General features: G+C 42.1%; 1 protein-coding gene and 1 long non-coding RNA gene across 2 annotated transcripts; one reads left to right on the forward strand and one right to left on the reverse strand.

Annotated features, from left to right (window-relative positions):
* The first annotated feature begins 73,411 nt into the window (after positions 1–73,411).
* LOC126187499 (uncharacterized) lies at positions 73,412–116,792 on the forward strand. Its single transcript, XR_007537748.1, has 2 exons — positions 73,412–73,741; positions 115,289–116,792. It is a non-coding gene; the product is annotated as an uncharacterized LOC126187499 (long non-coding RNA).
* Positions 116,793–123,876: 7,084 nt separating this feature from the next.
* Positions 123,877–200,302, reverse strand: LOC126187498 (G-protein coupled receptor 52-like). The gene is made up of 2 exons (XM_049928613.1): positions 200,134–200,302; positions 123,877–126,115 (listed from the first exon to the last, which is right to left on the reverse strand). Exons 1-2 carry the CDS (start codon positions 200,201–200,203, stop codon positions 125,280–125,282), a joined length of 906 nt encoding a protein of 301 aa, XP_049784570.1. The 5' UTR covers positions 200,204–200,302; the 3' UTR covers positions 123,877–125,279.
* Between the last annotated feature and the right edge of the window lie 88,056 nt (positions 200,303–288,358).

A 288,358-nucleotide genomic window follows, 5' to 3' on the forward strand; every position in this document is an offset into this window, starting at 1 on the left:
GCAATTCTTTGGTCTTGACCAAGTCTAACCTGACTTTCGTGACACCTAAACACATGCTGCATTAACCCTTTGCGAGATCGATTATAGTTTCCGTCTCTCGCAAAATATCTAATCCGAGGAGACAGTTCACGGCTAAATTCTTTACAATAAGGAGGGTGCACTCTTTGGCTCCCATTCCAAAATTAATACAAATCCGTGTCTGTTCCCGAACTAGTTGGGCTTTCTGACCAATGGCTCCTGTAACTCAACAATTAGTGACTGGAAAAACCGGAATCTTCCTAATCTTCTTTAAGTGAAGAAAGAACGATTCATTCAGCACAGAAACAGATGCTCCAGTATCTAAAATCACCGTAGTTTGAATACCATAAATATCACAAACTATAGCTGCTTGTACAACTTCCCGTTCAAACAAATTACACTTCTTCCGAAAATCTTGACATAATTCCTCTCGTATATCGACTCCGTCATTATACCTTAACATCGGCATGGTTGAACTACGTTGCTGTGCAACATCAACAGAATTATTCCTACACACTGCATCCTTTGAGTCGTTCGACTCGATCGCTGCTGATTCTATGCGACACACATTCTCATTGTTACTACAGCTGGTTGTCTGCACGCTTTGTTGCTCGTTATTACTATCATCATTCATGCATATGCCCCCTAGACACCCTGCGACTGACACACGGGAGCGGAATGTCGTCGCATCTAGTTTGCCTGACTGGTACTGGCTGATTGTTGTGGTTCATTTACCTCAATGATCTTGATGTTTTGATTCGGTGGTTGCCATGGCTGCGCATTCATATGTTGCTGCATGTTAGTTGACATGTTTGTATTGTACGGGGGCTGTACATGATTGTTGTGATATTGCGGTGGCCTAGGATGCTGCCATTGCTGTTGTGCATAATTCTGTGTTGACCAGTTATGTGGTGGTCGCATGTTTTGCTGATTATTTGAAAAATTACCGTTATTGTAATTGGCATTAGCTCTAAAATCTCGTTTCCGTTTCTTTGAAAAGTTTCCGTTATTGTTTTGTCCACTATTGTTCTGTGGATGATAATTGTGATTCGGTGCATTACCGTAATGTCCATTTGTGTTCATATTGTGATTCTGCCATCCTGAAGGCAACTGATAATTCGGACTATTCCAATGATTTTGATTCCCGTATTAGGTGTTTCTATTACTATTGTTCTTGTGGTTTCGCCCGTTGCCATTACCATTACCATTATTCAGTGAATTATTCCCATAATGGTGTCTGTCCTCTTCGATGACGAAATCTAAAGAGTCCAGTACAGATAGAAAATGTTCCACGTTGTCTTCCTGAATGTGAAACAATTTTCCTTTAACATCTTTAATACATCACACTCAGGAATTGGTATGGATAAATATTTCACTTTGTCCAGATGCTTTTCGAAATACTTACGCAAAGTGCCGCCTTTTCTATTAAATGGCTCAGGACTGTAAACTTCTTTTCTTAATCGTTCTTGTACCCCACGTGACCAATACTTGTTTAGAAAAGCTTGTTCAAATTCATCGAAGGAGTTGCATTGTTCAGCTTTCTGTGTCGCGAACAATGCTGGCTAACATTGAATATGCGTAATGGTAAAGACAATTTTCTCCCTTTCGTTCCAACTTTTTGGCAGTATTCCCCGGATCCCTTTGATAAACACAATTGGATGGGGTCCGTTCTTATCATTGGTAAACTTCTGAAACTGTGAATTCTTCACTAAAGCATCCTGAGTCACCAATGATTGTGTATGGTCTTGATAAACGGGTGTTACTCCACATGTTGGACTGAAATTATTAACCGTCTGCCCCCTACTTTCAGTTAAAGGCGTTTCATAATGATCAGTGTGTGTGTTTCTGTGATACTAACACACTTCGGTGAACTGTTATGAGATGTTTGCATACGTGTTTCATTAAGCACTTTCTGCACGTTTTGTAATTCAATCTGGAGTTCATGGATCTTTGAGTTGTTTTCATGTATCAGCTGTGTTCCTGCTCGTTGTAACATCACAGGCAGTTCCTTCTGTAAAACAGTACTAACTTATTTGTCTTTGTCATTTAGCCATGTGTTCAATGTGGTCACAACGCGCTCTTCTTGTTCTTTGCATTTTTTTCTATTACGTTTTGATTATCAACTGTAAGGTTTTCTATACGTGTACTTATGTTGCGTATTTCTGCTTCCAAAGAAGTGTGTGTCTGTTGCAATTTGTCGACATCTTGGGTTACTTGCTTTACATTCTGTGGTAAGTCATGGTATGTTTGTTGCATACTTGAAATGTTGTTCTGTATAGCAGACAACTGTGCATCTATTTGCGACCGCAACTGGCGATCGTGTTCTTTTAACCTGTTTTCAAGCTTTTGATTTATCTCTTTAGAGAACTGTGAAAAGCTTAACTGCGTACGCTCGTCTAATTGACTGATGCGTTCGTCCAAGGTCCTAATCCGTTCATCTACTCTGCTAATACGTTTATCTAAATTATTATTAATCTCAGTGGCAAGCTGTTTCGTCTGTTTTTGTATACGCTGTTCCTGTATTTTAAACATTTGGTCCATTTTCATCATTAAGAGGGAAAATGGATCCATTGCTGTTTGTGTTGGCTCTACCGGTGGTAAATCGACTGTAACTGGTGTTTCTTGTGGTTCTGATTCAGTATGCACTTGAACTACCGTCTGTATTCTGCCTGAGTGTTCTATAGCAGCTGGATCACTGACTTTAATATTAGTGTCCTGATCTATATCCTCTGTCTGATCTGGAAAAATATTGTCAATTTCTACAACACTAGTGATTCCTTCCTCCTCTGAATGTTCTACAGTTACTTCCTGCTGTGTAGCCTTTCTTACACGTCGTACTTTTTTCAACATGTTTGCAAATGTTTGTGTGCAAGTCTAATCGGGGAAACGTCACATGCAACACGTCAATTATTCCGTCACACAAAAAAAAAAACATAAAATAATTACTACACTGCACCAGACTGGAATCAGTATCATAAAATGTTCACTTTCGTTTGATTAAAATTCGGTTCCAATCTCGTTCAGTTAACCTGAAACACTTGATGCTGTATTTTACCGATCCTTCTCACAGTTATTTAAATATAATTGACTCTAATAGCTTCCTAAGAGGACACACTTACAAAGTGTAAAATTTTTTGGGTTATTTTGATTGCTCTTTTCAGACACAGCACCAGGTTGAAAAAGATGTTGTGCCTACCTTATTCAGTGCTTATGTTCTGCTGCCTCTGGAATGGAATGGTACGGCAAAACTATTGTGCTTAGCGTCGTCGTAGATTTCCGCTCATTACAGCATGAAACAAATAGAAAAAATCATACATTAGCAGTTTAGCACACGCATATAAGCTGGTCCTGTCAGTAGGTTGCCACTGAATTGCTATAATAATAATTATAAAAGGTGGCAATTTTATTTACGCACTGTCTTTTAAATACATATGATGGTATCTGATACTCAAGTACTAATGCAAAGAAACGTAATGATGCTAAAATGCTTTAAAATATTGCTATGATTTAATCTTTAAAATTTAATAATTCTCTTCCTGTTTATATTTAATTAATTAACTTACGTCGTTCAGATTTCGTAACGCTGACGGCGTTAAAATTTAAAGTTGTTCAGATCCTGTTTTGTTTTCTTTCAATTGTTGCGAGCCAGCGATGGTGCAATGCTGTTCGCTTTCAAGTCTACACATTTATAAAAATCAGTCCAGGAAACACTTTGAGATCACGGTTGCGATTTAGGCGGTATTCGCGTAATTGTACTGATTAAGAGTTATCGTTTCCGAAAGATGCAGGTTCGATTAAAGCTGTATGCACTTTCGCGCGTATAATGAAAATATTCCTAACACGTCGCGTAACAAAAAGTAACATGCGAATCACAACCGTGGTCAAACGAAGAAAAGATATGATGACATAAATGTTCTTCGCTGTTATTCAGGACAGTTTTAGATTGAACACCGCAATTTTCAGCCTTTAGAAATCACAAGACGATACACTTTAGAGATATTTGTTTTGAATAACTTGTATTTACCTTTTCTTATACAATATGGTGATTGTCCGTAAGGATTATCTCTCTCTCTCCTTTTTATAGCCTTTATACATTCACATTACATACATCGATTAAGAAACTTTTCTTTCTCTACCGACCACCACGAGAACAAAATCCGCCCAGACAAAATGTCTTACATAGAATCAGTTCTCACTTAACAATCATATACAGTTTCGTAGTACAAACAATGCTAGTTTATTCCGTGCACTAGAAAGTCTTTGATTCATTGAGCACAAAAATTAAAATAATAAAATTATAATTACATTTTTAATATCGTCAATTCTTCTTTATATCATGAAAATAAGGTTTGACATTGTCGTAATATTATTTTTCATCGTTGTAGCATCATAAGGGGATACCATGTACGGCAAGTGAAAGAGAGAGAGAAAGTTATAGAGTTGGCAAGAGGATGTGTATGATAAATCTCTTCCCTCGAAAATTTAATTTCTTCATACCTCCTCTGTGTTACCACAGATTACGGGTCACTGACCTCATTTTTACTAAGATTGCAGTACACCCAAAGTGCCTAGTGCTTCCACCGACCTGAATGGAATGCATAAGGCATGAATGATGTCCACCAACCTGCAGTCTTCAATAGCTGTCCCCTGGACAGAAAACAATATGTAAGTCGTGAGTCGGTTATCTTGAGGCTGTAACAAAATGTTAGCGAGGAACTGGTAGTGCAAAAACAAATTCTGAATTGGTTTGTTTGAATAGGATTTTTATCAGCGGAACACGAGAAACTGCACAATTATGGTCCATTTTTAAAACCACAAATAATTCTCATTCTTCACACTTTCTCAGAGAATAAACCAAATAGCCTACTATTGACAGATGCTTTTATATGAAATGTAAATAATTTCACTGTTTAGTTTTTCTAATATTAATAACAGAAGTTTATCATTTTGGCATGCTACTCCCGAACACAGCAGCCAATCACGGAGAAGGGCTATAATTTAGGCAGTCTTTCTCGCGACACACGTACCGAAAATACCATCTTTAAATTTGTGGTAAGTTCCTATGGGACCAAACTGTCTAGGTCATCGGTCCCTAGTCTTACACACTACTTAATCTAACTTAAACTAATTTCCGCTAAGGACAAAACTCACACCCAAGCCCGAGGGAGGACTCGAACCTCCGATGGGGTGAGCCGCGCGAACCAGGACAAGCCGTCCAGGACAGCGCGGCTACACCGCGCGGTTGAATAAACCATCTGCCACCAGTGCCTCTAACCATCTTACGTCATCTTCCCACTACTCCCTTCTCAGCTGGTCGAAGAAGACCTTCTTGTAGATGAATATGATGGCTGTTAAGCTGCCTGCTCAATTCACATAATGGTCTCTCTTTTTTCTTCATTCGTCTTTCAAGATTGCCATCTAGCATCATGTCACGTAACTGAGGAGTCTTGGAGAGACTCCTGATGCCATGGAATGTGCGTAGTTTGTAATGTACTATTGTGTACTGTTGCAACTGACAGTAAAACACGTTTGCAAGAACATTTTTTTTTCTCGTGGTATGTCTTCATGGCGATGTGTGTGTTCGTCCATCTCTCTACGTGTAATATTTACATATGAAGTAAACTTCCATTTGCATGTTCCAGAATTTTTTTTTTAAATCGTTGCCATTTTCCAGACAAAAAATAGTTGCCATGACTTTTGCAATGACCCTCACCGCAAATGCTGCGGAAATTGAAAGTACTGTTGCTGTGCTGTTTTCACAGAGCTGATTGGTAGTCAGTGGCTCTTATTGTTAGCCAGTCAGCAGATTGTACTAACACTTGGAAAGTGTATTTTTTCTGCAAATTTGTGCTCTTTTAAATGGAACAATGCCTTTTGACATTAAAAGACTAAAAGCGGGGAAAATTAGAATATCAATGGTGTTTGTTGCGGGATTCTAGTACCAGTCAGTTATTTTGAAAATGTCCCACATCGACACTTGTACAGTAACACTATAGAACGTAACAAGTGCCTACATTCTGACCACTAACCAGACAGCTGTACATCACAAGTTGTGTTTAAAATGACCACCGGCCGCGGCAGTACACGCTTCCAATCTGGTATGGAACGAATACTACGCACATGCTGGTATTTCAGCGGAGAAGTCTGAGCAGGCTGCAGAAATACGTCACTGCATGTCATCGGGTGTAGTTGGTACGTCCTTGTAGATAGCATCTTTCAATTTCCCCACAGAAAAAAGTCTACAGGCGTCAAATCCGGGGAATAGGCTGACCAAGGAACAGGTCCTCTGCATCCAATCCAAGGATTTGGAAACGATTTGTGCTGTGGCCTTCTCCACCAGACATCACGGCACCTAGAGTATCAGCAACCAAACTGACAGCCTGCAGCCGCGGGTTACCCGCCTTCGCAGGCACACCGAAGCGGTACACAACCGACAGGCAATATTGATGAACGGCCACAGCAACAACCACAACAACAACACCACAGCAAAGACACCGGCGGCCACCAGGGCCACTACCGGCCCACATAAACATAAGGAAGAGGTCGCTGCAGATCCCGGAACTATTTTCACACGTCAACCACGTGATGGAAAATAGTTCCGAGGCACTCATCCGCCGACGCGCTATAAAGGCCGGCGCTCGGCCGCACATCGGCATTCGAGGGTTGGATTCCCTCACTTCCTCATCGAGGACTCGCGCTGCCTGGGCTACTCTCAGGGTGTATCTTTGGCGTGGTAGAGCCCCAACCGTGACTGCCGTGTTGCCCGTCTGCACGCCGTCACTGCTGCCCGCCGCCGCCGCAGCCGCCTGGTCGCCGTCTCTCGGTGTTCGTTGCTGCCTGCAATCATGGACGCCCCAACTACCACCATCATCTACACCTCCCCTTCACCTGCCCCCACTGTAACGTCATGGAGTGCTTCCTCTGGGATTAACCCGTCTCATCCACCTCCCCTACTCACAGTCTCCTCCCCATCTATCTCCTCTCCATCACTGTATCCCCACCTGTATGTCCCTCCTGCTCCTACCCCTGCTACTGCACCTGCTGCTGCTCCTGCTCCTGCCTCTGCCGCTGCTCCCACCCCCCTCCCGCTCCTGTCGCCCGCCGAGACGACTTTCCCCCTCTCCCCCCTGCAACTACCATTGCTTCCCCTGCCCGAGTCACTGCCTGCTGCGCCACAGTCGCCGCCACAGAGCGCCCTACCCTCTCATCCGGTGCTGCTGCCTCACAGGAGGGCCCTGCCTCCCACCACCTACCCATCCATCCAGTCCCTCATCCCTCCTCCCAGGCAACACCCGCCAAAAAATCTTCCAAACAGCCCAGTGGCGACCTCTCATCTACTCCCTCATCCAAAAAGCCACTGCCCGCTCCACCTCCCGCTGACCCTGCTATGGATACCACCCCGCCTTCCTCCTCTCTAGCCCGCTCCCTGTATACCTTTGTCCTAGCCAACCCTGATCCGAAATTCCTGGATGCCCACACCGTCACCCTTGAAATACGGAAGTACATCCCCAGTGCACCCATCACCCAACTTATCCCTCGCAGAGACTCTGTTCTCATCAAGTCTCCCTCTCCATCCTTCCATACTGATCTCCTCCGGCGCCTTCCCCACATCACCTTTGGGCCCCATGCATCCCTCACCCCATTCCTTACATCCTCCTCTCCTCATCAGCCCCAACCGCCTCATTGTCTGCCGACCCTCACCGCCGTCATCACAAAACTCAGCCCTGTGGTCACGGAGGCTCAGGTGTTGGCGGAACTGAGTGCCCACCCCACTCTGGAAGTCCGCTCTGCCCGCCATATTTACAACTCCTCCAGCCCTACTTTCCTCATGCGTATCTTTACAGAGTCCACCTCCTCCATCGACCACCTCCTTATGCAGGGAGCCCTGATTTTCAACCACCGCCACCCTGTTGACCTGTCCCATTCCCCTCCTCAATCCTACCGCTGCCAGCGTTGTCTTCTGTATGACCACCTCACCCAAAACTGCACGAACCCACCCACCTGCCCCCATTGTAAAGCCTCCCACTTCCTTAAACAGTGTCCCAACCTCACCTCCCCCCCCCATCCTGCAACACCTGCAATGAACCTCACCCCACCTATTCCTCCAAATGCAATGCCAAGCCCCCTCCCACCAACCCTGAACTCAGTCCCTGTTCGCCCCATTGACCCACCCATCCACCCTAACAATTCCCTCCACCCCCCCCCCCCTACAGCAGAAGACATCATCTGGTTCCTCACCATCGTCCTGCAGAACATCCACCCTTTCCAGCGCCCCCACACACTCCCTTGCCGCCCACTCTGTTTTCCACTTAAACACCTACGCCACATACTCCCACAACCAGGCCCACTTTACCTTCACCCGCCTAGACACCCTCGTTTAAGCCCTTCTCTCCCCTTCCCGCACCCTTCCCACCTCCAACCTCCTGGCACTTCAACAGTATCGTCTCCTCTACCTCAACATTCGCTCCCTCCCTGCAAAGAAATACCTCTTCATGCATACCCTCTCCCAGCACCAGGTTGACTCCTTCATCCTTAATGAAACCTTCCTCCAACCCCACCATGTTGTCCGCACCTCACCTTATCTCCTTCACCACACTGACAATCACCTTCCCCTAGCCCGAGGCGGGGTCGCTATAGGCCACCTCAGGCATATCCCTGTCCGGCCACAACCCCTCCTCAATGACCCGACCGAACACCTTCTCCTCAGCCTATTTTTTCCCTCCCTCACTGTCACCTGTGCCACTATCTATATCCGCCCCGCAGCTCCTCTCCCCTTTGACTTCATTTCCCATGTTGACCATACCTTCTCCACCTATGTAATCGCCGCTGACCTCAACATCCACAGCTGTGACCCTGCCACCCTTTGGCAGTGGCATCAGTTCCTTGCCACCCTCCATGGTGACCTTGTTCCTCTCCCACAGCACACCTGTCCTGAAAGTAACTCCACCCCCGATGTTATCCTCGCTTCCCCCAACCTCTTTGGTCGCATCACCGTTGATGTCCTCGATCCCGTCAGCAGTGACCATCTCCCTGTCCTTCTCACCATCTCCTCTACCCATCCCACCACTGCAGCCACCCACCCAGCTGCCCCTCCAAAGTCTGTCCATGACTACCACCGTGCCAATTGGTATGCCTACTGCGAATCCATTGCCTTACAGGTCGAAAGCCACCCCCTCACCTTTCACCACCCTGATGACATCACCCATGCCTGTTCCTTCCTTCAGAAGACCATCACTGACGCTGTGGAGGCTCATGTCCCTACCAAACTCATCCACCCTCACTGCCCTACACTTCCTCCACAGGCCGTCCTTCTTCTGCGTGAATCCCACAGGCTCTACTGCTCCTTCCTCCGCACTCGTGACCGAGATACTGTCACCCGCCACCGGCAATTACAGCGACATATCCGGAACCTCCTTACAGCAAAGAAACGCCGGGACTGGTGCCAGACCTGCACACGCCTCAACTCCACCCTCCCTGTCAACTCCTCCAAGTACTGGTCAGCCTTCCACCACCTTACTGGTAGCCATCCCACCCCGCATTACCCCATCCTCCATGAGAATCGACCCTTTCCTGACAACCTCAGTAAGGCTAACCATTTTGCTTCCCACCTATCCGAGGTCTTCTCCATTCCTGACGATCCCCATTTTGATTACTCCCTCTTCCCCACCGTACTTCACCGCACTGACACCTCTGTTCCCCCGCTCGCCCCTAGCTTCCAGTACTTGGATCGGTTACCCCCTCAGACATAAACACTCCCATCACCACACAAGACATCACACTCGTCCTCTGCTCCAAACGCAACACTGCCCCTGGTCGCGATGGTGTCACCTACCGTCACCTCAAGGAATCCCCTCCATCCTTCCTGTCTGTCCTTGCTACCCTGTACAATGTCCTCCTCTCCACTGGATTTTACCCCGACCTGTGGAAGACTTCCCGTGTCCTGCTGTTCCCTAAACCTAACAAACCCCCCTCTGATACCTCTTCCTATCGTCAAATCTGCCTCACCTCCATGTTCAGTAAGGTATTCGACGCCATCCTCTCTCGCCACATTCACCGCCACCTTAACCAGAACCGCCTCCTTCCTCTTACGCAATGTGGCTTCCGGCCTTGCTTCTCCGGCGACGACCAGCTCCTTAACCTTACCAATCTTCTTTCCCTCCAACTTAACTCCCATTGCTCTCCTATCTTTGTCTCCCTTGATCTCCAGAACGCCTATGACCGTGTCTGGCATCCCGGGCTCCTCTTCAAACTCCAGACCTATGCTCTCCCCATAAACTTCGTCCGTCTCGTTGCTTCCTTCCTCTCCCATCGTCCCTCCTATGTGACTATCCACAATTCCAACTCCCTTACTTTCCATCCCTCTGCTGGCGTGCCCCAAGGTCCTGTCCTTTCCCCTCTCCTGTATCTCCTGTACACTGCTGATTTGCCCAAACCTCCCCCTCCTGTTCATCTTCTCCAGTTTGCTGATGACACCGCCTTCCGAGCCCTTTATCCTACCCTTCAACGGTCCCAACGTACCCTCCAAACCCACCTTGACCAATTCACCGCTTGGTGCAACCAGTGGTTCCTCCGTGTTAATCCCTCCAAGACCCAGGCGATCATCATAGGCCGCACCACCCACTCCTTCCGCCTCCATGATTTCTACCTCACCATTTATGGCCGTCCTATCCACCTCACTCCTACCCTCAAATACCTTGGCCTCACACTCGACCGCCACCTCACCTGGACTCCCCATCTCCTTACCATCCAAAACAAAGCTCACAACCCCTCCGCCTCCTGAAACTCCTGTCCGGCAGGACGTTGGGCTGCATCCTTCCACCATCCTTCACACCTACAAATCCTTGATCTGCCCCATCCTCTGTTATGCTAGCGTCACTTGGATTTGCGCCCCTCCCCGGTTCTATAAAGCCCTCCAAATCCTCGAACGCCATTTGCTCCACCCCACCTTCCGCATCCGCCTTCCGTCCCCCACGCGCATCCTCTACGACCTCATCCCCTTCCCCCAACTTCTCCTTTTCCTTGAACACATCCGCACACTATATATTGTCCGCCACCTTGATCCCCCTCACCCCCTGGTGTCTCCCTTCCTCTCCACCCCCAACCAGTTGCCGCGCCTTTACCATTGTGTCCCACCCTCCATCTCCCGGATGATGAGCTTCGCCCTGACATCTACCCTTCCTACCAACTCTAACCCCATCTTCCTGCCTCCTGCTCAGGGCTCCCTCTCCTCCCCCACCCTCCTCCTGAGTGGCTTCCCCTCTCCTACTCCCCCTCCATCTCTTGTGCCTCCTTTCAGTGTCTCTGCGCTCCCTCCTGCCCTGTCTTCCCTCTTCCTCTCCCACCCCACGTGTCTCCTGCCTCTTCGCGAACCCACTGATGCCCCTCCTCTCTTCATCCCGCCGCTTCCCCAGCTGCCCCATGCTCTCCCCTCCTTTTCCAACCTCTCTGACCTCTCCCTCGGCAGGTCCCACCTGGCAGTTTTATTCTTTGTCGTGTGTGCTCCAAGTGGGTTTTAAGTGTGTTGTTCTGGAGTGTTTTTAATACTGTGGCCGACTTTTAACTTGTGCATGCGCATTCAGTGTCTTCTCTGTGTTTTAAGAAACGCCAACTGTGTTTTTTAACTTTCTGGTGACTTTTTTAACTGTCCCCCATGAACGTCTCCATGTCAGTGTATTTTTACCTCCATTTTCTCCCCTTACTCTGTTTCATGTTCCCCTTTTTATCTCCTTATGTGTGTATCTTTTTATTCTTGTTTTAGTTGTTGTGTCACTCGGCTGAAGAGCGGCCGATTGTGCCGCTGACAGCCCTCCCCTGCCCATATGGGGCAGGGGAATGAAATCACAATAAAGGAAAAAAAACCGCACATTGGCAGTTCATCGACAGCCAGCAGACTTGCATAAGTGCTGCCCCGGCAGCCCGGCTTGGATCTTCTCACTGATCTCTGGATTAGACTTGGTATATCGGAGAAGCATCTGGCGGAGACTAGTAGGAAATTATTTCAGTTGTTTTCTGTCTTATTCTTGTATGTAGTTGTGATTCGGAGACGGATCACTGTTTTGTACTTGGAGAATTTGCTTCGGTTAATTGAACAGTCCAATAAATTGTTTCGGACTTTGATCGTTAGTTCCTTCTGCTTACGCAGACATATCAATTTGTGAAGAGTACTTCGCGTACTATGGGCTGGACAGCCGTACGTTGGTACCAAAGATCCCTCCTAGACTGCAAAGGAACGTCTTCTAGCATCAGCGGAAGATGGTCTGTTAGGAGGCTACGATACCTGTGCACGTTCAATATTCAGTCTATGTAAAATGGGCCTGTGAACCGATGGTTCACTAACCCAGACCACACGTCTACACTCCACGGACGCTTATGGACTATCAGCAGACCAATAGTGCACGTTCCAGTGGTTTACCTGGCCATGACAGGTAAGTGTGGCTTCATCACCAAACAATATACATGATACATCTGGACTATCCTGTATTGATTCTCATAATCGTTTGCATGCAGCTCTTGATGGAGAGAGATGTGATAGGGATCGAACCTATGTTGATGGAGAGTGTATAGGACACTTGCCTGACTAATGCCACATTTTAGTACGATTGCACGGAAGCTCACGTGCGTATCAACTACTACAACAGCAAGAATATCAATTTATTCCTCTTCTGTCGTCACTTGTTAACTGGTTGAAACAGTTGGTAAATACTTGCCGAGATGGCTGACGTCTGTTGCGATATCTTTCCGCATACACCGAGTAAGAACGAACTGCATTCTTTCTACACTCTCCATAGACCATAAGCATGTTGACTTTTTCTGCATTGGTAAATCCCATCGTCCAATCACAACCTACTGCTGATCTGTGACACACTAACCAAATTTTTGTAAATTTGAGGTGAAATCTTATTGGACCAAACTGCTTAAGTCATCAGTCCTTAAGCTTACACACTACTTAATCTAACTAACTTACGCTATGGAAAACACACACACCCATGCCCGAAGGACGACACGAACCTCGGACAGGGGGAGCCGCGCGGACCGTGTCAAGACGCCTAAGACCGCGCGGCTACCCCGCGTGGCCACACACTAACTGATTAACAAGCCACAGTGCACTGCATCATAAATCTAGTATTAACAGATGTAGCTTAACGATGTGTTTTAATCAGTTTTGATCAACTTTGGCCTTTCTTCGTTTACGAAAACTGCGATCTGCTTTAAACGTGTGTATATGTAGCTTGGTGTTCTCATAACACGATTCTACAATATACGAGGGTCGTCCACAAAGTAAGTTCCGTTTCTATTTCTATCCGCGGCAGCGCTACGATCGCAGTTCCGAGCATGCGCGGCAGTTACTCTGAATCAAGGAGAAGACATTTACCCCATTTTCAGATCGCTGCTGTCGACATGTGCTTTGTAGTGCTTCTTTATAATGTCAGCCGTAATTGAAAATGCCGCCGCGTGTGAAATCAGATCTGTGGTGTGTTTTCTAAATGCGAAGAAAGTTAAACCAAAGGTAATTCATCGGCAAATCTTCAAGCTTTACGGACAAAATGCTATGAGTGATTCAATGGTTAGAAGATGGGTCAGACTGATCAATAAAGGACGTAATCAAGTGCACGATGAAGAACGAAGTGGACGCCTGCCTTTTTTTACTCATGAACTGGTTCACACAATTGAAAAGAACATTAAACACAACCGTAAATTTACACTTAGTGCCCTTGCTATGGAAGTTCCGCAAATCTCACAATCACTTATTCATGAAATTGTTACTGAAAAACTGAAATTTCGAAAACTTTGCTCATATTGGGTACCTAAAATTCTTACTGAACAACACAAAAAACAACAGATGGGCAGTGCACTTCAGTTTTTGACGTGCTACAATGAAGAAGGTGATGGTATTCTTTCTCGGATATTCACGGGGGATGAAACTTGGGTATCGTATGACACCCCTGAAACAAAACGGCAATCAATGGAATGGAGGCATACACTCCTGGAAATTGAAATAAGAACACCGTGAATTCATTGTCCCAGGAAGGGGAAACTTTATTGATACATTCCTGGGGTCAGATACATCACATGATCACACTGACAGAACCACAGGCACATAGACACAGGCAACAGAGCATGCACAATGTCGGCACTAGTACAGTGTATATCCACCTTTCGCAGCAATGCAGGCTGCTATTCTCCCATGGAGACGATCGTAGAGATGCTGGATGTAGTCCTGTGGAACGGCTTGCCATGCCATTTCCACCTGGCGCCTCAGTTGGACCAGCGTTCGTGCTGGACGTGCAGACCGCGTGAGACGACGCTTCATCCAGTCCCAAACATGCTCAATGGGGGACAGATCCGGAGATCTTGCTGGCCAGGGTAGTTGACTTACACCTTCTAGAGCACGTTGGGTGGCACGGGATACATGCGGACGTGCATTGTCCTGTTGGAACAGCAAGTTCCCTTGCCGGTCTAGGAATGGTAGAACGATGGGTTCGATGACGGTTTGGATGTACCGTGCACTATTCAGTGTCCCCTCGGCGATCACCAGTGGTGTACGGCCAGTGTAGGAGATCGCTCCCCACACCATGATGCCGGGTGTTGGCCCTGTGTGCCTCGGTCGTATGCAGTCCTGATTGTGGCGCTCACCTGCACGGCGCCAAACACGCATACGACCATCATTGGCACCAAGGCAGGAGCGACTCTCATCGCTGAAGACGACACGTCTCCATTCGTCCCTCCATTCACGCCTGTCGCGACACCACTGGAGGCGGGCTGCACGATGTTGGGGCGTGAGCGGAAGACGGCCTAACGGTGTGCGGAACCGTAGCCCAGCTTCATGGAGACGGTTGCGAATGGTCCTCGCCGATACCCCAGGAGCAACAGTGTCCCTAATTTGCTGGGAAGTGGCGGTGCGGTCCCCTACGGCACTGCGTAGGATCCTACGATCTCGGCGTGCATCCGTGCGTCGCTGCGGTCCGGTCCCAGGTCGACGGGCGCGTGCACCTTCCGCCGACCACTGGCGACAACATCGATGTACTGTGGAGACCTCACGCCCCACGTGTTGAGCAATTCGGCGGTACGTCCACCCGGCCTCCCGCATGCCCACTACACGCCCTCGCTCAAAGTCCGTCAACTGCACATACGGTTCACGTCCACGCTGTCGCGGCATGCTACCAGTGTTAAAGACTGCGATGGAGCTCCGTATGCCACGGCAAACTGGCTGACACTGACGGCGGCGGTGCACAAATGCTGCGCAGCTAGCGCCATTCGACGGCCAACACCGCGGTTCCTGGTGTGTCCGCTGTGCCGTGCGTGTGATCATTGCTTGTACAGCCCTCTCGCAGTGTCCGGAGCAAGTATGGTGGGTCTGACACACCGGTGTCAATGTGTTCTTTTTTCCATTTCCAGGAGTGTATTTCGTCCCCAATGAAGGTGAAGCCTAAGCAAATCTTGACACCTCGAAAAGTCATGTGCACTGTTTTTAGGATAGAAAAGGCATTTTGCTGATTGATTTCTTACCATGAGGTCAAACAATCAATGCACATGGTTACTGCGAGACCATTACGAAATTGCGCCATGCGGCGGCATTTTCAATTACGGCTGACATTATAGAGAAGCATTACAAAGCACACGTCGGCAGCAGCGATCTGAAAATGGGGCACATGTCTTCTCCTTGAGTCAGAGTAACTGCCGCGTATGCTCGGAACTGCGATAATAGCGCTGCCGCGGATAGAAATAGAAACGGAACTTACTTTGTGGGCGACCCTCGTATGTGTTAGCCTTGACTATAGTTCGCTTCATGTAAGAAGGCGGCCCTATTTTCAGCCGTTCTGCGCATACCCCACCATTAACTGCTAGCAGCCAGTATTTTCTTTCCAAACGGCTAGACGTGAGTTACAAACTAGACTCAGAGAATCTTTCTCCCGCATGCTGCGCTGTTGCCGTATTTCGCGACAATTCAGTTTCATTCACAGAGCGACCGAATTATCATTCAGATGTCGATGTCACTTTCTTGTAGCATTATAGCTGTGAATGTGTACTGTAGACGTTTTAGCGTGATTTAAGAATGAATATGTCATGTGACGGCATTCCGCCCCCACAGCTGAGTGGCGAGCGCGCCGGAACGCCGTGCAAAGGGGCCCGGGTTCGACTCCCGGCTGGGTCAGAGACTTTCTCCGCTCAGGGACTGGGTGTCGTGTTGCCATCATCATCTCATCCTCATCGACGCGCAAGTCGCCAAAGTGGCGTCAACTCAAATGACTTGCACCAGGCGATCGGTCTACTCGACGTGAGGCCCTAGCCACATAGCTTTTCATTTCACGGCAATAAATGTCAGGTTCTTCAAAAGCAATTTTAATTAAATTACGTGGATATGGAGTATCGTTTTACTTGTGCGACTGGATTCATGATTTACTGTCAGGAAGGACACGGTATATAGTAATCGACGGAAAGTCATCGAGTAAAACAGAAGTGATATCTGGCGGTTGCAAGGAAGTGTTACAGGGGCTCCTATGCTCCTGATCTAATAAACGATTTACGAGACAATTTGAGCAGCCCTCCTCGACGGTTTGCAGTTAAGGCTGTGATTTACCGTATTCAGTCGTCAGATGATCAAAACGAATTATAAAACGACTTAGACAAGATACCTGTATGGCGACAAATCTGGCAATTAATTCTAAATAACGAAAAGTTTAAATTCATCCACATGAGTACTAAAAGGAATCCGCTGAATTTCGGTTTTAGGATAAAACACACAAATCTAAAGCCTAAATTCAATCAAATTCTTTGGGATTACAATTACGAATAACTTAAATTGCAACCATCGCATAGATAAAGTTGTGTGGAAAGCAAACCAAAGACTGCAATTTATTGCTAAAACCTTTGAAAACGTTACAGGTCTACTAAAGAGACTACTTACATCACGCCTTTCCGTCCTCTTCTGGAATACTGCTGTCCGGTGTGGAGTCCACAGACAGGATCGATCGAAAAATTCAAAGAAAGGCAGCTCGTTTTGCATTATAGCGGAATAGGGGAGCGATTACCTCGGATATCATACGCGAATTGGAGTGGCGTTTGTGGTAGGGTCTTCTCATAAAACTTCAGTTGCCAATTTTCTCGTCAGAGCGTGAAAATATTTTGTTGGTGCCCACATACATAGGGAGGAATGATCAGCATCATAAAATAAGAGAAATTAGAGCTTGCACGGGCAGATTTAAGTGTTCTTGTTTCTCGTGCGCAGTTCGAGAGTGGAACGGTACAGGAATAGCTTGAAGGTGGTTCGATGAACGCTCTGCCAGGCACTTTACTGTGAACTGCAGAGTAATCATGTAGATGTAGACGTAAGTGCTTCACAAGCAGTCGAGGAGGTTTACGTCCCGCATTTATAACTTTTTCAAAAGTGGTTCTAAAAAAGCGATTCTTCTATTTTTGACATTTTGAAGATTCAAGAACGAACTGCAGTTGCACGTGTCGGCAAGAGAACTGTGCGGAAATATTAAACAAACGTGTCGGAGACGTAGAAACATCAGGAAAATTTGTTTCCGTGTCACCTGGAAAACATCGAAATAGATGGTTTTTAAAGTGCGGCGTCTTGGAAATGTATGTAAGAATGGAATACCCAATATCACAAAAACTTGTTACAAAAAACTGGCTCCAAAGATAGCGTTTCGTCAGTGCAAAGAATTTTGAAAGACATTGGTTTCAAATATGTTAAAAAGAGTGTTTTTAATTGAAAGAAGTGGCAAAGAAGCAGCACGAGCTACGTCCCTTATAAAGATTCACGATACAGGAGGAGGAGGTAGTTCTACAGTGTATTACCTTGATGAAACACAGATGAATCAGAATCATTTCATGAGTACCTACTGGAAAATAAGTGATAGTACTAACGGTTTTAAAGTTTCCGTAGCAAAAGGTTCTCGGGTACTTATTCTGCATGCTGGCTCTTCATCTGATTTGTTTCCTTAGAGTAAACTTGTATGTAGGTGTAAGAAAAACAGTAGTAACTACCATTCGGAAATGAATGCTGTTACTTTCAAGAAGTGGTTCACTGAACAATGCTTGCCATACCTTGCTTCGAAGTCGGTCATTGTAATTGCCATGCCGGTTATCATTCAGCTGTTACAGAGAAATGACCAAGGGGTATTGTGCCCTAGCTGAAAAATAAAAATATTCCGGACAATAAAAGCCCGACTCGTGCTGAACTCTTGCAGCTCGTTAGTTTATAAAAGTCACGCGACAGAATGTACGAATTTGACTTTCTTGCATGTGAATGTGGTCACACAGTTTTGCGTTTACCCACATATCATTGTCAGGATAATCCGAAATATTTAATTTGTGCACACGTTACGAGCTACGTGGGGAAAAAAACAAAACATTCAAGACAAGAGACACCGAAACGTTTGTGCATGAAGCAATATACGGCATCCCCCTTCAGTGTAACAAAATATATGCGGCACGCCGGAAAATTTCAGAAATTATTGGTTTCAGAAAATCGCAGCAGTACCAAACATAAAACTTCCTGATGCCGCCATCTTACCTCATCAACCGACAGGCTTCAATAAAAGATACATCTTTGACAGTCTAGTAATGTATGTCTGTACATTGTTTTGAAGCCAGAGTCGGCGGGGCCTACTGCCCTCTTAAGCAGCCTAAAACAATAGCAGACGACTGTTAACAATCACTTCTTGTACACTATTTCCGTAGTGTGCATGCAATAGCTCTTTTAAACACTAAAATTTGCAGTGCTTGCATGAATAACGTAGTGTCAGGAGAGCAATTTCCATCGTTTTTCTGTTCTTGAAAGGGTATTTGCTCCAGTAAAACGACACGTTTGGCCTCGTTAATGTAACTTGTTTTTGGTTGAGATATTTCGAATAACCAAGAGAGCAGGTTGTAATGTGAAAAGAATGTTTTCATAATCCACGTAATTCCACTTTTACTGTATTTGTATCGATAGCATATGAAGTTGAGACTTCGAAACCAGTGCTTGTTTGCTTACTGGTACTGCTTCTTGTTCGCAACATTTTTAGCTTCCAGCTCGTATGCACAACATTTTTAATGTTCACGTTTGCAAAAAACTTACTTGTGAGTTCTTTGTTAGCTCAAAACGTATGCAACGAGGAAACAAGCAAGTCATGCTATCGTATCTTGTGCATGTCAACAAAGGAAACGATTATTGAAATGTGAAAGAAACAGAACTGCATCCAGAATCGACTTCTTATTTTATTAGTTTTTCAATGAAGTAACTGTAGTTTACACATCTCCTCACTTTGAAATCTTATCCATGATGTGACATTCTATCTGTGGCCAGTACTAGCAATTTACAGGGTAAAAAAGACATAATTTTTTAAACATGTTCCAACATTGTGCAATGCTATAAATGTGACTAAGTGACATCTAACACTTAGATCACGTAAAATGGTTATTTTGCTTTAATATGTATGTAAGTCAATTTTTTTTTAGGTAATGATGGCGTAACTTGCGTGAAGTGTAGGCCTACTTGTCCAACGGTGGTCTGCTTGCTTCTTTTCGCGGAATTATTTGCAGCCGGTAATTCTATCAGTTTCTCAGGAACAACCAAGCGTATCACTGTTAGAAAGTACATTGAGGTTTTCAAAATGTATAAGCCTATACCTTGCTTTGTGATGTACCAATTGTTATTTTCATGCTCCATGTATCATTTGCACGATAAATCGTAATCTTGTGGAACGAGTCATATTATATTAACATCAATCACGACTCCATGCTGACCATTTATTAGTTTTTTGTCTTTATTTTTAAATTAAAGACACAGATGTTAACTCAGTAATTCCTACTCATCACCATTTACAAGTTACAATAATAGACTTACGTGGAATAGCAGAAGTTGTCAAAGAGAAACGTTTTCAGTTTAGCTGCAAATTTCATTTTGCTATCTGTCAGGTATTTTATATTACTGGGTAAGTGATCAAAACTGAAGCTTGCAGCATTCTGAACCCCTACTTGTGCTACAGATGATCTCACTGTGGGGTAATGAATGTCATTTTTTTCTTCTGGTATTATAATTATGTACATCATTGTCCCTGTTGAAGTTAAGTGGATTACTTATAACGAACTTCGTGAGGAAATAACTATACTGTGATGCGGATACATTGTTACTTACAAGCCGAACATTAGGCAGGCACGACGAAAAGAGTGGTCACACAAGTTTTTGGCCAAAACCTTCTTCAGAAAGGAAGCTAACTAACACTCACACAAACACACACATCTATCTGTTCTAACCAGAATCTGTTTTGAAGAGGGAGAGAATGTGAACTGTGAATAATTATTGGCAAGAGTATTGTGTCTCACTGTTTAGAGGCACAAAACGCGTGGGTGTTTTCAGCTCGTTACTAGACGCAAATAAGTAGGAGGCCGAATTGATAGGGGCTGAAGGAGTCCAGGTTGCAATAATATGCGGTACGGCACACTGTTAGAGAGAAGGATTATTATTCAAGAAACACATAGTACAATGAAATTACTTATCTTCAGTAGCTTGTAAGACTGCAGCTGCGGCTATGAACTGACAGTCTCGTAACATGGAATACCATGAACTAATACAACATATTCTCAGGGACTAAGCATGATGGGCCCTCCTCAGAGAATCAATGCAAACTTTACAGAACTGGATGAGGGCCGATTATGAAAGTGCGTCTGCCTAGGTTGAAATCTAGCTAAGAAGTGAACGAGGCACACTCCAGTTCCGTCGAGCTGCACAGCCCGCTAGAGTGCGCTGTGCTTGGCAGACGACGGGCTGCCAACCTTGCGCTGGAGCGGCGTTGTAGTAGTATCTGTGGCAATGATACTACAAAGAGGGATTTAGGACATGAGATGTTGCACCAACAATCAGCGCAGTCACCTAGCTGTGACGAGACCGTTAATATAGTGTGGCTCGAATGCCAGTGCGTTTGCGGCTTGGAAGGCAATGAAAAACACAGGAAAGGAGAGCAAGAACGGACAATGAATTAAGCAAAACCTTGGAGGATAGTAACAAAGGATAACATGACTGGTTTGTGGGATAGAGGAACAACCGTTAGGCAAAATCAAACAATAGGGTGTCCAGGTTGGAATATCAACAATATTCGCCGATTCTGGCTACAGGAGCCGGAGACAGCGTTCATTTACGCGCGAGTTTTGTGTGTGTGGTGTCACCGCCAGACACCACACTTGCTAGGTGGTAGCCTTTAAATCGGCCGCGGTCCGCTAGTATACGTCGGACCCGCGTGTCGCCACTATCAGTGATTGCAGACCGAGCGCCGCCACACGGCAGTTCTAGAGAGACATCCTAGCACTCGCCCCAGTTGTACAGCCGACTTTGCTAGCGATGGTCACTGACAAATTACGCTCTCATTTGCCGAGACGATAGTTAGCATAGCCTTCAGCTACGTCATTTGCTACGACCTAGCAAGGCGCCATTATCAATTGCTATTTATCTTGTGATGCCTGTGCCGTCAGAACGATGTACAACAATTATGGATTAAAGTTAAGTATTCCAGCAGCAACGTACCTTATTGGCTATATTAATTACATTGTCCTGTTCCAGACCTCACGCCAGCCTGCGTGAGCTTAACGCGTGCTTTTCGGCTACCCATCATAGTGGCTTGGCTGTCTTGCCAAGTCACAACAGTGTGTATGATATATGAATGTGTGATTGTGTTTTCCTTCCTTTCTGAAGAAGAGTTCGGTCATAAGCTGACGTATACACTGTTTTCGTCGTGCCTATCCGCTGCTTGACGTTTCTTCTTTACGGTAAGTAGAATTCTATTCTTTAAACAATATTGTTGATGTTCCAATCTGTACTTTCCATTCCACTGTTCGATATACTGCGAAAGGGTAGTCAAAATGCCTTACGCCTTATACAGATGTCTACAAGATGGTGGTGGTGGTGGTTAGTGTTTAACGTCCCGTCGACAACGAGGTCATTAGAGACGGAGCGCAAGCGCGGGTTAGGGAAGGATTGGAAAGCAAATCGGGCGTGCCCTTTCAAAGGAACCATCGTGGCATTTGCCTGAAAAGATTTAGGGAAATCACGGAAAACCTAAATCAGGATGGCTGGAGACGGGATTGAACCGTCATCCTCCCGAATGCGAGTCCAGTGTGCTAACCACTGCGCCACGTCGCTCGGTGTCTACAAGATGATGGTTGCCGAGAACCACATCATATTTTTACAGCACGTATTTGAGCAATGAATATCTTCTTTCTTAAAGATAAGTTACACCGGAATATTATTCCATATGCTAATACTGAATGGAAATATGCAAAACATAGACAACGGTCGAGTCGGCATGGGCACATCAGAGTGACGTCCGGTGAACTATGGACGTATAAATGCGGTGAACCTAATGTTTTCGGGCTACATAAGACGACTGACGTCGGCTTCTAGTTTGTAACGTACTGACAACTCCCTTCTTTTTTTGCCTGCGTGTACAACATATGTCTTCGCTTATATGATGTTTATTTACAAATAATTTAGAGTTGTGACGGTTGGACTCACTGTTCCAGGGATATTACGAATAAGACATTTCACAGTAGAACATCTTTTTGTAGTAAAACTTGAAAACATGAAGCATCGCCGTGCCACAAGTGAGCCATCTTTATGCACAGATCGGTAGTACAATGTAAATATCGTTGAACTACGTATCCTGCCGAAATCAAACCAACATTAAAATCCAATACTACCTGCCCGGGAAATAAATAACTATTCCCCAAATCACGATAAGTGATGTTACAAAAGTAAGGAAAAAGTCATTCTTTATGTAATTGTTTCTACAACTTAAAAACATTACAGTTTGAAGGTAATCATAGAATATCTCAAAAGCTTTAGTTATTATAGTGTTAGAAGAGCATAAATAGATAATGGAGGAGAGGGGAGGGAAGGGCGAGGGCGGGGATGCAGGGTAGGGTCGGCTCTAACGAATTCAAGCATCCTGTTGTAAAGATCTTTGAGAAACGAACGAACTGTAGATTGTGCTATCATTACATACCCTTTCCTCTGTCCACAAATGGCTCCCCATCGTTCCGTTTTGGGCAATATTTTCGTTGATCAGCGCGATTTTTGGGCAACACGAGCATACCAAAGTGTATTTCTAAGCACTTATTTTAATTTAAAGTTATTTGTGGCTACGTCCACTGCTCCGCTGCCTTGTGGAATACTGAACCCCAAAGTTCTACCAGTCTCCAAATAACGACTCCAGGGCTAACATTAAATTACTATAGACAGGTACTTAGCCTATTATAGTAACGCGTGCATATTTTTAACTTACTATAACGCTAGTGGACCAACAAAGATGGTTCTTCCCTGCTTTCTGGTTATTAACTTACCTGTAATTAGAAAGTATCACAACAGCACACTGAACAAAAACAATAAATGGCAACATGTTCATTAAATTCAACCGCAAGTAAGAACTGAACTGATCAGCAGAACTGAATGTCAAGAATGTGCTGCAATTGGTCTCGGCTAAAGTATGGAATGCGATAGCTGAGAGTGCTATCGATATATCGATTATTTAAATCTCTCGATGGTTTTATTGACTGTTAACAGTGTGTATCCCTTTTTTGCTGTATGACTGAAAATGAAAATATCTTTGAATGTCACTACACGGCAACTAGGTCATGTGCAATTTCATTTAGGTGATGGAGTGGGGGGCGGGGGCACCCGAACCTCTTGGACTTCCTTTGGCTAGTTCCTTAGTATTTGGTGTCCAGTAGACTCATTCCACTATACTTCTCGCAGTTATTGCGGCCTCCTTTGTTAAACAATGCTATTACCTGTGCCTTCTGACAGTGCTTCTGGACTAGCTCTATTCCTTCAGCACGTATTAAGCAAAGTTAGTACTTTCTTACATAGTAGAGTGCCTTCATATTTTAGAAGTTCATCGTTTATACGACCCATACCACTAATTTTTCTATTCTTTGTAAAGTTGAGGACTTACCTTAGTTCATGCATACATAACACATAACATTTAAATTTATTTCTTTATTCTCTGTGGAGGTGAATAATGTTCCTTCATACTACGAGTTCTTGTTAGGTTCTATCCATCTAGCTTGTTGGATGCTACTTGTTTGAGCAACTTCTTTTTTGTTTGATTGTGTATTTTCATTGTTTTATACCTTGTATTTACCATCCTGAATAATGCCTTCTATTACACTTGCAAGTCTATCCCAAGATTTTTGTTCGTAAATTTGGTGATCATCCTTCGTTTGGCCATTGAAATACTTAAGACAAGCATCTTTTTTTCCCTTACGACTTTATCTAATTCTTGCATCCACATTTTTAATCTTTTCTTCCATCGTATCTTTTCCTTTTTTTCGTAAAGTTTCTTCAGATGTTTTCTTAATTGCAGTTTCTATATTTTACCATTCGTTCTCTGTTTCTTCCACTGTTTTTTTTTTTTTTTTTTTGCTCTAGTTCTTGATTAAGTCTTCTCTGGTACAAATCTCGTATGTAGCGTTAATTTAGTAGATACACGTTATAGATTTCTTCCTTCACCTTTTCTTGTGTCAACTTCGTGCTCTTTCTCCATTTGAGATATCATCAAGAAATGGTTAAAACTTATGTCATATCCCCTGTACACTTTTCTGCCTCTTATCTTGGCTTCCAGTTTTTTGTTAATGGTAATGTTATCAATAAAAGATCCATATACTGCTATACAAACTTCACAGAATCACAGAAGCTCTTGTGATCTCCCTACTCGACCCAACACGGATGTATTAAGAGAATCATACGAGTACATGACTAATGGGTATTAGCTTCCTTTTATGTAATATGTGCTAACATTGTATTTTTTTACATAACCAAGCTAACGAAGTATGAAGTATGACTTGCCATAAAAGCTAAATTTTACAGAAGATAGAGAAGTGACGGCTACCCTGAAAATTCGGACTACTCCAAGGGGCTTCTCTTTGATACTTCTTTGAAATAGTAATTTAAGAAAGGCGTGTTTTAACGAATAGAATTTCCATTTAACGTGCAAAGAATATTATCTTCTCTGTTAGAAAGTGCTGATTAGGGCTCGTTTACTGCCTTCTTCAATACACTCTTCTGATCTTGAGCGTAAGGCGTAGCCAGAATGTTGGAGTAATGTAATTCCCTGTGCTGAGCATCACTGAATCACACTATGAAATACAGTGCAGACCCTGCATCCTTCATGCTTTTCTAAAGTGTGAGTTACATGCTACGCGCATATTACATGCACACTTTACAGACACGATTTTCATTGACGCGATATGATATGTGACGTGATATGAAATGTGACTGCGAAATGGCGCAAAAGTAACCTATACTGGAGGAGCGCATAGAAGCGACGTAACTGGTTGACATTGGGGCTACAGCGATACAACATCACTATGGTTCAAAAATGGCTCTGAGCACTACGGGACTCAACTTCTGAGGTCATTCGTCCCCTAGAACTTAGAACTAGTTAAACCTAACTAACCTAAGGACATCACACACATCCATGCCCGAGGCAGGATTCGAACCTGCGACCGTAGCGGTCTCGCGGTTCCAGACTGCAGCGCCTAGAACCGCACGACCACTGTGGCCGGCAACAACATCACTATGTATCTCTGTCATACCGCTGCATGCAACATACAGGGTGGTCGGAAATTCCCGTTACAGACTTCTAGGACTAGTAGAGAGGAGTGAGTACGTCGTATTTTGAATAGGAACCCACGTCCGGAAACGTCATCCAGCGAGACTACAGAGTGCTAAAGTTACAGGTGCGGGCGTCTATAAATGTTTGTATACACGGGGTGATTCCATGATGATGTTACAGTCTTTCTAGGATGATGGAGAACGATAAATGTATTATTTTGAAGTAAAGTTATAAACGAAAACCGTTCTAATACCTCTGACAGTTGAATACATGTATCGGTTCTTGTGTTGCGAAGGGTGTAGGGTTGGTAACTTTCAGTGGTGGTAGTGTGGAAAAAACGAGAAAAAATGACCAATAAACGTGGGCTCTAAAGGGCATACCTTAACAGTTATGAACACTTGCTCCGTAGAGATGTGTTTCACATTAGCGAAGATGAACGAATGGTCGGTCATAGCTCCTCAGGTATGAAATTTTTTCTGCAAATTTTGAGGCCTCTTTAAAAAGATTTTTGAGTTGTTTGTCACCATCCTGTGCAGTTTACTCTAACACATTGGTCGCACCACTAATGAACTCTGCTGCAACAAGATCAGTGCTAACACTAAAGCATGAAGGAGAAGATTTTTCCGAAAAGTATAAGAGAAATAATGAACTGGCTCTGACTGAGTGCACATAACAACTGGTGTGCTTTTTGAGCAGATTCTTTGTTAGCACACGAGAGAGAATGCATTATGCAACAAACTGTGAAAGAAATCAGTCACTGTAAAAACATAACACATCAGGAAAACCACACCATGTGGTAAAAAGGTATGAATTCATAATTTCATGTGTTTCTTCGAAATTCTGTAATTACGACTTTAAAAACTAATATTTACATGTATACAAACAGTAAGGAACATTCTTTATGTTTAACAGCCATAAAATAAAAGCTCACTGATGATGGTGCTACTGTAGTGAAACATGTTTGGGCTAAAAAATAAGATTGTGTTTTGCTAAAGGCGGACCCCATCCAAAAACATATGTATAGACTATACATATTTTTAAACAAGACTCTACATATTTTCTTTTAAAACCGATGGTGAGAAAGGAAATCCTCTCTTCTGCTTTGAAAAGAAAGGTTTTATTTACTTTTTTGCAGTCGCTTTTATATTACTATGTCGGGGGATTTAAACCAATCGACAGATCGTGTCTCCCATATATAATGTCTTTCCGGTCTGTAATTTCAGACAAAAATTGCATACAAAACAATGTGCTGTTTCCGTTTTTCGTTGCAGTCCGTTTTAACAAAGCCTATATATAAGGAAAGTTGTATTTATGCTACTCAGTCGCAGATTAAAACTTCGGTAAATGGCGTTGGAGCCACTATCCTTAGCTGCTCCCGATGTCTAGGGGTAGCGTCTTTGATTAGTAATCAGAACATCCTCGGTTCCGGTTTCGAAACACGCCACCCCTTAAATTTTGATTAATAATCAACACTGGCGGCCGAAGACTTCCGGCATAAGAAGTCACTTTCATTCTGCCAACTGTCTCGTCAAAGAGGGCGGGGGAGCGGACAGAGGTTCAGGGTTCCTTGGGATGGGAAACTGCCCATAAAGGGGAAACAATCAGCAATGATCAACGGCATGAGGACGCAGAAGTCAATGGAAACCACTGCATTAATAACACACAACGCTTATCCACAGGACATGTGGTTTGTAATTCAAAAGCGTCATGATGATCACTCCATTGGCAAAAGATTCCAGAATAGTCCCCTATTCGAATCTCCGGAATGGGTCTGCCAAGGGGTGAGTGACAATGAGAATAAGACTGAATAACCAACGGAGGGATAACGTTCTGCGAGTTGGGGCGTGGAATGCCAGTAGCTTCAACGTGGTAGGGAAGCTAGAAAATGTGAAAAGGGGAATGCAAAGGCTCACTCTAGATATAGTAGGACTCAGTGAAGTGAAATGGAAGGATGATAAGGATTTCTGGTCAGATGAGTATACGGTAATATCAACAGCAGCAGAAAATGGTACAACGCGAGTAGGATTCGTTATGAATTGGAAGGTAGGACAGAGAGTGTGTTACTGTGAACAGTTCAGTGATAACGTTGTTCTTTTCAGAATAGATAGCAAACGAACGCCGAGAACGATAGTCGAGGTATATATTCCGACGTCACATGATGAAGACGAAAAGATAGAGAAAGTATATGAGGATGTTGAAAGGGTAATACAGCACACAAAGGGAGATGAAAGTCTAATAGTAATGGGGGACTGGAATGCAGATTAGATTAGATTCAGTTTTCGTTCCATAGACCCAAAAAATGAGATGATTCTCGTGGGTGTGGAAAATGTCAGTTGTAGGGGAAGGGGTAGAAGAAAAGGTTACAGGAGAATATGGGGTTGGGGCAAGGAATGAGAGAAGAGAAAGACTATCTGAGTTCTGTAACAAATTTCAGCTAATAACAGCGAATACTCTGTTCAAGGATCACGAGAGAAAGAGGTGGTATACTTGGAAAAGGCCGGGTGATGCAGGACGATTTCAGTTAGATTACGGCAAGGTCCGACAGAGATTCCAAAATCAGATACTGGATTGTAAGGTGTACCCAGGGGCAGATAGAGACTCAGATCACAATGCAGTAATGATGAAGAGTAGGCTGAAGCTTAAGACATTAGTAAGGAAGAATCAATACGAAAAGAAGGAGGATACGGAAGTACTAAGGAATGACGAGATACATTTGAAGTTCTCTAAGGCTATGGATACAGCAATAAGGAATAGGTCAGTTGGCAGTACAGTTGAAGAGGAATGGACGTCTCTGAAAAGGGTAACTGCAGAAGTTCGAAAGAAAAACATAGCTACAAAGAAGGTAACTACGAAGAAACCATGGGTAAAAGAGAAAATACTTCAGTTGATCGATGAAAGAAGAAAGTACAAAAGTGTTCAGAAGAATTCAGGAATACAAAAGTATAAGGCGCTGAGAAATGAAATAAATAGGAAGTGCAGGGAAGCTAAGACGAAATGGCCACATGAAAAATGTGAAGAACTCGAAAAAGAAATGATTGTCGGAAGGATTGACTCAGCATATAGGAAAGTCAAAATAACCTTAGGTGAAATTAAAAGCAAGGATGCTAACATTAAGAGTGCTACGGGAATTCCACCGTTAAATGCAGAGGAGAGAGCAGATAGACGGGAAGAGTACACTGAAGACTATGACGGGGAAGATTTGTCTGATGTGATAGAGGAAGAAACAAGTATCGATTTAGAAGAGATAGGGGATCTAGTATTAAAATCAGAATTTAAGAGAGCTGTGGAGGACTCAAGATCAAATAAGGTGGAAGGGATAGATAACATTCCCACAAAATTTCTGAAATCATTGGGGTAAGTGGCAACCAAAAGACTATTCACGTTGGTGTGTAGAATGTGTGAGTCTGGCGACATATCATGTGACTTTCGGAAAAATATCATCCACACAATTCCGGAGACTGCAAGAGATGACAAGTGCGAGAATCATCGCGCAATCAGCGTAACAGCCCATGCATCCAAGTTGCTGACAAGAATAATTTACAGAAGAATGGGAAAGAAAATTGAGTATATGTCGGATGACAATTAATTTGGCCTTTGGAAAGGCAAAGGCACTAGAGAGCCAATTTTGAAATTGCAGCTGATAATGGAAGCAAGACATAAAGAAAAATAAGACATCTTCATAGGATTTGTCGACCTGGAAAAAGCGTTCGACAGTGTAAAATGGTGCGAGATGTTCGAAATTCTGAGAAACATAGGGGCAAGTTGTAGGGAGAGACGGGTAATATACAATATGCACAAGAGCGAAGAAGGAATAATAAAAGTGAATGACCGAGAACGAAGTGCTCAGATTAAACAGGGTGTAAGACAGGGATGTAGTCTTTCACCCATACTGTTCAATGTGTACATTGATGAAGCAATGGTGGAAATAAAAGAATGGTTCAAAAGTGGAATTAAAATTCAAGGTGAAGGGACATCAATGATATGATTCGCTGACGACGTTGCTATCCTGAGTGAAAGTGAAGAGGTGTTACATGATCTTCTGAATGGAATGAACGGTCTAACGAGTACAAGATATAGATTGAGAACAAATCGAAGAAAGTCGAAAGCAATGAAAAGTAGGAGAAATGAGAACAGCGAGAAACTTAACATCAGGATTGGTGTTTACGAAGTAGATGAAGTTAAGAAATATTCCTACCTAAGACAGCAAAATAACCAATAACGAACGGAGTAAGGAGGACATTAAAAGCAGACTAGCAATGGCAAAAAGTGGATTCCTGGGCAAGAGAAGTCTACTAGTACCACACATAGGCCTTAATTTGAGGAAGAAATTTCTGAGAACGTACGTTTGGAGCACAACATTGTTGGGAAACCGGAACTGAAGAGAATCGAAGCATTTGAGATGTGGCTCTACAGACGAATGCTGAAGATTAGGTCGACGGATAAGGTAAGGAATGAGGAGAGGAAAAGAATGTGTGGAAAAACACTGATAAGGAGAAGGGACAGGATGATGGGACATCTGTTAAGGCATCAGGGAATGACTTCCATGGTACTAGAGGGAGCTGTAGAGGCCAAAAACTTTGGGGAAGACAGAGATTTGAATACATCCACCAAATCAAATAACTGAGGACGTAGTTAGGAAGTGCTACTCTGTGACGAAGAGATTGGCAAAGGAGATGAATTCGTGGTGGGCTGCACCAAACCAGCCACAAGACTGAGGACTTAACTTCAGTACCTATTAATGCTTTATTTGCAGTAACAATTAACAAGGCTCATGATCAGACATTCAGATACAGGGGAACTAAATTACGACCAGAGTGTTTCTTGCATGGTCAAATGTATATTGCCATTTAATGAAATGGTAGTTCAGAACATCAGTTTGTACTCTTACCGCACAGAATCCAAAAAGCAAACCATACTGAATATTCTGAAGTTTTGAGATTGTACTGTACCCAAAAAGAATTATAAAAAAATCTTTAAAATAATAAAAGCCAAAAACGAGAGCAAAGGAGTCTTTACCATTCGTACTCTACATGATTTATCATAATTTCGAGTTCCATACCTTCAAGTCACAATGAACAGCTGGAATTTCCAAGCTCCAAGATACACACCATAGCAGTTGTGAAATATATATATACATACATACATACAAACACACACACACACACACACACACACACACACACACACACACACACTTCAATGAAATTAATAAAATTACAAAGAGTCTAAAATCAAAAACTCATCCGACGTTACTAAAATTTGGAACAGAATTCTAAAAACTTGTTACAAATTACTGATTAAGATCCTTGGTAATACAGGTATTGCATCACTGGTACAGGGAATTTTTCCAGACTGGTTAAAACATGTAACTATTAAATGGCAAGAAGACAAACTTATACAATTACCGTCCAGTTTCCTTACTGAGACTTTTTCTAAAATATCTGAAGAAGTAACGTACTCAATAATAGTCTCTCACTTAACCAGAAAAAATTTATTTAGCATACAACAACTTGGATTCCAGACGGGTCGCTCAACTGAGAATGCTGTGTATAAATTCGTGCATCAAACGGTACAAGCCTTAAATAACGAAATATTGCCAGTTGACATTTCTGTGATCTTTCCACAGCATCTGATTGTGAAGTTTACGTTAGTTTTTTGAAAAACTCAAGTTTTATGGAACTGGTGGTTCTATACACAACTGGTTTGAATCATACTTGACAAATAGACTGTGAAAAGTTATGCTGAAGAATTCAGTCAATCTTGGAATGGTACAAGGTTTTAGTGACTGAGGAAAAACCACAAAGGGAGTCCAAGAGGGTTCCATTTTGGGTGCAGTCCTATACTTTCTACATGTCAATGACCCTCCACTTAACGTTCATCAAGCAGAATCGACACTTTTTGCAGACAATAGTAGTGTTACAATAAAGCCCATCAGAGAGAAAACAACAGAAGAGATTGTTGTTGTTATGGTCTTCAGTCCAGAGACTGGTTTCATGCAGCGCTCCAAGCTACTCTATCATGTGAAAGCTTCTTTAACTCCCAGTACCTACTGCAACCTACGTCCTTCTGAATCTGTTTAGTGTATTCATCTCTTGGTCTCCCTCTACGATTTTTACTCTCCACGCTGGCCTCTAATACTAAATTGATGATACCTTGATGCCTCAGAACATGTCCTACCAACCGATCCCTTCTTCTAGTCAAGTTGTGCCACAAATTTCTCTTCTCTCCTGTTTTATTCAATACCTCCTCATTAGTTATGTGTATTTTTCAAAGAATTATAAACTGAGTCTCAGAAAATGGACTGACCATAGATTTCGAAGAAAACAGAATATATTCAGTTCCTCGAAAGAAATAGTCACACCAACAATTGATGCAACACGTGAGCAGCAGTCTGTAAACATGCTAGAATGCTCAAAATTTCTGGGTGTACATATTGATGAAAACCTGGACTAGAAGAAGCAGGCCGGCTGGGGCGGCCGAGCGGTTCTAGGCGCTACAGTCTGGCGCCGCGCGACCGTACGGTCGCAGGTTCGAATCCTGCCTCTGGCATGGATGTGCGTGATGTCCTTAGGTTAGTTAGGTTTAAGTAGTTCTATGTTCTAGGGGACTGATGACCTTAGAAGTTAAGTTCCATAGTGCTCAGAGCCATTTGAACCATTTTTGAGGAGAAGCAGCTTCTCAAACAGATAAGTTAAAATACGTTGCTCTTTGCTAATTGCTACTTGAAAATAAACTATTTAACCTTTTGACATATTCTGCGTATTTCCATACAATAATGTCTTATGGAATAATTTTCTGTGGTAACTCATCACTTAGAAAGAAATTATTTGTTGTACAAAAGTGAGCAATAAGAATAATATTTGCTGTTTACCCAGGGACATCATGTATGTACCTCTTCAACACAATACAAATTACATCACGTTGCAGAGGTTTTGTAAGCGAATGGAAGCAACAAATGGAGTAGGCAACTTATTTTGCATTGTCAGCGTCGGCCACTGGAGCGTTGTAGTTTATTGCTGTAATTAAAGAGCAAAAACCAGTATATTTAAAGTAAATTAATTTCCTCGATCATAATAGACGCGCGCAAAAAAGCGTATACGGGCTTGCTAAAAAATTTTCTTGTATGTTTGTTTTCAGAATCGGGAGAGATGCTTGTGCCAAGCATTGGTTATAAGCGATCTCTTGCAGATCTTCGACAAACAGGAAGCAGAGCTTGAAAAATACATTCAGAAAAGCTGCTAAGCTCTACTAATGACTTAACATGAAGGAAGAGAAAAGTCTAGTTTATCAGTATCCCGTGAACAGTAATGTCAGATTTCCCGCTGGTTGGAGTGACGCAGAATTAGCTTCCGCTGACTAATTTGGAGGATTCCTCAAAAGAAAGAGAACGCTTTTCACCCTCGCACCAGAGGCTACGAGCCTCAGCAGGGCTACAGGTTTCAACAGGCACTATGTAGGTAGATTTTTTTTTATAAATCTGAATGAAGTTTATGATCGATACAAACTTCAGTGTCAGAACATGTATAACACGGACGAGACTGCCATAACTACGGTACCAACGCCTGCCAAAGTTGTAGTAAGGAAGGGCGTGAAACAAGTCGGTGCTGTAACCACCGTGGTAAGAGGAACTCATTGTTGTCCAGGCTGTAAATGCATGTGGAAACTCAGTCTCGCTTTTATTTGTGTTTCCAAGAAAGAGCTTCAGGAATTATTTCCTCCGAAACGGACCAGAAGAAAGCGCAGGGTCTGCAAATAAGTCATGGTGGATGACAGGGTAAGACTTTCACTCACCCCTGCATCATTTCATTCACCATTCCAGGCCTACAAGGGAGCGACCGGATCTCTTCCTATTGGTCACTGATCGGTCGCACGTTGATATTCCAGTGTTAGACGTAGCCAAAGAAAACGGCGTCGTCCCGCACTTTTTTCCATCACACACGTCCCACACATTACAACCTTTAGATAGAACGGCGTTTGGTCCATTTAAAAAATATGTTAACTCTGCATCAGACGCTTGGATGAAAAACAATGCTGGAAGAACTATGACAATGTATGACATTCCATTTATAGCGAAGCAATCTTTGCTTAGCGCTGCTACACCAAGGAACATCAAGACTGGATTTCGAGTGACAGGAATATGGCCATTTAACAAAGACATTTTTACGACGACGACTTTTTACCCTATGCTCTGACGTACCAGCCATACGCTTTCTGTGTTTCGTAGGAACTAAGTTGGGAAAAACGTTCCCAGAACAGCAACAAGTGTGCAATCAAGCCCCCTGCTCTCCACCTCCACGATTGCTGCTGCACAACCCATACTCATACATGTGCAGCCTGAAGCACTGAGACCTCTCCACAATGCTCCTGCCCACAAGAACAGAGTAACAAGGAATAAAAGAGTGTGTGCTATCCTGATTGATTTGCCAGTAAAAGCAACATTGACAGCTGAGACACATAAGCAAAAACGCCTGCAAGTCGACAACTGGTGATCCCCAAGAAAAATGAAGAATAAGAAAGCTAAAATAGGAAGACGAAAATGTCAGCTCGAGGAATCATCTGATGAGGAAGACGGATGCTTATGCACTGAATGTATGGAGCCCTACTGTAGATCAAAACCACCAACCACATGGATACAGTGCACAAAGTGTCAAAGATGGGCACATGATAAGCGTCAATGAATGACAATTTTTTAATTTGTAAAATACCGTAAGACCGAAAATGAAACTGATATTTCTTCATCAGAGTAAGGAATAATTAATAAATAATCTGCATGTCAATATGAGTATTGTGTTCAAGTTTTATGCTTTGTTACAACCTAAAATTGTTTCTCTTGCATTGAAATTACTGATTAAATAAATCTATGTTATAGAATCAAAAAGATATTTCTGTTCAATTATTATGTAACAACTGACCACATAAAGCGTAAAAATGTGCCCGGTACCGAGGTAAGTTGTCACATCATGCAAGTTAGCATAATATTTAATATAGAGCTTAGTAATCTGAATTCACATTTGTTTTCTCAAGATTGCTAACATTAGGCACTTGCCACGAGGGAATATGTGTTTTGCGTCGAGATATGAGGTTAAAAAAAAGTGTAACAGCTGGCTCTGTTCTCCCCTACACATAATTCAGGTTGTTCGAATACTTTTGAACATGACGCCAGTTCATGGAATTTAGGTGAGGCTTACATATTTTGATAAATAAAACAGGCAACTCTGTAGCGATTCTGAACATCTGGGGGATCACATGGTCCTGCCGGAATTGCTGAAGTCCGTCGGAACGCATAATTGACATGAATCGGTGCAGGTGATCAGACAAGATGCTCACGTACGTGTCACCTGTCAGAGTCGTATCTAGACTTATCAGGGATCCCATTTCACTCCAGCTGCACACGCCCTACAAAAAATGGTTCAAATGGCTCTGAGCACTATGGGACTTAACATCTGAGGTCATCAGTCCCCTAGAACTTAGAATTACTTAATCCTAAGTAACCTAAGGACAACACACACATCCATGCCCGAGGCAGGATTCGAACCTCCGACCGTAGCAGGCGCGCGGTTCCGGACTGAAGCGCCTAGAACCGCTCGGCCGACAAGCCCTACACCTTTACAGAGCCTCCACCAGCTTGAACTGTCCCCTGCTGACATGTAGGGTCCATTGATTCATGAGGTTGTCTCCATACCCGTACACGTCCATCAGCTCGATACAATTTGAAACGAGACTCGTCCGACCAGCAAAATATTTCCAGTCATCAACAGTCCGATGTCGGTGTTGACGGGCGAGGAGTAAATATTTGTGTCGTGCATTCATCAAGGGTACACGAGTGTGCCTTCGGCTCCGAAAGCCCATACCGATGATATTTCGTTGATTGGTTCGCATACTGACACTTTTTGATGACCCAGAATTAAAACTGCAGCAATTTGCGGAAGGGTGCACCTCTGTCACGTTGAACGATTCTCTTCAGTCGTCATTGCTCCCGTTTCTGCAGGATCTTTTTTCCGGCAGCAGCGATGTCGGAGATTTGGTGTTTTACCGGAATCTTGATACTCGTGGTACACTCGTGAAATGGTCGCACGGGAAAATCCCCACTTTTTCGCTGCCTCGGAGATGCTGTGTCCCAACTCTCGTGCGCCGACTATGATGCTACCTAAGGCACTGCAGTCATGACCTGTGCGGCTGGTCCCGGCGGAGGTTCGAGTCCTCCCTCGGGTATGGGTGTGTGTGTTTGTCCTTAGGATAATTTATGTTCAGTAGTGTATAAGCTTAGGGACTGATGACCTTAGCAGTTACGTCCCATAAGACTTCACACACATTTGAACATATGATGCCACGTTCAAACTCACTTAAGTCTTGATAACCTTCCGTTGTAGCAGCAGTAACAGATCTAACAACAGCGCCAGACACTTGTCTTATACAGGCGTTGCCGACCGCTGCGCCGTATTCTGCCTGTTTACATATCTCTGTACTTGAATGCAAATGCCTATACCAGTTTCTTTGGCGCTTCAGTGTACAAGGATATATTATTTATAGAGCCAACCATTTTATATGTTGATGAGAAGCTTTTCAAGTTTAAATTAATTCACATTCTAGTGGGATGAATGTGTTGTGTTTCGCTGTATGAAAGTGAAAGATGAATCAAGTCGGTAAGTTGAAGCAAGCAGGACTATGGGAGCTAAGGATTTTTGTGCACAGTGAAAACTCTAATAGCTTTTTGAGGACAATATGGTTCAAAAACCATTACAGTGAGCAATAGGGCAGAAAGACATTGTATTAAAGGACTGTAATTTACTTATGTACATGACGAGAATCAAAAACAATAATTTATGTTAAAATGGTTAGCCAAGGCCATGCAGCTATTGCCAGAGGAGGCAGCATTTGTGAGAAAGTTGGGTGTTAATTATAAGCAGACATGATTAATTTTGTAGTACTGAAACAATCAACCAAGTCGAAATGTTTGACGTATTGAACTGCTGGATGTCAGTGTCCAACAGGCGCAATATAGCGGCAAACAACCACCTTGCCAAGGTCAGGTGTGACGATGGCAACTGGCAACGTGGTCATTCGCCAAAATATATTGCCCGTGAACTATTTCGAGTTGAAGTACACCGGGAGAAGCTGAAGAATCACATCAAAAAGTCGCTTATTCTTCTTGCACATATGGCGGATTTTCATTGAAGATTTCGCACCATGCATTTGCTGTTGTTTAAAGAGGCTAAAACTCTTCGTGTATCTCACATTGTAAAATGCAACCTTAAAAATCTTCGGCAGCTTTTATGTTATAGCTGCTGTACTGGAGTGAGACGCGGTAATGGAGTCAGTTGAATACACATTGGAGATCGGGTTTCCTTCCTTGAGAGGCGGGTAGGATGACAGAGATTTATGAGGATGAGGTCCTATCAGATGACACACTCAAGCACTGGCTCCTCCAGCTCAAGTGTGCGGGTCTTGGATGTAAACAATTCCTGTTCCACCATTAACGGAGGCACTGGCCGAAATGAGAAGACGGCAATTCCGCAGGCTCGGCATTTATCGCCTCCCAACTAGAACAAAAGCCTCGTCTTCTTCGATATCACTAATGTTGAAATGATTATTAGGTATTAGTCGGGCTGGAAAATTTGGACTGTTTAATGTACGGTCACGTGAATAAACATTAACGAGGCGTTTAATTTCTAAATCTTTTATTCGTAGCCGGCCGGGGTGGCTGGCGGTTCTCGGCGCTACAGTCTTGAACCGCGCGACCGCTACGGTCCCAGGTTCGAATCCTGCCTCGGGCATGGATGTGTGTTATGTCCTTAGGTTAGTTAGGTTTAAGTAGTTCTAAGTTCTAGGGGACTGATGACCTCAGAAGTTAAGTCCCATAGTGTTCGGAGCCTTTTTTTTTTATTCGTAGGTCGAGAATATAAGCAGAATTTTTCGGAACACAAAATTAATATAGGAGATTCTTTCACTGTGAAAACAATCGTCTCGAAGTACAGAACACTTGAAGCCGTCGTAAGCTAAGCCACCACAGGTCCTTTGACAACAACAGAGTATATGATGGATTTCATGGTAGACGTTACCGTTCGTGCAGAGCCGTATTGCGGCTCACCTCCGCAGTAACTTTTGAGAGGCAATCAGATTACTTCTGATCTACGTATCTTAAGCCACTATTTCCACAAATGGAGGTTACAGCCAAACTCATATTAAACAGAAGTTTCATGTTTTCATCTGTCCAATAGATTGACGCACAGAATGCTCGATACCTATTTTTAAGGAGACAAACTTCATCATAACATGCACCCAAAATATCTTGCGGTAATGTTAGATAAGACACTTTCTTTGAAGGACCACTTGACACGTACATCTGCTAAGCTCGAAACCAGAAACAACGTTCTCCACAAACTCTGCGGCTCTCGATGGGGATCGTCAGCAGACACTGTCCGGGTATCAGCACTCAGTTTGCTATGTTCAGCAGCAGAGCACTGTGCGCCTGTCTGGCTTAATGGTCCACATTGAAAAAAGATGGACGTACAACTTAATGAGGCCATGCGCATTGTTCGTGGGTCAACACGATATACTCCCACATACTGGTTACCTATCTTGAGCCACGTTCCATCTCCTGATATCAGACGGAAGAGGCGCTACTGCGTGAACACCAGAAGACTGCTAAATGACACCAATCTTCCAACAATGGAGGACGTATTCCCTGTGGAGCAAAAAATACACTCCTGGAAATTGAAATAAGAACACCGTGAATTCATTGTCCCAGGAAGGGGAAACTTTATTGACACATTCCTGGGGTCAGATACATCACATGATCACACTGACAGAACCACAGGCACATAGACACAGGCAACAGAGCATGCACAATGTCGGCACTAGTACAGTGTATATCCACCTTTCGCAGCAATGCAGGCTGCTATTCTCCCATGGAGACGATCGTAGAGATGCTGGATGTAGTCCTGTGGAACGGCTTGCCATGCCATTTCCACCTGGCGCCTCAGTTGGACCAGCGTTCGTGCTGGACGTGCAGACCGCGTGAGACGACGCTTCATCCAGTCCCAAACATGCTCAATGGGGGACAGATCCGGAGATCTTGCTGGCCAGGGTAGTTGACTTACACCTTCTAGAGCACGTTGGGTGGCACGGGATACATGCGGACGTGCATTGTCCTGTTGGAACAGCAAGTTCCCTTGCCGGTCTAGGAATGGTAGATCGATGGGTTCGATGACGGTTTGGATGTACCGTGCACTATTCAGTGTCCCCTCGACGATCACCAGTGGTGTACGGCCAGTGTAGGAGATCGCTCCCCACACCATGATGCCGGGTGTTGGCCCTGTGTGCCTCGGTAGTATGCAGTCCTGATTGTGGCGCTCACCTGCACGGCGCCAAACACGCATACGACCATCATTGGCACCAAGGCAGAAGCGACTCTCATCGCTGAATACGACACGTCTCCATTCGTCCCTCCATTCACGCCTGTCGCGACACCACTGGAGGCGGGCTGCACGATGTTGGGGCGTGAGCGGAAGACGGCCTAACGGTGTGCGGGACCGTAGCCCAGCTTCATGGAGACGGTTGCGAATGGTCCTCGCCGATACCCCAGGAGCAACAGTGTCCCTAATTTGCTGGGAAGTGGCGGTGCGGTCCCCTACGGCACTGCGTAGGATCCTACGGTCTTGGCGTGCATCCGTGCGTCGCTGCGGTCCGGTCCCAGGTCGACGGGCACGTGCACCTTCCGCCGACCACTGGCGACAACATCGATGTACTGTGGAGACCTCACGCCCCACGTGTTGAGCAATTCGGCGGTACGTCCACCCGGCCTCCCGCATGCCCACTATACGCCCTCGCTCAAAGTCCGTCAACTGCACATACGGTTCACGTCCACGCTGTCGCGGCATGCTACCAGTGTTAAAGACTGCGATGGAGCTCCGTATGCCACGGCAAACTGGCTGACACTGACGGCGGCGGTGCACAAATGCTGCGCAGCTAGCGCCATTCGACGGCCAACACCGCGGTTCCTGGTGTGTCCGCTGTGCCGTGCGTGTGATCATTGCTTGTACAGCCCTCTCGCAGTGTCCGGAGCAAGTATGGTGGATCTGACACACCGGTGTCAATGTGTTCTTTTTTCCGTTTCCAGGAGTGTACTATGAGCAAGGCATTCCACTCTCATCACAGTCAGGACACTCATGAAATCTGAATTCAACCCTATCGATGAATGAGAACGCTGCTGGCGGAGAAACTGTTCCTCACAATGCCTGAAGCTGCCTTGTATCCAGAAGAAACCTAGTCTCTCCCCACCTTATCAGTTATCCATGTTTCACTTCCATATAAATACCTTCAGAAAAGGTTTCCTAACACTTAAATTTAAATTTCATAGTAAGAAATCTGTCTTTGTCAGAAATGCGTTTCTCACTATTGCCAGTCTGTATTTCACACACATCAAAAAATGTTGGGCATCACCCCGGTTCCCAGAAAAATCCTGAAGATAGACGTTGACTGTGGATATTGTATCACAGACACAGTCCCTTTGACTTTTCAGATATGTCACTAAACCCGCTCAAAGATGCAAACAGCCATACATGAGCAGTGCGTATTAGACGGAAGGGGTCTGACACGCGATCAAATGGTTCAAATGGCTCTGAGCACTATGTGACTTAACATTTGAGGTCATCAGCCCCCTAGACTTAAAACTACTTAAACCTAACTAACCTCAGGACATCACACACACCCATGTCCGAGGCAGGATTCGAACCTGCGACCGTAGCAGCAGCGCGGTTCCGAACTGAAGCGCCTAGAACCGCTCGGCCACAAAGGCCGCCGCGACAGACGATCAGTTCCAGTCATTTCACCAGGAAGGAGGTACACGGCTCGTGTTGTCTGTAGTTCAACCATGCCTAGACGGTCAATACCGCGGTTCGACCGCGTCCGCATTGTTACTTTGTGCCACGAAGGGCTCTCAACAAGGGAAGTGTCCAGGCGTGTCGGAGTGAACTAACGCGATGTTGTTCGGACATGGAGGAGATACAGAGAGACAGGAACCGTCGATCATGCCTCGCTCTGGCCGCCCAAGGGCTACTACTGCAGTGGATGACCGCTACCTATGGATTATGGCTCGGAGGAACCCTGACAACAACGCCACTATGTTGAATAATGCATTTCGTGCAGCCACAGGACGTCGTGTTACGACTCAAACTGTGCGCAATAAGCTGCATGATGCGCAACTTCACTCCCGACGTCCATGGCGAGGTCCATCTTTGCAACCACGACACCGTGCTGTGCGGTACAGATAGGCCCAACAACATGCCGAATGGACCGCTCAGAATTGGCATCACGTTGTCTTCATCGATGAGTGTCGCATATCCCTTCAACCAGACAATCGTCGGAGACGTGTTCGGAGGCAACCCGGTCAGACTGATCGTCTTAGACACACTGTCCAGCGAGTGCAGCAAGATGGAGGTTGCCTGCTGTTTTGGGGTGGCATTATGTGGGGCCGACGTACACCGCTGGAAGGCGCCGTAACGCATGTACGACACGTGAATACCATCCTCCGATCGATAGTGCAACCATATCGGCAGCACATTGGCGAGGCATTCGTCTTCATGGACGACAGTTCGCACCCCCATGGTGCAGATCTTGTGAATGACTTCCTTCAGGATAACGACATCGCTCGACTAGAGTCGCCAGCATGTTCTCCAGACATGAACCCTATCGAACATCCCTGGGATGCATTAAAAAGGCCTGTTCATCGACGATCTCACCCACCAACCACTCTGAGGAATCTACGCCGAATCGCCATTGAGGAATGGGACAATGTGGACCAACAGTACCTTGTCGAACTTGTGGATAGTATGCTACGACGAATACAGGCACGCATCAATGCAAGAGGACATGATACTGGGTATTAGAGGTATCAGTGTGTACAGCAATCTGGACCACCACCTCTGAAGGTCTCGTTGTATGGTGGTACAACATGCAATGTGTGATTTTCATTAGGAATAAAACGGACGGAAATTATATTTATGTTGATCTCTATTCCAATTTTCTGTACAGGTTCCGGAACTCTCAGAACCGAGGTGATGCAAAACCTTTTTTGAGATGTTTTTTATGATATTTTTCAGTCGATACCAGTACCATCGAAGGCGGAAAGACCAACATACGAAAAATTTGTATCCCGTACTTCAGTTGACCTATATAGGTCAACTGAAAAGTAAGATACTAGTGCTAGCAAAGACAAAAAAAGTGACATGCGTAACACTGGCATATCTCAGTTGAACTACGAAGGTGGTATCCTGTTCTTCAGTTAATCTGTATAGGTTAAATGAAGTGCGGATTACAAACCTTATGAACGTCGCTATTTTTTACCTTCGCTACCACTCGTATCATATTCTTCAGTTGACCTATTTGTGTCAATTTAAGTACGATATAGAAATTTTATTGCTGCAGAGTTTTTCGCAGTCGCTAGTACTACTATGATAATTGTCAGTCGATACTATTAGTATCTAAGACGAAAACAAAATCTGTATCCCTCCTGCAGTTTTCCTATATAGGTCAACTGAAGTATGCGATACAAATTTTATGTATATCGCTTTTTTTTTTTTGCCTTCGCGTAGTTCAACTGAGGTACAGAACGCCAATGTTACGTACGTCGATTTTTTCGTTTCCGCTGGCATTAGGATCCAATTCTTCAGTTGATCTATATAGATCAACTGAAGTATGAGATACACATTCTATTTATGTCGGTCTTTTCGCCCTCGCTAGTATTAGTATCAGCTGAAGAATAGGATACTAGTAGCAGCGGAGGCAAAAAAATCAACACCTCTATAATTTGTATCCCGTACTTCAGTTGACCTACATAGGTACTGCAGTATCCCATACTACAGTTAACCTACACAGATCAGCTGAACTTCGGAACACAACTGATATTGTCAACTGAGGTATTCCGTGCTAACGTTACTTCTGTCCCTTTTTTGTTTCTTTTTTGCTCTAGTATGCCATTCTTTAGTTGAGCGATATAGGTCAACTGAAGAATAGGGTACTAGGACACAAGGAAGCGATATACTTGACATTATGTTCGAAATATGGATGTACGTGATGTATTTCTACCATCTGCTTTCTCTTTACTGCATTCCTTTGTTTCTCAACATTCGTCTTTGCTGTTAAAACTGTGCAATACACCGTCTGTGGTAACTTCTGACGTCATTGAGCAAAGCCGACGGGTTGCATCCCAGTCTTCAGTAATCTCCAAAACTTACCGGATGACTGCTTCTCTGAACTTGCTGATGCAAAATAAAGTAAATAATGCCGAACGGGTTCCAAGACATGCGTAGTCGCGAAATGGAAGTTTTTGTTAATTTTCGGATGACGTCACGTAAAGACGACAGTTGCCTGGTTACGCACGTTCGTGATATAGACATAGTGTGGCATTATATAGTATTTGAGCTCCTGTAACAACTCGATCTGTTGATGGATGGATACCGATAACTTCCTGCTTATGCAGTGTACGTTGAAGGTGGGCAGCGGAACTCCTGGTATGAAATCTGGATCAATGCCGTAGTTCTACTCACCGACGAGAACAGTAACTGCCTGACGCCTGGTGAACGTTTATATTATACCGTAAGTTGGCAGTATCAGAGTGATCCATTTCATTTCTGAGTCAGAGTTCCTTAGAAAGCAGGAGACAGTATCAAGGCCACTATAGTTCGATTAAAATTACTTGATAGTTGACGTCTGTCAGTTTCTGCTGCAGTGTTGCCACAGCCGCTGCCGGCTACCGCTCTGTTATAGCTGACACACAGACGTGGTGGGGTCACATCACAAATTCAATTTATGTCTAACGAGGAGAAATGTGAAAGCAGCCGCCGCAAGGGCCCGCATCTCGTGGTCGTGCGGTAGCGTCCTCGCTTCCCACGCCCGGGTTCCCGGGTTCGATTCCCGGCGGGGTCAGGGATTTTCTCTGCCTCGTGATGGCTGGGTGTTGTGTGCTGTCCTTAGGTTAGTTAGGTTTAAGTAGTTCTAAGTTCTAGGGGACTGATGACCATAGATGTTAAGTCCCATAGTGCTCAGAGCCATTTGAACCATTTGAACCGCCGCAAGGTATGTCAGAAATGTGAGTTTCTCTGTCGACAGCTGAATTTAAGTGACCAATGACTGAACTGCGGCAGATGACGCGTTTTGTAGCCTTGAAGTTAAACTCATGTCCTTACCTATTCACACCCTCGTTATGTGCAATACATTAGAGAAAACGGCGGCCAACAGCCTGCGGCAGAACTAAAATCATGGTCTTTTGTTTAAGGCAATTAAAGCTAACTTTTACGAGCAAACTCAAGACAGAAGAATTTCAGTTTCAGCACTAAAAGGAAACTGTAATTTCTCGCTATTATTGATTACCTGAAAGTATTCTCACACTGCCTACACGAGCTGCCGCATTACCAGCCAATCAGCAGTCCCCGTTGCCACTTGCTTGCAGATTATAGGCGATACAGGCAGAATTCCAAACGAAAAAGGAATGATAGGAAGAAAAATAAGAGCAAATAAAAAAAGTCAATACGATGATAAAAAATGGCGCGGAAAAAATTATAAATAAGAATTTACATTTAAATCAGTTATTTGAATAAAAATGATAATCAAACTCTTTAGATTTAGAGACAAAAATCCTCATTTCTGACGAGATTCGAACCCATGACCTTTTACACGACAGGTTACCTTGCTAATCTTTCCACTATGCCGGACCAGAAGACAAAGGTGTTATATTTATGACTGTCGTGACCCAGTTGCAACAACGAACTGCAGCCTTCAGAAATTGGGGTTCGCATTGAAGAAAGAATGCATGAGAAGGAATTGAAAGTGGAGTGACCGATTGTTGAGGCAGTTTGGCAACGGCGAACAGTTTGGGCGTGGCGTTGAGCGCTCTGATTGGAGGAAACCAGCTACATCGCGTAAAGTGTCAACTATAAAGTAATTTTAATCGGATTATACAGGTCTTCATTTATTATGTACGTTCAGAATGTTAACAACATTGCCGGCCGGAGTGGCCGTGCGGTTCTAGGCGCTTCAGTCTGGAACCGAGCGACCGCTACGAATCCTGCCTCGGGCATGGATGTCTGTGATGTCCTTAGGTTAGTTGGGTTTAATTAGTTCTAAGTTCTAGGCAACTGATGGCCTCAGAAGTTAAGTCGCATAGTGCTCAGAGCCATTTGAACCATTTGTTAACAACATTCTTAAAACACGTGTGTTTGCTAATGATGTCATATTAGAATGACTTCTATAACCATAACATCTATTGACCTGATCATCTATATAATCTCATAAATTAGATTTCTATGTAACATATCTCAGTATCACAAGACAAAGTGTCAATTTTTGGAGGACGCAGATTTAAATAGATCTGCACCAGCGTAGTGTTGAAAGAAGTGAATTTGGTTCGATAACATTAACCTGTCAAACTTTGAAGATTCTAATTTGGATTAATGTGAATGGGAACTACGTACAGTAATCTCCCAAATAGTCTGTGTGAAAAGTACAGAGTGGACAGTAATAAAACCGACAAACTGCAGGGACGGATTAATGGCTGGAAATGGAGGAAACGAGGTCCTATGAACATGTGTCAGGAAATGCATCATTGCCATGGTAGATGGCGCTGACGAATGAAAGTTCCTCTAACCACGTGCCGTGTGCTGCTAGTGTGTTCCAGGCCGTGTGATTGACACAGCGTACTGTAAGCAACAAAATGGTCCGGTATTCATGTCGGGAACGAGCCGAAATGGTGTTCGTGTACGGCCAAGCAGATGGAAACGGCCAATAAGCATCATCGGTGTGACAACCCATGATGTACTGTGTTCTGGGACGATTTGTTGTCGTTGCACGCACACGGTCCATTTCCGAACACATGTTGATAGGACGTTTTTCCAGTCAGGAGTCAATCCCTGCAATTTGTCGGTTTTATAAATGTTCAACTTGCAGATTCGTCTCTGTCATTACAAAGACAACACTGCCAGGCACATTGTATTAAATACAATGACGTGGAACGTGAGGTTAACGAAGAGAAGGGGAAATGATTAGCGTCGCTGCCTGCGGTGCGGATGGTCCCGGGTGTCATTCCCGGTAGCTCCTCAAATTTTTCTGTAGTATGGATGTTCGGAACAGGATCCATTCCGTCTCGTGAGATGAGATGAGAAACTGCGTGGCTAAAGAAGCACCGGCACCATCAGCATTCATCTATTGGCAATAACGGCTGGAGTGATTGGCGACATGTCGATCAGGTATCCCACGATCATAGATCGCTCCTTGCACTACCTCGTAGACAGCAGGTCTAATTAAGGCTTAATACCTGGTTGGTGTTCAGTTTAAGAACATTTTTCCAATTTTTTTTATTTCGTCAGTAATGTGTTACAGTGATTTCTAAAGCGTAGTGACTTGTTATGATAACTTTTTATTTTCTAGAATAGCTTGATATTTAAAATTTCGTAGTTCCGCGTGCTACCTTGCTAATAAGCTTTCACTGTTACATTTGTGTATTTATATTGTAATTACTCAGTTTCCTGAAGATACAGGGTGGTGCGCGAAAAACCGACCTCGAGTACTGCTCTTTTCTCGCCCTCCTATTGTTTCGAAGCCTCTGCGACAACGTTTTGTAGTGTCAGCACGAAAGCCATTATGACTTGTCTAAGGCGTGCTTAGTAAATCAACGAGATATATCCTCTTCTAAAAAGAATCGTAATAGTGGAGGCGGTCGTGTCTACTGGTTATTTAAGGAAACGCGGAACATTTTTGCAAAGAAGTTTCTTAGCCTTTCGATACCAGTAAAAAAGCAGTGAACAGGATTTGGTACAAAGTGGTGTACTACGGGGTGTTCAAAAAGTCTCTCCGCAGTGCCGTATGATTGTTAGCCGCGCGTGCCGTATGCCGCAGTAAATATACCGAAATGAAACTCAGTGAAATACAAGTTATTAATCTATTAAATATTCACTTTTACTTACAAATTTTCACATTAAATGTTGTAAGAGTCCCCCACTTGAAGGAAAGTAACCCAGGCAGGCGAACAATTATACGGAACGCGCGGTCAACAATCATACGGCACTGCGGACAGACTTTTTGAGCACCCTGTAGGCGTATATGATCAGTTGCAAACGCAAAAAAGAATCGATCTCCATCGGTACGTAAGTTTCCGTGATCGCGGATATTCTAGCACGAATGATCTCAGAGTCCAAAGGAGTAGACACATACGTTGTCGCAACAAGTCAACGTTTCGTGTTGGTCTTGTTAACGTGTTTTACATCGTGTAGGGTTGAAGCCCTACAAAATGACATGTGTCCAAGAACTGAAGGAGAGAGATAGGACAAAACGTGTGAAATGCGCTGTTTGGATATGTCAAACAATTGAGAGTGAAGTGTTGGATTCGCTGCCGTATATCATGAGTGATGAAGCCTGGTTGCATCTGACAGGACATGTAAACTCCCAGAATACCAGATACTGGTCAACAAACAATCCCTATACGATTAATAGGGAACCTCTTCACGGTGAAAAAATCTGAGTGTCGTGCGTCGCTTCAGCAAGTCGGATTGTGGGTCCCATTATTTTCATTTTTTTTTTAACAGCAGTAAACACTGCTGTGTATTGTGAATCTTTGAGGAATTTTACGCACGGTTGACTCCCATGAAGCTATGTATGCTGTCTTTCGTCAGGATTGGTCGAACTGTTACACTTCAATCGAGTCACTGAAAAGATTCACAGAAGAAATGACCTCCAGCAAAGCGTCATGGCCGCCGCGTTCGCCGGACCTAACCACCTGTCATTTTTATCAGCGGGGCAATCTAAGGGGAGAAGTGTATGCAAAAAATCCAATAACGTTAGAAGACTTGGAGGACAACATTCGTAATGAAATTTTGAGGATTGATGCTGCAGAGTTCCGCGAAGTGTATATTAATATATTAAGGCGCTCGCAAAGCGCAGTGAAGCACAAAGAGGTACTTTTCAGCACCTAATGTAATTTTATGCAGTTCATAAGACAAGACAAAATACGTAAATACAGAGCTTTGTATTATCTTATTTGTTGTTTCTTTATTATCTAATAATTATATATTTATCTATTTGTTGTTATCTGCTCGTTGCAGGCAACAATTCGTGTGTAGTTGGCGAGCAGTCTGTACTAGGCACTGCTCATATTTTTAAAAATATCAGGAATCCAATTTATCGATATTTAAAAAGGTTTCATTATCGGCTCTAGATGTAACGAAAAATTATCGATATATAGACGGAAAATATATCGACGTACCGACCTATAAAAATTTCGGCTGAACGTTGTAAATATACTGCCGGTTTTAGAGCTGTATATTTAAATATTGATTTATTATTAGATATTCTGTACATCAAGTAACTAGCAGCCTGCCTACCCCCTTAAAGGAAGAATTGAAACAATGCTTGGCGATAACCATTTTGCTAATAATGGTTAACTACGTGTAAGTTGCACAACAAAAGGTGTCCGATGGGTCCCGTTGTTCGCTTTCCTCACATATTCGATTTATCCGGAACACTTCATGTCGACTTCCCTGTTTTTTCCTTTCTGTAAATGCAGCTAACTGTAGTGTAAAAAATTGCGTGATGAAGTTAAAAGTTGCAGGTTGGTAGTGCTGAGCGCTGATTGCGTCAGCATTTCCCTTCACATGTCTTCGCCCATCCCTCAAAGACCAAGCTTGTCCTTTAGATTTTTGTTCATCATTTTCAGCAACTTATCTCCCCGCCGTCGCCACCCACCAATGCACTCGGACTACTTCTTTGTGCCACCTATATTTGCTTCATACAGTCAAAGAGAAAGACATACAATCAAAGAGTAAACGACCTGATGGAAGCTCAAAAAAGTAGTAAGACTCCTTCACACAGTGGAACTAAAATTATGTTCTACTACAATTTTAAAAGAACAGTTTCAAATATTCACCGGAAATAGCGAAGAAAATATAATATAATATAAAATTGTCGACTCTCGATATTGCCATTTCGATATCGATACATTGGCAAAAAATTATCGCCGATGTATAGTGATATTTTTTGGAAGAATATGAATATATCGACAATTTAACAATAGCCCTAGTCAGTACCTGGGGCAGGTTTGTCGTGCGCCACCCTGTAGAAATGTATTTGATTTTATTTAGTATGCAATAATATGCAACTTATTTCAGTTTAAGGAATTAATTGTTTATGCAAAAAATGTAATAACTGACACTGCTTAAATTCCGCTAGAAAAAAGAAGAATCTGGTTAATCAGAACTTGAGAAAAGGCTTAAGAATGGAGTGGAAGAAAGTGCGTTGATTGTTATATGTTACTAACTGAAATTAACTGTATGAAGTAAGCCTGTTAGAATATTCTCTGAAGTAACAGTACAAATACGCTACAGTTGAGGTTAGCCCCGTGAGCAGCAATCTGCGACTGTAGCCGGTGTGCGAGAAAGTGTCGTCTTTGAGCGACTGTAGGACGTAGGGTGACATAGACAGAATTTCTGTTTGGTATGATGAATGGCTGCTTATTCCAAATGTGAAAAAAAATTTAGTTACTGCAGATAAGTAGCAAAAACAATCCTCCAGTGTTCAAATACAGTATTAGCCCTTAACTCACGAGGTGTGGTCTCCCAGACCACGCCAGAATTTTCCAAGTCGTTCTCGTAGGTCAGTTATGGCGGAAAGTTTTAAATATACCACCTACCCTCTTTTAATCACCAACCCTACAAATTATTATTGTCAGTTGCGTTATCACTTTATTTGATTGTTGTTGACATGTGTTGTTGACCGCGCCTCGTGAACTACGAGTTTTCGTCAGTTCAGTACAAAATGTGTTAGCAAGAATGTGACAATTTTACACACTCTAAGTTCGATATAACATTTAGTCAGTGGATGGAGAATGATGTCAATGATATAGAACAAAAAGTAGACGAAGAAGACAACGATTTTCCAGTAGCAAGCGATCACAATTCTGCTAGCGAACAAAAAGGCCATTCAGAGAAAAAACTTCAGGACAATGGTGATGAGGACCGTTCTGTTTCTCCTATAAAATACTTGATGTGTTAGTTAAAATTAAATGTGTTCTGAGTGGTGGTAAAGAGAAATGTTGATCTCAGTACTGAATGTTAATTTTGCAGCCTTTCTTTTCCTGAGTTCAGCTTTTATATGCAAGTTTAAACAACGGAAATCAGTTTTACGTGAAAATTTACTTTCTACAGAGATAACGTAGTTTTGCAGAACGTAAAATTCAGTTTCCTAACAGATTGTTTATGTGTGCTATTGCAAAAGCTTCACAAAAGTATGTGATTTCTGCGTGATACAAAAATAAAATACTGGTGGTTTTATTTAGTTGAATAAAATCAAGAGGGAGTATTTAAACAACACTTACGTATTTGTAACCATAAATGTTATATAACATAAATTAAATTTCCAAATGATTTACAAATGGTTCAAACGGCTCTAAGCACTATGGGACTTACATCTGAGGTCATCAGTCCCCTAGACTTAGAACTACGTAATCCTAACTAACCTAAGGACATCACACTCATCCATACCCGAGGCAGGATTCGAACTTGCGACCGTAGTAGCCACGTGGTTCCGAACTGAAGCGCCTAGAACCGCTCGGTCACAGCGGCCGGAAATGATTTACAGCGTAGATCTTGGTTTAAAGATAGGGGTCCCAGAGACCACAGCTCGTAGTCTCCTCGTGAGGGTGAGTTACGGGTTAGGGAGTGCTGTTTGGCACAGTCACATCAAGTATAGGCTTAATGTTGGCAAGCCACAGGAAACGGGACGAGCAGAATTTGATGGGAGAACTCTAGGAAAGTGTGGTTCACTCATAAAGCAGACCACAAAAAAATGGCTCTGAGCACTATGGGACTTAACATCTGAGATCATCAGTCCCCTAGAACTTAGAACTACGTAATCCTAACTAACCTAAGGACATCACACTCATCCATACCCGAGGCAGGATTTGAACCTGCGACCGTAGCAGTCGCGCGGTTCCAGACTGAAGCGCCTAGAACCGCTCGGTCACCGCGGCTGGCAAAGCAGACCACATGTAGAACACTTGCGCGAACCTTTGATCCCTACCAGGTCGGATTAAAGGAAGGCATCGAAGCATTTCGGAAGCATACTTTTAGATTTGTTATGGGTAGCTGCGGTCAACAAGCGAGCATCGTGAACTGAATTGAGAATACTCGGAGGGAAGGAGACGTTTTTGTCGCGAGATACTATTGAGACAGTTCTAAGACAGGGATTTGCGACACACTACAGTACGATTCTACTGCCACCAACGCACATCTCGTAAGGACCGCGAAGACAAGATAACGGAAATCAGGGCTCATACTGAAACATATACAATAGTTTTTTTTCTTTCGTTCTATTTGCGAGTGGAACAGGAAATGGTATGACTCGCAATGGTTCAAGATAACATTCTTCCATGTACTGTATAATGTTTCGACAAAAACAGGGAAACGCCAAAAATACAATGTCACCATGTTTAATACAGTGTAGAAAACCCTCTGACTTCCAAAACAGCTTCCAATCGTGTCGCAATGGACTAATACAGGTATTACATGGTTTTCAAGGGAAACGTACACCATTCTTTCTGCAAAATAGTGGAAGGTTCAGGTAACGTTGATGGAGGTTGTTAGCGATCACGCACCCTTCTCGCAAAATAAGACAACAGAGGATCAATAATATTGAGATATGGTGGATCTGCTGGCCAGGGAAGATGCGACAGTTCACTCTTGTGCTCACGGAACCAGGCCTGGACGATATGAGCTCTATGAATAAGGGCCCTGTCGTCTTGGACACAACATCGCCACTGGGGAACAAACATCGTACCATGACATGGAGCTGATCAGCCGAAATGGTCACATAATCCTTGGCAGTAATCCGACCTCGCAGTGTAATCTTGGGGTCCGTGGAATACCACGACGTGGCAGCCAAAATCATCACCGAATCCACGCCAAGTTTCACTCTACGGACCTAAACTAGGCCAAAAGTTGAAAATAGTGAGAAACATGCAATGAAGGCTTTCGCGATCAGATGGTACTGTTGTTGATAATTCTTCCGGGTTATATGGCCGTGGTCCATGGAATTCTTCTATTCCTAACGTTTCGTCCAATACTATGTTGGACATCCTCAGAGGTGTGGCTGGTCCTGCTAAGTCCTGCCGACAGTCGGCAGGACTCAGCAGGACCAGCCATACCTCTGAGGATGTCCAACGTAGTATTGGGGCAGGACCAGCCATACCTCAGCAGGACCAGCCATACCTCTGAGGATGTCCAACGTAGTATTGGGGCAGGACCAGCCATACCTCAGCAGGACCAGCCATACCTCTGAGGATGTCCAACGTAGTATTGGGGCAGGACCAGCCATACCTCAGCAGGACCAGCCATACCTCTGAGGATGTCCAACGTAGTATTGGACGAAACGTTAGGAATAGAAGAATTCCATGGACCACGGCCATATAACCCGGAAGAATTATCAACAACGGTGTGAAACATGACTCGTCCGACCAAACAGCTTTCTTCCACTGCTCCCACAGACCAGATTTTATAGCTTCGTCACCAAATTTTTACTGTTACAGACATCTGCACCACTGAACAGTGGTTTTGGTTTCCCAACTCGCCCTGCAATTTCTTGCTTATGGAACACCCTACGTGTTGTTTTGGAGCTGACAGGATTCGCCAGTGCGACATTCAATTCTGCAGTGAATTTTGCATCTGTCATCCTCTTATTCTTCGTTACAGTCTTCGTCAACGACCGTCTGTCACGATCGCTCATCTCACACTTTCATCCGCGTTGTGACATAGCGGATTAGGTTTTTCCACTTTCGCTGCCTGAGGCATAAGTCTTCGATAAGGTGCCTCTTGAAACATCAAATACTTTGGCCGCTTTGATTATGGAAGAATCCATCATACGAGCACCAACAAGTTGCCCACTTTCGAATTCACTTAGCTCCGACATAATGCACCCACAGAACATTGTTCTCAGCACGACTGACACTTGCAACGTATTGAGAACATTACAATTGTACCATTCGTGGTGAAATACAACAGCACAACCTGGAGGACTGGCTAGCTTTTGCATTTATGTTCAAGCATGCATTTCTCGCGATGTTTTCGCATTTTTGTCCTACCCCTGTTTGTAGACGTAGAAGAGTGCGGACGCCCCCAAATACCAATGCACGTCTAGGGACTCCAGAACCCAGTTTCATCAGGGAGGTCGATCACTCATATTGTCCAGTATCATGTACAAATGTGGGACACCTCTCGTTACCGAGGATAATTTGAGAGCTGTTATGTGTCGATACAGAACCCTTTAACCTATTGTCCAGCCCAACAATCAAAAACTATGGAGTGGGTGCTTTTTTCTTAGAAGATAATGCGCCAGAACGCCACGCTTGGCTCGTAAACACCTTCCCACAGGAGACGCGAAACAGGGGAGTGGAGCCACCTGCGGTATCTGCCTACAAGGACCCGTGTGAGCAAGCTTGGGACCAGTTGAAAATCGCATGTCCTCACACAATGCAGCGCACCTGAAGGGGGACCATCGAGGAGTAGGATAGGCTTAAGCCGCAACATCTCGTAGACAGGATTACAAGGGAAATCTAAGCGTGTTAGAATGCCTGATTAAGAAAATGCAACATACAGAAAAAATGGTCAGGTGTCAATGTAAATTCACATGCGTACACGCCATCGGCGTGTGTGTAAATTATTAGGGTTACAGTTCTCCGTCACAGGTAGAACGGCTGCCAGAGTGCATTAGTGTTTCTAGTATTTAGTGTTGTTGCGAGGCCTAGTAGGGTATATAATGGACGTGAACAGCGTTAGACGTTGAGTGATCACTTTGAAAGACGCGGAGATGCCACATGCACAGCGTTATCGGCACTTGACAGAGACTGAAAGGTGCTTCACTGTGTGTCTCCATCGGACCACCTGGTGGTGTCGTGCAATATCCAGATATCTGAGGGCATTCGGGGTGACAGTGCCCCGGTGATGGACTGCCTGGGAACGCCGGGCGTATTCGTCCTCAAGCATCTGGTCGACCACGTCTGACCACTGTTAGAGACGATCGCCTTATTGAGTACCAGGCACATCGTAACCCGTCGCATTTGTGCTTGAAATGTGTAAAAAAATGATAGACTCCCCGCTATATGTTTTGCCGCACTAGTCGGAGACTAGCAGTAACCAAACTAGGGAATTACAATAGGCGACAAGAGTCATAGGAAAGCGATATGCACATACGAGGTGTGACAATAAAGTAATGAGACTTCTTTGCAAGATGTGGTAACCCTGCAGGCGTACGTAGGCACAATATCTTTGACCTTGGTCTATAAGCTCTTCCAGTTCAAGCGGCACATTGATGCAACTGCTCAGTCGTGAGTTGTGCTGTAATCAGTTAACACGTGTTTGTGTCTCTCGTCACGGAAATGGAACCGCATAATATTGCTCAACGGTATGCCATTTCTTTTTGCGTTAAATTGGGTGAAAACGCGACAACTTACGGTAAGCTTCAGAAGGCTTTTGGAGAGGAGATTTCGTCAAGAGCTCAAGTTTTTCGTTGGCATAAAATGTTTAGTGAAGGCAGAAAGAATGTTGAAGATGAAGACCGCAGTAAACGACCATCAACCTTACAGAAGGATGTCAACTTGGCGAGGGTGTGTGAACTCGTACGATCTGATCGAAGATTATCCGTGAAAATGATTGCAGAAGAACTGAACATCAATCGAGAAACGGTTCGTCTAATAATAACTGAAGATCTAAGTATGAGAAAGATTTGTGCAAAAATGGTCCCCAAAAAATCTCACACTACAACAGCGAGAAACACGGAAAAATGTGGCAGCCGATCTGTTAGAGCAAACGGAAATCAATCCAGAATTGTTGAGCCGTGTAATCACTGGTGATGAAAGTTGTTTTTTTTTGTTTTTTTTTTTAGTACGATCCAGAGATAAAACGCCAAAGTTCGCAATGATGCTCAAAGGGATCACCCGGACCAAAAAAAGCTCGCATGTCAAAGTAAAAAGTGAAATGCATGTATGTGTGCTTCTTTGATTCCAAGGGAATTGTTCATAAAGTGTGGGTGCCTCCTTGACAAACAGTTAACCAATATTATCACAAAGAAATTTTAGAAAGACTTCGTAAAAGAGTTCTTCGTGCCCGTGCCAACATTACTGATAGTTGGATTCTGCATCACAATAATGCGCCATCCCCTACTGCTTTGTCAGTACAGCAATTTTTATCCTCAAAACAAATTTCAATACTACCACAGCCACCTTATTCACGAGATATCACTCCGTGACAAGGTACACACCATTTTCAAACAACACAAGATGTCCAAAAAGCTGTGACGAGGGTCTTGGAGGATATTACAGTAGACGAGTTCCAGAAATGTTATCATCAATGGCAGAAGCACTGGAAAAAGTGTGTGCAATCAGAAGGGAACTACTTTGAAGGAGATAGCACTAAACCTGACTAAAACAGTAAGCAACATTTTTTTTTCACGTCAGTCTCATAACTTTATTGTCGCATATCGTATATAGATGGCGGTAGTCCCGCGTACACAAGGTATAAAAGGGCAATGCACAGGCGGAACTGTTATTTGTACTCATATGATTCATGTGAAAAGGTTTCCGACGTAATTGTGACCGCACGATAGGGATTAACAGAATTTGAACGCGGGATGATAGTTGGAGCTAGACACATGGGACATTCCATGTCGAAAACTGTTACGGAATTCAATATTACGACATCCAAAGTGTCGAGAGTGTGTGTCGAGAATACCAATTTTCAGGCATTGCCTCTCACCACGGACAACACAGTGGACGACGGCTTTCACTTAACGACCGAGAGCAGTGGCGTTTGCATAGCGTTGTCAGTGCTAACAGACAAGCAACACTGCGTGAAATAACCGCAAAAATTACTGTGGGGCGTACAACGAAACGTATCCGTTTGGACGGTACGGCGAAATTTGGCGTTAATGATCTATGGCAACAGATGACCGACGTGAGTGCCTTTGCTAACTGCACGAATATCGCCTGCACCGCCTCTCCTGGGCTCATGACCATATCGGTTGGAACCTACACGGCTGGAAAACCGTGGCCTGGTCTGATGAGACCAGATTTCAGTTGCTAATAGCTAAAGGTAGGATTGCAATGTGGTGCAGACTCCATGAAGCCGTGGACCCAAGTTGTCGACAATGCACTGTGGAAGCTGGCCGTGACTCTATAATGATGTGGGCTGTGTTTACATGGAATGAGCCTGGTCCTCTCGTCCAACTGAACCGATCATTGACTGGAAATGCTTTTGTTCGGCTACTTGGAGACCACTTTATGTTCCCAAACAACGATGGAATTTTTGTGGATGGCAATGCGCCGTGTCATCGCGTCACATTTGTTCACAATTGGGTTGGAGAACATTCTGGACAATTCGAGCGAATGATTTGGCCATCCAGATGGCCCGACATGAATTGCATCGAACATTTATGGAACATCTCGAGAGATCAGCTCACGCACAAAATCCGTCATCGGCAACACTGTCGCTATCATGGATGGCTACTGAGACAGTATGACTTACTAGTTATGCAGGGGATTTACAACGAATTATTGAGTCTGTGCCACGTCAAGCTACTATACTACTCCGGGCAGAAGGTGGTATTCTGTGACTTCTATCACTTCAGTGTACGTCTCACACATAGGCTGAGTTTAGCACCACAGCACAACAGCTGCGTTTGCCGTGGTGTCGTGAGGGAAGCATGGATCGCTGATGACTGAGGTCGCATTGCGTTCAGTGATGAAACGGGGTTCTGCACTATCCCTGATAACTATCGTTGGCGACTACGGTGGGCATTCAGTGGACAAGATCCATTCTTCCAAATTTTGGAGAGACACAGCTGTTTTACTTTGGCGTCATGGTGTGGGGACGGCTTCAGGTCACAGTTGGTGGTGATTGAGGGAACCTTGACAGCACAGCAGAACGTCACGTACAACCTGCGTCCTTGTGTATTACCTCTCAAGCGACGGTATAGTGGTGCCATTTTTCAACAGGACAATGCTCGTCCACACATGCCTCATCTCTCTATAAACTGTCTGCCTGACGGTAAAGTATTTTTGTGGTCACATCAAGAACTCCAGATATGTTCCCAATTAAAAATGTGTGGGACCTTGAGCATGTCAACTAATGTCTCTGTGCCAGTGTCCACGATTTTGGACCAGATTTTGTGGGCCACCTTGCCTTGGGAGAGGACACAAAGGTTTTATGGTGTCCTTCCCAACCGAATCACAGCATGCATTTAGGCTAGAGTGAGTGCAACGTCATACTAACAAACGGGTTCGTGTTGTCAAGTTCTTCACAAATCTGACTCAGTTTTGTAATCACTACAATAACATCACATACTCTCTCTACCCTTGAAGTTTCACATTGTTTCCTCCTTGTCGTATGGGTGCTTCAATGCACTTGTCAGACAGTGGCGTGGGGTGAGGCAATGAGTAATTGAGTGTTAGCCAGCAGCAGAATTTGATTTCACAGATGTGCAAAAATGTGCGCTTTTGAACAAAGTGCCATAATTTTGGTAACTGTTTTGCTTTTATTTCACAGTGAGGATAAATTTTTGGTTTCATAAGGCTATTTCGTCCCCTGTTTGATTCTAATCTAAGCCAACATACGACTATAGCCGCGAACATTTTTTGAACGATTTCTGTTATGTAATGCATTTTGTTGTGAAGAAACATAAAAGCATTATAGAAAGGCTTACTGTCATTGCGTATTTATTAAATGACAAGTGTTATTGTATCACAGAGGCAGTAGTGTCACTGCATAGTTGTTAATATTTAACCTTGATACACAGAGACAAAAATTTATAACACTTAGGCTTTGATATCGGAGTCATGGGATAGCCCTAACGGGTGTGTTGTTACGTCTGTTACTACCACTGTAGAATGCAAACTTTCGACCATGACCTATAACTAAAAGTTTTTATGATGCAAGGTTATGGCATTTATTATTCTAATGAAAAGGAAGTTCTGAAACAAAGTTTAATGTTTCACTTTAATAGCCTGTTTTAAGCTTAAAACGCACGGTATTTTCCTGGTTATTAAACTTACATTCCCAGTTCTAGTCAGAAGTTGCAGACCAGCTGAGTGATACATCAATATCATTCAGTATGCAATAGAAGTTTCAAGTTATTACTTTTCTATTTTGTCACACCTTATTCGCATGAAACTGAGCCTTTAGGCTATCTTGATTTGTCACATAAGCACTAAAGGCTTTTATGCTTTTCTCAGCCACAGTTACTGTTCGTATGTTACTTACAGTCATTGTATTCTCATTTCAAACCTCTGGCTTCTTACATTTGTCTCGTAAGACATTTTAAACTATAAACGAATTCGCCCAATGTCCTCCATTTGCATATGCATGTCATGGTGTAAACTGATAATTAGCTAAATGCTGGGTATTCTGATGACCACTTTTCTTTATTTTCAAATTAAGCTTAATCTAGACGTGAATCTGCTAATTGAAAAAAAAATAAACACTGTTGTTCTTAATATGGATAGTAGCTAAAACGTTTTCTCGAACAGTTCCAAAGATTCACACAGTATAGTACTATTATTTTATGGTTGTCCTGCTATGAATGCGTTGCTCTGAAATCTACAACTGGCCGAGTATATCATTCCATATACACACGTGAATTGAAGTGATTGAGGAATCAAATCATTACTCACTATATTCAGCAATTCACTAATTACTATGGAGCAGTAAGAAAGCAAACTGCGATGAAATCAATGCCGAACACTATTCCATTATTTATTTCTAGATTTATTTTGTGACACTTCATCCAACTGCGCCCTTGCTGCGAAAAATCCTCAGTCCAACTACAAACTTCCCTTAATATTACACACGATCGTAGTTTCGGTAATAATTGTAAGTGAGCTATTTCGTCAAATGATTTTTGGAAGTCAAGAAATACTGTGTCTACCTGACTGCCTTAATTCATGGGTTTTAGACTGTCATTTGAAAAAAGCGCAAGTTAGGTTTCACATCATCTACGATTTCAGAATCATGCTGGTTGGTGTGATCATTCTGTTCAAGATATGTCATTGCAAGGCCCCGGACTTTTTTAGGTTTTTATAAAATCTATTTTAGTACTTTATTTTCTTGGAATAGCCCTTTTTAGGTTTAAACAAAACATTTTAATATTTTTGGAGTGTTTGATGGTAAAATGATGGATACTAATATCGATACAGAAAATTTTATTATGATTTTGACACAGTTATTCTAATTCTTTGCGGAAAATAAACAATTAACTATGACTTTTATCGGGACTGAAAAAATGCATAAACAATTGAGATTTTTGCCCGTGCCACAGTTATTTTCTCTTTTTATAATATTTTAATGGAAAGTCTTTTACTGAAAAATTCTTTTTGTGTGTCACTCACAAAAAAAACATGCACTTGAGATGCTTACGTATTTATCACCTCAATCCGTGGACTAACGCTACATCTAACGAGGTATTTTACATTACATATTGGTACCACAGTACAAAATTAATCACATTTCTAACTTTCGTAAATTGAAACTTTGTCTCTGGTCTCTCAGTACATTTTTCTAGGCTGAGAAAGATCTTTCTACAGTGCAAGAGGACAGTGGTGCATATTTCACCGACGCAGTTGCTCATGACTTCCAGTACAATCGATCTTCGAACTTCTCCCCTTGAATAACGGCAGACACTTTCTTCGTATATTCATATCGGGTATTCCTCAGAAGAATATTCCTTAATTTAACGACGCATGCTACACTCACTGAACCAGTTATTTCCTCCAAATACTTTTACACCTCTGAGATCACTTCTACAGCATCTTTCAGTGGTAGAGATGCGGACTCTAGACGTTGAACTGTAACAGGTAGATGTTGAAAGTGAGCTCTTAAAAAGTGTCAAGTGTGCAACATTCTTGATATTCTTAAGGGCCGTCTTGGCTTGTTCAATAAAAGTTGATTCACTAGACTCGAGTGTGTCTACTACCTCTTCGACTTTTTGGTAGTGTTCGATATAATATAAAGCTGCTAAGAGCCAGGTGCACCAACATGTAAGTATGGGTTCAGATGGGAGGGGGGGGGGGATGCTTGGAGCTATTTTATTAATGGACTGAATGTGGGTAGGAGCTTTGAAAAATACTTTCTTAACAGGAAAATTATTTCAGACTTACTCTGCTAGACAATTCAGACCAGTGGTTGTCAATCTTTTTTTGCTCAAGAGCCAATACTGACATTGTATTGCACCTCGGACCTCTTGCGTGTCGATCTTAATAACTGATAACCTACATAAATAGAACGTGTTGACCTCCAAACAGATTAGCTATAGAAAGGGCGCAGCAATAAGTTGGGCGTCGGCCTCCAAATGCTTCTTTCAGAGTAGGCACCGTACGGAACACTTTGCAACTGTTCTTTGTTTCAGACTGCCGCCCCCTTCCAGTAGACTGTTCCCTGTTTAAGATTGCTACCACCTTCAGCCACCCAAAAGTTGGGACACTAATTGCCAGACGAAGTGTTATTGTTTTGTCTGTATGAGAAGATGATTAATTCATTAAAAACAGTATTTGTACTTATACTGAAATGCATTATGCAATACGAAACACGATGTTTACTAAATGTCCTGAACTTCATTTTTCTTCTTCACATGGTGTTGTAATACAGCAGGCTTAATTTAATTTTATATTTGCCGCCACAAGTATGTACCTCATTTGAAGGTGACCGTGTCTGTCGTAGAGGGGGGTCTACTCCACGTTATTTGCGTGTCAAAATTTTTACGATAGCAGCTGATCGGTATGAGTCGTGCACGCTCATGAGTTACATTTAGTGCTGCCAGATTTTTTTTTTTTACCCTGTAACGGACAAATGTTCAGTTGGGCACAAAACGAAATTTCATTTTTTTACATGGAACAAATGAAAAACAAATTATTTTGTGATTTATTGGTCTTTATTATATTTTAATGAAGATTGTGTAAGTTTTAATATGCTTTTGTTTGATTTTATGTACTAAAAAAGCAATGCCGTTATAATCACAGTTGAAAATAGTCATTAATTCACTTTTTATCAAATTCGGAGTATATTCATTTCGTACATCAGTCCATTTTAATGCTATCTGCGAAAAAAACCCTTTCTACGAAGCAGTTGGAACTAGGATACTAAAGATACACGATATAACTTGAAAAATGTTAGGGATTTCATTCTCGGAAAATCTTTCCATGATTTTCTTCCATTTCTCAATCGCACACTTATCTTTGTCATCATAAGACTGTGCTATGGCTAGGCTTCTTTTAATTATTTGAAATTCTTCGTACAGAGAGTTCATGCTCAGTTGATTGATGCTTTAAAGTCCTGCAGCTTTTTTAAAATGATCGCAATTTATTGGTGATTTTAAGTTTAAAAACAACATCTTGGAAAGGCAAAGCATGCATCTAAACTGACAGAGAATTTGATTCAGTCTTCTTCATTGTTGTTTCTTCTAAATACATTACGTTAAGCAGAAACGACAAATATACCAATTTTTATTCTTTTTTTCTTGACATGTGATATCTTTTGTAGTAGACGAGGATATTCATTGCGGTATTCCAGAAAATGAGATTTTAGTACAGGCCGTATTTTTAATATTTTTTCGACAACAAGACCAAGAGATAAAATTTCGTGGCAACATGTTTTATTATTTCTTGCCATTGTAGCAAATTCGCTTCAGACTGGAATTGCAAATTCACTCTTCGTTTTGCAGATCTACTGAACTGACTGCATATTTCCAGCATCAAACGTTCTACATCTACTTGTTGGAGTTTATCAGTGCTGTATTTTGCAGCATTGTGGAGATTATGACAGTGGCTTTGACAGTTTCATCATTTTCAGCAAAAAGAAGTATATAAATGGAACAGGTTCTGCCGAAAACTACATTAGTGTTGTCAGCGGCGAATGCTGAAACTTTCAAAAAAATGGTTCAAATGGCTCTGAGCACTATGGGACTTAATTTTTGAGGTCATCAGTCCCCTAGAACTTAGAACTACTTAAAACCTAACTAACCTAAGGACATCACACACATCCATGCCCAAGCAGGATTCGAACCTGCGACCGTAGTGGGTCGCGCGGTTCCAGACTGTAGCGCCTAGAACCGCTCGGCCACCCCGGCCGGCGCCGAAACTTTATTTAAAGACAATCTACCGCCTCAGATGTGTCTACTAATAATTTCGAAAGTTGATACACGTATTCGACGTTACATTCTACAAATTCCAGTAGACGGTTTACAACCCCAGTATCATATTCAAAGAATCTTAAGCAAGTTGGAAACATGGTTCTATTTTTTTATTACTTGCATCTGTCGCTATAGAAAATGATGTACAGATTTTTTTTTTCTTCGATGACATCTAAAATATTTTTAACAGATACTTTGACCATTACTTCACATACAATAGCTTCCAATTTTGTTCTTCCGCAGCTAAAACTTTGAGCGATTTTTGAGTCACTGCAGATAAACTGCGTGAACGATCCATACTACTGTAACTAAGATAATGCTTGACCGTGTGATAAACGGATGCGAGTTCCCCAGCAGTAATCTTGCCCGGCTCCGAAGCAGATGGTTTACCAATGGTATCTGTTCTTTCGAGAACACTTAACTATCTTCATATATAGATAAAGGCTACCCGGCCACTGACTTCGTCTGTGCAAATGCGCATAGGTTGCCCGAACTCTTACGGGAATCGTCACCTAGTTAGCGCGAGTAGTGAGTGGATGGACAAATATCTGTTAGGAACATTGCGTATGTAGATTGTGGACAGTTGAGAAAGTGGGTCTCACGGGAAGCGTGCAAGGGATAAGCCCCTGCCGTCACGCTATTCATATGCGTCCTCGGTGGCTCAGATGGACCGGGGCACACATTTTCGGCCGTCCTCATCGAGGAATATCAACAACACCTGTCAGCAGCTGAGGGTTTCATTTATACTAAAATTAGCTCCAAAAATTAATGGAATCGTGCAAACTTTTTTAATCACTCAAGGAGGCCTCTTACACGAATAATCCGAGTTTGCCCCAATTTCTGAGTAGACTTTCAGCCGTGATGAAAAGGAAACACCAAAATTTCAGACTATCTCTGTTTTTTTTTCAGATTACTCCGAAACTAACAGTTTAATCGAAAAATCCAGTGTTATAAAAAATATAGAGCATTAAATTCTGCATCGATTGAGTGCCAAAACTTTGCTATAAAAACCCTTGTGAGGAAACTGTAATGTTTCATGTTTTACGAAAATCACTCGTTTCGTCGATATAAAACGAACAGCATCTGAGAACTGGACAATTTGACGCAACATTTTATGGGAGTAAAGTTGTGGAGCATCAAATTGTGTTTCCAAAAAGTCAAAGAAAGTGACAAGAAACCTATCTGGTAATAAATGTCGCCATTATTGATTTAGATGTAAATCACATAATGAACGACCAATATTAACTTTGTATTTTCGATTCAATGAATTTTTCCAATATTCACTTTTTTACTTTTGCTACTGGAACTCAATTCCTAACCTACACGTTGCCGAGTTAACGTCCGTGACAACTGTGGAGTTAACTGTATAATGTTATATAAAGAACAAAAAATAGGGTTACATGTGTAAAGGTGATGAGAAATACAAGGGGTTCATTACTGTTTTATTAAGAATAAAGGAACTTATTCAAGTAACAATCATTTGGTTTACATTTGAATGTGTAAAATTGAGTTAAAATATAGTTTAAAAAAAGTATCTTCTGTTAGAGTGAAAGGTCGTTTATCTATGTATATTCTGTTTATCTTAATTTTGCAGTATTATTTCCTTCCATGCTTTGAGGATGAGCGTCCAGATAACATTAATTCTAATTCTTCCATTTCTTCCGTATTCATATGCTCTGTGGAATGCCTTCTTCCTTCTCCCAAAATATCGTTATGTATGTCACAGTCATTTCAATTTCAATAAAAGGGATGTCAGTTGGAACACTAGTGCAAGATTGGCCTACGCATAGTTTGCAAGCCATCTCCATGGCAGCCTGTACCACATGTGCAGTAAGTGGTTGTAAACAGTTCCACAGGTGATAGTTTTTGAGTAGAGGGAACTGGTAAGGGGCCGAATTTTGTAGTGGAGCAAGTGGGCTGCGTTCCAGCAGCCTTGCGCCTGTACTTACGTCCTCAGGGAATGCTGTCGAGCAGCTGCTTCTGTGAGATGCAAAGTGGGGAGGTTCCATGATTTCTTTGCTATACATATTTCAAAAATTTGATAGTAGTAGCACTGGAATTACTGAATATCTCTGCTACTTTCTGTAGCTTGTTTTCTGTCTCCACTACCTTGAGGAGTCTGTTTTCCTTCGCTGAAAAATGACGAAGTCGTTTCGCAGCCACTAAAGGTATGTAGAATCAGAATGTTATTCGGTACTTGAGGCAACTTGAAATTTAGCGGGCTGTAGACCATGTCACTTTTCCTGTCTTTGCCTGGCATCAGTAGAAAAATGTTGGGCGAAAACCGGGCGTAAACGCGCAGAATCACAAGAAAGTTGGTGACCTCCCCAACGACAACACATTCAGTGTCGAGCAATATCAACGGCAGTCGCTACGGTTAGAGTATCGCTGCTTGCTTAACCCGTATCACCACAGCGTTGCCATATGGTAACGCAGCGCAAGCATCGTCTTTTCCGCGAATCGGCGCTACACGCTTGTTGCGGTACAGATAATTGCATCGGAATTTAATTGTTGGAAACTCGAGCAAGCGTCTGGTACAAGCTTGGGTCGGTAGTTGCTTTGCCATCAGCGAGAGAAGACTTGGAAAGTTAGCACGTATATGACAAGGTAAAAGTTACTTTTGAATATTTACGTATTCAATGCAGTAAAATATCTATTGGACATTCTTGTTGAAATATGTATCTTTATTTTAGTATTGTCGTTCTCCAAAAAAATTGTATTTCAAAAGTAGTTTTATAGTATATTGTATTTTTGTTGCCATATGGCAACGCTAGGTCATACAGCGCTTTTCCCTATTGTTGACATTTTTGGTACGCTGTTACATATTTTACGGCGTTTTGAATAGTTTTATTTACGTTATTTAGGCCCATTGCACTGAAAGAAGCCCTTGATTACTTAGAGGAAATTATGGATGAAGATGAAGGGCCAACAGCATTGTATTTACAACCCCCTGAAACCGAAGATGGAACATGAAGAAGGTGGGTTACCAGATAATGTGTGCTGTGGACAGTTAAAAGGTAATTGTGAAATAGTTATGAAAAGTGGCAGCCGTGTTGAGACTATTGAACAATTGAAATCACAACAAAACATGAAAGCAGAAACTGGAATAGATGACAAAATTTTGGCTGAAGTTTTAGAATGTTCTCAACAAACCGAGAGTATTAATAATGAAGATATTATGAACAAACAATCTTGCAAGCTTTCAGTGAGGTTACAACGTGTTCAGTCAACGAGGCCTACATGTACAGTTCTACCATTCAACAAGAACGCAAATTTCAAATGGGTGGAAGACGAATCTGAACCAATTACTGCAGTATTTCCTCCTGCTAATTACCAGCATTGTTTGGGAATGCCACCCAATGAACAATTTGAGAAATTTTTCGATGACGCTCTATTACAACATATTTGTGATGAGTCAGGAAAGTATGCTATATTTCTTGGGGAACATAATCCAAACACTACCGTGGAAGAGTTGAAAGTCTTTATTGGCATTTTACTTGTAACTGGATACAACTATCACCCACGTGTACGATCATTCTGGAGCAATGGTGGTGATCTAAAGAACGAAATGGTCTCAAATGCTAAGCGAAGAAACTGCTTTCAACAGATACTACGGTTTCTTCACTTTGAGGACAGTCAGAAAAAAGGAAGTGAGTGGGATATAACGTGTAAATTACGTCCCATTACAGACAATCTGAAAGTAAATATCCTGAAACATTTCCATCCCGAGCAGAATCTTTCATTTGATGAAAATATGATAGCGTACTTTGGATGTCATGGCTGTGAGCAGTTTATAAAGGGAAAACCACTGCGATTTGGATACAAGGTTTGGTCTTTATGCACAAAAGCAGGTTACCTAGTAGATTTCTAAATATATCAGGGTAAAAATCCGCGAACAGTTCAAGAGTATGAAGAAAAATTTGGAAAATTGGTTGCTCCACTTTTGACTATGATTGATGAGTTTGAAACAGATGTCCAGCAGCTCCCTTTCTCATTTTATTATGATAATTTACTTACTTGATTTCTATTGCTAGCGGAACTGAAATCTCGTGGGTTCTCTGGAACAGGAACTATCCGTGAGAACAGAATTCCCAAAAACTGTCCACTTGAAAGCAAAGCAGTTCTAAAGAAAAGGCCAAGAGGATATGTTACTTCTATCAAAATCGAAGATACTGGTATAACTGTCAGCAAATGCTTGCTGTTGTAAATGTTGCATCGCCATCATATGGAAAGAATTCCGTTTCATTGCTGCAGCGTTAGTCCAGAGAAAACAAAAAGAAAATCAGTGTAATCCGGCCCTGTGTCATCAAAGAATACAACAAATCAATGGGAGGCGTGAACAAAATGGACCTGAATGTAAACCTTTATCGAATCGGGAATCGTGGTAAAAAATGGTGCAGTTGCATCTTAACATGGTTGGTTGATGTGTACGTACATAATGCATGGCAGTTACATAGAACTGCCCAGCCTACCATATATCACTTAGAATTTCGCCGCTACATTGCCATCTACTAATGCAATCACTATGGAGAAAAATCCAAAGGCCCAGGACTCAAGCGTGCATTACAAAAAAAAAAAAAAATGTTCAAATGTGTGTGAAATCTTAACTGCTAAGGTCATCAGTCCTTAAGCTTACACACTACTTAACCTAACTAGTCCTAAGGACAAACACACACACCCATGCCCGAGGGAGGACTCGAACCTCCTCCGGGACCAGCCGCGTGCATTACAAGATACACGTTATGAAAATCTACGTTATGGTGGACTTAACCATTGGCTAGTTCCAATTGAAATGAAAAGAAGATGTGCTGGTGAAAACTGCTCCACAATCGGTCGAACTGTATGCTCAAAGTGTGAAACTGGATTATGCATAAAATGTTTTCAAAATTACAATTTAAAAATTTAAAAAGGGTACTAAAGACATGTAAAATATTATTGTATGTTCATATTTCATGCAAATAATGAAATTTATCATGCCCGTACGCAATAAAAGCTAATATGGAATGAAAAATGCGTTGGAGTATTATTTTCCTCTGTACGACCCAGCATTGCCATGTTGTTGTTGTTGTGGTCTTCAGTCCTGAGACTGGTTTGATGCAGCTCTCCATACTACTCTATCCTGTGCAAGCTTCTTCATCTCCCAGTACCTACTGCAACCTACATCCTTCTGAATCTGCTTAGTGTATTCATCTCTTGGTCTCCCCCTACGATTTTTACCCTCCACGCTGCCCTCCAATACTAAATTGGTGATCCCTTGATGCCTCAGAACATGTCCTACCATCCGATCCCTTCTTCTGGTCAAGTTGTGCCACAAACTTCTCTTCTCCCCAATCCTATTCAATACCTCCTCATTAGTTACGTGATCTACCCATCTATATGGCAATGCATTGTTGGGAGAAAGCGAAAAGTGTAAAAAGTATTGATAGTTTTTAGTTACAGGCATCTCTCTGGTAATGGTTACGAACATTTTTCGTATTTTTTTAAAAAAAATTAATTCGGGACGTAATGGGTTAATACTGAAGTGGTCACCCACAAGTTAACTAAGCAGTAACATACAGGGTGACAATTATTGAACTATATGAAACAAACTCGTCATAACTTCTGAACAGTTTGCGTTAGTACGTTCAGACTGCACGACTGGCCGTGGGGCATGAAGGGAATTAGTATGCTCATGCGCACGCGGTGTTGTTGTCGGGCACTTGTGCGTGAAAATGTCACGATACAACGTCCTTGACCGTATGGCGCTTGTTAAGGCCTACTATGCGAGCAACAACAGCCCAGCTGCGGCTCAAGGGAAGTTTGTGATCGAGTTCAAGCTGAAGACAACGGGTCCAAGTGTGCTAACAATCAAGAATTTGATTCGAAAGTTTGAGAAAACGGATAGTGTTCGTGATGACAGTGTTGGCAATGTCTGTCGTCCAAAAAGGGTGAAAACGCCGTAAGACATCGAGAAGACACATGCTGTTTTTCAAACCAGCCCCATGAAACCGACCAGTCGAGCTGCACAACAGATAAGAATCGAGTGGGAGACACTGCGACAAATTGTTGTTGCAGACCTGCACCTCTTCCCATATAAAACTCAAACCCATCACCCATTAAGCCCCAGGGCCATGGAACAGCTGCTGTGTTTCGCCAACGCTGTTGTCCACAGAACTGACAAACAGGACTTTCATGTGGCTATGGTTTGGCTTAGCAATAAAGACCAGTTTAATTTGGATGGTTTCGTCAATAAGCAAAATTGGGCATTTGGGGGAGTGAGAATCCGCATTCCGCGATGAAGAAGTCTCTTTACCGTCAACAGGTGACTGTGTGGTGTACAATGTCCAGTCACGGAATAATCGGTGCGATTTTCCTTGATGGCACGGTCACTACCGAACGTTACATGAAGGTTTTGGAATATAATGTCATCCCCATTATCCAAAGTGAGCCTGATTTCGACAAGATGCGGTTCATGCAAGACAGAGCTCGACCCCATCGAATCAGGAGAGTGTTTGAGGTCCTGAAGGAGCACTTTGGGGATCGCATTCTGGCTATGTGCTATCCAGAGGCCACTGGCATGGGCCTCAATTGGCCGCCATATTCTCCGAATCTGATCGCATGCGGCTCCTTTTTGTGGGGCTATATTAAAGACAAAGTGTGCAGCAATAACCTCAAAACCATTGCTGAGCTGAAAACGGCCTTTCGGGAGGTCATCGACAACATCGATGTTCCGACACTTAAGCGGGTCATCCAGAATTTCGCTATTCGTCTGCGCCACATCATCGCCAATGATGGCAGGCAAATCGAACATGTCATGACCTAAATCCGAATATCTGTAGTGACATTTGCTTATTGAATAAAGTGTGTGAACGCCGTAGTGTGTACCTAATTTATGTTTCTTTTCATATAGTTCAATAATTGTCACCACGTATCTTTTGCCATGGTTGCTGATATTGTCTCTTCAAACGCGGCAGTTGGTGCAGTTCTTTTAGTGGCTCTGTGCAGCCACGCAGCAGATTTCGTGCCCCTGTCACCTGACACATCGTGGTCTCCATCAAACACAGTCGTGGCGTTTCTCCCATACCAACGCTTGAGGCAATTACGGAAGAAAGTACTTCTTTCTGCCTCCCGTGTCACTGTGTGCGACGGAAACGCTCCATCTACAGCGAACTCGTGCTTTGTCGAAGTCAGTTGCGTCCTAACAACTTTTACAAGACAAATTTTTGTGTTTTTCGCATGCCTCACGTCGTCAAACGTAGACAGAGCGTACGGGGTCAGCTCTTGTTAAAATAGTGCTGAAGCCAGTGATGAATTCAGGGGGAGGGGGGCGGGGGGGGGGCGGAGTCCCCCCCCCCCCCCGGAAATTGGAAATTCCCCCCCACCCGAGAAAGTCATATCTATAGTTGTGGTGAAACATAAAAATTATCACCTGGTCTGTTAACTTGTAGCGTAGTGACAAAATTTAAACTACGCCAGCTGCTGTTGCTAACGAAGTTTGGAGTCAACTATGGAGAAGTCGTGATGACATGCAGTTTTTACAAGCAAAATGAATGTGTAACACAATAGGTGGCGGCTGGGTCCCTATAGTTTGGTTTCGTTACTTGTCGCTTCGGTTTGGAACATTTAGCGTCGATTATTCAGTTATTATTATTATTATTATTGTTAATACAAAAAAATTAGCAGTGGCTGTATAATAAGTATGTGGTAAAGCTAAGCGTTGCAAGGTGTGTTGGCAACGCCGATTGTGGAATAAGTCAACCTTTCCTGTCTCATGTCTTCCCTCACCGCACCTCCAATCGGCCTAACGTGTAATCCCTTAGCTATGCAGCCCACCCTCGCTGCAAAATTTATTTTTATCCGCCACTCGTATCTATATTTTATTTGCCCTTACAATAAACCTGATGTCGCAAAACACGTCCCTGGGTATTGCTACGGAATTGGAAGCAGCATCTGACATTATAAAAGATTGTTTTAATTTTTTTATTGCATTACTGGGAATATTTCCAAGATTTAATAGCCATATAGATTTTTCCTAATCGATGAGTTGGACTTATATTTGTGTACACTTGACAATGATTTTCGCAGTGTCAGTGGGGATACACAATTTTTGCCTAAAGAAGTGGTGCATTCCACCAAGAGTGGGACGTTTGGCAACGCTGGTGTACGAGTATAATCAAAGCTTTCATTGTTGTATAAAAACTCAATGCATTGTTGAAACTGTTGTAAGGTTGTAACAGTCAGTCGACAGTAGAGATGGGCAAACTGAAATACGTAACTGTTTCGAAGCAAATGAAACAGTACAATGTAATGTTCCGATACGTTGTTTCGAAACAGTGAAACAGTTTGTGTTTTTTATTCTAATAAACCTACACATTTTATCATCTTGAATGTTTACTGTATAAGTATGTCCATATAAACACAAATGAGGTGCGAGAGCGCTAATCATGTCGCAGAAAGTATGAAACTATCACTTAGGCGTCTTGGCAGTTTCGTATTTCCTGCAGCAAATGCGCTGCTTTCGTGTCGCGTGACTTTAATACTTTTCAATTGGCTGAGGACAGCCATAGCTGAAGACAGAAGAACACTTTCGTGTCGCGCGACTTTTTAATACTTTTCAATTGGCTGAGGACAGCCATAGCTGAAGACAGAAGAACCACCACGAACGGAACTGGAGGTGGAAGCAAACTGCAGAAACACACATTCCGTTAGTATGGGTAATATACCCATCCTGCTTATTTCCATCTACACAAAGGAAATCATTGTGGATAATAGGCACAGTGACTATAGACTCACAAATAACGCCAAATAATTCGAATAAATAACAAAATATAACAGAAAATTTTTTTTTGTCTTTCAAAGGTGTTTCGAACCGTTACTATAAATTCACCATGCTTCCCAGCCCTTCCCGTACACCATTACACTATCAGTGATTTGTCAAACAGATTGCTTGCGATTATACCTACATCAAATTTATGTATATGTCTAATGACTGTCACTCTACGCCTTGTTTTATTCAAAATGTTGTAGGCTTACTTGCGTTTCTTAATATAATTACTGTACATGAACAGAGAAGCGTATGTTATAAAAAAAGTGTAATTTAACCGAATGATTTTCACATATTTATTATTTTGAATGTGAATAGTATGCGTTGTTTTATTGTTTGGTTAGTGTTTATAAAGCAGATGTTACGCCATTTCGAAACAGGACAGTCAGCTAGAAACGAAGCTTTACTTTCGGATATCTTAAGCTTCATGCTATTGCTTGTCAAAAAGATTTCGACACTCTTGAAAGAGTTTCATGAAGTGGTATGTTGTGTTTCACTACCTGTGCCGAGCCCGAATCTCGTCCGACACAGTGAAATGAAACATCACTGTTTCGATTCAATTAGTCCGTTCCAGACACAGGTGGACTGAAACAGCCTTATTTTGAAACAACGATACAGTTTCTGTGTCTGGCTCGAGATCGAATCTGGTCCGAGACAGGGGCGGAATGAAACACCACTGTTTCGAAACAGTGAACCACAACCGTTCCGAAACACTGAAACAGTTCCACGTATCGATACACTGTATCGAAACATAGAAACAGTGGCCAAGTCTAGTCGACAGGTTACTATGGAAGTGTGATGTGATTATGCAGTGTACTACGTGCAGTCTTAGTCAGTTTATAACATAAAAAAAGTGTTCATGCCGAAATACAATGGCGAAACAACAAACTTTAATTTCTTTCTTTTCTAATAAAAGAATATGTATTGCGAAAGACAAAGACGAGTGTGAGTCTATTGAAAGAAGTGCTAGTGATTGTAACGATGAATTGCGTAGGTCTACCAAGTCTTCAGTTTCCCTTCCTCAGTTTTCAAACGATAAATGTGCTATTTCTGGCCCATCCGTAAATTGCAATTCTAAAGAAAGTATTGAACGCGAGGTTAAGTATGAGAAAAATTGAGAGTTTTAGTGCAATTGGTTGTACTTTGATCATGAGCGGGGTGGGTCTTTCTGTAAATTGTGTGAAATGCATTTAAAAAACGATATCGAAGCTCTACAGAAAACAGGAGGAATGTTCATTTCTGTACCTTTCACTAAATTTAGAAAAGCTACCGGAAGCACTGGAAAACAAGAAACGCTTGCCAACTCAGAAAAAAAACATGCAAGAGCCGTTGCACTTGAAAATTGTAGATTACAAGGATTAAACGCTCCAATTCATACACAGATATTTAAACAAAATGAAAATCAAAAAGCTTTAAACCACCAAGGATTGTCATCGTTAATTCGAAGTCTGTATTTCCTTAGTAAGGAAGAAATACCCCACACAACAAAATATGAACCTCTAATTCGTAAGGTAGTACTGAAAGCGACATTAATCTTGAAAAGTGGTTAAAATTTCAGAGCAAAAGGTCCACATATCTTAGTAAGTGTACTGCATCAGAATTGTTGACTTGTTTGGGAGAGTCTTTAGACTTTCAAGATGAAACACTTCTCCATAACAAATATTTTTCATTAATGGTAGACGAATCTACAAATGTTTCCAACCAAAGTGAACTGTCTTTAGTAGTTCGATATGTTGCACCGTCTCCATCGTTTGAATTGAAGGAAAGGTTTTTATGTCTCGTTGAGTTAAAAAGCACTTCAACTGAATCCTTATTTACAGCAATTGATGCTGATCTAAAGAAAAGAAAACTTCCTTACGATAGATTATTACCTTGTTCTTTCGACGGTGCTGCTAATTTTAGTGGTTCTGTCTCAGGAGTACACGCTCGATTGTCAGAGAGGAAGGGCCATAAGCTGCCATACATTCCCTGTGGAGCACATGTTTTGTCAATTGCTGCCTCCAACTCTAGGAATAAACACCCCATTATAAAAACGCACATTACATGTTGTTAAAGACATTTACAAACTTTTTCATGGTTCTTTCAAACGAGAAAATGTTTTGCATGAAATTCAGTGTGCTTTAGAGCAACCTGTTTTAAAATACCCAAAGCTGTTGACATCCAATGGTTAAGTACCTACCGCACAGTTCATGCTATTTTCCTAACCTACAAGTCCATTATAATGGCATGTGAACATATACACAAGGACGGCGCGGATTTAACAAGTTTAGCTGGAGGAATCTTGTTAGAAATGATGAATTCCAATTTCATTGTAGGTTTAGTGATTTTAGACGATTCGTTCAATGCAGTCTGAAACTTATGTAAAGTTTTGCAGAGACAATCACTCAAAATTTCGCAAATCCATCTACTTGTTTCTGGAACTTTGGAACATTTAAGACACATCGAGTGTCTTTGTTACTGCGATGGACATAGTGCAGAAAATGAAACTCTTAATAAAATTAAAAAAAAAAAAAACTGCAGGAGGACGCAACAGAAGTTACAGGTCTGCTATTCATGAACATAGAGGAGCAGATTCGAGCTATGAAAAGCGCAAGGAAATCTGTTAAAAGTATGATTGATGAAATTGAGCAACGGTTTGATGAGAAGGCAATAAAAGTGATAGAACTAAGTGCATATTTTGAAAGTTTTAAAAAATTTCTTGAGTTTAGTGATAATGATTGTATATAACTGTACTTGATTTTGGGACTTACAAACGTTGACGCTTTTTTTTTTTTGCAGACTTGCATTCTTTTAGGTACATTGTTAGTAATAAATTAGACGATACGTCTTCTGATGTTGCTTCTTTCATTCTGAGAGCCAACATCGGCTACAAAGCACTATGGAAACTCGCTGAATGTGTACTGTGCATTCCCATTTCGACTTACAGTGTGGAAAGGTCATTTAGTACAATGAACAGGGTGATGATAAAATTGAGGAATAGGATGGGTCAGGAAACGCTCCAAGCTTGTGTGAAGATTTCAACTGGAGGGGACAACGAGCCAACAGAAAGTTTTATTGATGACGTCATCAAGAGATATGCTGTAAAAAAGCCTCGACGTATTAGTTTGATGTAAATGTGAGTTTTTTTGCGTGCAATAAAATTATTTTATTATTTAATATAATTAACTTAGGCTTAGCCTAACAGCTTAGTACTTAACCTATATATTATTTAATTATATATTAGCTATTCATGAAAAATTTTAAATACTAATAGCGCTGCTACGTCTTTAGGATGCTATCACTTAAATTTTAAGCCTATAACTTTGCCCTCTCCCCTCCCCTTCCCCCCGCCCTCCTCCCCCCCGTCAAGCTAAATATCCCCCCCTCCCCCCTCGGGGGAAAGACGTAACGTTAGCGACAGCCCCAGACGGTGCACAAGTCCCGCCCATTCACCCCCCTCCACACCAATCCATATCCTAAGCTCTGCCCATGGTCTGCCGCATGTCCCAACATCAAAGTTGTTCATATCACAGATATGCCAGTCATAATAAGGGAGAAAATCAGTAGTTAGTACAAAATACTGTTTTTCCAGTACCATTGTGAAAAGAATTAGATTATTGTTCATTGAATATGTGAGTTGAAAAATCATCAATAAGAAAGAGAAATAAAAATGGTATCCACACTGTCTTTTTTATTTCATAAGCTTTCATCTGCACTATATCAAAAAATCTTATATTTGTTAACAGCAGTGAGCGCAAATTTCCGTCACCTCGCGTAGTGTAAGAAATTATGTTGGGAAATATTAGTTGGTAGTATCGCCAAGGATGCTGTCTATTATCTCGATTGTCTAAAGTCATTGTTGTGCATAAACAAGGCAAAGTCGATGTCTTGGTTTGTTTCTGGTTACCTCATTAAGACTAAAGAATATAAGAGTGGGATAATGTAGAAATGCGTAATTCAAGCAGTCAGATATTTATACAGTGACATTCTTCATTAATATTTGCCTGTGTAATGGGTGAATTTTTACTTGTGAACTCTTATGACTGCTTGCTTATAGCAGACACGAGATCAATTTGAGTTCTTCTTCAGTGTTTGAGAGCTTTAGAACTGCCTATTGTTAAACATATGTACACAATTTCGTTAGTGTCATTCCAACACATCTTATCGTACTTTAATGTCTGTTAGATTTACTCATTTTAAATACTTTTAATTACACAAACAGCAAAGAAGTACTAACAGCACAGCACTGTTAGTATGAACAACTGCGGTTAAACAAAAAACGACGAACAAAAACACGACAGCGACGAGGACTACCAAAGATCATATTGATGCGCTCTTGGTTGGTGTGGCGGGGGGTAGGTGTGGAGGGGCGTAAATGGGCGGGGTTTGTGCAAATGTCCGGGGCTGTCGCTAACGTTACCTGGGGGAAAGTGGCTGTATTCATCACTGGCTGAAGCTATTCGACTTCTTGTGCAAAGCGATTCTGCGAAAAATCATTCCAGCGTTAACAGGAATGATCTTGTAGTGCATTGTGATTTAAGCTACCATGCGCTTCAGAGGTAGGATTCGATTTCTTCTTTGAGATTTCACGATCTGACGCGCTACAGCTTTTCTTGCATAATGATTTACATTTTTGGTAACTCTGGATTTTTCGCTAAAAATTTTAGTTTTGGCTAAATTTGAAAAAAAAACTTGAAAAGTCCGAAATTTTTTTACTTATCTTTTCATCACTGCTGAAGCTCCACTTAGGAATCGGATCAAACTCACTTGTCAGATTATTCATATCAGAGGCCTACTTGAGTGCTAGTTTTAGTTTCCAGAATTCCGCTATTTTTGGAAGGCAGAAGTATAGTCTCCTTGGCCTAATTATAAAGAAAGGTAAACTTTTTGTACGAAGTTACGTTTGTGACACTGAATGAATGTGTGCTGCAGCTATCTATTGTTGCACTGCATGTGCGAGAACGCGTTGTTCAGTTGTTGTTGAAGGTTGATCCAATGAATATGTTATTCTCAACGGCGTGAGTAAACATTATGTATTTTTGACTTATTTTCTGTACATGTGAGGTCGGTGCATTGTGAAGTACCTAAGGATTTGTTCTTACAGGTCTGCAATAAACATCTGTTTTTGGAACAGAGGTCCTGACAGGGTAGGCCTACCTTATTATTATTTTATTGATTTTAACAACAATATGATAGTTTATTATGGAATCAATTGTATTGGCTTCGAGAACTAAACGAAATTATCATCTTTCTACTATACGCAGACAGATGCATTTTGGGTCAGGTCGGTATCAGGGCTGCCGATTGGCTAACATTCTTGATGCCGTAAGGCAGTTTGGTCACGCACGAACATGTAGAGGCATCTGTGGACGAAGTATCGTTATAGAAACTAAATCAATTTTTTATTGATTTTAAGTGCAGTTTAGATAAACTAGTGAACACAGTAGCAGAGGGGAATTCTCGCCTGCCCAAAGCAATTGTTTTTATACCCCTTCCACAAAATGAAGAGGTGACAACAGTTGTAATGAAGAAGAAGAAAACATAGGCTGTCTTTCTGGGAAACAATTCATAGCACAATCAGAAGGTAAAGTGACGACTATAGTTAGGAGAATTGTGAAAAAAAATTGCTGCATGAACCTCTACTGATGAAAGTGAAAGTGTTGCAGCTAATATAGAACCCTTGGTACGAAATAATGATTTGGAAGAACAGGTAATACTTCCATAAAGGTATTTGACTTGCAACACAAAACAAAGACATCAAAAATAAGAACTGCTGTTTAGAGACGAAAGTGTTCTGCAATGCCTGGCCCAGAGACACAAGGAAAGATCCAGGCTCTGTCTAAAATCTGGGCTTCATGGTAATCACTGAATGAAAAATGGAAGTACTTTTATCACGAAGATGTAAATTTGTCAGTGAATGAGGTAGTGATTCCATATTATGCAAACATGGAACAAAGCAACATATACATCATAAGCTAATTATATTTAGTTATGAAACTTGGTACTTTTGTACTCATCTTGACTACTTAATGCAGTCTGTATCATACAAAGACACAAGAACTGGCAATAGCACAGCAAGCCTTGACGTTGGAGGACCTATTGTCACAGGCCTTGACAACTATATGAAACGGAAAATCAGTTGTTATATCTTTTTTGACAACTTCATTTTTATTAATTTATATAGAGAGAGGGAGAATTTGGGATATAATGGTACCAACACCCCTCTACCCCCTCTCTCTGTCCATCTAGAGGGGTAGTAGACAGGTGTTAAGGGAAGTGGGGGAAGAAGATAGACAGAGAGAGGGGAAGGACAATATAGACAGAGAAAAGGGGGAGGAAGATATATTCGGAGACAGGGGATGCAGGTGATGCACAAAGAGAGGGGGGAGGAGGAGATGCAGAGAAAGAGGAAGTGGGTAGGAGAGGATAAGAGAGAGATAATGGGAAGGAGGAGATGACAGGTGGAGGTGGGAGGATGAGGTGGACACAAAGAGTGGTGAGGAGGGGTTATGTGCAATATACGTATCAAGTGTGTAGTCGAGCAAAGCCTTGGTGAGGGGGGGTGGGGGTGAGAAGGGGGGAGGGAGAGAGAGGGGGGGTTGTCCCATGTAAGCTTTTCTCCACCAATATCTCTATAACCACAATAGATATTGACAAATGGCTTTCGTGGGTATTACTGCATGGCAAGAGCTCACGAAAGTAAATTCTGTAAGACATTCTAAACTGTGTGCAAATATTGGTTTCATCACAAACGTACCTTTTTTAAATGGACACCCAATATTATTTCATACACAATCAATAGCATGAGAAATCACAATAACAATGGCGTTGGTTGTAGAGCAATACATCAGTTGTGTCCTGAGAAATTGAATCTTGAAGTTGACGCGGTAAATGAATGAAACATGCCCCATTGCACTTCTCGCGATGCCAGCATTACCTGCACGTTGCTCATAATCACGATGTGATTGATGTATTATGATGCAGCAAATGCTGTACTAACATATTGCTATGTACATTGTTAGTACATGGTCTGGGAAATATACCAGCCGCATTGAAAACAAGGACATGGTTTACTCATCCATGATTTATTGAACTTTTCAATAGCACTACAATGGATAAATGGTAACTAAATACCAATAACCATCAACCAGAGTAAAGATAATCAATGGTGGTTAAAGGGTCACACAAAGGGATACATGCTATTTGTATATAACTGTATGTCAATTACACAATGGTCCATCACATCCCACATACAGCACATGTTAGCAACAAAATGCCAAAGTTTGAAGAGCTCCTAAAAAGCAGTTGAGCTTTATAATATTAGGCACAAAAAGCTTCCTAAATACAAAAAATTGACAGTAGTATGACTTTAGGGGAAAATACAAGTCTATATAGGCATGATATTGAAAGAATAGGCTATGGAAATGATGGTGGTGTATTTGTCACAGTAGACTAGACACCCTAATCCACCAAGACAGGAATTGAATCTGCATGTGAGACTGTTTGGGCAAGACCCAGTAACAAGGGTGGGCATAAATTGAATCTTACTATCAACCACCTGACACATACCCAGATGTAACCAAATTAGCAGAGAAAACCACAACTCTCTAGTATAAATGTTCCCTAATCATATTGTCATCGTCAGTGGAGACATTAATCATCCAACAGTTAAGTTGAATGATTATAGTAGGAAAGTTCTGGTAGAATGTAAATACTTTAGGGTTGAAGGGACCACTCACCAAAAAGTGGAAGCATTGAGTCGTCGACAGGTACACATAAAAAAAAAAGAAAGGACACTCCTGGCTTTTGGAATGAATCCAAATGTTTTGTGCGTGTATCTGCACTCTCACTTGAGAAAGGTTTCATTCTGAAAGCTAGCAAGTTTTCTTTCTTTTTTTGTGTGTCTGTTGAAAACTCATTGCTTCCACTTTTCGGTAAATGTGATGATTACAGTTTTGTAAGTAGTGTGCATCACAGGATGCCCTGCAAAACAATACCAAGTGCCTCCTCTGAAAACTACCAGAAAAGGTAATTTGGAAGCATGTTGATGATGGAAATATGAACATGGTGTTCTCCTCATGTTTTCATGTTGACCCAGTGGCACTGTCAGTTACGACAGCAGTGGTCATGGAAATTTTGAGATTGGACTGTGCGTCAGTGGAATCATGTCACCTCATCAGATTAATCATGTCTCTTGTTACAGCAGGCTGATAGTAAAGTCTGGATACATCGTCATCTAGGTGAAAGTTTGCTTGAAATATGATTTGTACCTCAGGTGCTGGCCAGTGGAGCAGTATTATGCCCTGGGGGACATTCACCTGAGCGTCCAGGGGACCTGTGACAGTAACTGAAGGTGCTATGACTGTTGTGGACTACATGAACATTGTTGCACTCAACCTTCATGCTTGATGTGCTTCTTGTCAGTGATTGCATCTTCCAACAGGATAACTGTCCATGTCACAAGACCGGAATCATGTTACAGTGGTTTGAGGAGCATGATAGAGAACTCAGGATGATATTTCAGCCCCCAAATTCATTTATTTGAACTTGATGGCACTCACGGGACTCTATCAACCTCCAGCTCCATGCGCAGAAACCACTGGCCCATATTCCATAGGAAGGAATTGCATGAGCAGTGCATATAAATCTGGTGCCACATTCCAGAAACCTTTGTTTGGATCATCAGTATATGACCAGAATTTCATACGGTTTTGTGAGAGATCTCTTGACTGCAGTCTGCACAGTATTCATTAATAGCTTCACACACTGCCCTTTTGACTGCTTAACTTGTTTAAATTAGCAACTCTCTATCTGTAGCCCCATGGTGTCTTGTACACCAACCATATATTAGCGAACATTTCTTTAGAAATTTGTCTGGAGACTGTGTACTGTGGATGTTCCCTCCCATTATGAACTGTTCTACTATGTACATATTTATATATCTATATGAATATAATAGAGGGAAACATTCCACGTGGGAAAAATATCTACATACATACTACGCAAACAACTGTGAACTGCATGCAAAAGGTAGTCCTCTATTTTCTTAAACTAGTGCCACAGTTCCTCCACAAGCTCATACAAAGTGCTAATTTTTTCAAGTTACCCTTTGAGATATGACATGATTGTCTATTTGTCTAGCTTACTGAATATGTAAATCTTACCCTTTGTACTTTTCCAGTTCAGAGCTTTGAAATCTAGTTCAAATATGGATTGGTTATTGTGAGAAAGGAAATTTTGCTGATGAAATCGACATGCTTGTGAAGAATATGGTGTTCACATAGGGGTGAAGGAAATACTGTAATACTCTGAGCTACAACTGGAATAGCTTTTCTTGTTGGTGTAAGTCTTCTGAAGGTGTACAAGTTGCTTTAGAATTTAGCGTAGAGCAACTTTCCATGCAAGCTAGAAATGTGAGTGCTGTCTTATGACTTCTGTTGGGCTAAAGGCTGTCTGACTTCCATGTTCAAATATCCAAATGGCCATTTTCACAGTGAAGTGAAATGTTGATGGATTAGCAGAATAATTTCTCTGAAGAGAACTTTTAAGTTATTACAATGTTTTCTTTTGAAAACTTTGAACAGTATGTGGTTGCAGAATAATGTTTCTGTAGTTGGTTAAATTTAATGTAGTCAGTGTAATTGTCTCTTTTAATTTCAATAATGTTAATAACAGTCATGTGTGATGTCACTTAATATAATGTAATTGATAAGTAAAGTATATTTTCATTTCCAACAAAACATTAAGTAAGAAAAACATAAAGAAGATATGGATTTGGAAAATAATGTGTTGCAAAATAACACCAAAGTTGGCCAAAAAGTAACACCAAAACTGGATTTAAAAAAGAAGCAAATTTTTCCTGTCCCTACTAGTAAATTATGGTAATAGTTCACATCTGCTTTTTGAATTGTATTATAGTTTGAAATCTGATTTCTAAATCTTTGTCTTATGAATATATAATCTATCATAAAGCTTCTATTGCCTTCAGGTCTTTTAATCCTAGTGTTTGGGATAATGAAATTGTGCTGTGTACAAAATTCTTGTTACCTTAGCAATTAAGTTATTGCAGTCAAATTCTAAAATAAATTATTTAATCACTAATCTAGTTTTGATTGGTAAGTCGCTGTTGAACAGCCCATAAATACTTCTTGGGCAATGGCTGCATCAGAACTAGATGGAAAGCCATGAAAATCTGTACTCCTTGCATGTTTTACCACAAGTGTCTGTAGGCTACTGAAAATGACATCAGTCAAAACCAGTTAAGCCATTAAAGAAATTCTGTGAGCATGTGTCTTCAATAAAGTTTATGTGCTCACTGCTGCTGTCTGCTAATAACATGGTAAATATTAACAGTTTGTTATTATATGGCAAATAGAGGATCAGAAGGAAAACAGTGTGATTCCATCTGAACAAACAGTGACCAGCTCTTATTTACAAGAATAAGAGATAACATTCAGGGAAATATTAACCACAATTCTGAACCCTCTGGTAAATAAACAAGCTATAAAAATGGTTTCAAACCGGAAGGTAACTAACAGACATGTATAATAGCTGGTATAAAAAACAAGAGATAGTTATTTGTAAGTAATATAAGGCCACTAGTGATGCTTCTGGGAATAAAAGTAAAAATTCATCTACCATAAAAATTCATTTAATTTTTTAGTCATGCAACTGGCAATAACAAGAGCACAGAGAATTATTAACATATGACTAAGGGCCAAAAAAGTTAAAAATGGGTGAGCTTGGTTTATTAATATTGGTACATTCATTCATGTATTTTGTCATAAAAGTAGGAAGAGATTTTAACCACTCCACAACAGATCGAGAGAATTACAACTACACAAGTGATGGATGAGACAAAATTTCTTTCAAAACCATCCCAAAAACTTTCAAGCAATGACAACAGAAATATAAAGCACTAAAAAACAACCAGGGAAATCTAAATGTTTGGTAAGTTATATAAGGAGAAACTGGCTTTTACCTAAACAGGAATGAGAAAACTGTCTTAAAACCACACCATGGCTGACCAGTCTATCACAACAGGGCTTATTTATCTGAGATACAGATTTGACCTAGTCTGGCCCAGTTCTCTGTCTCAGAAGCCAGGGGACTGCACATTAAGTTATAAAATTAAGCAGAGACACCCTAGTGCTGTGCAAACAATATCAAAAAAACATATTATGAAAGAATGCCTACTGCTCAATAAGAGTGGAGGTACAAAGAAAACTGGAAAACCAAAGAGTCCCAGTTGTTAAACAAAACATATTTGGTTACCAGAAGGACAAAATGTAAAGACTGCAATATCTTGTACCTCTCCCAAAACTGTATGACATTCTGGTCAGATGTAAAGCTTCTTCAGGGCATAAAAAATTGTATATTATCCAGTAAAATGAACTAGACCTCCTCTGAGTAGCTGTGCTGTCATGTTTAGTACTAGGGATAATACTTGCACATCTTGTACACAACATTTATTCCCAGTGTAGTCTGTAGGAATTCACATTTCATATGAATATTTCAATTAATCACCGGCTGCTTTGATTCTGATGTACCATTTTCTGGAAAAAGTATAATGTAATGTGCCTTTTTAGAAACTATGTTATCTCATTCAAACAATCAGTGACTTGTTTATTGTGGCACCTTTGAAAACCAAATGCAATTGGAGCCTGACCTGGTCAGGTGAAAGATGGCAGTCTTAATGTGGTTTATTAAACATTAATTTTTTTAAAAGAGTAGGAAGAGATTTAATGCCTAGACCGCAATTTTCCTATCACAGTAAAGTTCAAAAACTAGTTCTGGTTGCTATCTGTGACCATCTTCAGATCATTAAAAATATGAAAAGATGGGGAATAAATGTTGGAAAGCATTGTTAGCTGTAGTCATGCAACAACTTGCGTTGATCAAAACAATAACAGTACATAGCTGAAAATGTCACCACGAGCAAGTGAGATTGTAGACAGTAATTCCGCAGGTTGAGGGTCATATAGGTCATACTGTTCAGTTGAATGGGTGGAAATTCATATTTTGAATGACCTGAAGATGGTTGCAGATAGAAACCAAAATTAGTCATCGAACTATAATTGTGACAGGAAAATTGCAGTGTAGGCATTAAAAGTTTTTACTTTTAAAAGTTTTTATTTAGAAAACAAAATGCGATAGACACATGAATTTTCTCAGAGTTTGCTTACTAGATTAGAATAGTTCTTTGTCTTACTCATGACACTGGCAGAAATGCAGCATAACAGTGTGTTTCTCAATATTACCAATCGGATATTTATTGTGTGGACTTTGCTTCAATATTCTTGACCCTCACTTTGCTCAGCATTTTCCCCCCTAGCTATAATTTACATACCATCAACTTACTCAACTTTAACTGTTCACTTGCATGTTCTGTCATTTCTGTTTCTTTCCATCAATAAATTTAATTATGTAAACATTAGGCAAAAGAAATTGTGGCAGAATGTAAATATTTGTACTTTAGGAGTAAAGAAGATCACTCACTGAATAGTAGAAGCATTTAGTTATCAACAGGCATACAAACAAGAATGAAAATTTGCTAGTTCTGGGATGAATGCTTTATCTCTGAATGTTGGTGTTGCAGCCACTTTTTACTCATTGACGTGTTACCCTTACTAAAGTGTTCAAGAGTGTAAGGCTAGTCATGAATTAGTATGGAAGTTAAGTGTAATATCTGACTTTTGTAATGTAGCACTGACAAGGCAAATTAAACAGTTGCCTTTAAAGAAAATGTGGAGGGTGTAAGATGAAAATGAAGTGCTGCCGTGTATACAGTTGCAAGTATGTTCCATTAGAGGAGGAGTGATACCTGGAAAAAGTTCTGTGCCACAGCCTACACTTCAGACTAGAAACATGCAAATTTTGTGAAATGCAAAGAAAGTGACTGTACTCTTGTTTGTTCTATCTCCACCAAGAGACAACATATGTGCTCTGTCAAACAGAAACTGGGCTCAATGACCAAGGAGCATGCCATTTCTGTATTCTTTTGGTCATGGAATCTTGTTTTTATAAAGAAAAAGTGAGTTGTGTAGCTCATCATTTATTTCTGTAACTTTTTCAAAGGCAGTAGGTGAGTAAAGCTGTGGAGAAAAGACAGGTATTAAAATAAAATTACAGCATTGTTCAGAAAAGTTCTGTAGATAAAGTTGCTTGAAAGATCATTTGATCCTGAGAACTAGTAATTTTGCCTTGTCAGTGGTACTTTACAGCAGGTGTCTCTTCTAAGAATCATCATGCAGATATTATTGGGATGTTTCAGTAGATATCTGCCTTTTCATTTTTGCAATGTGTAACTGGAAGCATCCTGAACAAATACTGCTCATCATGTTTTTCATGTGACACCCAGCATTGAAACAGAAAGTGTCAGTTTGCTTCTCATTGCAAACAAAACTATTTGGTATGTATTAACAGAGACAGTAAAATGCGAAGTACAGCTACTGTTCTTCTTGTTTTACTGTTTATGTTAATTCATATCAATAAAATCATTATCACACTAGATTAATTGGGGACTGCTCTATTAAAGGAGCATGTAAAATTCTGCTTTAAAAATAATTATGTTTATAAAGTGAAACAAACTGATGTTTTCCATTGACAGTGGGTGTTACATTGAAGACATAATGAGCAGTATTTATTTGGGATGACATCAACTACACACAGCAAAAACAAAATTGTAGCCTGCCAAAACACCAGAAAAAATATGCCTGATGACTCTTAGGAGGGACACCCAGCATATGCAAGTACATGCACGGCTATGGCTCAAGTTTAAAAGAATAGTTGACAATCAACTGGATGGACATGTATCCCTACCTAGTAAAACAGTTCATAATGGGAGAGTCTCTCCTTGGTAGACAGTCACTGTGAATGAACTTCGACATAATACATGTAAAGGAGAGCATGGAGCTGTAGGTAGAGAGATGGTGAATGAAACATGTTTGGTTGCTAAGAGAGCAGTGTGTAAAGGCCTACAGTGACTACCATAGCAGAATCCTGTCAAATGCTCTTTCACAAGACCCAAGGAAATTCTGGTTGTACGTAAAGTTAGTGTCCAGTCAGTTGCGGATGAGCCAGGAGCTGCAAATGAGGGTAGCAAAGCAACTGAAATCTGTAACTCCAGTTTCAAATGTTCCTTTACAAAGGAAAATCCAGGAAAATATCCCCAATTTAATCGCCATACCACTGAAAAGATGAGTGAAATAAGTGTTAGTGTCAATGGTGTTGAGAAACAACTGAAATTGTTGAAATTGGACAAAGTTACAGGGTCTGATAGAATCCCCATCAGATTCTGTACTGAATTTACAGTTGAGTTAGCCTCCTTCTAACTATAATCTATTATAGGTCCCTCGGACAAAAAGCCATGAGCAGTAGTTGGAAGAAAGCACAGGTCAGCCCCACCCCCTTTTACAAGAAGTGATCCACAATATACCTGAAATCAGTTTGTTGTAGGAACTTAGAAAATATTTTGAAATCAAACATAATGAGGTATCTCAAACAGATTCCAAAAACATTGGACATGCAAAACTAAACTCACACTTTTTGCTCATGACATACCAAAAGCTTTGGATCAAGGCAATCAGATTGATACATTATTTTTCGAGCCCCAAAAAGCATTTGTTAGTACCACATATGTACTTGTTGCCAAAAGTATGATCATATGGGTTATCAAGCTAAATTTGAGGCTGGATTGAGGATTTATTTGGTAGGGAGGAGGCAGCAGTCTTGAAAGAGTCATTATCAGATGTGGAAGTAATTTTGGGTGTACCCTGGGAAAGTGTTTTGGGACCCTTGCTGTTCATGTTGTATTTTAATGACTTTGTGGACAGTATTAATAATTATCTCAGACCTGTTGCAAATGATGTGCAGCTATCCACAATGAAGTGCTCTCTGGAAGAAGCTGCATTAATATTCAGTCAGATGGTGATGAGATTTTAATGTTGTGCAAAGATTGCTAACTTGCTTTAAATGTTCAGAAATGTAAAATTGTGCACTTCACAAAATAAAAAAATGCTGTATCCTTTGACTATAATATCAGTGAGTCACAGTTGGAATGAGCAAACCTAGATTCCTACTCACTACACAGATGATCCGTGATTAGTTGAGCTGGAGACAGGCACTATGAAAAGACTGTTATATATTATAGCTTTCAGGCCAAAGCCTTCTTTGGCAAAGAAAAAAAAAACACACACACACAACCTATGACTGAAACCACTGGCAGCTCTGACGAGAATACGAGTGTCATGTGAATAGCAATCTGGAATGAGGTGGAAAACGGGGAGGCTAAGCAGGGTGCAAATGAGGGAAGAGAAGAGTGCTGTCTGGTGGGACATGCAGGGGCTAGATCACAGCCTGACAAGATGGCCAGGTGCAGCTTCAGGAGGTGGGGTGTTTGAAAAAACAGGGAGCGTAAATGAAGAGGAGCAGAAAAGGGGAAAGGACAGCTGGGTGCATTGGCAGAGTGCAGCACCCAATGAGGGTGGGGGACATGAAAAGGGAGGTGATAGGACAGAGGGGTGGGTGCAGTGGCTTACTGTAGGTTGAGGCCGATATAATTTCAGGAGTGGAGAATGTGTTGTAAGGATATTTTTCCACCAGGATGAACAGCTACTGCCAAACTGTGGCCAAGAGCACAGTAGATCACCCCATGGCACAACATGCAGCTGAACATTACATGCTTTATTTCAGTGGCTGCTTCATAGCCTGGGCCATCTGGTTCCTCCCCCTCCACCACCAGCTTTTTTGAACTGAGCATGTGGTAGTTATCGTTACAACACATTCTCTGCCCCCATTATTAACCTGACCTCAACCTACGGAACCTACTGTCCTTACACCTCCATCCAACAGTTTCTGCCCCCTCTGTCTTATCACCGCCTCTCTTTTCATGTCCTCACTCTCATTGTGTTCCACAAACTGCCAGTGCTCCTGCTCATCCTTTCCCCTTTCCTGCCTCTCTCCTTTTCTGCTGCCAAGTTTTCCCCCACAAGCAACCTCCTGAAGCTATGAGCTGTGCCTGGCAGTTTCATCAGGCTACAATCTAGTCCCTGCATGCCCCACCAGACAGTGCTCTATTCCCCCCACCCCACCCCCTCTCTCTTCTGTGTTCCACAAACTGCCAGTGCTCCTGCTCATCCTTTCCCCTTTTCTGCTCCTCTCCTTTTCTGCTGCCAAGTTTTCCCCCACAAGCAACCTCCTGAAGCTATGAGCTGTGCCTGGCAGTTTCATCAGGCTACAATCTAGTCCCTGCATGCCCCACCAGACAGTGCTCTATTCCCCCCACCCCACCCCCTCTCTCTTCCCAACTTGTATCCTGTTAACCCTCACCCTTCCTCTTCCCTCTCCCCCTCCTCACTTCAGATTGATATCCAACTGACAGTTGCATTCTGGTTAGAGATGCTGGTGATAGTGTGTGCTTGAAATTTGCTTGTTTGTGTGAATCTGTGTGTGTCTTCTTATGTGAAGAAGGCTTTGCACAAAAGCTATAAGTTCAACAATCTTGCCAAAGTACCTGTCTGTATCTCAACGGTTCATCTTCATGGTGAGTAGCGATCAGTTCTTTTCCTAATATAGTGTATGTCCTAACAATCACTATGTCAGTTTTCTCTGGTGTTACTGCAGATAGTTGCAGTTTGCAGTTTCTTTCTTTCAATGTGTAACTGGCATTAGCCCAAACAATTACTGCTCACCACATCTTTTATGTGATGCCCTGTGGATGGAAAGTGTCAGTTTGTTTCCCATTATGAGCAAAATGATTTTTAAAATGGAATTTTCATTGAAGTTAGCCAGTGGGGCTATTGTGTGCACAAATTCATGTGGCCTGCCAAAGATGATTTAGTTTCCTAAAACAGAACAAGAGAATGATACAATAATTGGACACAGGATGGTAGTAAGGATTGAAGCCAAAGGCTAAACAGTCTCATATGCTATTGTCTATGCTATGAAAACAACTGATGCTAATTGTACCTAGTGGGCCACTGGAATTTGCACATGCAACGGCCTGATTGGTAAACTTCAGTGGAAGTTACCAGTGTCAATGCCTGCCAGTAGGCCACCCCTTTGGCAGCAACTGTGACATAGAACACTGATGGATAGATTGAATGTCTCGCAATGTACGAGGTGTTCAACTTTGCTTATGCTGTTTGCCGATAGGTGGTGACAGCGGTAAGTAGTGGTCAAAAGAAACAGATCACAGACATCAGGCAGCTAGCTTAGACCTTGGTCAACGTAACTTCACTCAAACATTAGTCGATTTGTGTCTGCATTATAAAGTTGTTCTTGATTGAAAATGTCAGTTTATGAGCCTAATTCTCGTCATTTGCAGAAAGTGTTACTGTTTTGTTTCAATATGAAGAAAACAGCTGCTGAGTCTCATTGAATGTTCTCAAGTACATATGGTAAGGACGCTGTTAGTGAAAGAACATGTCATGAGTGGTTTCAACGCTTCAAGAACGGTGATTTTAATGTCGTAGACTGGCATAGTGGTGGAAGAGAGAATGTTTCTGAAGATGCAGAATTGGAGACATTGCTGAGTGAAGACTCACGTCAAACTCAAGAAGAATTGGCATGATTAGTGGGAGTGACTCAGCAAGCCATTTCGAAACATCTCAAGGCTGTGGTCATGAGTCAGAAAGAAGGAGCTTGGGTCCCGTGTGAGCTGAAACCAAGAGATGTTGATCGGCGTTTGTGTCTTTGTGAACAGTTGCTTCAGAGGCAAAAATGGAAGGGATTTCTGCATCACATTGTGACCAGGGACAAAAAATGGGTTCATTATGATAACCCTAAATGCAAAAAAATCATGGGGATATCCTGGCCATGCTTCTACGTCAACGGCCAAACCGAATATTCATGGCTCCAAGATCATGCTCTGAATTGGTGGGACCAGCTCAGTGTCATGTACTATGAGGAATTAAAAACCAAGTGAAACAATCACAGGTGCTCATTATTGAACACAATTAGTGCATTTGAGCAGAGCACTAAAAGACAAATGGCCGAAATACAGCAAGAGGCCCGATAAAGTGATTTTGCAGCATGACAGTGCTTGACCCCATGTTGCTAAAGAGGTCAAAACATACTTGGAAACGTTAAAATGGGAAGTCCTACCCCATCCATTGTATTCTCCAGACATTTCTCCCTCTGTCACCTGTTTAGATCAATGGCATGTGGTTTGGCTGACCAACCCTTCCTATCTCATGAAGAAGTCACAAATTGGATCGATTCATGGATTGCTTCAAAAGATGAACAATTTTTTCGATGTGGGATTTGTATGCTGCCCAAAAGATGGGAGAAAGTAGTGGCCAGTGATGGTAAATACTTTGAATGATAGATGTGTAACCAATTTGTTTCATTAAAGCCTCAAATGTTGGGGAAAAAATGGCAGAAGCAAAGTTGTACACCTTGTAGTTTATTATTCAGTGATTTCAACTGATTGCCACAATCACCAGTGGAGAAGGTGGAGCTAGCTGCTGCATAAATGGGGCTCGTCTCCTAAGAATGTGAACCTCTAAATACCTTGGTGGATGATGATTTTCGACTTGGCTTATTTTTCTCCTGCATAATGAAAAATGTTGGAGATTGTAAAGGGTTCCAGGAGAAAAATAAACTTTGTTTGAAACCTGTGTCCAAAACCATCATCCACTGAAGCAACAGAGCAACATATTCATAAGAGACAAGGCTTATCTATGTAGCAGGTAGCTCCTTCTGCTCCACTAGTGATCATGGCAATGAGTCGCAATCACTGAACAATAAACAACATTTGAGATGTTACACATGTGGTCTGACAGTGTACAAAGTCATTATATATGTAATATTATAATATTTACTACTAAATGATTGGTACTTATATTGGTTTATAATAATCGTCATGTCCAGGGGTTGTGTGTGAAGCAGCAATGCCACAAGTCTGCAGTTATACTTGTGGAGTTGTGTATTCATTCTCCTTTCTATCCATGTACCTGATAACAGACTCAAATGAAGTGTTTTCAGATAAATGGGAAGCAGTAGAGACTCAGGGGTTGAGCTTACAAGCACATGGAGACAGCAAGTTTGTAGACAATGTCATAGGACTTGCCATCGAGCTCAAAGTGAGTATACAGATGTCAGTTCTGATTGGTATCATTTATGATCTGCAGTAGCTTGCAGCTCAAAGGAGGCAGCAGGTGTGCTGTATAGGACTGTGGCATGGAGAGGCAACTGGTGCACAGGCTATTAATGCTACACAGGGGCACGAGTGGCATTGCGTGTTCAGCTGGCACAATGCATACATTGGCCAGGTGTGTGTGTGTGTGTGTGTGTGTGTGTGTGTGTGTGTGTGTGTGTGTGTACTCCAACTTGTTAAAAGATTCATCTCAAAGATAGCCAATTTTCATTCTTTTTATGTGCTTGTCAACAACTCAGTGCTTCCATTGTTCAATAATTACGTTGACCGTAAGTCATCATCAGTAAAGTTAATGGCGATAGCAGTAAGATAGTGGAATCACCCATAAAGGGATTTTTGCATCAATTTTCATACTTGCACTGTGAGGTAACAGTGCACAGTATTTAGAACTGTAGTAGGACTGTACCTAGACATGTGCTGAAGATGGTTCCCACTATCGGCAGGTCTGTGGTTTTTGTTGAGTAATACAGCCATTTGTTGGTAAGACAGGGATCATATAAACAGCTCAAACTGAAAGCTCAAATCTTGAATTCTGTCTTCAAATGTTCTTCACAAAGGACAACTAGTCATTTGCCATACCTTTGTAAAAGTGACTGATGTAGTACTGAGCTCTAGTGATTTTGAAAACCAAATGAAATCACTAAAATTACGCAAGGCCCATGAGCTCAAATGAGGCACTGTGATTTGCCATGTAGAACGGCAGGTGAATTTTCTTGACACTTAACCATAATATACAACCAATCTCTTGATAGAGGACTTTTCCCAGTAATTTGGAAAGAGCAATAGTCCCCACCACTCTAGAAGATATAATAGCCCACGTGAAGCCAAATGATCTTGTCCTTGGAAACTAACATGCATGTGAAACACAATTTGTGGCTCTCATTTGTAATGCTTTGTAATCAATACCAATCCAAAATATATTAAGGAAACTACGTTTCTATTGGATTTCTGCCCATATTTGTGAATTGTCTGGGAGCACTTTGACAGACAGAATGCAACGAATTATTTTAAATGAAGAGCCATTCATAGGCAGAGGAGTACTCTCAGGTTAGCAATGTGTGTGACAGACATATCACCATTATTTTATGTATTGCTGGCTTAATGGATTATATGTTTAAATGCAATCTAAGACTTTACAGACAATGTTGTTAACTATGAGGAAATGTTGGTTCATTAAAAGTTTGGTAATGTCCTGTTGGTCATGGATAAAATTTTAAGACTATTGAAAAACTGGAGTCCTAAATCTACATACACAAGGGGATTTCAAAAAGTAACATAAATATGATTATGACAGGCCAAATAACTTTCAGTGAATGCTGCATTACCCTTGCAAAGTGACACAAAGACATGCCACTATATTTCAACATAGTCATCAAATCTCTGTAAACAATGTTAGGAATGTTCTACCAACCATTCAGTTCCTTGATCATAGAAATCTGCTCCTTGGTCATAGAGCCATTTGAGAACCTCTGTGTGAACATCCTTGTCACTTGAAAATCTATGATTGTTGCAAATCAGTTCCTTCGCTGTCTGGACATTGTGAATATTTCAATAGTGGTGACCCTCCTTCCCAATCGGCATCACTCTGTTTTGCAGCCTTGGCCAGATTGATTTCACCATGGCTAGATGTGACATTGCATTTGATCTGTATACTGCCAGACTTTTTCTGTGAATCTGAATGCAGTTTAGGCATTTGGCCCACAAGAATTGTGCAGTTCTGGCTACTTCAACTTTGGAACATATTTCCAGTTGCCTCACGCATTTCACTCACATCCTGTGATGAACCTGTTATCTGTATTGTAGCAGAACTATTTCTGCAGGAAACCCCTAAAATAATACTCGCTTCTGACAAGGTGCCACTCTTGTTGCATACAATGGTCTTAGCATGAGAAGAAATGTGTAACGTACTTTTTAAAGTCCCCTCATTTCCATATCTTCTGCAAATGACTGTGATGTGCAGGGCCCAGGATATTAGCATCATACCACATGTTAGCATTTCCTTCCATTACAACCACGTACAGAGCATGGGAAAAATGACTGTTTAAATGCCTCTGTGTGTGCATCTTGTCTTCATGATCATTATCAGAGTGTACACAAGATGCTAAAGTATTTTTTCTAGATTCTTCATTTAATACTGGTTCTTGAAACTCTGTAAGCTAATCGAAGTCTGCTACTAGCTTTGCCTATGACTAAAGCTATGTGATCATTCCATTTCATATCCTCACAATTTGTTTCACCCAGTCATTTGTATGAGCTGACTAATTCTTATTGTGACTGGTTGATATTGTAGTTAAAGGATACTACTTATGGCCTTAGTACCCAGAAATGATGGTGGCCACATGCATGTGAGCTTCACATGTGTGAATGCATGTGAGTTTTTTGGTCTACATCTGACGAGGAGTTCGTCTGATAGCGGAATTATATCTATCATTCTTTTTCAGTGTTCCTGTCTGCTACTCATTGGCTTGTCTGTATGGTATCAGTCTTCCCTTATCGTATTGTTGACAATACTTGTGAGAAGTACACACTTCTATATTTCTGTACATTTCAAGCAAGTTTTCAGCCTTTGCACTGCTTTGAAGTCTTATCAAAATTTGACTTGTACCCTTACTGTGTAAAAGATCCAGTAATTAGAAGAGTATCAGCAAGCTTAGTGCAAGTTAATAATTAGCGTTCAGGTAAACATTGCACCAGCCACAAGGCAGCCCTACTGTAAATTGTGTTCTTGGGCACAGGTTGAATTAGTTTCTGTTCATAAGCAGGTGGAAATAGCCATAACTGTTTTCAAGTGATTGTATATTGTTGCAAATGGATGTGTTGAGCAGGTTGTCAAGAGAAATGTACCAGACGTACCAAAGTACTACTCTCTCCCATTGGTTCTGTGTCATATCAAATACAAAGAGGCCCAAAAAAACAGACCACTAATGCCCACCTACAGTGCCCCCATATCGACAAGGATTTCATGGGGAAACTGTACGAGAGTAACCTCATTGAGGACATCACCAGAGAAATGTTTGACGAAGAAGTGAAGCTTAAGTTTAAAATGGGATTGAAAAACAAGCATAAAGTGAACAACATTATTGAGGTTAGCTCTCGGATATGGTATATCCTTATGCAGAGAGAATGGGTATACACCGATTTCGAAGCACTTAGAATAAAAAAACTTCATTAGGGTGCAAAAATGCTACACTTGCCATGACTTAGGACACCCAGTTGAACCTGTAGGTGAGGTGCAGCAGTCTGCAACAAATGCATCAAACTGGACACATCCAAATTGGTTTTACTGAAATGGCGGTTGGATGCATACCATGCATGTACAGAAACCATACTTGCAACAAAGCAGGTGGTCTGGAATTCCCCCACATACAACCAGTTACTTGAAAAACTGATCGCTAGCACAGACTACAATTATCAAAACTATGTCTGCTAAGACAATAACACGTCAAGAGAACCTCCATTCCACATATCTCAACAGCACATATGAAGATATTCACCATTGGAAACACAAGTCTCCAGCTGCCAGGGCAAGGTCATGGAGCCGTGCAGTTGCATGGCAGCAACAAATGAGATTCCTCCTAGAGACATTTGACAATACTGAAATCCTCCCATCATTGGTTGTCAGTGACATAGTTCAGTGTCATTACTTACAGACAACGGATCACATCAACCTACTGTGCATGCACGGTGCCATGGACTATGAGGTAGCCAGGAACCTAAAACATGAAATGTACTTATGGGCTACCATGCAGACATGCTTATTGTTAAGAGCAGAAGAATTAGAAATAGAATTAGTTAGTAATAATTGTGGAAAGCATGACATCACAAACAAGAACAACATGAAATTAATGATGACATGTGCACCAACAACTACACATCTCACAAAACTCGCACAGACACCCAAGGATACATAGGAAAAAGCACCATGATAGAACACAAACATAGCACACTGAAACACAATGGGATACACAACACTGAAAAGTGCAAAACCTACTTCAAACCAGTGACGTCCATCTCAGGGGGGTTCACAAACACTGATAACACAGCACACAATATCACAATGCATCATGATGAACAGCATTTAAGGAAAAAAAGTGAAAAATAAGGATTTCAAAAGAAAACAAACAGCCAACGAATCACATCGTCAATCACATAAGTTCAAACGTAAACAATTGCAATGAAGAGGGATCAAAATGTGTATATACCCAACATCCATGATACTGTTGTAACTGAATGCAAATGGCTAGAAGTGAATTATTGTGTCGTTATACACGCAGTACTTGCATGACATTGAACTGTATCTCAATTACATCAGAGATGTTGTCGAATATGCCAGTAACAGAAACTTACTAAAAAGTACAGACATATATGCTAGGTTGACTATATGGCACTCTTTGACACAATGGATGACTGGGGCCACCAAGTCCATGTGGTGCTAAATGAACACAATGTCTACATTGTCAACAGTCCGAATTAGCCACCCACTCACACAGTGTCATTGGGAGCCAGCAGCAGAATTGACAGAACAGTTGCAAATGCACAGCCATTTATAATGGGCTGGAAGGTGATGGATGGCAGTGCTCACAGCAACCAGAATGCTATCATCATGAACATAAACACAAAGATACACACACTTACACAGGACAGACATTTTTCATAAGGCTGACTGGGCGAAACTTAAGACAGATGACTGAAGCCTTTCCCCTAATGCAGTTGAGGGATCAGTGGATTATAAAGCAGATATTCTGACTGACTTACTACAAAAAACACAAAGGGTTGCAATTCTGATTACTGACACAGGACGAAAGCTAAATATACCATGGTCTAGGAGACTAACAACATTGTTCAAAGCAACAAGAAATAAACAGAAATAGAATAGAAGAATGACAACGGCAAGGGACAGAGACGTCAGACTCTTACAGTTCAGGGAAGCAAAATACTGCAACAAACAAGAGTTACAAAAAACACGATAAGAATATTATGTCATTAACACCTTACCTTGCCAAGGTCCTGGAATTGCTTGCAATCACTTGCAATTGAACAGGAAGCTCCTTGTCCTTAATCACACCAATTTGGTTTCAGGGCATTATAATCACATAGAAAGCAAATATGCATTTGCTAATATAGAAATTTTGGGCACCTTTAATAATCTCTGGGGGCCTGCAGTGTTTGCAAGACTCAGAGAGATGCAGGTACACTATGTGATCAAAAGTATCCAGACACCTGTCTGAAAATGACTTACAAGTTTGTGGTGCCCTCCATCAGTAATTCTGGAATTCAATATGGTGTTGGCCCACCCTTAGCCTTGATGACAGCTTCCACTCCTTCAGGCATTCATTCAATCAGGTGCTGGAAGGTTTCTTGGGGAATGGCAGCCCATTCTTCACAGAGTGCTGCACTGAGGAGAGGTATTGATGTCACTTGGTGAGGCCTGGCATGAAGTTGGCATTCCAAAACATCCCAAAGGTGTTCTGTAGGGTTCAGGTCAGGATACTGTACAGGCCAATCCATTACATTGATGTTATTGTCATTTAACCACTCCTCCACAGGCCGTGCATTTTGAACAAGTGCTTGATCGTGTTGGAAGATGCAATTGCCATCCCTGGATTGCTCTTCAACAGTGGGAAGCAAGAAGGTGCTTAAAATATTAATATAGGTCTGTGGTGTGATAATGCCATGCAAAACAATAAGGGGTACAAGCCCACAAAAAACACGACTACACCATAAGACCACCGCCTCCAAATTTTACTGTTGGCACTACACACGCTGGTAGATGACGTTCACAAGGCATTCGCCATACCAACACCCTGCCATCGGATCGCCACATTGTGTATTGTGATTCCTCACTCCACACAACGATTTTCCACTGTTCGGTTGTCCAATGTTTATGCTCCTTACATGAAGCAAGGCGTCGTTCTCTGTCACTCAACAGACGAGGTCGGCCTGTATGCTTTTGTGCTGTATGTGTCCTTTCACATTTCCACTTCATTATCACATCAGAAACAGTGGACCTAGGGATGTACAGAAGTGTGGAAATGTCGCATACAGACGTATGACATAAGTGACACCCAATCACCTGACCATGTTTGAAGTCCGTGAGTTCCACGGAGTGCCCCCTTCTGCTCTCTCACAATGTCTAATGACTACTGAGGTCGCTGATATGGACTACCTGTCAGTAGGTGGCAGCACAATGCACCTAATATGAAAAACATTTTTTTTTTGTGTGTCCGGATACTTTTGATCATATAGTGTATCTAAGGCTCCCTACGCTAGCCTCTCAGGCTACTCTAGAAACAGGGTGGTTGGGCGACGGCGAGGGGGGGGGGGGAAGTAAGAAAGTGATTAAAAATCATCGAAGGTTGCCTGCAAGGGTCACTCTATGGCCCTGTCTTTTGGAATATTGCCTTTGAACTGCTCCTACAGCAATTGGATGGTGTTAACTGTGCAAACAGGGCAGTAGCGTATGCAGATGGTAGTGGTCTTCACGGACTCAAGAGCATAACTTCAACATCAGTCAACACAGCTACTCACAAGAACCAGACTGTGGTGCAAGCGTAATAAACTTCAGATGGCTCTACACAAAACAGTTTATATACTACTCGAAGGAACACTACAAAGTAATCAAACCATAAAACTACATGACATTAGCATATGCAAACAACAGAAAACACAATATCTTGGTGTGAATGACCATTCTCTGATGACCACATCAGAACAATGACAGACAGGGTCACCACGATCATGCACAGGCTCATTGGACTCAACATAACACACTTCAGGGTACTGTTTCACACATTAAAAACTTATCATTGTGTGCTCTTTGTGTCTGTGGTCTGTTTTGCAGCCAGCGCACGGGTCCATCGAGTACACCTGATGATGAATAGGAACATTGTGCAGTTAGGGCAGAGAAGGACCCTGGTAAGGCTGTCAGGAGCTTTCAGCACCGCATCATGGAATCACTCTGCATGGAGCTTGGAACCTTCTCTGTCAACATAACCATTCAGTTTCAGACTGCAATGTGCCGCCTGAGGAGGGGGAGACAGGATAAGGTAATCGAGATTACCAGTGAGGACATCACCAAGAAGCAAGGTGGGTGGATACCTGATACCTGGCAAAGGGAAATGGGAGTTAAGTGATAAGGGCTGTAAGGTGTATCATTTCTTCTCAAACACCAGGGAACATCTGAGACTGAGCCATATCAAACCCAGCTTGGGTGTGGTTTACTTTCTGTCAGCTCATGAACCTTACCCTTTGCACTTTCACCATATAGGCTGGAGCCAGAGTGCTACTTGTACATGTGGGGAACATGGATCCCCATAACACACTTTCTCATTGTCACCGATACAGAGCAGCACACCAGACACCAGCACAGTGTGACAATGACATGATACGGACTATAAGAGACAAAAGATGAGTAGGAGATAATAAAATCACTGATGATGATGTCTCTAGGACATTACTTGATGAATACAGACAGACATAGCCTTATAACAGAACACTGCAATACACACGAAGCATGTAAGACAGCAGTTCCAATTTGTACACCAACACAGACAGCAGTACCGAAAAACACACACACACACACACACACACACAACCAGCAAACAGTTTCATCAACATGTACTGCAGACAACCTTACACAGGAACTAGAATAACTTCTAGAATAATTAAACCACATTAGAATAAACATTGTAACGCAATCAACCCTTTAAACCTGTTCTAGCTTAAGTATAAATGGCATGCATATCCATCCTGTGGTTATTATACTGCTATTGGGCTGTAACACTTATAACCGAACACTTAGTATATAAGCAACAAAATAAGTAAAATTCAAGACACATAATATAGGAATTGAAGGTTAGTTAATAACCCCCAAGAAATAACATACTTTACACTCACTCACCACTGCACTTTCTACAATGTACATAATTGTTAATGTGTCCTGTAAATAGTGTTTAGAAATATTAATCCATAAATTAAACTGTAGTGAACTGTATTCACATTCGTCAAATTTATTTCAAATTAATTTTGGATGGCTGTTGATTGTGATTAATGTCTGTTCATCCAGACATGCATTTAAATAACTAACAAGTTTGAGGTGCTGCCACCCTCTGAAACTGAGTAAGTCAGCACTGTTCACCTGTTGGAAAATCTGCTGTGTCTCATGCCACAGCAGGAAGATGTGTAGCACTGATGAAATTGACACCAACATCGATATGCACTCATCTTTGGACTCAAGCATTATCTTTGCCTGTTCCGCCATGTGCAGTTCAGTTCTTTGTGATCCTTGTCTTTGTTAAGGTTAATAAATGAACTACTGCTAAAGGGGTGTGATTATTGGTGCACCCAACCCAAACACACTCCTCACTGGTGACCCCGAGTTGTAATGTCTTCCGTTTTCGCTGTTTTACTGTGTCCGCGACCTCCATGTCGGTTATTTTCGCGTGCATTACATCGACACAGCATTCGGGCAATGACTTTGGCCCAGCGCCTAATGCCGGATTTTGTGATCTACATGCATTGTGTTGCGGGCGACGTACACCCTCCAGGACTGCAACACGATGCCTCTCACTCGATGATTTTGCCGATTTCCCCGGACATTTTTGAGCCTGCAACAATAAGTGAGGTTAGGAGTGCGCATGACTCCGGCTATCAAATGCCTTTGTTCCCGTCACATGTGCCATCCCTCATCGACTGTGCAGTTACCTCTTACGGATCTCCGTGCAGTGCGGGACCAATGCCGATTTCTGCAACTGCTTCGTCGGACAACCTACTACCGGCAGGACAATGATTTGCCACGCCGAAATCCATGCAGTACCACACGGATACCTGCCACGTGGTCGGAACTGCTTCATTCACAGGTCAACCTCCTCAGCATCCGACCACGTGTGCGCCTGCCTCGGTTCAGCATCAGCACATGTCTTCCTACTTTGATACCTCGGCCTGCAACAGGAACAATAACTTGTTATCTGTGCCTGACCTCCACCCCCATCCCACTGCTATGCCTCAGTGTTTTGTGCCACGACATTCACCTTATCCGCACACTGTTTTGAGTGGAGTGACTATGAACAGTGAACATTCACACATTCCGTCCCACGTTCGATATCATTTCCCACACTGTGCTTCTGGACAGCCCACGCCTCCGCAGCCTCCCTGCAACACAGGTGGCCCCAGCTCTGATCATACGTTGAGCTTTTTGCGGGCTAACATGCGTTCTCAAACTTTGAAATTTTTCTCACCTGTCGCCCCCGTGCCGGCTCCAGTTGAGCTTCCGCTACTGTTCTTGGCACATCTCGGTGCCTCATCCACGTCAGTCTTCCGCGACAGGTCAATCCAAACACACCCGCAACGTGTTGAGCTTCCGCAACCGCAATCGACACATTACGGTGTCTCACCCTCATCGGCCTTCCGCATCGTAACGGATCACCCTCAACCACAACGTGTCACCTTCACACTGCCACCCGAACAGCCGTCGTTGCCACATCCCCTGGAGGCACACTCTCCTGGAATACTACAGCAACAACAGCTCGTTTCAGGCAGTGCCCCGACGAACTCAACTCAGCCTGTTCTTCCGAACATTCTACAATGCTTACCGTCGCTGCCGCTGTTTAATCCCTACAGAGCTACAACCTGGTTCAAAATTGTGGATGAAGTGTTTGACCATTACAAACTCGACGAGTCAACCAGGTTTCTGTGCATCACCACCCACCTGCTCGACCAGGAGGACTTGATTACTGACCTGGTCGACGCCCTGAACTCATCTACCTGGTACACTCTAGCCAAAAAGACAGTTCTACGTCGGCTTGCACGCTCATCTTAGGCAGCAATACGGCAAGTGCTCCACATCAAGCATCTAGGCAACGACAAACCTTCCCAGTTCTGGAGACGGGTATGTGCCCTGGTCAGCGCCAATCTACTCTCTGACACAGCTCTCCTCGCCATCTGGTCAGATAAACTATCTCCTCACATCCGCTTTGCTCTGTCTCAAAGGTCTCCCGAACCTGTTGAGCAAAGAATGACAATTGCTGACAAGCTACACAATGCATCACTGCTCTATTTCGCCAGCCACTGCCTACCTGACAAGTCTCAGGTTCAGGCTCATCGTCCTGCAACCGGACGTGGACAGGGCCGTACTGTGCCGACCGTTCCTTTTGCTCCGGTCACACCCCCTCCTGTAACCGAGCCTGCTGCAGCCACCGCCACTGGCAACGAATGTTCCACAGGAAATGCAACCCCACTACCCATACTGTTACTTCCACACACAGTTTGGTGAGGCGACACGGAACTGCAGACCACTCTGCTACTTTCCAAACGCCAATTGCAGGTAGGTCCGGGTGCCACCTCCTGCGCACAACATGACAGGCATCCCCCAGTGCTCCATTCTGTTCGGGAATGACTGGATAATTGCGGATGACTTTACATTAAAGACATATCAGTGGGATACCTTTTCCTAGTGGACACAGGCGCTGATGTTTCGCTGCTGCCTACGTCCTTAGCGTCGTCGAACATCCGCCCTCATCATACTTCACTGCAAGCCATGAATTCAACTAAAGTACAATGCTCGGGTTCAACTTCCCACGTCGTCTCACTCTCCGGAAACTGCAAACTCGAGTGGACTTTTTTAGTGTGCGAAATTGACGAACCTATACTAGGCATTGACTTCTTGTGACACCTTAAACTTTCACTGGACCTAGTGCGAAAGACCCATGTTTCATCATCCGTCCAAGACTCACTTCCCCTGTGCTCCATCGAGCAAATCCCCCCCTCCCCCCTGTGACACATCGGTCCGTGCTCATCTCATCCGTACATGCTCGTCTCTGCGACGATGTTACAAGAAACCACGCACAAGTGCCTTGTCGAGCTTGAAGACTTCGCTCGCCTACACAATAAAAACCACGAACTCTCCCTCCGGCTCCTCGAAACACAGCTCCAGCTCTCTGATGCAACAAAGGAATTACAGACACTACAGCAAGGACAAAGTTTGGTCAGTAAGTGTGCCAAATCTGCTTGCAGTCCCAGCAATCGAGCCTTCGTGTGTTTACCTCTCGCTACCCCTCGCAACTGTGCTATCAAGACTGCCGTAACATTTACCGACAGTTCCGCAGGGCCACACCCTCCTAACACGGCAGCATTTGACAGTCGGCCGGACACAAGTGCACATGCGTTACGAGCGTCACATGTTCCCGAACTGACGGCACCTACCCCGCCCCTCGTGGACAGCACCTCAAACATTGCAACTTCGGCTCCTGCGTGCCGCCGTGTGACCACCACTGACAGCACAAATAGTGCACTCGCGCCAAGCGTTTTGCCCGCAACCATGCTGCCACAGGCCGCGCCCTCGGACAGTGGACTCACTAACGGCTCACGAGCTCTACCGAGCTCACCCGACCACGGTGCCACTACTTCGGGTCGGCGGCCATTTTGTCGCCTTGACTCCTGGGACACTTTGCCGCTTCGGCTCCCGTCGGATGTGCCGAGTGGATCTGAACACCACGACAACGACTCGCCTGCCCCGCCCGCCACACATTGTAAACAAACCGCCTCCCGTGCCGCCAGCAACATTTTCGTCGTCACCAACGGCACGGTTCACAAGCCTCGCCTCACGCCAGGTCCTCCGATCTCCAGTAAACAACGTCGACTTTGTCCTGAGCGCCTCTCCGACCTTAAAAATCAGATTTCTGACCCACTAAGCTCCGGCGTCATTGAACCCTCTGCTAGTAGCTGGTCTATGCCCATACATATGACACCCAAGAAACGGGTCCTGGCGCATGTGCGGTTGCTGACTTTATCAGTTCCCTCGCAGGTCCAACCATGTCCTCTGTCATTGATTGCAAATTGGCCTACCACCAGATCCCCATGGCACCTGAAGACATCGAGAAGACAGCAATCACCACCCCGATCAGGTTATTTCAGTTTCAATTCATGCCCTTTGGTCTGAAAAACGCAACCCAGACCTGGCAATGCTTCATCAACAAAGTGCTATTTGACCTAAAATTCTGCTTTGCATATCTTGATGAAATTCTTGTGTTCAGCTCCTCCGTCGAGGACAACATTCGACATTTGCAAACTGTTATGAACACTCTTGCGGCAGCCGGCATTGAGACCAACCAGGACAAATTGCAGCTACATCAACCCGCTGTCACTTTTCTTGGTTTTCGGGTCTCTGCCGATGGCAGAGATTCAGGCTCCACTGACGGACGCCTTGGCAGGCATCAACACTTCTGGATCTCGGCCCATTCCATGGACCCCTGCTATGACTGACTCTTTCACAGCCCTCAAAAATCTTCTTGCCGAGGCCTGCACCATCGCGCATCCTCATCCCAATACGCAGCTTTTCATCACCACAGACGCGAGTGATACTGCCATAGGCACTGTCCTTAGCCAGACAATCGACAGCCAAATTTCGCCTCTGCAGTTCTTCTCACGCAAGCTCACCAATGCACAACGGAAATATTCCACATTGGACAGAGAGTTGCTCGCGGCCTATGAAGCAATCAAGCATTTTAAGACTGACGTTGAGGGACGCCCTTTCTATGTTTTAACGGGCCACAAACCTCTGGCTGCGCCCATTACAAACCCAACAGCTGACCCGCCTCCTCGCCACTTCAGATACATGGACTTCATATCTCAGTTCACCACCGAAGTGAGGCACATAAAGAGTGCTGACAATGTAGTTGCTGATTTCGTTCCATGAGTCAACGCTGTCGATTCGCTGTTAGACCTCACTGAACTACCTAACCTCCAACCCGCTGACGAGGAAACACAAAACCTGATTTCAGACTCTTCGTATGCACCACCTTCCCTGGCATTTCTGGTGAGATCTGGTGCGACAACAGTACGGGCACGTTGTGCCCCCTCATCCCAACCATGCTCCATCGAGCTGTCTTCAATGCATTGCATAATTTAGCGCATCCCGGTGTTCATGCGTCTGCCCGCCTCGTAGCGGAGCACTTTGTGTGGAGAAATGTCAACAAGGACGGCTCTTCGATGGCACAACTCTCTATGGACGGAGGACCTTCCCCTTGTGCTACTCGGCATTTGTGCGATCTATAAGGAAGATGCCAAAGGCACAATAGCCGAGTTCGTGTATGGCCAGAACATTGTTCTCCCTGACAAACTTGTGAACTCTTCCGCTTCTCTCCCTCAGTCTGACTTACCTTCCTTCATGGACCGCGTCAGACTCCACTTAATCAACCTCCATATCCCTCCGCCCTCCAGCCATGCCCGCCCTAAGGTTCACGTCCCAAATTCTGTGGACAATTGCGAGTACATCATGCTCCGAGATGATACTGTCCGTGCTCCCCTCCAACCTCCATATACCGGCCCATAATTCTCTGGCGTTCAGCCAACACCTATGATATCCAGATGAAAGATTCAGCTGTTACAGTCCCTCTCAACAGACTGAAGCCTGCTCATGTCGAGCCTTCTTCTACCCCCTTCAGGCACGACCACGCCACTCACTGTCGTGGCTCACGACATTCCAACCACTCCCTTCATGTCAGACTTACACACTTGATCGAGTGACTTCCAGCTCCAATCGTCGAGTTCTCCTCCGACCTCACTCTCTACACCGGTCTCACACACTCCGTCGAGTGACTTCCAGCTCCAATCGTCGACCTCTCCTCCGACCTCGCCCTCTACTCCGGTCTCACACACTCCATCGAGTGACCACATGCTCCCCATGTTGAGCTTACCTAGGATCACACCCTCGCTGCCCGCCCCTTCGCTGGTCCCTTCGACCTTGCCACCGTCACCTGCCTCGCCCTATCGAGCTCTTACGCCCCCCCCCCCCCCCATCTTGAACGTGCCCTCGCTCGTGGTGTTTGTGCCTGTCCCCCCAGACATAATCCACGACATCTCAAAAATACTGTGTGATTATACACTGTTCGTTGTGTGTTTCTCTTCATCCAGTGCTCATGACACAACCTCCGCCATTCCCTGCCACCTGGTGAAATGTGTTCCCCTCCCGCCTGATGTCGACCTGGACATGCTTCATGTGTTCGCCACGTCCTCTGGAGACATCGTTGTAGTTGCTCCTATCCACCCCCAAACTGCCGGCCTACCTGTCGCCGCATGACCAGCACACCCAGTACAACGCTCGGCTCACTTCAACGACTTCCAGGTTCGGTGGCCGAACGTCCCTTACGACGTCTACCCACACAGCTCCCCGACGACGCTGTCGAGCTGACCGTGGTCCGGCTAACTGCGGACCACCCCTGTCGACGCCATAGTCACCCCCCCGGGGCAGCCTCTCAAGAGTACTCTGTACTGCAGGGGGGGGGGGGGGGAGGCTATGTGGCGCCGATGAAATCGACACCAACATCGATATGCATTCATCTTTGGACTCTAAGCGTTATCTTTGGCTGTTCCACCATGTGCAGTTCAGTTCTTTGTGATCCTTGTATGTGTTAAGGTAATAATTGAACTACTGCTAAAGGGGTGTGATTATTGGTGCAGCCAACCTGAACACACTCCTCAGATGTAAGCACAAAAGTCTAGCAGTCTGATAATTGTCAGCAGTTCAGACACACAGCAAATAGGTTTTAGATTAGATGATACTCCATCCAGTCCAGATATTAACTGTAGGAGACCCTAGAGTATTGGTGAAAAGTCAAAGAAATACCCTTCAAAGACAGAACTATTAAAATATTACTGATCAACTGCTGAAGCATTTGCAACAAAGCATCAGAGTTTGAAGCACTCCTCAAAATCAGAGGAGTTCAGACGAAACTGGGAACAGAAAGCTGTCTATAACCCAAAATTTAAAGCAGTGAGATGTTTTGGATAAATGTAAATGTGTATTGAAAGTATAAGTTAATGGGGAATGGAAGTGGCGTGGTGCACACTTAGCAGTAGACAAGAGACTCAGTTCCACTGAGATAGAACATGAAGCTGCATGCAAGATTGTTTTGGTAAGACTCAGTATCAAGGCTGACCATAACTGTGAGATGAGGTCCATCTACTGAACACCAGACTCTCTCCAAATGTAACTAAAACATCTGAGTAAGCCACAGCTCACTAGTACATGTGTTCTCCCAACCATACTGCTATTGTTGGAGGAGGCTTTAATTATCTAGCTATCTACTGGCATAATTAAAGTTTTGTATGTAGTAGATGTGACCAGACAACCTGCAAAAGTATACTTCCTCTGAAAACTACTTCAAACAGATATTTTGGAAGCCCACTCATAATAGAAAGGTAATATTACAATGGCAACAATAATAGGTCTCACCTATTTGAGGATGATTACATAGAAACTGGTATGAATGACTGTGGGGAATTTTTAGCAACTGTGGTTAAGTTACTAAAATACAAAAGGCATCTAAAAGAAATGGGAAGATTATATGTTCACTGAACTAGATAAAGAGGCAGCAGTATTACTTCTCAAGGAGGAACTTGAACCACTTTGGTGTGGACGTTCAGGAACTGTGGCCCAAGTTTAGAAGAATAGTTGGTCTAGCACTGGATAGATATATATCAAGTAGAAAAGTTTGTGATGTTGGGACATTTCTTAATACACAGTCTCTCTGCAGAAACTTCTAAAGAAACAGGGACTACTGCAATATATGAAGCCTTCAGTGACTACCATAGCAGATTATCAGAAAACCTCTCACACAAATGAAAGAAACTGAGGCCTTTGGTGAAGCCTTCAGTGACTACCATAGCAGATTATCAGAAAACCTCTCACACAAATGAAAGAAACTGAGGCCTTTGGTGAAAAAATCAACTAAGCTGATTTTGGGTAAAAGTGAGTCAAGGTATACATCATTTTTAGTAATTAATTCTGCATGTTTTGGTACAGGAATAAATCTTGTGTGAATTTATTTATAGAAGATATGACTATTTGTTAACATGTATATACTTGTCAGTAGGGCAGAACACAGACAGTCTGACAGATCTAGCAAACTGACTGGCACAGGTTGTCAAAAAAGGGTACTGTTGACATTGACCAACTTGACTCATAGCAGTGCCTCATTGTCACCTCTATTCTTCATTAACATTGAGGTTCCATGGCTCCATTTAATGTGAACTGTTCAGCAAACCGCAGTTAGTTGTTATATAATATCTGGTCCTTACTATCATTAATAACTGGCTGTAATTTTGCTTTTAATTTTGTTTCATTATGTTGTATGATAAATCAAACTTTGATATTAGTGAAAGACAGCAAAAATATAAAGCAAAGAAGAGAAATTGTGATCCAGTTCATTGGAAAAGAAATGAAGAGAAACTGAAAAGAATTTGGGGTGATTCGTATGCCACATATCAGGTGATTTTTGATGTATGCTGTATGTGTGTCCATGTTGACTTCAGTATTTCATTTGGAATACCAAAATGTCACACCTGTGAAAAGTATGATTATTTGTCATTGTTTATTTTGGATTCTTATAGCAGGAAAATTATGTCAGAATTTAAATACCTTAGAGGTAAAGGGGACCGCTTACTGAAAAGCAGAAGCATTGAGTCATCAACAGGCACACACAGTGGGAAAAAAAAAAAAAAACCTTTAAGCTACTTCCATACCATTCCACTCTCGAACAGCTCGTAGGCAGAAAGAACACTTAAATCTTTCCATGTGAGTTCTGGTTTCTCTTATTATAGAATGATGATTGTTTCTGCCTATGTAGGTGGTCACCAACAAAATATTTTCTCACACTGAGAAGATAATTGGTGATTGAAATATCATGAGAAGGTCCTGTCTCAAAGAAAAATTCCTTTCCTTTAATGACAGGCACCCCAGTTTGTGTATCATATTTGTAGCACTCTCACTCATATTTTGTAATAATACAAAATGAGCTGCCCTTATTTGAACTTGTTCGATGTCCTCCATCAATCCTATAATATTATCTGATGAGGATGCCACAAGACACAGAAGTACTCCAGAAGAGGGCAGACAAGCATAGTGTAAACATTCTCTTTAATAGGCTTGTTACATTTTCTAAGTGTTATGCCAATAAATGACAAGTCTTAGGTTTGATTTCCTCACAACATTATCTATAAGACCTTTCCAATTTAAATTATTTGTAACTGTAATCCTTAGGTATTTAGGTGAGTTTACAGACTTTAACTTTGTGTGATTTATCATATAACTGAAATTCAGTGGATTCTTTTTAGTGCTCATGTGGAAGACTTCACACTTTCGATGATTTAGTCAGTTGCCACTTTTAGCATCATATGGACATATTATCTAAATCATTTTGCAATTTGTTTTGATCATCTGATGAATTCGTATGATTGTAAATGACAGCATCATCTGTAAACAATCTAAGAAGACTGCTCAGATTGTCTCCTAAATCATCCATGTAGATAAGGAACAACATAGGGCTAATAACACTTCCTCAAAAACAGATAATACTTCTGCTTTACTCAATGGTTTTCCATCAGTTAATATGAAGTATGACCTTTCTTACAGAAAATCACATGGCTGAGATGATACTCCATAGACACACAATTTAATTAAAAGTTGCTTAGGAAGAACAGAGTCAAAAGCCTTCTGGAAATCTAAAAATATGGAATGAATTTAAAATCCCTTGTTGATGGCATTTATTACTTCACGAGATTAAATAATTAGAAGTCTTTCACAAGAATGATATTCATATTGTCTATCTGTCAATAAATCATTTTCTTCAAGGTGATTCATAATGTTAGAGCACAGTACATGTTCCAAAATCCTACTGCAAATTGATGTTAGAGATATGTGTCTGTAATTCGGCGGATTACTCCTATTTCCTTTCTTGGGTATTCGTGTGACCTGTGCAACTTTCCAATCTTTGCTTACAAATCTTTCAGTGAGTGTGCAGTTGTATATCATTGAAAATGGAGAAAGAATGGAGCAATTGTATTAGCATGCTCTGGAAGGAACCTGGCTGATATGCAGTCTGGACTGGAAGCCATGCGTGTGTTAAGTGTTTTAAGCTGCTTTGCTGCAAGGAGGGTATCTACTTCTAAGTTACTCATGTTGGCAGTTGTTCTTGATTTGAATTCTGGAATATTTAATTTGTCTTCTTCTGTGAAGGAATTTTGGAAAACTGTGTTTAGGTAACACTCCTTCAGTGCCACTCTCATCAATAACATCACAATTGCTATTGTGCGGTGAATGTATTCATCGCATCTTGCCACTGGCATATTTTACATACAACCAGAATCTTTTTGGGCTTTCTGCCATATTTTGAGACAGAGTTTTATTGTGGAATCCATTAGAAGCATCTTGCATTTAAGTTCCTGCTAAATTTTGAGCTTCTGTAAAAATTCACCAATCTTTGGAATTTTGCTTTCTTTTAAAATTGGCATTCTTTTTTTGTTGCTTCTGCAGTATTATCCTGATTTGCTTCATGTAACATGAGGGATCAGTATCATTTCTTATTAATTTATTTGGTATATATCTCTTGATTGCAGTTGATACAATTTCTTTGAATTTAAACCATATCTGGTCTACAGTTTACATAGTCAGTAGGAACTATTTACTTCAGTTTCACTACAAAATAATCTACTTCTGACAGCAATAAACACTCCACCACCAACTGCATTTACTTTACCCTTTTTGAAGATGGTTAGGTCCTTTCAGTACTTTCAGTTAGCTGTTGGAGCTCTGGTGCTGTGAGAGCTTACAACTATGATATTGACTATTCCTCTGTCTACCATCTTCCTGTGGTCAACCTGTACCCTTTGAAACTGAAGCCATTTCTGCACTTTCCCGAGACCCTCTAACCTAAAAAAATTGTTCAGTTCCCTCCACACAGCCCCTGCTACCCATGCTGCTGCTTCCTGCGTGTAGTGCACTCCTGATCTATTTAGCTGAACCCATACACCACCATGCCTATGAAGCAAGTCGAGGGATCTGCATCCTTCAGCCACAGAACCACCTGAACATCTGATTTACACCCTCTGCTCACATCTGAACCAAAGGACCACAGTCAGTTCTTTCAATGATGTTACAGATGGTGAGCTTCACCTTCATCTCACAAGCAAGACTGGAAGTGTTTAGCACTTCAGCTAGCTGCCCAAAACCAGAGAGTATCTCTTCCAATCCAAAGTGACACACATCATTAGTACCAACATGAGCCACCATCTGCAGTTCGCTGCATTTTGTGCTCTTCATGGCATCTGGAAGCAACCGTCCCACATCTGGAATGACTCCTCTTGGTATGCACACTGGATTTCTTCCACTCCTTCGGAGCTATATCTGTAAGGGTCCTTATTACATGCCCAATGTTGGTACCAGAGGGAAGCACAATGCTAGGAGTGCAGGAGGACTGGGGTAGGGTAGAGGTTGTTGGAGGTGGGGTGGCTAGAGGGAGGGAGGGGTGGGTGGCAGGAAGAGGAGCTGGGAGTGGTAGGTAGTGGCTCGGAGGGAGGCAGCCAGGTTACTGGCCAGGAATTTGGGAGGGAGGGTTGGCAGGTGCACATGCTAGGCATGTGATGTACAGGTTCGAAGCCAGTGGGGGCATCACGTGATGAAGCTGATTTGGAGATGTGAATTAAGAGGTGATGATAGGGCGGAGGAAGGGGAAACGGTTGGAGGATCTGGGGGAGTGGGTGAACGGAGATTGAGACCTGATGGGTTATGAAAACGAAGGATGTGTTGCAACGACAACTCCAGTCTGCATAATTCAGAGAAGCTGGTAGTGGAGGAAAGGATCCAGAGGGCCTGGATTGTGAAGCAGCCATTGAAATTGAGCATGTGGTGCTTAGCTGCATGTTGTGCCACCGTGATGGTGAACTTTGTTCTTGGCCACAGTTTGGCGGTGGTCATTCATTCTGATGGATAGGTGGTAGGTTGTCATACTGGCATATAAAGCTGTACAGTGATTGCAGCGGAGTTGGTATATAACATGGTTACTTTCACAGACACATGGCTGCCTCTGATGGTTTTGAATAAGCATGTGGCCAGACTGAAGTAGGAACTGCTGGTTGGATGGATTGGGCAGGTGTGCCACCTGGGTCTTTCAGAAGACTATGGTCCCTGAACACCAATTTAGAATGGGTGGAAAGGATCTCGGGTATGATATCCCTAAGTTCAGGGCATGATAATAGATAATCAAAGCCCTGACGAAGGATATAGTTCTGTGGCTGATTCTTGAGGGTGGTGGGAAGATTAGGGGTGTGTGAGGATATGGTATGGTGGCTAGTGAGATCTACAGCATACTGGGCAAGGAAGTTCACATCAATGAAAATACACCATCCCAAGATGGCCAGGCTGTATGTAAGGTATAGAAGGGGTGACAGAGCTGTGGATGGAGCCTTTACGGAGGTGGAAGTCAACGTCCAAGAAGGGGACATGTTGGGTTGAGGCGTACCAGGTGAAGCAGATGGGAGAGAAGTTGTTGAGGTTATGAATGAATGAGGATAGGGTATCTTGGCCTTGAGTCAAATTGTTGAAACCATTTCACTACAGCTGAACAAGACATCATATTTAGCCCATATACTGCCAGAATTTCATGGAGAATCTGTGTGTAATGTAAAAAGTTTGGCCCAGAAGAATCATATTGATCTGCATACTTCAACTTTGGAGTAAGTTCCAGTTTCTGAGCCATCTCAGTCACACAGTGAGGTGCACCTGTTGTCTGTAGGGCAGCAGAACTGTCTCTCCAGAACAGAACATTGTCTTCTGATTGCCCCACTCTTTTCTGCAATTGTTTCAGTTTGGGACGACATGAGTAATTTACTCTCTGATGTCCCTAAATGCAAATTGTGGATTTAACAAAATTGTGGGTGTATTAAATAGAGTGATTACACAGCCTCAAGTTTTAGGTAGAGCAAGTGTTAGATTTATGATCATTGGTAGCACACAGGGAAAAAGCAGTTGGTCTGTAGAGGAGATCTCTTACAAAATAATTTGACCTATCCTAGAATATTGTTCAAGTGTATGGGATCCAATCCATACCAAATGCAGCTAACACAGGATACTGAATGTGTACAAAGAAGGACTGCAGGAATGGTCATAATGTTGTTTGACCCTTGTGAAAGCTTATGGATATGCTGAAAAAACCAGAACTGACAGTTTCCTTTGAGATAGATGCTAACTACCCCTGAAATCTTATTTACAAAGTTTCAGGAACCAGAATTAAATGAATAATGCAGGAATGTAATACAGTCCTCTATGTATCACTCCAGTAAGTGCTTTGGATACAAGATTAGACTAAATACAGTGCTTACAGAGGCATGTAAGCACTCATTCTTCCCCTGTTTGTAAGATACCGTAATATGTGGTACCATGGGAAGTATCTTCTGCCAAACACTTTACAACATTTAGCAGAATACAGATGTAGTCATAGATGCAGATTGTAAGTCTATCTACTTGTAGCTATTGATGAACTGTGGTGGAAACATCAATACCAGAGTGGGCATTAACTATGATGTTACATATGATATCAGTAGGCAATTAGTGTCTTGTTTTTTGAAACAGAAATGATAGATTCAACATCAAAATCATTAAAAGGATAAATAATGTTATCTGAAAACATCATTGTTATTTCTTGATTGGCAACATGGAATTAATGGGAGGACAGCAAATTTAATAATGTAATTTCACTGGTATTTAAGTCACATCTTCTCAGGATATCATAAGAAAGGTGACAATAACTGAACAGAAAATGAGATATACTACTGTACCAGCCAATGTAAAATACATTTCACTCATGCTAAATGACTGCCTCTAAGCAACAACAGATCCGATTTTAAAGTACATGAATCATTAAACAACAGAAAATCTGGGAGACAGAAGTGCCGATATGTGATATATATCTGTGTGTGTGTGTGTGTGTGTGTGTGTGTGTGTGTGTGTGTGTGTGTGTGCGTGCGTGTGTGCGTGCATGTGTGTTTCCAGCTATAATAAAAATCTTTGTCCAAAAGATTAATAATATCCAACAGTCAACTTTTAAATGTGCTTTTCTGCCCCTCAGTGCTTGCTGCCATATGTGTGTTGAGTAGCAGTCTTCCCTAATTTGTGTGTATCATTAACATTATTTATAGGAAAAAAAAGTATTGAGGAAAGAATATGTACAACCAGAAAGCATTTCATACAACACACACACACACACACACACACACACACACAAAGAGAGAGAGAGAGAGAGAGAGAGAGAGAGAGAGAGAGAGAGAGAGAGAAATAGCCCGTAATTGTCATAGGCAGCTAGGGACTTGGTTGAGAACCTAGGATAAAATTTATAGTGTCTGTAAATTCTAATAGTGCTCGTGGGTTTAATGAGTTTATTATTAGAAAAGTAGAAGAAGCTGTAGATAGGATTGGAGATTTGTAAATTGAGCCTACAAGTATTTTAATGCACAACAACATTTTGTAATACGAATACATGGAAGAAGGTGACTAATGAGTATGTAAAGATAATGACTGTTTAAAGCCTTCATTGCTTCTTGGTACTTACAGTATGCTGTGGGCTTACATTACGCTGTGTGGAGTCTGGTAGCAAACCATTTTTTAAATTTGGATGACCACTTACAGCACCAAGAAACAAATACTTCTCATTTTCAGCATTTCCACAGTTTTTAAAACTAGCTTGCACAGTTTACAAAAACAAGTTTTGTGGATGAAGTGTCGGGCCACATGAGAAGTGTCAGGCCACATGCTAATGACAATAACTTAATCTTTTAAATAAAAAATGAGATTATGAATTACTTCAGAATGACATCATATTTCACAATGTAATGTGGATTTTAGGAAGAGAGATAGGCTTAAAAAGCAGAGTTTGATCTGCTAAGGAAGATCATGCAAGCCTATGAAGAGAAGTACAACCATAGTAACATTTATGAAATGCTACAGTATTGGTGGTGGTACCCTGGAAATTTTACAATATAACTTATAAAAGAGAATTCTGTTCGTCTAAAGAGTAACACGTGATGAACAGAATGTGGAGTATGGCATGACTCAAGGATCCATACTTGGGTCTATGCATTTCTAATACCAATATTTTAAAGTTATGTGGACTACATAGGTCAGGTATCACTGTTTGCATATGATACAAATATTTCATTTAATATAAAGATCTTACCCCCTTATTCAGGCACCTCATGAAGCAGCTATACTATTCTGTATCATCAAGAAATAATTGACAGTAGACAAAATGAAGATCTTCCTGTTTTCTTTTCATTAACATTTCCTCATTGTAACTGTGGCTGGACTCCCTTCCTGTTGCCGCACGTATACAAAATGAAGATAAAATACTCAGATAATATGTTGCGTTGATGACACTGCATTCTTTGACAAAGTGGGCACTGAAATGTTTCTTGATTTCATTACTGATAAAAAGATTGCCTGGAAAGGAACCATTCCACACATGTGTTTAGAAAACCTTCATGTGGGTTATATTTCTTAACAAAATTACAATACATAACGCCCCAACATTTTGTAAAAATATACTGTACATATCAGTTATTTATTGTAGTATTGAGCCATATCAGTTGCCTATTATACTATTGAGGCTGCTCAACAGGTTGCAGAAATATCCTAATACACCACAAGAAAGCATTTTGAATTTTAGCATCAAAGTAAGGAACTGGACTGCTGCAGATCTCTGATCATCCAGTTATGAGGAATGCAGCTTTTGTCAATATACCTTCAACAGGATCTGTTATGGGCAAGAAAAACATTTATTAAGAGATATGAAATCCACAATTATAGAACTTGTAAGAAAGGAAACATAAACATCATGAGCTGTTATTACTCCAAAACATGGAACACATTCCTGTATTGGGAATGAACATTTTTAATGTGTGCCAGCTGAAGTGTTTGCCATTATAAATATTGATGGCAAAAATTGTAAAACTTCTGCATTCAGTTTATTAATTTTTTGGTATTGATGCCCCAGAATGGATGTGTGAAACTACTAGTATGCATAATCAAAAAAGGAACAGCTGTTAAACTAGGGTTGTTGCAAGTATTTTTTAATTGAACAAGCTACCACTTTTAATGAGATATTAAACTCTTTATGTGTCAGGTATTAAACTCTTATATGTCTCATTTTTAAACCATATACTAAGCCCACATTTTTTATTAATTTATTTTTCTTTTATTGCCTGTGTAGTCTTAATTGTATGTATTCCAGGTATTGTAAAATTGATTCTGTGAAGCCAGTCTTGATTGGGGAATGTTGAAGATTTGGTAATAAATGTTAATGGGAGGAATCTATAATATGTGGTAAAATAAAATGAAATTTATCTTCTGCCATGCACTTGTAGTAACATATATCCCATAGATATATCTCCCCTCTCTGGTGCGTGAAGCCAGCACATAGAGCAGTGTTGTGCAATGTGAACTCAGTTCAGTAGAAGACTCAATGAGAATGGGAACCATCTCAGCATTCTTTTTTGAGTTATATGGTGTAACTAGAGTACACTATAAATAACAAGGTGATGAGAAATTTACTTATAGCTAATTTTTTGATTAATACAAGTTTTATTTGTACGTAAGATATGAGCTTCATACATTTTAAAGAGAAAGATGTTATTAAGGTCACATGCAGCAAGCTCTTTCAGTTGTTTTGACTTAATAAAATTTAATACTGATTTTGCTGATAACACTATTTGTACAATTTATTGCAGCACAGAAGAAACATTTTTTTACAAAACATATATTTCAACCATAATCTATTTCTAAAAACAGTTAGCTCCATTATACACACACATTATTTACATAAATTCAGCCAGCAACTGCGTTGCTTCAAGCTTATTCAATTTCCATGAGTGATTGCAGCGCCATTGTGACGTCTTAATACTAACTGTATAAGGCCTTGTGTTTGTTATTTAGTTTAAATTATCAAATTTTACATCAACTTTTGTAACTAAAATACAGTTATTAAAGAAACAATATTTTAAAAATAACATCAAGAAGTAGATTTTCAGTTGCAATCTTCATAAAAAAGACTTAGTTACTAATTTTACAGTATAAAGAGTTAATGATTATACTTTACTTCAGACTTCAATGTAAATAAGATAATCGATGTTTGCACAAACAACATAACTTACAAAGTGTTTCAGAAATTTCCCTTCTTTGGTTACCAGACAGAACCATCTCAAATGCAAAGTACTTATCTTAATATTATTGTAACCATAAATGGAACAACTACGAAAGACTCACAGGTCATCAGTTATTTGAGCCATCATTTTTAGTTTCTTTAAATATCACAGCTAAAATGTGTATATCAGTTTTGATGATTGATAAACTGTCTTCCTAACAGTAACAAACAATTTGTAGAGCCATTATATCTATCAAATGACATCACAAATCTCTTACACTGGCAGCAGTGGCGTAGTGCTAAAGGCATGACACTGAATAATGAGGTGTTAAAGGTATATCTGTTATTTTTGTGCTAAAAAGTGCATCATCATAATACATAAAAATAATGCACAATGAATACCTGAAGTGTGAGTGTGGTTTGAGACATGTCACTAAGTGAACATTTCTGCAACAAGAAAAATTCCAGGTTGGAGAAAAGTCCCTTTGCTATCACATTTACTTACACATCACATGTCAATCTTCTGGAGGTGAGTGTATTTTTTTTTTTTTTTAAATTTCAGATATAAATTTATATCTGGCTGCTACTCCGTGCTTTAAAGGCTGCAGACAAATAAAGAGAAGTGATAAAAATCAATAAAGTATGTACTAAATTAACTTAATCAGATCAGACCCTTTTGATTCTGAAATATCCAATATGTTGTTGAATCTGAAACTCGATGTGAACTGGAGAAGTTGAAAACAGGTTGTTTTGTGTGCGAAGATAATAGGCTGACTGAAGTTACAGAAGAAGTTATGGAAATTGTGTAGACTGTTACTAAACTGTGAACTCAGCGAAAGAAACTGTAACACAGGAGACATGTGGCAGGGTAACACAAACAAGGTGTGTGGTTGGTGAAGAAAGAACTACAGTGATAAAAAGTATTGTCTAAATACAAAAATGTTACAATAAAAATGTGGTTATATAATAAGAGTGAAAAGAGGATACATGAAGAAGTTGGTTAACTGAGGAAGATGATGAAAAATTTATGAAAATTAAAGCCAATTATAACGTTCATTGACATTTTCTTTGTAAATATTCGGTTTTAAAGGAAGTTGTTCATGACTACTCCTGTGTTTGTAATCTTATTTTAGCAGTATCCATAATATCTCTTCCCTTTTATACACTCTGTTCATGCACTTCACAGGCTGGAGTCTAGTCTACTTACACGGATGCATTCTTTACACATTAAAGATAACTTTATCGGTGTTCTCAAAAACTATTATTTCTCTTTCCATGGGAGGAAAAATTGTTAAGGGTTAATGTTTCATTAACAATGATGTCACTAGAAGTGGTCTTATTGCTTCTCATGCCAACAAATGAGGAAGGGGAAGAAAATGTATGTTTCTCGATTACTCCTTTCACCTTTTGTCGGAAAATCTGGTTATTTGAAAGACAATAAAGCTATTAAGTACTATTCTTCCTTCTTTATCTATTTTGATTGCATCTGTAACATGAGTTTTGAATTTCATAAGTGGTTTTCTTAAATTGTATGTTTTATACTATTATTTTTCAACTTCTTGAATTTAATATGGCATTCCAAGAAAAGTAGCTGTAACAGCTACAAAAACAAGACTAAAAGCAATATGATTATAGTTCATACTTTATGGACTTTACTGATGTATTTAGTAAAACAGACTGAACATGATGAATTCTCTATTCCTCATAACAGCTTAATGCTGGGCACTTAAGACATACAAATTATATTCAGAGCTCCATCTATACAGATTGTCTTGTAAAATTCATAACGGTTTTAAACTCAATGTTTGTTTTCCGAACTCTCAAATCTCATTACAATAATATGTTAGTGATGTAGTATTATCACTCAGTGTGATACAGACATAATATAGAAGTTCTCGAAAAGTTTTCATGTCCAACTTTCGCATTTACATGTCATGTTTTTGAAGTTCTTGCAAGTACAACAATAAGTTATTATACACTCTACTCACAACTGCAGTGCTACGACTTCCTAAACTTCTTTTGTTACCTAGGCTGTACAGTAAATTAGGGGCAACTGAAAATTTTAGGCAGATTTGAAAACTTGCAACTTTTTAATGTGGTGAATTTCTATCTCCAGTAAATTGTTGATAGACATGTATTAAACCCTTTGTCAATCTCTTGAGTTGCAGCACCAAAACATTAATTTTTTTACAAATGATGGGTAATGTGATTCCTTCATGTAGCTGCCATAAATTAATATCAAACCACAAATATGTATATCCTTGAGTAATAATTTACAGACATTACCAAAATTTCTGAGCTTATCTGCTATTACTAGAATTCATTTTTTTTTCTGGAGGTTACTAATAACTGACTTTCAGTTGCAGGTGAATCGATTGTCATTTTAGAGTATACATATTACTACAGTCATACACATAAATTAAGTTTGAGCTACTCGTTCTGGCAGCAGAGAATCAGTTCCAGATTTCCATTGCAGTCCTGCTGATATAATATAGAAACTATCTTATGCCACTGACATCTGATATTACCTCTTTTCAGTCACCTGCTTGGATTACTCATGTTAGTGATTTTAGGAAGAAAATAACTGTTGTTTTACTTTTATAAAATATTTTTGCAGAACAAATGTATTAAATCATTTACAGAAAAACAGGGAAATGTATCAACAGTGCAGTTGTTACCAGAATTTTGCTGACGTGTGTGTGTTTTGGAAATTATCAGAAACCAAAATAAGGCGTAGGTACAAAAATTTGAATCTGAGCCTCACAAATGGAAATACAGTGCCTTAAATATTGCACACCACTTGGTGGAGGTTCAGAGTAGAATACTTATGCTGAATTTTCTTTTGTATTCACTAAATGTTCTATGTATGAATGAGTTATAAATAAATCCAATTTTCATGCAACAAACAGAAGTTTTGAACATGACCATAATCTTAAGGTCTTCAGGTACATACTGCCAGTAGAGGTCCAGGAAGGATTCAATTATACAAGAAAGAAATCTACTATTTTGTGGAATGTCTACTGTGTTGATATAGTGACATTTTTAAAAATGTGTGCTGTACTTCAACTTAACCCTGGATACATGCTTTGGAGTGAAGCCTGTGACAGGTGTAAATTTTGTGTCTTCTCTAAGGCATTAGTGCAACAAAACAGCTCAAGATAGGCAAGTATCTGTGTTTGTGTTATAGTCTGGGATACAGTTTCCAATTATCACCTCCAATAGTCTGCTATATTCTCTCTTTTTCGAGATAAGAGGTGTATAAGAAGAACTTGAAGGATGAAGACATATAAAAGCCTAAATATACAATTATTCAAATTTTATTGTTGTTATTAGCATATGAATTAACAAGGGTTGAGGTCAGATATGGAAGTGTATCTTTTGAATATTTAAACAGATGAACAACATGTTCTCTTGTCTTTCTATGGAAAATCTATCAAACTATTTTCAAATGCATAAAATATACCTAAACTTCTCTGTTTACTTTGATGCTACGACATGCTGATTCTAGTGAAACTAATTTCCTTTCTCTGAAAACTGCCTGTCATAAAATGGTACTGAGAGTCTTTAGAAACATGGAAGCAGACAAACTATATATTTTTTGATTCTCATTAAACCTTATTTTCAGAGGTATAATTAAATCTCCCTTTTGTGAATCAGAGTAGTAGAAATTGTTGGTGCTAATTTTTTTATCTAAATTGTCAGTTATGTAGGCACCTATATAATTTTCCACGAATTCCAGGAATTTAAGAGCCTGCGCTACAGGAAAAGAGGCATTTTCTACATTATTTTAACACTTTCAATGCAACTTTCTCACAAAAAATTGATAGTAATTTTATATTTTTAGTTACAGCTGAGCACTAAAACTTGTGTAAGAAATAAGGCATTTTCTGTCACACTAGTGTGAGCTAAAAGGATTTGTGAAATGTTATTTCTAGAGCCCTGCAAGTGAAACATTTTTCATATGCAATAGGTTTTCTGTAACAATCTATGTGACTTCTTTTAACTATGAGATTTGGTTGTAGCAAGTAGCCAGACATTTAAGTTATGTAATTTTTTGCTTCAAGGGCTTGTAAACTGACTGCGAATTTCTTGTTGTTACTTCCACAAAAATCTATGAAAATTATTGGATTATGATCTTGATAATCAGAAATGCCTAATTTTATATAGACATAACAATATGTTTGACATCTTAAAAATTGTACACACTGTTGGTAGGAAATTGCTTTTCCTGCACAATTTACAGAATTATACCAGTTTGTCATCTCTAATATCTCTTTCAGAATGTCTTGAGATGGAAAGCCACATGTGTAAATGCCTTCTTGCTCATCTGCCTACCTATCTTACAGTAAATACAGTTGTGTTTATGAAGTTGCTGTAGGAAGGACATCCAAATATTGTAATTTAGTAGTAGAATAACAAGTAATTGTTAATGATCTAAAAAGGTCACTAGGTAAACTTCAGTACGAACCTTACATACTCAGCTTGTAACCATAGGGAAAGGTAAGTAGCCAGGCAGTGTATCACCAATGTTTATGTAAATGACTAAGATGAATGCTAGATATATTTCTGCAAATTATAATAAAGCAGACATTATTGTACCAGTTCTACCAGTCATTGTGTTGTTGATAACTATATATTTATCAGATGATTAAAAATTGATTTAAAGGAATTTGAAAAATTTGGGGCTTTATATTTTAAAATAAGAATGATAATGGAAAATATTGCAGTAGTCATACTCTGGTTGGTGTGCATTGTGTTCCCTCTAGGCTTCTGACTTCCTGTCAAGACATACAAGAATTTAGTTTCCTTAATTCAACAAATTTTTGATTGAATTGTTATGTTAATTGATAAATAGCATAGATGCTTGAAAGGGATTCTAGACCTGTTCCTTCTACACAATTATGTAGAGAACTGTAGAGAATATTACAGGGATTAATTTTCAGTAAGTGAAGAAAAGTGTGTAATCCCTATGTGATGGTCACTCTGGTATAAGGGACAGACTGTTTAACAGGAAGAAGGATGGATGGCAATGGAAACAGGAGAAAGGGTCAAGTATTAACATTGTGAGCCTTGTTTTGTGAACTTCTGAAAAATTTAAACAATGGAGAAAAAAAAATTATTTAGCTCATAGCAACAAACATTCAAAGATGACAAAGTCAACATAGTTTCTGTTAGTATCCCTATTTATGAGTACCCATTTAACTTATACCCTTGAGGATTAATAATAATAATAATAATAATAATAATAATAATAATAATAATAATAACTTTATTCAACACCAAATGCTGCAATGATTATACAGTTCTCTTCAGAGAACATGCAAAGTTCTGGACTGACTGAACTAAGACGTCAACCATGAAGGCTTTGTGTGCGATCAAAGTGTTACGAAAATGTATGTAATTGAAGAACTTAACTAAAACATTCTTATGATTTGTGAGTGTTATATTTCTGTTATCCTTATATTTACCAATTTATTATAAATAAAACCAAAACTAATTTCTAACTTTATTATGGAAGCTTTTTCAAATGAACACTGATTTGGGATCCCCATTTTAAAAACTGAATTCTGGTTGTTTGGCAGGCTAGTTTCAAAGTTGTGTGCATCATTATTGTAGTACATATTTCCATAACAAAGAAGTGACAAAGAAGCTTAGTTTATGAGACAGAAGAGGGTGTAGTTACCAACAGGTAAGAGTGGTGCAAATCTGAGAAATTCGAATTGTGTCTAATACTTTACAAATGACATCTTTCCTCTACTGTTTTTTTGTCCCCCCCCCCCCCCCCCCTCCTTTTCACCTAAAATTTCCTGCAAAGATATGGTGTTCCTCAAGTTCTTAGAGTTCAATATATTACTATTTTTTTCTCTGTTTGTGAGTATGTGAGCCCTGCTATTACAGTTCCTAGCTCAATAGTCGGTACACAGATGTTTTTCTTCCAAATCATTTTAGTGTTAGATATTTTACAGGATAACAGAAGGGTAAATTTTTTCATTAAAACCATTCTAAAGCCAAGATTGGATAAATGTTTTGTTATTTAAGACAACCAATTTTGGCAGACTTCATAGTCACCTTCAGGTCTTAAAAAATCCTTTTGTTATGAAATGTCTTCAATTTAAGTTGAGCCACACATCAAGTTGTCATGTGGATAAAAACAACATTATAAAAGGTTTGTTCATAAATAAAATATTTAAAAATATAAAGTACCTCATGTAAATGGCCAGGACTGAAGACCACAACAACAACAATCCATATATATACCATTCACAGACAATTGTTACATAAAAAAACCACTGTACACAGTAGCCCAGCAGCTTACATAAGCTTATACTCTGTTTAAGGTGAATTTTCAATGTTCGGAATATGTCCAGCTTATGTAAACAGATGTGCTATTGTGTTCTGTGTTTTTGTGATTTAACAATGATCTGTGAGTGGTTTATATGTAGACATGGCCATTTGTGCAAGTGCTTCATGTTTTGAAATATTTTAGTTGTGACAAACCTTTTATAATGTGCTATTTTTTGTCCAACTTAAAATGAACACATTTCACAACAAAAAAATTTTTAAGTTCTGAATATGACCGTAAAGTCTGCCAAAATCAGTTGTTTTAGTAAACAAATATTTACGCTATCTTGGCTTTAGAATGGTTTTTGCAAGTAGAACAGATTGCTCCTTTTGTCTTCTCAAAATGAGAAAATTTAAGAAAATTTTACTCTTGTGAATTTGATGCCTGCCCTCACTAGTATATACCAAATGCTACTGTCCTTTCTCTCCTTACTTTCCTAGTTGTCTTTCAACCTCACCAGAACTCTAAATGAATTAGAAGTAAATTATTCATGGATTTTAAATCCATAGTAAGATCGCATTATTATGGTGTTCAGCATTTTAAGGGGTGGAGTGTAGGTGACGGCTATTGCATCTTTATGCTACATATGGTACTACCATAGGTAAATACCATTTTACAACTGATGTCATCTAAAGTGTGTAACATTTCATGAAGTTCTGCTATTCTTGTAAATCTTAAGACAAAATACATTACATCTCTTTGTGTCACTTTTTAGACTCCCCATCTGATGAGGAAATATGTATACCTGTAAAAGCCTGTTAATATTTTTTGTTTGCCAGGAACATTAGAAAGTAGTTTTAGTAGCCACTGTTTTTTAAGTACCAACAATGAATCTATGAAAGTTCTGTCTGGTACCACTCATCAAAAGAACATACATTGATGTGTAGAGTTTAAGCATGCACACACAGATAGTAATGTTAATATCTATCAACAACACTAACATCTTTTATACCAATCTTAATGTGGCAGTCAGCAAAAAACATTTTCCTTAATCATTTACATATCAAAAAGCTGTTCTCATATTTGAACTACGATTCAAAGTGAATAAGTTTTGATTGTGGGAAGTAACAAAGTTCTCCAAATATTCCCATAAATAATTATACAATTTTTTTTAATATTTTGTAATTTAAATCTAAACAAAAATGGTACACACAGTCTTTTTCTATAACACATAAATTATGAATCTTTATCCACAACATTGCCAAATTATCAACTGTTCATTTAGCACAGAAAAAATTTGTAGCTATTAAAAAAGTTGAGTCTTGCATAGAAACTAATGCACATAATGACAAAACAACAGTTATAAAGTGTAAGTTGATTACACGCAGTGACAGGCAGTTTCATTATTCAACTAAATGACTGCAGTTCTACATAGGTACCTATATAAGCACCGACTACACCCATTACACGATTTGTTGTCCATCATCCCTGTCATTCCATACACTTTCCTATTCATGAACCACATCATTCAAGAATACAAGGTGAATCACAAAAGAAATTGAGTTTTTACAGGGAAATTACAGTCACAGTTGTGGTTTTTTTTTAAAAAAATTGTGGTGTTTTCAGATTTAACTGTGTAGGACACTTCTGTTTCCATTCTTATATTTTAGAAATTAGTTCTTGGAACTCAGATGGCACTTCCCACTAAATAAAATAACTTCCTAATAAGCCTACTTTTGCGTCTATTCAAATTAAGGCACATTATTTATGAAGGACATGTTGCAGACACCTACTTTTGTATTTATGTCAAAAAATCAGGTTCCAGTACATAGGTTGGAAATACATTTTAACAGGTTAACAATTTCAATATATCAACAACTTGTATGAAAATACAGCTACAAATTGAACTATTTCTAATGCATGTTTCCTATATTTCAGGTTTGTATCATCAGCAAAATAAAAGTGCAAGAATACATGTTATGCATATAAATTAAAGAGTTGGGCACATTTATATAAAATTTTCTAACAAGGGTTTTACATCATGTCAGGAATCAGCCTTCACGGAATTAAGAGATATTGACATCAAGTTTGCCCATTAGAAAATTTGTTTTTTTACTACATTATTGTAAACTCAAACATATCTTACAACCATTTTTAGAACATATTTTTTGAACACTAGTACTGAATTTAATTTGATTTTAATTGTCATTTACAGAAGATATTTTACTTATCTGTGTGATGTGAGGAAAACATGTTATCATTTGTCATAATGAGAGACAAATGAAACCTGATTTGCATGTGTTAAAGGAAAACAGCAGACTATGGCTGGTGTTTTGATGGAATCTGCATTTACAGTAATATAACACAAATAATAGTTTCATGGAAATCCCCAAGAAATTGCATTTTGCTCAAAACATTATTGTCGACATTGAACTGAACACAGTGTTTCAGTTGCAGTAAGGAAACCTTGTTTCAGCACAGTAGAAGTGATTAATGAATACAAACAGATAACTGATTTACTGGAAGAAGTTACTTATCTCATGCGGTAGTAATTTTTTATATACTAGGTATGTCTCAAAAATTGTTATGCAGGAACTGCTATCGCAGGTGTGTGAAATGGTGAATTTTACTGGGGCTTCTGTTTCAGGCATTATTGATTGTATTAGGACACACATGGCAAGTCACAAGCAGAAAGTTACTTCTGTCACAAATATTTCGATTAAAAAGGAAAAGTCAGTATTTGTGAATTAACTACCCAATGTAGTTTCTGGCGAAAACAGTTGAGCAAGAGCCTGCACAAAACTGACATTTTCTTAATGATCTGAATATGTATCCCCTCATGTGAACAAACATTTTTCGTGAAAGGAATAACTAATGAAACAACCTTTTCACTTACACTTTCAGTATCAGGGAAGTAGGTGAATCTTCCTTGAGCTTTTCTGCAAAGCAATTTAAATAATAAATGTTTCAATTTTTGTGGCAGCACAAGCTTGTGTGGTGTTTAAAGCCAACAATATAGGAAGTAACAGGAATGATTTTATAAGGTTACAGGTTGTAAGAGTCTGCTTTGAGTAACTATTTCAGTCTAAAAAGTATGTAAATACCATGAGGTATAGGACTCTTTTACAGATAAGGTTTTTATAATAGATTTAATCGTACTTCAGAGTGTGAAAAGCTGACCTATTTTCTTGTTTATTTGTTGGTGTTTTACTGTATAATGGAAAGTACTTACAAGACAATTGGAAAATTAAAAATGACATGGTTTTTGAATAGCAAGATTAATTATAAACTTCTGTTATTGTAGATCTACATACGTATTGTGCCTGTATGTTTCTGCTTGTTGCTACCATATGGATTTTAGGATACTAGATATTGTAAACATCTGTTACAAAAATTTGAATTGAGCAGTTAGCATAGTATTTAAAATCCCCCATTAATTAAAACTGCAGTTGGAGTTTTTCTTTGATGGAACTAGCTGGAAGCATTTTACTATTTCCTGGTGGTGTACTTTGATAATCTCATAGATGTGTCTATGCAGTTATTAGTAAGAGCATTCATCAAGTTTAATTTTCCACATGTATTCTTTAGAATACATTCACTTTAAAACAGTTGATTTTGTATCAGAAATATTATTTGTTGTTACCACATACAGGATCAGAGTAAGAAGTTTCTGTTGCATTCATGAAAGAGAAAATCATGATTTATAGCACATGGTAAGTTAGAAATAGATTTACCATTCTGTAAATACATAGTCATCCTACAGAGGTAAACAGCGTGTGTTAAATTTTGGAATGTCCAATTCCAGTTTAGTAATTGTATCATGGTGAGTGAAACAGGTTCGTCAGAAAATGATCTGTTTGAATGTCTTGAAATAAACCTGAGAATACCTGCTTTTCTGGACATTATTTTTGTAATTCTAGTGTTCAAAAAACAATTTTTACATGAATTATACATTATTTACTCCTCTGAACAGAAAATCAAACAATTCATAAAACAACACATTTGTAGAAATACTACAACAAGGGGAATATATTAATCGCAAGACTTTTTCTGAAAAAGAGACATTTAGAATGTTGTTGCATCAAGATGTAAGAAATGAAAGTTAGCTTCCATCTCTCAAACAGCTGTGAGCCATTTCAGAATAGAACATAGCTACAGAGATGTATATATTATAATGCATTCCCTGAGACACCTGCACAACACCTGATTCCTGCCAGACACAACTGCAGAGCAAGAAGTTAGTCATTTCACCACTAAGCAACAAATAGTCTTAATCATCATCATCCATGTCAATCAACTCACCCTGCAGTCTGCCTTTGTAGCGACAACAGAGTCTGATACAGAAGACACGCACTGCTAATCGAAACTGTGGGCTCAGAGCGATGAGGATCACTATTTTCCAGAAAGAGTTCAGAATACCTATCCACACAATTACAAAGTGTAGATATGGCACCTGATACCTGCTGTTTGTGAAGTACTCATAGAACTTGACTGTTGCATACGGTGTCCATGAAATCCAAAATGTCAGCACAAGCACGAAAGACATTATGTGACTTGGGTTAGACAAGTTTTCAGTCAGAGCAGATGCATATTCTTTATCATGTATTGGGACACCACTTCGCACCATTCTCATCATGGAAAATATGTAGTAGTATGTGTAGACAATTGTGATGAGACTGGGGCCTAGCACCAGTATGGCAACTGTTATAGAGTAGGCAGCCATATTTCCCCAGTCCAACATGCAGACAAAAGCATCACGGTCAAAATGTGGCTTATTGACTCCCAGCAGTGGAGGGCAACACAACATTGCAGCAGAGACCCATGTGAACACCATCCAACATTGACAGTGGGTACGCTTTTGCACTGTATCATACCGAAGCGGTCTTTGCACTGCCAGATACCGATCAACACTTATCCACATGAAGGTGAAGACATTAACACTCCAGAGTGTTACTTCAAGATACCCCATCAAGCGGCACACCAGATCTCCATAGATCCAGTTTTGTAGCCAGGCTGAATACACTGAGAGTGGAACCACGAATAAGCCACAGAGAAGGTCTGCTACTGCTAGAGACAGGAGATAGATGTTGATCATCTCTGATGGACCTGAAACAAATAAAAGAAATCTGTAAAATGGTGTTGATATTTGATTTAATACAATTTTTAGTAATGGTAGTATGTAATGTTCAATAGATACATTTCGTTTCATGTGTAAGTATTAACAAAATTTAGTTTCTCATGCACTTAAAATTTACATTACTGCCAATTTCAGTAACATATCACAACATGCATCAATTTTTAACTTTTTGATGGAAGATATATTTCTTTCTTTTTTTGTGGTCACAAGATGTCTAGAGGTATGTTCACTATGTTATGTTACGAGTTACCACTGTAATATTTGTGATGGTGGTTGAGATGAGGAAAGGAGGAATCACAGTGACACATTTCGAGCAATCTAAAGAACCATCTCATCTCGTTTGGAGAATTTGAAGAGGCAGGTTTCTGTTCAATGAATGTATTCCACCCTATAAGTAAGTTTTTTTCATTAATGTATCAAAAGGAAAATTCAGTTAAGAAAATTATGAAATTGTGAGACAGAATGATTTTGCTTGCTTTAGGGGTTGAAATTTTGAGCCTTCATCTGCAAGTAACCATTCAAAAAGACTGTTTTGTAAACACAGAAAGATTTCATATTAATGCAGCAGATAGGGTACACAAATTTCCTTGGGGGATGGGGAAGAAGGGAAAGGGGTGGTGACAGGGCATCTGGCCACTCTCTACCAGTAAAATAGCCAAATTCAAAAACAATAAAAAATGGTTCTGAGCACTATGGGACTGAACATCTGAGGTCATCAGGCCCCTAGAACTTAGAACTACTTAAACGTAACTAACCTAAGGACATCACACACATCCATGCCTGAGGCAGGATTCGAACCTGCGACCGTAGTGCAAAAATAATATGCTGACACTGAAGAAATGGGATGAGGCCAGGAAGGAGGAGTGTGATGAAGGACATCAACATTAATAGCTTTTCATGGCCAAGAATAATTTATTCTATACAAATAAATGAAACAAAACAACAGCTACTATAACAAATATAATTGATAACAGTCACCAAAGGGCAATGGCAGATCACACAAAGAGCACAAAATTTTTGATACTAGTAGATAAATCCCCTGGCAACAGTTAAGTGAAAACATGTTGCTCTGTCTGTTATTTAGACAATGACAAGGGCAGAGTTGTAGGTGTGTATGACATTGGCCCTTGAGTTGTTTAAAAAAGAGAAGCAGTACACCATCTATTTGTAAAAACAGTGAATAAGTTTATAGAAAGCTAACATTTCATTGCACATATATCGTAACTGCAAGAACGTGAGTTTGCTATAACATAATGATAATCAGCAAGAATTCTGTCATTAGTCCTGAACAGTAATAATTAGAAACATGTGTCACTCCCCACGCCTTTGCTTTGAAATGTGGACTTCTCAGAGATTGGACAATAATGTCCTAACAACCTGGATGAAACCAGTTGTGGATCAAGGAGTGGTGAGGGATCCTGGAGGGCACATAGCCCCCCCAACAAAAACGTTTAATAAAACTATTTTCATTTCTACCTGTTATTTCCAGATTTCTCAGCTAGTATTTGTAGAATGAAGTAGTGTGAAACCTAAATTTCATGAAAATGGCAATGAATTCTAGAGAATTACTAGCTGTGTTTTATGAAGGGTATTTTTCACTTCCTTGTCCAGAAGGATGGACTTGCTGCCTGAGTGGTTGTAGAAAACATTCCATCTACATAAAGGTGCATGACAGCAACAAATCCAAAACAGTACGTGAGCTTACATGTAGAACTGCGAAACCACAAGAAATTGAGTAAAGCTAGACAGAAAGGGGAGGTCCATCACAAAGAAAAATCTAACAAAAATACTGACTACTGGAAAAATAAGTGTAAACAACTGAAATAAAAGTCAGTTCCCCATTTACGTTCATGGAGCCACAGTCTGCAGACATATGTTTACAACCTTGGTAATAACTGCAGTACTGACAGTGGTGAGTGAAAACTTTGATTTTGCATCGTGTACAGTATAATGTTGTCAAAATTCTGAAAGTTTGTTTCTATTATAGTTATTAAATTAGTTTCATGATACATATGCTTCTCAAATTAGAGGAACGGTTCTCAAATGATGGATTTCTCTTAACAGCACTTTCTTGGGAGTGATGTTAAAATGATGTACTAAGCACTGATGTAAGTAAATTACCATATTGTTTCTATTGGTATACCAGCTAACACAGCAATTATTCACAATTGCTAAATTTGTATGGGGATTGGGTACAAACCCTAAATTCCTCACCCCCCCCCCCCACTTTTCTCTGCCTATCTCCTCAACTTCCCTCTCTTTCTCCATCTTCTGCTCCTTCCTTTCCTCTCTCTCTGCATCATCTCTTCCCCCTTCTGTGTCTATTTCCTCTCTCCCTCTCTGTCTGTCATATCGTCTCCTCTCTGTGAGTTTGAGCTTTGTTTATTTTTAGTGTGAACGAAATATTGATTAGGAATGGAAGTCGTTTAAATGCATGGGCACATGAAGCTATATGGGATTCAAGAGATAGGCTTCCTTCAACTGCTACATCTGTGAGTATAGTAGCGCCAATGGCAGTATTTTGCTTAGTGTTAAGTCTGAATATGTAGGATATCAAAGTTTCGAACGATGAGATTCCTTTGTAGCATTCTAATCATAAACTGATGAGCCATAAATACACATTCCCTGTTTTCTGTAAAATCGAAGGCAAGGAAGAAAACAAAACATTGAACATTGTTGTGTGTACATTTTTTTATTGAAATATTTAAGTGGAAAGAATACACTGTGGGAAACAATTTGTCTAATGGCTTACATGCCTTCCTATCGTAGTTGGAACTGACGGGGAGAAAGAAAACAAAACCGAACGTTTTCACAGAACACCACAGCATTTTCTTTCTCACAGCTATTTTCAACAGAAACTTGTACATAACTGTCCGAAAAAAGGTATGTATTTGAATGTTTAATTTTGTATTATGTCAAAATTTGAAATATTTGATAATAAAGTTTCCGCTTTATGCAGGGTGGGTCAAATAAAAGTGACTCGGACGAATGGACGAGCATTTGTGGCACCATTAAAGGAGGAGGAAGAGACATACAGCTACTGTTTCCACACGAGAAGTTGACGATTGGCGCGCTGGCGGTCGGGTAGGGCCGTGCCACTGGGTTATGGCATAGAGTAAATATCTCTGAAGCGAGCATTGCGTTCTGCGCATGTTGTCAACATTAAACCAGGATTGTCACGTGTTTTCGGGACTTCGCTGTGCGTGTGTGCTTTCTGTAGCGTTTGTAGTTTATAATATCAAGAGTTTTTGTTGTCTTTCACCGTTTGTTGATATGGTAATAGCGATGGTGAATTACTGTTGTTGCTACGGATGCAAAAAAAAAAAAAAAAAAAATATATGAAGGAGGGATAGTAACTTTTCATGGGTACATACCATGTAGCTCTAATTATGGTTATCATATTAGTAAGAGACACTGTATATGTTTAAAAATTTCGAGACGCATTATAATTAAGGCAGTGTGCGATTTGTGCTTTTACCAGTGGGGGGGGGGGGGGGGATGTCTTAGGGGGTTAGTAGAATTACATATGTTACTAGCTTGGACCGTGGCGTTACCCATGGTTTAACAGTTATTTACAAAAGATGTTAATGCCGAAACTCACTATTCACCCGTATGCACTATCAGAAAAGCCATCGCTTGTTATATCTTTAAAAGTACATTATAGGTAAAGCTTATTTACAAAATCATCTACATACAGGTATACGACGGGAATTCAAAAAGTAAAGGTCCATTTGTAAAAAGCTGTACTTATTCTGATGATAGAAAACTGAAACATGCGTTATTTTTCTACGTAAACTCCCTGGAGTTCAATGCAGTTTTCCCGACGTTTTACGAGGTTTCTTTTATTTCATCAGAAAATATGTTTTTCTGTTGCATCTGTAACCAATTTTGCACCGCAGCAATGACGTCTTCATCACTTTCAAATCTTCTCCCCTGTAGTGCTTCCGTTAAGGGTCCAAACATGTGAAAATCACTTGGAGCCAGGTCTGTACTGTATGGTGGATGTTCCAGCACCTCGAATCTCAACTCCTTTATTGCGTCGGCTGTCCGTTTGGCAGAATGTAGGCGAGCGTTATCTTGCTGCAGGATGACACTTCACAGTTTTCCACGACGTTTGGATCTGATTGCAGGTTTTAGTTTCGTACGCAACACATTACATCCACCATACAATACAGACCTGGCTCTAAAGCCTCGTTTACGCTGGGGCGACGTCTTGCAACATTGTGGCATGCTACGGAAATGAAGCGTGCGTCGTCTTGTAGCATGCTACAACAGGCAACATCTTGCGGGCGTATGTTGCATGCGGCAGGTTAATTTATACCAAAGCAACAGAATTTGTGCCACACGTGTGTCGGTCTTGTAGTATAAAGGATGATAAAGTATCGCAGCGGCTGCCTACTTGGTACTTTCACATGCAGCTAACAACGGAAATTAAAACCAAAGGAAAAGAAAACGATGATGGAAGAGAACAGTATTTAAAGAAGGTCCACGAAATAGTATCCTAGGAACTAGAAGCAGACGATGGTGCGTTTTTTAGTAATGTGTGCTTTCGTCCCAGGCGCGTTAGTCCGCGCCATACCGTTACCAAAAGTTGGCGTAACGGTAAATGTTCGCACAGGTACCGGACTGGTCACCACCCTGTGTCAGGGCCCGGGGTTGGACTTTCAGCCCCCAGCTCACCCAACTCTGCGGTACGACTGCTGCGGTATGACTGCCACACAACTTCCCTCGCAAGTAAACGGATGACGCACCTTAGACGAAACCAACAATGACAACATGAGAATTATGATTTAGTTCTAAATGTTTTGAAGCGCTTAACTACTGCAAACATATTAACAGTATTAATAGTAAGACTGTATTAAAAACTTCCAGTGTTCGGCTTCACAAATTTAAATTATGTGTAAAGTTTTACTCCAGTGCGTGGGAAATACACATCCCAGGTTGGGATGCATAAACTAAAACCAGAGGAGGGGATGGTCTGATGCAGAGGGGAGGAAATCAACCCCCATCCTCCCCCCCCCCCCCCCTGCAAATCGCACACTGAATTAAGGCTTGATTCTGTAGACCTATTTTTCTACGATTTTATGACTATATAATAGATATTACGGCTCGTACAAACAATCGATTCCTCTCGTAAATTTGCTAGTGGAACAGGAAGGAAATGGTTAGTTGTTTCAGCAAATACTATCCTCCATGCATTTATCAGTGACTTATCGATTATGTATATAGATTACTCGGTCTACTATTTATTTAATAAGCTGGGAGCAAGTACGTAAAATGCCTTAAATAAATACTTCAAAGTGTCACCAGTAAGAAAAATTGTGCCTTAGGTAGCAAAAACGAGAAAATAAATACCCAGAAATAACAGAAAAAAAGGACGAATTAGCAGGGATATAATCGCTAATGTGTGGCAAATTCCGTGTTTTTCGGACACTTGCAAAAGTGATAGCATACTGTCAAGTCGTTTTGCAAGACTATCACTGCAAAAATGTACTATGTAATACTATAAAGTGCCGTATCATACCGAAAGCTACCAAAAATCGAGTGCATCTGAACTGTGACACCTATCGCAAAGAAGCAGGGTGTAATATCACTTGTCCTTAAAAGTTACGCAGCTGGTTTATTCCCGGTATCAAATGGATACTGTTAAAATGTCTGTGCAATATATGTAAATAATCCACGACACTTACGAAAAGAATCTGCCTGTACTAGGGATGTAGTGACATTCTAAATATACAGGGCGCTATACGGACAAACACACGACGGCCCGAGAACACGTGACCAGGCCGGCAATGTATGTTGACAACCTTCGACCATAAATATAATAGACTGGCCCTGACGTCATTTTCGTGGCTCCAACATCTCAGGGCTAAAGTCACGTGACTGTTGGCAAAACATGGTTGTTTCGTGTTGCGCTTTCGGCTGTACTCAGCGTTTTGTCGGGGGAAATGGCATTACATTTCACGTGTAAGTGTTCCTATGATGGTGCAGATGCGTTTATGGAAATCTGCTGAAGTGACTTTTATGTTTTTTACACTTGAAATAGAGTATCACGTAAATTAAAGTGTTGAAAGTGATGCCTGTGAAGTCAGACTCATATTACATTTTCGAAAGTATCTGTGATAATTCGGTTACAGAAGTAAATATAACTGTTTATCGTTCCTACTCATAGGTTCCCTAAGGATGAAAACCGAAGGCTGCTTTGGATACAGGCCCTGAAATGGAAAAACTTTAAGCCATCTGCACATACGCGCCTTTTTGTATATACAAGTGAGATTATAATAAGGTAAGAGCACCTATAGTCGACACATGAAGAGAATTTTTTTCTACCTTCTGATACTATTAAATAAATGTAGGCTCCAAAATTATTTTCTGAAACTTCAAAGTCTCACCTTTCATCTAAAATGTCATTTTTTTTAAACTGATAGTTTAAACTTTTGTAACCTTTAGAGTACACCTAAAATTGATACTCTAAAATGGACCTGCTCCTAAAGTCGACAATTTTGGCACCTATAGTTGACGTAATTCCCATGTCCCATTTTCTTTTATAAGTGACTAGAGCTCAAAACGCAGCGAATCCAATGTTAGAAGTTTTGACAAGAGCCCACTCTTACCGTTTAAAAGAATTTTAACGACATTTTACTTAGTTTATAGTAATTTCGTCCCGCTGGCCACCAGAGGGGCGTTCGATGTATTTGTTAGATTTTATAAATGGTACTATGAACAAATCCAGGTCAAATGTAGTTCTGACATAATTTTTCGCAAATAAAAAAGTAATTTTTGTTGGAAGCGTTTGGCAGTCAACTGAGAAATGTGGGTAAAATACGATACAAACATAGGATGACAGACCGCTGATTTGAAATCCCGCCACGTTTTGCCAACAGTCACGTGGTTTATGTTGGAGCCACACCAGCCCTATAGCTTCTGCACAGCAAGGCCAGTCTACTAGTATCTATGGTCGAAGTTGACAACACAAAATCTGTTCTGCGCATGTGAATGCTCACTCCAGAGATATTTACTCTATGGATTATGGCTGCGGTGAGGAGTGGAGCGGTAAGGGGAAGGCAATGACGGCTGCTTGCATCATTAATAGCACCACTACCCACGTTTTGTGCATAATATGAAATCGGAGGCAGCACTCACGGAAATATTGCCACCTTAAGTAACACTTTCGTCAGACAGGAAATCATTTAATTTGTTGACATATTCATGCTCGAGAGTTTTACCTATAATTTATGTACTATTTACTTATTGAAAACAATGAAAATGAAAGTAAATGAATGTCGAACTTACGACGCTATGAACTGGAAGTCAGTAACTAAATTTTGGAACCTGTTTGGACACTGCATTTATTAAATGCAGTACTGTGTAAAAAGTGTAAGCCTAAGTAATTGCACCTAAATGAACTGTCAAAATGATCTTCATTAAAGATCTATGTCATTTGTGTTTGATTCAAGATGATGATGACGATGGTCATCGTCATCGCCTGAGGGCGTGGTACTGAGGATAACTTCATCGACAGTCATTTCTGTTATCCAATCTCGTCTCCTGTGCCCTTGCTCCAGCTACTGAACATTCCCGCAGTAAGCTTGCCAATCCTGTGGAGTAACTAAAAGGAAAGCAGCATTAACAAGTTTCTGCAATCTTACCTTCGACAATCTATGCCAATTCTATCGGATTTAGATGGCAGTTTTAGGGCGGTAAACGCACAACTTTGTGGCCTCTGCTCTCGGCGATTTTCTCCACGATGTACACTTTTACGACTGGTTTGTTTTCCTTTATTGTAGATGACAGTTCAGCCTTCCTAATTGAGTTGCTGCATTTCATCTGCCCATCTTACAACCACTCTAACATCGTAACCCCGAAATCATATTTATTAGGCATTGCGTCGAACTCCCTGTTATGGCATCTATACAATCACAGAATTGTGTGGAGTTGACCCATTAAGGGCCAAGCATTAAAACAATGATTTTTTTTGAAAATAATGTTTATTTGATATAACTGTGCACTCATATAGACACAAATATACAAAAAAGAAATATACAGGTCCTAATTAAAGTACAGCAAAATGTATCGCTTACGTAACTGTGGGTCTATAAGGAGTCTTATTTCGCTCTATAATGAAATGATTGAAAACAGTTTGAATGAAGATGCACATTACAGCTTTTGTATTTGTAAATTATTATACTTTTACATAAGCTAAGTTTTCTTCTTGCTTCGTTTTCCTCTATTATTATGTTGCCTACATCATCACTGGGTATTTCTTTCGGAAGAGAGCATTTGGACGGACGTCCGCAATTGCATTTTTCTGTGTCCTGTGGGGTTGCAGTTTCTCTGTTTTCTTCATTCTCGACTGCAGCATCTTCTGATTTCATTAGGGTCACGCATAAGAATGATCGAAATTCTTCATTTGCAAGATTGTATATTTTCTATGAATTCACAATTACACTGTCGATCAAGTTGGTAAAGAGAGGCCACCACCATGTCTTGCCTCTTATTAGAATTCTGTAATTGGCAATAGCATTATCGTGTAAATTAACACCACTTATACGTTGATTGTACTGAGATATTACCCTGGGTTGGAGCTTTTCGACTGTACCTTTTTGCATTCGCTAAAGGCTGAATGCCACTGTTGGTAACTACTGTCACAATGGAATTGTCATTCCACTTTACCATCATGACTTCAGCTTTGTTGTCAAACACAAAGTCAAACACACCCTTGCCTTTTTTCTTCATGCTTGAGGTGGATTCCGAAGGGCACTTTGCAGTGCGGTTCTCCCAGATAGCGCCAGTGGCAAACAATCCCTTTTGTTTTAAAAAACAAGATAAAGAATAAGAGGAAAAGAAATTATCAAAATATATACAATGACGAGGCGGGTCTTCAACAACTGAAAACAAATTCAAAACCACTTGTCCACCCATACTTTAAGAAAATTCAGATGTTTCACATCCTGCCATCTTCCCACCACAAGGAATGAATTTGTACAAGTAGCCATTCGAACTGCTTAACACCAAAATTTGAAGCCAAATCTGACATATTTTCCTTTGATGAACATCTTTCAGGAACTTCTCCCAAAATAAGGGACCATGTCCTCCTCAACAGACAAATTATATCAAAGATTGTTCTCACTTTAGAAAACTTGACATTTTTATCCAGACTGTCATTATTACACAAGTGGATGTTTTATTTGATTGACAAGAATTTATTACGACTCATGCAACTTCTTACAATTGGTAATCGTTTGTCTTCGTATTTCGACCAGTACAGTTTCATTGCAGGCAACGTGTGATATCCTGAAAGAATCATTATTCCTATAAATTTCTTCAGGAATGGAACAGTTATTTGAAATGAATGGCGATTATTATCTTGTGCATATTTATTTGCGTATTCAGTAATTTTTGGAAACACTTCCGAGTCAAAGTAAAGTGAAAAAATTTCATAAGGCGATAGACTCTCTGCTCTATTATTTATGTCTTCTGTCTTGGTGACCTCCTCCGTTATTGGTGAAGAAGTTTAAGTTGGTTGAATTTCTTTCAGTTCGGAACATCTTCATTTCTTTTCGTTACATTCACACCAATTCGTTTTCTTTTCTTAACAGGTGCACAGGATTCTGACACTACAGTTGAATTCACTTGCTCACTGTGTGCATGTATTTCAAACGCGCCAGCGATATCTGTTGCGTCCTCTTCCTCAACAAGAAGATCTTCATCAATTTCTTGTTCATCTGTGATCTAATCAATATCTAGTAGAATGTACGTACAATCAATGCTGTCTGCAACCTCAACTTCTTCATCTACATTCAATATGGCCATAAGTTTCGCAGTAGATAGGGGTTTCGTGTCATAATTAGACATTCCTAAACAAGCAGAAATCCCTGTATGTACTGTCTGCATTCATTTACAGCAGAACTGTGGTAAATTATGATTCAATTCGTAATACGCAAAAGTAAATAAAGTGTAAAACTTCAGTAAAACTGACGTACTGGTAGCGAATATTACATCAGAGTAATTGTTCCACCTGTAAACGCACTGAAACTGCAACCAAACTGAAAGAATATTTTTTAAACAAAGGCTAACAATAATAAACTGTTCGGTCAACAATGGAATACTGATTTATTATTATGGTAGAACGAAGCAGCCGTGTTCCACAAATATACTCGGCGGTCCCAAAGTTGTGTAAACGCAACATTATTGAAAAAAAAAAAAGGATCTAACTGACGTCTCTAAACAGTAATGTGCTATGATAACAGAAGTTTGAAAGAAGTTCACTGTATAAAATTCGTTTAAAAATCATTACGTGCTAATTAGGAAAGAAAGTGAAAACTTTCGCAATGAAATACCCAAATTTATCTGGAAGTTTGGAAATTCACGGTGTTCAACATAAAGAGCAGTGATCTAATAAAATGCCTAAACTAGTTTTTTTTCAGATGTTCTCTTAATGTTGTAATAAGGAAATTCGAAATTTGAGCAACTCATTTTAAACAAAAATAAAAATTACGAATGAAATGTTGCGTTAGCGCAACTTTGGGCCTTAATGGGTCAACGAACCACCATATCTGCAGTCCCCCTTCCCCCTCCTTTCAGTCAACGTCCCATAGCTTCGTCAAATTCAAGAACTTCGCAGGTTAGTGGAAACAGTTTCTTGCTTGAAACTTCGTGACAGATAAAAACTGTGTGCCAGATCGAGTTCCCAGGTTCGAGCCTTGGTCCGGCACACAGTTCTAATTTGTCTTAAAGTTTGAAATCAACGCACACTCCGCTGCAGGGTGAAAATTCGTTCTAATTTCTTGCATCTTGCTGCGAGTACCTGCTCATTTTCTCTTTTCGGAAGTTCTCCTCGTGTGTGTTTAGTACCGGTATGAAAATATCACTGTGAAAAGGAGAACGACACAAAGACTGATGGGCCGAAACAAAAGTACCGTTGGAACCCCGAAAAACACATAACTGCCACAATCAATCAAGGAACTGTGAAATGAGTTTACCAATCAATTTGTTTGACCGGAAGGGAAAATAGAATGGCAGTACAAGCGTCTTTAAATTTTAGCTGCTTTTGCAATGTCACCATTGAAAGCAGTAAATACTGCATGCAAAAATCGACGAGTAATTAAAACGCAGTCTCTTGGTGAGATCTCGCGACGCAGTTTTGTTTCCTGTTACCGAATATTTGATAATACAATAAACAGAGAGAGATGTTCGAAATTTGCGTACACACCCTCAAAATTTTTAAACGCGTGAAGTCCTTTGATTTTAGTTAATTGAATTATGTTTCTTTGCAACATAAATATGTACTCCCTTAATATTTTTTCTATTTTTGTGTTTCGTCACGAATTTTACTCATTAATACTGCAACAACAGCGGCGACTGCTTTGGTTTTTAAGAATAACTGCACTTTCGCAACAAGTACTTGCGGCGAGTTCCTGAAATAAATTTGCCCCAGTGGCTTGAATCAGTAAACATGAGTAAGTTTTTGTTCTAATGTAAACACCTCAGTAAGTGCTTACAAAAGTTGCTTGCTAGTGGGCGCAAGCCTTTTGTAATACTTCGCGTCTAGTGGCAGCTTGACGTCGGCAGCGCTCGGAGACAAATGAATGTCTTTCAAGCAGCGCTGATTTTTTGTGCTTCTGGCTTCGGGTTATCGTGGCCAAACAGTACTTCCAATAGGATGGAGCACACTGCCTTACGAACCTTGGAGCAAATTTATGCGACAATCTTCACAAAGTTGTTGGCAGGAGTCGTGGCCCTAGCTGGCCACCCTGGTCACCTTATCCGTCAATGTGCCATTACTTTATGTGGGGAGCCCTCAAGCATAAAGCGTATCGCAACTATCCTCATAGTTTTCAAGAACTGCAGCAGAACATTTCGGATGAGACTGCAGCAGTCCAGTTCCGGTCCGCCTTCAGCAACTTGCTGCCCAAGGCCCAAAAGTGCCATCTGCTATAGTCAAGTCAGTATTGTATTTCCTTTCCTCTGCTGTGTTTCTTCGTACCCTAGAACTCTGTTCTCTGGGCCACTTTTATTTGCCCCGCCCTGTATATTACATATGAATTTTTATATTATATATCATATACATTAAATATGTAGCCTATATCCTTCTGAAAGTTCATTACCGCAACGTGTAAAATTTGAAGTACATCAGTCAACTGCTTTTCGAAATTTTTGCTAATAACATTGAGCCTTTCATACTATGCATACTTATATACCGTATGTATATAAAAAAATAGCCCAACTCTGTCCAAACGTTAGTAGAGTATCGTTTAAAAATTTGAAAAAAATTGCTTAAGAACTTGTTGAGTCTTTTTCTAACAATGTGTCCCATGTACATATTATTTTCAAACTTATATACCATGTCTATCAAAAAGTATGTAGCCAAAGTCCATCCCAATGTTTATTAGAGTATTTGAAGTAAATCGGTGAAGAACTTGAGGTTTTTTCTTACGACGTTTCCTATATAACCATTTGAGCGGAATTGGTCTACATAATTTTTGATATTACAAGGGTGTCTCACCTAATTCTGCTACCTCAAATATCTCTGGAACAACAATAGATATTCAAAAACGGTTTTCACCAGCGTGAACGTACGGAAGGGGATTAGGAAACTAAATACTATGCGAAATTTTAAAACGTAAACAAATACTATTTTCAACACAAACTTGTATATTTTTAAATGGACACCCTCTATTATTTCGTATGCAACCAATAGAATGAAAAATCGCAAAAATAATGGCGCTCGTTGCATCTCAATACGTCAATTACATCCCGAGAAATTGCGAAGCGAAGCTGACACTTGAAATAAATGAAGCGCACAGCTAGCGCACCTCCTCAGACTACACCACCTCACGCTGCCGGTCATCGTGATGTGATTGACGTACTACGTTAGTGGAGTGTTAATGCATGGTGTGGTATTGTATGACAACACATCGTTGGCCCATATTTCATTGATGGCACTCCTACAGGGGGATAGTTTAGCTCCTTCTTGTGCTGTACCTTACTTGAACCGGTCCATCTCTTATAATGTGTCAAATAATGCGGTATCAGAATGATGGATGTCCTGTGCATAATATTTATTGTTGCGAAATGACAACTAGATTTACAATTAGTAGTAACACACTTGGTTTCACGTTTTTAAACGTCACAAGTTCTGAAATATGTGGCTTGTAAAGGATAGCAACGGCGTCAGTTTCTGACGTAATGCATCGCATGTAGTACTGGGCTCAGAGCAAGGGTTGCCTTGCACTGGCGCCTGTATCATGCTGTAAACATATCAATATCACCACGGCACGCTCTACCTTCGTTGTACAACTGTCTCCTAATCTGATCTGCTGAACTGCTCTGAACGTAATTCACATACGTTGCCACATTAAAACTTGTTTTCTTGTGGCTTGTTACATTTGACGTCATATAGTCGATATGCCGGCCTTCAGTAATGAAGAAAAACTAGATATTATTTTAATTTATGGCCAATGTCACAGAAATGCAACCGCAGCTGTGACACTGTATGCTGAATGCTACCCAGATCGGTGGTGTCCGTCACGTAGAACCATTGGCAGCATCTGCAAGACACTCACGAAAACAGGAAGCTGGGCTCCCACAAAACGTCAACGTACAACGCCAGCGACAGGCAATGGAAACGAAATTGCTGTTCTGGCTGCTATAGCGCACAATCCTCACGTGGGTGTACGAGAAATTGCACGAGGTGTAGGAATAAGCCACAGTAGCGTGTGCAGAATCTTGGATCGGCATCGGTTTCATCCGTTCCATATCTCACTGCACCAAGAACTGTACGTGAATGACTTTGGATCCCGCATTGCATTCTGTAGTTTTGCACTTCAGCAGTTGCAAGGTAATCCAGTATTCCTAAGCAATACGTTGTTTACGGACGAGGCTTCATTTACAAATCATAGTAATGTGAATCTGCGGAACATGCACTACTGGTCCGTGCAAAATACCCACTGGAATCGCCAAGTTGCTCATCACCGACAGTGGAGTGTCAATGTTTGGTGTGGTATCATTGTTAACTGTATTGTAGGTCCCTATTTTTACCGTGGAACATTGAATGGACAGCGATATGCATCATCTCTTCAATACGTACTAGCGCTCCTCATGAAGGATCTAGGATTGGAAATTCATCGATCAATGTGGTTCCAACATGATGGATGTCCCGCACACAATGAAAAAGTTTCCAGAGACGTTCTAGATGCGACATTTCCAAACAGGTGGATAAGGCGGGGGGGGGGGGGGGGGGTGTACTGTGCGATGACCAGCACGGTCCCCCGACCTTACACTATTCTATTAGACTTCTTTCTCTGGGGCATAGTGAGAGACAGAGTGTATCAAAAACCACCAACGACAGTAGAGGGAATGCAACATCGTATTACTGCGACGTGTGCGGCAATATCTGTAGAGAATCTACAAACTGTGCAACACTCTCTCGTTACCAGTCTGCAAAGGTGTATTGATGCAAACGGAGGGCACTTCGAACGTACGTTGACTTGACACAATTTCAATGGTCAGGATGTGGGCGTATTTTTTATGCTGGATGTAATGCACACCAATACAGTTTCTGTGGGTGACAGGGCACTAGTAAATGTGTTTAACAAAGTGAATTCAAGTGTATTATCTCTACTTGTAGCTCTAGTTGTCATTTCGCTAGAATAAACATAAATTTACAATTTGGAAAACGTAACTTTTCGCTGGACGTGTTACTTGTTTATTTTTGTGGATTGTGCATACCTTCCCATTGTGTGAGCTCCTGACACAGGTAGCGTGAGGTGCACGCTTGAGTCTCAGGACGTGCGCTAGCTGTGCACTTTATTTATTTCAAGTATCAACTTCACTTCGCAATTTCTCGGGATGTAATTGACGTATTGCGATGCAACGAAGGCCATTATTTTTGTGATTTTTCATGCTATTGATTTCATACGAAATAATGGGGGGGTGTTTATTTAAAAGTATACAAGTTTGTGTTGAAAATAGTATTTGCTTACATTTTAAAATTTCGCATAGTATTTGGTTTCCTAAGCCCCTGCCATACGTTCATGCTGGTGTAAACCGTTTTTGAACTTCTATTGTTGTTCCAGAGATATTTGAGGTGGCAGAGTTAGGTGAGACGCCCTGTACGCACACACACACACACACACTATATAAAGGCTCATCGGTTCGAACGTTTATTAGAGATTGTGTAAAAATTGGAAGTAAATCGGTCAAGAACTCTTCGAGATTTTTGGTAAGAACGTTAAATATCGACTTGTCTTTATAAAATAGTATAGATTTTAAATACATATTTACACACCATGTATGTTAAAAATATGTGAAGTAACTCTGTCAAAAACTCATCAAGAGTTGTGCTTATAACATTGTCGCTTTATACACTTAATGTACTTGCATACCACGTATATTAAATAAGATATGTAGTCTATGTCATTTGAACGTTTATTAGACTGCCGTGTAAAAATTTGAAGAATGTTGGTGAATTACTTTGGTAACTACGTAAAACAACGACTTCTCTTTATATGGTAGTATAGAAGTATTTCTTAAAATAATCAACAAGCAGTTGCACAAAATATTTTTTTTTTTCCTTAACCGGTTTCATTCGTTAGTGCCCTTCTTTTTCTCCGTCAAAGAGCTGCGGCGATACTAGCGTTTCAGTGATATCAACTGTAGTCTATCACATATACACGTTATAGAAATATAGATTAAAACATTTTATAATTTTTAATCGTGTTGTTATTAAAATCCTATGCACCTGTGGCACGTTGTAAGCGGGGGGGGGGGGGGGGAGGGGAGGAGTGGCAGTAAATTATATTTTAGAGTGCTGTGAGACAGTAATAAACAACCTCTGTTGTGATTTTGACCCTACGAACGGTAACGAAAAATGTTGTGCTCCAGAAATACATTGTCTGATAAAATATGTCAAGGGGAAGAGGAAGCGAAACTTCACTGGTTGAGAGTGTACCATATGTGATGACATAATCGGGTCAAATTAATAAAGAATTTGGCAGTATGAGCTGATTTATTAGTATGACATCGCACCACTTCTGGCGTGGATACATACACTGATTCAATTGGGAAAGATATTATGGAGCAAGTTGGCCCAGAACTGTTATAACCGGCACTTGATATCCCAGATACTGGCACTGGGACAGTGTTGCTGTCCGAGCTGATCCCATTCACTCTGTCGGGAACAGATCTAGGAATCTTGCTGACTACAGTATCACCTCAATCTGAAGCAGTTATAGAGACAAGCGCTATGTGTGGACAAACAATGTCTTGTTGAGAAGGCGCTACGATATTGTCTCACGAGAGATACTACGTGTGGGCGCAGGATGTTCGTGACACCAGGAGTAACGCGGCTGTGTCTCTCCAAAACATTGGGAGAATGGGACCTCCCAAGGTCGCCGCCATAGTAGCTGACGACGGTGAGCGAGGGTAGTGCAGAACTACTCTTCATCGCTGAACACAATGCGATGCCATTCATCAGCAGTCGCTGTACACTGTAATAATTCAATATAGGTAACGATACAACGGTGTGACTTACATCGGAAAGTTAGATTTATGTTACGAAAAATCACTGCAATTGATTCCTGAGTCGATTGTGGAGCAGCGTATTTCACTAAAGATGTGTAAAGTGTCTTGTATTTTCTTATCAACCTCTTGGGCAGTGATTTTACTTTCGCGCCGGAGGAAAATTTTCCGACGTCTTTTTTATAGCTGCGTTGTTATATATGTTCTTTTTTGACCGTGTCGTCTAGAATTTGAAATAACGAACTTTCCTTGTCAGCATTGCTTAACGAGAAGGATCAAAATTACTTTTCTTTCATTTGCAACTGTATACTTGCTATAAGTACAGCTGCGATATGTTAGAGTCGTCTTTTATCATTTCCGTGATACACTAAATTTTGTTTATCATTCAGAAATGACATTTTGGCGTAGCAACTACACTAAGTCTCACGAGAATAGCTCAATTACTGTAATACGAAATTCATAAGACTTCATCTACGAACACATCTTTAATGAGTAAGTTTCTACAATGTCATATAAAGTAATGGATTATTTCCATAAATATTCTTAGACGTGGAACATTTATGTTCAAGGCACAGAAAATTTTATATTCTATACAAGTTGAAATATTCTTATTTGGTTTTGTTTCTCATTCGGGATTTTTTAGTATTAGACGATCTACAGTAAACGTTTTATATTTAAATGATAAATTATACATGCTTCCGGTCACAGCACTAAACCAAGTACAGACTTCTATGTTAACGTCAGTCTGCGCATGGGATGACCTCAGCAGTCATGTCCCATAGTGCTCAGAGCCATTTGAGCCATCTTATGTCAGAAGTTTAACACAAGCCGTGTATTTGTCTTGAGGCAGCGTACTTTACGGTGCGCAGATGCACGGATTTAATTCATCCAGTAGTTGAGAATGAGGGCAGTTAGCGACTTCCAACAAAAATACATATAATTTCAAACCTTCAAGAAGATTTCTTCCTACCACACCCACAAAATGATGAAAGGAAAAAAATGTAATACGTTGCTACATTTTCGCTGTTCGTGCAGCGAAGTTTTAGCATTACCCTATTACTTGTTCGCTACTAAGTCTATTCGCAACACACGTTGCATACAATGTTTACATATAAACACTGAGGTGACAGAAGTCATAGGATACCTCCTAATATCCTGTCGGTTCGTCTTTTGACCGAAGTAGTACAGAAACTCGACGTGGCATGGACTGAACAAGTCGTTGGGAATCCTCTGCAGAAATATTCAGCCACGCTGCCTATACAGCGGCCCAAAATTGCGAAAGTGTTTCCGGTGGAGGACTTCGTGCACGAACTGACCTCTCGAGATGTCACACAATGTTCAATGGGATTCATGTCGGGTAATCTGGGTGGTCAAATCATTCACTCGAATTGTCCAGAATGTCCTTCTAATCAGTCACGAACAATTACGGCCAGATGACATGGTGCACCGTCATCTATAAAAATTCCATCGTTGTGAGGGATCGTGAAGTCCATGAATGACTGCAAATAGTCTGCAAATAGCCGAACGTAATCATTTCCAGTCAATGATCGGTTCAGTCGGACCACAGGACGTATTCCATTACATGTAAACACAGCCCGTACCATTATGGATCCACCATCAGCTTGCACAGTGCCTTGTTGACAACTTGGGTCCATGGCTTAGTGCGGTCTCCACCACACTCAAACCCTACCATCAGCTCTGCAATCAGAACACATCTGACCAGGCAACAGTTTTCCAGGTTGCTAGGGTTCAACCCATATAGCCATCAGCCCAGGAGAAGCACTGCAGGCGAAGTCGTGCTACTAACAAAGGTACTCGCGTCGGTTGTCTGCTGCCATAGCCAATTAACGCAAAATTTCGCGCACTGTACTAACGGATACATTCGTCGTACGTCCCACAATGATTTCTGTGGTTATTTCACGTAGCGTTGCTTGTCTGTTGGCACTGACAGTTCTACTTGAATGCCGCTGATCTCAGCCGTTAAGTGAATGCCGTCGGCTACTCCGTTGTCCATGGTGAGAGACAACGTCCCAGGATTGCCACAAGTTCTGGAAATCAGGGAATGTCAAACGTGTCAGGGAAATCAGGGAAATTTGAAAAAAAAACCACTGGAAAAACCTCATTTATGTCTCAGTAGATGAAATGTTTTTTTTTTTTTTTTACTAAGATGCCATGCACCGTTGCTGGCAGGGCGCTGCTGAGTATGTGCGCTGCTTCCCTACCCCCTCATTCTTACTGTTTCTCCCCTTTCTACTACTCCCCTCAGCTTGCAGTCAGTGCTGCCATCACTTCTTGCCACTAGCCCAGCAGCTGCCGAAGAGAGGCAGGCAGGAGTGAGTAGTGGTTTGTTTGTTATCAGATTCTGAGAGACTGTTGACACAGCAGCCAGAGATGGCGGTCATGAGTGCACGAGTTGCCTGAGCGATTGTGTGAATGTGTATGTGCTCTAGTTTTCTGACAAAGGCTGTGGCCAAAAGTTTAGTTGTGAGAGTGTGATTGTCTTTTCTATGTGCCTGTCCGCAGGCTCAGCGACCATCTTTACAGTGAGTTGCTACCAATCTTCATTAGTATTGACTCTCAGAGTATTCGCGCAAGTTATCTGTTGCATGGATTGATAACCGCGGTCTCATTTCATCAACTTCGTGTCTGTGACATGTGGGCAGCTGACCCCACGAGTGGACTTCAAGACGAGCCAAAACCGCAGACCTTTTTTGTGGGTATCTCTAATGGATCAGGTGTGCCAATCTGAAGCCCATCGTTTCCCACTAATGTACAGGCCCTGCCCATCCGATCTAGTCTTACCGATCTCCCCGCAGACTGGGTCTGTTTGCGTTTGGCGTAATGCGACAGATTTCGTGGCTTTTCCATGGACCCAGGATTGTGCTGTTCCTCGGCAGGCCAGAGGTCATGGGCGATGGATTTCAGGAATTGCGAGTATACTGTACAGTGCGGTATTTTATAGACATTTTGTTATTCAAGTGCATTTTGACACTTCGAAAGTAGTTTATTTATTAGAAAATATGGACGATAAGAAGATCAAAAATTGCAGCAGTCGTCGGCAGTCTGTACAGTATGTAATCATGTATTTCTTAATAGAAAAATCACACAATACCTGTAAAATAATACACATAACACAGTGAGTAATAACCGACAATAACAAACATAGTAAATCAACATTTTATTTGCAGTCACCTATAGTGTTGGTTTACACAAGTCTTCCCCGCCTTATACACTTCTTTCAAGAGGCTTACTTTTTACTGAGGTTATTTCCGAAATCAGTGAAGGTTTTTTAAATCTGTCTTGCGACTCCAATGAAATGCGTATTTTTGTCCCCAAATGTGTTTTGCTTTATTGAAATAAAACATCAGTGGTCTTAATGAAACATATATACCATTTGGCTTGCTTCCTTCATCTAAAGACAGTTCATTACAAAAGATGTTGATGTTTGTACTTAAGATTTTTGCTCACACGTTTAGAAATAAGGAAGTCCTTACATTTTTTTGTCAACTTATGTCTTTAATTAATCTTGAGATCTCAAAATTTGTCAGGGAAAAATGCTAAAACTTGTCTGGAAACCAGTGAAAAAACACGGAATTTCACTTGGGGGAACTTGTGGCAACCCTGCGTCTGTAATTTGGTGTTCTCGGCACACTCTTGACACTGTGGATCTCGAAATATTGAATTCCCTAACGATTTCCGAAATGGAATGTCCCGTGCGTGTAGCTCCCACTACCATTCCGCGTTCAAAGTATGCTAATTCCCGTCGTGAGGTCATAATCACGTCGGAAACCTTTTCACTTGAGTCCAAATGACAGCTCCTCCAATGCACTGCCCTTTTGTACTTTGTTTATGCAATAATACTGCCATCTATATATGTGTATAACGCTATCCCATGACCTCAGTTTAAACTGAGACGTAGGTGCCTCTGCACATTTAATGGTTAGCTACGTGTTTAGTTCGTTTGTAATCTTTATCATCAATGGCGCCATTTCTGAGCAGACAGTGTTTACGTTGCTCAATATGCGTCTACAGTGTTTGCAGCAACCGATTTTACGAATTACACGTACTTAATGATGTGGCTTATACAGTACCTAATTTATCGGTTTTGTTCTGCATCGCGTGGCGTTGTTCTTCACAACAAAGCATAAGAGAAATAAAGCAGATTCAATTTTCTGATCGCCGTGTCAAAGTATGGATCACACTAAGGTTTGGAAATGATCAACAGAACCGTCAACAGTCTGCATCCGTTTTGAAACAGTGCACTTTGTTTTTCTTCAGAAATCTGGAACATTCGACGTAATAGGCTCATGTGGGTCAAGGGCGCCCACAGACCGGGGCAAGGGGGATGGGCAGCCCCCCCCCCCCTTCCCACCACTCCCCAGTAGCTCACAGGGAAATGAAAAAAAAACATGGTGTAGTCAGGTGCTTTTCTTTCAACAACATGATTTAAAAGTCGATACTACAGAGATTTCAAACAGGGTCGGAACTGGAACTTTTTTTATGGCTACTTATAAGTCGGCATTCGTCTTCCAGAACTTTAAAAATACTCCACATCCCTACATCTAGCCCTCCCCTCCATCCCACCCCATTCCTACAAACCATCGTATCGGCGCCCTTGAGGTGGATGCAAGATAAGGAATTATTTTCTTTTGTGTGGTAGCGACTCATTGTGGGAACCCCGTTGTATTTAGAGAAGAAACAAAGTAAGTGAATCTTTGACCACCACTTTCAGGCAGCTGGAGTTCGACTTCTAGTTGGGTTGAAAAACGAAACATATCGTAAATCAGTCTGTCAGAAGAAAACTGAATTAAGCAAAAACATGCGTAAGCCCAGCCATGTGAGATACATTCAATGAATTCGAAAGCAACTCTTTACCTGAAGAATTGTCGAAAAATCCTAAAAAATTAATCTAACTTCAGCCTGTCATGACGATGGCACCGAGACGGAAGATGGTGAAATAATGACTGAAAAACTACGTCCTCTGTCTGAAAACTGCTGCACAGAAGAAAATCACAGCGCAGTTCTCACTTAATGTCGCCACATCGATGAGAAAATGGCTGATACACAAGTAACTCCATGTGTAACTGCAAATTAGTTCAAACCGATCGGCAGAGAAAAGATCACTGCACCTGACTGGGTCCACTTGACATTCTACACTGATCACCTAGAACATTAGGCCCACCGACCTACTGTCCATATAAACCCGTCCAGGTGATAGCAGCGCCACCTGGCGAGGAATAAATGCTAGTTGGACACACGCACTGTGCGTGTATTATCAGTGAGCATGTTGTCCGTGTGTAGAATGGGAAGGGGGCGCGATCTGTCTGGGTTTGACCGATGGCAGATTGTGATGGCCTCCATGCTCGCCACGAGTATTTTGGAAAGTGCACGACTTCCCGGGTGTTCGAAGAGCGCTGTGGTGCGTGTCCTCAACACGTCTGGACATCGCGGGGTTGGGCGGCCACCTCTCATTACAGAAGCCGGACATCGTAGGCTGCACAGTCTGGTAAAACAGGACAGGCGGCGAACTGTGGCGGAACTAAAATCAGACTGTAATGCTGGGCGGAGTACAAGTATGCCAGAACGCAAAGTGCACCGACTACTCTCAAGGATGGGCTCTCGCAGCCGACGACCCGTGCATGTGTCAATGTTAATACAACGATATTGGCAACTACGACTGAAATGGGCACATGACCAAGTGGACGCGCGTTTCGTCACAGGGTTATTTGGTAAGCGTGATAGCGTTACGGAGATGTTTAGCGGGCTCGAGTGGCGGACTCTGCAAGAGAGGCGCTCTGCATCGCGGTGCAGCTTGCTGTCAAGATTTCGAGAGGGTGCGTTTCTGGATGAGGTATCGAATATATTGATTCCCCCTACTTATATCTCCAGAGGAGATCACGAATGTAAAATTAAAGAGATTCGAGCGCGCACGGAGGCTTTCCGGCAGTCGTTCTTCCCGCGAACCACGCGCGACTGGAACAGGAAAGGGAGGTAATGACAGTGGCACGTAATGTGCCCTCCGCCGTACACCGTTGGGTGGCTTGCGGAGTATAAATGTAGATGTAGATGTAGACCATCGGCACTGGACGTTGGCGCAGTGGCAGAGCGTTGCATGGTCTAATGACTACCGATGATGCTGATGGGAGGGTGCGAATACATCGTCTTCCAGCGGAACAGCACCTTGACATCTATACTGAGGGACAGAGACAAGCTGGCGGCAGATCCCAATATGCTCTTGGGAATATTCAAGTGGGCATCCATGGTACCAGTGGAGCTGGTGCACGGCACCATGATGGCCAAGGAGTATCGTATTCTGGTTTCAGACCTGTATACCCCTTCATGTCAATCATGTTTCCCGACAGCGGCTGCATTTTCAACAGGATAATGCGCCATGTCACAAGGCCAGGAGTGTGATGGAACATTCGAGGAACACAGTGGCGAGTTCCAACTGATGTGCTGCTGCGCCCCTGCCCCCCTCCCCCCACGAACCTGCCAGATCTGAACCCGATCGAATACATTTGGAGTGTGATTGGACGTGGCGTCAGAGCGTATCGTCCCAATCCCCGGAAGCTACGGGAATTGGTGACTGTACGTGCAGATGTGCCATCTCCCTCCAGCGACCTACCACGGGCTCATTGCTTCCATGGCAGGACGCGTTGTTGCTAATATCCGTGCCAAAGATGAACGTACCGACTGTTAGGTAGGTGGTCAAATGTCCTGGCTGATCAGTGTGTATTGAGTACACGGATGGACTGGATTCACGTCTAGCAACAGTATATGTTAGTTGGCTACAACCATGAAGCGTTCCACGGTCAGAGACGTACCGAGGTGATCCCTCGCCCCTGCCTGAACTGCAAAAGTTGCCACCCCCTCCCCCATGGCACCAGAAAAAAACCCTAGCTGAAATCTTTTTCTGTATATGCTTAGGAAATTTTGTAACTTGTAAGGCAAGTTTATTACGGAAAGTTTGTAATTTCTAAGCCAAGTTATTATAGATGAAGCGATAGTGAAAAATATTTCTTAAATGAGCTACATAGATGAAAATGTTGCACACAACAAATTAGATTATCATTGTAGCATGGTACATAAATTGATTATGTCACTGAAATCAAATTTATCATCTGTATCTATTCTGTTGACAAGATAATGAATTTGACAGTCGGCTTAAACTGTACTCGAACTTATGGGACTTAGATGTCATGAGGGCCCAAAGAATGACATTTTTAACGTAATAAAATTCTGTGATTCTTCCCGTTTTAAAAATATATGTTTTATGTATAGTTCCTCATCATTTGCGTGTTTAAATGCCTTTCTAAAGCAAATGCGGCTCGTGGATGCCTAGCTGTCGCACTATTGTCTAACACAAAACCTTGCTTACAATATCTCTCAATTTAGTTTTGACGCCGCTGTTTCCATAGCAACTCGTTTGTATAACATTCTTGAAGAACATATCGACTGCACTATGAGCAGCGATTCATTGCAATCGATCTTTCTGTCTACACAATTAGACTACTTGAGTTTACATATGTCTTTCGCGTGCTTTCACGTTGTAAACTGTTTGTGTTGGCATGTCAGCTTTTCAGATTAGTTTGATGGACGCCATAGTACGTTTAGTAATAAGCAGATTAAAAACCATGAGCAAACTAGGCATTAAAACTGGGACGATATGAAATATGGGCTGCTTCGAGTGCACAGGCAACGTGTCGGTGAAACTGAAGAATGCAGAATGCAAGGAAATGACCCCAGAATAACAAGTAAAGAAAAGGAATTCAGAATCAGCTAGATTATGGAGCTGAAATGTTTTGACATGCCATCACTGAGATGAAAATAACATGCAGATGTTTAGTTTCTGTTTCCCGGAATCAACGTTTTTGCATACTTAGGTGTCATTATCTCATCCAATATTAAAACTATAAAAACAAAATATTGCATGATTAATAATGTAGTGCATGCCTTCACAATGAATCACATGATCCAACTGTGTATTAAATGTTTTAAGCTGGAGCATGTCATATATTTTTAAATTATTAGGAGAAAAAAACTGACTTCTAAGTAACGTTTTTTAACAATACACAAAACAATAAATTGGTAAATATTCCTGGTTTAATATTTCAATAAGATAGTAATCAAAAGAATTATATTCGTTTTGGCGTTTTATTTTCTATAGTACGGAAGTACAGTGTACCTAAAATAAAAATTGCATGTAATCAGTACGCAAGGAAAAAATCAATATTCACCCCACTATGTATCCCACTGCTTTCAAATTTTTTCGCATAGAGGTTACGATATACTAATTATTTGGTTAAAGCACCATTCTAATATCTGTTAAAGTTTTTGAGTTATTAAATTTCGAAATACTAGTGAAAACTAGAGGCCCTGACGTCCAGGTCACTTAAGAAGTTTTTTATCATCTTCGGTATGCTGAAACGGCGTTGAGAAGATGCTGCTGTTATGGAACTGTCATAAACATCCACAAAGCTGTTACGATGTTTGGACAAGCATCTCGTAACCCATGCTTTGTGGAAAATGAACTTCAGAAAATCCAAATGGAGAGCTCTTACTACTGGAGTATGAAAGTTGCTATTGTGTTAACTATCTCAGCAGATTGATATTTCTGTTATAATTGGCACGAAAATCAGCCGTCTGTTTTTCAAAATAAGATAATGAGCTCTCATTTAAGGTATTCCCGACAGGAACTTGAAGTGAGACTAAAAGTGCGTTATATAGGAGTCCATTTTCCCATTTCACTACCCCTATTGTAAGAAATACACACATTACTCTAAGGAACAAACTATTTTTCTCTTAATGAAAAGTCATAGGAGGGCTGTGTGGTATACACCAAATAGACCTCAAGGAGCGTGAGAAACGTAATGAGACTGATTTCTTGTGTACCAATGTTTTTATTTTTTTTTCAAACAATAGTGTTGCTCCTTCCAAAGTAGGTCCCTTCGGCATCTGTACACTGGCGGGGTCGTTGTTCCTAGTCTTGGTAGCAGCGCTGAAAGGCTTCAACTGGTATGGCTTTTAACATGTCGATCACATTCTTTTGAATGTTCTCCAAAGACCCAAAATGACGTCCTTTTAAGACATTTTTTAATTTCAGGAAAAGAAAAAATTCACGAGGATTCACATCAGGTGAACAGAGGAAAGCCTTTGGAGGTCAAAAATTCCGCGAGGGAAGCGGCCGTGTGACAGTTCGTCCTGGAGGAACAATCTCACAAGAGTATGTACACGTTTCATGTTTTCGTCGGTTTTTGAAACTGAAGGTCTCCATGAGCGAGGTTCATCTTCAAAGTGTCCTCGGTTTCCAAAAATGATTTGCGCCAGCGTAAAGCTTGTACGCTTGATAAGAAATGTTCCCCATAGGCAGTGGCGACTCATGAGTGTAAATTCTGGGTGTTCACAAATTTTTAGCTTCAGATAAATCTGAGAGTTCGAAATTAATAGCATCTTCTGTACAACAGTTATGCTTATCAACAAATTTGTACAACTATAGCCACTGCCAATAATTATAATAAAAATAATAACAACAACAACATAACAATAATAAGATGCATAACTTCTGACAAAACAAAGAATTGTTTTTGTGGCATTTTGTCGTTTTGTACGTAATTAAGTACGTTTTAGGGCAATAACGAAATAATGTGTAAACTTTCGCAACTCCCCGTTTCGCATTTTTATGGAAGTGGGAGTTTTCTTGCTTTTCAATTTTTTCGGGCAAATGTACAAGATTCCTAAGAGATGTGTAAGTTCACGAATTTACTTCTGGGCTGAAAATCAAATATTATTATGCAGCCACACAGCAACTTGTGCTAACTGCACACTTTCCTTGTCTGCTTGTAGTCACGCTGATTTGATTTCGTCATTCTCTCAGTTAAAGAATCAGTTCTCGGAGGTCCTAGTTCCTTTGAGGCTAACTTCTCCAGGTAATTTACTTTTCTGTTCCCAGAACGAGATTTGCACTCTGCAGCGGGATGCGCGCTGATATGAAACTTCCTAGAAGAATAAAGCTGTGTGCTGGACCGAGAATCGAACTCATGACTTTTGCTTTCCGCAGGCAAGTTCCCTACCGACTGAGCCACACAAGTACGACCCACGACCCGTCTTCACAGTTTTACTTTTCTGTTAGCACTTAAAATAGTTCATGTTTACATGCACACGAAAGCCGATTCTCACACAGTACACAACCAACTCCAAACACAAAGTACCGTTTGTGGAAATGATTAAAGTCAGGTAGTAATGTCTATCAACATTGTCACTTGACTAGAATACAAACGAGGCGCTGAGATCCATAAGGGCCTAAATCACACCGCCGTCGATTCCACATTTAAGTGAATATCGGAGAAATCAGTGATGCAGATTTCCGTGAATTTTCATATATGCAATGTGGGCCTACAGCACAGATAAACCTGACTCATCATAAGATCAACAGATTTCAAAAGCGTGAAATAATGCTACAATCTCACAATCGATGGTGATGTGCTTTAGGTCCTCATGATTCACACAAGGAAAACTTCCCATCGCGCCCCTGTCAGATTTAGTGGTAAGATGGCTTAGTGGATAACCCGTCAAAAACTGAACCCAGGTCAAGCATGAAAAAGCATGAGAAAAAAAGCAAAATAGGAACAGTGAACGGTCCAAGTGCAAAATTGAGAGAAACTTTTAACAACAGCGGCGTCGTGGTTAGTCAGCACGGTAGCTCAGCGTGTTTGGTCAGAGGGCTGGTTATCCTCTGCAATAAAAAAACTGAGTAAAGGAATCAACGATCAACTTGAACGGATGATATATGACCTCCGCCCATACCAAACGCAACGAACAAGACCGAAAAAAATGAAGAATGAAGAAAAAAATGTGTTCACGGTGCTAGACGGTCAGGCAGGCGAGCCGTGTTCAATACACCCTCGTAACATTTAATTTCATTTTTTTTTTCGCAACATTGTGAGCTGTCCGTCCGGTCACTGAAATGTCTGCTTTCTTTCTGTAGTCTTGGCAGTTATCATACTAGACATTGGATATGGAATATGAGTCACATGATAAGAATACGTTACCGTCGCGAGTAATCGCGATGAATTGTGAGAGCAGGCGAGATACCACGTAGGCGTCTCACTGAAATGAACACAGTAAATAAATGGATGTGAACTACGTTACAACAAAGGAATTCAAGAGTCAAGATTTCCAAAACGGAACGCAACTTCAACTACGTTAAAAACATGTTTTGACCGAGCACAGATCAACTGTGCGACAGACGGCCTGCCTTGAGGCGGCGTCCCTTAGCACAAAAGGGAAATTTACCAGCATAACCCTGCCAGATAGTCCGCAGCATTCGGCTTTCCACCTTCCGCCACTTAATAAGGCGACGCTCCTACGCCAATACAATAGCGAGTATGGCCGACTAAGCAAAAGGAGATAAAAGGTCAGCTGTCCTAAGTACAACTTATTGGTCTAAAGTATAGTGACAGAGCCGCCCCTAATGATTAGGAGGCGGCGACCTGACACAGACTAGAGACCACCAACGCCTCTAATAGGCCTCTCGTTCTGGGTTTGGGAAACACTTTTATTTTGCATCAACAACTTTGTACTGCAATCTGTTTAAAAAAAGAAAAACACAATTGCGACAATAATAAATGTCCTCTTTCCTCTAAAATAGGGAAAGTCCATTTTCACTTAGTTTTATGAGCAAAATCTGTATAGTTTTTACGTCTAACTGCAGGATGCAATTCGCTTCTAATTATTTTGTGACGTCCTACAAAGTGCACCACCACCGATCAGCAAAGACATGTCCACCGTGTGTAAATACAGGACAAAAAACGTCGACTATTTTGCTGCGAAAGTTACCATCACCACTGAATATCCTCGTTATCTCCAAACAGTCATCGGAGTAAAGAAAAAGCGAGAATTTAAACTCCAAAGAAAAAAATCTATATTATGCAATTTCTTTCAGCTTGTTGCACAAATTACACGACTTGAGAGCGTCTCTTGCCTTCAGTGTCTGTAAATAAAGCGACATTCACGTGTGGATTGCAAACATTTCAAACAATCTTTCATGCTATTGGCTCACATGTTGGAAAAAGAACACATTCATTTTACGTTTAACAACAAGAAGCTATAATTCAAGAGAACATAGCAGTATTGTACACTATGATAGGTCCCCTTCTACCAATGTGATGCTATATCATACCAGCGTTTACGAAACAAATCATGAGAGGCTGTCTCGCCCTGTGTGGGGATTGAAATTTAGTTAAAAGATATCGTTGAAACGAAAAAAATAGAAACTCCTGTCAAGAATCATTCCGTGGTGCCCTAGTCACAGTGGGTGCAGTCCACCCACCAGGCTTCTCGTCATTGATATCAATTTGATAGGCTAGGTAATTAAATTAGTCATGAGAGTCAGTTTGCATGGCGAGTAATTTATTTATTTATTTATTTATTATTATTTTTTTTGCAGTAGTCGGATTACACTCACCAGGTAGGTCAAATGGGAATCCGTGGAGGGAAGACAATGTTCCTTTCAAGCAACGCTATTGAGAACCGACAATTGAAGCGGACCGCAGAGGGATTCTACAGCCCACACCCTACATTTCGCGTAAGAACTACTCTATTAAAAACACGATAGTAGCGACTATGTTACCGTCACCATGCATAAAAATGGTCTTGTGTTTACAGGCGCACACTCGAGTCGTTGATAGTGTTATGCTGTCTGAGATTTGGAATCAAGTCTATCCATTCTACTACATATTTGTGTTGTATCTCGTAGAGATGTCTCTTAATGATTACAGCCACTGGTGAATCATATTCTTTCCACTCTCATATCTCGAAACGACTCACCTTTTTCGAACCTATCTGCTAAGGATCCCATAGAGTAAAAACTTCAACGCTGCATTTTAGACAGTCCCTCTGCATCTTGGTCATGATCGAACTCGCTTCCACAGACCAGTATAAAGTTTCATCACCTGTTCTGCAGGATGACCGTATCCAACAGATTATCAATCACACCTGCATTTTTCCTTCATATGCAGTTTAATACATTGTTTTTTCTGTTGCAACACACCCAATCAGTGTACACCATGACACACTTTGTTTTTTCTACCATAACTTAGAGATCCGTGTCAGCTGCTGCTAAACAGACATTAACACGTTTAGATGGTTCAAAATGGTTCAAATGGCTCTGAGCACTATGGGACTTAACATCTGAGATCATCAGTTCCTTAGAACTTAGAACTACTTAAAACTAACTAACCTAAGGACATCACACACATCCACACCCGAGGCAGGATTCGAACCTGCGACCGTAGTGCCTAGAACCGCTCGGTCTCTACGGCTGGCTCACGTTTCGAACCTCCGGCTCTCACAGAAGGCTGAACATTGCCTGACATAAACTGTATAGCTACCACAACACAGGCTGGTAGAAATAAAACACATAGGCGACGTTTCTTATTGACAAAAATGTGGAAGACGTATGGAACTGAAAGAGTTTGCGGTATTGAAGAACGCTTGCAACAGCTATTCGAAGGTGATGACCTGTACAGTTAACCTTATCTTCCCCATCGACAGGGTAGCAGATGTCTCTGAGTTCCATTTCGAAAAGCATTGTTCCTTCATTTTGTAGTCATGTACATGATCACTGTTCCAATGTTGACCATCGCCAGAAGTTCACAACACGCATGGGGTAGTACAAATAAAGAGGTACTGTGACCTTATTAGTGAAAAAAAAAAAACAAAAAACGTGGAGGGCATCGCAGCATATGGAAATAGGACCAGTGTGCAGCATTGATGAACGCTACCAAACAACTACATGGAGGTGATGTCGTCTAAATTTAATCCCATGTTCCACAGGGACAAGTAGCAGATATCTGATGTTTTTCGAAGGCTCCCTCCACCTTAGCCGAGTGGTGTCAATCAATAATTATGCGTAATCGTTAGCGTACCCAGTGGACGGTCGGAATGAGAAAGACACCGTTGATATGTAATGATGTACTCTAATATACACCGTAGTTGGTAGTGAGATCAATTTTACCCAGAAGTCTGAGAGAGCAATATCTATCACATTCTACAGCCCGTGTTGTAACAGAGTGAGCTGAGTTAATGCCATAGGACGGTGTTCTGACCACTCTGTGGAAATGGGAACGTTGTCCTAGCTCCGCCGCCCGTTTACGATGTGTAAGGTTAGCGCCAAACGAAGCCTGCTCTTGCAACACGACCTATTATAAAAGACAGTACAAAAAGTTGTGGTGTTGTTTCTTATTGGGAAAATTAGGAAGACTCAACATCACACAGTTACTGCAGTCCGAAGCAGATCCGTGTCCCTCAGGGTTCATTCACGTCTATCACCAAAACATTCTATCATGGTTATTATGTACCATCCAACAGAGCAAAGTTACGAATTATAAAAGCTCCGCTAACTTCATCTAATAGATTTTTACCGCGTATCTTTCTTCCGACATATCGATAACGAATACTGTCTATGTGCCGGCATCGAGGAACTCATGTAGAAACAGAGTAAGCTGAGTTAATGCTGTAGGACCGTGGTTTGGTCACTCAGTGGAAATGGGAACGTTGTCCTAACTCCACCACCCATGTACGATGTGTAAGGTCAGCGCCAAATGAACCCTGCTCCTGCAAAATGACGTAGTATAAAAGACAGTACGAACAGTTATGGTGTTGTTTCTTATTGGGAAAATTGGGAAGACTCAACATCATACAAGTACTGCAGCCGAAGCAGATCATGTCCCTCAGGGTTCATTCACGTCTATCACCCAAACATTCTATCATCGTTATTCTGTACCATCCAACAGAGCAAAATCACGAACTATAAAAGCTCAGCTAACTTCATCTGATAGATTTTTGCTGCATGTCGCTTTTCCGATATATCGAAAACGAATACCGTCTACATGCCGGCATCGAGCATATGTGGCGATCCTGTTAAATATACAGGTATTTATCCATTGGAGCAGGTGACCAATGATCGACGTCGCTTGCACAGACAAGTGTGAAGTTTCATCGTCTGTACTGTATGAGAACCATCTCCCACCTGTTATCAGTCGCAGGAGAGGGTCCTTGTTTTTTTGTTCGATACATCGTTTTTTCTGCTGTAACACGCTTTGTACACTGTCATATTTTTCGTTACATGTCACTGTTACCCCAATAGACATACAGTACAATGTTGCCTTGCCGAAAAGTAAAAGATTGTTTCCCTGGTTCACGGTGCTTCCATCTCAACGTTTTCCATATTTCTCTTGCTGTCGTATACTCGTTGCCATGTACAAGAGTTGTTCTGCACCAATCAGAAGACATGCAAGTACTCCCTCAATTTCCTCGCATTTCAGCGTATTTTCCCCTAATGAATACGTGTTTTCCGTCGTTTTATCGATTTTATGTCACTTCTGTCCTTGCTACCACGATATCACTACTCGTTCCGTGTTCTAAAACTGCTTGTAAATGTAGTACAGTGGCCAACACCTAGCGCAAATGCACTATTTTTCTGGTCGGGCGGCATAGTATAGCACTGTACTTGAAACCAACCAGGCACCTCCAGCAGCATATCCTACAGCTGCAGCACGTTTTCTCTGTTTTATGTATGTCTCTGTCTGTGCATGTGGGGCAGAAGGCTCGCAGTTCCCACAGTAGACCCGAGTTAGCGTTCAAGTGACGTGATCTTCCCGTTGGTGTGTCCAACTTCGAACATAGAACACATCTCCGTACATAACACATGATTGGTCCACCTTGGAGTGGATGTGACATGTTGTGGATCCGTATCCCAGCATCACTCCGGATATAACACATGGCGGATCCACCTTCAAATCCTATTCCGGATATGGTATATTGGGGATCCGCATCCCAATATCGCTCAGGATATAACGCGCAGCGGATCCACCTTCAAATCTTATTCCAGATGTGGTATGTTGTGGATCCGCATCCCAACATCGCTCCCGGTATAACGCTCGGCGGATCCTCATTCGAACGCTAATCACAGTCCAGCACTAAATTTTTCAACGTCTCTAGTTCAATCAAGTACAAGTAAAGTAAGAGCCCTGTTCCTTTAAATGGCTATCGGTTCATCAAATAAAAAAGTTTTCTAATGTAAGTAAGTTTACTGGCGACTATATTTCTGTTTACCATGACTTCCGCTATGTCATTTCCCAACGTAAACCGGCTCTGCCCAGTTAGTAATGAAGGAATGTGATGTTTAATGCGGATTCTGGATTATAACGTCTTTCTCTTTATGTTACCAGGGGTAAAGTAAATCTGTTTGTGCCTCTTAAAAGTAAATGCCTGAACCCACGCATTGCACCTGTGATAGTTCGTTCCGCCAGACCATTGTGGCCACATTTCCCAGCCCCAGGAGTGTGCTGTAACAGATGATGTGCTTAGCTTACAAAATTAGTCACGGTGTGTAATGTCTCTTGCAGCGGTCTCTCCGCGATATTTTCAGAAATTTTATAAATTATATAACTCAGTACATATCTTGAAATATCTCTTCTTATCTTACCGATTATCAATGCAAAGTAGTTTCAAGCCCAATTATTCCTTGGAGCGTCCATTTACTCCATGGAATAGCTTCTCTGCTATCTATGTTTTCTCTTAGGGAAAAGAATGAAGGAATTCTTGCCGATTAGTCGGAAAAGAAGGGGGATGTATATGTATGTATTGTTGAGCTAGTCGCCATCTTGATGAGATTCTGTATGAGAAGGAATTTAATACATGAACTAAAGTAAGTGTGTTCGCGTATTATTTAACTGATTATTATTGACAGTGTCTGCTTACTACGCTGTGTTGCACGGGATCAGTGGGGAACGTCTGATTTACACTGGACGAACCTGCCGTTTTGTATGCTCAAGATATCCAGTTACTTCAAATAAATAGGCTAACACGGTCTTACCAGCAGATCTCCGGTCTTCCCCATGTGATCACCGAAAGTTAATAATTATTACAAATGTTTCCAGGAGATCGACTGACAATTTTCGTCGCACCGAGACTTCGAAATTGCTTCACTGCCTTATGGAATTTAAGTTAAGCTCAATTTAATCAGGATAGAACAATATTGAATTGTGTGAATGTGATAAGCCTGCTTTGTGAATGAAAATTCCCTTAACATACGCATGTTTTTACTATCCTGATCAGTGAAGCTAAATCAGGCCGGTGTGAGAGATTTTTTTAAAATTTTTGATCCGACAAAAAAAAATATTAAAGGTGGAAAAAACGCGAGTCTATTAAATGGTTAAGTAGAAGCAAGCTTCTGAAGCGGAGATTATGCTGTTCTCATGTCAGCAGGATGTAAAGACTCTTCTAGGCATCATACGCTCGATGTGAAGCCATTTTGAAATTTTCACAAATTCAGCAAATTTCTTAGTTCGAGAAAATCCACTGGGAAGTGTAAAGTTACCGGATAATTCGATTATTACCGTCATTATTACTATCATTTCCTTCATACCGCTGCTGGAACACTGTACTTGAAGATCATGTGATGTGCTGGTTTTTTCATGACATTTTCGAAGTCCAATTTGAACTGTGACTCATTTTGCTCCATTAATTGTGACGTCATGTATTGGCTTCGATTACCTGGGCTGCAGGATGGTTTTTGAGTAGGCGTCTGTAGTGAACTCTGATGTCAAACAGTGGTGGGTACTGTATGGTTATAGGTAATACACTTTTTAAACTCCTCTATGTCCAACACCAGCATCTTGTCGAATGAACGTATTTCCGGCCAAAAAGAATAAAAGTAGGACCATACACCCCTGCCTTTTTTCCCCCAGTTTGTAGGTGTAGGGTAGAGTTTCGAGTGGTACTGCGAAATTTTTTCGCAGCAGGATAACACCAGATGTATGGCATCATTAGTTTTTGAGTTGTATTGCGATTTTATGCAGTCCTTATGTAGCGCTAATCATATAGTTGTGTTAGGCCCGATATTTGGGATTAATTGCATAATTAGAACCGATCTTTGCTTCAGTTTCCTGAGCAAAACAAAGTGCACTAACCTAACCTTCCTCTCCCGCATCTGGACAGTTTCCATGTGTGGGTGGCGTGCACTTGGGCTTTCCATCCAGTAGAATCAGGGTTCAAGTCCCAGAAATGACATTGCCATTTTTAATTGGCCGTCAATTCCAAGCTCCTATAGACAGTTTCCATATGTTGGGGGTTGCATTTGGGCTTTCCATCGAACAGGACTGGAGTTAGAGTCCAAAACGGGTACCGCCAATTTTAATTTCCCATCAATTCCAAGCGCCTCTGGTGGTTTAGTTGCGTTAGGAGAGTGCACTTCGGGTTTCCGTCGAGGAGTACCAGGGTTCGAGTCCTGGAAAGTTCACCGCCAATTTTAATTTCCTGCCTATTTCCGGGTGGGGGTGGGGTGGGATGTCAGCACAGCCCTGGTACAAAGAAATTCCCACTGAAAGTCGAAGTTCCTGGCAAAATTCAAAATTTCCATCAATAAGGTAGGTTGGGGGAGGGGATAGGGCGGGGAGGGTAGGAGGGGTCAGGGGCCAACGTGCAGGCTGAGAAAACACGTGACGTCATCTGTGGGTGGGGGTTGGCTTGATCGGGGGAGGGGCGGGTGGGGACAGGGATGATTAATTAGTCAATTTAATCAATTTGCATATCAATTCGATATCAAAATTGCACCTGTAACCCCAGCTCCGTACTACTTTCTACAAGTGATAAACCATGATTCTTCCTAGCCTCTCGTTTAACCGAATGTAGCACTACGTGGCTGTTTGTAGGGAGACAATACTATGGTTTTTGCAAATGCTGTATAGTCGTTTGTTGTTTTAAGTATCGTAGCAATGTTCTTGTAACAAATATTGATTGGATGAAGCATGAACCTCTGAGATACAATGTTTTTTATGTCACCTATAAAATTTAGATATTGAGGCATGTTACATCCAAAATCTGACCAACTCATTCACATAAAAAATGGCAATTTAGAGTATCATCCCCCCCCCCCTCCCCCACCCGTCGGTTAAATTTCCCACGATGAAAGGACAAAATACTGCAATGAGAGACGTAATTCCACTAAGTCAGCGTTTACCTATTACGCTACAATATCTTGCCAATAGCAATTCTTCCGAAGACTTTAAATTTACAAATTTACAAGTGCAGTTCACCTTACACACACACACACACACACACACACACACACACACACACACACAAACATACATCTGTATTTTTATATCAGTTCACGTAATTTTCAGCGATTTTACATAACGCCATATTTGAAACTCGTTGATTATTTTTTCCGGTATTCCTTCTGTCCATGTTACGCTTTTATAAGGCGCAATCAAAAAGTTTCCGTTTGAGGGCGTTGCTGCAGCGTATAAGCAATTAGCGCAACTCCCATGCAGGTATGTAAGCACTGACAAGCAGGCAAGGGATAGTGTGGCATTCGCATCTTTCCAGTGTGTGTGCGGTAAATGCCACAACGTGGAATATGGCAATGTTGTCACCAAATGCGTCCAAACAGGACGAACATGCTGTCATTCTTTTATTAGTTGCCGAAGGACCAGCAACGGTAGACATGCATCGGAGAAAGAAGATCGTGCATGGGGCAGCATGTATGTTGAAAACCACCGTTGTGGAAAACTGCGACAAAGGGTGCTACTGTTTCGCACGTGCTCACAGTGCAAATGTTGTAACGCAGAAGGTACACCAATTTGAGTGGGGGACACTTGAACACTCGTCCTATAGGTCTGATCTCCCCCATGCGGCTGCCTTCGGTCTCCTAAAACAGCTCTTGAAAGATCGACGATTCCTGCCGCACAAGGATGTGTAACGAACAGTTAAGGAGTTCTTTACCCAGCAAGACACGGTGTTTTATCAAACAGATATCTTCAACCTGGTGCGTCGGTGGGATGAATTCCTCAATTCGCAAGGTTATTTTACGTGATTGGCAACCGATTCTGAACTATACAGCCTTCAAACAGAAAATGCTGTTGTCGCACTATTTTAAAAAGCAAAAGTCATAAATTTGGCAGTATTTTACAAGGACTGGAGGTAATATTGTTTTGTAGAATTTGCATTAAAATGTTTTGGAATGTAGCAAGAAAAGCAACAGGTACAATTCGCTGTACAAAATAACATTGTGTATGGAGTCATGAGATTAGAAATCTAAAGACACAGAATTTAGTCCTCCAGGTATGCAGCTCAGATGAGCTGTTAAAGCATCTGTGTGTACATAATTTAAATGTGTAGGATATGTATGTATGTACGTTCCACATACTATCCTACACCAATCGATCCATTTCAGTCAATCTTTATACACACATGTCACTTACTGTCTGTGGGAATAAGAACAACCTCCCTATCAAATGGGTGGGGAAGGAGGTAAAAAAGGATCGTAGCTCACGACGCACAAATATTCAATATTTGAGAACGAGAGGACTTGATGACTTGCAGCAAACTTCGCATTTAATTTCAAACCTTTACGAGAATTTTTCTCACTGACGCCATGAATAAAATGATGAAACAAGAAAACTGTACAGGTTACTACGTTGTTACTGTTCAAGCAGTAAAACTGCCGCATGAGGCAGGATGTTTTAATTTACTACTTCATTAAGTAAGCCCATTCCCAACGCCTTTCGTAGAGAGTTTCCTCATATACCGTTGGATGTACCTACAAAAGAACTTCAAATCGGCAATTGGCCGTTACTGCGAATAAGGGGTTACCTGACTGAAAACTGTCTCTGATACCTTTCTGCTTGGGATAACCATTGTTATGATCCTCGTGTAGCTGGTGCTTCCAAAAACTAAAATTCTCTACTGTTCCCCTTACACAGTGTTAATAGATATAGCGTACTGACTGATTGCTTACCTCCTTATATAAAGGGCGGTTGGGCCGTTATTAGAACCACTAACTACTGTTGCCTGTCTGTTGCATTGATTGCTTGAAGTGGCTTGCGTTACGTTTTAATATCAGCCCTGTTTAGGTTTACAATACGTAAGTGAAAAGATTTGTCTTACCGACATTTATTTGTTCTGGAATTTCTTTCTTCCTGTTCCGAAACGAGCCGCTGGCCGTCACAATCGTTATCCGTTACTTGCGACACTTGTCTAGAACTTGAGTACCTCTTAACTGAATTTTTAAAAATATATATTATTTTATTACTGTGATACTTTAGATGCGGACCTTGGGGCCGTGGCAGCAGCAGTGTAGCTGCGGTATGCCGATTTCTTTATTGTAGTAACTTTTATCTGAATCATTACAGCGGAAAGCCACTGTACCTAATACGCCTAAAAAGGACACGCCCAGAATCGCGGTTACGGGGGGGGGGGGGGGGGCGGAATCTTGGTGCTCTGTTCCTATCTGAGCTAGAAACATAGAGTAGCCCGGACCAGCGGCCATTTGTATAGGTATTCGAACATTTGTCTTACTGTAGCTATGTCACAGTATACACTGATAAGTCAAAACGTTATGATCACAGCCCACCGTGACGTTGGATGCGGGCATTTGACGCAGTAACAGGTATGTAAGTGGAGCAGACATGATGGAGGATCACCCTAGCGAAGATATGGGCTGTAAATGGGGAAATCCATTGAGATAAGCGACTCTGACAAATGGAATATTATTATTACGCACAGCTTGTAAACGAGTATCTCGAAAACGGCGAAGTTGGTCGAATGCTCACGTGCTACTGTCGTGAGCATCTAGGAAAAGAGGCAGAAGGACAGTAGAACCACCTCTAGGCGCTAAATGGTAGGACGTCCACGACTCTTCACAGAGCGCGGGGTTCGGAGGCTTGTCAGCTCTGTGAAGTAGGATCTCTGCTGAACGAGCACAATACAGGTACATGCACAAGTGTTTCTGAGCACACCGTTCATCGCATATTGTTGAAAATGGAGCTCCGTAGCATATTACCCCTACATGTTGACCCAACGACATCTTCGATTACGATTGCAGTGGGCACGGGAACATCGGAATTTGATCGTCGATCAACGGAAATCTGTCGGCTCTTCGGGTGAAACACATTGTTGCTACCCTAGGTCGCTGGTCTTCTCCACAAACGCCGTCATCCAGGTGAACGGCGGATCGAAACGTGCAGCGCGCCTCGGACACAGGCTGGTGGGAGCACTATTATGTTATGGGAGACAGTCTTCTGCGCTGGCGAAGGACCTATGGCAGTAATCGAAGACACGCTCTAACAGAAAACCACCTGCATATCTTCGTGCTAGATGTCTTCCCCAACGGCGATGTCCTCTTTCAGCAGTATAATTGCCCGTGTCTCGAAGCCAAACCGTGCTACAGTTGTTTGAGGAGCATTATAGTGAACTCACGTTGATGTCTCGGCGACCAGATTCGCCTGATGTAAATTCAGTGGAATCCATCTGGGTCGCTACTGGGCGCCATCACCGCGTACGCTAATCAACAGCCCGTTATTTACGCGAATTACGTGGCTTGTGCGTAGATATCTAACGCCACATACCGCTACAAACCTACCAATAAACTGTCGAATCCCTGATGCGCAGAATCAGTGGTGTACTTCGTCCCAAAGACGGACAAGCAATCTATTAAACCGATGGTCATAATTTATGGCTCGTCAGTGTATTAGGCAAGGCTGCAGCAATGAATGGGAGCTGGCGCCCAGGCAAATTGTGCACATCGATGAATGCTTTTGCTAAAGATTTTAATTGGACTGAAATTAATGCTCAGCTAATGGCACCATTTGCATATGCACAGTTCGGATTTCACGTGCAGAAACATTAAAAAAACACGTTTTTCTGGGAAGTTTTTGAAGCGCGCCACTTCTACACTTTAAAAAGAATACTTCCGTACTTTATACTAAATCGGTTCAAACTTTGCACGAAGGTAGATAAAGGAATAAAGTCAAAATGAATTTTTTTTATCTAATAATCTTTATTCGTTGTCAAGATGCGATGGTTTAAATTAGAGCTAAATGTAACACCTAAAATTCGTTCTTATGTGAACTTCAAAGAGTACAGTACCGCCCGACATTGAAAATAGGTGCAACATTCTCCGTTATTCTTGTCAGAACAATATTTTTTTGTAATAATAACTCAATTTTACTTAATACACCGAAGCCGGATACCAGTGTAGGAAAGAAGGACAATTTATTTATTTAATTGATCACATGTGCACTCCCACAAAATAAATCCATACATCCAATTCGGTGAGATCTGCGAAATGAATGAATGTGTGGTCGTCTGCTAACCGCAGATAGTGAATGTGCAATATATGATCATCTTTGAGACGGTCCTTTGGCTACCTTTGGTGGAACCAAAGCGATGAAATTTACCTGAGCTTTGACCACCTGAAATGTGGCTGACCAATACGGTAGCATGGTGGTCCCCCACCTCGGCGGAGGTGCGAGATGACCTGAAGAACGGCCATGTTTCAGCACTCTGGCTCTGGATCTTGTGTTGGTAAGATCTGTCTAAGGTGTACTCCGTAAAGACAAAAGAGTGGAGAGAATGGTATGCATGTGAAATACTTAAGAGTAGTTTGGAATAATTATTTCTCTATTTCAGGAACTTTTCGGGGGAGAATTAAATGACAGGCAGGTAATATTAAGGGGATCGTAGTAATCTTCGGAAGTGACCAACGGTCACAATGAAACCACGTGTAGCAATAAGTTGAAATACTTGCGAGTGCTAGTACTAAGTTGAAAAACTTCCGAGTGCTAAAGTTAAGCTGAATTACTGGCGTATGTACTATAAGTTGGAGATGTATAAGAAATGGCGTGTGCAGGACTTGAAATTAGAGACGAGCACTTCCACGTGGTGAGTACTGTGTGAGTCTCAATCTGTGTATGAGACAAAGGATAAAGAGAAGTACTCGTCCAAGGTGTCAGTTGAGGGCTCGCGTGTGTGACGAATATGATCTTGATATTACTTTGCGTGTTATGTTTCCGTGTGACGTGTGATTCAAACTCTAATACTCTGAGAGAGAAGCAAGGTGAGTCAGCTGTCTATCCAGCAACGCCACTTGGCTTGCATTCCACAGGAAGACGTGCATATATTCTCCAGAGTTCGTATTAGGAAAGAAAAGTTACGAAGTGGGGCAGTATCGTGTGAAACTAGGATGAATACTAATTGAAGTGGGAAAGCTGAAAGTGAAGCGATTCTAACGTTTTGACTATTCTTTGTGATGTATTCTATGTTGCCAGTGTGATGTATTTCATGTAATTTAAGTATGTGTGATTTGCATGGGCGATTAGCAAGATAGGTTCAGAGGCAGTGGGTTATGCATGTTCCTTTTTGTACCGCTCGGTCTGGAGTAAATTTTCGTGATGATGGGTGTGAGAGTCGAAGTGTGAGATATAGCAAATGATCCACCATCCTATCCAGAAAGTGCACTGTAGCGTTAGATAATTACGAGACCATAAGATAGAGAATCACCAATGTAAAGCTATGCCAACTGGGCGGAGTTTCTCATGTGTAATTGTTGTATAAAATGTAATGGTGTGTTTAGGTTATCTTTGAATCATAATAGAATTTATCGCAATAAAAAAGACAGTGAAAAGAAAAAGACTGGTGGCCTTGTTCTTCGAATAGTATGCAGTCATGATATACAGAATTTATAATGTGTGCGCCATTCATATTCAGTGCGACGGCCACGTGTTGATCAAAGCCGTTGAATAAGAAAGAAAATGTGGTATTGCCAGAGCGTAGTGAACAATCAGAGTTGTGTAAATTCCTATAGTCAGATGTGCGTTATCCGTTTTCGTTGCGTAGTATTCAAACGGGAGAATAATTTGTAGCCTAATTGTGGGCACTAGAGCTCATAATCAGTCATTAATGTTACTTGAGAAATAAGAAAAAATCCACTCGCTTGGCAGACCACTCGTCTTGCAGGCCTAACTGCTTGATGCCACAGCATGAGCAAGGCATGTGAGTGCCTCTCAAACTGTGCATAAATTGAATCAAATACAAAAACCGCATTCTTACGATAAAATTAAGAACAAGCTTTCAAAAATCTAGCTTCATTCGGATTTTAAGTGAAATAAATACGTTTCTTTGAGTTTTTTTTTTCGCGAACGGCTTCTATGTTTCAGACGTTTTGAATCGGTTTAAACAGCGTAGAAAGGTAGAGAAATACATGTAATTAATGGTCGTATTGTAGTTTTGCCAAAGCTTTGTCAGTTGCCACAATATATGCAGCATGGTTCGAAAGACAACAAAAACATCTATACCAGATCAGTCATCACCCAAGCCAACAAAAATCTACTATCGGTTGCCCAGTTATGGCAGACTAATGTCAAAATTATGGCAGAGTGAAAGTTGGGTACCAGAATGAAAAATGCTCCTATCATGGCACAAGAAAGGTCGAGTATGTCCTGGGAAGAGACAGGGTTGTAAAAGAAGAGAACTAGTGTTTCGACGTATCTGTCAGCCCCAGAGACATATAAATCGAACATACTGACATATTCGCGCTTTTCTAAGAGTTAACACTACTTTCCCAGCCGAGCTAGTTCTCATAGCGGTTACGTGTTGTCAGACCTGCATCTTGAAATTTATAATCCTAAGTCCCTGATTCTATACCCAAAATCTGGAAGTGTCATTAGCCATGTTGGATGACATGATGGTACGTGTCATGCTATTCGACATGTCATCAGGTATCATGTAACTTTGCCTGACACGATTCATTACATTAGGTGACATGGGTACTGATAGTAACAAGCAAAAAAGCGTGAGTATGTCAAGGTGTTTTGGTTTAAACGTTTTTGAAGCTGCCAGACAAGTCGAAAAGGTAGTTCCTTTCTTTTTAAGGTCAATCAATGTATAGACAGAGTTGTATGGCCGTGAGTGTTGGAGATCAATTGTTTCTGGAATCTGTGCCTTAACATTCTAATTAACATTTTGGCTAATCAGTTATATAATAATTGCCACCAGGGTATAAATATTGATACAGCTATACAGTAAATGTTTAAAATTTCCCAGGCAGCACATTGTGCCCATGAGGGAGCGGTCTAGAGGCTTGTAAAACAATAAACTGGTAGCCAAGATCGCAGGAATCCTTTTTATTACATGATTACCGGTTTCAGCGAAACTAAACCCCCATCATCGGATCTTAAGACACATACAGGTTACAACATCAAGGCAAACAATGGTGATATTAATAGTTGCCTATAACATGCAGGCCTTACAAAATTGTCCACATAGGCGTCCAAATGAGATGACATCATAAATGTTAAGTGTTTCCATCACATACAAGCGCAAGGTAGTACCTACCTTGCACTTTTGTCTGCGTGTGTTTGTAAGGGAATCACCAAGTATCTACGCCCGGACAACGTGTCTGCCGTAACAGTTCTACATTATAAACAGAAAGCTTCCTCGTGAATCAGTCTATATGTTAGTGAAAGTCGTGTCAGAGCTTAGCCTTCACATACAACAGAAAAACTTGGCGAGGGACTTTAGTTTAGTACGAGGGCCATTCTTTTTTCTGAAAGCAAGTTGGTTTTTATTGAGCCACTCTTTTGGCTACAAAACCCTATTTTTCAACATAATCTTCGTTGAGTGCGACGGCCTTACGTCATCTTACTTGAAAGAACTGTATGCCGGCATGATACCACTCTACTGGTCGACTTCGGAGCCAACGTCTTGCTTCAACAATAATCTCCCCATCATCCTGGTAACGCGCAAGCAGTTCCGCACAGTTGGTTCTTCGTTACCCTGTATGGTCTTCTGTCGGGCGGCAAGGAAGCCAGCGGGCACACATCTTTTGAGTTCCCCAACTGATCAACGAGTGTGTCAGCACTACCAGCAGAGACGTCCAGCTTTGCAGCGAGGTCTTTGATTGTGACCCGTCGATAATCTAGAATGAGAGTGTCCGGACGTCCCGACATTGCGGTCGGTTGGCACGCGAGAGATCGGACAGATTAGCGCAACGTTGTTGCGATGATGACAGGCGCCTCGTCCAACGGCTCACCGTGCTTTTGTTCACTGCCAGGGCTGCATAGACATTTTACAAGCGTCTATGAAAATCTGAGTTGCTCTGGTTTTCCGCCAAAAGAAACTCAATGATGACTCTCCGCATGGAACACACCTCCGTAACAGACGCCACTTTGAATGTCACGTATAGCGCCGCCCCCCTATCGGAACTTCTTGAAAGTGTAGGGGTTGAAGCGGGAATGTTCTACGATGACCCACAACAAATTCCGCATTTTTTCAACCGAAATTTGTCGAGAAAAAAAGGTTACTTTACTTACCGAACGCCCCTCGTAGTATGTAAAGATAAGGAAAACGTGACTTTTTTTCAGATAATTCACGTTCCTATGTAGGTCCTTGGACCATTATAAATAAACCTAAACGTCGACCTCAAAAATGCAACTAAATTAGATAAGTCCCTTGTCATGAATTTGTTTTCAATGAATCTGCAACATTGTGTTTAACATATATGCACATATGCGATATGCGGATTGTATAGACTAATATGGCGCGAGGCCGCATTCCGATATTCACTTTATTTATACGGAAAGATACGGAGTTTATTAGCGACCTTCGTAAAGTTGCTAAGGACAGTCCAATTTTCCATGTGTCTTGTTGCTTGAGAGTCCTTTTTCTGTGGTACTCATAAACGTAACACAGTGAGCGATATACTATGTTCTTACAGGTCTGAAATGAGTATGTCTGTTACGTACACTGTTTGGGCTAATATATCGCCCTCAAATATTAGCTCCGGAGTGGTTGGCAGTTGCGAGGAATCGAGGGCTGCTACCGTGGTTAGCACACTAGATTCACATTCGGGAGGACGACAGTTGAAACCGCCTCCGGCCATCCAGATTTAGGTTTCCCCTGATTTCCCTAAATCTCTCAGGTCGAATGCCGAGATGGTTCCTTTGAAAAGGTCACGGCCGATTTGTTTACCCACCCTTTCGTAATCATAGTATCAGCTCTGTCCTTAATGGCCTCACTGTCGACGGGTTGTTCCATCCTTTTCGAGGGCTTCTGCATCTGAAGTACAATGTATACGGTCGTTAGTCGCCCTGACAACATTTGAGTTATGGGAAAAATGTTCCTGCGGAGCGGAAAATGTTGCCGCTTCCATACTATAAAACAAGGGTCTATCGTGTCAAAATGTAAACACTTGTAACTGCATCAGAGTAAAATTAGAGGAGGAAACGGAAATATTTAAGAAAGCTGTTATTTCAACAATTTCGAATTAAAAAGCTAAATGAAATAAGTATGCATGTTTCTCCAGTGGCTCAAATTCAACGCGTAAGTTCCGTTGTCTATGCATTACGAAATAAACGACAGCCAATTACGACTCTGATCGCCGAATCAAACGAGGCTGCGATTTCATGGTGACTGTCTGCAGTAATATGAGTATTTAAAGCGACGCCAAACACATTTACTCGTGCTGATACGATGCCTTGGTATAAGGTTACAGTTTTTGGAAGGGAGATAGTATAGTGCTTGTTAAGAATACTGTTTCCAGAGTGTAGCGTACCGGTTTCAAAAGCGTAGAGTTTAGGTTTGAACTAACGTTATGAGATGGGTGCAATTCGCAGTAGGTACATTTATTTTGAACATGCGACTGAAGAAAGTGGATGGAACAGTGAAGCAGAAGTCGTTCATCGCTCAGCTTAGCGTAGCTCTGTGACAAGCTCAGAAATAGCTGTAACGTGTATCACGTACAAGAATTTAACGAATATTACATCAGCAAGACTTATCTTCTGTGTTAGCAACATCGTCCCACTGACAATAAACCTCAACGATTGGACTGTAGTAGTTGAGTAATTGAATTGCTAATCGTGGACTTCTTTGTTCAGTTTTGAAGGGAAGGTTGTTTTGAAGGGAAGGCAGTTACATCTGTGGAGATACATTTTCAATATCACCTTGTATGAGTACTTCGATATCACCTTGTATGAGTACAGTATCTTGCAATACTACAGGGTCTTCAAAAAGTCTCTCTGCAGTGCCGTATGATTGCCGAGCGTGCCGTATGCCGCAGTGAATATACCGAAATGAAACTCAGTGAAATACAAGTTATTAATGTATTGAATATTCATTTTTACTTACAAATTTTCACATCAAATTTTGAAAGTGTCCCCCCTGTTGTTGAACACACAATTCAATTCGTCTAATCATGTTTCCAAACACAAGCTGTAACATTTTACCTGTAACAGAAGCAGTTTTCAATTCATCGATGGATTTTGGACGGTTTTTATAGACAGTTGCTTTCGCTGCACCCCAGAAGAAAAAGTCAGATGGTGTTAGGTCAGGCGATGGTGGAGGCCAAAGTCCCTGTGAAATTGTTCGATCACAAAAAGCATCAGCAAGCAGTGACAGAATATCACAGCAGTATCGTTGTGCGTTTGTTTCGTTGAAAAATATGGGACCCACAATCCGACGTCTAGAAGCTGCAATCCAAACTCCTATTTTCACAGAATGAAGTGGTTCCTCATGAATACACAATGGATTTGCAGTACACCACATACGAGAATTTTGCGAGTTCATGTACCCAGATAAATGAAACCACGCCTCATCAGTGAAAACGTTGCATTAAGAATATCCCTGCCATTCTGTTGAACGAAATTTTTGAACAATTGACAATAATGCAGTCTCTTGCCATGATCAGTATTTTTCAGTTCTTGCACAACTGTCACTTTGTATGGGAAAAGTTCTAATTTTTTCCTTGCAGCTGTGTGGGCCGTTCCGACACTAACATCGATTTCCTGGGCGAGTTTCCTTACTGACTTGTTCGGACTCATGGTTATTTAATCGGAAATATCGTGTAGTTTATCCTCAGACAAAAAGCTAGGACGACCACTTCTCGGTGCATCTGTCACTGAACCCGTACTTCGAAATTTGTTGCCGGCCGCTGTGACCGAGCGATTCTAGGCTCTTCAGTCCGGAACCGCGCTGCTGCTACGCTCGCAGGTTCGAATCCTGCCTCAGGCATAGATGTGTGTGATGTCCTTAGGTTACTTAGGTTCAAGTAGTTCTAAGTCTAGGGGACTGATGACCTCAGATGTTAAGTCCCATAGTGCTTAGAGCCATTTGAACCATTTTCGAAAATTGTTAATCAGGTCTCGCACAGTATCGCGATGTGGGAGTATTGTCCCCGGGAAAACTGAATTAAATGTTTGACGAACTGAAACCGTGTATTTACCGCCAACTTTGAACACTTTTTCAACTAAAAACACACATTCTTCAATGGTCAGCATTTTAACAGTGACAAAAACGGGACAAACGAACAAAGGACCTAAAATGTTCACGTCGACACGTAACGACACACACCAACAATACTACTTACGCTGGCTGAAAAAACCAAACAGTGGAATGTTGGGAGAGTCCACTTGAAGTAACCCAGGCAGGCGAACAATCATACGGCACGCGTGACACTGCGCAGAGACGTTTTGAACACCCCGTAGATTCTGTGCTTGGAGGGTCGGCTTGTTAAATGTTTGAGTCTTTTTGGAAAGTTCTTGTATAGGCTGCAAGTCTGTCCTTTTTTGTTTTTGTTGTAGAGCACTGACGAGCACTTCCGCCAATGGCAGTGAAGGATTCACTATCGTGGAGTACGGTCATTTATTACGTGACGAAACATAAACAGTGTCACGTGAGCGACTACGCTCGTTTCCAGAGAAAGCATTCGGTGTTCACGTGATACGTAGGGGTGTGGAAAATCCTTGGCGCACGCTTTGCATCCGGCGGCGTTCGGCTGGCTGCCGAGCTGTCAACAGCGGACCGTGAGAAACCTGGGCAACAATGTACGAAATAAATTTAACAATAATGTTAAAATAATGTTAAACTGAGTTCGTTCTGTCGAAGCAGATTTATTTTCATTCAGGTTGCTAACAAAACGCTCCATTCAAACACAATTAATTGTTAATATTAATAACAATGTCAGTAATAATAATGATAAAGGATGAAACAAGGTTCACTCTGTCGAACTTGAACTGTTTGCATTGAGGTTTATAACAAACCGCTCCTCTCTCTCCTCTATAATGCAGTCTAATTTTGCACATTTGAGTTTCCACTTTTTCTACGACATGGAGGACGCACTTGTTCCAATCCTCTGCAATCACTGTTCTTACTGCTTCTTCTAGCAGTACTTTAACTTCCGGCATTTTGTGTGTTTTGTTTTCGCTGCAACATAGCCTTTGATTCTGGCCCACACTAACTCGATGACGTTTAATTCACAGTGGTACGGAGGAATTCTGAGAATTGTTTTCCCTGCATTCTTCGCCATTTCATCTATTGCGTATTCGTTGAGCGCTGTTCTGTGATTTTTAACTATATCTAAAAGTTCTTTCTTCAACATACCGTCTTTGAAATCGATGTTTTTAGATTTTAGCCACTCTGATATTTCGTGCTTATTGGAATTCGCATTGGGAACTTTTTCTTTTCTCCGAGAATGGTACGGCGCGTTATCGAGAACAATAACTGCATTTTCCTGAAGCTGAGGAAGAACATCTTGAAACTAGTTCTCGAAGGTTTCGACGCACATCTCCTCGTGATAATCTCCACTTTTCTTGGATTCGAAAGTCCACAAACATCCTTCAACGAACCCTGCTTTGCAGCCAATGTGCGCGATAATCAGACGTTTCTCTTTACCTGATGGGCCCTTGCTTCCGGTGGATAATCCAGACAGAAACGATTGTTTTGAGGAATTTACAGTGTCATCCACCCAGACGTAACTTCGGGTATGTCCTGCGTTCACCCACGTCTCGTCCAAATAGTAAATGGGTCTGCCTTCATCTCTCAACCGTTTAATTGTTCGAAGATAACGCCGCCTCCATAAAATGATGTCATCCCTGTCTATTAGCAAGCTATCGCGCCCACGCCGGACATATTTGAAATTCATTTCTCTGAATAACTTATAAAATGTAGTTCTCTAAAAATTGCCCAGATCTGCATCTTCGTTCACGACTGTAAGCACTTTGTCAATTGTTGGCAATTCGTCACGAAAAAAAAAATTCGTTTACTTTCCTTCGTATCGCATTTCTACCGAGGTCATCAACACTTTCAGAAAGTCTCTGTCGTAATTTTCCTTTCTTGGGAGACTTCAAAGAGTGTGTGGCCTTGTACTCACTTATCACACGATACACTGAAGAACGTCCAACACCTGTAGCTGCAGCCGTTTTCGAAACAATGCCACTCATCGACTGCTCTGGATGTAACAGTTCCGTTTTACACACATTAAGCACCATGTGCTTCTCTGAACTTATGATTTCTACTTTGCTCGCTTCTTTGGTGGACTCATAACTGACACGTCGACCTCGCTCGCTGAATCCGTGGATGACATAATGAGGACAGCCGTATGTGATGCTAATGAAATAAGTGAACATATAAAATAAGAAACCATGCGATGCTATTGGATGCGCACATAAACAGTGAATGCTCAGCGTGACTACAAACACATATACTTACTCTAATAATCAACAACTAGTCCTTCAAGCGTCTTTACAGATGAACTTAAGATATCCTGAAATCGCCGCTGTACAACACCCACTAACGAGGTCATATCTGCAACTAAGACGGCCACGCTGACTGAGCGCCGCGCCTGCAAACCGCACAATGCATCGCTCATAAAGGACAAACGGTTGCACCCATCGCATTCGAACAAACTACAAAATTAAATTCAAACCTTTCTGAAACTTTTCTCGCTTACAGCCCCACAAAAAAATTTAAAGGGGAAAAGTTTGTCGCTTACTATATTTCGGATGATGATTTGGTAAAAGTTCTGCATCAGACGTGAGATTTTAATTTATTACTTCACTGTTACTGACTCTATTGGGCAGAAAATTTGCAGACGCCATAAACATATAGTACGGAAGGCAATTATGAAATTATTTTGCTGTGAGACACACAGTTTAGGAGATATGGCGTGATAAATATAGAGTAAATTGAAAAAACAAGTTTTCCTGAAAGCTTAAATATTTCTCTTATTCAGTGACAATAAATTTTAATGTAATGTAAAAAAAGGTGTCGGAAGGTAGTTCTCGGATCGCTTTATCATGTTCAGGTGCCAAATTATAAAAAACACGACTTTCATTTTTTAATTTCTGACGCCCCTGCCTTGTACACCCCTCGACGGCAGCGCTGTGGTCACGCGCCTTGCCGTGTTTACAGTACGTCTCTTGTTTCGGTGAATGGAGTATAGTGCATGTATTTACAGAATTACAGTCAAGAGAGTTAACTGTTGAATATTTCGCTGGAGAGCTGTGAAGTTTGGCAGGTACGAGACGAGGTACTGGCGGAAGTAAAGCTAAGAGGAGGGATCGGGAGTCTTGCTTGGGTAGCTCACCTGATAGAGAGCACCTACCTGCAAAAGGCAAAGGTCCCGAATTTGAATCCTGGTCTGGTACACAGTTTTAGTCTTTCAGGAAGTGACATATAAGCGCACATGCCGCTGCAGACTGAAAATTCATTCCGGATGTTGAACTTTGTTAGTGTCACGACGAGGTAACAGAACAGCTTTACTTTTGTGTTCACGTAGTGTGTTGTCGATATTTGAAATGATTTAGTAATGATTGTTTAATGATGACTGTGCGGAATTGATGTTATCAAATAGTTGTAAAAATAAACCGTGATTAGTAATTGCATTTTATTGCAATATTAAATACTCAAAGATTTAAGAAAATCGTAATTGTAAAAATCTGTACTCTTCCTAAGGATTAACTTTATTATTATGAAAAGAGTTAGTATTCTGCGGAAGAAATGTGGAAGCCATTAGGCCTGAGGACGGTGAAGCTTCTATACTTGTCTTTCCGTTTCGGGAACGCATTTTCCATGTGGGAAAATGCGCAGTAGGCTGACTCACTGGACGGCTTCCAGATAGGCTTGCCAGATATGCCTTCAGGTTTCAGTGTTTTGGAAAGCCTTTTATGACGAAAGATGTATACCGCATGCAGCTAACAGTAGTTGAGTGGAGTCATTCATTGATGTGCTCGTCAAGATTTTAAATATTTTGTGCTGACATTGGTATAATTTATGGCAGAGGTCGATAATTAGCACTTCTGCAATAATAGTCTCCGGTAATCCATCGAATTACGATAATCAAAACCAACAGCTGTGCTGTAATCCAACGTCGTTTATTCAAAACATGCAACCAATTTGTAAAAGTTTCATCTTGAGGCCTCTATACATGGAAACACACATAGCATGATACAAGAGTGTGAGAGTACAAACAACAGAAATCATATTTCGTGGTTAAAAAGGGGAAAAACAATATCGTAAAATTGCGTAATAAAAATATACTATTGTTATTCATACAAAAGTAAATTCAGCATCTAATTTATATTCCTTAATTGTTTTTATATATACTTTAATCCAATAATAACATACACCAATGCCATGATGCACACCAAGGAACTCACATATATAATGAATTACGTCAGCAAAGCAATCGAAGTCACATACATCCCTAACTGGAACACCTACGAATATCGGATGTACTAATAACAAAATATGATACAAACTAATAACATATACCAAATGACTATGGTGAACAAATGCAAAAAAACCTAATGAATAAACGTGCAATGGTTAATGCAGAACCACCGAAATAATAACATATACTCTAATGACTTCTAATACATATACAGTGTATAGATAGGCACATGCTCCATTGATATTATTCTATAGCAACCCCAAATCCCTGAGGTCCACGACACTAGCATACAAATATGCCTTTGTTTAAGTAAATGACCCTAGATGGAATGTCTCCAAAGTAACATCGAAACATGTCACCAATGTTTCTACTAAGTGCAAGAAATTTACTTGACGTCAAACAATGTTGCCCACATTAGTCAATATGCATCCACAGGGTTAAAAGTAACATAAATTATACATGTCGACGAACAATTGCCAAAGAACATCTCGTGTGGAAAATCCACTATACACATGCAACAATAGCCTACAAAGTAATCTAGTAGAAGGCTATCAGTAAAACCAGTAGCCACATAATTGGACATACACACAGAACCATGAAGTTAGAAACGTCTGTATGGAAATACAGCAGAATAAAATCAAGAACACATATGTATTACCATACAAGACCAAGACAATGAACTCCGATGATTCCATAAGAAGGAGAACCCAGACAAGTACTTACACTAACCTGACAAACGCCGAGCACATCGTTATATGTCCTCGCTAACCTAGAAAAATGTGGTGCCATACAACCAATACCCAGTCACAGTCTACGTGAAGTAATACAGACGAAACGCATAATTCATATCTTAAAACTCCGCACCCCTAAACTACACTGTGATAGCGGAACACCAGTGTAGAACTAACCTGTGCGCCCAAAAAGCACTATGTACAGAGAAATCAACACTGAACCCTCTACCAGTTACTTATGAACCAGACTCAACCACACATTTTAAACAAAAACAAAAGTGGCAGTTGAAGTTATTCATTATATAGTGTAACGTCACCTGCAACAAAATCATCGAATACTGCGCACACACACGTACAAAGTAGTAAAAGGGCAAACAAACGACACACCTTAAAAAGAGGAAGTGGTCATTAAATATCCAGACCGAATGGTCTGCAAAACCATTCCAATACCACTCACTAGAAAATTTGCAGTAACACACTCAGTAAACATAAACTACAAATTACCTCAGCAGCGACTTGGAAATTACCATGGCTATTGAGATGTTCTTTGACAGTAATTCGTTGACTTGTATCAAAGATGGATACCCACTGAAACAATAACATATACTCTAATGACCTCTAATACATAAACAATGTAAAACACCGTCTAAAACCTAGTATACAAATAAATACACGCTCGATTGATATTACTCTACAGCAACCCAGTCATATCTCCAACGTCCACGACACTAGCATACAAAAGCGTAACTTGTGTAATTAAAAGACCCTAGATGCAATATCTCCAAAGTTTTTAGTAGCGAGAGAAGTTAGATAGCCAATGTTCTATTGAGGTAATGCCGCTTAATAGGCGCGACCAGACATAATAAAAGACAAGAAGAGAACGGTATAATTAAGAAAAGAAAATAGGATGTATTTCCAGAAAACTATTTTGACGCTACTCTCGACACAAGTTTATTCTGCGCTAGTCTTTTCATCTCTGCATAACTACCGCAACCTACGTTCATGTTTTACGTGCTTTGGTCTCCCTCAACAATTCCCTAATGCCCCCTCCTCCTCCCAACCCCACCCACATCCCCCTATTTGCAAACTGACTATTCCTTGACGTTTCAGAATGTGTGTTACCAGTCGATCCCTTCTTTCAGTCAAACCCAATTCATTTCAGTAGCTCTTCATTTGTCATCTGCTGTACCATCTGTAGACCGTTTAAAATTACGTGGTAGTTGACGTCCGTCACTTGCCGCTACGGTGTTGCCACATCGACCGCCAGCTGCCTCTTTGTTACAGGTAACACACAGATCCGGAAATAACTTCACAAATGTTATTAATGCGTAATGTTGGAAGTGGGCGCCGCAAGGTAAGTTGGAAATGCGAGATGCTCTATTGACAGGTGATTTTAGGTGTCCAATGACTGAACTACGGCGGGAGATGCGTTTTGTAGCCCTGAATTTAAAGTCGTGTCTTTACCTAACCACAACCTCGCAGTGTGTAATGTACCCGGGAAAGCGGTGGTTAACAATGTGCTGCAGCGCTCAAACCATGATCACTTTGTTGCCGGCTGTTAAAGCTAACCTTTACGAGCAAATTCAAGAGAGAAAAAGTTCAATTTCAGCGCTAAAAGCAAACTAATTTCTTGCTGCCGTTTTTTACCTGAAACTATCATCTCATGGCTACAAGAGCTGCCGTGTTACCAACCGATGAGCAGTCTTTTGTGGCACTCGGATGCAGATTATAGACGACACAAGCAGATTCCAGACGAAAAAAGAATGATAAGTACAAAAATGTCCGCCCCGATAGCTGAGTGGTCAGCGTAACGGATTGCCGTGCTACAGGCCTGGGTTCGATTCCCGGCTGGGTTGGGGATTTTCTCCGCTCAGGGACTGGGTGTTGTGTTGTCTTCATCATTCCATCCCCATCCGGCGCGCAGGTCGCCCAGTGTGGCGTCGAATGTAATAAGACCTGCACCAAGGCGGCCAGATCTGCCCCGTAAGGGGCCTCCCGGCCAGTGACGCCAAACGCTCATTTCATTTCAGTACAAAAATAAGAGAGAATAAAGAAGTCGATAAGATGATGAAAATGACTTGGCAAAGAATGAAAGAAAAAAACATTTAAACCAGATAACTGAATAAAAAGATAATCAAAGTTTATCTTGATTATATTTAGAAATAAAAAAAATTCCGCAGCACTATGGAATGTCTGAACATTTCGCATGGCCGGTTAATATGCTAACCGTTTCACTAAAGTATAACACCGAGTCTAATTGTTTTATGTTTGATTGTGATTATTCAGTCGCTGTGATGAATTGCAGCCTTCAAAAGCTCTGTGCAATTTTGTGCGAAGCTTATCTGACATAAGCCGATCTCTGTGATTATGATGGCCACATCTGTGGCCCTGAATCGCATCTTATGCTGAAGTATCTAGTAGTGTTTAGTTAGTGCTGTGTATGAAACGTGTGTATTTCATTAGCATTGATATGTTTACGTGCGTGTTGTTTGTGACCCATGATTCGGGATACAAACACATCAGGAAAGAATGCTGAACAAGAAACTGGAAGTCAACTGACAAACTGTTGTAGTGGTTTCGCGATGGCGAATGTTTCGGGCGTGAAGTTGAGCGCTGTGATTGGAGGAAAGCAGCTCTAACGCGCAAAGTGTCAATCGTTAAGTAATTTTAATCTGACTATAGTGTTCAACATGCTGTCACACCGTTTTTTGAAAGCTCTATTCTCTTTTGAACTGCTTATAGTTCACATTTCACTTCGATATAAGGGCTACACTACAGACAAATATCATCAAAAAAGGCTTCGTGATACTTAAATTTGTATTCGGTATTAACAAATTTTCTTTTTCTTTTTCGGAAATGGCGGATCTTGCTATTCCCTGTCTACGTTTTATATCCTTCCTCCTTCGATCAAAGTGTGTTATTTTGCTGCCCAAATGACAAAACTCGTCTGCTACTTTTAGTGTCTCATTTCCTAATTTAATTCCTTCAGAATCCCCTGATTTAATTTGATCAGATTCCATTATCTTGATTTACTTGTACTTTTACTGATATCTTATAACCTCTTTTTAAGACACTTCCACTTGTCTTCCAGGTCCTTTACCATCTGTGACGGACTTACGGTGTGATATAAGGGCTATCAAAAAACTTCCGTTCGATGGTTGCATATTCCAGAACCGGTATGCCCATCAGGCAAAATTTCCGTGAGCATTGAGGAAATCATCCCACCGGCGCACCAGGTTGAAGATATCGTGTGGTAAAACACCGTATCTGTTGCGTGAAGAAGACTGTAACTGCCTACATCACTTCCTCGTCCTACAGTAATCGTTGACCCGTCAGTGCCTTTTTCAAGGGACCGAAAGCGTGATACTCGTACGGGGAGAGATCAGGACTGTAGGGCAGATGCTAGATTATCTCCCAATTGACGAAACTTAAGCGTTACGACATTTGCAATGTGGGGACGTGTGTTATCGTAAAACAGTACGGATCTTGGTGCACCTGTTCGCAACGGTAGTTTTCGACAGACGTGCTGCCCCATACACATTCTTAATTCCCCAATGGGTCTCTACCGGTGTTTGTCCGTCGGCAGCCAAGAAAAGAATAACACCACGTTGGTACTGTTTCGACTCATTTGGTAATCATGTCGCCATAGTTCAGGTTTCCGCATTTACTGCACGTACTTCGGGAAGACGAATGCCATGCTGATCCCATGCCAACATGTCGGTGCCACGCTGATCCCTTGCCAACATGTCGGTGCTTATAGAGCCGCCTCGGAGTCGCACTACATTGCAGATAAGCTGCAGCAAAACCCTCAAACGGATTTAATCAAACATGATGTAGGGAATATAGTTCATCAATAGTAACAGCTACTACTTCATATCATTTTCTGTCTACAGTATTCCATACATTCTTTATGGCAAGTCACGCCATTACTGAATGATCTGTTGCAAAATCCGCTCAACATAATCAGATGTCTCACATCGCTTTGTTCTTTAGGCAGATCAAAACATGTTGCATGAAGGAACATAGCTCACAGGTGACAAGATAAACACATGTCACACGTATATGTACGTCAACTCAGAAAAATATACCATAATTGGAAAGTGCATCAGCAATTCCTTGAATGCACGCACATGTGCAGAAATCAACACGTTCGACGCATCTGCGACATTGCTAACACTATACACTAAGATAAATATTAAAGGCAAGGTAGGAAGTGGTAGCAAATCATGGAAACTGTTGCTGCCACAGTTACCTTTCATTTGTGTGTGTGTGTGTGTGTGTTCGAGAGATTCTGCTTACGTACATACATAACTGTTTTTAGCTTCAAAACGTAAGTGTAAGGACGTTACTTGTATTTTGTGCACTAGAGTATTCAGACAATCTTCTTCATGCATGTAGCAACTACGCAACATTACTACGAAATTCCGGAATACTACGTATATCACCATTTGCAGCATGTTGGTGACGAAGTGGTGCTGTTGCAGTTAGTTCAGTAGTAGGGTCCATACAAATATAAATAATTGGATGAACCATCTGCAAAGCAGGTTAAAATACTCTTTAATGGTTTTGTTTCGATTATGCTTTTAAAAGTCGAATATACACTAGCGTAATAGCCAATTACTTCCTGACGCTTGTCTTCCGGTTTTTATTAACACAGTACATGACTTCAATCTACCTCTTGGGATAAATGTCTCACTTGTGTGCAAAAATTCCTGTTTCCCAAGACACGTGATATATGGGAAAGGCACAGGGTGTCCGGGTTAAACATATACTGATATAAAATTTAATAATTCGAGAAGTAATTGATATAATTACTGGCGATAAGTTTTTACAAGAATGGTAATTCAAAATGGTTTTTTACACATCTACTATACCTCGATATAGGCATCATTAGTGGCGTGGAACTGCGTGCTTCTTGTGGCCCGACATCGAAAGTAACTCCCTGTTTGGCGATGCCGTTTGTCCGACTTTTTAATTGTTATGTAAGTGAGAACATTGTTAGTTGATTGCAGTCCGTACTCACTCCGTAAGCGACGTTGTACCAGTGTAACACACTTCAGGTTCCGCGAGAGAAAGTATACAGCATACCTCCTGCTGTAGAGCCCACACACTACGTGGCTACTGACGCGGGTTTACGTGAACGAAGCAGTCACGCGCGTGCGCGCGCGTTATCAACTGCCTCAAGCAAACACAGAAATTATTTGGAGTTACCGTACTTGTAGAAACAAAATTCCTATAAACTTTTCAGTTACCTCTCAAATTATTGCATTGCATCGTAACCGCGAGGAATGGCTGTAACAAATAAGTTCGAAAAAGATGCGCGCAAAATCGCGGTTGGTGGTCGGTTCCTATTTGAGCTGAGAATAGGGGGTAAAAAGTTTTTGGTTTAGCCTGGACCTGCGGAAATTTTTTTAGCCATTCGGACATATGTCTTGCTGTAGCTATGTTACAGTGTATTAAGCAAGGTTTGAACGACGAATTGGAGCTGGCACCCGGACAAATTTTGCGAATCGATCAAATCCCTTTGCAACAGATTTTAATTGCGCTGAAATTAATGCTCCGATAATGGGATGAAATTAATGTTCAAATAATGGCACCATTTGTATGTGCACCATTTGGATTTTACGTGTAAAAATAGTCATCCTTATACAACTACGGACTGATGGTTCAGATTTGGTCCATAGGTGTATCGGACCTTGGTCTAAGGTATGTTTTAACCGTTTGAAAAGACCTTGGTTCGTTTGGATTTTACGTGAAAAAAATGTTTTTCTGGGAGGGTTTTGAACGTGCGACTTTTATGCTTTGAACTTACACGAATTGGTTCAAACTTTGCAAGAAGATAGATAAAGGAATAAAATCAAAACGAATTTTATCCAATAATCTTTATCCGTTGTCGATTTACGATGGTTAAAGTCGAGCTCAATGTAGCACGTAAAATTCTTTCTTACGTGAATTGAATGCCCTGGAACGGTTTGAAGTGAATGAAGTAAATAAAAAATGCATTTTTACGATAAAATTGAAAAATCTCTTTCAAATTCTAGCTTCATTTGGATTTTACTTGCAAAAGAATCATTTTTTTCACGCGCGCAACTTCAATGTTTCAAACTTGTGCGAATCGGTTCAAATTTTGTAAGGAGGTAGACAAACACATGTGACAAGTTGCTGTCCTGTTGTTTTGTGAAAGCTTTATCAGCCGCCACGATATAGCAGTCTGAAGCCGCACACAAGATGCACGTAAAATCCGGTTTTACGCGAATCGCACGTGCTGAGACGGTTTAAAGTGATACAGATATTATAGAAAATATATTGTTACGGTAACAGGTAGAAGAGTTCGCAAAAGCCGTTCATCGTTCGGAACTTACGTACGAAAAATCACACTTTGCACATGACCTGTCTTTCGTAGAAACACTTTGCATTTTAAGTACCGCATTTGGATATAACTGGCTTAAAATTATCGAAAAATGTTTTGACATGCAAAACAAAGCATGTACCAGACCAGAATTATGCCCAGCCATGTAAAAGCTGATATACTGTTTGATCGAGCATTTAAAGCTTTATTGATAACCACACAGAAAATTAAACTAACCTGAAAATCGCTATAAAAATAACTATGAGAGTAAAGGTCACCTTATTTCTAACAAATAAAAAGTGTCTTGCTGCATTTTCTTGGTATAAAATTTATTTTCCCACAAAACAAGCTTAAATTTGTCAATTTTAGTACAGGACTAAAAAGTTGACAGTATTTTCTTGTGCATAAATTCTTTTATATTTCTGTTGCTTATTTCAGTCAGTCATACTGATATTTAATCGGATCGGTTGTTGCAACATTTGGCGCCAAATTTCTTAACGTGAGTTTTTCTAGTGTTGGTTTCTTAATTTTCAATTTTTACTACTGCATATTTAAAATAAACAACGACAAGAATTTGAAAATAGGAGATAGGAACAACATGTACCTTTTCAGTAGTTTATTATTTGTTGCATGAATCGTACAGTTTGTGATAGAGTAAGCTTATAAGCAAGTTTATCTATGTCATGGGGTCGTGTCGTAAGTTTATCTACGAAATATAAGTTGTTTACATACCTTATCATTATAAACTTCCCACAGTATTTAATGTTTCGTTTGGTATCGTATTTATGTTTGCTGTTATTTTGTGCAGTGTATTAAGTCTTTATGGGTATTTTTCGGATGTTTGCGTATACAGTCTCAAGCGTATGTGAATAAAAAGCGTGTAACTGCGAAATAAACATAAAAGAAAACGATAAAATCAAGCAAAATTTAAAAAAAATTAAAAATATAAAAATAAGCTTAATAATAGAAAACACAAAATGTGAAAAAATAGAAGTAAAAAAAAAGCTTTCTCCGGGTATGTAACCTTGAGTAGTGAGGGTTATGTGCTCTGAGGACAGACTATATTCGACACGTTCAAATGTAACAAGTAGAGGATGCATACAAGCGATGCTCAACTCAAGCAACATGGTTTGATAGTCAATAAAAAAGCCTTTACCGGATCAGTCGTAGCCCGAGTCAACAATAATTTACATTGGTTGCCAGTCTATGACGTTCTATTGTCAAAATTACCGTAGGGTGAAAGCTGGGACCTAGAATGAAAAATGTTCCTGTCATAGCACAAAAAAGGCCAATGTGCCCTGCCAGACTTAGGGATGTAACAGAAGGGAACTAGCTTTTCGGCTTATGTGGCAGCTTCAAAGACATTTAAATCAAAACATCTTAACATATTCGCGCTTTTTTACTTCCCCACAGCAGTGAGCTCTTGTAGCTGCAAGAACTGACACGTCTGCATCTTGCAATTTATAGACTTAAGCCTCTGATCCTGTGCCGATTCGCCACGCACAGTAAACAATATATAATATTATACGACTGAAGGGCATATATGTAACAGGTAAAAAAAAAATTCCGGGGGGGGGGGGGGGCGGAATTTCCGGGGGTGGATTTGTTCCTGGGTGGGGGGACACTAAAACAATGTTTTGATTTGTGGTTGGAGGGTTGTTTTTTATTCCCGAGGGGACCATTCGTGCCCCAAACCCATCCCCTGTTACATGTATGTGATTCTAGAAGAGTGGGTTGCATCTACTATAGGAAGTATCCAAGAGCGGGGGTGCATCTGTAATAGGAAATATCCCAGAGTAAGGATGGTGCATCCTAAACTTTAAAGATGACTTTTATCATACTGCACGACATGACAAATGCCATGTCGGATGACGTGATGGCGTGCGTCATGTTATATGACACGTCATGTATCATGTTACTTTACTGGACAGGATCTGTTATGTTAGATGACATGGATACTAATACTAACAAGTAAAAGAGCGCTAATATTTCAAGATGTTTTGATTTGAATGTCTTTGAGGCTGCCAGATGAGTCGAAAAGCTAATTCGTTTCGTTTACGTCCCTAGTCTGCCCAGGACATGTTAGACTTTTTTGTGCCATGATAGGAGCATTCTTCATTCTGGTATTATTATATGTTTAACCCGGACATCAAGTTTATGGACAGGAAGAATGTGTCCCTGTCGCTGCCTATTGACGTCAGGGATTGTTAATCAACCAGTGTTACAGACCAGCATTATTTTTTTAAAAACTGGCCACTTCGAAGTTTTTGGTTCAGTTTGGCCGTTAAAAGAAATTCTGAAATTTCATGTTAACATGAATATAAGTAAAGGCTATGATGCAGGAACGTCTAGAACATTACCAAACATCATTGCAGACAAACATGCCATGATAAATGTTGCCTCAAACATTGGTAATTATTAGTTCAAATGCTCAATTATGGCTAGTTTGTGCGCAGCAAATGGCCGCATGAACCGGTTGTCTAATAATGACACGTTAAATTTTGCGAACATTTAATTTACTAGCAATTTAAAGCGTGTAGAAATATTTGAGTAAAACATCAAAACGTGTCTGTTATTGTGTATGGTATTCATTATTATGACCACGAGTGGATGATTATAGAAGCGAAATACGGATACGAAGAAAAAGATTTTTAAGTGGTTCCATTGTATGTCTTGAACCATCATAAACGCGCAAAACATGTGAAGGTGTAAATGCTGCCTGTTGAAAACTCAGGAATTTATCATTTCTGTTACATAAAAGACCTTTCGAGATTAACATACAGTAGCATTACTGGCCATCACCAGTCAACTGAAAGAAGTGAGTGCTGTTAGTGCTATTCTCATTCTAAAGGGAAGTTGGATGCACATTTAGTTGATTTTTTGCCATTCAAACCAGTCAACAATGTCACACCCAAAGCAGAGAAACTGTACAAAAATTCGACAAGTGTAAACAGCAATTAAAGCCAATGTTTGTCGTATATGCATATATCAAATGCGAGCTACAACCAGGTGTTGGTAAAGAAATTCGTGGGCACAAACCAGACGGAATTGTTTTGGACATGCACTGTAGTTACAGTGAGGAATGTGCAGAGTTTCAGTTGTATCTAGGTTCTGATTGTATGGAATAGTTTAACAGACAGCTGGATCTGATTGCCGAATACGTGAACCATTAATTTTTCTGAAACAAGTAGATGAATATTAAAGTTGAAGAGGAAGCAAAGTTTCCAGCAACAGAAATTTGCCACATCTGCAAGAAACGCTTCAAGTAGAATGAAGTGAAACACAAAGATCATTTGCCATTTTACAGGCAGATTTCGAGGAACTGCACATGCTAACTGTAGTGCCTACTGATTTTCAAAATCTGATAAATTACAAGACTCATTTTATAATTATGAACCTAAGCGAACAAATGAAGCATAATAAAACGGTGAAAATGAATGCAGGAAATGTTTTTGTGATTGTAACAAACATGGAACAGTATAAAATCTGTCGCATTGGAACATCATTGCAACATAAAATTTCAGATTAGTGATTCTTTCAACTCTCTGGCTTGTTTGTTGGAAAAAAACGTGTATTATGTTTAAAAACTGGCGAGCTGAAAATAACAAGGAAGTATTTCCACAACAGTGAACAATTTAATTTGATTAATAAGAAACTTGTATTTCACCATGAGTATATAACTGATGAATCTATTTCGTTGGATGAACAGTTCTTGTCAACTGAAGCATTCAAAAACTTGCTGACCGATGAAACCACTATCAAAGAATATGAATACAAAAGAGCGTGCAAGGTATGGTCTCCATTTAAATTCAAGACATTAAGAGATTACTGCAACATAGTTAAAAACCAAGGTATTGCTGTTGGCAGATGTGGCTGAAAATTTTCGCGTACTGTGCCTCAAAGTGACAGTTTGCCCTGGTCTTCGGGATACAGTTTCGGTCTCTATCAACTGTCACCACATACGAGAAGCAACAGAACGGATCACATTAAGCCATCAGGCCATACCGGTCTGCGACGGTTCCTTGCTTGTCACATGCACTAGGTTACAATATGTCCAAGCAGCCTTGTACACATTTTGGACGGGAACACATCTGGGCTCAACTTTGTCCTCTTTGGATAGGGTACAAGTCTCACTTTCTTTTGGCAGGCAATGTATGCCATGTTTTATGACATAATTTTAGGTTTGTTTACCATTATCTCGATGGTTTGGTGGTAGTATCTCAATTCAAGAACGTACAAAACATCTGTGTGATGTTTTTGAGCGATCAAGAAATGCAGGGCTGATGGTTGATCCACAGAAAGTTATTACTGCATGTCCTCTATCAAGTTCCTTGGGCATATAGTTTCAGGTAGAGGGATCCATGCTGACCCAGGGAGAGTGGAAGTAATTAATCAATTTCCAGCCACACAGTATGTCAAACAAGTTGTCAGGTTTGTGGCCATGGCCAATTTTTTTTAGGAACTCGTTAAGTATTTTTGCAGAGAAGACAGCTCCACTTAACAAGTTATGTATAAAAGTATGTCAATTTCATTAGGGGCCTTCACGGTTAGCTTAATTTTTGGCATTGAAGCAAGCACTGATGTCGACGCTGTTGTTAGCCCTACTGGACTTCAAAGCGGAGTACGTTCTTCAGATGGAAAAAAATAAGTCGGCTCTAGGAATAGCTGCGATATTGTTGCAGGAATAAAAAGGGGGTAAGAAGATGGTAGTGTATGTCATGGGAGATTAAATGAACTAAAAAAAGGTACCTCGCTTAGGAGACGGTAGCCTTGGCAGCATTGTGTAGCATGGAGAAGTTTAGATATTATCTGGAACGTTGAAAGTTCGTCCTAGAGAGAGAAACCAAGCGCTCACGTGGATATCAGCCAGAGTTTCGAGAACTGTTCGTATTATCAGGTAGGCAATAAGAATTCTAGGCTTTAAGTACGAGGTGCATAACATATGCGACTTTGAGTCGTATGAGTATGTTTGACTGCAGTGAGAATAACCAAGGAGATGATCAGTTCTGCTTCGATAATGAGTTCGATGCTGTCTCAGATACCACATTTATTTCACAATATTTGAGAAATCCAAGTCAAAGACGAATGCATTCGTGAAATTAAGGAAAGGCTTCAGAACGGTGCAACAATAAAACCCTCCTTTTTGAGAAAGAAAGTAGTGTGCTGTCTGTCACTTGCAGGTGATGAATTTAAGACAGTGGTTACCAGGAAACTGGTTCCATTGTTGTTCTGGTGTTTTCACGAATCAGCTCTAAGGAGGCATCTACGAGTACAGAAGACGTGTGAGAAATGTAGCAGCAGCTTACATGCTCAGGTATGTATAAGGAAATTCGTAAAAGAGTATCAAATTGTAACGTGTCCTGCTAGTAAACCGGCCCAAAATACCGAGATAGGATCTTTAGCCTCCAAGCCAGTAGAAATGGTCTTACAGAAATTTGATAACATAGACGATAGTCGTAAATTTAAGTGGTAGCACTTCTTTCCTGAAGGTATTTGTGTGGAGTGTAGGCCTGTAGGAAAAGTGAAACGTGGATGATAAACAATACGGATACAATAAATAGAACGTTTACATGCAGGGAGTTTGTTTTAACTTGAGACAACTAAATATCTCGAAAACGATGCATCATTCGAGAAAAACGTTGCAGGTGAAAATTTAATATTAGTGTAGAGGACAACTGCCTGCGCTACAGTGGCCTCTTGCGTGGACAGGACACCTTTATATTTTCAAATGGGAACCTCCAATTTTTATTGCATATTCTGATTCTACGCCAAAAATTACGTATGGTTGACTAAAACTATTGTTTTCCATTCGTGGCAGGTGGCACCGTAATCGACAAATACGAAGTGCCTGTGTTTAAAATTAAGAAACGACGCATTTGATTCTACGTCTTATCTACGATGTAAATGTAAACCTTTGTGTTTAACGGTTGATATTGATATTCAAACGTTACCCGCCGGGTTAGCCGAGACTGCTTCCTCGACTCGGGTAGGTGCGCCGGCCCCGGATCAGATCTGCCCGGCGGATTACGACGAGGGCCGGAGTGCCAGCCAGCCTGGATGTGGTTTTCAGGCGGTTTTCCACATCCCACTAGGTGAACACCCAGCTGGTCCCCACGTCCTGCCTCAGTTACACGCCTCGCGTCATTTGAAAAACGTTCGCACTGTTTCATGGTGTACACTAGACGCAGACAGCTGGGGTACACTCATTCCGTCCTGGGGGGTATGGGGTGGTGACAGGAAGGGCATCTGGCCACCCCTTAAAATTAACCATGCCTTAACCGTGCCGACCCTGCACAAAATCTAGGACAAAGGCACTAGCAAAAGAAGAAGAAGAAGAAAAGACTGATATTCAAACGTTACCTGAGTGTTACAAATGTGATTGTACAGTACAAATAACATGACTAGACATTGACATTTCTGGCAAATAAGCTACTTGTATGATAAAGTAGTTTGTAGAAAACTACCTTATCATACAAGTAGGTTATTTGCCCTACAGGGTTGATTGTGATGAGTCCCCAGACCATCGGAATACTTGATTTCGGTGGCCGCCCTCGAACACCGCCATCAGAGGACTGATTTTAGTGTGTGTTAAAAATGGAAATGAGCGTATGGCATCTTTGGCCAGGAGGTCCCATCCGGAAGTTCGGCCGCCAAGCGCAAGTCTTATTTCAGTCGACGACATATTGGGCGATTTGCACGCCGGTGATGAGGATGAAATGAGGATGAGGACAACACAAGTCCCAGTCCTCGAGCGGAGAAAATCCTCAACCCGGCCGGGAATCGATCCCAGGCCCGCTTGCACGGGAGGGAGCACGTTACCACCCAGCTAAGCAGGCAGACTTTGTGTTTCCATCCCATCGCTGAGGCTTTCGCACTGGCCGCTACGAGGCTACCCGCGAAATACAAACCATAACCATTGTAATAAGGTAAAACGTCGATGAAGTGGTAGTGACAGGTGCAGCTGCCATGGATACACATACATCGTGTAAACACTCACGTGGCTGCCCTATTGTTCAGCGCCCCACTATGTGGCATGCCCCACTGCAGCGCTGGGGCCTTCATGACGAACACCGAACGTCTCGGCACCAAAGCTCTCTGGAAGCTGTTCTGGCACAGATGGCGTAATGGGTGTTGTATATGTCGCAGAGAAGATCGAAAGGCCTTTAATTTATGGCAAAGCTGCAAGAAGCACCCGAGTGGTGAGAGACGAAGGGACTTCCCGAAATCAAGAACCGCAATGGTGAGAGACAAGAAGACACATCCAAATCAAGCATTCCAATGGTGAAAGGTAAGGTAACTCACCGACACCAAGCGTCCCGATTGGAACAGAAAACTATTACATCCACGTCGTTGTTTCTGGATAGCGTTAAACCTAGTTTCTAACCAGACACTGAAAAGGCTGACTATATTGTGCCGTACAATCAAATTTGCAACACTAGGGTAAGTTTCGAAAGTAAATATCAATCATTAGAACATATAGGTCTACGTAAGCACCATAAATGAAATCTAGAACAAAATGCGTCGGTTTTTAATTGCAAAAACAGGCATACATGTTATTTGCCAATTACGGTGCTACCTCCCACGAATGGTAAACAGAGGCTTGAGTAAACAGTAAGTACTTTTTATCGTAGAATCGTAATATGCAATAAAATGGAGGGCTTCCCATTTGAAAATAGAAACTTGACGTCGCTCACGCAGAAGGGATGTTCAGGAGGTAGCCAATTGTAGCACAGACAGGTGTCCCGTTAACTAATATTATCCTTTCACCCAGAACATTTTTTTCGTATGGTGCGTAGTCTTCGAGTTGTTTAATTGTCGCCGGCCGCTGTGGCAGAACGGTTCTAGGCGCTTCAGTCTGGAACCGCGCGACCGCTACGGTCGCAGGTTCGAATCCTGCCTCGGCCATGGATGTGTGTGATGTCTTTAGAGTAGTTAGGTTTAAGTAGTTCTAAGTTCTAGGGGACTGATGATCTCAGATGTTAAGTCCCATAGTGCTCAGAGCCATTTGAACTATTTTGTTTAATCGTTTCATGTTAAAACAAACAACCTGTGCATGGTGTTTTAAATGTGACACACACATCACCAACCCCATACATTCGGATATGGCCAGACGTGGAAACTGGCCAGTAATATGATTTATATACAAGCTGCAGTAAAGATATCTTGCATAATAAAACTGACAACGCACGATCGTTTTAAATGGTTTCATCATTTAAAAAGGTTGACACTGACTGCTTGATTCATGTTTGTAAGTAGGATCGAGTGCAATGCTTCCGGCTCCACACGGAACGGAATCTGCGTCTTTGGGTCCCATTTACTAGTCCAGTGGTTCGTAATCTGGAAGTAATTGCCCTCTGAAGAGTGAAAACAAAAAGCGATCGATTATCGTTTAGTCAAGACTATTTAAAAGAATGTCTAGCATTACTACTTCATTAGAATGCAACAGACATTAGATCATCATCAGTCACCTGACATCCACGGCTGAACGAAGGCATCTTCTTGATCCTTCAATGTACTGCAATATTCAACTGCACACATCTTTACTATTCTTGTCTGTTTTCTAATGTGATTCACCCACACTCCATAGATCATCGTCTCTGTCTTTTCTTTGTTTTTGCAATTCATCATCTATCATCCATTCGTCTGCCTCTCCGTCCTCGTCCGTTTCATTCTCATCAGAATAATAATTACGTCTTGCAGTCCAGTCTACTACGCCCTTGCTGGTGTAGCACTCAGTCCCGCAGTGGAGGTCTCGGGTTCAATCCCGGATAAGGGTAGGGATTGTTCCTCGTTCCAGTTCGTCCATGACGACTTCAGGTACACTCAGCCTATCAAACCTATCATGAAATGAATTCGACATATTTGAAGCTTATTTTTGAGAAATGTATTTAACTGACCAAAACCAGCATACGCCCTCTTCATTCTTGTGTTTTGTTCATACATTGTTCATCACGTCGTAGAATTCTGTCTTTTTTTCAGAAGTAAAGAATTATATTAGGAGCTATTTTCAGGATTTGGAAATTCAGCAAATAAATGTCTACTTTCAAACACAGTTATGAGTGAATGAAGGAACATCTTCAGGGTGTAAAGTTTAGGCCAAAGTTCATGTTCTTAGACACACTGCAAAAAGACTTTGAGAATGCCTAAACGAGAACATTTTCGTTAAAGTTTAGTAGCGAATATCCATTATTATCGGGAAAAGCCGAAAAATATTCATTCAATTTCTTGAAGGCGTGAAAGTGGCTTATCGGCTACTATAGCAACGACAGCAAAAGCAGTCCTTATCCCTACATCCTGGAACATTAATTTTGAACGTCACTTGAACAACCCACAAGGAAAGCTCGGTGCTTTGGCAGTGATTACGTATGTTGATGATCTCCTGCTACTGGCCAAAGGTAACTTCAGGTTACAATTAGAAACAAACTTGGGAGTTCTGCTGGACACATCTCAGGACTGGTACAGAGTAAATAAACTTTTCATCGCACTGCAGACTAAGTTGTAACCGAAAGACTGTAATCAGAATTAACTATATCGCTATATGCCCACCGGTATGGACCTTGAGGTACACCTGTAAGACAAATTCTATGTTCACGCCCACGTAAATGCTGCATAATGAGTTGGTTTGACTATTACAAAGAAAATTGTTGATGTTAAAGTAATAAGATTCGGCCTAACTCTAAAATATTTTCATCTCTATATGAAAGAATCATATAATGCGTTATGGTGCTAGCGTCTGGGTGCATAGACTGATACTACAGACAGAAAATGTTTGTGGGGAGGGTGTACATAATTGGGACTCGTGTGAAGATAATCTCATCTCCATCAGAGAGTGTGTTATAGATTAGTTGCAAGAGAAATGGGACTCTTCTGCCACTGGAGGGCAGAAATATTGTTTCTTCCCAATGTCAGGGAAACGCTCCAAATGGCTGGAACTTCTTGTGCACTGTCCGACAGGACATTGTTTATACTGAGATTATTTACACAGGGCGCAGAGAAAATAGCACACTGGTTGTTACTACGAAGCAATAAACGCACCAGGCCACGTATACTGGAATGTCCAGTTTATGAGTTCTTTGTGGCAGAAGGAAACTGCACGGCATCCTTGTTGCAGACTGAGGAAATATTTGGCTTCTCGACGAAATAGCCTCCGTCGTATCATAGACAGCAGAAAGAAAATACGCTGAACAACAGGTGAGTGCCCAGGGCCGAAGGACATGACGGGCCGTGGAGAAAGCGGCCAGCTCGTTACCAGGATCGAAATAAAGGGAAACCGGTCTAGTGAAAGTAAGCTAGTTTTCGTTTCCGAGGCTGAGTTATCTACGCAAATGAAGTTTGGAAGGGATCTTCAGGGTCTAATTGTTCAAATGGCTCTGAGCGCTATGGGACTTAACTGCTGAGGTCATCAGTCCCCTAGAACTTAGAACTACTTAAACCTAACTAACCTAAGGACATCACACACATCCATGCCCGAGGCAGGATTCGAACCTGCGACCGCAGCGGTTGCACGGTTCCAGACTGTAGCGCCTAGAACCGCTCGGCCACCACGGCCAGCCTTAAGGGTCTAACCTACCACATAGATGGTAAATGGATGACTTTCGGTTTATTGGATGAATTTTAGGAAAGAGTGGTTCACGTGTGCAGGAGACCGTATATAGGACGCTGATGCGACCTATTCTTGAGTTCTGGTCTAGTGTTTGGGATCCGTAACAGGTCGGTTTGAAGGAAGACATCGAAGCAATTCAGAGTGGAGTTCCAAGTTAGTTACTAGTAGGTTCGAACAGCACGTGTTACGGAGATGCTTTGGGAACTCAAATGGCCGGCCGGAGTGGCCGAGCGGTTCTAGGCGCTACAGTCTGGGACCGCGCGACCGCTACGGTCGCAGGTTCGAATCCTGCCTCGGGCATGGATGTGTGTGATGTCCTTAGGTTAGTTAGGTTTAAGTAGTTCTAAGTTCTAGGGCACTAATGACCTTTGATGTTAAGTCCCTTAGTGCTTAGAGACATTTGAACCATTTTTTTGAACTCAAATGGGATTTCCTGGAGGGAAGGCGACGTTCTTTTCGAGAAACACTATTGCGAAAATTTAGAGAACCGGTATTTGAAGCTGACTGCCAAACGATTCTAATGGCGCTAACATACATTGCGCGTAAGAACCACGGAGATAAGATGAGAGAAATTGGGACTCATACTCTCTCTGTCTGCGAGTCGAACAGGAAAGGAAATGACAAGCAGTGCTACAGAGTACACTCGGCCACGCATCGAACTGTGGCTTGTGAAGTATCTATGTACATGTAGATGTACAGGAAGATGAAACGGGAAGTGAATTTCCCTTCGTCTTCCATATCATAACAATTGAGATTGCATTATATCACTAAAGAAACTGTCTACAACCAGTCGCTTCCTCGACATATTGTTTGTGATGCTGACAAAATTATTTCATGTTTTCTCTTCTCCTGTCTATTCTACTTCACATTTCCTCTCTCTCACTTTTTATTTTTATTTTATGTGATATTAGGTGCAAGGTAGTTTCAATAAGTAGTTCTAATGGAAGAAACGAGTGCCGAGCAACGCATACTTGATGTGTTTTCTGTACAATTTCTTAAAAAATGTCGTACAAAATGTCGGGTCCATTCAGCTAGTTTGATGATGGACTATCAGTAAAAAAATGTGAATGAGAATGAAAACGAGGAACGGATTGAACTAAGAACATGATTTACGATATTCGTTCATTGACACGAATCAAATATAGTAAAGGTTATGAGAAATAAACAGTACGCATCGTCTCATTTACTTATTTTCATGGTTCAATAAATCATCTGCAAAAACACGTGAGTTTTATTTGTTCGATTTTTAAGTGAGTAGCTATCTTTAGTTTTAAAAGGAACTGATTTTTTTTAAAAAAAATTGATAGAGATACATTCTAGTGGTTGTATTGCATAGCTTCAATAAACTTCAGAAATGGCATCATGTAACACCATAAGCTGCTGTTGAAAGTATTATTTAATAAAGCGACCAGTTTCCGATCGGAGACCATTCTGCAGCACTGCTTGGATTAGCAGCAAGTGTTACATTGGAATGAACTGACGTCAAAAAAGGAGCAAAATTTAAAAAAAAATCGAATGGAAACTGTAGTTACTATTTACTCGCTATACAGTTTCCAATCGATATCTGACATTGTGCTCCTTTTCTGATGTCATTTCATTCCAATGTAACTCTTGCTGTTAACCGAAGTTGTGCTGGAAAAAAATCTTTAACCAAAACCGGTTCCGTATTAAAGAATACTTTTAACGGCAGCTTACCGCAGTCTAACTTAATAGTCACGGCATACCGTCTCGTTATTGTTTACCGAGCGAGGTTGCCCAGTGGTTAGCACACTGGAATCCCATTAGGGAGAACGACGGTTCAAACCCGCGTACGGCCATCACTATTCATATTTTCCGTGATTTCCCTAAATCGCTTCAGGAAAATGCCGGGATGGTTCCTTTGAAATGGCGCGGCCGACTTCCTTCCGTAATCCGATGGAATCAATGACCTCGCTGTTTGGTCCCTGCCTCCAAACAAAACTGTCTCGTTTTTGTTACACCCAGCGACAGGAGCGCTCCAAGCGACCAGCAAGCAACACTTCCGAATACGATATGGGATAAGTGCGCATACTAACGCTTATATTTGTTTTAACTTAGTTTATAGAATAGAGAGGGTATGTAATAATCGACAATAACTGAAGAAATTACATCACATTGTGATTATTTAGTTTCCCAAGGACCCTGGGATGTCCGAAACGGTGCATTACAGGACAGTTTAATAGCGATTCTCTTGTAATATACAGACATTTCCTGAATAATGTCGTTTTCCTTTAATAACAAAAAATTATTAGCAAACACCAGAAGACTTGACCATTTACAAGAAGACGTCGTATAGTTATCTAGGGCCGACCAGTGTGGCCGAGCGGTAAAGCACAGTCTAGTTTGCTACACTTTCATCCAAATCAGTGGATGTGGAACGTAAGAAACGCATATGGAATCTAATAACTACATTATTTTATGTTGAAATAAGCCACCTTAACTGTAGGTTACGGAAAAACCACACAAAGGTGATAATAATTGGTCTAAAACAATAACACTCTTTCCCAACACTGGGGAAAGCAATTGCACTATTGTTGCTAGATCTGAGCCACAAACGGCAAGAATCTCTAACACATTCGCTTATGGAGAAAAAGTAATTACATTTACAAAAAAATATCCGTGTATTAGAAAGTCGACTGAAGTGTAAGAAAGGGCGAATCATTGGACTCAATAAAAATTTTTTAAGTCCCGAGGAAAGTGCCTATGATGTTAATAACAAAAATGGTTCAAATGGCTCTGAGCACTATGGGACTTAACATCGATGGTCATCAGTCTGTTAATAACAGACAATAGCAGAAGTGTGTGCTTCTCATGCAAGAAATACGTTTTTATTCTCTTGCTTTCAGAGGGAATAATTTGTAAATGTAGACATATTCGCAATCATTTCTTCCTGAATGAATTGTAGCTTATGTCATTGAATCAGTATGATTCGCTGTTTTTACATGTATTTCACGATACTTCGTGTTTCTTGGTAACTTACTAAAGCATGGAACGCAAAAATATAACATCTATTCCGTTAATTAAGTAGAAAGTAATTAAAAACAAACCTTATCGTCACGGCGCATGTGATCGTATTCTTTCTCACCGTTTGGAGCGCTAGTGTCGCGCTAGCTGTCAAACGATAACAACTTTCGCACCAGAGTGTTGTGATTGTTAGATTAGATTAGTACTTGTTCCATAGATCATGAATACGATACTTCGTAATGATGTGTAACGTGTCAGGTTAATAAAAGGTGTCTATACAAGAGATTACATTACACAAAATATTACATGACACTTAATATTTTTAACATTTTTTGTGGTGGTTAAGGGAAATTACCCACTTACTATATCCAAAAATTCATCTAATGAGTAGAAGGAGTTGCCATTAAGAAATTCTTTTAATTTCCTTTTAAATGGTATATGGCTATCTGTCAGACTTTTGATGCTATTAGGTAAGTGACGAAAGACTTTTGTGGCAGCATAATTTACCCCCTTCTGAGCCAAAGTTAGATTTAACCTCGAGTAGTGAAGATCATCCTTTCTCCTAGTGTTGTAGCCATGTACATTGCTATTACTTTTGAATTCGTTCGGATTGTTAATAACAAATTTCATAAGTGGATATATACATTGTGAGGCTGCAGTTAAGATCACTAGCTCTTTAAATAAGTGTCTGCAGGATGATCTTGGATGAGCTCCAGCAATTATTCTGATTACACGCTTTTGTGCAACCAACACTCTTTTACTCAATGATGACTTACCCCAGAATATGATGCCATACGAAAGCAGAGAATGAAAATATGCGTGGTAAGCTAATTTATTCAGATGTATATCGCCAAATTTGCAACGACCCTAATAGCATAAGTAGCTGAACTCAAACGTTCCAGCATATCCTCAGTGTGTTTTTTCCAGTTCAACCCCTCATCAATGCATACACCTAGAAATTTGGAATATTCTATCTTAGCTACCGATTTCTGATCGAAGTCTATATTTATTAATGGTGTCATTCCACTTCCTGTGTGGAACTGTATATACTGTGTTTTGTCAAAGTCCAGTGAGAGCCCATTTGCAGAGAACCACTTAATGATTTTCTGAAAAACATCGTTTACAATTTCACAAGTTAATTCTTGTCTGTTGGGTGTGATAGCTATACTTGTATCATCGGCAAAAAGTACCAGCCTTGTATCTTCGTGAATATAGAATGGCAAGTCATTAATATACAGGGTGTTACAAAAAGGTACGGCCAAACTTTCAGGAAACATTCCTCACACACAATTAAAGAAAAGATGTTATGTGGACATGTGTCCGGAAACGCTTAATTTCCATGTTAGAGCTCATTTTAGTTTCGTTCACCTACGCTCAGTGGAGCACGTTATCATGATTTCATACGGGATACTCTACCTGTGGTGCTAGAACATGTGCCTTTACAAGTACGACACAACAAGTGGTTCATGCTCGATGGAGCTCCTGCACATTTCAGTCGAAGTGTTCGTACGCTTCTCAACAACAGATTCGGTGACCGATGGATTGGTAGAGGCGGACCAATTCCATTGTCTCCACGCTCACCTGACCTCAACCCTCTTGACTTTCATTTATGGGGGAATTTGAAAGCTCTTGTCTACACAACCCCGGTACCAAATGTAGAGACTCTTCGTGCTCGTATTGTGGACGGCCGTGATACAATACGCCATTTTCCAGAGCTGCATCAGCGCATCAGGGATTCCATGCGACGGAGGGTGGATGCATGTATCCTCGCTAACGGAGGACATTTTCAACATTTTCTGTAACAAAGTTTTTGAAGTCACGCTGGTACGTTCTGTTGCTGTGTGTTTCCATTCCATGATTAATGTGATTTGAAGAGAAGTAATAAAATGAGCTCTAACATGGAAATTAAGCGTTTCCGGACACATGTCCACATAACATATTTTCTTTCTTTGTGTGTGAGAGCCGGCTGGAGTGGCCGTGCGGTTCTGGGCGCTACAGTCTGGAACCGAGCGACCGCTCCGGTCGCAGGTTCGAATCCTGCCTCGGGCATGGATGTGTGTGATGTTCTTAGGTTAGTTAGGTTTAATTAGTTCTAAGTTCTAGGCGACTGATGACCTCAGAAGTTAAGTCGCATAGTGCTAAGAGCCATTTGAACCATTTTGTGTGGGAGGAAAGTTTCCTGAAAGTTTGGCCGTACCTTTTTGTAACACCCTGGATATTAAGCACAGAAGAGGACCCAAGACCGAACCTTGCGGCACCCCATTCTTGATTGTTCCCCAGTTTGAGACTTGTGTTTCTTAGACTTTGAGCATGCGGTGTTTTGTGACGTCGTTTCTATATTTAGTGATCCCTATCTTCTTTAACGCGTAATGATCTCAGAAAGGTTGGTGATGACTGTGTCAGAGGTGATAGCGGGCAGGTTACGTGTACCACCACAACACGTGCACGGTGCTATTCCTGTTCGAGCAAAAGAGAGTGAGACAGCAGCATCAGGGCTGTGGGAGGGTACTCACCGCGGAAGGAGAGGTAGGTAGCGATGATGAGGATGTTGGCGAGGACGATGGCTACCCCCACGATGAGCATGATGCCGGCCTGCGTTATGGGCTCCAGCGTGGAGCGTGCGGCCGCTGCGTGCACAGGCACACGCACACGCGCACGCACTCGCTGACGCCTGCGCCTAGAGGGGCGGCGCCCCGCGCATGGCGCCTCCGCCTCCGCGTCCGCGTCACCGCCGCACCCGCGCCCTTCTCCTCCAGCGCCGCCGCCGCATCCAGCTGCAACACGGCACGGCCACCACGTGCAGTCACCCGCCGAGCTCCACACCACAGGCGCGGTTTTATGTTAAAAACAGCATCAATGTACCGGGTGATCAAAAAGTCAGTATAAATTTGAAAACTGAATAAATCACGGAATAATGTAGATAGACAAGTACAAATTGACACACATGCTTGGAATGACATGGGGTTTTATTAGAACCAAAAAAATACAAAAGTTCAAAAAATGTCCGACACATGGCGCTTCATCCGATCAGAATAGCAATAATTAGCATAACAAAGTAAGACAAAGCAAAGATGATGTTCTTTACAGTTCTCAATATGTCCACCATCATTCCTCAACAATAGCAATAGTCGAGGAATAATGTTGTGAACAACACTGCAAAGCATGTCCGGAGTTATGCTGAGGCACTGGCGTCGGATGCTGTCTTTCAGCATCCCTAGAGATGTCGGTCGATCACGATACACTTGCGACTTCAGGTAACCCCAAAGCCAATAATTGCACGGACTGAGGTCTGGGGACCTGGGAGGCCAAGCATGACGAAAGTGGCGGCTGAGCACACGATCGTCACCAAACTACGCGCGCAACAGATCTTTCACGCGTCAAGCAATATGGGGTAGAGAGCCATCCTGCATAAACATCGTACGTTCCAGCAGGTGTTTATCAGCCAGGCTGGGGATGATGCGATTTTGTAACATATCGGCGTACCTCTCACCCGTCACGGTAGCAGTTACAAAACCAGTATCACGCATTTCCTCGAAGAAAAAAAGGCCCGATAACGGTAGATGTGGTAAATCCAACCCATACCGTGACTTTCTCGTCGTGCGAGACAGATCTAGGATTTTAGGTAGCCCAAATTCTGCAGTTGTGGGCGTTGACAGACCCTCGGAGCGTGAAATGAGCTTCGTCGGTCCACAACACGTTACTCAACGAATCGTCATCTTCCGCCATCTTTTGAAACGCCCACACCGCAAATGCCCTCCTCTTCACTAAATCGCCAGGTAACAGTCCATGATGCCGATGGATTTTGTACGGATAGCATTGGAGGGCACGCCTAAGTGCCAACCAAACAGTAGTGTATGGAATGCCGATGCGACGTGCGACTGCACGAGCGCTCACTTTCCCGTACATTGACGAACCCGCTTCAGTCTCCATTTCTTCCTCAACTGTCTCAGCAGCATTGCGCCTTGTGCTCGGTCGGTCACTACGGGATCTATCGTCTAAACAACACGTGGCTTCGAACTTCGAAATCATTCTCGCCACAGCTGCATTTGCCAACGGACCTTTACCCGTTCGAATCCCCTTCCTATGGCGATAGGATCGTAACGCTGAACTCGCACATTCCCCATTCTGATAATACAGCTTCATTAAAAGCGCCTTTTCAGGTAACGTCAACATGCTGCGACTGCTGGCGTATCTGATTCTCTCTCTCATTATAGCTCCTTTTATACACGATCGTCATGCGCAGTCACTGACGTTTTGCTGTCCAGCGCCATCTGTCGGATATTTTGAGAACTTTTTTTTGGTTCTAATAACACCCCACGTCATTTCAAGCCTGTGTGTCAATTTTTACCTCTCTATCTACATTATTCCGTGCTTTATTAAGTTTTCAGATTTATACTGACTTTTGATCACGCGGTATTACAACACAAAAACATACAATTTAACATTCTGAAATCTTATCTTCGTTGAGTCGCGCATTGCTATGAGGGGGAAAAAAACTACTGGGCCTGACACGTATTTCGCTTTGGATTGGTTGACCCAGTTAGTTACGTGTTCTGTATGTTGTGACTAGGTGAAACTGCAATCGTCCGGCCGGCCACAACTATGAATTCTGTGAATTTTCTGGCAGATGGTTCATTTTCAACAACAACAACTATATTACATTACTGACATTAATACGCTTATTTAATTTGTATTGGAGAAAGGGGCTATTACAGAAGCATGTTCACAAGCAAAGGTGATATCAGGATACTTGCAATAGCTGCGAGAACTATTGATAAATCAGCTTGTTTGACACCGCACAGAAAGTATATGAAAGAAAATTGAACAAGAGATTATACCTAAAAATTTATCAGGTGGAGAACAAATAGGCTTTATAAGGGGCAGATCGACGACAGATGCAGTATATATACACTACTAGCCATTAAAATTGCTACACCACGAAGATGACGTGCTACAGACGCGAAATTTAACCGCCAGGAAGAAAATGCTCTGATATCTAAATGATTAGCTTTTCAGAGCATTCACAGAAGGTTGGCGCCGGTGCCGACACCTACAACGTGCTGACATGAGAAATGTTTCCAACCGATTTCTCATACAAAAACAGCAGTTGACCGGCGTTGCCTGGTGAAACGTTGTTGTGATGCCGCGTGTAAGGAGAAAAAATGCGTACCATCACGTTTCCGACTTTGATAAAGGTCCGATTGTAGCCTATCACGATTGCGGTATATCGTATCGCGACATTGCTGCTCGCGTTGGTCGAGACCCAATGACTGTTAGCACAATATGGAATCGGTGGGTTCAGGAGGGTAATACGGAACGCCGTGCTGGATCCCAACGGCCTCGTATCACTAGCAGTCGAGATGAGAGGAATCTTATCCTCATGGCTGTAACGGATCGTGCAGCCACGTCTCGATCACTGAGTCAACAGATGGGGACGTTTGCAAGACAACAACTATCTGCACGAACAGTTCGACGACGTTTGCAGCTGCATGGACAATCAGCTCGGGGACCATGGCTGCGGTTACCCTTGACGCTGCATCACAGACAGGAGCGCCTACGATGGTATACTCAACGACGAACCTGGGTGCACGAATGCAAAACGTCATTTTTCCGGATGGATCCAGGTTCTATTTACAGCATAATGATGGTCTCATCCGTGTTTGGCGACATCGCGGTGAAAGCACATTGGAAGCGTGTATTCGTCATCGCCATACTGGCGTATCAACCGGCTTGATGGTATGGGGTGCCATTGGTTACACGTCACGGTCACCTCTTGTTCCCATTGACGGCACTTTAAACAGTGGACGCTACATTTCAGATGTGTTATGACCCGTGGCTCTACTCTTCATTCGATCCCTGCGAAACCCTACATTTCAGCAGGATAATGCACGACCGCATGTTGCAGGTCCTGTACGGGCCTTTCTGGGTACAGAAAATGTTCGACTGCTGCCCTGGCCAGCACATTCTCCAGATCTCTCACCAATTGAAAAGTCTTGTCAATGGTGGCCGAGCAACTGGCTCGTCACAATACGCCAGTCACTACTCTTGATGAACTGTGGTATCGTGTTGAAGGTGCATGGGCAGCTGTACCTGTATAGGCCATCCAAGCTCTGTTTGACTCAATGCCCAGGCGTATCAAGGCCGTTATTTCGGCCGGAGGTGGTTGTTCTGGGTGCTGATTTCTCAGGATCTATGCACCCAAATTGTGTGAAAGTGTAATCACATGTCAGTTCTAGTATAATATATTTGTCCAATGAATACCCGTTTATCACCTGCATTTCTTCTTGGTGTTGCAATTTTAATGGTCAGTAATGTAATAAAACAAATAACCGAGAAACAGAGAGAGTATAATAGGGAAACCCATCTAGCGTTCATTGATTTTATTAAGGCATTCGATAATGTGGTTAGACAGAAACTGTTGAGAATTATGGGAAAGAGAATATACCGAACACACCTAACAAATGTTTGAAAAATTCTGTGCCAAAATACGACTGCAATTTTAGATATAAATGGTACACTAATACAGCCTATAGCGACAAACAAACCAGGAAGACAAGGGTGCAGCCTTTCATCCATTCTTCGGAAGATTTATTGAAATGACACAATTAGGAAATGGAAGAACATTTTTAACGGTGGAATTAAAAGTAACAGGATTTCCCACTTGGATTGTCTTTTGCACGCAGACGATGCCACACTATTGATGTATAATGAAGATGGTCTACGAAGGGGAATACATTTACTAGGTAGGGCTTGTGAAGGATACCATTTGGCGATTTCAGGAAAGAAGACAAAAGAATACTTCTCGAAGGGAAATAGCCTGTACGGCCAGAAATTGTGAGTAATAATACAACAACAGAAGAGGTCAAACATTTTAATTGCTTAGATTGGGGCGTCACATATGAATATGACGAAGACATAGAGAAGAAATCAGAAAAATTTGGAAATATGTGTAGAATAATAAAGATATGTCTAAAAAATAAAACGAAGAAAGATTGAAATGTTATAAGACAATGGCAGTTGAAATTCTTGTTTAAGGAAGTGAATCAAATGGTTCAAATGGCTCTGAGCACTATGGGACTTAACATCGATAGTCATCAGTCCCCTAGAACTTAGAACTACTTAAACCTAACTAACCTAAGGACAGCACACACACCCAGCCATCACGAGGCAGAGAAAATCCCTGACCCTGCCGGGAATCGAACCCGGAAACCCGGGCGTGGGAAGCGAGAACGCTACCGCACGACCACGAGATGCGGGCCCTGGAAGTGAATCGTGGATTAGAAGTAAAAATCAAGAAACTGGCACACAGGCAGCGAAGATGATTTCTAAGAGTAGTAAAGGGAAGCACAAAAGCCGACAGATGTAGAAGTTCGGAAATTAGGCAAGAGCTGAATATATTAAACATCCTCTATAAAATAGAAGAAAGTAGAAAAAATTGGCATGAACACCTCGAAAGAATGAGAGGAGGAAGATTGTCTCTTCAGGTAACAAGATTTAAGCCAGTTTGGAGAAGAATTCAAGGAAGACCGAGGAAGCGATGGGTATCATAGCAGGCAAATAAAAAAAAAAGTCTTAATGATTGATGTGAAGACGATTATCATGATTATATTAATTTAAGAAAGACTTACTAAACTTTGACACACTTCTTTGCCACAGGAGTATTGAATAATTTACAATAAATTGTCTTGGAGAATCTACGGCATTGGCAGCTCACTTAGCTTGCATTTATCGTGGATCTCTCGCCCAGGACAAAGTCCCAAATAACTGAAAAAAGCGTAGATGACTCGACTATATAAGAAGGGTAAAAGAACAGACCCGCAAAATTACAGACGAATATTCCTAACATCGGTTTGCTGCAGAATCCTTGAACATATTCTCAGTTCGAATATGTTAAACTCTCTTGAGACTGAGAAGCTTACGTCCACGAATCGAAGTGGCTTTAGAAAGCATCACTCGAGTGAAACTCAGCTTGCCCTTGTCTCACATGATATACTGCTGCGAACAATGGATGAAGGGCAACAGGAGGATTCCATAATTGTAGATTTCCGGAAAGCATTTGACACGGTAACACACTGCAGGCTGCTAACCAAGGTACGAGTATATGGAATACGTTCACAGACATGTGAGGGGCTCGAAGACTTCTTAAGTTGTAGAACCCAATTTGTTGTCCTCGACGGCAAATGTTCATCAGCAACAAGAATATCGTCAGGAGTGTCCAAGGGCAATTTGAAGGACCGCTGTTATTCTCTGTATACATAAATGTTTTGGCGGACAGATCGGGCAGCAATATGCGGTTGTTTGCTGATAATGCTGGTTGTTTTCTGATGGTCCTGTGATGTACGATAAGGCATCAAAGTTGAGTGACTAGAACAATGCAGGATGACTTAGACAAAACTTTCAGTTGGTGTGATGAATGGCAACTATCTTTAAATGTGGAAAAATGTAAATTAGTGCGAATGAGTAGGAAGAACAAACCTGCAGTGTTCGGATACAGTATTACTAGTTAAATATCTGGGCGTAACGTTGCAAAGCGATATGAAGTGGTACCAGCTTGTGAGAAGTGTGATAGGGAATGGGAGTGGTCCACTTCGATTTATTGGGAGAATTTTAGGAAAAAGTGGAAAGGAGACTACATATAGGTTGCTGGTGGGGCCCATTCTTGAGTACTGCTCGAGTGTTTGGGATCCATACCAGGTCGGGTTGAAGAAACGCATCGAAGCAATTCAGAGGCGGGCTGCTAGATTTGTGAAGGCAACGCTCTTTTCGAGAAACTCTATTGAGAAATCTTAAATAACCGGCATCTGAAGCTGACTGCAAAGCGGTTCTACTACTGCCAACATACATTGCGCATAAGGACGATGAATATAAGATACGAGAAATTAGGGCTCACACGGAGGAATATAGACAGTCGTTTTTACCTTGCTCTGCTTGTGAGTGGAACAGGAAAGGAAATGACTAGTTGCTGTATAGGGTACCCTCTACCACGCACCGTGTGGTGGCTTAATAAGTATCTATGTAAAAGTGGATGTAGACTAGCAAAGCATCACTTGATGCATTAATTAAGAGCATTAATTAATAAACTGTTCTCTTGAGTTACAGTGTTCAACAGTAACAACATTACAAGATCATCTGATGCTTTAACTACTCGTTGGTCCTAGAGGATGATGTTGACTGCTGTAATTGAGATCTCGAACTGCTGAGCTCTTGCATGCTTGACACTATATTGACCTCAGTGTGAGGGCGCTGTTATGCTGAGATGAGAGGCGTGGTCTTGAGTAGCACCTGTGATTCGACGTTGCAGTTTGCAGAAAGCTTTCGATAATGTCTGTGGTATCCATTAGCGTTGCCGACTTTGGTGCGGCACTACGATCTCTGGACGATACCATGCGGAACTCCTACGGACACTGTCTGACAAAAAAAGTAAAGCACCCAGAACAGGAGAAGGAAACGAAATGTTACTTCACTGGTTGAGAGGGTAAATGATGTTACTTCAGTGATTGCGAAACAGAATCAAATTTAAAAAGAATTTGGCAGCAAAAGTGCACTTATTAGCATGACTTTGCATCCCATCTGACCTGATTCAGTTGAGTGGGCTATCATGTAGCTACTACATATTCTCCTAAGGTTTGCTGGCCCACGACTGTTGAGGCTGAACCTTGACATTCTGTATACCCCACTTGGACAGAGTTGACAACCAGGCTGTTCCCAAACATGGTTTATCAAGGACAGATCTGGGGATCTCGATGACCATGAAAGTATCTCAATATCACACAAACATTTCATAGACACTTGCCATGTGCGGACGATTATTGTCCTGTGGAAAAATGGCAGCATCATACAGGTGGTGAAAGATTCGCCGCCAGCCCCAGTAAAAGAACCCAGCAAACCGCCATTTCCAGCAAAAGTGAGCAGAGCTAATGGAGCGTCAAAAATTACCTCACGAGGAATCGAGCATCCAAGAGCATTTTGCTATTTATGCGGTTTCATGGTCTGTAACCTCTAAAGGCTTCCTTGGCGACGGGACGTTAATCGTAATCTTCCTCCTTCCTCAACCATGGACTGCTGTTGCTTGGTACAGAATTACTTAATGTCGCCGTTTAAGAACACGCCGCATTCACTCTGCTTAACAAGCACTGCCTTAATTTGTTTTCATCGTTCAGAAGACGCAGCAATCAATGCATGCAATCATCATTGCCTTAGTACAATATGACTGAATGTAACTCATTATCATTCACCAACAAATAAACCTAATCCCACATAGCTGTAGGCATTCTGTTGCGTTTTACTATTGCTATCGAGAAAGAAAACTAGAAGATAAGAGAATCGAGGGATTAGAGATGTGGATTACGGAAGAGTGTAGAAAATCAGGAAGATGACGATGGGACTTGTGCTAAAACATTGAGGAATATTTTCAGCGGTACTGGAGAAACGAGAAAAAACTTTAGCGGAAGACAGGTTTTGAAATACCCTATCCACTAAAAAGAGTGAAGCATCCATAAGACATGGTCAGATGTCCATGTAACTTCACACACATACACACAACCGGCGGATGTGTATTAGAGTTGCAATTCTCTATGACAATTAGAAATGCCACCAGAGTGCACTAGTGTTGTTCGTATATAATGTTGTTACCAGGTCTTGTGAGGGATAAAAGGGATGTGAACAGCGTCAAATGTTGCGTGCCGGCTGAGACGGACATGGAGGGGCCGCGCACCCATGTGAGACAGCGGTATGAGCATTTGCCAGAATTTGAAAGAGGCGTTATTGTGGATGCACTGCTGGCGGACTGGTCGAATCATGTAATATCCAAAACTGTCCGACATTTGGGTGTGGCAGTGGCCAGATGGTGGAATGCATTGGAACGAGAGTGCAAACACATTCGTCTTCAAGATTCCAGTCGACCATGCCTGACACCAAAACGGAGGATCGTCTTATTGCGAGCCAGGCAAACTGTAACACCTTCACATCTGCGTCTGCCAGCTGAAAACAAGTAATGGACTCCCTGCAACATTCTCTATCATCTTGCACCTTTGTTAGGAGATTAGCAACAACTGGCCTGCGGAATTTCCTTGCTTAGGCTACTACTAATATGACAACACGAACTGCACTTCTACACATCCCCTGATAACCGTCGTCGGCGAGTACTGCAGGCATCTGGGGAGAGGTTCCATTCTTCCAGTGATTTAGAGAGTAACAACAGTGTTACACCTGAACCCGCCAGGGTAGCCGAGAGCGCTAATACGCTGCTTCCTGGACTCGGGTAGGCGCTCTGGCCCCAGATCGAATCCGCCCAGCGGATTAACGACGAGGGTCGGTAAGCCGGCCAACCTGGACGTTGTTTTTAGGCGGTTTTTTACACCCTGCTAGTTGAATACAGGGCCGGTCCCCACGTTCCGCCTCAGTTACACAACTCGCAGATATTTGAAGACATTCACACTATTAGCTTACACTAGTCGCAGACAGCTGGGGTACACTACTTACGTCCCGGGGGGGTTCGGGGTGGCGTCAGGAAGGGCATCCAGCCACCCTCTCCAGATAACACTGACAAATCCGTAATAACACGGCCGACCCGGCGCTGGCGCGAGACAAAGGCCGAAAGAAAAAAAGAAAACGGCGTTACACCTGACATCATGCTGTGAGTAGCCTCGGGTATGACTTCAAGTCTTGGCTGATAGTGACTAAGGGTACTGTGATGTCGCAATGGCACATAAACGATATCGTGCTTCCTCATGTGTCACCTCTCATACAACTATACTGTGGTGCCATTTTTCACAGGAACCTGCTCGATCACACATTGCGCATGCCCCTATGAATTGTCTACACGATGTTGTGATACTTCCACCATGGCCAGCAAGACTGTGCACCAAGTACATCGTAACCCATTCACATCTGGGTCTGGCAACCAAGAACTAGCAATGAACTCCGTACAAGATTCTGTGTCATCCCGAACCATTGGTCGGGGACTGTTAGCAGCCATAGTAGGATATTACCGTTCCATGCCTAGGCTGCCGTTAACTTTACAACAGAAACGAACTGCATTTGGAGTGGTGCTGAGAGCTGGAGGTATGGACTGCTGATGAATGGCGTCGCATTGAGTTCAGCGATGAATCGCAGATCAGCACTACCTTGTGTGACGATCGTTGTGGAGTACAGCGCCGACCTGGTCAGAAATTCTGTTCTTCCAGTGTACTGGAGAGGCACAGCCATGTTAAGTCCTGCCGTCATTCTGTGGCGAGACCTCGGGTATTACTTCAGCTCACGGCTAGGGCATGTCTTGTCATGACTGGTAGAGACTGAGGGAATTGTGACAGCACCACGCCGAATCACGGACGTCTTGCGTCATCCTGTGTTACCTAATCAAAACTACAAGCTATCTGCGGAAGAGACTGCTCCCTGTAGCACACTCTTACTTACACGACTAGCGATGCTACCCACTCTGAAAGTCGCTTCCGACAACGAACAGACGCTCGCCGCCCTATGAACAATATAACAGCAATATGAACGTGTATCATTACGTATATGACATACCTGCACGTTAAACTTTGTGCCGCCGAATACGTAAAATTTTTACAAATGTTGCTAAAAGATTTTATGTAACTGGGATTACTTCGGTGTTGTACAATAAGAACTGGCGTTGAATTCGGATGGTAGTTTTCGTAGATGATCAGGTATTTATCACGCAAAATCTGGACATTGCAGCAAAACAAACAGAAGTCCTAAAATAAGCACCAGAGAAGACAGGATTACAAATTCCTTTACAAGGGACTGAGTAGGTGAACATAGATGACAAGATTCAACGCGGACATTGATGGCAATATATAGAGACATCAAAAGAGCACAGACGTAGAAAAAACCTAGATAATGTTCTCACCCTGAACATCATTGAGAAGGCAGTGGTCGAAGGAAAAATATTCTCACCCTGAACATCATTGAGAAGGCAGTAGTCGAAGGAAAAGCCAGAAAGATGAAGACTGCATCCTGATTATACCAGGAAACTTACAAATGTAACTTCAACGTCAGTTACTACAGGTCCGTAGTTAATCCCGCATGTTTAAATGCAGCAAAGACAATGGCCAGAAAGGGACTTGCAGAAACAGAGAAAGAAGAAACTTCAGAGAAAGATCCTGGGTGTTAAAAAAATACAGCCAAATACTTTACATTACATTTTAGATCAAACAAAGAATTATATGGTACACCTGAGAAGATCTCAACCACAATAAGGAAAATGAGGCCAACGTCCTAAGGACGCATTAAAAGAATGGAACCAGAAAGGATTGAAAATAATATATTGACTTTCAAGGAGAACAAAAAGATACAAATCCCACCAGTGAATTAAGAACATCGGAACTAGGTAAGTGTGGGATGAGTAAAGCAGATACAGTAAACAGGAAGACGGTCAAAGCAAAATTAGCGGGAGTGGTGGAATTCTCCGACGAGAAAGCAAGAAGAATACGATGAGTTCTCGGAAGAAGAGCGAGCACGAGTTAGACAGAAGATGAAGGAATACTGGCAAAAGAAAAAACAACTCAAGAAGCGAAGGTAATCTTAGCCAATAGGTTGTTGAAATCATCAAATACAAATAGCAATTATAGTAAAACGTAGAGAATCGTTATAAACGCAACTAACTAGCAGAAATAAGGGGAAATACAATTATCTAAACTTCTGGAAGCTTGTTTGGCGAAGCAGTTAAACTGAATTCTGCTGAATGGCATGTTCAGCAACTTATGCCAGAAAAAATGTAAATTCTTGACAGAAAGAAATCAGTAAGTTAAAATATGTCTCATACTTGCGTTGAGTAAGGATCTATAGCAACTGTTGTATGCTCCACAGGCATGCCATGCTCCGAATAGGTAGCGAAATCATTGGGACAACTTCCTCAGTCTGCCCATTGTCAGTGTGTGATAGAAAATATGATCTATTACTGCTCAGAGGCCAGACTCATAACAAGAATCACTAAATTGGTTTAAGTCATACAAGTGGTGTTTTTGATAAATGTTGTAACTAATGCAGATTAATAACTGAGTGCGACGCAAGAGCGTATTTGCGTCTGCATTCGTCCTTGAAGCCAGAAGAGCTCTCAGTAACTAACGCATTGAGTATTTTAGGAATAATTACTTTGGAGGAAGGAACGAAGGAAGGAAGATTGTGTTTAACGTCCCGACGACATCGAAGTTATTAGAGACAGAGCACAAGCTCGGATTGTGTCAAGGATGGGGAAGGAAATCGGCCGTGCCGTTTGAAAGGAACCACCCCGGCATTCGCCTGGAGCGATTTAGGGAAATCATCGAAAACCTAAATCAGGATGGTCGGACGCGGGTTTGAACCGTCGTGGTCCCGAATGCGAGTCCATTGTGCTAACCACCGCGCCACCTCGCTCGGTAATAGTTATTTGAGTCCATACATTGTTCTGAAGTATTGTGCAATTGTCTCTACCGCTAACGTGTTTGAGGCAACAGCACTTTGCAGATGACAGCAGAAAATGGACGTCTGAGCATTTGTGAGATGAGTTACGGTGTTGGTTGCCAGCCACACCAAACCGCCACAAACCGGCTACTGATGTATAGGTTATGTTGCCAAGAGTTACGGAAGAAAATACCTGCAGACGTACACTGAAGCTTAGTGCAAAGTCTTTGTACTGGTAATGGGAGTACATACGTAAATGTTTCTGAAGATCATCAGTATTTCGTCAAGACTGATGACTTCCTCTAGTATTTCTAATCCTGTGGCAATTTCTTTATCGGCCCTAAGTAATCTAGTTTCAAATTCTGCTCTCATAGATTTACACTATAATGCTCATTCTAATGTTAACGTATATCTAAATAACCTGCGCTTCGTTCTGGCAATATTTTTACATAGAGTTTTCCTCGCCAATTTTTTCTAACTCTTCATTTAGTAATTACTCCTCAGAGACGACAGGCTTAAATGCCGTGTGACATAACGAGGACACGATGTACGTTGCAGAAATGTTACAAAATGTCCCTTTGAAATCGTAGTCGTCGGAAAAATCCCTTTCTTACCGCGTTGTGTTTTTATGAGACTGGAGGTGAAGCTGTGCTCTGCGTTCTCTGAAGGCTTACCTTTCGTACTGCCATATATTTTTTATCACCAGGCCACACTCTAATTGCGCCCTTTTACCTGAGCAACTGTACTGAAGTAACGGGGCAGTGCCAGTCCTGGCCCAGTCTGCATTAGTGCCAGATCTCTTCCCCTCCACCTCTACTCTGCACCTGCCCCCTCCTCCACTTCTCTAGGTCAAATTAGTTAAAGTAGCGGGAAATTAAAAAATGGGTGCTCCTATTGGTCAGGACAGACCCTACCCTTCCACGAGCAGCCATTAAGTAGAAATACCTTCATATGTTGACATTTAATACACGTAATCAATTATGCTAAAAGAGGCTTATGGTTGTTTCCGACTCCCTTCATTTTCACTTAAATAATAAGTCATGGCTTAAGAATGAGTTTCAAGTCATGGCTTGTTTATATGCAGCAGATCTGATACTTTCCTCTCGAGAATGTGCTGTTCAACGAAACGTTCAAGGTAATTTTGGAAAATCCTTTTAGTGTAATGTCACAAAAATGTTTGCATTGTGTCCCGTTCAGAGGCAGTCACGTACTATGTACCTATACTCCTGTTACCTCTAAATGACTTGCGAATTTAAGTACAGTGTTTTCCAGGATTTCTCTGAAGCGAATTACCACTTCGACATATAATACGCATGAAAAAAGAAAATTGTCATCAGGGTGGGCAAGAAGTCTCCGTTCCACCAAGTATAGAGTGAGGAGGAATTCCGCCTTGCTGCAACCAGAAGCGTTCTACGAGGCCTCCTTCCTCAAGCTTGGGTATTAACCATATTTGTACATTTGCAAAAACGAGGGCCTTTCACAGCCTGTTTAAAAAAGTACGGTCCAAGCAGATGTTATTATGTCATCGCTACTTATATCATTACATGAGCTCTTTGGCCCGAAGGACAATATTTCTAGGATGTGAGCTCAATAAATCGCTCATTCATCTGAAAACATAATCTGTATTTGTAAATTGAGTTAACAAAGCGCAGCACGATAAAACGCGCCCATTCCGGTCTGTATCCGATAACTCATTTACGAAAGTCGTTCGAAGAAGTCTGACTTTAAGGTCTTTTTTCATGTGATTTCGCATTGTTGTCTTTGGTATGCCGATTCTGCAGAATGTTTACATGTAGACTAAACAGGAGACTGTTTAGTCGAAGCAAGGACTCCGGCACATGTTTCTTCTCGCATCTTCTTCCTTCCACTCCTTGGCCTGTCTTTAACGTTGCCAAAAGCACGCCTTTGTCAGTTCAAATATTGCCTTTCGCGGAGAAGCATTATTAAATCTTTCCTGGAATGCCTATAGTCTGTTTCGCCCCCAGTAGTGTAACTACGTCTGCTGACATCTGCCATTTCTACAAATTAAATCTCGACAGCGATTGCGAAAACATTATTGTAATAAATCAAACGCAGAAATAATCCTTAGAATGTGATCTTTAATTACCAATATTCACTTTTCTACATAATCACCAGCCAATTGGATACATTTCTGCCAACGATGAACAAGTTTTATGAAGCCGTCACGGAGGAAGTCGACACTCTGTTTCCGCAACCACAGTCGCACAGTTCTCTCAACGTCTTCATCAGAAGCATAATGATGTCCCCACAGATCGTCTTTCATTATCGGGAACAGATAGAAGTCAGACGGTGCTAAATCTGGGCTGTGTACGATGGTGAGATTCAGTCTCCGAAGTTCTGCTGTGGTGGCACGTGAAGTGTGTGGTTTGGCATTGTCATGTTGCAGGAAAATATTTGCCTTTTCCTTTCGGTCCCTTGTTAGCCGTTGTTTCAGAGTTCGCAGCCTTGTGATGTAACACTATGAATTTATTTTTGTACCACAATCAAGGAGATAAACATGGATAACTCCATCTGCGTCCCAGAACACTGTGGCCATGATTTTTCCAGCTGAGGGCTGCATCTTGAATTTCTTTTTCTGGGGCGAGTCTATGTGTCGATATTCCATAGACTGACGTTTCGTCTCCGGGTCGTAATGGTGTCCCCACGTTTCGTCTCCTGTTACAATTAAATGGAGAAATGCGTCACCTTTATTCTCGTAACGCGAGAGGAGTTCCTGCCAAATTTCAAGTCTGTGCGCTTTCATTTCAGGAGTCAGCATCCGGAGTACCCATCGTGCACAGATCTTCCGACAGCCAAGCAAAGCAATAATGTGACCCATGCGTTCTTGTGAAATGCCGATTGTGCTTGCAATTTCTCTCTGAGTGATACGACGGTCGTCCTGAATCAATCTGTCAACATTTTCCTTGTGAAACTCGATGGATGCCGTCACAGCCCGTCCAACTCTTTGTCTGTCACGCAGTTCAGATGTTCCCGCCTCAACATCTTTAAACTAAATCGCTCAACGACGCACAGTACGCACAACAACGCAGTCACCATAAACTGCTTTCATTCTCTGATGAATCTCCTTTGGGGTGACACCTTCTGCTGCCAAGAATTCAATGACTGCACGTTGCTTGAATCGCATTGACCGACCGTCTACGCAGGGTTCTATACTTTACACTGTATCACACAACTTTTCAATGCTAAGGCATCCCGCCAACTGGAGCTGTAGAGAAGAGACTACAGAACAAGCCAGTACCTGCCGCATACCAATGCTGCCAACTGTTGAAGAGTTACGAAGATGGAGGCATTACTTTTCAGTCAACCCTCGTACCATCCTACATAAAAACATTTGATACTACTGTGGGGTTGTATGAGAACAGGAACTTCTTGGCCACCTGGCACATTTGAATATTTTATCTTTTTCCGCCAATGCACTAAAATATATCTGTGTTTGTCTGTACGTTAAAGATTAAATATTAATGTCGCTTTTGAATAGCTGTATTTCTCACTCAGACGAATTTTTATTTAGGAATTACTAGTCTACAGGGTGGTCAGAAACAGTCTGAAACTTTGTAAGGGTGATGCAGGATAGCTTGTGCTGAGAAACAATGTTCAGCAAAAAAATTCGATATACTGCGCCGCTCCCGAATTAATTAGCATTGAAGTTAGCTACTAAGGCTGTTGCGCGCTCAGATTCAAGCGGTCCGCTAGATACAGTTACTGTTAGTTGTTTTCATAGCGTAAATGAGACTGCTCAGCCTCTGGCTCGGAATAAATCCTTACTACTGTCCCATGGCCAATTTTTCTGTCACTTTCTTGTAAGGGCTCTGGAATTTGCACGTACAACAAGCTGATTGGCTAACTTCAATGCCAGTTGAGTTGGAAACAGTTCAACGTATCGAATTTTTTTTGTTAACCATTATTCGTCAGGAGAACTAACCCTGCGACACACTTACAAGCTTTTCACAGTGTTTGTGACCATTCTGCATAAAAAGAAAAAAAGAACCTAGTATTTAAATAATGTACGGGCAGAACTGAAAAATAACGCGTCCATCAATGTTTAAATCATGTTTACATATCCTACGAACTGACTCAATCCACACCATTTCATGAAAAACAAGTTCACTGTTACCAGTCACCGTTTTATTTATTTCCACGACGCGTTTCTAAGGTTTAAACCTCCATCATCGGGTGGATTTACATTAGTAAGTATTACATTTGTGTGTGTGATGTGTTACGATTTTTGGAGGAACTTGTGGCACTGCCTTCAGTGGTCACAGGTCCCATTTGCTGTCGTAACACATCACATGTATACTGCCACGATGTGTTACGACAGCAAAAGGGACCTGTGACCACTGAAGGCAGTGCCACAAGTTCCTCCAAAAATCGTAACACATCACACACACAAATGTAATACTTACTAATGTAAATCAACCCGATGATGGAGGTTTAAACCTACGAAACGCGTCGTGGAAATAAATAAAACGGTGACTGGTAACAGGGAACTTGTGTTTCATTTAATGTCAGTAACAGTCACGGTAAAGCCTAACCTAAAAATGTTCGCATTTAAAGCTACACCATTTCAATAAAAAAATCATTCAAATAATCTATCGAACATGTAACTAACTATCGTTATTTCAAATACACCCCTTATGTAATCAAGAGGGGCTGCAACAGCATTCCTGCGATGGTGTAACACAGAAATTTAATCTAATCAAAAAGCCAGACCCCTTTACTAGGAAATTGAACTCCCAGGATACAATGTTTTATAGGAATTGCTTGAAAAATATTCTTTATTAAAAATGAAAGCGAGGTGTGTGCAACAGAGCCACAGCATTCCCGGAAATTGCGAGCAAGATGCTGCAGCAGCCAGACTCGTTTTGGTACTGTTCCCGGGTTTCGCAAGGGATGGTGAATATGCGAGTTACATTTCCGGGAAAGGCTGCCGCCCCCGCACTGGAAGGGGTGGTAGAGGGGGGCGGGGCGGGGAAGGTGTGGTGGAGGGGGGGGGGGTAACAGCTGCCTCGGTGGTCAATTAGCCGCTTCCAGGAACCGGCAGCGCGCCTGGTTGTTGCCCGAACAGTTGCAGACGGCGGCAGCGCTGCGTTACGCGGAACTCGACCGCCGGGATCGAAGAACGTTACCGCCACATGTCGTCGCCTACGTGTGACGCCGCAAACGTGTTCCGTAACTATGGCGTTATTGCCTGGTGCCGGAGTAATCAATATCCCAGTACCGAGGTCGCGTGATTAACCTTGAGAATTATTGATTAAGACTTGTTGCTGTCCGGAAGATAGTTTTCACAGACTGCGCAGTACTGTCAGTGGCAGTCAATAACTGGCATGTTTCTTAACCTCTACGTGTCTGATGTTCTGAAGCCGTCCTTGAGACACACACACTCCTATTACAACAGAATTTCGTCAAAATTTCACAAATATTTGTATGCTTTACTTACAGGGAGGGCATACGGTAATGGGATTTTTATAATTTTTTAAAATTTATGGTACGTGAAGTAAGGGCGATATTTTTCTATCTTTCGACAAGCAGCGTGGCTATGTGGTAGAATGCTCACCTGACGTGTTGGCGTCATAGTTTCGATTCATGGCCAATCCGAAGTTTTAAACAGAGCTTCATATTCTACTAGCATTTCCGTGAAGCGAAATGTACATAAAGATGAAACAGTCCAGTAGACTGGAGACTGATAACCATCGGTTCGGGTCCCGTTTCGATTTTCCGTTCATCTCTAATATCTACGACATTTAAATATAAATATAAAAATACTCTACTGGCCATTAAAATTGCTACGCCAAGAAGAAATGCAGCTGATAAACGGGTATTCATTGTGTAGCGAAGCAGCCTACTCACGCCTTATAAAATTCACATCAGTCTTTCCATTGTGTGCCAGCCTAGTCCGCTGTAACTAGCTCTGACGTCATAAATGTTGCGCAATACTTTAAAAATCAAGCAAATAACCTGAAACGTTTCTAGCATGTCAGGAGTAATACTAAATGAATATGTGTTGAATATCAGTTCAATAACTTTAACCATTTTCGAAATTTGGACGTTTTTCTGTAAAAATCATTGGCGCAACAGAAAAGAGCTAGGAACCTAAAAATTTATATATAGATTCCTTTTGCATAATAATTTAGTAGAAACAGTATTTCTGGATCTCACAAATTAAAATTTTAGTTGAAATTCATGATTTTCTGGCTTTTGTCTTGGAAATTAAGGAAGCAAGATAGATTAAGTAGGCGAATAAATAAGGCTAGGATGTTTAAATTTAAGTAGAAGTGAGATCCGCTATAATCATAAAGATGTGAGAAGTTTCAACTGAATAACTATAAAACTATAGCGATAGCGTATCTCCAAAGAGCAAGTTCAGAGCTCGTCTACTGCGTGTAGTGTAATTAAATTAATTCTCTCGCCCAAATTAGCCATGTCAGACTTTTATTATGATTACTTACCTGTGTGCTGATTGCACATTTAAATTGAGAGCTTCATCGGCCGTCAGCAAAGGAAGCAATGATTTATTCGATAACTTAAAGTGGTGCATTACTAGCCCAGCGGCTAGTCGGGAGAGCGGATTTGATCAGGCGTTCCCTTAGCCGTCCGCACCGCGGCTTTATATGTAGGAATGCTGCGCGAGAGAGAAGAAGGCCCCAGTTCTCTCCAGACGCTGATTAGCCCACCACCTGTGCCGGGAGTCGCGTCGCGTCGGTATCATTGCTATGAACAGCCTTGGATGCCGTAATCAGTTACTCGGGATACGTGTAACCATGAAATCGTTTTCGAGTGAAGTGTTAATTCTGGAATGACTTTAATGATCTATCTTCAGTTTGTGTATGTCGTATTTTCACGTGCCGCTGCGGGACAGACATTCTACCATTATTTAGCGTGGCGTTTGATGAACATTATCATCAAAATATGGCGAGCATTCAGTTAAACATTTAATTTGAACAGTTATAGTTGCATCAGTGCATTAGACTCTGAACTGCTCTGGTAGTTGGATTGTGTGGATTCTTTTTGGTCTGTGACTTTCAGAATATAGTGAACATTTTAGAGAGAATGGTTTTTGATTATGAATCCCAGACAATCTCCTAATTCCTCAGAGCTATAAGCTGTAGCTATAAACGTATTTCTCAGATGAAGTGGGCACTAGGAATTCTAATTACAGGCTTCACGTTTTGCTAATCAGTTTCTGGTTGCCAATATTGTAGTTAGAGAGCCAGTGTTGAGAACGGCAAACAACAGCAATAAATAAATAATAGGAACATACATAACAATTATTCCACCCACCACTCCACATATGGTGCTAATCGGCCGGGAAAGAAACTGAGTAAAAGTGAAAGTGATTTTTAAATATTCGGATTCGGGAGTGAAATGCGACACGCAACTGAGTAATAGAACAGTGATAGTGTTACGTGTGCATGTGGACGACGGAATTGGATTAGCAACGCATCTGGATTGACAGAGCTGGCACTGAGTCTAGCGTCGCTGCCGGCATCGCGGGAAGCCAGTTTCGCCGCACCGCAGTCGTCCCCGCAGCAACCGGAGCCGCGCCTGCAGTTGCGAGCCACGCAAACACACAGCAGCCGTCGAAGTGCCGTCTGCAACGTGCCGCGTCGCATCAGTAATCCTGGTACGCCGCGCCGGCAACGCCATACGTGAAAAGCTGTTAAAATTTTTACTAACCTGTACTAAAAAACTGTCAGCGATGGAACCGCCAGAAGAAGCTGAGGTTAAACTTAAATCAGAACCTATGTCTGTTGAGGGAACTGTAAATTCAGAAAACGGTTCAAAATAATGAAAATAGTAATTTTAAAGTGAAATATGAAGTATTGTCTCCTGACAGTAGTGTGAAAAGGGGCAATGATTCAATAATAGAGACCCCTGTAGTAAAGCAGAAATCAGAAATTGTTAAGTTAATGGATGATAGTTTATCTGATGAATTAAAAACGAAATAGTCATCAGAGGTAGTAGAGTTTAAAAAGGATAAGTTAGATATGACTGATTAATCAGAAGTTTTATTTAGTTTTGATGATTCTGGTGTTGGAGCTAGTTTTTCGTCACCTGAATGTGATAAAAAACCAGCTAGTGAGCAACCCAAAGATATTGGGGCTATTGATTTAAAAGTTATACTACAAGCAATAGCTGCCAGTAATGCAAAATTGTCAGCCAGTAGTGCTGAATTAAAGTATGAGATTGTGGCCAGACAAACTAATTTTAATAAACGATTGGAGGTAATGGACAATACCTTCAAGGCTGGTTGCAATAAGTTGAAAGAGGATCTGGACAGTTTGAATTATAAAATTGATTACAATCATGAGGATATTAATAAAAAGGTTGCTCAACAGTTTTCTGAAATGTATAAAACAGTAAAATCTGAAGTTGCTGAGGTTCGCAGAGACTTCCAAATGGAAGATGCGAAGCTGGAGCACAAGTTAACAGAAAAGATCGAGTCGGAATCTGAACTGTGCTCAGATAGGTTTAAAGATGTTAATATAAAAGTAAACATATGTCAAGCAGAAGTAGACGCAATCAAAACTGATACTACTCATATTGTGCAAAGAGTAGATAATGTTGAAATGAGAGTAGAAAATATTAGTACTAACATTGCTAACATTGAGAGTAAAGTAGCTTCAGTAACTTCTGGTAATGGTAGTATGCAACAAGTTGTAGCTGCAAACGCCGCTTTTATCGGGTGTCGGCAGTTCTTGCGGTTCGATCCAGATAAAATATCCACCCGCTAGATTTCTGGAACGATTTTGAAGATGTGATTCCACCAACTTGGTCTGAACGAGAGAAAATCTCATTTATTAAAAGCCATTTAGCAGGTGACGCCATGCGTTGGTCAGCTGATGTTATGTTGAGGCGTAAAACATTAGCGGAATTTAAAACAGTTTTCATTAATGAGTACTGGTCTAGTAATAAGCAAAATGAAGTGTTGAGAGAATTTTGGAGTGGAAAACGCTTCAATGCAGGCAAGGAATCTATTAAAGAGTTTGCTAGGTCATGGATCTCACGTTTGTCACATTTGGCCGAAAAGCTAAAACCTGAAATGATAATACTAGGTCTTGAAGCCAAACTGCCATGGTATTGGCAAACTAGAATTATATCTGCCCCTAGAGACAATCTGGATCGTTCCATTGAATATTTGGAACGTGTAGAGCGTGTGGCTGCCAATGAGGAGCAAGCACGTAATAACAGAAATGCTAATAACACTAGTAGTAATTTTAAGAACGAGCAGAATGGCAATGTAAACATCAGAACAGTAGGTGCTCGCCATCCTAAGAGAGGTAGAAATTGGAGAAATAATTATCAGAACCAACAATGGCATCCAAATGATAGTAATTTTGTTCCGAACAAAATTATGCAGGTAAACAACAGTGCGGAAAGCAATGCTGTGCCAGTTAACTATAATGGAAATAAAGGAAACAGTAGTAGGCCGAGGCATGAAAACTAGTTCCTGTCTATGAGGACACTGGCGCTCACCAGGCGGTTATTTTTCCTAAGCCAGTAATTACAGTAATTGGTAAGACAGATCAGAATACTCAGACTGAACCTGTGGATGAGGGGTCGGTAGCATCTAAGGATACAGCAGAAATATTAGATCACTCACAGTATTTGATAGATACCATGTTAGAGACGCTTTCTAAGTGGGAAGAGAAAGAGAAGGCGCAGCAGTGTAACGGTAGGGAAGAGCTACAAAATACTGAATTGTCAGGTGAAGAAGCAGAAGAAATTCATGCTTATATTTACGATGAGGATGATGTGCTCTTATCTAAAGTACCTGTGCAGGATGTTGATACTGTACTAAAATATTTAGGACAGGAGGTAAGTGAGAATGTAGAGGATAGCCTGTTGGGGGTCGATGAACCCAGTAGCTGTGACCAGCTGTCACTTGAGAAGGAACCCGACGATAATAATGAAAGTGGTTTAGCTGTAACTAGTGTTATGCCTGGTCTGGAGGCGCAGAATCGCTCAGACTACAGTAATTTGGGTCATGTTCAGCAAACTAAATGTAATGAAGTCGTGCGGTGTTTCGATTTGAAACTAATAGACCGACTGGAAAAGGCAGCTGAAAATGTAGTTCAGGAAACCCCTACACACTCTGACCTAAATGTAATGAAGACAGATGTCTATCACTTTAGTTGGAGACAAATCCAAAAGGAACTATTGGATGAGTTTGAGGAACCACCTGTACAAACTAGAATAAGCCACCCTATAATAATAGTGAATATGTTGGGTATCAATGTACGTTGTCTCTTAGACAGTGGAAGTGAGGTGAGTGCGATATCTCAGTCCTTCTTTGATGCATTACCTACTACAGACAAGCTTACCGTAATGAGGGTATCAGGACTAAGAATAATTGGTGCTACTGGCAAGGTGTGAAAAACGGTAAAACAAGAAGCTTTGCTGCCCTTTGATATTAATGGTAACTTAATTGATCATCCATGCTTAATTGTAAACAATCTCAGTATTGAGGTTTTAATTGGCATAGATTTCTTGTCGAAATATCAGAGTGTTGTTGACTTTGAAAGAAGCCAGTTAAAATTGGTCTTGCCGATAACTGGAGTAATTACGGTACCTTTTATTGATAAACATGTAGTAACTAATGATGAAAATTGGGAGCTGCCTATACGAGTTCTGAAAAATAGGAGATATTGGGACGAAGGTGTTAATCTTAGTGAAAGTAAGCTAAACAAAGAAGAAGAAGAAGCAATTATTTTGGACAAAATAGAAGCTAAAATGCAGGAAATCGATAAAATTTCAGCTAATCAGAAGGAAGAACTGAGGCAGGTTTTAAAAAGGCATCATAAGGTATTTTCAAATCTACCTGGCGTGGTCAAAGGTTATGAATGTCAATTAAAGGTGAAACCTGGCCAAGTGTTTTTCAGGAAGCCATACCAAATACATGTAGCTAGGAAGGAGGCGGTTCGAAAGGAGATACAGAAAATTCTAGAGCGGGGTGTGATTGAAAAAGCGGTCAGTGAGTACAATAATCCTCTTGTTGTTGTACCAAAAAGAGACGGGAGTGTCAGATTGGTCTTGGACGCTCGTTGGTTGAATGAAATAGTGGTTAGGGAAAGTGATAGACCGCAGAACATGGACGAGTTATTGCAAAAGTTCCGGGGAGTAAAATTCTTAACCTCTATGGACATCACGTGTGGATATTGGAATTTGCAAATTTGGACATTTTTCTGTAAAAATCATTGGCGCAATAGAAAAGAGCTAGAAACTTAAAAATTTATATTTAGATTCCTTTTTCATAATAATTTAGTAGAAACAGTATTTCTGGATCTCACAAATTAAAATTTTAGTTGAAATTCATGATTTTCTGGCTTTTGTCTTAGAAATTAAGGAAGCAAGATAGATTAAGTAGGCGAATAAATAAGGCTAAGATGTTTAAATTTAAGTAGAAGTGAGATCCGCTATAATCATAAAGATGTGAGAAGTTTCAACTGAATAACTATAAAACTATAGCGATAGCGTATCTCCAAAGAGCAAGTTCAGAGCTCGTCTACTGCGTGTAGTATAATTAAATTAATTCTCTCGCCCAAATTAGCCATGTCAGACTTTTATTATGATTACTTACCTGTGTGCTGATTGCACATTTAAATTGAGAGCTTCATCGGCCATCAGCAAAGGAAGCAATGATTTATTCGATAACTTAAAGTGGTGCATTACTAGCCCAGCGGCTAGTCGGGAGAGCGGATTTGATCAGGCGTTCCCTTAGCCGTCCGCACCGCGGCTTTATATGTAGGAATGCTGCGCGAGAGAGAAGAAGGCCCCAGTTCTCTCCAGACGCTGATTAGCCCACCACCTGTGCCGGGAGTCGCGTCGCGTCGGTATCATTGCTATGAACAGCCTTGGATGCCGTAATCAGTTACTCGGGATACGTGTAACCATGAAATCGTTTTCGAGTGAAGTGTTAATTCTGGAATGACTTTAATGATCTATCTTCAGTTTGTGTATGTCGTATTTTCACGTGCCGCTGCGGGACAGACATTCTACCATTATTTAGCGTGGCGTTTGATGAACATTATCATCAAAATATGGCGAGCATTCAGTTAAACATTTAATTTGAACAGTTATAGTTGCATCAGTGCATTAGACTCTGAACTGCTCTGGTAGTTGGATTGTGTGGATTCTTTTTGGTCTGTGACTTTCAGAATATAGTGAACATTTTAGAGAGAATGGTTTTTGATTATGAATCCCAGACAATCTCCTAATTCCTCAGAGCTATAAGCTGTAGCTATAAATGTATTTCTCAGATGAAGTGGGCACTAGGAATTCTAATTACAGGCTTCACGTTTTGCTAATCAGTTTCTGGTTGCCAATATTGTAGTTAGAGGGCCAGTGTTGAGAACGGCAAACAACAGCAATAAATAAATAATAGGAACATACATAACAATTATTCCACCTGCCGCCCCACAATTGGACAAATATATTATCTAGAACTGACATGTGATTACATTTTTACGCAATTTGGGTGCATAGATCCTGAGAAATCAGTACCCAGAACAACAACCTCTGGCCGTAATAACGGCCTTGATACGCCTGGGCATTGAGTCAAACAGAGCTTGGATGGCTTGTACAGGCACAGCTGCCCATGCAGGTTAAACACGATAACACAGTTCATGAAGACTAGTGACTGGCGTATTGTGACGAGCCAGTTGCTCGGCCACCATTAGTGAGAGATCTGGAGAATGTGCTGGCCACGGCAGCAGGCGAACATTTTCTGTATCCAGAAAGGCCCGTACAGGACCTGCAACATGCGGTCGTGCATTATCCTGCTGAAAGGTAGGGTTTTGCAGGGATCGAATGAAGGGTAGAGACACGGGTCGTAACACATATGAAATGTAACATCCACTGTTCAAAGTGCAGTCAATGCAAACAAGAGGTGACCGAGACGTGTAACCAATGGCACCCCACACCATCACGCCAGGTGATACGCCAATATGACGATGACGAATACACGCTTCCAATGTGCGTTCACCGCAATGTCGCCAAACACGGATGCTACCATCATGATTCTGTAAACAGGACCTGGATTCATCCAAAAAAATGACATTTTGCCGTTCCTGCACCCAGGTTTGTCGTTGAGTACACCATCGCAGGCGCTCCTGTTTGTGATGCAGCGTCAAGAGTAACCACAGCCATGGTCTCTGAGCTCATAGTCCATGCTGCTGCAATCGTCGTCGAACTGTTCGTGCAGATGGTTGTTGTCTTGCAAACGTCCCCATCTGTTGACTCAGGGATCGAGACGTGGCTGCACGATCCGTTACAGCCATGCAGATAAGATGTCTGTCATCTCGACTGCTAGTGATACGAGGCCGTTGGGATCGAGTACGGTGTTCCGTATTACCCTCCTGAAGCCACCGATTCCATATTATGCTAACAGTCATTGGATCTCGACCAACGCGAGCAGCAATGTCGCGATACGATAAACCGCAATCGCGATGGGCTACAATCCGACCTTTATCAAAGTCGGAAACGTGATGGTACGCATTTCTCCTCCTTACACGAGGCATCACAACAACGTTTCACCAGGCAACGCCGGTCAACTGCTGTTGGTGTATGAGAAATTGGTTGGAAACTTTCGTCATGTCAGCATGTTTTAGGTGTCGCCACCGGCGCCAACCTTGTGTGAATGCTCTGAAAAGTTACTCATTTGCATGTCACAGCATCTTCTTCCAGTCGGTTAAATTTCGCGTGTGTAGTACGTCATCTTCGTGATGTAGCAGTTTTAATGGCCAGGAGTGTATCTAATTGTGATTTTTTTTAAGAATGCACATCTTCTTATTTGTAACTATACTGGGCGCCTCTTCTAAGAGTCGCCAGGCGCATTCGCTCTTGTATTTTGGTAGATATCTGCAGTTTCGTTTTTGCAACGTGAACCTGGAGTCAGCCCAAAGAAATCAGGCTTGTCATGTTTTCTATGCGACGGAAGGTCGATTTGTTTCCAGTAACAATCAAAATGATTTATTAAGTGGAACTTTACGTGCCCATTCGACAGAGGAGTCCCAAATTAGTCTAGAAAGATATTCGTCTGGCGATGTGTATTAACAGGGGCAGTACAACACGAGAAGTAACCATTACTGCATCAATGTCAAACCCGCCTTGGTCGGCGATGACTGCTACCGCCACGGAGAAGTACTGCTCAGTCGCTGCTGGAGTTCTGGCTACTCTTCCAGTTTTACTGTCCCTGTTAAAAGGTATCGAAGAAACGTTTATCGCGCAAGACTAAGTTTAGACCGCTTCATCAAAAGAGTACGTAAATTTTCGCTTTGATAATAATTTTGTTTGTAACCGTTAACAAAGCGACGCTTTTCGTCGACGTTGGGCATCATATGAAAGATGTGGTCTGCAGGATTTGTTTGATTTAACTCCAGCTACTCGTTGCAAAAACGAAATTGCAAATATCTGCAGAAACACCAGAGAAAGTGAGTCTGACGACACACTGGAGAGATATACGGTACATTGCACGCAACAATCCAGTTTACACTGCAAATATGAATTCTTAGTTACTGATATTTTATAAATATTTGTTTAAGTTAAAATGTATTACAAATTATTATTTTTTCATCCTTACGTAGCTTATCCCATCACGGAGGAGGGGAGCAGATTAGTGTTTAACGTTCCGTCGACAACGGAGTCATTAGAGAGACGGAGCACAAGCTCAAAGGAACTATACCGGAATTTGCCTGAAGCTATTTAGGGAAATCAGAGAAAATCTAAATCAAGATGGCCGGACGCGGGTTTGTACCGTCGTCCTCTCGAATACGAATCCAGTGTACTGACCACTGCGCCACCTCGCTCTGTCCCTTCACGGAAACATTAAGGAACATGCGCCCTGGTTTAAAATTTTACCATGGCCTGGAATTAAACTCGTGGCATCCACGTGATGGGCGAGCATTTTACCACACAGCCAAACGGCCCATCAGCATCACAGTCTTGCTAATGGGTATTAAGCTACACTAAACTCTGCCCTAACATACCACGAAGACTCAACAGCACCGATCAGCCGCCGTCTCACCTTCATTCCACCGGCGTCACTTGATGCGGATATGGAGGGGCACGTAGTCAGCACACCGCACTCCCGGCCATACGTCAGTTTCCGAGACCGCAGCCCCTACTTGTCAATCAAGTAGCTCCTCAGTTTGCCTCACAAGGGCTGAGTGCACCCCGCTGGCCATCAGCGCTCGGCTGGCCGGACGGTCACCCATCCAAGTGCTAGCCCAGCCCGACGGCTTTTAACTTTGGTGATCTGATGGGAACCGGTGTTACCACTGTGGCAAGGCCGTTGGAAAAAGTTGTATTAAAGACATTTGGAAAATCTGAAAGATATTTTCTGGAGAAGTTTTGAGAGCTGCTTAGAAACGTTTTTGCTGATTAATATTTGAGTTTTAACTTCATGTACCATAAATATAAAAAATTCAAAAATCCGATTAATGTATGGTCTTCTTGTAAGATATAAATATATACAATTTGAAATAAAACTTGAGACTCTTTTACATTTTTGTGGTGACTGAGGGCATTTCGTAACAAGGAAACGAAAATGAGTAGAAGGAACAAATTTCCGTACATGAAATACAGTCTCAAGTGATCTCGAAACAGAAGGATCGAATTTAAATCTCCGTATGCGCACTCGTATGGACACTCTAATCGTCTTCATTAAGTATACAGTGTTTTCCTGATTTAATTCAGTTTCAAGATTATATAATTACTTCAAAGTAACGCAGCCCATCTGATCAAAACCATCGAGACACCTGCTAGTGGCCATTAATATGAGGCGTGGCCACTTTTCACCTTTGTGATGACGTAAACTCTCTGAAGGCACTTTCAGTGAGATATGTGAGTGTCTGTGGAGGATTGGCTGCCCACTCTTCCGCAAGTGTAGAATCCAGAGTAGATGCTGCTCTTGGATGAAGTTAAGTCGACGTTCTGGCTCAACCCAAAGCTGTTCCACTGGGTTCAGGTAGGGACACTGGGCAGTCCAGTCCATTTCAGGAAGGTTATTTTTCACAAAGCTTTGCCTCATACATTCTGCTTTATGAGAGGGTGCATTGTCGTGCGGATACAGTCATCGTCTCCGAACTGTTTTCTACAGTTCGCAGTACACAGTGGTGTAAAATGTCTTCAGGTCCTTCCACATTTAGCGTTTTCTTACGTGCGAGAAGGGGACAACACCCTAACCACTAAAAATATCCCCACGCCATAACACTACTCCTCTGTATTTTACCGTTGCGACTACACATGGGCCGGGCGGTGTGGCCGAGCGGTTCTAGGCGCTTCAGTCTGGAACCGCGCGACCGCTACGGTCGCAGATTCGAATCCTGCCTGGGGCATGGATGTGTGTGATGTCCTTAGGTTAGTTAGGTTTAAGTAGTTCTACGTTCTAGGGGACTGATGACCTCAGATATTAAGTCCCATAGTGCTCAGAGCCATTTGAACTATTTGACTACACATGATGGCAGAGAACTTTTCTAGATATTCATCAAACCCAAATCCGTCCATTGTATTGCCTCAGAGTAAAGTATAATTAATCACTCCAAATCACTCTCTTCCAGTCATCCATTGTCCAGTGGCGTCAGTCTTTACACCACCTGAAGCGTCGCGTAACATTGACTGCGAATATGTGCGGCTTATGAGAAGTTGCTCGGCCATTGTACGCCATTATTTTTAACCACAACAGTCGTGCTGGTTGGACTGCTGGTAACTGTTTGGAAGTCACGAATGATTCCTTCCCCTGATCACATGAGATTTTTTACAACCACACTCCGCATTGCGAGGGCCTCTGTCCACAAGCACATGACGTCTGCGTGGTCTCAGTTTAGTTCCGGTTGTTCCTTAGCGTTTCTACTTAACTCTTCAACAGCAGAATAGTAATTAAGCGAGGGATAAAATGATTCGGAAGATCCGAAGTACAAACAAGCACGAAGCTCATTGCCCCAGACGGCACGAGTGAAAACGTCAACGTCAGGAACACATGATACAGGACGTAAACAACAGTTCATAGCAGACACGAGACTTTTCTGCAACAGGGATGCGCGTAGCAACTAGACCATGCGAGCTGCAAACTTAGACTAAAGGAGCTCTCTGAAGTTCTGAAATTAAACACTGCGCCAGGCAAGAAAGCTGACAGGCTTGGAAAACGGGAGGAGATTCGGTCTCTGCCACTTCTGGGCTGTGTGCTGCGACTGCCGCTTGGGCTGTCATTCGTGTCGCTGTTGCGTCTTCCGGACACACACAATCTCGACAACTGACAACAGGGGCATGCGCATTTCTGGGGCCTCAGCACAGGTACACTCAACGAGAGCGCTGAGACTCCGATCGACGTTCAAAACCAAGCTAGACTGCAGAGATGAGCCATATCCTTCTACGATGGGGGCACGGCACTGACCTCACGCAATGCCAGGGGCCGCTCCAGCACATTCCTCGCCGGGCGCTGAGGCTCTACCCTGTACCTCTGTAGAAGGCGGACTCGGTACGACTGCTGCTAGGTCGTACTAGGAAGAAGACAGAGTGACTGTAAAACTCTCGGAAACGAGTGACTTATTTAAATGATGTCTCGTTAGCATGTCGGCGCACATAGGACTACACCTCTGAACATACGCTCGGCTTTCCTATATCAACTTAGGATGCCGCATCTGGCGGGCTACTACTTAACAATCACATCATCAAGAGTCGAAGTGGGCAGCTTTAGAAGGATTGCAATGTTCCTGGTGGGTTTGTAACTCAGGTGACAGCCAGTGACTAATCCACTTTCGAATTCACTGGGCATTCCTGACCGATCAATTCTGCTGTAACTTTATTAAATAATTTTTAAAGTAAAAACATTTAATGCCTAGACCGAAATTTTTCTATCACAATTAAAGTTCGATAACTAGTTTCGGTTGCTATCTGCAACCAGCTTCAGATCTACATATATACTCTGCTAGCCACCAAGCGGTTTGTGGCGGAGGGCACAATTTGCGCCAAAGTTATAATCCCCCCCCCCCCCCGCCGCCCCCCTTCCTCTGTTCCACTCGCCGGCCGGTGTGGCCGTGCGGTTCTAGGCACTTCAGTCTGGAACCGCGTGACCGCTACGGTCGCAGGTTTGAATCCTGCCTCGGGCATGGATGTGTTTGATCTCCTTAGGTTAGTTAGGTTTAAGTAGGTCTAAGTTCTAGGGGACTGATGACCTCAGATGTTAAGTCCCATAGTGCCCAGAGCCAATTGAACCATTTTTTTTGTTCCACTCGCGGATCGCGCGAGGGAGAATCGGCTGTCTGAACACCTCAGTACGAGCTCTAATTTCCCTTATCTTTGAATGGTGATCACTGCGCGATTGGTAATAATATATGCTCTACATCCTCGGCGAAGATCGGATTTTGGAATTTAGTGACCAGCCCCTTCCGCACAGCGCGCCGTCTATCTGCAAGTGTGTCCCACTTCAAAGTTTATGTGAGATTTGTAACGCTCTCGCGATGGCTAAATGTACCAGTCACGAACCTTGCCGCTCTTCTTTGGACCCTCTCAATCTCTTGAATCGGACCCAACTGGTAAGGGCCCCATACAGACGAACAGTACTCTAAGACTGGACGAACTAACGTATTGTAAGCAATTTCCTTTGTTGAAGGACTGCATCGCTTCAGGATTCCACCAATAAACCGCAATCTATAGTTTGCCTTGTCCGTTACTTGTGTAATATGATCATTCCATTTGAGATCATTTCGAATAGTCACACCCAGATACTTGACGGATGTTACCTCTTCCAAAGACTGGGCATTTATTTTATACTCGTACATTAATGGGGATTTTCGCCTTTTTATACGCAGTAGGTTACACTTACTAATATTGAGAGATAACTGCCAGTCATTACACCACACATTTATTTTCCGCAAATCCTCATTGATTTGTTCACAACTTTCGTGTGATACTATTTCCTGTAGACTACAGCATCATCGACAAACAGTCTAATGCCGGTATCAATACCATCAACCAGATCGTTTAATCGTAAAAAGGAGCGGACCTATTACGCTGCCCTAGGGCACACCTGAAGTTGCGCTCGTTTCTGTTGAAGCCATCTCATTCAGGACGACATACTACTCTCTGTCTGTTAGAAAACTTTCCATCCAACCGCATATATCATCGGACAGATCGTAAGCGCGCACTTTTTGGAGCAAGTGGCAGTGCGGAACCGAGTCGAACGCCTTTCGAAAGTCGAGAAATATGGCATCAACCTGGGATCCGGTATCTAGAGCCTGTTGTATATCAAGCAAAAAGAGGCCCAGCTGTGTTTCGGATGACCGCTGTTTCCTAAAACCGTGCTGATTTCTGCAGATGAGCTTCTCAGAGTCTAGAAAGGTCTTTATGTCTGAACACAAAATATGTCCCATGACTCTACAACAAATCGATGCCTGTGAAATTGGCCGGTAATTATGTGCATTCGATTTTCTACCCTTTTTGTAGATTGCTATTACCTGGGCCTTCTTCCTGTCTCGTGGAACTTTCCGCTGTTCAAATGATCTCAGATAGATTATGGATACGAATCGTTCTAAATATGAAAAGGCAGTGAATAAGCATTGAAAAGCATCGTTAGCTGTAGCCATGCAACAACATGCATTCCTAAGTACCAAAACAATAACAGTAAGTAGTTGAAAACGTCACCGCGAGCAAGTCAGGTTGTAGACTGTTATTGTTTTTGTGCTTACGAATGCATGTTGTTGCATGATTACAGCTAACGATGCTTTCCAATGCTTATTCACCGTCTTTTCATATTTTGAACGATCTGAAGATGGTTGCAGATAGCAACCGAAACTAGTTACATAACGTTAGTTGTGATAGGAAAATTGCGGTCTAGGCATTAAAAGCTTTTACTTTTTTAAAAAAGCTTCTTTAATAAACCACATTAAGAGCGCCGTCTCCCCCCTGACCATGTGAGGCTTCACTGATCCGCTGTAAGTGCTTCTCTACTGACGACAGGACACTACCTGGCAAGTCCTGCTCACGTGGCGTCTAGTGGTCGATTCTGAATTACATATAGGTGTCCAGATACTTTGGATCAAATAGATCACATAGTGTAAGGCGCCTTGTCACGGTTTGCGCGGCTTTCCCCCCCCCCCCCCCCCTCTCCCCGTAGGAGGTTCGATTCCTCCCTCGGTCAAGGGTGTGTGTGTGTAGTCCATAACGTAAGTTAGTTTAAGTTAGATTAAGTAGTGTGTAAGCTCAGGGACGGATGACATTAGCAGTTTGGTCCCCTAACACCTTACCATAAATTTCCAAATCACATTCTGTAGAGATCTCTCATTACTTCTGGGTTCATGAAAAATAAACTACAATAACATATTATTACGCTGATCGGATGGAGGAGAAGTGTAACTGCATCAGTAATTCACGTAGTCTATAATCTACGAATCATTATGATCTTATAGCTCAATAACGCTGCATAATGCTTACAAATTCTCACCAGACATAGGTGTTGATGAAATGAAGGATGCTGCCAAAACACTACTGATCTGTTTATCAGTACACCACGGTAGTAGACATCTGGACAAAGGCGTTAGTTTTTTATAGGATGTCTCCATTTCCCCAAAATCAGTGACTGAGAAAGTACCCGGGTGAATGGAATAGTACGAGGTCTATTCGGAAAGAAAGGTCCGATCGGTCGCAAAATGGAAACCAAAAATATTTTATTTGCAACACTTTTAGCTACACCTACCAGCTACTTCTCTACATAGTCGCCGCTCCGATTTAGACATTTGTCGTAGCATTGTACCAGCTTTTCAATACCCTCGTCAAGCCGCCTGTGCTTCCTGCCAGTTCTCTACGGTGGTCTACAGCCCGTTGTCTGCGCCAGAGCATTACGGCGTGTACATGAAGTCCGGGAACACTTACAACTATTTATTGCACAAGAACTAAACATTGCACAGATGTTATACATATTACATTTTGAAGAGAAACTCTGAAAGTTTTTTTTTACAGACATTCGGTATGCGAACCATGAGTGACCCGGCAATGCGGTAATCGAATTTTTGCCATATCCGTCCCAGTAAAGCATCGTCGATTGTGGCAGTCGCTTCCCGTATTCTCTCCTGGAGCTCTGCTACATCACGTGGTAGAGGCGGTACATACACCAGATCTTTAATGTGGCCTCACAGAAAAAAGTCACACGGAGTGAGATCTGGTGATCGGGGAGGCCGTTTCATGAAACAGGTGCCCCCTTCTCTAGCACGGCCGATCCATCGATGCGGCACCTCCATGTTTAGCAGGCCGAAGTGGCCGAGCGGTTCTAGGCGCTACAGTCTGGAACCGCGCGACCGCTACGGTCGCAGGTTCGAATCCTGCTTCGGGCATGGATGTGTGTGATGTCCTTAGGTTAGTTAGGTTTAAGTAGTTCCAAGTTCTAGGGGACTGATGACCTGAGCAGTTAAGTCCCATAGTGCTCAGAGCCATTTTGAACCTCCATGTTTGCGCGGCAAATTACCAAACTATGCTGTGGCGGAACACATGAAAAAAAAACTTTCATGGTTTCTCTTCAAAATAACATATGTACGATATCTGTACTATGTTTGGTTCTTATGCAATAAATGATTGTAAGTATTACCTGATTTTATGTACACCCTGTATATTCGTAGCTAGCGGTTCATATGAGGAGGGATGAAACTCAGGGAGGGTCAGTTACGAGCTCTTTTGTGTGATCAAACGCTTCTCATTGGAAACGCTGCAGGAGCATCTTCCTTGCCCCTTTAGAATGCAGCAAAGAATTGTCATGAAAAAGGAGACGCATGACAGTTCTGTTATACGGGCTGCGTGACATCGGGTGAAATATCACACCAGGCCCTCATGCTTGGCGAGACACACTATTGTTCTAAGCATCTTTACGTGCTCACTTTGCGCTCAGAACTGAAAAGAGCGACGAGACGCCATTTACAGGCATACTACAGACGCTGCCCAACACATCCGTGCAAGGCTTCATCGTATTTTACTGTGATTTCCATTCCGCACACCATCGAACCTTACTTTCCGAATAGCCTTCATTGCATGTAACTAGGGAATTACACCCCTGGAAATGGAAAAAAGAACACATTGACACCGGTGTGTCAGACCCACCATACTTGCTCCGGACACTGCGAGAGGGCTGTACAAGCAATGATCACACGCACGGCACAGCGGACACACCAGGAACCGCGGTGTTGGCCGTCGAATGGCGCTAGCTGCGCAGCATTTGTGCACCGCCGCCGTCAGTGTCAGCCAGTTTGCCGTGGCATACGGAGCTCCATCGCAGTCTTTAACACTGGAAGCATGCCGCGACAGCGTGGACGTGAACCGTATGTGCAGTTGACGGACTTTGAGCGAGGGCGTATAGTGGGCATGCGGGAGGCCGGGTGGACGTACCGCCGAATTGCTCAACACGTGGGGCGTGAGGTCTCCACAGTACATCGATGTTGTCGCCAGTGGTCGGCGGAAGGTGCACGTGCCCGTCGACCTGGGACCGGACCGCAGCGACGCACGGATGCACGCCAAGACCGTAGGATCCTACGCAGTGCCGTAGGGGACCGCACCGCCACTTCCCAGCAAATTAGGGACACTGTTGCTCCTGGGGTATCGGCGAGGACCATTCGCAACCGTCTCCATGAAGCTGGGCTACAGTCCCGCACACCGTTAGGCCGTCTTCCGCTCACGCCCCAACATCGTGCAGCCCGCCTCCAGTGGTGTCGCGACAGGCGTGAATGGAGGGACGAATGGAGACGTGTCGTCTTCAGCGATGAGAGTCGCTTCTGCCTTGGTGCCAATGATGGTCGTATGCGTGTTTGGCGCCGTGCAGGTGAGCGCCACAATCAGGACTGCATACGACCGAGGCACACAGGGCCAACACCCGGCATCATGGTGTGGGGAGCGATCTCCTACACTGGCCGTACACCACTGGTGATCGTCGAGGGGACACTGAATAGTGCACGGTACGTCCAAACCGTCATCGAACCCATCGTTCTACCATTCCTAGACCGGCAAGGGAACTTGCTGTTCCAACAGGACAATGCACGTCCGCATGTATCCCGTGCCACCCAACGTGCTCTAGAAGGTGTAAGTCAACTACCCTGGCCAGCAAGATCTCCGGATCTGTCCCCCATTGAGCATGTTTGGGACTGGATGAAGCGTCGTCTCACGCGGTCTGCACGTCCAGCACGAACGCTGGTCCAACTGAGGCGCCAGGTGGAAATGGCATGGCAAGCCGTTCCACAGGACTACATCCAGCATCTCTACGATCGACTCCATGGGAGAATAGCAGCCTGCATTGCTGCGAAAGGTGGATATACACTGTACTAGTGCCGACATTGTGCATGCTCTGTTGCCTGTGTCTATGTGCCTGTGGTTCTGTCAGTGTGATCATGTGATGTATCTGACCCCAGGAATGTGTCAATAAAGTTTCCCGTTCCTGGGACAATGAATTCACGGTGTTCTTATTTCAATTTCCAGGAGTGTAGTTAGGTTCTGTACAGACTCTCCCATCGTCCGGGATTCATAGTAATTTACTCTGACAATCCGAATTCGCTTCCATAGCTGAAGTCGCCAATGCAAGCTTGTACGGTGGTACTCGACAAGAACGTATCCTGTTCGAATCCTGATGGTAGCAGAAATTTTCACCGCTCCAATATAACCGGCAAAGGGGAGGAAAATTGGTGGCGTACAGGAGCTTATAATCAGACCTTAAATTTCGACGAACCTTCATCAGACCCTATATCAAAGTCATGGGTTAAGTTCCAAATCGTCCCGTATTGTCCAATGGAGCGAGGGGATGTGGCACTGTTAATGGTGATCCGTCTCTCTGTTGCGACATCAAACATGATGGTCCACTTGGTGCTGTTTGCTGGTACACTGCGGTGGGTCAGCTCCAGATTTCACCCTCTACCTTTCGTTCATTAATGACAACACAAACACAGCACTAGAATGTACAAGCACTTACCACGGTCATTCACACAACACAGACACACACACAGGTCGGACAAAGATAACTGTAAACCACTTCTACAACGACATTACCTAGAACCGGAATCGTGGGATTTTAGCATTTGCCTCTCATGTTCATTTCTTTAGTACGGACCTGAGATCGAATTAAAATATAAACTACAGTAAACTAACGGCTTAATTTAAATTTTAAAAACAGTCCTATGTTCACATCATCCGTCTGCCATCTACTACAAATAATTTGCACAACTGTTCCATCATAAAACTATTAACTCAGCAACTACCAACACTGGGAAAATATTAACTAATATCTTCCTCTAGTTTTGGGTAGCTGAATTGAAGTAGTTAGTTACACGGTTCGAGAAACTGATTTGTTTCCTGTGCTGATTTACTACTCTGTACCACAACTAAACAGTCCCGTGTAGGTGGTAGTTTGGAATCAGTTGTTGGCCATGGATTAGCTGTAATTTTCCTCAGGTTTTGTGGAACGTGTGAGTTAATTCCTGGATACTACGGCCGACTGGGCAGTCCGCCACTTCACCAACCGCATATTAAGTTATTGAATTACGTATCACAGGCTTTTTTCATGCAGCGAGTACTCGTTTCTCATCTGTCTTGATGTCTAATTTGTGCATATTGAGTGCGAACCCCTCGCATATTGGTTGTCGCACTTGCAGCCACTGTGTTCTCCTCTATGCAGCTTCGAAAGTGACTATTACTGTCACTTTTTTCCTTGACTGCGATTGATGTTTAGAAACTTTATAAAACCAACCCAAAAACATTATAGGTGTTTTCATTACAGAGGGTGAGGTTATTTTGAGCTGTTCAGAAGACGACATGCATGTAGCAGGGAACTGTAAAACTGGAAAATGTAGCCAAAGATTGTAGCCTGAATAGGTTTGTAACAAGAACCACGACGATGGGCTTTCGAGGGAAACAATATTTCAGAGTGAAAATACGTAGTTATAAGTGTTAAAACAACGCAGTTTCTGTTACTTAGAGTATAATGTACAAGGGCTATTCGGGAGGTAGGGTCAGATCGATTACGAAATGGAAACCACAGTGAAAAGGCGAATGCACCGTTTCAAAGGGCATGTCTAATTTCCTTCCCCAGTCTTCCCGAATCCGAGCTTGAGCTTCGGCTTCAATGACCGTTACGTTGACGAGGCATTAAACCCAAATTTTTTCTCCGGATTTTTTTTTCCACAGAGGATAGCAATTTTCTTAGCGAATCTTATCTTTGATATCCTTTCATCACTGATTTTATTCTCACTTAAGAAGCTTTTTTATTTGCTTCAATTCTTCTTCGACTGAGACATTTGTCTTAGCATTGTACCAAATTTCAGAAACCCTCGTCACAGAAGGCAGCCACTTGTGCTAAAAACAAATTCTCTACCCTGATCTACAGCTTGCTGCCTGTGCCAAAATGTTGTCTACATAGCCAGCGGTTCATGTGAGCAGAGATGAAAATCAGAGGGAGCCAAATCTGGGCTGTGTGGTGGGTGGTGAGGTTAGGTTAGGTAAGGTTAGGTTAGCCCATCGAAACCGTTGCAGGAGCGTCCTCATTACCCCTGCAGTGTGCTGCCGAGAAATGTCATAAAGAAGGTAATGAATTACAGTAACGTTGTGTAGGCTGCATGAAAGCAGTCGATATCTCTCACCAGGCCCTCATACTTGGCGGGAGACACTATTTTCTAGGCATCTTTACGTGTTCGCTGTGCGCTCAGAACTGAAAAGAGCGAAGTGACTCGATCGGCAGGTATACTAGAGACACTGTCCAACACATCTATCCGAAGCTGTATCGGATATTCACTGTGACTTCCATTTCGCGATCGATCGAACCTTAAATGCTGAATAGCTCTGGTATCTTACTCCAAGAGAAAGGATGTTATCATCACAATAAGAGAATTGCAAAGAAAGTAGGGTACAATTAACAGAACATTATAAAGGCAAACATTCACAACTACGCCTGCTTCTCTAAAACACCTTGTGGTGTTTGGCGGAGGATACTTTGTGTAGCACTGTCGCTTCCCCCCTTCCTGTTCCAATCGCGAATGGTGGCAATGAAGAACGATTATTGGTAGGCCTCTGTGGATGTAGAATCTCTCTAATTTTATCTTCATGGTCTCCTGGAGAGAGGAGGAAGTACTTTATTGGCGGGCTCTTCTAGAAACTTGCGGTGTCGGAAGTGTAACAGTGAATGATACCGTAAGACACCTCTGTCCTAGCGTCATCCACTGGAGTTAAGAGACCATTTACGTGACGCTTTCGTGCTTACTAAATGAACTTGAGACGAAACACCATACTTATCTTAGGATTTTATCAATATTCTTTATCAGCTTTCTTGTACAGTTTCCAGACTAACGAACAAAATTGAAATGTGTCGAATCAGGGTTTTGTAAGGTTCCTTCTCCGTGGGAGAACCTACACTTACTGAGTATTCTTGCAATTTATTTGTGTACCCCAACTGTCTGCGTCTAGGGGAGAGGTATCGATGTCGGTCGGTGAGGCCTGGCACGAAGTCGGCGCTCCAAAACATCCGAAAGGTGTTCTACAGGATCCAGGTCAGGACCCTGTGCAATCCAGCCCATTACAGGGATGCTATTGTCGTGTAACCACTCCGCTGGAGGCCGTGCACTATGAACAGGTGCTCGATTCTGTTGAAAGATGCAATCGCCATCTCCGAATTGCTCTTCAACAGCGAGAAGCAAGAAGGTGCTTAAAACATCAATGTAGGCCTGTGCTGATATAGTGGCACGCAAAACAACAAAGGGTGCCAGCCCCCTCCATGAACAACATGACCACACCATAACACCACCGCCTCCGAATTTTACTGTTGGCACTACACACGCTGGCAGATGACGTTCACGGGGCATTCGTCATACCCACACCCTGCCATCGGATCGCCACATTGTGTTCCGTGATTCGTCACTCCACACAACGTTTTTCCACTGTTCAATCGTCTAATGTTTACGCTTCTTACAACAAGCGAGACGTCGTTTGGCGTTTACCGGCGTGATGTGTGGCTCATGAGCAGCTGCTCGACCATGATATCAAAGTTTTCTCACCTCCTGCCTGTCATAGTACTTGCAATGGATCCTCAAGCAGTTTGGAATTCCTGTGTGATGGTGTGGATAGATGTACGTCTATTACACAATACGACGCTCTTCAATTGTCGGCGGTCTGTGTCAGTCAACAGAAGATGTCGGCCTCTACGCTTTTGTTCTGTACGTGTCCCTTCACGTTTCCACTTCACTATCACATCGGAATCAGCAGACCTATGGATGTTTAGGAGTGTGGAAATCTCGCGTACAGACGTATGACACAAGTGACACCCAATCAGCTGACCATGTTTGAAGTCCTTGAGATCCGCGGAGCGCCCCATTCTGCTGTCTCACAATGCCTAATGACTATAGAGGTCGCTGTCGCTGATATGGAGTATTTGGCAGTCGGTGGCAGCACAATGCACCTAATACAAAAAACGTATGTTTTGGGAGTGTCCAGATACTTTTGATCCCATAGTGTATGTAGGTTTTTCGTAATCGCCCTAAATCATTTAAGGCGAATGCATCGTTTCAAAGGCCAGCCTGAGTGGCCGAGCGGTTCTAGGCGCTACAGTCTGGAACGGCGCGACCGCTACGGTCGCAGGTTAGAATCCTGCCTCGGGCATGGATGTGTGTGATGTCCTTAGGTTAGTTAGGTTTAAGTAGTTCTAAGTTCTACGGGACTGATGACCTCAGAAGTTAAGTCCCATAGTGCTCAGAGCCATTTGAATCATCGTTTCAAAGGGCACGTCTAATTTCCTTCCGTAATCTTCCCGAATCCGAGCTTGGGCTTCGGCTCCAACGACCATTACGTCGACGAGGCATTAAACCCAAATTTTTTCTCCGGAGGTTTTTTTCCCGCAGAGTATAGTAATTTTCTTAGCGAATCGTATCTTTGATATCGTTTCATCACGAATTTTATTCTGACTTCTGAAGCTTTTTTATTTGCTTCATTGCTTCTTCGATTTATAGAGGGAATAGTAGAGGAGAAAGCGCACATCGTTGCCTTACGCGGTGAGTATACCGAACATTTCCCTCGCACTTAGGGCTATGAAAGGAGAGAGGACCCGCTAGCGACTTCCGTGGCTACTTTCCATTCTGTCGCAGAGCATGAGTAACAGACGCTTCTAACTGGAGAATAGTTTCGCACCCCATGACGTTTGCACCGCGAGCTGGAGCAGGATTCCCGTGGCATTTCCCGCGAGACAGTGTAATGGATCTTATCGCAGGGCGGTGCAGTAAAGCTGCTCGCGGCACCGCCTATCGCTCCGTCCTCGGTCTAAGTGCAGCGACAGAGGGCACGGAGGACGAATGGCTTTCTCGCTTGGGCCGTTCCTCCCTCCCGCGCCGCGCGCTGGAGTCTGAAGCGCGGCCAATGGGCGCTTCGCCCTTTGATCCCGCATATGCACTCCCTGCCGCCTTGGCCGCGACAAAGCCAGCCGCGGACCCGGGGATGGGGGCGACGGCCCTCCAGCTAGTACAGAACCCCGCCCGCCTCCTCCTCGAGTCCGTTTTACGTGTAGCATTCGTGTTTGTGACGTAGCATTGGTGTTTGTGAAGAGGCGCGTGCCTGGAAGCAGGAATCCACCGCGTTGCCGAAGCAACAAATGCGAAGCTGCTGGACAGACTAAAGTACGAGGGTCACTCCAAAAGAAATGCACACTATTTTTTTTAAAAAAATCCATCTTTTATTCTACTGGTAGAAGCCGACCTCGGGGAAGATCAGTTTGGATTCCGTAGAAATGTTGGAACACGTGAGGCAATACTGACCCTACGACTTATCTTAGAAGAAAGATTCAGGAAAGGCAAACCTACGTTTCTAGCATTTGTAGACTTAGAGAAAGCTTTTGACAATGTTGACTGGAATACTCTCTTTCAAATTCTGAAGGTGGCAGGGGTAAAATGCAGGGAGTGAAAGGCTATTTACAATTTGTACAGAAAGCAGATGGCAGTTATAAGAGTCGAGGGACATGAAAGGGAAACAGTGGGTGGGAAGGGAGTGAGACAGGGTTGTAGCCTCTCCCCGATGCTATTCAATCTGTATATTGAACAAGCAGTAAAGGAAACAAAAGAAAAGTTCGGAGTAGGTATTAAAATTCATGGAGAAGAAATAAAAACTTTGAGGTCCGCCGATGACATTGTAATTCTGTCAGAAACAGCAAAGGACTTGGAAGAGCAGTTGAATGGAATGGACATTGTCTTGAAAGGAGGATATAAGATGAACATCAACAAAAGCAAAACGAGGATAGTCGAATTAAGTCGGGTGATGCTGAGGGAATCAGATTAGGAAATGAGACACTTAAAGTAGTAAAGGAGTTTTGCTATTTGAGGAGCAAAATAACTGATGATGCTCGAAGTAGAGAGGATATAAAATGTAGACTGCCAATGGCAAGGAAAGCGTTTCAGAAGAAGAGAAATTTGTTAACGTCGAGTATTGATTTAAGTGTTAGGAAGTCGTTTCTGAAAGTATTTGTATGGAGTGTAGCCATGTATGGAAATGAAACGTGGGCGATAAATAGTTTAGACAAGAAGAGAATAGAAGCTTTCGAAATCTGGTGCTACAGAAAAATGCTACCGAGCGTGGTGGCGCAGTGGTTAGCACACTGGACTCACATTCGGGAGGACGACGGTTCAATCCCGTCTCCGGCCATCCTGATTTAGGTTTTCCGTGATTTCCCTAAATCGCTTCAGGCAAATGCCGGGATGGTTCCTTTGAAAGGGCACGGCCGATTTCCTTCCCCATCCTTCCCTCACCCGAGCTTGCGCTCCGTCTCTAATGACCTCGTTGTCGGCGGGACGTTAAACGCTAATCTCCTCCTCCTACAGAAAAATGCTGAAGATTAGATGGATAGATCATATAACTAATGAGGAGGTACTGAATAGAATTGGGGAGGAGTTTGTGGCACAACTTGACTAGAAGAAGGGGTAGGACATGTTCTAAGGCATCAAGGGATCACCAATTTAGTACTGGAGGGCAGCATGGAGGGTAAAAATCATAGAGGGAGACCAAGAGATGGGTACACTAGGCAGATTCAGAAGGATGTAGGTTGCAGTAGGTGCTGGGAGATGAAGAAGCTTGCACAGGATAGAGTAGCATGGAGAGCTGCTCAGGACTGAAGACCACAACAACAACAATTTTTATTGTACATGTTTGAAAGTTTTACAGTGTGTAGATGCATCCTTTTGGAACAATATTTTCATTTCTCCGCATAATTTCCATCCCTCTCAACTACCTTACGCCATCTTGGAACTAACACCTGTATACCCGCACGGTAAAATTCTGGACCAACCTGTTGGAGCCACTGTTTGGCAGCGTGCACAAGGGAGTCATTATCTTCAAACCTTTTTCCACGGGGAGAGTCTTTCAGTTTCCCAAAGAGATGATAGTCACATAAGGCCAGGTCAGGACTGTAAGGCGGGTGTTTCAGTGTTGTCCATCCGAGTTTTGTGATCGCTCCATGGTTTTTTGACTGACATGTGGCCGTGCATTGTCGTGCAACAGCAAAACATCCTGCTTTTGCCGATGAGGTCGAACAGGACCCAGTCGAGCTTGGAGTTTCTTCAGTGTCGTCACACATGCATCAGAATTTATGGTGTTTCCACTTGGCATGATATCCACAAGTTAGAGTCCTTAGGAATCGAAAAACACCGTGACCATAACTTTTCCAGCAGAAGGTGTGGTTTTGAATTTTTTTTTCTTGAGTGAATTTGCATGATGCTACTCCATTGATGCCTCTTCGTCTGAATTCTTCCACCATTCCCGTACTGTTCCAAAAGTTCGCTGCATACCGTTTTTATGGTTTCCTTGTGAGCCACTGTCAACATCCTGGTAACCCACCTGAAACAAACTTTTTCTTAACGCCAACACTTTCAGTATTCTACGAACACTTCCTTACCCTATCCCAACGTAGGTTGACAATTCGTTCACTCTGATGCGTCTGTCAGCAGCCACCAATTCGCTAACTCTCTGCACATTGTCTGAAGTGTGTGCAGTACGAGGCCTGCCGCTGCGAGGACAATCCTCAATATTGCAGTGCCCGCTGTCATCACGTAACATGCTTACCCACCGACTAACTGTATTGCGATCGACAGCAGCATCTCGATACACCTTCTTCAACCTCTTGTGGATGTTTCCCACTGTCTCGTTTTCACAGCACAGGAATTCCATGACAGCACGTTGCTTCTGACGAACGTCAAGTGTAGCAGCCATCTTGAACACATGCTGTGGCGGCGCCACTCACGGGAACAGGTTGAACTAAGTTTGAAAACAAGCGGGAAGTATGTATCTACAGACTGTTAAACTTTGACACATGCACAATGAAAACTGTATTTTTACAAAAATAGTGTGCATTTCTTTTGGAGTGAGCCTCGTATATTTCATTATAGTCTTCAGCAGGGTTTCCCAAACTTTTCCGATCACTGAAAACTTTGCGACCGTAGCGGTCGCGCGGTTCCCGACTGAAGCGCCTAGAACCGCTCGATCACAAAGGCCGGCTCCTCATATGTCTCCAATAGGTAATATCGTGATACCTAATGCAGATAACTTGAGAAATATTGTGCAGTTGCGAGTAAATTTCATAACTAATAACACAGAAATCATAAAAAAATTTAAAAAATAATTAATATCGCCAAAATGTGGGAAACACTAGACTACAGAGAGGGCGGCCATATGCACAATCACTTCGGATCACGAAACATTTGACCTTATTTTGCCAAGAGTAATTTCTTTCTTCGCATACAAAATTTCCGATTTCAAGATGACAGAAATATTAAGAACTTCACCACAGTCGAAATTCGCTGTCATTGCGAAATGAACTTCTTGCAGAACATCTAAAATACTGCTTGACATTAGAACTACTGCTGTTTGTGGAGCAAAATAACTGATGATGGTCGAAGTAGAGAGGATATAAAATGTAGACTGGCAATGGCAAGGAAAGCATTTCTGAGGAAGAGAAATTTGTTAACATCGAGTATAGATTTAAGTGTCAGGAAGTCGTTTCTGAAAGTATTTGTATGGAGCGTAGCCATGTATGGAAGTGAAACATGGACGATAACTAGTTTGGACAAGAAGAGAATAGAAGCTTTCGAAATGTGGTGCTACAGAAGAATGCTGAAGATTAGATGGGTAGATCACGCAACTAATGAGGATGTATTGAATATAATTGGGGAGAAGAGGAGTTTGTGACACAACTTTTCAAGAAGAAGGGACCGGTTGGTAGGACATGTTCTGAGGCATCAAGGAATCACAAATTTAGCTTTGGAGGGCAGCGTGGAAGGTAAAATTGGGGAGGGAGACCAAGAGATGAATACGCCAAGGAGATTCAGAAGGATGTAGGTTGCAGTAAGTACTGGGAGATGAAGAAGCTTGCACAGGATGGAGTAGCATGGAGAGCTGCATCAAATCAGTCTCAGGACTCAAGACCACAAAAACAACAACAGTTTTGAGAATGCACAGCATTGTATGGAAGTAAATCACGGACTATGCAGCAAAGAAAGAAAATTAAAGTCTATGAGATGTGCTAAAGAAAGACTTTTAAAATTAAGTGAACTGACAAGAAATGACGAGTTTCTCTGCTGAACTGGAATACGTGGAAAACCCTGAGAAGGAGCAGAAATGGAATGTTAGTGCTTGTGATAAGAAATCAAAGAATAGTCTCTGTGGTACTTGAGAGAGCTGTAGAGGGTAAAAGCTGTGGGAGGGACACAGATATTTGAATATAACCAACAAATAACTGAGGATATTGGGTGCAAGAATTATCCCGAAATAAAGAGATTGCCATAGGACAGGAATTAATGGCATATCGCATCAAACTGGTCCGAAGACTGATGATGCAATAAAAAAAGTATTCACGAGGTACATACAAAAGATTAATTACAGGAAGAGTCTAATGATGGGTACAAAGAAAAGAGATTTCCGATTTTAGTAGATAAATTTTAGGACTGCTTCCAACCTTAATCCGACAAGAAATTACAGATTTAACCGTATAAATACTTACAGAAGTCAGTAAAAACTGAACAAAGTTGTAAGACATTGTTGATAGCCAGACTCCTTGACGCATTGTAGTTCTTACCCTTCACGAAGTGTGTTGTTTCTAAAACGTGTCTCTCCAGTGTTGGAGACTGGTGCTACGTGAAGACTTCAGTCTCTTGGTTGTGTTGTTAGTCGCGATGGTGGAAACAATGGAGCGTCAAACCTACACTTCGGTGAAGCTTGGAATTTAACCCAGGAAAATTGGTCAAATGTGTGATAAAATCTGAGTTTCCGTCTCTCCTTCAATAGCCGACCAAATAGTGGCGATGAAAATTTCTTCCACCACCACGATCCGAACAGTATGTTCAAAAATTGACGTTAGTGACGTCGGTCACGGAGACAATTTAATAATCTATTAACTAAATGATCACAGACAGACAATTTTGTTAGAAGCACGCGTATCTGGACGATTATCACTGCGTAGCAATTATGAGTCGAGAAATGTGATGGGGAAGCAGTAGTGGAGAAGGGAGAGAGACAGTGCTGCCGCTTATCTCCGAATTATTCAATCTGAACATTAACCATCTGGTAAATGAACCCAACGAGAAATCTGGAGATGGCATTATAATTCAGGGAGAAGAAAGAAAAATATTGAGGTTTGCCAATGATAATGTAATTATTTCAGAGACGGCAAAGGACTTGGAAAATCAGTAAAACGAAATGGATATTGTCTTGAAAAGATGAATATCAATAAAAGTAAAACAAGAGTATTGTATTTTAGTCGAATTACAGTAGAGGATCTTGAGGGAATCAGATAGGCAAATGAGGTACTAAAAGTAGTAGATGAGTTTTGCTATTTGGTGGAAGAAGTGGAGACGATGTAAATTTCAGCCCGACAACAACAAGAAATACTTTTCTGCAATCGAGAAATTTGTTAACATTAAATACGAATTTAACATAGAAGGATGTTGAAAATTAGGTCAACTGATAAGATAAGAATGAGGGAGGAACATATATTGGCCGGCCGGAGTGGCCGTGCGGTTCTAGGCGCTACAGTCTGGAACCGAGCGACCGCTACGGTCGCAGGTTCGAATCCTGCCTCGGGTATGGATGTGTGTGATGTCCTTAGGTTAGTTAAATTTAATTAGTTCTAAGTTCTAGGCGACTGATGACCTCAGAAGTTAAGTCGCATAGTGCTCAGAGCCATTTGAACCATTTGAACATATATTGTGTTCGAACAAAATGAATTACCTCGAAGAAAACGGTTCAAAATGGTTCAAATGGCTCTGAGCACTATGGGACTTAACTGCTGTGGTAATCAATCCTCTAGAACTTAGAACTACTTAAACCTAACTAACCTAAGGACATCACGCACATCCATGCCCCAGGTAGGATTCGAACCTGCGACCGTAGCGGTCGCGCGGTTCCAGATTGTAGCGCCTAGAACCGCTCGGCCACTCCGGCCGACAAGAAAACGGTCTATTGGCGCACAGTCAACATAGGTTTAGAAAACATCGTTCCTGTGAAACACAACTAGCTCTTTATTCACATAAAGTGTTGATTGGTATTGACAAGGGATTTCAGATCGATTCCGTATTTCTGGATTTCCGGAAGGCTTTTGACACTGTACCACACAAGCGGCTCGTAGTGAAATTGCGTGCTTATGGAATATCGTCTCAGTTATGCGACTGGATTTGTGATTTCCTGTCAGAGAGGTCACAGTTCGTAGTAACTGACGGGAAGTCATCGAGTAAAACAGAAGTGATTTCTGGCGTTTCCCAAGGTAGTGTTATGGGCCCTTTGCTGTTCCTTATCAATATAAACGATTTGGGAGACAATCTGAGCAGCCGTCTTCGATTGTTTGCAGATCACGCTGTCGTTTATCGACTAATAAAGTCATCAGAAGATCAAAACAAACTGCAAAACGATTTAGAAAAGATATCTGAATGGTGCGAAAAGTTGCAGTTGACCCTAAATAACGAAAAGTGTGAGGTCATCCACATGAGTGCTAAAAAGAACTCGTTAAACGTCGGTTACACTATAAATCAGTCTAATCTAGAAGCCGTAAATGCAACTAAACACCTAGGTATTACAATTACGAACAACGTAAATTAGAAGGAACACATAGAAAATGTTCTGGGGAAGGCTAACCAAAGGCTGCGTTTTATTGGCTGGACATTTAGAAAATGTAACAGACCTACTAAGGAGACTGCCTAGATTACGCTTGTCCGTCCTCTTTTAGAATCCTGCTGCGCGGCGTGGGATCCTTACCAGATAGGACTGACGGAGAGCATCGAAAAAGTTCAAAGAAAGGCAGCACGTTTTGTATTATCGCAAAATATGGGACAGAGTATCACAGAAATGATACAGGATTTGGACTGGAAATCATTAAAAGAGTGGGGTTTTTCGATGCGACGGAATCTTCTCACGAAATTCCAATCACCAACTTTCTCCTCCGAATGCGAAAATATTTTGTTGACACCGACCTACACAGGGAGGAACGATCACCACGATAAAATAAGGGAAATCAGAGCTCGTACGGAAAGATATAGGTGTTCATTCTTTCCGCGCGCTATACGAGATTGGAATAATAGAAAATTGTGAAGATGGTTCGATGAACCCTCTGCCATGCACTTAAATGTGATTTGCAGAGTGTCCATGTAGATGTAGACGTAAAGGTGGTCCTCCACAGAATCGGCGAATTAAGAAACATCTGGAAAACAGTGCCAAGAAGAAGGGGCAGGAGGATAGGGCATCAGGGACATTAGGGACTAAGTTCCATGGTACTACAGGGAGCTAAACGGGGTAAAAACTGTGGGTGGGGAGACTGTGACTGGAATACGCCAAAGAAATAATTGAGGACGTAGGGTGCAAGAGCACTCTGAAATGAAGAAGTCGGGAAAAATGTTTTGGAACTATGTATTTATCTAGAATATAGCCTTGAATGAAATGAAACGTGGACGATAAGCGGTTAAGACAAAAAGACGATAGCAACTATTGAAAGGTGATGATACAAAAGAATGCTGAAGATTAGATGGGTAGTTCGAACAATTAATGTAATCAAGGAGGAGATGATGAATCGAACCGCGGAGAAAAGAAATTTATCGCACAACGTGACTGAATGAAGGGGACGCATCCTGTGCTATCAAGGAATTACCAATTTGGTAATGGAGGAAGTGACAGGGAGGAAGAATGTAGAGAAAAACCAAGGCCTGAATAAAGCATGCAGGTCGAAAGGACGTAGGTTGTAGTAGTTACAGAGGGATGACGAGGCTTACACAGGATGAGCTATCAGGGAGAGCTGCGTCGTTCGTCATCAGACTGAAGACCGCAACAACATATTTTTGCAACAGGTGTGTAACTGAAAAATACTTTCGCCTCAACTACTGTGCGTTTTCTGAGGCGCAGTAGGCCATGGACTAGAACAGCCTTTCCCATTGAACTGTTATTGATCTGAGATATATCGGAGAGCAGAGAAAATGCTAAAACTGTTGTTGGTTGGTTGGTTGTTTGGGGAAGGAGACCAGACAGCGTGGTCATCGGTCTCATCGGATTAGGGAAGCATGGGAAAGGAAGTCGGCCGTGCCCTTTCAGAGGAACCATCCCGGCATTTGCCTGGAGTGATTTAGGGAAATCACGGAAAACCTAAATCAGGATGGCCGGACCCGGGATTGAACCGTCGTCCTCCCGAATGCGAGTCCAGTGTCTAACCACTGCGCCACCTCGCTCGGTCAAAGACTGTTGTACTCTCAGTTCAAAAGAGAACGCGCAAATGGTAAATGATGGCAGGTAAAAGTTACAGAGATTCTAGCGTCTTTAAAAAGATCGATATGCCAAGAATACAACAACTACCGTTGTCGTATGTTGGCAAAATATCTTGCAGAAAACCTGCGTAAATTCTGGTCCTACATAAAATCTCCAGTCGCCCTAGTATTCTGCCCATCATATCGTCATCAATATGTGGTCTTTGAGCCATTTTCAACACACAGTCACCATTAGCACGTCTGAAAACGTCTGTACACTTACTCGCTGCACCATAGTCTGATATGCACCAACACACCACTGCGTATGTGGACTGCTGCCAGCGCCACCGTGCGACGACCGCAGGTCAAATGCACCGCATGGTCATACTCCGAGGTGATTTAAACCCGCAAACCGCCCACCAGAGCGTTGTTTCACCATGCATCAGCATTATCCCTAATTTATGAGCATGAGTGTATACACTCGTAAATAAATAATCTTGTGGAGAGGGTGAGCAGAGATGTGAGGCTGTTTGCTGATGATGCTATTGTGTACGCGGAGGTGTCGTCACTGACCGATTGTAGGAGGATAGAAGAAGACTTGGACAAAATATCTAGCTGGTGTGACGGATGGCAGCTAGCTCTAAATATAGCTGCAAGATTTGTACTCGTAGATTCGAACAACACGCAAGTATTACAGACGTGCTTCTGGAGATCAAACGGGAATTCCTTGAGAGAAGGCGAAGTTCTTTTCGAGGAATGCTGTTGTAAAAATTAGAAAACCGGCGTTTGAAGGTGACTGCAGAACCATTCTACTGCGGCCAACGTACATTGCGCTTAAGGACCACGAAGATAAGGTACGAGAAATTAGGGCTCATACGGAGGCGTATAAACAGTTGTTTTTCCCTCAGTCTATTTGCTAGTGGAACAGGAAAGGAAATGATTTGCAGTGGTACAGGGCACCCTCCACCACACACTTTGCGGTGGCTTGGAGAGTGTGTGTGTAGATGTAGATGCACCATCGGAGTGGCCTGCATGTTCGATGAACCGATGTCCCACAGACCACGGGCGGTACACTCTCGGGAGAGATGTTGGGGAGGCGATGCCACGATCGTGGACCCTGCGGGACCTGCAAGCAGCGCTAAGGGAGTAGTGGGGCAACCTACTGACAGAACTGCCGCAAAGCCTCAGAGGGACTGTTTCACACATACGACTATCGAGCGTAGTTCTCTGTAAAGGCGTACTTCTTTACGATACTAAAAGATATTTCGTCAAGGGCAGTTCGTGACTGTAACGTAAACGTAAGGAATGCTTTTTCTTAGCAATACGCAGTCACAATATTTTGTTTTTCTGTTTTAATCCAATGTGTTTCAAAGGTACAATGTAATTTTCGAGGATTAAATTGAGACTTTATGTGCTTAAATCTGCTTTGATACCTAGCAGTAAATCAAAACCCCACACCTGGTTCTTTAAAGAATCGAAATCCCACGTGCAAAACACCTTCAAACGTCTGATTTCTTCGCAAATATTTCAAAAATGGTTCAAATGGTTCTGAGCTCTATGGGACTCAACTTCTGAGGTCATTAGTCCCCTAGAACTTAGAACTAGTTAAACCTAACTAACCTAAGTACATCACAAACATCCATGCCCAAGGCAGGATTCGAACCTGCGACCGTAGCGGTCTAGCGGAGATTTCAGTAGGAAAAAGTATCGAAAATGTTTGAAATTATGCGTAAAGTTTGTTGTAACCCATTAAATGATCTCATTCTCAAATACTGGATTAATGTAGTCCGCATAATTGGCGCGTCATGAGTTACACTGCTTCAAGAGATATGCACATATGTTAACTTAAATATTTGCCTTACTGTGTCTAACGTGAGATTATACCTCTGTATGATTGGATTATGATAGATTTAAAAATTTTAAAATTTGGTCAATCCTTATATATAAAATTATCGTGTCACAGTGTTAGTTGCCATACTCCTCCAAAACGGCTAATTGATTCTGATGAAATTTTACATGTATATTCGGTTGGTCTGAGAATCGGTCGTAATCTACTGTATTTTTCATACCCGTAAGTGATAAGTGTGGGCAACCCCTAAATTTTTTTCTTATTTTTTGGACAGAATTTTTTGTTTTTCTTTTTTTATGATAGGCATTAGAAAATACACACAACCCTAAATTTTAGCAATTTAATTATTTTCAACTCCGGTCGATAACTGATCAATTATCATTTGATCAGTTATCCCCACCAGGTGTCTACTGGTGATAGTCTTTCACTATTCGATAGATAAGTAATTGAAGAAAACGTACCAAAAGCAACGACTCGAATATCCCTCTTTGAATCGACGTAACTAGACCGAGAAGTTTAACTACCGCACGCGTCATTCGCAAACCGATATTTAGGCCTGGCGCACACGCATCGATTTTTATCGTACTTAAAAATATTGTACGATTAAATTCTTTTAGTGGAACAAAGAGGTTCCTATGCTCTCCTTTGTTCCTCTAAAAGAATTTAATCGTACAATATTTTTACGTACGATAAAAATCGATGTGTGCGCTCTTGTCCTTATTCATAATGCTGGCGAACACGTTTCGACGCAAAATTACAGCTTTGTATGCTCATGGATGAGGCGTGTATCGGCTGCAATTGTTAAATCCGCGCGATCTACCGTAGAAACGCTAGAACTAATAGTGCCGGACTTCCCCCTAAGCCTTTTCTCACTCCCTACACAGCTTCCGGCCATTATTATTGTTTGCGTCACGAGCTCCCGCCAACAACGGCTATTGTGTTACACGTATACAATGTATTACACGTATACATTATTCTTATAGAGATAATTGATATGGCAAAACAACGTTTGCCAGGCCAGCTATAACATGTAAAGATTTTCAGAGGCGGAACGAAGTTCGCCAGGTATAGCTAGTGATAATTATATGGAATAACGACAGAGAGGCCAGTTGCATCTGGGCCTGGGCGACTGTTTTAGCTACTTGGTAATATACAATGCCGGAAAAAAGTAGTGCAGCTGGAAAGACGACCTCTATTTCGATTCTATGACGGCGTATTCCATCTGGGGATCGTAGATATACTAACAATGGTTTCAACGTCGTCCGCCGACAGACAGCGTAGAGACATAGCTACCAGGGCGCCATCTGTGTCTGCTCTCTAGTAGGGAATGCTCATAGCCACGAGATGCACTTGTGCTTGCTACAGCCAACTGAGCGCGTTCGAAAGGAGTCAAAATGTGGCCTTCCGAATGGTGGGATGGACCTTACGGAGAGTTTCAACCAGAGTAGCACGTCCTGCGTCAGTTCTGCAATGATGCTGGTATCAGTTGGCCACGTGAACCATCTCACACCCGTGAGAGAGGTTCTGGACGTCCACTCGGAGCGGACGCCTGCAAGGATCGCCATAGTGCAAAGGCAGCAACGGCAGCTCGTACAGCTGCAACAGCACAGGTAAGAGGGCTTGTGAGCCAGACGTGTCAACACGAACTGTTGCGAACCGTTATTAGAAGTGGGACTACGGGCACGTACAGCTATAGCCCGTCTTCCACTCGTGCCACAGCATCGACGTGCACGGCTAGACTGGTGGCGTTAGAGAATCACCTGGAAAATGGAATGGCGTGCCGTGGTCTTCAGCGATGAAAGCAGATTCTGCCTGAACACAAGTGATGGTCGTGCCCAGATGAAGTGCCGGCCGGTGTGGCCGAGCGGTTCTAGGCGCTACAGTCTGGAACTGCCTCGGGCATTGATGTGTGTGATGTCCTTAGGTTAGTTAGGTTTAAGTAGGTCTAAGTTCTAGGGCACTGATGACCTCAGCAGTTAAGTCCCACAGTGCTCAGAGCCATCTGAACCCAGATGAAGTAGAAACGATGAGCGCTGTCTCGTAGAGTGCTTTTGGCCAAGACACACTAGACTCATCTCAGACCTTATGGTCTGGTGCGCGATAAACTACAACTCTCGTACACCTTTCCGGATGAGACGCTAACCAATGCTCTGTAGATGCAGATTGTTGTTAGGCCCGTACTTTTGCCGTGCTGGCCGCGGTGGCCTCGCGGTTCTAGGCGCTCAGTCCGGAGCCGCGCGACTGCTACGGTCGCAGTTTCGAATCCTGCCTCGGGCATGGATGTATGCGATGTCCTTAGGTTAGTTAGGTTTAAGTAGTTCTAAGTTTTAGGGGACTGATGACCACAGATGTTAAGTCTCATAGTGCTCAGAGCCATTTGAACCATTTTTGAACTTTTGCCGTTCTCGCAACAGGAAGGTGATGTGTTGTTTCAACAAGATAATGCTCGCCTACACACTGTCCGTGAAACTCAACGTGCTCTGCAAGACGGGCAGCGACTTCCCTGACCAACACAATTTCTGGATTTGTCTCCAATCGAGCAAGTGTGGTATATGATGGGACAAGAAGTGACTCGTGCGTCCCTTCAAACAACAACTCTTACAAAACTACATGACCAGGTCGAGGAGGCGTGTCATAACGTATCTCGGGACAGTGTTCGCCATTTGTACGATCGACTGGATGCCAGAGTCAGTGACTGCACTGCCGCCTGTGGAGGTTACAACGTGTACTAACGTGGATGTTTCAGCATGGGTCTGGTACCTCGGAATCACTATTACTATTGATCTGAAAATGTACTCCATATAAGCTGTCGCAACAATAAATCTTGAGTGAATTTGGAAACAGCTAAAAGTGTATACTAATTTTTTTTCCCGCATTGTATGTGTATACTGTCAAAGCTGTACGGTGTTGCACAAGTATTGCCTTAGCCCAAAATACTAGCAAAAAGCCGGCCGCGGTGGTCTAGCGGTTCTGGCGCTGCAGTCCGGAACCGCGGGACTGCTACGGTCGCAGGTTCGAATCCTGCCTCGGGCATGGGTGTGTGTGATGTCCTTAGGTTAGTTAGGTTTAAGTAGTTCTAAGTTCTAGGGGACTTATGACCTAAGATGTTGAGTCCCATAGTGCTCAGAGCCATTTGAACCATTTTTGAACTAGCAAAAATCTTATGTCTGTAGTCTACAGAAACGTATGGCAAGGTAAAAGGAAGGAAGGAAGCTTAGCGTTGTACTTCCCGTGGAAACAAGTCATCAAAGACGGAGCACAAGCAAGAACAATTTTTTTAAGGATGGAGAAGGAAACTGGGCATGCCCTTTCGAAGGTGCTATTCAGGAATTTGCTGGGAGCGATTCAATGAAATAAAGGAAAACCTAAATATGGATGGCCGGCCGCGGATTTGAACCGTCCTCCTCCCGACAGCGACTCCACTGTGCTAACCACTGCGCCACATCGCTCGATGTTTGGGAAGATGATCTGTTTAGGTTAAGCAGAAACAGTAACAAAGGAACCTGAAGTGATGGGTTAGGTTTAATCAATATCAGACTAAAAGTGATAGCCTAGTATGAGGGCCATTCAATAAGTAAAGTAACACATTTTTTTCTTAAAAAGAGGTTGTTTTTATTCAGGATTCCAATACACCACATTGTTCAAAACTCCTTTGTCTACAAAACTATATTTTTCAACATGATTTACGTTCAATGCGACGGCCTTACGCCTCCTTATTTGGAGGGCCTGTATTTCCGCATGGTACCACTCCACTGGTCGACATCAGAGTCAGCGTCATGCTACATCAATAACCTCCCCACCACCCACGTACTGCTTGCCTTGGAGTGCATCCTTCACTGGACCAAGTAGATGGAAGTCGGAAGTGAGAGAGCCAAGCTGTAGGGTGGGCGAGGAATAACGGTCCAATAAAGATTTGTGAGCTCCTCTCGGAAGCGCAGACTTGTGTGAGGTCTAGTGTAGTCATGGAGAAGGAGGAGTTCGTTTGGATTTTTGTGGCGACCAACGCGGTCAACTTGTTTCTTCAGTTTTCTGAGGCTAGCGCAATACACTTTTGAGTTGATCGTTGCAACGTCATGGAGGACCACAAACAGAATAATCCGTTCAGAGTCCCAGAAGACCGACGTCATGACATTAACGGCAGAGGGTGCGGCTTTGTACTTTCTTTTGGAGGAGGGGTGGTGTGGCGACCCTCCATGGACTGCCATTTTTTTCGGTTCGAAATCAGGGACTCATATTTCATCGACTGTGACGATGTTCGACAAAAAATGTCACGATCATCCTTGTGAAGTGCAAACAATTCCGCGTAGATGGTCCTTTGTTGCTCTTTATAGTCTCCTGTTACATCAATATCTACATATATACTCCGCTAGCCACCAAGCGGTGAGCACAATTCGCGCCAAAGTCATATTTCCCCCCCGTCTGTTCCACTCGCGGATCGCGCTAGGGAAAAACGATTGTCCGATCGCCTCAGTACGATCTCTAATTTCCCTCATCATTGCGCGATTTCAAAGTTGGTGGTAATAATATATGCTCTACATTCTCAGCGAAGATCGGATTTCGGAATTTAGTGAGCAGCCCCTTCCGCTTAGCACGCCGTCTATCTGCAAGTGTGTCCCACTTCAAACTTTCTGTGAGACTTGTAACGCTCTTGCGATGGCTAAATGTACCAGTCACGAATCTTGCCTCTCTTCTTTGGATCTTCTCAATCTCTTGAATCGGACCCAGCTGGTAAGGGCCCCATGCAGACGAACAATACTCTAAGACTGGACGAACTAACGTATTGTAAGCTATTTCCTTTGTTCAAGGAGTGCATCGCTTCAGGATTGTACCAATAATGCGCAATCTAGAGTTTGTCTTGCCCGTTACTTGTGTAATCTGATCATTCCATTTGAGATCATTTCTGATAGTCACACCCAGATACTTGACGGATGTTACCGCTTCCAAAGACTGGGCGTTTATTTTATACTCGTACATTAATGGGGATTTTCGCCTTTTTATACGCAGTAGGTTACACTTACTAATATTGAGAGATAACTGCCAGTCATTACACCACACATTTATTTTCTGCAAATCCTCATCGATTTGTTCACAACTTTCGTGTGATGCTACTTTCCTGTAGACTACAGCATCATCGGCAAACAGTATAATGCCGCTGTCAGTACCATCAACCAGATCGTTTATGTAAATCGTAAAAAGCAGCATACCTATTACACTGCCCTGGCGCACGTCTGAAGTTACCCTTGTTTCTGTTGAAGTCACCCCGTTCAGGACGTCATACTGCTCCCTGTCTGTTAGAAAACTATCTATCCAACAGCATCTGTCATCGGATAGGCCGTAATCGCGCACTTTTTGGAGCAAACGACAGTGCGGAACTGAATAGAACGCCTTTCGAATGTCGAGAAATATGGCATCAACCTGGGAGCCGGTATCTAGAGCCTGTTGTATATCGTGCACAAAGAGGGCCAGCTGTGTCTCGCATGACCGCTGCTTCCTGAAACCGTGCTGGTTTCTGCAGATGAGCTTCTCAGAGTCTAGAAAGGTCATTATGTCTTAACACAAAGTATGTTCCACGATTATACAACACATCGATGTCAGTGAAATTGGCCGGTAATTATGTGCATCCGATTTTCTACCTTTTCTTATAGATTGCTATGACCTGGGCCTTCTCCCAGTCCCGTGGAACTTTCCGCCGTTCCAATGATCTCTGATAGATGATGCATAAGAATAGTGCTATATTTGTAGCATAGTCAGCATAAAATCTTACGGGGATACCGTCTGGGCCAGATGCCTTCCTGGCGTCTAAGGATCTTAACTGTTTTACAATTCCACATACGCTAAGCACTATGTCAGCCATCCTTGCGTTTGTTCGATAATTGAATGGGGGAATGGTGCTGCAGTCCTCTACCGTAAACGAGTTTTTGAAAGCTAGGTTAGGAATTCGGCCTTATGTTTATTATCATCAGTTACATTGCCCGTACTGTCGGCAAGAGAAGGTATTAAATTATTTGTAGCGTTCGTAGATTTTAAGTACGATCAAAAGTTTTTGGGGTTATTTTTAGAATCTGCAGATAAAATATTGCTTTCAAATTCGTTAAAAGAATCTCTCATTGACCTTTTGACAGCTGCTTTCATTCATAGGCGCTTGCAGAATGTCTACGGAGGCCTGTCAGTTAACAAAAGCACGGTGAGTCGTTGGTCGAGGCTTCTGTCATCATCGCAAAAAGGTCGCGCAAACATGTCCCATCTCTGGCATGCTGGCCGGCCACTCACAGCCGTGACTCCTGCACTTTTGGAACTTGCGGATACTCTCTTTCGAGGTGATGTTAGGCGGCGAGGAACCCAGTCGGCACACACCTTTGAGTATCTCAACTGGTCGACAAGTGTGTCTGTACTACCAACAGAGACGTCCACTTGAACAGCAACGTGTTTGACTGCGATCCGTCCACCACCTCTAAAGAGAGTGTCCGCACGTTCCAACATTGCGGGGGTCACGGCTGTGTGCGGCCGGCCAGCATGCCAGAGATGGGACATGTTTGAGCGACCTTTTTCGATGATACCAGAAGCCTCGACCAACGACTCACCGTGCTTTTGTTAACTGCCAGGCCTCCGTAGACATTCTGCAAGCGCCTATGAATATCTGCAGTGCTCTGGTTTTCCGCCGAAACAAACTCAATCACAGATCTCTGTTTCGAAAGCACTTCCGTTACAGGCGCCATTTTGTAGGCTAAGTATAGCGCTGCAACTTATCGGAACCTCTTGAAACTATGGGGGCTGAAGCGGAAATATTCCACGGAGTTCCACAACAAATTCCGCATTTCTTGAAATGAAATTGGAGGAGAAGAAGTTGTGTTACGTTACTTATTGAACGCCCCTTATGTATAAGATAGATGCGACAAATTTTGTCTGATGTCATCACTGCTCCATTTTTCGAAGCCGCAAGGACAGAAAATTTACAACCCCGTTCTCCCCTATTAACGTGGAAAAATTAATTTCAGACTGAAACATGTACAGCGGTATTTTCTTATGAACCAACTACACATATAAAATTATGAAAAAGCAGAAATTAACTACTCCGCCATTGTATTCTGGCAGTACCACTTCAGTACAGCGCAGAACGAAACAAAATTAACAAGAATCGTGAGTGCGTAGCAGTGTGGACAATTTCTGCCGTGTTCCTCGAAAAATAAGGTTGGATTATCCTTATACTGATAAGTGAGATAAAAAACAAATTGAAATATGCGAAAATGGGAGAAATGAGTCAACGCCGAATGCAAATTAGGTATCAAAATGGTGAAGTAAGCCACCGAATATATGTGAGACGTCACGGGAGAGAACTACGAAATAGCTAGTAGTGTAGTGATCACCAACGAAAGGCTTCAAGAAATTGTACGATGCGCTAGTAGTGTCTGTAGCATATGCAATCACCATGACACACTAATCCACAAGTTTGCATGTTGCGGGAAAAACGATTTATGGCAATGGGTCACAATAAAACACTGAATTGATTACTAGAAACCCAGAAAATTGTTTCCGTCAAGCCAGAAAAAAATACTGTTCTGAAAAGAAAAAAAAACCCAGTTGTATGTTAATGGAAAAATTTGTATCACATTTAATCAATAACCAAGGTGTGAATGAGCAATACTATTACATTATGCACACGGTTACTAATTACGCGGAATATGTAAATACACCAAGCACCAAGAAACGTATGGAAATATTTGGTACCCAGTATTCGCAGAAAGAGGAGCTGGTTGAAACAGACAAAATGAAGTCCAGAAAAGGAACTGAGGCCTGAAAAAAAACCTGTCAATTAAAATAAAAAAAATGTAAGTGTCGTGTGACTAAGGCCTCCCGTCGGGTAGAGCGTTCGCCGGGTGCAAGTCTTTCGATTTAACGCGACTTCGGTGACTTGCGCGTGGATGGGGATGAAATGATAGTGATTAGAACAAAAACACCCAGTCCCTAAGCGGAGAAAATCTCCGACCCAACCGGGAATCGAACCGGGGCCTTTAGGATTGACATTCTGTCGCGCTGACCTCTCAGCTACCGGGGGCGGACAACCTGTCAATTGAAACAGTACATTGAATTTTAAATTATAAAGCTTATAAGAGATCATTTAAGTTGGTTGAGTATGGCGTTTAAATAGGATAGACTCAGATCTATCTAATTTAAAAATATATGCATACAGAAAGAGTAGTACTCTGGTGCCAACAAAGGAGAAATGTCATCAGGTTGAATCGTCCGCCTTCGTACCTCTGTGGTCAGTGCGACAGACCATTAAGTGGGGGAGCCGGGTACATCGATTAGTTAAATGAGGATGACACGGTTATTGGTCGACTATCGTGTGGTCTTCAACGTCTTATAACGGGATTTCCTTTTTCTGTTTGCTGATTTTCTTTGGTAGTGATTTTTTTGTTGAGTTTGTTGTAACAGCAGGTGGATTACTGGGAAGTTTCGGTAAGGCCATAAACAGACCTCACCACTCCAGAGACACAACCGAAGAGTAAGTTATAAACCTGCACCTAGCAGACAGAAATATTCTAGGTGCAACTCTTTATTCATCCGAAAAAACTTTGTCTGAAACAGTAACTCGGACAACGGTCACACTTTGCCTTTGAAGCACCTGATTTGAAGAAATTTCTGTAACACATAATGTACTGTAATAAAATAACCTTTGTAATTTTTTGTATTGATATTTCATATTTTGTTATTTTAAATCAACAGAAAATAGTGTCCCAGGTGTTAGCTTACTGTCTAGTGACTCTGAGGTCCCAGTTTCTAATCGCGGTGACCACTTCTGATTTTTCTGTGGCAGATAGGTCCGAAACGAAGTCCGCTTAGCATCACGAAGCCAAATAAGAAGCTACTTGATTGCAAAATTAGTGAAATTGACACGTAAATCGCCAAAATGGTGTTACATCGAAAGGGGTGCACAAGTCTTAGAGAGACACTTCATTTCTTTATAAGCAGCAAAAGTATCAACTCTTTCTTCTATTGCGCTTCAAGAGCGAGTTGTTTGACGTATTACGACAACGGATCTTAAGCTTTGGAAGATTCCGTGTCCTGATTTAGGTTCAAAGATTCAAAGGTGTGTGAAATCTTATGGGACTTAACTGCTAAGGTCATCAGTCCCTAAGCTTACACACTACTTAACCTAAATTATCCTAAGGACAAACACACACACCCATGCCCGAGGGAGGACTCGAACCTCCGCCGGGATCAGCCGCACAGTCCATGACGGCAGCACCTTGGGCCACTCGGCTAATCCCGCGCGGCCCTGATTTAGGTCTTGATGGTATGGTGCTGGTACGAGGAGACCGATTTTCTGTAAACATATATACTTGGGTTGGACAAAAATATAGGAACAGCCCGAGAAACTCGACCACGATTGGCACCTGTGCAATGTCCTCAACATGTTGCAAGTGTCAGTTGTGGTCAGAACAGCGCTCTGTGTAGTTGTGAGTGCATTATGGTGGAGCTAAGTGGATTCGAAAGTGGACAAATTGTTAGTGAGCATATGGTGGGTGCTTCCCTTATCGAGGCAGCAGAAGTGTTTGACGTTTCAAGAGATACCGCATCAAAGATTTGTACCGCATACAGGGGAAGAGGAGAAACGTCATCTGCTGAGTCACAACGCGGGCGAAGTTGCGTGTGGAGTTTTGGTGACAGAGGATCATTGAAGTGGATTGCAACAAGAAAAAAAGAGCACGACAACAGTAAAAGTCTACCTCTACATCTACATTTATACTCCGCAAGCCACCCAACGGTGTGTGCCGGAGGGCACTTTACGTGCCGCTGTCATTACCTCCCTTTCCTGTTCCAGTCAAGTATGGTTCGCGGTAAGAACGACTGCCGGAAAGCTTCCGTGCGCGCTCGAATCTTTCTATTTTTACAATCGTGATTTCCTCGGGAGGTATAATTAGGGAGAAGCAATATATTAGATACGTCATCCAGAAACGCACCCTCTCGAAACCTGGACAGCAAGCTACACCGCGATGCAGAGCGCCTCTCTTGCATAGTGTGCCACTTGAGTTTGCTAAACATCTCCGTAACGCTATCACGCTTACGAAATAACCCTGTGACGAAACGCGCCGCTCTTCTTTGGATCTTCTCTATCTCCTCCGTCAACCCGACCTGGTACGTATCCCACATTGATGAGCAATACTCAAGTATAGGTCGAACGAGTGTTTTGTAAGCCACCTCCTTTGTTGCTGGACTACATTTTCTAAGGGTTCTCCCAATGAATCTCAACCTGGCACCCGCCTTACCAACAATTAATTTTATATGATCGTTCCACTTCAAATCGTTACGTACACATACTCCCAGATATTTTACTGAAGTAACTGCTACCAATGTTTGTTCCGCCATCATATAATCATTCAATAAAGGATCCTTCTTTCTATGTATTAGCAATACATTACGTTTGTCTATGTTAAGGGTCAGTTGCTAATCCCTGTACCAAGTGCCTATCCGCTGCAGATCTTCCTGCATTTCGCTGCAATTTTCTAATGCTGCAACTTCTCTGTATACTACAGCATCATCCGCGAAAAGCCGCATGGAAACTTGGATGCCGTACTCGCGAATCTTGTCACCACCAAAACAACAGGAAGGGAGCTCCGTACGCAGGCACTTGCAGGGCGAGCAGGAATTCCAAAACCAGTCATCAGTGATACAACTACACGTAACAGAGAAACGCTGTGCCGAAGCCATAAAAAGTGGACTACGAAGCAATGGAAGAAAGCCATTTTGTGGGCCTAGTCCTGTTTCACGCTGTTTCCAACTTCTGGCCGAGTTTACGTCCGAAGAGTGAAACTTGACAAGGGTTCCGTGAAGACTTGGGCTGCCATACCATCGTGTTCCATGCGCTTCGCGGGTACTCTGCATTATTCCGTTACTGGCAAGGGTTATGTGTTCATTTTGGGTGATCAGGTCCGTCCAGTAGTACAGTGTTTGTTCCCAAGTGATGATGATGTTATGCAAGACGACAGGGGCGCTGCCCACACGGCTCGCAAAGTCCAGGACGGGTTTTGAGAGCACGAGTATGAACTTCAAAATGATTCAAATGGCTCTGAGCACTATGGGACTCAACTGCAGTGGTCATCAGTCCCCTATAACTTAGAACTACTTAAACCTAACCAATCTAAGGACATCACACACATCCATGCCCAGGGCAGGATTCGAAACTGCGACCGTAGCGGTCGCGCGGTTTCAGACGTAGCGCCTAGAACCGCTCGGCCATCCCGGCCGGCACGAGTATGAACTGTCACATCTCTTAAGGCCACCGCAGTAATCAGATCACAATATTATTGAGCCTGTATTATCTACTTTAATGCGAGAACCCTATCCAACACTATCTCCGTTACCTGAACTCGTCACTATTTTGCAGGAAGAATGGTGTAAGATTCCCTTGAAAGCCGCGCAAGACTTGTACGGGGTGTTCAAAAAGCCTTTCCGCAGTTCCGTATGATTGTTAGCCACGCGTGCCGTATGATTGTTCGCCTACGTGGGTTACTTACCTTCAAGTGAACTCTCCCAACAATTCACTGTTTCGTTTATCTCTGCCAACGTCATAGGCTAGTATCGTTGATGTCTGTCGTTGCGGGTTGACGTTGTAAGTAGGCTGCTTATGTTTTCTTTATGTAAGTAGGCTGTTTATGTTTTCTTATTGGCAACGTTACGTAGCGCTCTGTATGAAAATCACTGGCTGTGCTGTGTGCAGTCTGTGGCTAGTTTGCATTGTTGTCTGCCATTGTAGAGGGGCAGCTGGATGTGAACAGTGCGTAGCGTTGCGCAGTTGGAGGTGAGCCGCCAGCAGTGGTGGATGTGGGGAGAGAGATGGCGGAGTTTTGTAATTTGTCATGAACTGCTATATATATTATGAATATTAAGGTAAATACATTGTTTGTTCTCTATTAATATCTTTCATTTGCTAACTATCCCTATCAGTAGTTAGTGCCTTCAGTAGTTTGAATCTTTTATTTAGCTGGCAGTAGTGGCGCTCGCTGTATTGCAGTAGTTCGAGTAATGAAGATTTTTGTGAGGTAAGTGATTTCTGAAAGGTATAGTTTAATGTTACTCAGGGCCATTCTTTTGCAGGGATCTTTGATAGTCAGATTGCGTTGCGCTAAAAACATTGTGTGTCAGTTTAAGCACAGTCATGTATAATTTGTTCTAAGGGGACGTTTCATATGGCGACCCTGCCAGGATTCGAACCTGGAATCTTGTGATTTTTTCTTGTAGTTTGTGTATTTAGTGTAGCTTTTGTTTATTGCTAGTGCGTAATTGTAGAGAGAATCTCCTTTGTAGTTGCAGTCTTTCATTGTTGTACTGTAAAACAGTTGTGGCATGCATGTAGATTTGCACCAAGTATTTCGCAGCTACGCTTGCAATTAACTAGATATTATGTTCAGTGCTATGTTAATGTGTTCTCTTATTTTTGCACTTCAAATTGTGCTTTTCTGTGTTATCGTGTGAAATATTGTGACAATAATGGCGTGTGAAAAACGTAACACTAGGCTCCAAAGCAAACTGAAAAATAATAGTGACGACGAGCGTAGCTTATCAGAACCACTGTGTAGTGAATTAACAGACATTCGAAGTAGTAATTTGGTAACTGTGCATAGGGAAATGGAGCGGGCGGCAAACAATGGCGTAGGCAGTGAAACAATTAGTGAACAGGGAAGCATTATCGATCGATCGGTCGGCAACAGCTCGCCTCAGGAATCCGAAATGACAGAACACAATATTGCAAATACTGTAGACTTCGGTTTTGGGTTCTCACCGTTTTCTCAAATGAGTCAAGACACATTTTCAGCTTGTCAAAATGTGAATGTTGCCGGTGCAAATGCACTGCCGAAAAGCGTAGAGGAACAGATTCCAGACACTAATGCATTGTTATTACAACTAATGCAACAAATGGAACAAAATCAGAGACAAACACAGCAACAGTTAGACACAATGGGACAAAATCTTCAAAAGTTAGACACAGTGGAACAAAATCTTAAAAAGTTAGACACAGTGGAACAAAATCTTCGGAAGTTAGACACCACACTTGAACAAACACGTGAAGATTTAACTACTGAATTACATAACATTGAATTGAAATGTCAAAAGGTCTGTAATGACGTAAAAACACAAATTTGTGAGCATTTTCAACCTATTTTTTCGCGGCATGAAAATGCATTACAGAATCACGAAGCAGCCATAAAAGAACTGCAAACCATTGTTCATGAAAATCATGAGACCTTGTGGGCTAAAATTGACTCAGTTGCATCTACCGATACGGTTACGCAACTTGCAAAAACTCAGGAAAACTTAAAGGACACAGTAGATACGATTTCAACACAAATGGACACTCTGAAACTTGGTTCAGAAAAACACACTGAGGAAATAAGTACACTATCGGAGAAAGTAGCCGAACTTTCGGATCAGGTCACTAACTTATCTGCAAAGGTAGATGATGATCTGAATGACACAAGACCTGTAGCCTTTACTGACACAGAAGAGTATGAACAAATAAGAAAATTCAAACAAAATCAAAATCAAATCAATACACAGTACAAAAGAGAAATCCGGGAAGTACAAGATCAGTTGACGCAGGTGATACAAGAATTACATATTTCAGAGGACACTCGCGCTCCAACACGGGAAGAGGGACATAGAAATACGAAACAGCCACAAAATAATAATTCAGGGCACTTCGGAAATTATGAAAGAAATTGGCAAGGTACACCGAATTTTGAGATGGAACCGCTGACACGACGTAACAATGACCGATATGCTACTCGCCGACACGATGACTTTGACTGTAAGCTGTTCATTACTACACGTAAATTCAAAACATTCAAGAATTCTGCCAACGACATTCATCCACAAGCGTGGCTCCATCAATTCTCTCATTGTTTTCCTCCCAACTGGTCATTAGAACACAGATTAGAATTTATGTGTGGCTACTTGGAGAATGAACCAGCTGTAAGAATGCGATCGATCATTCACGATTGTCACAGTGAAGGAGAATTTTACCATGCGTTCCTCTCAGCATATTGGTCACAAGCTACACAAGACCGAGTAAAACATAGCATCATCATGATGAAACACTTTGAACAATCTGAATTTTCCAGTCTTGTCAAATATTTTGAAGACATGTTGCACAAGAATCAGTACCTGTCAAATCCATACAGCCCCTCAGAACTCATCCGCATTTGTTTAATCAAATTACCTGAACATTTACGGCATATTATTTTGGCAGGACGTTGCAAAGACGACATTGAAGCTTTTCAGGGACTCTTACAAGAATTAGAAATTGACACAGACAGTCGCGGGATGCAAAAACAGGAAAACAATCACTACAGGTCACATACGTCACAATTCCGTGACGACAGAAACAATAACTGGACACGACAATTCTATTCTTACAACGTAAATCGTGACCAAAAGAGACACCACCCGTATGACAACCACTGGCAGAGTAATAGTTACAGAGAGAGATCGCATTTCCGTAGTAATGAATATGACAGAGACACTCATAGAAACAGACAATTTGGCAACCAGAACAATTATTATCACGAGAGACAGAATAACTTTAGACGCAACGGTCCAGCACGCAGTTACGACTCAGGGAGAAATTCTCCACCACGTGACAGACAAGAAAGAAACTACGTAAACTATCGACAAAACGACAGACGTGAATTTCATGAGAACTGGCGGGTTTCTAACAGAGCTGGGCCCTCTCGGCAAGGCGAATTTGTGGAAGTTAGGCCTCCTAATCCCAGTAACGACGCGCGGCAACAAAGAGACAGACAATGACTCGCACTGCAGGCATACACGTGCGCCGGCTGGCTCCGAGAAAAATAACATTATATCCAGCACTGCTAATGAGATTTTCATGCAACATTTTGGTTTGCTTGAGAGTGTATTCTGGATTTGAGGTGCTCTCTGTGAAATGCCAGATGACACAGTGGTTAGTTTATGTGACAGCTACACGATTTTATCACGACGCTGCTAATGCGTGACAATTTACAATGTTGCTTTTGCGGTGTTTCTGTTTTATATCTGCACAGTTTTTCTGTATTATTCTGGAAAGTAAAACATGTTTTAGTAGTAACTTTTGTGGTATAGCTACAAGGAGACAGCCTTTTCTGTAGCACAACAATACGTTACAGCACAGTACGTTCTTCACCACGACAATAAGCGTAATAACTAAGATATCTATACGCAAAGCATTTCACTTTTGTTTATCATGAGGTAAGTACATTGTCTTCAGCAGAACTTAGCTTTCGGAGGACGATAACTACGACACTTCCACAGAGATTATCTTACAGCAAGACGCATATTTAGCGCTACAGGACACGTATTTGAGTGATTAATTTTGTACTTAAAACATTTATTTTTTAAGATTTTTGAATTACAAAGAAAGTTTTCCATGATACATTTCATTCCATTGCTGTAATCTGTAACACCTGAGGGTATAATAACATTAAACCTCAGGGGGGTACACACCTACTTTGTGTACCATGTGTTTGGCAAGCACAAGGAGCCCTAGCTAATATGGTATTTGCTTATACAACTTTACACATCGGTACCATATTTCTCTAAAACATAAATTACACAGCTATCTGATCATTTAACTGAGAGATAAACATGTTTTTTACTACGTCAGTGACACATGTTTACGCAATTACACAGCTGGATGATTTCACACTTACGAAATTGTATTTTGTCTGTACTGTGTGAACTCTTCATATTTCTTCGGACCCATTGTGATACTATGAGAGCTTTGAATGATGTATTTGGTATGAGATCATGATTTTTAAAGTACGTTTGAGGCAGATGACACTATTGATATGAGCAGAGAATATTTTTTATGGTTTGAAATTATTGCAGAAAGCTACGACTTTTTTGAGATTTGACTGAGGTGTTACGATGTTATTTTTATGACGACGATGTGTATTATGCTGTTGAGATATGTTTATGTCAATAAGATGATTCTACCATATATGAGGAATGTGATTACGTGTTTATATGTAGATGAATAATGAACAGAAGTTAGGGACTCTTGACTTGTGAAAAAGGATGTTGGAAACCAAGAATCGTACTTTAAGAGTTATGAAATGTGTGTAAATGCGTGAATGTATCACAATGCCGGCGAAAATTTTTTTGGACACTGTTATATTCATAGGATTTTGTTTCTACACATTTGCAACGTAAATTCTCGACCTGTGAAATTTTTATATGAGACTGTCACTGTAGCGGAAACTGCTGTCGTAAATATTTCCGTAAGAAAGTTAAGTGACCACCTGCACGTAATGCGTTGTGAGCGGCCAGGTGTGCCAGCCGCCTTGAGAAAAAGCCATTAGGGTGTGCATTTCAGAGGCAGAGGTGGAGAAAAAAAAAGGGGACCATTAACCTCGCTATTGACATTTCTTTGTAGAAAGCATCGCAAATATAACACGCTCATTACTTGAAAACATATGATTACTCGTACTTTGTGCTAATTACTGAAATGCTTATGAACTGATGGGAAATATTCGTTCATCTGCACACCTGATTATGACAAGTGTCTTTCTACGAGAGTTGAGAGCTACTGACTTACGAAATTCCACATAGCTATTGAATGATGTTTTTATGCTTTGGTTTGCGTAATTGCTTATTTCATTTGATATCTGGTTTCCAGCTGTGTTGCAGCATTGCTTTGATAAAATAAAATGCATTTGCTAATGTGAACACTTTCTGTCAACAGATCTATTAAATAATTATTTTATGATCCACATTCTTTAAAAAAGGAGCACTTGGAAAGGAAAGAACAATAAGAAGGAACTAGTAACAGTAACACATAATTTTCTTTTCAAGTACATGGTAATATTTTTTTTACAATAAGTTGTTGTGGTGCACCACTTTAATTACATAGACATTAAGATGTGAATAGACATTTCCCTTGTCTGCATTGTTGTTTTTACTGTAATATTTTTTCTGCTTGAGCTATGTCATGTTTAGATATAAGTTATTTCTGCTGCTGTTTGCCAGGCATAGTGCTACTAAATTTCACTTTGTATTACTCTGTTAAGCTAGTTTTACTACTGACTTATTTTTCTTGTTACTGCACATTGGCTCATATTAGTTGTAATATTGCATTGCTTAGTAATTTAGATTTACTGTAGCTTGCTTTGCAATTTTCCATTTTTTTTTTTGCATTGCTGCTTGTGTTAATTTGTTATGTGCTGCTGCATTGCCTCGTCCCTTAGTTTAGCATCTGAGCTCAGTAGATTTAAGTTAGCTTAAGAGGGGTAGACTGTATAAGAAACTAACTATGATGACTTGGAAGAAATGTGTTGAGAAGCTATATGAAAATGGTTTGGGCAAAACAAAAAAAGGATCTGTACAGTGGAGAAAAACTATTTTTGCCAGAGGATGTGAACAGAATACAGAAAGCAGGCTTAGATAGGACTTTTGGGAATAATGATGAACGAAGGGAGATCTCCATGCAAAATACTGCAGTAAAACAAACCCTGTCCTTTCCTTGTATTATTCCGCTATATGTTTGTGTACTCTTGTGTATTTATGTTCTTCCTGTATTTATATGTGTATCTGATAAGATTTATGTTGTAGAATTTTTTCTTCTTCTAGTACTTAGCTACATGAACTATGATGAGGAATACTGTTATCCTCAAATATACTTTGCATTAATAATATGGTATTTTCTTTGTAAAGATGTTTAGACATTATTTATTCTGTTTTGTTTTAATGCTCATGTGTGAAGTTGATGTTTCAAACGTTCTTCTGATCTTTTATGTATTTACTTATGTCATAATTCCTGTAACACTGATGTATATGTTATTTCGATTCTTTTGTAAAGCCCATATTACTACAAATGTTATCTGTATTGTTATGTTTTTAATTATGTATTTTGTACCTTTGTCATGGTATTCTTATGTTATAAAATTGTAATTGACAGCAGTTCATCAAATTAAGTAACTTGTACGTTCCATTTCACTGCACACGTTTCTGTTGGTCATAGTATATGGAGAAGTAGGGACTGATAGTGTTTGCACGTGTGTTAATAATTCAGCAAGGGACTGGTTAACAGCATTGCTGGTTCTAAGGACAATTCCAAAAACTTTGTGTGTGCACAAGTGGTGGTTATGGACTTGCTATATTAACTGCAAGACTCTTCACTGGTGATTGTGCACCCTCACAGTCACAACAGATGGCTGCTGGTCATCTCTACCAGGACTACAGTGGGCCTGTCCACAATTTCTACAAGGACTGCAGTGGGTCTGCGCCTCTGGTGGCCCACCAATACAATACTCTCTACCAGGACTACAGTGGGTCTGCTCTGTGACGACCTACCTAACAATCTTCTTCAAAACGTCGAATGACTCTGCTGTGGGTTTGCTTTGTTGTGGCCCATTACCTGTCTGCATGTCAAGAGTCAGCACTGTCTTTCTGTTGGAAGGACAACACTACTTCTTCAAGACTGCATGGACATCCACTACTTCCGTGTGCATTGTCTTTTACTGCCCAGACTTTGATAAAAGAAACGGCAGTTTTAATGTGATGAATGATCAGGACTGTCTTTATGGACTGTGAGAAAATTTTAGCTTTTGACCAACATTGTATCAATAAGTGTGTGCATTGGATATCTTTGTTAGTGTAATTATAAAAATTTTTATCAAATCATTACTGGCCACTGGTCAAAAAAAATTTGGATTGTGGGTCCCGTATTTTTCAACGAAACAAATGGCTCAAATGGCTCTGAGCACTATGGGACTCAACTTCTGAGGTCATCAGTCCCCTAGAAGTTAGAACTACTTAAACCTAACTAACCTAAGGACACCACACACATCCATGCCCGAGGCAGGATTCGAACCTGCGACCGTAGCGGTCGCGCGGTTCCAGACTGAAGCGCCTAGTACCGCTCGGTCACCCCGGCCGGTCAACGAAACAATAAACGCGCAACGATACTGCAGTGATGTTCTGTACCCATTTATAGGAGAACTTGTGTTAAGTGAAACAGTGAACGGTTATTTTCAACAAGATGGTGCAACCGAGCATACAGCTCACGTTTCAATGTCACTGCTTGTTGATGTTTTTGGTGATGGCATAATTTCACAGGGACTTTAGCCTTCACAGTTGCCTGACCTAACACGACGTGACTTTTTCTTCTGGCATGCAGCGAAAGCAACTGTCTATAAAAACCATCCAAAATTCATCGATGAATTGAAAACTGCAATATCCACTTTCACTGCTTCTGTTACAGAAGAAATGTTGCAGCTTGAGCTCAGAAACATGATTAGACGAATTGAATAGTGTATTCAACAACAGGGGGGACACTTTCAACATTTAATGTGAAAATTTGTAAGTAAAAATGAATATTCAATAAATTAATAACTTGTATTTCACTGAGTTTCATTTCTGTATATTCAATGCGACATACGGCACGCGCGGCCAACAGTCATACGGCACTGCGGAGAGGCTCTTTGAACACCCCGTATTTATCCATTCCGAGACGACTGTAAGTTGTTTTGAATGACAACTGGTTTCCTACGCTGCATCAGGCATGGTAATGTGTTGTATTTTTGCCGGCCGGGGTGGCTGAACGGTTCTAGGCGCTTCAGTCTGGAACCGCGCGACCGCTACGGTCGGAGGTTCGAATCCTACCTCGGACATGGATGTGTGTGTGATGTCCTTAGGTTAGTTAGGTTTAAGTAGTTCTAAGTTCTAGGGGACTGATGACCTCAGATGTTAAGTCCCATATTGCTCAGAACCATTTGAAGCATTTGTTGTATTTTTGGTGTTTCCTTGTTTTTGTCCACACCCTGCATTTGTTTGTTTGGATCATTGCTAGGTTCTGTGTGCATATCCGGACACCACAGCTGTTTTATTGGGAAACGCAAGAAAGAGTGATGCAGCCTACCAGAGTGCGACAGAAGCGGGTCATGGCAGCAGTAGCTGTAGGGTCTTTTTTTTTTTTTTATTGCGGAGACTGGGAGACACGATGTTTGTGTTTCCGAGCTGTTAATGTGGGCAGCCGTTGCTGGGGTGCTGCCAACGCTGTATTGCGTTCGTGACCCAACCCCACTCAGAGAGAAGAGATGGGATGACACACGCCAGTGGGGGCAGACTGCGTGCCAGAGCGTCCGGTCTCCACTATGTGCGACAGGGAGGGGGTAGCGGCCTGACCTCGTTATTAGAATTTTCTGCAAACAGCTGGCTGCCAGATTGGCAGCCCTCGTCCATGAATATCTACGCTCTGTTAATGAGGAATTAACTTTGCATGCTCCTCTCTAGCGGACTTCCTCGTTCCTGTACTGGATAACACTTTACTTGAGGTCAATGGCGATGGATAAAAATGTGTGAATTGTGAGGAAACTGAATCGCTTGGTCTATCTTTCTATTTCTCTCTCTCTCTCTCGTTCACACGCAAGCACACACACACACACACACACACACACACACACACACACACATTGGTAGTCATCCTGTGAAACATAAGCCTCAGCTGGTTATAGTGTCTCTTTACCTTTTTTCACAATTATTGAAATTTCCGTCAGTCACAATGATCTTCATTAAACGGGGGCAGATCAATCGCCCGTCTTGAGAGATTTGACTTTGGACGATTGTACGCACACAGTAGAAGATCAGTTACCGGGCATTAGGCATTGGGTTGGTGCATAAGTTTGTAGCGTTTATCCATAAGTTTAATAAACACAACAGATATACGTAACAGAGACTTTATCGTCAATAATATACTACTGGCCAGTAAAATCGCTACACCAAGAAGAAATGCAGATGATAAACGGGTATTCATTGGACAAATATACTAGAACTGACATGTGATTACATTTTCAAGCAATTTGGGTGAAAATCAGTACCCAGAACAACCACCTCTCGCCGTAATAACGGCCTTGGTACGCCTGGACATTGAATCAAACAGAGCTTTGATGGCGCGTACAGGTACAGCTGCCCATGCAGCTTCAGCACGATACCACAGTTCATCAAGAGTAGCGACTGGCGTATTGTGACGAGCCAGTTGCTCGGTCACCATTGACCAGACGTTTCCAGTTGGTGAGGGATCTGGAGAATGTGCTGGCCAGGGCAGCAGTCGAACATTCTCTGTATCTAGAAAGGCCTGTACAGGACCTGCAACATGTGATCGTTCATTATCCTGCTGAAATGTAGGGTTTCGTAGGGATCGAATGAAGGGTAGAGCCACGGGTTGTAACACATCCGAAATGTAACGTCCACTGTTCTACGTGCCGTCAATGCGAACAAGAGGTGACCGAGACGTGTAACAAATGGCACCCTATACCATCACGCCGGGATGACGAATACACGCTTCCAATGTGCGTTCACCGCGATGTCGCCAAACACGGTTGCGACCATCATGAGTCCGCATCTCGTGGTCGTGCGGTAGCGTTCTCGCTTCCCACGCCCGGGTTCCCGGGTTCGATTCCCGGCGGGATCAGGGATTTTCTCTGCCTCGTGATGGCTGGGTGTTGTGTGCTGTCCTTAGGTTAGTTAGGTTTAAGTAGTTCTAAGTTCTAGGGGACTGATGACCATAGATGTTAAGTCCCATAGTGCTCAGAGCCATTTTGACCATCATGATGCTGTAAACAGAACCTGAATTCATCCGAAAAAATGACGTTTTGCCATTCGTGCACCCAGATTCGTCGTTGAGTACACCATCGCAGACGCTCCTGTCTGTGATGCAGCGTCAAGGGTAACCGCAGCCATGGTCTCCGAGCTGATAGTCCATGCTGCTACATACGTCGTCGAACTGTTCGTGCAGATGGTTGTTGTCTTGGAAACGTCCCCATCTGCTGACTCAGGGATCGAGACGTGGCTGCACGATCCGTTACAACCATGCGGATAAGATGCCTGCTAGTGATACGAGGCCGTTGGGATCTAGCACGGCGTTCCTTATTACCCTGCTGAACCCACCGATTCCATATTGTGCTAACAGTCATTGGATCTCGACCAACGCGAGCAACAATGTCGCGATACGATAAACCGCAATCGCGATAGGGTACAATCCGACCTTCATCAAAGTCGGAAACGTGATGGTACGCATTTCTCCTCCTTACACGAGGCATCAGAACAACTTTTCAGCAGGCAACGCCGGTCAACTGCTGTTTGTGTATGAAAAATCGGTTGGAAACGTTCCTGATGTCAGCACGTTGTAGGTGTCGCCACCGGCGCCAATCTTGTGCGAATGATCTGAAAAGGTTATCATTTGTATATCACTGCATCTTCTTCCTATGGGATAAATTTCGCGTCTATAGCACGTCATCTTCGTGGTGTAGCAATTATAATGGCCAGTGGTGTATCTTCTCCTTCACTGTCTACAACAGTTTGCCAACGATGGGGTAACGTTTGGAATCCGCGACTCGTTGAGCCACGTTCGGAGCGCAGTTTCATCCGGAAAGGAAGTTCCTTGAAGGTTGTTCGAAAGAGAGCGGAAAAGATGAAATCTGAGGGTGGAAGATCAGGTGAATAAGGTGGGTACGGAATGACTTTCCAACCCAACTCCTGTATAGTCAGCCTAGCAGAATGCGGGCAGGCGTTATCGTAGAATAGCATCACTTCATGCACTCTTCCTGGTCGTCGATTTTGTATTTGTCTGCAAGATGTCTCAGCTGTTGACAATAAATGTCCGCAGTCATGGTTCCACGTTGGGGAGCAATACGTAATGCACACCGTCGCTGATGCATAATACACTCCTGGAAATTGAAATAAGAACACCGTGAATTCATTGTCCCAGGAAGGGGAAACTTTATTGACACATTCCTGGGGTCAGATACATCACATGATCACACTGACAGAACCACAGGCACATAGACACAGGCAACAGAGCATGCACAATGTCGGCACTAGTACAGTGTATATCCACCTTTCGCAGCAATGCAGGCTGATATTCTCCCATGGAGACGATCGTAGAGATGCTGGATGTAGTCCTGTGGAACGGCTTGCCATGCCATTTCCACCTGGCGCCTCAGTTGGACCAGCGTTCGTGCTGGACGTGCAGACCGCGTGAGACGACGCTTCATCCAGTCCCAAACATGCTCACTGGGGGACAGATCCGGAGATCTTGCTGGCCAGGGTAGTTGACTTACACCTTCTAGAGCACGTTGGGTGGCACGGGATACATGCGGACGTGCATTGTCCTGTTGGAACAGCGAGTTGCCTTGCCGGTCTAGGAATGGTAGAACGATGGGTAAGATGACGGTTTGGATGTACCGTGCACTATTCAGTGTCCCCTCGACGATCACCAGTGGTGTACGGCCAGTGTAGGAGATCGCTCCCCACACCATGATGCCGGGTGTTGGCCCTGTGTGCCTCGGTCGTATGCAGTCCTGATTGTGGCGCTCACCTGCACGGCGCCAAACACGCATACGACCATCATTGGCACCAAGGCAGAAGCGACTCTCATCGCTGAAGACGACACGTCTCCATTCGTACCTCCATTCACGGCTGTCGCGACACCACTGGAGGCGGGCTGCACGATGTTGGGACGTGAGCGGAAGACGGCCTAACGGTGTGCGGGACCGTAGCCCAGCTTCATGGAGACGGTTGCGAATGGTCCTCGCCGATACCCCAGGAGCAACAGTGTCCCTAATTTGCTGGGAAGTGGCGGTGCGGTCCCCTACGGCACTGCGTAGGATCCTACGGTCTTGGCGTGCATCCGTGCGTCGCTGCGGTCCGGTCCCAGGTCGACGGGCACGTGCACCTTCCGCCGACCACTGGCGACAACATCGATGTACTGTGGAGACCTCACGCCCCACGTGTTGAGCAATTCGGCGGTACGTCCACCCGGCCTCCCGCATGCCCACTATACGCCCTCGCTCAAAGTCCGTCAACTGCACATACGGTTCACGTCCACGCTGTCGCGGCATGCTACCAGTGTTAAAGACTGCGATGGAGCTCCGTATGCCACGGCAAACTGGCTGACACTGACGGCGGCGGTGCACAAATGCTGCGCAGCTAGCGCCATTCGACGGCCAACACCGCGGTTCCTGGTGTGTCCGCTGTGCCGTGCGTGTGATCATTGCTTGTACAGCCCTCTCGCAGTGTCCGGAGCAAGTATGGTGGGTCTGACACACCGGTGTCAATGTGTTCTTTTTTCCATTTCCAGGAGTGTATCTTCGTGCTTGCGCACAGGTCTTTGTACGGGGAGCTACTGCTTTGTTTGGGCTAAACCATTCCTTTATTTTCCTGACGTTAGCGTAGTGACACCATTACTCGTCAGCAGTAACGATATACAATAAGAGTGGTCGGTGCTATTCACGGCCGGTCGGTGTGGCCGAGTGGTTCTAGGCGCTTCAGTCTGGAGCCGCGCGACCGCTACTGTCGCAGGTTCGCATCCTGCATGGTTGTGTGATGTCCTTAGGTTAGTTAGGTTTATGTGGTTCTAAGTTCTAGGAGACTGATGACCTCAGATGTTAAGTCCCTTAGTGCTCAGAGCCATGTGAACCATTTTTTGCTATTCACGAGCTAATTGATGACTAGCAAGCAGAGATGCACATATTGCCACCTGCTGATTTCTGTGATTTTGGCTTAGAGCATGCGGTGCGCATACAAGCCAACTTTAGAGCCGTCCCCATCGCGTGCAAAAGTCGCACGGTGGTGAAACGATCACAGTTGATCAAATCTGCCAGTTTTCGAGTACGCTTATGTGGATCATTGTGGATTAATGAGTTTATACGATCTTCTTCAAACCCCGAAGTTCTTTCTGAACGTGGACAGTCACTAATGTCAAAACGATTTTCCTTAAAACAAGAAAATAATTTCTTGTTGTGCTCTGTCCAGTACCATCATCCCATTACACTGCTCAAATGTTGGCGACCGCCTCCGCTGCTGTCAACCGTCTATTGAACTGAAACAGAAGGATATGTTGCAAATGTTTCGATTTCTCCACATGATACTCCATTTTCTAGCGCGCACAGCTCCATTCATTATCTCCAGATGACAAAATGGCAATATATTAACTCACATAGCAACAGTAAACTAAAAATAAAAATGATAATCGATAAATAAACGTATAGAACTGGAATACCACGCAAAACAAAAACTCTACGAGCTTATGCACCAACATAATATACGGTCCGTAGCAACATGAAGACCATAATTAAATCATGTTCCCCTGGTGGGCAGTTAATATTATTGGCTGGTCATTAATGTACAACACCAACATCAAGGGTCCCGAAACGCTTCCCTAGGGCAGGCCTGAAGTTATTCTACTTCTGTCGATGACTCTCGATCGATGATAACATCCTGAGACCACTCTGCCAATAAGTCGTCAATCTAGCTACAAAAAATTAGTTTAGTACCCCGCGTTATTGTACTTTCATTAATAACTGTTGGTGTGGTACTGAATCATGTACTGCACTTTTTGGGATAGGCAGTGGGTGTTCGTTGTGGAGTGATTCAGGGTAACTTAATCAATTTTGGGCATTTTGTGATATCTATGCTAAACCGTGTCCACCAATCCAGAACAAAAGGCGAGGGAAGCCGAATAAAGGGATCACTTTGGTTTATAACAAAGCTCGTCCAAGTACGGCTCAACGAACACGTTATATCATTGCAGCACATGGTCTGGAACAACTTGGGTCATCATCTGTACAGCCCTGAACTAGCGCCCACTGATAACCAATTGTCCCTCTTTAACATTCTGTCCCCATAGGTATGCAACGAAATTTTACATCATGCGAAGTAAGTGCAATTTGCTTATGAATATTTGACATTATTATACTGCTTGATTATCATTGGGAAGAAATTATTACAAAGACCATATGTTTTCAGAATGAGTTTTCACTCTGCAGTGATGTGTGCACGGCACAGGAGAACTTCTGTGAAGTTTGGAAGACAGGAGATGTGCTAATGGAAGTCGAGCTTGGATGACTCAGTTCTTACCGGCACGGTAGCTCAGCACGTTCTGTCAGGGGACTAGTACCCTCTGCAATAAAAGAAAACTGAGTAAAGTTCTCATTGTTGGGATTTGAGAGATGTCATGTGATATCTACACAGAACTGCAGAAGAGAAACGACGAAAGAAACGCTTAGAAATAAAAGAAACAAATAGAAAAAGGCCGTTAGTGCACTTGTGCACGAAAGGCGAAGGTCCCAGTAATCCTCCAGTAAATTTCAAAATACACGAAAAGCAAAACGACCTTTGAAGGTACGGAAATCCGTAAATGTGACGTACATTACAAACAGATGATTACAATTTCAGAACTCAAGACAAAAAGACCGACACAAATTGAGCAAGTCAATAATGCGTTGGTCCACTTCTGGCCCTACAGTTGTTGGATGTCCTCATGAGAGATATCGTACCAAATTCTGTCCAGTTGGCGCACTGTATCGCCGAAATCCAAAGATGGTGGGACAGGCCTGCACATAATCCTCCAAACATTCGTTCTCAATTGGGGACAGATCCGGCGACCGTGCTGGCCATGGTAGTGTTTGACAAGAACGAAGACATGCTGTAGAAAATGTCGCCGTGTGCGGGCGGGCATTATGTTACTGAAATGTAAGGCCAGGATGGCTTGTGACGAAGGGCAACAAAACAAGACGAAGAACATGGTGGACGCACCGCTATGCTGTAAGGATGACGCTGCTAACAATCAAAGGAGTCGTGCTGTGAAAAGAAATGGCACCCCAGGTTGTCGGGCCGTATCGCGGTTGACAGGCAAATTGGTATCTTACCGCAGTTAGCTTTCTTCGCCTTTTATATCATGTATTAACATCCTATCAACTGCTCGTGACACATCTTCTACAGCCGACCGCTGTGGCCGAGCGGTTCTAGGCGCTTCATTCCAGAACCGCGCTGCTGTTACAGTCGCAGGTTCGAATCCTGCCTCGGGCATGGATGTGTGTAATGTCCTTGGGTTAGTTAGGTTTAAGTAGTTCTAAGTCTAGGGGTCTGATGACCTCAGATGTCAAGTCCTATAGTGCTTAGAGCCATTTGAAACATCTTCTACAGACAACTGAGACAAATGACAAACATCACAGACAAGAGGCATAGTATATTTCAGGTATTAACTTAATCGCACACTGTCTGGCATAGTATCTTTCCGCATCTTAAGATAAATAAAGACTCCAATACTCGACGCACAACGCCCGTATTTATGATCTCGCATTTCGCGTGTGAGTTATCGCGAAACAGAAACATTTTACTTACAATAATTTTATAGTTAGCCCTACAATTCTGGTAAGAGTTACCATATTTGGAAATCTGGCGTTTACAAGAATGTACTACTGGTTATTCAAATCTTATTCAATTTTAAAAACGAATCTTCTAGAACGCGAAAGTATTGATCACCGTTAACTTTTTAAACGAGCTGTCTTTGTAAAATGAAAATCGTTCTTTCAAAAGTGGTGAGAGGAAGGTTTAAACGAAGTTATGTAAGGGCGAATACAAATAACTTTCATCTGTGTAGAAATTTTAGGCGTTTGTAGGCACTGCAATTTTATCGTATTTCTTTAAATACCGGTAAAATGTTTTAATGAAAGTATGAACACTATTACAATCAGAAGAACAACAACTAAATACTGAATAATAAAATTTAATGTGAAAACTCTTTAACAATATTTCGGCAATTTGTGGAACATACTGATTATGCAGTCCGTATTTAATAGACGGTATAAAAGTTTTTGGGACATTCGAACTGGATCCATTGTAATGCAAAATTCACGCTGGAACGTGATAAAGAAGTCGAACCTCATTTTCTCGACGTGTTAGTTAAGAGCAGAACGGACGGATCTCTGGGTCACAGTGTATACAGAAAACATAAGCACACAGACCTCTACCTAGAGGTCTCGGGCCGTCATCATCGACCACAAAGAAATTCGGTGCTAAAGACTCCGATTCGTAGAACTAGAGCACTTTAGACAAGGAGAGCCTCGCTGAAGAATTACAACACCCACGAATAGTGTTCCAAGGGAATGGGTCTCAGATCATCAAACTGAACGGGCGATGGAGTCGACAATCAAGAACACCTGAGAAAGAGGTTGAGACAGAGACCAAGTGAGAGAATCCGAAAGTCGCTTATATACTTTATGCTGGCCCAGTATCTGGAATGAACGTTAGAATCCTACTGAAACATGGCAAACAGCGTATTTTGCTTCCTTCAGCTAAAATAAAAAGTATTCATTGTACTGTTAAAGACGATACAGGTCTTCGAGAAAGCAGGGTGTGTATCGCATTCCATGCAAATCCGGCTTGTCTACATCTACACATCTACGTGATTACTCTTCTATTCACAATAAAGTGCCTGGCAGAGGGTTCGATGAACCACCTTCAAGCTGTCTCTCTACCGTTCCACTCTCGAACGTCACACGGGAAAAACGAGCACTTAAATTTTTCTGTGCGAGCCCTGATTTCTCTTATTTTATCGTGATGATCATTTCTCCCTGTGTAGGTGGGTGGCAACAGAATGTTTTCGCAATCGGAGGAGAAAACTGGTGATTGGAATTTCATGAGAAGATCCCGTCGCAACGAAAAACGACTTTGCTTTAATGATTGCCACTCCAATTCACGTATCATGTCTGTGACATTATCTCCCGTATTTCGCGATAGTACAAAACGAGCTGCAAGGAACATCAGCGTCATACCCGACTATAACAACCTAGCAAATTAGCTAGCGCTTAGCACTCCCTCGAATATAGTCATCTAATGTTCAAATGTGTGTGAAATCTTATGGGAATTAACTGCTAAGGTCATCAGTCCCTAAGCTTACACACTACTTAACCTAAATTATCCTAAGGACAAACACACACACCCATGCCCGAGGGAGGACTCGAACCTCCGCCGGGACCAGCCGCACAGCCCATGACTGCAGCGCCTTAGACCGCTCGGCTAATCCCCCGCGGCATATAATCATCAAGTGAAACACGAAGAGACCAGTATCGTGGTGAAAACACCAAGTTTCTGGGACAGCATGATTACACTGAGCCGGCCGCGGTGGTCTAGCGGTTCTGGCGCTGCAGTCCGGAGCCGCGGGACTGCTACGGTCGCAAGTTCGGATCCTGCCTCGGGCATGGGTGTGTGTGATGTCCTTAGGTTAGTTAGGTTTAAGTAGTTCTAAGTTCTAGGGGGCTTATGACCTAAGATGTTGAGTCCCATAGTGCTCAGAGCCATTTGAACCATTTTTTTGATTACACTGAGGTGTCAAAAGGCATGGCGCACCCCTTGATACTGTGTCGGACGTCCTTCTTCCTGGCGTAGTGGAGCAACTCGACTTGGCATGGACTCAACAAGTCGTTGAAAGTCCCCTGCAGAAATACTGAGCCCTGCTGGCTCTATAGGCGTCCGTAATTCCGAAAGTGTTGCCAATGCAGGATCTGACCTCTCGATTATGTCAAATAAACGTTCAATGGGATTCATGTAGGGCGATCTGAGTGAGCAAATCGTTCGCTCAAATTGTCCAGAATGTTCCTGAAACCAGTCTTGAACCATTGCGTCATCAATAAAATCAATACTACACTCCTGGAAATTGAAATAAGAACACCGTGAATTCATTGTCCCAGGAAGGGGAAACTTTATTGACACATTCCTGGGGTCAGATACATCACATGATCACACTGACAGAACCACAGGCACATAGACACAGGCAACAGAGCATGCACAATGTCGGCACTAGTACAGTGTATATCCACCTTTCGCAGCAATGCAGGCTGCTATTCTCCCATGGAGACGATCGTAGAGATGCTGGATGTAGTCCTGTGGAACGGCTTGCCATGCCATTTCCACCTGGCGCCTCAGTTGGACCAGCGTTCGTGCTGGACGTGCAGACCGCCTGAGACGACGCTTCATCCAGTCCCAAACATGCTCAATGGGGGACAGATCCGGAGATCTTGCTGGCCAGGGTAGTTGACTTACACCTTCTAGAGCACGTTGGGTGGCACGGGATACATGCGAACGTGCATTGTCCTGTTGGAACAGCAAGTTCCCTTGCCGTTCTAGGAATGGTAGAACGATGGGTTCGATGACGGTTTGGATGTACCGTGCACTATTCAGTGTCCCCTCGACGATCACCAGTGGTGTACGGCCAGTGTAGGAGATCGCTCCCCACACCATGATGCCGGGTGTTGGCCCTGGGTGCCTCGGTCGTATGCAGTCCTGATTGTGGCGCTCACCTGCACGGCGCCAAACACGCATACGACCATCATTGGCACCAAGGCTGAAGCGACTCTCATCGCTGAAGACGACACGTCTCCATTCGTCCCTCCATTCACGCCTGTCGCGACACCACTGGAGGCGGGCTGCACGATGTTGGGGCGTGAGCGGAAGACGGCCTAACGGTGTGCGGGAGCGTAGCCCAGCTTCATGGAGACGGTTGCGAATGGTCCTCGCCGATACCCCAGGAGCAACAGTGTCCCTAATTTGCTGGGAAGTGGCGGTGCGGTCCCCTACGGCACTGCGTAGGATCCTACGGTCTTGGCGTGCATCCGTGCGTCGCTGCGGTCCGGTCCCAGGTCGACGGGCACGTGCACCTTCCGCCGACCACTGGCGACAACATCGATGTACTGTGGAGACCTCACGCCTCACGTGTTGAGCAAATCGGCGGTACGTCCACCCGGCCTCCCGCATGCCCATTATACGCCCTCGCTCAAAGTCCGTCAACTGCACATACGGTTCACGTCCACGCTGTCGCGGCATGCTACCAGTGTTAAAGACTGCGATGGAGCTCCGTATGCCACGGCAAACTGGCTGACACTGACGGCGGCGGTGCACAAATGCTGCGCAGCTAGCGCCATTCGACGGCCAACACCGCGGTTCCTGGTGTGTCCGCTGTGCCGTGCGTGTGATCATTGCTTGTACAGCCCTCTCGCAGTGTCCGGAGCAAGTATGGTGGGTCTGACACACCGGTGTCAATGTGTTCTTTTTTCCATTTCCAGGAGTGTAGATTAGTTTATGCCTTACGATCCATTGGCAAGGGTATGGCTGCAGGGAGAATATTTTGTTCAGTGATGAACTTACATCAACCACCAAATAAATTTGAAAAACTGACTGTAATAGTAGAGAAAGCAGTACGTGAGGTCAGTGATTAAAGCATGAAACTGGCTGCTAGGGAAGCTGTGGAAGAAAATGATGGATGTTCGGATATTGCAGTTGCACTTGATGGAAGTTGACAGAAAAGAGGACATACTTCTCTGAATAGAGTAGCGACTGCCACGAGTGTAGACACCGGAGTGTTAGATGTGGAGATAATGTCTAAATATTGCAAATGTCATAAAGTCAATGAACATAAAGAACACAACTGTGTGGCTAATTTTAGAGGAAAAAGTGACGGTATGGAAGTTCATAGAGTACAACAAATAATTCATCGCTCCGTAGAAACAAGAGGTGTACGGTACACCAAATATTTTGACGATGGTGACAGTAAGGTATACAGCAATGGGGTGAACTCTAAGCCATATGGAGATGCCATTATTAGCAAAATAGAATATGTAGGCCATGTTCAAAAAGTTTGGGAACAACGCTGAGAAAACAGCTGTTGATATGAGAGAAAAAAAATTTTGAAGATGGAAAATTGTTGACCGGACAAGGTCGGTTAGCTAAAGCTGAAATAGAAAACTTCCAGGTATACTATGGGCAGGCAATTAGGAGAAATAAAGAAAATCTGGAGGCAAACAACAGAGATGTTTGGGCCATATTCTTCCATACGTCCTGTACTGACGATAAGCCATGTCATGGATTGTGTGCATCAGAAGAAAATTCGTGGTGCGAATGCAATAGGGCTCAGGCAAATGGAGAATCTTATTCTCACCAGCATTATCTTCCTGCTGCTGTTATTACAACAATTAAACCTAGTTTCAGAGACTTGGCTCATCCTGACCTTCTAAGGAAATGTCTGCACGTGCAGACACAGAACCCAAATGAATGTTTCAACAGCATAATTTGGAATCGCCTTCCTAAAGCTGTATTTGTAGGCATGCATACAATGAAACTAGGAGTTCATGATGCTGTTATTACATTCAGTTATGGTAACATTGGAAATTGTTAGGTACTGAAAAAGCTGGGAATTAATCCTGGTGAAAATATGATCACTGGGCTGCAACATTGCGATAAAATGAGGATAGCCGATGCAGACAGGTCTGCATCTAATATGGCCAAGAAAGCAAGACAAACATCCAGGAAGGTGAAAAAGAGGCTGGAAGACCTGCTAGAGGCGAAAGGAGGGCCATCATATGCAGCAGGACAGTTTTAATTAACTGTAAGTAACACATTTCAAAAGTTTTTTCTTTTAAGGCAATTTCCCGCAAACTAAAATTTTCAGTACATATGCCACATTATATCAGAAACTATCATACATAATTGAATGAAATTTTCAGAGAACATAAAAAGCCACCTCTGGTAGTACATTCATTAACATTCCCCCATTAGGAAGTTCACAAAAAATATTTTCTGCAGAAAAAACTTAATATTTTTGTTAAAAAATTTAAAAAGTATTTCTTAATAACTATAAAATGGATAAAGTAGATTTTAGTACAGTTGACTCTGCTAGCATCATGTAACATACAGTAAAAGGTTCTGCATCAAGCAGTTTTTTCAGAAATGGGTCAAATACTTGCCTGAATGAACGTGGGTTGGATAGGCAGAGTGTGGTCCCCTTAAGCGGTCGCAACCACGATAACATTGATGTTCGTTCGTTCAGCAGTGGCTTTGAAATGAGGTGGCAATTTTTTTATCAGACTGGAAGTCAGAAGTTAAATATTGTTGCGGGAGGCGTCCAGTAAGCAGTGCAACACACTTTTTTTCTGAAAGCAGGTTGGTTATACCCCACTCTTCTGTCTATAAAACGCTATATTTTAACACAATCTCTGTTCAATGCGACGGCCTTACGCGACCTTAGTGGAAGGGCCTGTATGTGCGCATGGTACGTCTCTACTGGTCGACGTCTTACTGCATCAATAACCTCCGGATCATCCACGTACTGCTTCCCGTGTAGTGTATCCTTCATTGGGCCAAACAGATAGAAACCGGAAAATGGGAGAACGGGCTGTAGAGTGGATAAGTAATAAGTGTCCAATGAAGTTTTGTGAGCTCCTCTCAGTTGCGAAGACTTGTGTGAGGCACTGTGTTGTCTTGGAGAAGGAGAATTCCGTTTGAATTTTGTGGCGACGAACACGCTGAAGTCGTTTCTCCAGTTTTCCGATAGCACCACAGTAGACTTCGGAGCTGATTGTTCCATCATGGGGGAGGACACTAAACGGAATAACCCTTTCGCAGTCCCAGAAGCCCGTCGCCCTGACTTTACTGCCTGAGGCTGCAGCACTGAACTCTTTCTTCAAAGGAGAGGTGTTGCTGCGCCAGTCCATCGACTGCCGTTTTGTTTCCGGTTCCAAGTGATGAACCCATGTTTCATCGTCTGTGACGATGTTCGATATAAATCGTCACGATCAGCCTCGTAACGCGGAAGCAATTCCGCACAGATGGTCCTACGTCGCTCGTTACGGCCTCCGGTTGGACGGCGAGGAACCCAGCGGCACACGTCTCTGAGTACCCCAACTGGTGGACGAGCGAGTAAGCTCTAACAGAGACGTCCAGTTGTGCAGCGAGGTATTTGATTGTGATCTGCCGATCACCTCGAATGAGTGTGTCCGCACGTTCCAACACTGTAGACACAGTTCTGTGCGGCCAGGCGGTACGCGAGAGATCGGGCAGGTTTGTGCGGCGACCTTGTTGGATGATGATAGTTGCCTCGCCCAATGACTCACCATGCTTTTTTCACTGCCATGACTCCGTGGGTATTCTGCAAGCGCCTATGAATATCTGCAATGCTCTTGTTTTCCACCGAAAGAAACTCAATGACAACTCTCTGTACGGATCGCACCTCCGTTACAGGAGCCATTTTGAAGGCTACCTATAACGCTGCTACCTGTCGGAACTTCGTGAAACTATGGGGGCTGAAGCGGGAATATTCCATGATGTCCCAGAACAAATTTCCAGAACATTTCTTCAACCGAAATTGCCCGAGAAAAAAAAGTGTCGCATTACTTACTGAACGCGCCTCGTATAATAAGCGCTTTGATATTTGTTGGTATTATGTTGAAATGTAGAAGATACAGCTTGAATTGAATGAAATATTGTTCTCGATATCCTCTTGTGTTTACTAAATATAAATACGGCATTTATTTTTTAAAAAAGCGGGTGGTTTCAAACGGTATCAAAAGCTTACAAAAATGTGTTTAATATTCTGCTCTCTCTGAAAAGAAAGAAAATAAAATGTGTAGTGAATTTCAACATCTACTTCAGTAAGATGTAAGGCGATTACTGCTGCGCGCATCTTACTGCGTCCATCAGGCGACTGCAGATTTTTGCGAGAGCGCTGGTGGTTTAGCACAGCACAGCACAGCACGCCACGGCCCGACACCGCTACACAAAGGCACTTTGCACGGCTCGTTTGCTGTTGACATTAAACTTTGCCGCACGTCCACCGCTCTGGCCACAGTTTGCCGGGCGGCGGGCGTTAAGGTGAGAGAGGGGCGGGGTGGGAGGAAGGGAGAAAGGGTCCATTAGACGGCGAGGGGAGGGAAGGGTCTGCAAGGGCGAAAGCCTCTAGAGTTACCCAACACTGCACTATGGAAGGGGAACACGCATTCACGACATGACCACGACCTAAGATCCTTGTGGCAAACTCGATAAACTGATTTAACAGGATCGATACGGTATGTTTCACAAACTTCGACAGTTGCTGCTTGAGGAGGTGGAATTATATCAAGGCAACACGTTAGCCTACGCCTAAGTAACCTGAATTACGTTTATTAATCTTGAAATAATAGCACTTGAATGTGACAATTGCAGCACATTTAATAAAAAATAATTAAGTGCACAAATTGCAGGGATATACACTGAAGAGCCAAAGAAACTGGTACACCTGCCTAATATCGTGTAGGGCCCTGAGAACACGCAGAAGTACTGCAACATGGGGTGGCATGAACTCTACTAATGTCTGAAGTAGCGCTCGAGGGAATTGACAACATGAATCCTGCAGGGCTGTCCATAAATCCGTACGAGTACGGGTGGGTCAGATCTCTTCTGAACAGCACGTTGCGAAGCATCCCACATATGATCAATAATGTTCATATCTGGGGAGTTTGGTGGCCAGCGGAAGTGTTTAAACTCAGAAGAGCATTCCTAGAGCCACTCTGTAGCAATTCTGGACGTGCAAGGCGTCGCATTGTCCTGCTGGAATGCACAATGGACATGAATGGATGCAGGTGATCAGACAGGGTGATCACACAGGTATCACCTGTCAGTGTCGTATCTAGACGAATCAGGAGTCCCATTTACTCCAACTGCACACGCCCCACACCATTACAGAGCCTCCACCAACTTGAACAGTCCCCTGCTGACTTGTAGGGTCCACGGAATCATGAGGTTGTCTCCATACCCGGACAATTTGAAACGAGACTCGTCCGACCAGGCAACATGTTTCCAGTCATCAACAATCCAACGTCGGTGTTGACTGGCCCAGGAGAGGCGTAAAGCTTTTTATCGCTCAGTCATCAAGGGTACACGTGTAGTCCTTCGGCTCCGAAAGCCCATATCGATGATGATTCGTTGATTGGTTCGCACGCTGACATTAATTATTGATGGCCCAGCATTGAAATCTGCAGCAATTTGCGGAAGGGTTGCACTTCTGTCACGCTGAACGATTCTCTTCAGTCGTCGTTGGTTCCTTCGTTGCAGGATCTTTCCTGGCCGCTCCATGTCGGAGATTTGATGTTTTACCGGATTCCTGATATTCATGGTACACTCGTGAAATGGTCGTATGAGAAAATCCCCACTTCATCGCTACGTCGGAGATGCTGTGTCCCATCGCTGTGCGCCGACTATAACACCACGTTCAAACTCATTTAATCTCGATAACATGACACTGTGGCGGCAGCAACCGATCTAACAACTGCACCACACACTTGTTATCTTATATAGAGGATGCCGACCGCAGCGTGATATTCTGTCTATTTACATATCTCTGTATTTGAATACGCATGCCTATACCAGTTTCTTTGGCGCTTCAGTGTAAATAGAGTACATTGTAATGGTTTTAATTGCGTAAAATTGTCTGTTTTGGAGGACAGGTATCTCCTTTCGCGAAAAAAAATATTTTCATTATTATGGTTAAGATAAGAAAACAACAGCATGGCTATTGTAAAGGGTGTTAAAATAGTGTTTCATGTTTTGAAACTTGGTAGTATGGACTAAAACAAGAAAAAAATTTCCAGTAAGCATGGGCACTAAAATGCTTTCCTTAAGAGCTATTTGTTCATCTTCGCTACTTAATGTACGCATATTCGTGGCAATATTTACTGGATTTTTTTTCTTGTTTTACTTCATACTACAACCACCCAAAATGTGGAATACTTTTTTAAACAACCTGTATTAATGGGAATAACTCAGAGTCGTTTTCCTAGGTTTAAAATATTGTTATTTTGAGAGAAACGGCCATTGTTAGGCAGAATTTCATTAGAGTTTCTAGGGGTACTTTTGTTCCGTCGTTACAGCTACAAGAAAATGTGTGTTTTCTCTCCAGACACATTTCGCTTTATTGAAGTGAAGCATCATCAGTGGTCTGTAATTAACGATATTTACAATTTTATTTGCTTCCTTGATAGAAAAACAGTTCGTTAACAAATTGTTGGTTTTTTGCCTACATTAGAAAATGTCCTCTGTTAGCACGTTTTTGCTTTCTTTCTTCGTTAGGCACTAATAGCTGTGGTCTAATTTTACGCTGCTTTGCAGAACTATGCAGTTCTGACGTTTAACACAGCACAGTTTCGTACACCGCTGTTCACTGTTTATTTGCGTACTACTAAGTACTGGCGAGGTAGCCATGCGGTCTATGGCGCCTTGCACGGTTTGCGCGGCTGCTCCCGTCGTACGTTCGAGTCCTCCCTTGGTCATGGGTGAGTGAGGTGGTCCTTAGCGTAAGTTAGTTTAAGTTAGATTAAGTGGCGTGTAAGCCTAAGGACCGATGACCTCAGCAGTTTGGTCACAAAGGAACTTACCACAAATTTCCAAATTTAGCGTGTTTCGTCGTGTTGCCAGCATTGTCACCAGTTTTTATTTGATCTATATTTCTCTCTCTCTCTCTGTAGTTCATTATATGTATGAGAGAAATGTAGTAATAGTGTCGGAGCTTAAATTTTTTGTGGCGATTAGGTGGTGGTGATGGTGATGGGGGTGGGGGTGGGGGGGTGGGCAGAGGGAGCAAAGATAAGTGGACAGTAAGTGAATAATAGTGTGCTGGAGAATGAATTGGAGGAAACAAAGTGTGAGAGGCAAGAGTGCAATGAAACCGTGGGGAGGGGAGAGGTGAGTGAGAGAGTGTTAAGGATGGAAAAGGCCCTTTTTTCGTGTGATTCTTTCAATTATTTTATATAGTGTCTGGTTTTCTACAGCGCCGCAAAAAATGACATACAATGATCTTAAGTAAAAAATAATTGAAGGAATCTCAAAAGAAGAAGGGCCTTTTCCATACTTCACCTCTCTCATTCAATTCCCGCTTCCCAATCCCCCCTCCCCCACACACCCACAATTTCATTTCACTTCTTACCCCTCACATTTTTCCTCCAACTCACTTTCCACCACAGTGCTATGCACTTACTGTCCATTCATTTCTCTTCTACCCCTCCCTCCTACCCCAACTTACTCATCATAGAAAATTTTAACTCCATCAGTACTCCTTCATTTCTCTTATGTGGTATATAAATACACAATAACGTAATTAAACAGAATAACACACATATAATTAACTACAGAGAGAGAGAG

Source organism: Schistocerca cancellata, chromosome 5, assembly GCF_023864275.1.
Source record: "Schistocerca cancellata isolate TAMUIC-IGC-003103 chromosome 5, iqSchCanc2.1, whole genome shotgun sequence".
Taxonomy (NCBI): Eukaryota; Metazoa; Arthropoda; class Insecta; order Orthoptera; family Acrididae; genus Schistocerca; species Schistocerca cancellata.

What these genes read in the sequence shown, in the direction of transcription:
- LOC126187498 (XM_049928613.1), bottom strand. Translation starts at nt 200,203, where the DNA reads ATGCTCATCGTGGGGGTAGCCATCGTCCTCGCCAACATCCTCATCATC. An exon ending in TACCTACCTCTCCTTCCGCG is followed by an intron (nt 126,116 to 200,133) that starts GTGAGTACCCTC and finishes TATTTGTTTCAG; the next exon opens with GTCCATCAGAGATGATCAAC.